Genomic DNA, 230255 nt, shown 5'->3' on the forward strand with positions numbered 1-230255 from the left:
AGATTAAAATGTAATCGATTTTGATCGATCTTTCAACATTAAGCGTACTTTTCTGAAGGCCAAAAATACAACTTTTTGTGCAATCCGTTCGTAAATATGTATCAATAACATCTTCAAACAGTATGAAATAAATTGCCCAAAAATAGTAGTTTTGTGCAGAGTAATTAAAATTGATTACAATAAATAAAATAACTAATAAATAGAAGACGGACAGCAAAATGTACATTGCTTGAGTTTTGTCTTAAAACGTTTGACATCTGGATGCAAAGGCTTACTGGTTACCACATTCATGTAGTATCCTAAATAGTATATGATATTGGCGACGTGGGCACATACCGCAACGGTTCTCTGTCCAGGACACTTGGAATAATAATTCATTCTATTTAACACTGTTCATATGCCTCGAGTGGATCTGACATCGTACAATTTCCCGTGAGTGCCTGTAAGTCCAGACCTCGTAGTCACCATCATCGCTGATCATGAAGTGCTCACTGATATAGTCAGCTGTCAGTGATATTTGATCTGGTTCATCTTTCACACGTTGAGCTAAGGTGTTGTGAACAGTTAGACGCTTTCATTTTGTCAGTCAACACTCATTTCCTTTTCGTCCCGCTCTGGTGTTCTAACATACATAATTATGTATGTAGGTTCTCGGATTCCTCTGAGACAGATTGTTACTATTCTAATGAGTGCCTGGATGACATCAGTGAATTAGTTGGAGGCAAGATGTGTTTTGAAAAACAGCCATTGTTTACATCGTCCGTGATATGACTCCACTATCCATCACGATTTAGTTATGGATATATCAAGGTTAACTTGTAGGTCGTCATGTTGAGTCTGCCAAGGTTTCAGATAAGACGGCATCTTTGTTGTTAAACCAAGTGATTCCAAATCTGGCAAAACATCCCTAAACTCTCGATCAACATCTATTTTGTCATATTTTTTTCAGCCAGGAGAGACTATCCATGATGGCTTTTTTTAACCATCGTAATCATTATCGCTTCCAAGAAGAGGTCCAGAATATAACCGTTAGGCAAGACTATGCTCATGAACTTCAAATAGTTCCGCTTCATCTGGCCACAGTAGGATATTCTCTGGAGCTTGTGATCAGAACCCTTGAATAAAACCATATATGAACCTTCAAGTATGGCAGCCATCTGTTTGCCAAAAATGCTTTGGAGGACACTCTGTTGTGTTCCAGAATGTTTCCTCTTGTAAGATGTCCATGTGCAAGAAACAATGGAACAATAGTTGTCTTATGTTTTTACTATGGAATGAAATGTTTCCGATATACTGGAAACTTAACATGTTAAAAGGAGTTTAACACTGCTTCAAGGATATGTATGTCGCCACTTTTACCCAGAACAACAGCAGTGCATCTCCGTGGTTTGGAGTGTAAATACCTGTGTCAATACAGGATGAACAATGTGAAAAATTTATAGAAACTGTCTTCTTGTCCAGCCTGTACAATCTACATCATCCAGAGAAGAAAAACGCAGAGTGATCTGGAAGGTAGCCGAGAAGTCAACATTTCTCTTAGATCAGTAAGAATTTCAACGTTGAGTTAAGATCAAATATGTGAGGACCAAGGACACCGCAGTTTTTTTTTATGAAAGATGAGTCGTTGTTTTGTGTGCTATGGCGTGAGAAGACGTAGATCTGTTATGTATAATACTATGATGTTCCGCCAGTTATCATCATCTTTGCATAATAATGGGATGTTTCGACACGTATCATCATCTATGGATAATAATGGGATGTTCCACCACATATCATCATCCAATGATGATAATGGGATGTTCCACTACCTATCACCATCTATGGATAATAATGGGATGTTCCGCTACGTATCACCATCTATGGATAAAAATGGATTGTTCCACCACGTACATGTATACTCATCCAATGATGATAATGGAATGTTCCGCCTCGCATCATCATCTATGGATAATAATGGGATGTTCCGGCACGTATCATCATCTATGGATAATAATGGGATGTTCCGGCACGTATCATCATATGTGGATAATAATGGAATGTTCTACCATGTATCATCATATGTGGATAATAATGAAATGTTCCGCCATGTATCACCATCTATGGATAATAATGGGATGTTCCGCTATGTATCACCATCTATGGATAATAATTGATGGTTCCGCGTCGTACATGTATACTCATCCAATGATGATAATGGAATGTTCCGCCTCGCATCATCATCTATGGATAAAAATGGATTGTTCCGCCACGTATCATAATCTATGGATAAAAATGGATTGTTCCGCCACGTATCTCCATCTATGGATAATAATGAAACGTTCTGCCATGTATCATCATATGTGGATAATAATGAAATGTTCCGCCATGTATCAACAAATGTGGATAATAATGAAATGTTCCGCCACGTATCATCATCTATGGATAATAATGAAATGTTCTGCCATGTATCATCATATGTGGATAATAATGAAATGTTCCGCCATGTATCAACATATGTGGATAATAATGAAATGTTCCGCCACGTATCATCATCTATGGATAATAATGAAATGTTACGCCATGTATCATCATATGTGGATAATAATTGGTTCCGCCACGTATCATCATCTATGGATAAAAATGGATTGTTCCGCCACGTACCATCATCTATGGATAATAATGGGATGTTCTGCCACGTATCATCATCTATGAATAAAAATGGATTGTTCCGCCACGCATCATCAATGGATTATAAGTGGATGTCCCGACATGTTTCCTCATCTACGGATGATAATGGGATGTTCCGCCACGTATTTTTATCAACACCAACGTTTTGATCTTCAATTATGGCTTTCGTGTTGGATATTTCTTGAAACACTTCGCACACATGTCAATCACTTGACCATCAGTATAAAGTTTTTGCCATCTGCTTTCAAAACATCAAGCTACAAATTGTACTGGGGAAGTCCTATGTTTCTAGTATATTTTTTTGGTTTATTACACACACATCTCTCATTGTGAGAACCGTACTGTATTAAAATCTTCGTCAGATGCGATCTTATAAACAGAATAGAAGCGTTTTAATATAATATTTTAAATAATGTACATAAAAGCTAATTGCTTGAAGAAAATGTAAAAGGTAATGCCAAAAGAACAATGAGATTGGGGTATATGGGGTATATTGTTGCACGATTTGTAATGGAATATAATGTATCGAGTGTAAGGTCCTAATTATGATTAACAGCAACGGCCATTTATGGACATGGCCTCCATTCCGGCATTTCTTGTATACGTGCTACGGGTTGTCAAATATCAGGAAAGGCATATCAAAGTTTGGAGTACTACAGGGTGGTCTAAAGTTTGGAGTGTAACAAGGTGGTCTGTTATGTCTACTATCATTAAAGTTTGGAGTGTAACAAGGTGGTCTGTTATGTCCACTATTATTAAGTTTGGAGTGTAACAAGGTGGTCTGTTATGTCCACTATCATTAAAGTTTGGAGTGTAACAAGGTGGTCTGTTATGTCTACTATCATTAAAGTTTGGAGTGTAACAAGGTGGTCTGTTATGTCCACTATTATTAAGTTTGGAGTGTAACAAGGTGGTCTGTTATGTCCACTATTATTAAGTTTGGAGTGTAACAAGGTGGTCTGTTATGTCCACTATCATTAAAGTTTGGAGTGTAACAAGGTGGTCTGTTATGTCCACTATTATAAAAGTTTGGAGTGTAACAAGGTAGTCTGTTATGTCCACTATCATTAAAGTTTGGAGTGTAACAAGGTGGTCTGTTATGTCCACTATTATAAAAGTTTGGAGTGTAACAAGGTGGTCTGTTATATCCATTATTATAAAAGTTTGGGGTGTAACAAGGTGGTCTGTTATGTCCACTATTATAAAAGTTTGGAGTGTAACAAGGTGGTCTGTTATATCCATTATTATAAAAGTTTGGGGTGTAACAAGGTGGTCTGTTATGTCCACTATTATAAAAGTTTGGAGTGTAACAAGGTGGTCTGTTATATCCATTATTATAAAAGTTTGGAGTGTAACAAGGTGGTCTGTTATGTTCATTATCATTAAAGTTTGGAGTGTAACAAGGTGGTCTGTTATGTCTACTATCATTAAAGTTTGGAGTGTAACAAGGTGGTCTGTTATGTCCACTATTATTAAGTTTGGAGTGTAACAAGGTGGTCTGTTATATCCATTATTATAAAAGTTTGGAGTGTAACAAGGTGGTCTGTTATGTTCATTATCATTAAAGTTTGGAGTGTAACAAGGTGGTCTGTTATGTCTACTATCATTAAAGTTTGGAGTGTAACAAGGTGGTCTGTTATGTCCACTATTATTAAAGTTTGGAGTGTAACAAGGTGGTCTGTTATGTCCACTATCATTAAAGTTTGGAGTGTAACAAGGTGGTCTGTTATATCCATTATTATAAAAGTTTGAAGTGTAACAAGGTGGTCTGTTATGTCCACTACTATTAAAGTTTGGAGTGTAACAAGGTGGTCTGTTATATCCATTATTATAAAAGTTTGGAGTGTAACAAGGTGGTCTGTTATGTTCATTATCATTAAAGTTTGGAGTGTAACAAGGTGGTCTGTTATGTCTACTATCATTAAAGTTTGGAGTGTAACAAGGTGGTCTGTTATGTCCACTATCATTAAAGTTTGGAGTGTAACAAGGTGGTCTGTTATATCCACTATCATTAAAGTTTGGAGTGTAACAAGGTGGTCTGTTATGTCCACTATCATTAAAGTTTGGAGTGTAACAAGGTGATCTGTTATGTCCACTATCATTAAAGTTTGGGGTGTAACAAGGTGGTCTGTTATGTCCACTATCATTACAGTTTGGAGTGTAACAAGGTGGTCTGTTATGTCCACTACTATTAAAGTTAGGAGTGTAACAAGGTGGTCTGTTATGTCCACTATTATTAAAGTTTGGGGTGTAACAAGGTGGTCTGTTATGTCCACTATCATTAAAGTTTGGAGTGTAACAAGGTGGTCTGTTATGTCCTCTATTATTAAAGTTTGGAGTGTAACAAGGTGGTCTGTTATGTCCACTATCATTAAAGTTTGGAGTGTAACAAGGTGGTCTGTTATATCCACTATCATTAAAGTTTGGGGGTAACAAGGTGGTCTGTTATGTCCACTATTATAAAAGTTTGGAGTGTAACAAGGTGGTCTGTTATGTCCACTCGCATTCAACAAGTCATTGGGGTGACCCATCTAAGCCAAAAATAAACACTTTGCACAAAACGTAAAGTTTTCATCTTTAGGCAGAATTAGGGTAAGTGATAAAGCTCTCTTTACGCTGAATAATTTTGAATGGACTGAATATGGAAGACATTCAAAATGTCATTTGGTCACAAAATGGTTAAAACATAAATATTTTCGGTGGTTTACTTAGTGTTTTTAGTATTTTGGTATTAAGTTAATATTGATAATTAGTTTTTTAACTATTTTGTAACAATCTGCACTCTTAGCTTATTAATTTAGTTACATAATTAATTAGGCAAGTGCATCCTAGATTAATTTCGGTTAAATGTATAGCCAAGGTAACCAACTTTGACACAAAGAAATGTATTGGTGAGTGGTCTCTAATGGTGATATTATCGCATGACTCTTGTATATTTATGGCCCTATGGAGTCAACTTGATGTTCTATTCCTTCCACTGGAGGTTGTATCTGTAAATCAATCTCAGAAACTTGCTAATTGTTTAATTCTTCTTTATTTCACATCCTAATATGGTGGCTGGTCACTTTCCTGTTTTAAAAATCTTCATCACATTTCATGACGACCAAGAATAACAATGGTAAGTTATTAACACCACAAGGAATAAATACCTATTGGTCTGTGTTAATCCCTGTCATCCAACAACACCACAAATGAGAATGTTTGAGCACACTGACCATCGGTCAGTATAGATAAACTGTCTTCACTGGACATATCTAAATCAGACTCCTTGGGTTTACACTTGCCAATTTCCCTGGTATATGTCACATCTTTGATCACTTCCAGTTCATGAGATGTTTTCTTAAACAAGAAATTTTTATTTCCATATCTGTCAAGACACCTTTAAGCTGATATGTGCATATACTTTTCCAATGGAAGCACACTAAGTAATATAAGTCTCTTTCCAATTGTACGCTTTCTCAGGTCAAAAATCACAAATGTCAAACTCTGAGAAGACTGATTTAAAGTCTGAGGCCTGATCTGCTTCTCGCTCCTTGCTGACTTTACATGCTTTCCAATCAACACGCTCAGTCATGTTTAGTATTTGTGGACTCGCCAGCACATCCCTACAATATAGAATTCAGACCTTTAAGTAAAGATGGTTCACCCCCACATCTTATCATTTATAACGATGGTTCCCCCCCCCCCCCCCTCATTATCTAATGTTTTTCTCATACCAGTTTATCTAAAGAAATAAGTTTATTCAAACAAATGGGTGATTTTAAGTATCCTAAATACAATATGAAGGACAACAACAGTATCTATGTGATCTGTCTCCACATAGCTCTGATGGATCCGTGCTGGCACTTGCACAAAATGTCTTTATAATTTATGAATTATTAATGAGCCAAATCCAATAATCTGATTGGTTTCTTTAATGACTTTGGAAAATCTGACCAATCAGAAATGTTGTTTTATAAGTTCTTTGGTTTGTTTGGCAAGATGTCAGGAAAACAAATCATGCAGACATATAGGCACAATCATTCTGGTAAACCATATCAATTTTCATGTGAAGAAAGTCTCTATTAATAAGAAGCATTTTAATTGATCAATAAAGATATGAATATTCATGTCAAATTGAAAGTTTACAAGCCAGTGTTTCCCTGTGTCAAACGAGTGATATAATTTTATCATTCAAGGCAGACTTAAAAGCAAATTTGGTTTAATCACATCTGACTGGCCGAGAGGTGTAGACTTTTAAGGACTATGTATCCAAACTTCCTATTTTTTGTGTTACTCCCTAGGCCCCCTGCAGAGATCCACCTTTCCTTTATATAACTGAATTCTAAGGTCTTATGCATGCTTTAAAAGCTTCAGTTGAAATCCACATGTGTTCGTTATGATAGAACATGTATAAATGATGGGATCCCCACTCGATCAAATACTTATCAACAAGGATGGTGGCAGGTGATCAGTTGTAGTATGAATGAATCATTTAACCTGGCATTTCTGGCAAGTTTACAAGTAAAACCTGCCAATCAGGAGAGGAATTTCAATTACAGGTATTACCTGACAAACTGGAGAGTGAATTCATTTACAAGGTATTACCTGACAAACTGCAGAGTGAATTCATTTACAGGTATTACCTGACAAACTGGAGAGTGAATTCATTTACAAGGTATTACCTGACAAACTGGAGAGTGAATTCATTTACACGTATTACCTGACAAACTGGAGAGTGAATTCATTTACACGTATTACCTGACAAACTGGAGAGTGAATTCATTTACAAGGTATTACCTGACAAACTGGAGAGTGAATTCATTTACAAGGTATTACCTGACAAACTGCAGAGTGAATTCATTTACAGGTATTACCTGACAAACTGCAGAGTGAATTCATTTACAAGGTATTACCTGACAAACTGCAGAGTGAATTCATTTACACGTATTACCTGACAAACTGCAGAGTGAATTCATTTACACGTATTACCTGACAAACTGGAGAGTGAATTCATTTACAAGGAATTACCTGACAAACTGAAGATTGAATTGACAAACTGGAGAGTGAATTGACAAACTGGAGAGTGAATTCATTTACACGTATTACCTGACAAACTGGAGAGTGAATTCATTTACAAGGTATTACCTGACAAACTGGAGAGTGAATTCATTTACACGTATTACCTGCCAAACTGCAGAGTGAATTGGCAAACTGGAGAGTGAATTGACAAACTGGAGAGTGAATTGACAAACTGGACAGTGAATTGACAAACTGGACAGTGAATTCATTTACACGTATTACCTGACAAACTGGAGAGTGAATTAATTTACACGTATTACCTGACAAACTGGAGAGTGAATTCATTTACAGGTATTACCTGACAAACTGGAGATTGAATTGACAAACTGGAGAGGGAATTCATTTACAGGTATTACCTGCCAAACTGAAGATTGAATTGACAAACTGGAGAGTGAATTGACAAACTGGAGAGGGAATTCAATTCCAGTCATTACCTGCCAAACTGGAGAGGAAAGTTCTTTGATATCCTGTGTAAAAGCTTGTCTCCTGATGGTAATTCTGCATAAAAGTATGGAGCTCCTGGTGGTACGATCTGTAACACAAAATGATAATACAGTGGTTATGAACGACATGTATAGTAGGCTCTGAGATATAATAACTAGAACAATGGATATAAGTAAAAAGATATTAACCTCTGACTGTCTGTTTAGTTAAAATACATTTCACATGCCAAAAGCTTGGGTATTCACTGAAATGAACTAAAGGGACTAATACCAAAAAATCACTGAACTCAAAATATCATTCATAGAAGTATACAATTAAGATAAATGGGAATCCCAGACTCATGTGTCTTGCCTTTCCTTAAATGAGTCCTAAAACAAATAGGAATTCAGAAAATGATTGAGTTTGTTACATGTTTATTTATCATTGTGTACAAAATAACAAGTAACTTTGAATAATGATGAAGTTACTTTCCCATTCTAAAAATCCACAGTTTCATGTTTTTCAACCACACAACAGATCATTGTAACTAAACTCTCTATTTCTTCTCCCTTGTCATAGCTGAGGAGTGCCCTTTGCTCTAACATTATATCAAATGAGGTTGCCACAGCTACTATTCACTTTCTGAGAAACTGAGACAAGCATAACTTTTTAGTACAAGGCTAGTGTAAATGCTGATACTGACAAAAACGTTATTCCTTCGTATCAATTATGCTCCTTCACCCAAGTGAAACAAACCAGCTTTCACATTTCTCAATTTGTTAAAATATGTACCTGTTTTAAATCTGAATGCTTGGGAATCTCGAAAAGCTCAAATCCCTCTGACTGGGAGCATTCCATAAAGGCCTCTTTGATATCACAGATACAGTCAACTGGCACAGGTACAACCTATAACAGAGACAATATTGTATACACAGTCGACTGACACAGGTACAACCTAGAACAGAGACAATATTGTATACATAGTCGACTGACACAGGTACAACCTAGAACAGAAACAATATTGTATACACCATCGACTGACAGGTACAACCTAGAACAGAGACAATATTGTATACATAGTCGACTGACACAGGTACAACCTAGAACAGAAACAATATTTTATACACCATCGACTGACAGGTACAACCTAGAACAGAGACAATATTGTATACACAGTCGACTGACACAGGTACAACCTAGAACAGAAACAATATTGTATACACCATCGACTGACAGGTACAACCTAGAACAGACACAATATTGTATACATAGTCGACTGACAGGTACAACCTAGAACAGAGACAATATTGTATACACAGTCGACTGACACAGGTACAACCTAGAACAGAAACAATATTGTATACACCATTGACTGACAGGTACAACCTAGAACAGAGACAATATTGTATACAGTCGACTGACACAGGTACAGCCTAGAACAGAGACAATATTGTATACACAGTCGACTGACACAGGTACAACCTAGAACAGAGACAATATTGTATACACAGTCGACTGACACAGGTACAACCTAGAACAGAGACAATATTGTATACACAGTCGACTGACACAGGTACAGCCTAGAACAGAGACAATATTGTATACACCATCGACTGACAGGTACAACCTAGAACAGAGACAATATTGTATACACAGTCGACTGACACAGGTACAACCTAGAACAGACACAATATTGTATACACAGTCGACTGACACAGGTACAACCTAGAACAGACACAATATTGTATACACCATCGACTGACATGTACAACCTAGAACAGACACAATATTGTATACACAGTCGCTTGACACAGGTACAACCTAGAACAGAGACAATATTGTATACAGTCGACTGACACAGGTACAACCTAGAACAGAGACAATATTGTATATACAGTCGACTGACACAGGTACAACCTAGAACAGAGACAATATTGTATACACAGCCGACTGACACAGGTACAACCTAGAACAGAGACAATATTGTATACACAGCCGACTGACACAGGTACAACCTAGAACAGAGACAATATTGTATACACAGCCGACTGACACAGGTACAACCTAGAACAGAGACAATATTGTATACACAGTCGACTGACATGTACAACCTAGAACAGAGACAATATTGTATACAGTCGACTGACACAGGTACAACCTAGAACACAGACAATATTGTATATACAGTCGACTGACAGGTACAACCTAGAACAGAGACAATATTGTATACAGTCGACTGACACAGGTACAACCTAGAACAGAGACAATATTGTATACACAGTCGACTGACACAGGTACAACCTAGAACAGAGACAATATTGTATACACAGTCGACTGACACAGGTACAACCTAGAACAGAGACAATATTGTATACACAGTCGACTGACACAGGTACAGCCTAGAACAGAGACAATATTGTATACACCATCGACTGACAGGTACAACCTAGAACAGAGACAATATTGTATACATAGTCGACTGACAGGTACAACTTAGAACAGAGACAATATTGTATACAGTCGACTGACACAGGTACAACCTAGAACAGAGACAATATTGTATATACAGTCGACTGACAGGTACAACCTAGAACAGAGACAATATTGTATACAGTCGACTGACACAGGTACAACCTAGAACAGAGACAATATTGTATACAGTCGACTGACACAGGTACAGCCTAGAACAGAGACAATATTGTATACACCATCGACTGACAGGTACAACCTAGAACAGAGACAATATTGTATACATAGTCGACTGACAGGTACAACTTAGAACAGAGACAATATTGTATACAGTCGACTGACACAGGTACAACCTAGAACAGAGACAATATTGTATATACAGTCGACTGACAGGTACAACCTAGAACAGAGACAATATTGTATACAGTCGACTGACACAGGTACAACCTAGAACAGAGACAATATTGTATACAGTCGACTGACACAGGTACAGCCTAGAACAGAGACAATATTGTATACACAGTCGACTGACTCCGGTACAACATAGAACAGAGACAATATTGTATACACAGTCGCTTGACACAGGTACAACCTAGAACAGAGACAATATTGTATACACAGTCGACTGACACAGGTACAACCTAGAACAGAGACAATATTGTATACACAGTCGACTGACACAGGTACAACCTAGAACAGACACAATATTGTATACACAGTCGACTGACACAGGTACAACCTAGAACAGACACAATATTGTATACACCATCGACTGACATGTACAACCTAGAACAGACACAATATTGTATACACAGTCGCTTGACACAGGTACAACCTAGAACAGAGACAATATTGTATACAGTCGACTGACACAGGTACAACCTAGAACAGAGACAATATTGTATATACAGTCGACTGACACAGGTACAACCTAGAACAGAGACAATATTGTATACACAGCCGACTGACACAGGTACAACCTAGAACAGAGACAATATTGTATACACAGCCGACTGACACAGGTACAACCTAGAACAGAGACAATATTGTATACACAGCCGACTGACACAGGTACAACCTAGAACAGAGACAATATTGTATACACAGTCGACTGACATGTACAACCTAGAACAGAGACAATATTGTATACACAGTCGACTGACATGTACAACCTAGAACAGAGACAATATTGTATACACAGTTGACTGACACAGGTACAACCTAGAACAGAGACAATATTGTATACACAGTCGACTGACACAGGTACAACCTAGAACAGAGACAATATTGTATATACAGTCGACTGACAGGTACAACCTGTAACGGAGACGATATTGTATAAACAGTCAACTGACACAGGTACAATGTAGCAAAGATGTAAAGTTGGAAACATGAAGATAAGAAACAAAAATAGTTATCACAATTTGAATTAATGAAATCTTAGTGAGAGCCAACAAGAATAAACACACAAAGAATTAACTTGAACCAATAGCTGATAAATGGACAGAGTTATCTCCCCTGATTGATATAGTGAACCTAAATCTATTCCCTAAAAATAGATTGTTATATTAACGTTATGTTCAATTATGTCATGACTAATTCTGCTGTCTGGCATAAGTAAAATCTTACCATAATTCATGTTCGCCTTTATTCAATCAACATATATTATTTTTATAAAACATACTATTAACATTTGTAACTTTTAAACAGACAAACCTGGATCTGGAGATGTTGTGTCCTGTAATTTCTCTCAAAGAAAACAACAGCTTTCCCCAAGGATTTATAACATTTCTTCAGTGCTGCCTTGTACCTGAAAATACACAGTACAGTATAACTACAATGGTATCTTCAGTCTGGGACAAGAGTTTCTATTCGGTATATTAGAAACAAAAGGACATTCACCAAATATAGTTTGTTATATTGACATGTTCAATTATGTCATGAGTAATTCAGCTGACAACCAAAATTGTATTCTAAATTACAATATGTTTTTCTTAAAAACAATTAACATCAGTCATAATGTCAATTGTTATAAAACTGAATTTGAGGGCTGTATTTGTTTGAGAACTTACTTATCAATCTCCTCCAGAACCTCAGAGGGAGCCAACACAGTAGACTGGTGATGACCAATGGGCAGTATCAAAATGTGATCTTCAACCAACCCTCCTTTGGCCAGGGCCAGGTAGTTCTGTAACATACAACAGTCATTAAATCTACCAACCCTCCTTTGGTCGGGCCAGGTAGTTCTATAATATATAACACTCCCTAAGTCTACCAACCCTCCTTTGGTCAGGGCCGGGTAGTTCTGTAACATACAACACTCCCTAAGTCTACCAACCCTCCTTCGGCCAGGGCCAGGTAGTTCTGTAACATACAACACTCCCTAAGTCTACCAACCCTCCTTTGGTCAGGTAGTTCTGTAACATACAACACTCCCTAAGTCTACCAACCCTCCTTTGGTCAGGTAGTTCTGTAACATACAACACTCCCTAAGTCTACCAACCCTCCTTTGGTCAGGTAGTTCTGTAACATACAACACTCCCTAAGTCTACCAACCCTCCTTTGGTCAGGTAGTTCTGTAACATACAACACTCCCTAAGTCTACCAATCCTCCTTTGGCCAGTTAGTTCTGTAACATACAATACTCCCTAAGTCTACCAGCCCTCCTTCGGCCAGGGCCAGGTAGTTTTGTAACATACAACACTCCCTAAGTCTACCAACCCTCCTTTGGCCAGGGCCAGGTAGTTCTGTAACATACAACACTCCCTAAGTCTACCAGGCCTACTTTGGTCTGAGCCAGATAGTTCTGTAACATACAACAGTCCCTAAGTCTACCAACCCTCCTTTGGTCAGGTAGTTCTGTAACATACAACAGTCCCTAAGTCTACCAACCCTCCACTGGTCTGGGCCAGGTAGTTCTGTAACATACAACACTACTTAAGTCTACCAACCCTCCACTGGTCTGGGCCGGGTAGTTCTGTAACATACAACACTCCCTAAGTCTACCAACCCTCCTTTGGCCAGGGCCAGGTAGTTCTGTAACATACAACACTCCCTAAGTCTACCAGGCCTACTTTGGTCTGGGCCAGATAGTTCTGTAACATACAACAGTCCCTAAGTCTACCAACCCTCCTTTGGTCAGGTAGTTCTGTAACATACAACAGTCCCTAAGTCTACCAACCCTCCACTGGTCTGGGCCAGGTAGTTCTGTAACATACAACACTACTCAAGTCTACCAACCCTCCACTGGTCTGGGCCGGGTAGTTCTGTAACATACAACACTCCCTAAGTCTACCAACCCTCCTTTGGTCAGGTAGTTCTGTAACATACAACAGTCCCTAAGTCTACCAACCCTTCTTTGGTCAGGTAGTTCTGTAACATACAACAGTCCCTAAGTCTACCAACCCTCCTTTGGTCAGGTAGTTCTGTAACATACAACACTCCCTAAGTCTACCAACCCTCCTTTGGTCTGGGCCAGATAGTTCTGTAACATACAACAGTCCCTAAGTCTACCAACCCTCCTTTGGTCAGGTAGTTCTGTAACATACAACAGTCCCTAAGTCTACCAACCCTCCACTGGTCAGGGCCGGGTAGTTCTGTAACATACAACACTCCCTAAGTCTACCAGCCCTCCTTCGGCCAGGGCCGGGTAGTTTTGTAACATACAACACTCCCTAAGTCTACCAACCCTCCTTTGGCCAGGGCCAGGTAATTCTGTAACATACAACACTCCCTAAGTCTACCAGCCCTACTTTGGCCAGGGCCAGATAGTTCTGTAACATACAACAGTCCCTAAGTCTACCAACCCTCCTTTGGTCAGGTAGTTCTGTAACATACAACACTCCTCAAGTCTACCAACCCTCCACTGGTCTGGGCCAGGTAGTTCTGTAACATACAACAGTCCCTAAGTCTACCAACCCTCCTTTGGTCAGGTAGTTCTGTAACATACAACACTCCCTAAGTCTACCAACCCTTCTTTGGCCAGTTAGTTCTGTAACATACAACTCCCTAAGTCTACCAACCCTCCTTTCGTCTGGGCCAGAAAGTTCTGTAACATACAACACTCCCTAAGTCTACCAACCCTCCTTTGGTCTGGGCCGGGTAGTTCTGTAACATACAACACTCCCTAAGTCTACCAACCCTCCTTTGGTCAGGTAGTTCTGTAACATACAACAGTCCCTAAGTCTACCAACCCTCCACTGGTCAGGGCCGGGTAGTTCTGTAACATACAACACTCCCTAAGTCTACCAGCCCTCCTTCGGCCAGGGCCGGGTAGTTCTGTAACATACAACAGTCCCTAAGTCTACCAACCCTCCACTGGTCTGGGCCAGGTAGTTCTGTAACATACAACACTACTTAAGTCTACCAACCCTCCACTGGTCTGGGCCGGGTAGTTCTGTAACATACAACACTCCCTAAGTCTACCAACCCTCCTTTGGTCAGGTAGTTCTGTAACATACAACACTCCCTAAGTCTACCAACCCTCCACTGGTCTGGGCCGGGTAGTTCTGTAACATACAACACTCCCTAAGTCTACCAACCCTCCTTTGGTCAGTTAGTTCTGTAACATACAACACTCCCTAAGTCTACCAATCCTCATTTGGTCAGGACCAGGTAGTTCTGTAACATACAACACTCCCTAAGTCTACCAACCCTTCTTTGGCCAGTTAGTTCTGTAACATACAACTCCCTAAGTCTACCAACCCTCCTTTGGCCAGTTAGTTCTGTAACATACAACAGTCCCTAAGTCTACCAACCCTTTGGCCACGGCCGGGTAGTTCTGTAACATACAACACTCCCTAAGTCTACAAGCCCTTTGGCCAGGGCCAGGTAGTTCTGTAACATACAACACTCCCTAAGTCTACCAACCCTCCTTCGGCCAGGGCCATGTAGTTCTGTAACATACAACACTCCCTAAGTCTACCAACCCTCCTTTGGTCAGGTAGTTCTGTAACATACAACACTCCCTAAGTCTACCAACCCTCCTTTGGTCAGGTAGTTCTGTAACATACAACAGTCCCTAAGTCTACCAACCCTCCACTGGTCAGGGCCGGGTAGTTCTGTAACATACAACACTCCCTAAGTCTACCAGCCCTCCTTCGGCCAGGGCCGGGTAGTTTTGTAACATACAACACTCCCTAAGTCTACCAACCCTCCTTTGGCCAGGGCCAGGTAGTTCTGTAACATACAACACTCCCTAAGTCTACCAGCCCTACTTTGGCCAGGGCCAGATAGTTCTGTAACATACAACAGTCCCTAAGTCTACCAACCCTCCTTTGGTCAGGTAGTTCTGTAACATACAACACTCCCTAAGTCTACCAACCCTCCACTGGTCTGGGTCAGGTAGTTCTGTAACATACAACACTCCCTAAGTCTACCAACCCTCCTTTGGTCAGGTAGTTCTGTAACATACAACACTCCCTAAGTCTACCAACCCTTCTTTGGCCAGTTAGTTCTGTAACATACAACTCCCTAAGTCTACCAACCCTCCTTTGGTCTGGGCCAGAAAGTTCTGTAACATACAACACTCCCTAAGTCTACCAACCCTCCTTTGGTCTGGGCCGGGTAGTTCTGTAACATACAACACTCCCTAAGTCTACCAATCCTCATTTGGTCAGGACCAGGTAGTTCTGTAACATACAACACTCCCTAAGTCTACCAACCCTTCTTTGGCCAGTTAGTTCTGTAACATACAACTCCCTAAGTCTACCAACCCTCCTTTGGCCAGTTAGTTCTGTAACATACAACTCCCTAAGTCTACCAATCCTCATTTGGCCAGGGCCGGGTAGTTCTGTAACATACAACAGTCCCTAAGTCTACCAACCCTTTGGCCACGGCCGGGTAGTTCTGTAACATACAACACTCCCTAAGTCTACAAGCCCTTTGGCCAGGGCCAGGTAGTTCTGTAACATACAACACTCCCTAAGTCTACCAACCCTCCTTCGGCCAGGGCCATGTAGTTCTGTAACATACAACACTCCCTAAGTCTACCAACCCTCCTTTGGTCAGGTAGTTCTGTAACATACAACACTCCCTAAGTCTACCAACCCTCCTTTGGTCAGGTAGTTCTGTAACATACAACAGTCCCTAAGTCTACCAACCCTCCACTGGTCAGGGCCGGGTAGTTCTGTAACATACAACACTCCCTAAGTCTACCAGCCCTCCTTCGGCCAGGGCCAGGTAGTTTTGTAACATACAACACTCCCTAAGTCTACCAACCCTCCTTTGGCCAGGGCCAGGTAGTTCTGTAACATACAACACTCCCTAAGTCTACCAGCCCTACTTTGGCCAGGGCCAGATAGTTCTGTAACATACAACAGTCCCTAAGTCTACCAACCCTCCTTTGGTCAGGTAGTTCTGTAACATACAACACTCCCTAAGTCTACCAACCCTCCACTGGTCTGAGCCAGGTAGTTCTGTAACATACAACAGTCCCTAAGTCTACCAACCCTCCTTTGGTCAGGTAGTTCTGTAACATACAACACTCCCTAAGTCTACCAACCCTTCTTTGGCCAGTTAGTTCTGTAACATACAACTCCCTAAGTCTACCAACCCTCCTTTGGTCTGGGCCAGAAAGTTCTGTAACATACAACACTCCCTAAGTCTACCAACCCTCCTTTGGTCTGGGCCGGGTAGTTCTGTAACATACAACACTCCCTAAGTCTACCAACCCTCCTTTGGTCAGGTAGTTCTGTAACATACAACAGTCCCTAAGTCTACCAACCCTCCACTGGTCAGGGCCAGATAGTTCTGTAACATACAACAGTCCCTAAGTCTACCAGCCCTCCTTCGGCCAGGGCCGGGTAGTTCTGTAACATACAACAGTCCCTAAGTCTACCAACCCTACTTTGGTCAGGTAGTTCTGTAACATACAACACTCCCTAAGTCTACCAACCCTCCACTGGTCTGGGCCAGGTAGTTCTGTAACATACAACACTACTTAAGTCTACCAACCCTCCACTGGTCTGGGCCGGGTAGTTCTGTAACATACAACACTCCCTAAGTCTACCAACCCTCCTTTGGTCAGGTAGTTCTGTAACATACAACAGTCCCTAAGTCTACCAACCCTTCTTTGGTCAGGTAGTTCTGTAACATACAACAGTCCCTAAGTCTACCAACCCTCCTTTGGTCAGGTAGTTCTGTAACATACAACACTCCCTAAGTCTACCAACCCTCCTTTGGTCTGGGCCAGATAGTTCTGTAACATACAACAGTCCCTAAGTCTACCAACCCTCCTTTGGTCAGGTAGTTCTGTAACATACAACAGTCCCTAAGTCTACCAACCCTCCACTGGTCAGGGCCGGGTAGTTCTGTAACATACAACACTCCCTAAGTCTACCAGCCCTCCTTCGGCCAGGGCCGGGTAGTTTTGTAACATACAACACTCCCTAAGTCTACCAACCCTCCACTGGTCAGGGCCGGGTAGTTCTGTAACATACAACACTCCCTAAGTCTACCAGCCCTCCTTCGGCAAGGGCCGGGTAGTTTTGTAACATACAACACTCCCTAAGTCTACCAACCCTCCTTTGGTCAGGTAGTTCTGTAACATACAACAGTCCCTAAGTCTACCAACCCTCCTTTGGTCAGGTAGTTCTGTAACATACAACACTCCCTAAGTCTACCAACCCTCCTTTGGTCTGGGCCAGATAGTTCTGTAACATACAACAGTCCCTAAGTCTACCAACCCTCCTTTGGTCAGGTAGTTCTGTAACATACAACAGTCCCTAAGTCTACCAACCCTCCACTGGTCAGGGCCGGGTAGTTCTGTAACATACAACACTCCCTAAGTCTACCAGCCCTCCTTCGGCCAGGGCCGGGTAGTTTTGTAACATACAACACTCCCTAAGTCTACCAACCCTTCACTGGTCAGGGCCGGGTAGTTCTGTAACATACAACACTCCCTAAGTCTACCAGCCCTCCTTCGGCAAGGGCCGGGTAGTTTTGTAACATACAACACTCCCTAAGTCTACCAACCCTCCTTTGGCCAGGGCCAGGTAGTTCTGTAACATACAACAGTCCCTAAGTCTACCAACCCTCCACTGGTCAGGGCCGGGTAGTTCTGTAACATACAACACTCCCTAAGTCTACCAGCCCTCCTTCGGCCAGGGCCGGGTAGTTTTGTAACATACAACACTCCCTAAGTCTACCAACCCTCCTTTGGCCAGGGCCAGGTAGTTCTGTAACATACAACACTCCCTAAGTCTACCAGCCCTACTTTGGCCAGGGCCAGATAGTTCTGTAACATACAACAGTCCCTAAGTCTACCAACCCTCCTTTGGTCAGGTAGTTCTGTAACATACAACACTCCCTAAGTCTACCAACCCTCCACTGGTCTGGGCCAGGTAGTTCTGTAACATACAACAGTCCCTAAGTCTACCAACCCTCCTTTGGTCAGGTAGTTCTGTAACATACAACACTCCCTAAGTCTACCAACCCTTCTTTGGCCAGTTAGTTCTGTAACATACAACTCCCTAAGTCTACCAACCCTCCTTTGGTCTGGGCCAGAAAGTTCTGTAACATACAACACTCCCTAAGTCTACCAACCCTCCTTTGGTCTGGGCCGGGTAGTTCTGTAACATACAACACTCCCTAAGTCTACCAACCCTCCTTTGGCCAGGGCCAGGTAGTTCTGTAACATACAACACTCCCTAAGTCTACCAGCCCTACTTTGGCCAGGGCCAGATAGTTCTGTAACATACAACAGTCCCTAAGTCTACCAACCCTCCTTTGGTCAGGTAGTTCTGTAACATACAACACTCCCTAAGTCTACCAACCCTCCACTGGTCTGGGTCAGGTAGTTCTGTAACATACAACACTCCCTAAGTCTACCAACCCTCCTTTGGTCAGGTAGTTCTGTAACATACAACACTCCCTAAGTCTACCAACCCTTCTTTGGCCAGTTAGTTCTGTAACATACAACTCCCTAAGTCTACCAACCCTCCTTTGGTCTGGGCCAGAAAGTTCTGTAACATACAACACTCCCTAAGTCTACCAACCCTCCTTTGGTCTGGGCCGGGTAGTTCTGTAACATACAACACTCCCTAAGTCTACCAATCCTCATTTGGTTAGGACCAGGTAGTTCTGTAACATACAACACTCCCTAAGTCTACCAACCCTTCTTTGGCCAGTTAGTTCTGTAACATACAACTCCCTAAGTCTACCAACCCTCCTTTGGCCAGTTAGTTCTGTAACATACAACTCCCTAAGTCTACCAATCCTCATTTGGCCAGGGCCGGGTAGTTCTGTAACATACAACAGTCCCTAAGTCTACCAACCCTTTGGCCACGGCCGGGTAGTTCTGTAACATACAACACTCCCTAAGTCTACAAGCCCTTTGGCCAGGGCCAGGTAGTTCTGTAACATACAACACTCCCTAAGTCTACCAACCCTCCTTCGGCCAGGGCCATGTAGTTCTGTAACATACAACACTCCCTAAGTCTACCAACCCTCCTTTGGTCAGGTAGTTCTGTAACATACAACACTCCCTAAGTCTACCAACCCTCCTTTGGTCAGGTAGTTCTGTAACATACAACAGTCCCTAAGTCTACCAACCCTCCACTGGTCAGGGCCGGGTAGTTCTGTAACATACAACACTCCCTAAGTCTACCAGCCCTCCTTCGGCCAGGGCCGGGTAGTTTTGTAACATACAACACTCCCTAAGTCTACCAACCCTCCTTTGGCCAGGGCCAGGTAGTTCTGTAACATACAACACTCCCTAAGTCTACCAGCCCTACTTTGGCCAGGGCCAGATAGTTCTGTAACATACAACAGTCCCTAAGTCTACCAACCCTCCTTTGGTCAGGTAGTTCTGTAACATACAACACTCCCTAAGTCTACCAACCCTCCACTGGTCTGGGCCAGGTAGTTCTGTAACATACAACAGTCCCTAAGTCTACCAACCCTCCTTTGGTCAGGTAGTTCTGTAACATACAACACTCCCTAAGTCTACCAACCCTTCTTTGGCCAGTTAGTTCTGTAACATACAACTCCCTAAGTCTACCAACCCTCCTTTGGTCTGGGCCAGAAAGTTCTGTAACATACAACACTCCCTAAGTCTACCAACCCTCCTTTGGTCTGGGCCGGGTAGTTCTGTAACATACAACACTCCCTAAGTCTACCAACCCTCCTTTGGTCAGGTAGTTCTGTAACATACAACAGTCCCTAAGTCTACCAACCCTCCACTGGTCAGGGCCAGATAGTTCTGTAACATACAACAGTCCCTAAGTCTACCAGCCCTCCTTCGGCCAGGGCCGGGTAGTTCTGTAACATACAACAGTCCCTAAGTCTACCAACCCTACTTTGGTCAGGTAGTTCTGTAACATACAACACTCCCTAAGTCTACCAACCCTCCACTGGTCTGGGCCAGGTAGTTCTGTAACATACAACACTACTTAAGTCTACCAACCCTCCACTGGTCTGGGCCGGGTAGTTCTGTAACATACAACACTCCCTAAGTCTACCAACCCTCCTTTGGTCAGGTAGTTCTGTAACATACAACAGTCCCTAAGTCTACCAACCCTTCTTTGGTCAGGTAGTTCTGTAACATACAACAGTCCCTAAGTCTACCAACCCTCCTTTGGTCAGGTAGTTCTGTAACATACAACACTCCCTAAGTCTACCAACCCTCCTTTGGTCTGGGCCAGATAGTTCTGTAACATACAACAGTCCCTAAGTCTACCAACCCTCCTTTGGTCAGGTAGTTCTGTAACATACAACAGTCCCTAAGTCTACCAACCCTCCACTGGTCAGGGCCGGGTAGTTCTGTAACATACAACACTCCCTAAGTCTACCAGCCCTCCTTCGGCCAGGGCCGGGTAGTTTTGTAACATACAACACTCCCTAAGTCTACCAACCCTCCACTGGTCAGGGCCGGGTAGTTCTGTAACATACAACACTCCCTAAGTCTACCAGCCCTCCTTTGGCCAGGGCCAGTTATTTCTGTAACATACAACACTCCCTAAGTCTACCAACCCTCCTTTAGTCAGGTAGTTCTGTAACATACAACACTCCCTAAGTCTACCAGCCCTACTTTGGCCAGGGCCAGATAGTTCTGTAACATACAACACTCCCTAAGTCTACCAACCCTCCTTTGGTCAGGTAGTTCTGTAACATACAACAGTCCCTAAGTCTACCAACCCTCCTTTGGTCAGGTAGTTCTGTAACATACAACACTCCCTAAGTCTACCAACCCTCCTTTGGTCAGGTAGTTCTGTAACATACAACACTCCCTAAGTCTACCAACCCTCCTTTGGTCAGGTAGTTCTGTAACATACAACACTCCCTAAGTCTACCAACCCTCCTTTGGTCAGGTAGTTCTGTAACATACAACACTCCCTAAGTCTACCAACCCTCCTTTGGTCAGGTAGTTCTGTAACATACAACACTCCCTAAGTCTATAAGTCCTTCGGCCAGGGCCGGGTAGTTCTGTAACATACAACACTCCCTAAGTCTACCAGCCCTCCTTTGGTCAGGTAGTTCTGTAACATACAACACTCCCTAAGTCTACCAACCCTCCTTTGGTCAGGTGGTTCTGTAACATACAACACTCCCTAAGTCTACCAACCCTCCTTTGGTCAGGTAGTTCTGTAACATACAACAGTCCCTAAGTCTACAAGTCCTTCGGCCAGGGCCATGCAGCAGGTAGTACAGAAACCTTATTGACAGTTTAGATAAATTAATTTAAAGTTTTTTTATAAAATACTAACTTACTAAACTTTGTACTATTCAAAATGGTCGTGATGACCACAATGTTTTTGCTACACTGACCACACATATATACTGACCAATGCTTACATTATCACCTACACTGACCAAACATATATACTGACCAATACTTACATTATTACATATGCTGACCACACATATATACTGACCAATACTTACATTATCACCTACACTGACCACACATATATACTGACCAAAACTTACATTATTACATACGCTGACCACACATATATACTGACCAATACTTACATCATCACATACACTGACCACACATATATACCGACCTATACTTACATCATCACATACACTGACCACACCTATATACCGACCTATACTTACATCATCACATACACTGACCAAACATATAAACTGACCAATACTTACATTATTACATATGCTGACCACACATATATACTGACCAATACTTACATTATCACCTACACTGACCACACATATACACTGACCAATACTTACATTATCACCTACACTGACCACCAGGTGCTTCTCCACCTCTGGACTGCCAAGACAGAACCAACATGGGCCAGTGGGCTGGGCTGTGAACATATGAATATTAATGTATTTTTAATGGTATTCAAGCAGGACTACACCTATCAACAGTGTAGGAAAAGCATATTTTAATCATACAATTACGATGTCAGGAAGAATGTTTGCTAGTTACAATTATGACATTAGGAAGAATTTCCTGTAATCAGACAATTGTGAACATCAGTTAGCTGTTAACTTACAGTGTTAGAATCAGTATGCGATAAACTTACGATGTTTTTTCTGATGCTTCCTGTCCGGACCACCTCCATCATGCCCTCTCTTTTTTGAACTCTTCTTCTCTGCCATGTCATAAAAAAATTGGGCAGACTTTTCTTCTGTCTATTAATAAGAAAATATTAAAACAGATACATATCATTTCATCTGAAATTATTTACAGATAGATAAAAGCCTCTATGATAAATTCCTGTACCAAACACCTGTGGTTATGGTCTGTCAACAGAACAATACGAATGATATATAGTATTAAGATTTTACTTTATAAGCATAAAAGGTCAATTGTCAAAAAATTATGAATAAATGACAAAATATTATCAAGTGAATATTTCTTTTAGTACTGTTATGTTATTTATTTGGAAAACTAAATCAGCTTTAAAAAAGATTTAAAGATTTAAAAAGATAATTTCACATTCCATATCTTACATTTAAATACATACATTCAATTTAAAAAGAAAATATACTTTTTCTCAATTTTACACCTTTATGAAGTTTTGGCAAACAATTAATTAGAGATCCCTTAGCTCTGAAATCTTGTTTCAGATATTAACAGATGTATGACAAATGGACACATACTTCCTTCTGTAAAGCCTGTGTGGACATGGTCAGTTTGTATGGACATTCTGTGACACCAGGTGGCTGTTTGGTGAGTTCAGATGGATCCATGACACTAAGAGGGGTGATGTTGAAAGCGTAGATGAACTGTCAAATACAATTATTGATCAGCTAAATTATGAATGGTTGAACATTTTTCCAAAGAAAAAGGAAACTTCCCATTCCCTAGTGAGTGTTTAGTACTGTTTACAGACTGGTGAGACTAGCTACAAAGAAAGACATTATTTCTCAATTTACTAAATAATTCTTCACAAAACACTTTAAAGATTCAGAAAGCATTATCATTCTTGCTTCAAAAACAATATTCAAAGTGGCATTTCTGAATTTTAACTCCTCCCTACAACCTCCTTCCCCCCCTCCTCCAACCCTTACCTTTTTCTTCTCCTTATTACTTGTGTTTGCCAGCCCTATGAACCTGGTCACATGTTTTTCCTTATCTGACAAAACTTTGTGATTCCTAAATCAAAGAAAGTCAGATTTACAATAAATAATTTGATTTAAAGTTAAATCTAAGATATCGGATCATCACATTAATTTCCAACAATGTTGAACGATTGGTTTATTTATAGATTTCAGTTTTATGTAACAACAGATCAACTAAACTGATGATGGGTCCACTCCAGATTGATATCAGAATCAACAACTATAAATATAAGTTAACCTTTGATCACACACCAGAAAAAAAGTCTTCTCTGTCATATCATTATCACCCTCAACATCAATAGAGAAAACTAAATCAAAATGGGCCTATCCTCTCATACACATTAACAAACCTGTATGGCTGCCGTTCATAAAATTCTCCTTCCATGCCGGCAAAGTGGTAGCGAGGTTTTAGATGCATGGCTAATTGTGATACAACATCAGACCCACAGGACGACGTGTCCACAGAATCCTAAAATGACAAACTTTTGCATGAATCCTTGAAATAAAGAAAACTTTTACTAATCTGACATTTTTTTCAAAATTTGATTCAAGCAAAGGTCAAATTTCAGTCATATCCTTTTAATAAATCCATGCTCCTGTACAATTTCACCAGTATGATTTTAATTGTTTTCTGCTGTATCAGTTTCACAATGACTTCCATGCATGGGAAATCAAACAAATGAATCAATTATAGACTGTCGGGAGAAAAATATTGGACTCCAAATGCAGAAATCATAATTTTCTTATTTTTATTTGACTACTGGGTAATTCACACATAACTCGCAGGTAAATGGTCTCACTGTAATTCTTAGTCTTGTGAAGAGGCATCTTGATGTTTTTTAAACATTCTGGTATAATCTGACCTTGACCTTTGAATCTAATGACCTCGACATTTGACCTTGACTTTTACCTCAGTGTGAGTTTATGTCAACTGAACATTTGGTGGATGGGCAGACAGACAGTTATTACTACCCCTACCCCTTACCTCCGATATTGGGTCATAAAAATAAGTGACCTTTTAAGTTTAGGTATGTATCAACATTAATGCTGGAGTACAATAAAACTACAAACAGAATGAGAGAGTTACAAGATACAATGAGATAATTACATCTGTCAAAGATAGTTCTGAATGCAAAGTGCATCTTCTTGATAAAAGTAAAACATTCCTTTGAGTTAAAACTACAAGTATTATACAGTAAATCATATGGTTATCAAAGTTTCAGGCTGATTTTTCCAATGTGGTGCAGGGTATCACTTGGCCCTAAGTGACACAGCCATCGAGGGGCTATTAAACCATTAAAACAAACAAACATGGTATCACTAATTAGGAAAGTGAAAGGATTCAATTTTACCATTTTTATGCCATATCTGTCGACCCCTCTTGGCCACTGAGATGTAATTAAGATGTCCACCCCTTTAAACTTGGAGTCTGAGATGATTGGTAGAGTGAGGGAGGAGATGTCTTTATTACAAAAATGGGTATCGTCTCCCTTGTCATCGGAACTCTCCAGACCACTGAGGTAGGCAAGTTGTAACCCTGACAATCCCGTAAACATTCCTTTCTTGCCTGTAAAACATAGAACTTTCATATAGAACCATTTTTTTGTAGTTCATAATTTTGACAGAGTTATTTTCAATTTTGCTCAGCCTCATAGCTGTCTGGTGTAATAGGTTATAATGTACTTTATTCTATGATGATAATTATTCTCTTCATTGCATACAAAAATGAAATAACAACAAATGTTGACATTCAAATTTAACCATAATTTTATTTCCCTATGAAAAGCTGTCAATGACAGGGAAGCTAAGTAAACTTGCTAAGAAGTACTATAATATCCTGTGAAATATAGCCACCATGACCTGGATTTTTTGCTTCACTGACTTTGGTTACTGAGGGTAGTCATTATTCAAAAGCTCAATTTCAATCAAAATGAGAGCAAAGCGTTTCTTTTGTCATTTAAATCTCTTATTTCAATGCTTTTAAGAAGTCAGCAAGTTTTGTCCCCAGTGTTGATAAACATACCAAGGTATGTGACATTGTCACAGAGTTCAGAGCCGTCCTTCCCACTGTAGTAGCCGACATGTTCCTGGTGGTTAGGGCCCAGAATCAGGGTACTCAGGGGAACTGTAACAGTAACATATACCAACTCTATATACAGAGTATATGTAGCTAGTGTAACTGTGTAAGGCTGTATTAACTACTGGGTAGGCAATCATTTACATCTCAAAGGAACTCTGATCATCGAACAGTGAATCAGAAAAATGAAAAATAACCTTAACAAATTGAAATTCTTCTTCTAATATAATTGTGTAGTATTTATTGTGTTTTTGGATAGGGAGGGACTTGACATAATTTAAATGAAATCACTTATGCAGTGTATCGCCATATATAGGCTTTCTCTAATGAGAAGATCGACAATTAAGCTCTAGTGCAGGGATTTAAGGCCGAATTTTCTTCTTGATCATCTATAAATAAATAATATTGTGATATATGCATTTGAACATACTTTTTCTCTCTCTCATTTGAACATACCTTTTCTCTCTCTCATTTGAACATACTTTTTCTCTCTCTCATTTGAACATACTTTTTCTCTCTCTCATTTGAACATACTTTTTCTCTCTCTCATTTGAACATACCTTTTCTCTCATTAGTTAATACCTTTTCTCTATCATTAGATTACAGCTTTTTCTCTCTCATTTGAACATAAAGTACCTTTTTTCTCTCCAGCTAAATATGGTTTCCATGCACTGTCATCTTTGCCGAAGAAATCTCCAACACATAACAGAAGCTTGAAAAAGAAATATAGATCTGATATTCATCGGTCGTTTAAAAGCGATTATGAAGATTTAAATACGTAAACAATCGTTGAATGCTTCGTTCGTATTCAGTATAAAAAATAGTGATAACAAATGTTAAGACATGTAATAACATGTACTTGAATTGTACATAAATTTTCTACAAAAGAGCGTTTCTGTGCTAAATTTAGAAAATCGATTATAATTGATCAATTTTGAGTTCCACTTATCGATTCTGAAAGTGCATTCGATTACTATCACTAAGAAATACATTGCATAAGTTGCATATAAAGACTGTGTTAAATTTAATAGATTTTCACTTACATCAAAATTTCCACTTTTCTTTTGAATGCTTCTTATCCTGGAAAAAAGTTGATCAAAATTTCCATCCACATCTCCAGCAACAAGTCTGTAAAGGAAAACATATACATGAGGCTGTTAGTGTTACAGAACATTGCTGGTGATTCTAACGACTTATATACAGTAATACTGTATAACATGAAATGTTTGTGTGTACTTTGTTTCATGGTTGGGAACATTTAAATTACTTCGTGATACAAACTTTCACTGTTAGCTCATGTAACAATAATACATATTACAATAATATAACAATACTACATATAACAATAATACATATAACAATAATATATCAATAATACAACAATAATACATACAACAATAATATAACAATAATACATACAACAATGATATAACAATTACACATATAACTATATTTGTTATATTTTATATTGATAGTTCCATAGCAACCACGAAAAACAACTTAAGTTTATACACAATGACCATTTCATGCTATACAGTATTAAATCATATGCTATGAGAATTTATTCCTAATCTACATGTTGTCTAGAATCTGATTTTTTTTGTCTTTGCTTTTAAGTTAGTGTTAATTCTTTGTTTGTCCACATTTGGCACAAATTAAAGATTCTTGTAGTGTGTATCCAAAGGTGATCAAACCTGCAGCCCAGCTTGCCAGTCTCCTGCCATATTAATTGAGCTGAAGGGAAATAGAAGTTGTAAAATTCCTTACTGGGGAATGATCAACTGGAAGCCAAAACTGTGGTAGTGTCAAGAGAGATATTTGATAGAGAAAAATGTTGTTAGGAATGTAGGTCAGTGTGGCTTGTACATTATTATCATAGAGTTATCCTGTTTAAATAAAGTCTTTATCACTCATTTTACGGAGTATGTATGCTTCTTTGGCACATTTTTGATGTTTGTCCATTATTGGGAAACAACTTCAATCAAAAGCCAAATATGGTAATATTTACAAATAAAAGGTAAAAACCTCCTCCTCCTCAGGCAACTATAGGTGTTGGTATGCAATCCTTAAAGATATCTATTGATGATATGCCTTCACAGCTGCTCAGACGCTGTTGGGATGTTGTTTCAGAGTCTGATTGCAGAAGGGGAAAAAGGCTGCTGGTGACACTATAGTGTGGCACTTGACACTTCTGGTCATGGCCTCTGGTTGTTGATGAGGCTCCCCCCTGGCTGGGGATAAGGTGTGGCTGAGATAAAATGACCACAGGATCTATTCTGTAGAGCTTGATGACCTTTGCCCTCTTCCTCTGGACTCTTCTCCACTGGGTGTATGTTCCAATGCAGTTCCTGCATCCTGGTGGCAGTGTTGCTAGTGATCATGTCGTCCCCAAAGACAAACCTTAAAGCTTGCTGCATGCTCTCATCTGTACTATTTCCATTCCGTAGATGTGTTGTTTTTTTTGCTCAACTGGGTTCCATACAATACATGCATATATACTCCATTATAGTTCTAATTAATGTTGCATAGCTAGCACTGAGCACTGATCTTAGTTGGTCACAAGCTGATGTTTCTTCTCAACAAAGGCAAGGGTGTTGTTTGCATTTTTGGTTATGTCAGTGTGACAAGCTGTGGCTTATGTTGAGTACTTTGCATTCTTTACTGATCCAAGTGTGGTTCCATGGATGGTATAGTGGTATAGTTGTGATTGACCAGATTATAGTACCTTGATCACACTTGTCTGGGTTAAACTGTACCAACCAGGTTTCTTACCACTTCTGTCAGCTGGTCAACGAAGTCTTTATGGAAAGTGATGGTGTCTTCTCTACACTGTTACAGACAGTCTGGTTTAAAATGTTATTAATTCAGGTAAGTCATTGATATATTGAGGAAGAGGAATGGCCAAGTGATGGTCCGCAGGGGCACAACGGATGTTACTGTGAAAACCTCTTACATGTATATATATGTACTTACAATGGGATACGATAAGCACTGTATGTCACACTTTGGTTTTGTAGGTGATGTCTGTGGGCACTTCAAGCTTTTCTTAAGTTTATCTACATGCAGTCTATATTTACAATGTGTCATAACTGTACATAAATGAATGGAATGAGGTGAAAGTTTCTGGCCTGTTCCCCTGGGAATAGACACCGGGTCACCTAGACCTGCCTCTCTAATCGTGTCTGTCTACATCTGTGTGCCTTTATGTTGAGCAAAGCTTTTGTTTACAGTTATACCAAGAACATTGAAGCAATACGACTTATACCATTAGTTTAAAACCCATGTCACGAATGTTATATTCATTCATTCAAGTCTCCAAAATAATGAAGAGTACATTGAGACTACAACCATTATGATGTGATGGCAGTACTGTACCAGTACATAGTAAGATGACTTGTGGCAAAATGTCCTACTGGCAGGTACATATAATCAGTCTATAAGCTTATAGCCCTTGGGTACATTTTCATAATTTGTATTTATAAGAGCGCAGCTCATCGCGCCCGAAGGGTGCGAGAGCGAAGCTCTCTTTAAGACAACACGTGTATAAGCTATATTTCCAATCAATTCTATACCCCTTCAACTTTGAAATCGTGTCCCGCGGGAAAAGTCTCGCACCTCCAGTAGAGGCAGCCATGTTTGAAATCTCGTTCCCTACACGACGAGATCTAAATGATTTCTTTCTCTCGTCGAAACAAACAACTGAAAGATAGTTCAAATCACTTAAAAGTTACCATTTCTAATTTTCTTTTGTCTGACGAGGTAAATATATTTTGCGAATTTGATTGACTTGAGATCATGATTTCGTTGGTTACCTAAATCGGAACCTTCCCAGTTTCGGTGCTGATCAAATTGGATGCGATAGTAGAATAAGAGGTTTGCTGCATGTGTGCATGATATAGAACAGTTTTTAATTGCATTATCATTGGATAACAGCATTATAAGCTCAACTTTCCAGGTTACAACCGAAAACCCTGTAATATTACTGAGTTGAACACCCCATTCAAAATGGTGCTGTCGTTAAGCGTGACGTCATAAGAATTCGACGTCAAAGATTATGCCACGGATTCCCGCGCTTTCTCAGTGCATATATTTTAAGAGTTTTTTTGTCTTCCAGATGTCTTTGAAATATGTGATATTTTACAGGAAACAATTCAATATCTTCTGTATTTTATTAGTGGGTATAGACTGTATTAACTGCTATTTTTTTTTGTCATACAATTTTATCAAAATTTGTATTAAAATAATAAAATACAGTTCAGAATTTTTAAAAAAAACGTGTCGATCTCTTTACACCTTGAACTTAAATTACTGGATATTATGATTAACAAGGCATCGTGAAAAAGAAAGGATAAGTTATCATAGTATAATGTACAGTGTGTATCAAAGCATTTATGTGAATGAGGAGATTCCATTCTGTTTGTATTAGTCTAACTTTCCAAAATCTATGTGATGTTCAATTACAAACTTCCACATTAGTTTTCCTTGTATAAGTATACAGTGAGGACGTTAAGTATACCAAACATTCACAGGAGAAAACAGACTTTGTAATTTGGTTCTTTATGTGGAAAATGAAGCCCTTTTTCATAACTTATCCAATATGCACTCACCTTCAAATTTAAATAAAAACATACATGTTTATAATATATCTCAAATAATAGTCTAATCGAGTGATTTTGCTTCTTGTTACTTCAACCATTGACTTTGATATACATACTAATATACATGTATGCCCGTGTTTCAATAAAAACAAAACCAATACCAAACCCCAACAAGTGCATAAAATGAAAGATATATAATTGTAAGTAGTTTATAGTGATACCATTGCCTTCTAGCATCGCGTTAGTTCCCTTTAGCTCAGTCGGTAAAGCAGCTCTGCAGTAAAGCCGGGGGTCGCGGTTCGATGTCGGTGGAGACACATTACTTGCTTTTCTGTTACATCGGTTAACCACTCCAAATGCAAGCTATATGAAAATGAGAGGCTTCGTTGGGGATAAAACCTGGGTTAATGTGTGTTAGGGATGAACACGTTTGAAAAGTGAGTAGTGAGGCAGGTTTTAATTGTAAATTGTGTACATAGCGATTTCTAGTGGGGGATTTCCCTTTAGCTCAGTCGGTAGAGCGTCGGACCAGTAGGCAGAGGGTCGCAGGTTCGATCCCCTGTGGCGACAATTATATTCGCATTCCCGTTATATATGAAAATCTTGTTGTATCGTCTGCCCTTTTACGTTGTTAGTAGCATATGAAATGTGGCAGTAGAATAGTGATGCCAATATTCAGTGCACATGTCAACACGGACGGGATATGACATGTACAATCATTTGGAATCCAGCAAAGTAAGGACAATGAAAGTCACATCGGGACAAACAAAAAGAATTTCAACTGATATACATGTAGATGTAATACATTGTTAATTTTACAAGGTGTTTATATGTTGTTGGGTATTTTGTTTTTGTTTTTAAGGATGTATAATTTACAGTCTATATGACATTGTATTAGATTAGGACTTTATATTTGTAACATCCTCTCCCTCCCCACCCCCCACCCCCCCCCTCAAAAAAAAAAAAGGAAAAGAAAATATGGTACATGTTCTTTGACTGTTATTCTCATGTCCCTGTGTTTCCTTCTTGATTAACGGTGAGTGAGTCAGGTGATTATAAGAGCAAAGCTCTTCGGGCAGCAAAGCTGCCCGAGCTTTGCTGCCCGAGCGAAGCTCTTTACCGTTAACGTGCACGTATGTACAGTATTCTAGTCCAGCTTCGCATAACGTCATACGTCGTACAGCCTGAACATTTTCTGCCGGAAGTGAGCGTGTGCAACCCGCTCCAGTTGTCTGCAGAAACTGTATGAAAAGTCGAACGTTACGTAAATCCAGTTGGTGTGTTCATAATTCTGACTAATTATTTTTGTAAAAAATATCTCTTATAGAGTGCGAATTAAATGTAGCTCGAGTTATGGTTTCGAGGACGAAACTGGGAACATCGGCATATTTCCGATGATTGCCGAAAATGTACCGAGATGTTGCACCCTCCATGTCGTTCCTAGGCAACGTGGTTGCTATATAAATCTAGCCAATCAGATCGCGAGGTCGATTGTCCGCCATTACCTCCGTCAATTTGTCGGACCTCAGTTGAACACCGCGAGAATACATATGTAAACAGAAAATGGTAAAAACGTGCTCGTGGGGAACTGGCAACAGTTACGGCCGATACCCTGATATATTGGAGGGCGGTGTTGTATATTCTACAATTCATGGAACCTAAAACGTAATTCATGGAACCTAAAACGTAAGTAAAAGCGATATAAAAATGAGCTGGAGGTGGGTGAAGGCATACAAAACCATGTCAAAACGAAAGTAGAAGCTACAAGGTAATGTCACCGCTGTGTACTGTACAGCAAGACTAGTGTAACGAAGTACATGTATGTGTAGTACATGTATTTACTGCGAAAGCTTGGAATGTTGTCTTCATGTATTTAGTCATCAACAGTGTACTTTCACTTTCTCGTGGCAAGGTTTGCCTAACGTTATACTGCAGTCTGATATGTATGTCTGGTGTAGTGTTAAGGCCAGAGGAAACTTGGGCTATCTGATACCATTTGAAACACACTCATCATGTATGCATGCTTTTATTACTGTTAACTTATACCACAGGGGCATGTCTAGCCTTATTTAAAAAAAAATAGCCAGATATACCCATATAAAGACTTTATATATAAGTATTTCTGGCTATTTTTAAAATATATGACGAGACATGTCCATGTGGTTATATCAAATGCATTAGCTATTAATTTTCAATGGTGCCCAATACCAGTTTTAATTAAAAAATGATAATCTCTCAAATCTTACTGTATTTCTAATTCTACTATAGAACACAGTATATACATAAGGTTAGTAGAGACATTAAGTTTACATTGTAGTTACCAGCTATGTTACTGTTACCAACAATATCAATGTTGCAAAATTACATCTGATTCACACTTAACCTTATTTTCCCCTCACAGATTACTAAATGTACTGCCACATGAAATGTGTATATTACTGGAATGCCTCCATTTGGCACTAATATTTGGGATATCTAATGATAATGTGATATTTTTTAATGAAACACTTTCCTGTTGATTATCATATTGGCATTGAGTGAAAATGAAAATATTCTATAACTAATTATATTTAATAAACCACATTTGAATCTATAAACCAGTCAAACATAATTGACTAATTGTATGCATTTGATTTTCCTTCCTCTATAATAAACATTGGTAACTACAATATAATACAAGCGAAATTTTGAAACTGTCTATTCTAATCCCTGAGTGTTATTAATCCATGACCTTATCCACCATCAGTAAACATATCTTATCCGACCCCACCCCCTGAGTATTCTAACATCCATGACCTTGCCTGATATGAATCCTGAGCTTTCTAATTTACCAATTAAAATACATGTAAAATGTATGTACATAGGTTTTCTATTTTCTTGTCTATAAAGTCAACAGCAAGCATGTCAAAAGACTTAATGTATAGGGTGGGAATAGCACATACATAGAATATATACATCCTATTTGTTGAGATAGTGTAAAGCATACTCCGGACATGTAGAAAAAATGAAAGCTTTAGCTTAAGAGTGTTGTCATTAAATGAAAAATATGAAGAAAAAAAAACCATTTGTAACTATTGTATTTTTTCAGATACAGCTTTGGAAGTAGTGTCAGCAGCAGCTGAAATAAAGAGGCTAGAACAACAACTACATAGATATGAGCTGCTGAATTTGCACCATGAACAACAAAATACTACATCTTTCTCAAGTGTTATATTGATAGTGATATTAATCAGAAATAAAATCGATTGACATCCTGAATTGTAACTGTTGTCTAGATTTTTTATCCATCCTGGATCCACTTCTGGTTATAACTAGACATAACATTGTTAGACCTGTATTGTACTGTACTGCACTTTATAGTTTTGATTACTATACAGGTTTGGGTATTACATATTTGAAATTACTCATTTAAGCTCACTGATTATTCTAATTTGTATCAAGGCTAATAAGGGGAAATAATCAAAGACAATTAACAGTCCAGTGTCTTTGTTATAGCTCTGTCTACATTGGAACATAACATTATTGTTCCTCTAATCAACCACAGGGACATGTCTTGTCTTATATTAAAAAAATAGCTAGAAATACCTATATAAATTAACATATAGCTATTTCTGGCTACAAAATGTATTTATTTTTAAATAGAAGACTAGACATGCCCCTGTGAATCAAGTTTACATGTTCACCATTGGTGTTGAAGTGATGCAATTTTATGTTTATCATTACATGATCATTACATGGTGATTTTTCTCAAAGACTGAGAAAGTACATCTGTACAGATATGTATAAAAACTGGATTTCTGGGAAGATTTAAAAAAAAAATCAAAATTGGTTCAAAACACATCAATTTCTAATTCCACATACAGGACGCATAAATTGTACACTATTCAATAATGGTTGGGCTATACTTTCTGAAGTAAAAGCAGCAGCAATTCATTTGGACATTCACATAAAAGTATATGGTTGAAAGGAAGCAATGGAAATAATTGGCATGTATTCAATGTCATGCTTTGATCCTTCAACTACATGGGGCCATATACATGTACCTACAGTTGAACTGATGTTTAGAAAACTCTCATTTTTTGTATATACAGAGATAAATGTCTGGTATATAAACACATTGTATGCAATAAATCATTCATATGTCTCTGGTAATGATCACACATGTCTCTGGTAATGATCACACATACTGTACTATGCAAAACCAAGGGCGACAGCAATTCCAAATGGTCAACCCCAAACAGAAAATAAAAAAAGATGTTGGGTTTTGAAAGTCAGCACAAAGCAATGGAGATAACCAATTCACAAACATTCCTGCAAATTCATAAAATCCTTTGCATGTTGATATTGACCATAGATCTACATACTACAAAGCATTTCACAAGTTTCTGAGAAATAGCATCTTCAGAAAAGTCATTCTGGTTTCCGGTTATTATTACTTTCTCGTTATTAAACGGCGAAACGTTTATCACTATATTTTTTATGTTATACATTGGCATAATAGCTAGCTGCGCTCTTCTAAGGCTTTGCCTTCATTCATATTACAAGGCTATAGATCTACAATACATTATACAGTACTGAATTTTACAGTACTGAATTTGGTAAATTCTAAAATGAATCGTTGTACTTCAGTTACACAGTTCAAATATCACTGATTCGTGTGTACTACCTATTAAGTTTTTCTGAGAAATACACCAAAAGTCTACTTACATTTTCAATGCTGCCGTACTAGCCATGTTCTACCACATCTTCCTCTTGTGAATGTTACCGCGCACTGTTTAAATGGGCGCAGACATATTGCAGTTCCGCAGTAAATATAAGAGGAAAAACAATTGTTTTAAAGTTATTTTCGAATGATTACTTTGTTTTATTCACTAGATTCTTAATAAGTGAACAATGATTATATAATGATTTTGTTGATGTCCCTTTCATCGGCTCCTGTGAAATATTATTCAGTGCGGGGTTGCTTTGTTTACAAATGGTGGACGGCGTTACTCCGTCAGAGTTTCACGTGTGCTTACAAGCAAAAACTTGTTTTCATTCTTGACTTCAAAAGTCTGGAAGAAACCGATTTAAAGATGACGGACGGCTTTGGTACTATAACTTGGTGGGGATTTAGCCCAGCACTTGATCTCCAGGACACCGGTAAGCTACCACTGACACTATTTTATTCTGTTTGAGACTGAGAGATGGAAGCATTGTTACAAAATACATGTACCTACAGTAGATAAACTAAAGATATCCTTGCATATAATCGGTGCTTCTATGTGATGAGCATATCATCTTTATCTTTTAAATTACGGAAAGGACCTGTATAGGCTTAGCCTATTGTCCAATCCATTTTTATATCTAAATTCTATCTCTATTATGAAATACTGTATGTAAATTAATTCAAATGCTTGATTGAATAAAATATTTTGAAATGAAAATCTTTTAAATTATCAATATATCACAATTGTTAGATTTCCCTGCCGTCTTTTCTTCTCTCTGACCCACAATTAAGGTAATATGTCATAACAATGTACAACATGTAACTTCTCAAAAAGTACTACAGTTTTATAAGAGAGTCGAGTGCTATATAATGATATCTATATGGTTTGAGGGAATATGGCATCAGATCTGAGTATTAATGGTCCAATGTAATGATGAGCCTGCATATATGTACCTAATGTACAAGGATTCATGATACTGGTGTAATCTTTATCTGAGATATAGAATTAATATCTGTCAAGAAGAGGAAGTTGTTTTTTGTTTTTGTTTTTTTTATTTGATATCAAAACTTTTGTTTTGTTTTTACCTTTACAGACTTAATATCAGCTCTGAAGGAGCTCAGACTGGATAGTGATGATGGACCAGGTAATTTGATCATTTTTTCCATAAATAATAGCATATAGTCTTAATATGCCTATCAGATTTGAGGGAGTATTATGGTATGGTGTCCATCTGTCCACAGGTCTCCTCCAACATTTATTGAACCATCTTTTGGAATATTGGTATGCATTATAACCATGATATGTACATAGTTGTGTTTCCCTGAAGATATTTTTGGATTTGATTATTTTTGCAAAAGTAATTGCTACCTGTTTATTTCTGATGATTTTTGTCTAGAGATGAGATCTCCTCCTGCCTTTTTTTATCAATTTCTTTGAAACTTTGTAGACTTTATAGCCACAATATATGTTTGTGTTTCCCTCAACTGCATTTTGATTCACCTATTTTTGCAGAAGTTATTAGCATTTGTTTATTTTGGTATTTGACTTTGTCCATTTTTTTTTTATTATTATTTTTTTTTTTAAATTGGGAAGCCTCATTATCATATCAAGTTGTGTTTTTGAAGACTACTTTAATAAGTGATTCCTGATTACTGGTGTTCTTGTTTTACTTGTATCTGTATCTGTTTTTGAAGAAGAGTTGCGGATCCTCCTGGTGGGGGCCGGAGATATGAGACATCTACTCACTACCATTGCTAGGTCTTACCGCCACAGGAAGAGGAAACTCCATGTAAGTAACAGGTGTCAAGAAAAAGGGGTTTCCAAGAATTGAAAAAAAAAATAACAAGAAAAGGTATCATATCGTATCCTAAAGTACCATAACACATTTGTATTGTCATTGTTTTAATCAGTTTTCTACTGCCAATTCAGCAAAAACTATAAAGGTGTGAAATATTTTAAAGTTTAACCTTTTAAAACCATTTTGACATGTTTGTTTTGTTCATTTTTGTTTGCCATGTAAATCAATAAACTCATCATTTTCTGAAAAAAAAAAAATTAAAACTCAACTAATCATAAACAATATTTGTTGTGATGTTAGACGAAAATATGCATTCGTCTGTAATTATCAGATACAGAAAAGTACGTAGATCACATTTTTTACTAATATTTAAAAAAAAAAAAAAAAAAAAAACTATGTCTATCTTCTTTTTAGTTTTATATCATTGAAAATAACCTGGAATTGTATGCCAGAGACATGCTGTTTATGACAATTGCATTGGAAACACAAAAAAGAATGGGCTTACAAGGTAAGTGATATGGTTGCTGCCAGACAGTTGTTTAAGCCATTATCAAATGCTTTAATGTCCAGTATGACAGCCTTGCAGCCAATGCCAAAAATCCTTATGCTGCCTTTTATTCTAATACCTGTTCTAGGCTATTTCTTATTTTAAAATTGCATTTAATCACATTAGGTCATCTGATCTAAAAGCATTTACTTGATGATGAACAGTACAGACTACACCGTCACCTGTCCATCCACAATTTTTAAGTTAATGACTACACTTGCCAGTATATTGTGTTTTGTTGACTGTGATAAAATATGATGTTATGAGAAGATGTCAAAAATGAAAAAAAGTAAGAAATGTAGTTTACTCTGTTTTCTTCGTTTTTAAGTATTTAAATTTACTTTTTACTTAAATTTGTTATTGACATTTCTTTATTTGATACATAGTATTTAGTCAAATTGGATTTAATGTTTTCATTTCAGAGAAGACTGAATTGTTTCTTGAACTTTTTGGGAATATTCTTGTGAGAAAACAAACCTCTGAATATTTGGAGAAGATGTCAACAGAGTTTATTAAGTAAGTACAGCCTATGGAATTTCTGTTCCAACAGTAGAAAAGATATGTTCGTTTATCACTATGTTATTTTTAAACTACAATTGGCATGAAATACAATGACTTAACCTTTAAAATGCCATCTTACAATCCAGGCTTATCTAACTAACATGTTTTAATGTAATTAATGGGATATGAAACCTTTATAAAATGCTACCTTCCGAGAAAAAGATTTCCTATCGAATGTCAGGACTACGTTTGAGTACAGTTCGTAAGAGCTGTCCCCTGTGACTGCTGATACATATGCTAATGTAGTCAGGAGCCATGTTGGTCTGTGACAGCAGGAAAACAACGGAGCAACTTGATGAAATATAAAAATAAAAATGAAAATAATGTTTTGTATTATATCTATTTTCATGGTAAGGTACTGTTTTTATTCTTTCATAATCTAATATTGCTAATTATCCAATGTATAAACATTTTGTGAGGTAGAAATGTCTGGTCAACAATTGTGTCTACCTCTGCTCTGATACTTTCCATGAGATATTTTTGTTTCCATTCCAGAATGGTTACTGATTTTGATTACTTGGAAAAAAAACTTCCCATCTTTGATTTGTCACAGCTCAAGGTGAGGTTATATAGTTACAGAATTTTACTTGCAGCTATTGAGTATTTCTTTTTATTTTACAAGGCTTATTTGTTGGTCAAGAACATTTAAGATCATACATTATTGTTAAAAAGGTATTTGGATGTAATTTTTTTATTATCATTAGGCATGCAAGATCAAATGTTATTTCTGTTCTATTTGAATTAATATTATTAAAATGGTAAAATTGATAAGTTAATCAATATGTATAAAATTATAGAACTTAATATCTGTTTCAGTACAAAGAGCGGGATTTCCTGGAGAGTATCTTCAAATTTTGGAGACATCCAGATACTAAATTCTTTGATGCTGAGAAAGTCTGGTAAGATACATTGGCTATCAAATAGCTCTTTGGTTTACATTTAATCAAAAACAAATTTAAGTTTATTCAAGCAATATTAAATTTATAATTAATTGAATCAATTTAACAAAGAAGTATTCAATTGATAACAAATTGAATTAATTTAAGCACTATTCAATTAATAAGAAATAAAAATGTTACTTCGGAATTTTTTTTTCACGGTTACTAATTTTTGTTATTTTCAAGACAATATTTGCAAAAATATAAACTGGCCAATTTTGATAAAGTAAGAGTAACTTCCCCTGAATATAATCACTTCTTATAATCAGACCAGTGGGAAACTTAATATTCTAGATCTCGGGGATTGTCATGGTCTGATTTAATACCATGTGTGTTATCAACATCAATGACATGACTTTATTTGGTAAAATAAGATTGAGGGAAAAAACTCTGCTTAATATACAACAATAAAATGATAAAGATGAATTATAAAAATAAACATTTATTTTCAGTCCTTATTGTGAAAGTAAATTTTGCATATACATTCTACCAGTAATAAAGTCCATCTAAATTCTATTGCCTTTTTTAATCCAAATTTGATATTTAACTAAATAGATCATCCAAATAAAAACAGACTGCTTCATACATTTTTACTTATGATTTATTATAGGGACCTGAGACTTCGTCAGTTAATGGGAAACAGATACGACAACAGACTCAACATATTTGACTGGGATCTCAATATGAAGCTTGTTTATAGAGATGTAAGTAACATTGTGCAACAGACAATGTGTGAGATTGTAATTACACAAAAGTTTACGTTTTCTTCCACATCCTCCCATTGAATGTATACATGACCTTAATTGTCAATTTATACTGAGCTGTTGTAAGATCTTCTACATTTTCAGTAATAGATATTGTTATGTACGATCTGCTACATTTACAGTAATAAAATTGTTATGTACATGTAAGACCTACATTTACAGTAAAATAAATATTGTTACGTAAATACCTGTAACAATTGATTTTAGAGAGGATGTTATATACATGTACTCCTTGGTCTTTATAAAAGATGTCATTAAAATTGATGAAAAATGATTTTCTGTATAGTGCTGAATAACAAGTGTCAATAATTAAGCTATTAATAAAATAGAGGATATTGATTGGTTCCTGTTGTAAATGTGAACTTTATTTACTTTACAACAATTCTGAAACAAGTTACATCAACTTATATTATAATCACACTGGTTGCCCCGAATGGTTCCTGTTGAAAAAGTCTGACAGAATATTGTGATATGAATGAAATGTATCAGTATACAGGATAGAAGCGGTGAATCTATAGGGACTGAAAGGGGTTTGTTTGGTCAAACGTTATTCTGTCAGAATTCTCATTAAATATGATCAAAAGGAAAGTTATATACATCTCTTGTTGTAGAAGGATATTTGTCACTGTCCTTATATTATGATAGAATAACAATAGAGATCTATTTATGTTATCAACAGGCCGACATCATCAACTCCCATGAGTACAGGAAGTGGAGAAGTCAGGGAATCGCGTTTGAAGTACGAGAGGGGAGCTATGACATCCCGAACAGAACACTGGCTTCTGGAATGGTATTCAAACATGTAGGTACAGTGTATCAGTATCTATAGGATGGATTTGAGCTGAATTTGATGGGTATATACATGTATGTACAGGTTGTGATGAGCTGAATTTGATGGGTGTATACATGTATGTACAGGTTGTGATGAGCTGAATTTGATGGGTATATACATGTATGTACAGGTTGTGATGAGCTGAATTTGATGGGTATATACATGTATGTACAGGTTGTGATGAGCTGAATTTGATGGGTGTATACATGTATGTACAGGTTGTGATGAGCTGAATTTGATGGGTATATACATGTATGTACAGGTTGTGATGAGCTGAATTTGATGGGTGTATACATGTATGTACAGGTTGTGATGAGCTGAATTTGATGGGTGTATACATATATGTACAGGTTATGATGGGCTGATTTTGATTGGTATATACATGTATGTACAGGTTATGATGGGTGTATACATGTATGTACAGGTTATGATGGGTGTATACATGTATGTACAGGTTGTGATGAGCTGATTTTGATTGGTATAAACATGTATGTACAGGTTATGATGAGCTGGATTGGATGGGTGTATACATGTATCAGGTTATGATAAAAGTAATCACTTTGGATGAGTGTGATTAAAATCTAAAATAAATGTTAATTATCTGAAAATTAAACATAAATGCCTCATTTAGTTGGTGTTCATAAACAACATGACAACTAAAAACATTCCAATACATGAAAAGTACTTACAAATGTACATATTTACCATTATAAATGTCTATATGTCAAATACATGGAGCAATAAAACACTCTAAACATATCTGATTGTAAGACAGGATTATAGATTGATTTTTTGACATGTCTCCACAGGATGGAGAACGGCACCACAGACGGGGATACTGGGGAGACCTCCTCGTCAGTCCCTATGTCGCCCTTGGTATCGAGTGTGAGGACAAATCTGCCTTCAAGAAATCCAACAACATCTACCAGCATGTGAGAGTTTTGTAACATTCTTATTAAGTTAAAATACAATGTGTTGTTGATTGGAACAGGGTAAGCTGTGAGGAAAGAAAATTGCAAATGAGTTATCTTGTGATTGATTGGTACACATGCAGTGCCTAATAGCTTTTAATAACACGCCATTTTTTTTCCAGTTTACACAGCCAATTACATTACACTAATAGCATCAAACAAATCTAAACATAGTAAAAAACATTTACCAAGAATGTGAATCTCCTATTTTTTTTCATAAAAACAGCTCTAGGGAAAATGTCAACATATATTTGTTGTGTCAAAGCATTTGGAAATGTAAAAAAACTAAAATCTTCAAACATAAGTAAAAAATTAGATTTTAAAATCTATAAAATCAGATGATTTTTTAATGTTTGACAATTGTGAATGCTTATATATATCCTTAATAAATTAAACTTATAATTGGCTTTAATGAAGTATTTTCCTCAAGATAATTGAATTTAATCATATGAATCTATTTTACTATAGTGGATGATTTGGGATTAAAAATACATAAACAATTCATTCATTTTTATATGTTTTTCTCAATATCATGGGAAGGACATTAGTAGTACATATCTATAAACACTTGATTACCCGATTTTGTAATGGTTTGTAGACATCCCAACACATTGCTGAGTACAACGTACTGTCAATGTTTCACGAGATCACAACACAAACAAAGTATGAGAAACCACAACCAAAGGAGGACAAGCCTGACAACAAAGATTCTAAAACAGCTGGGCCAACCATTACAGGTGAGTCCACATGGAGGGGTAGATTCTAAAACAGCTGGGCCGACCATTACAGGTGAGTCCACATGGAGGGGTAAATTCTAAAATAGCTGGGCCAACCATTACAGGTGAGTCCACATGGAGGGGTAAATTCTAAAATAGCTGGGTCAACCATTACAGGTGAGTCCACATGGAGGGGTAAATTCTAAAACAGCTGGGCTGACCATTACAGGTGAGTCCACATGGAGGGGTAAATTCTAATACAGCTGGGCCGACCATTACAGGTGAGTCCACATGGAGGGATAAATTCTAAAACAGCTCGGTCAACCATTACAGGTGAGTCCACATGGAGGGGTAAATTCTAAAATAGCTGGGCTGACCATTACAGGTGAGTCCACATGGAGGGATACATTCTGAAATAGCTGGGCTGACCATTACAGGTGAGTCAACATGGAGGGATAAATTCTAAAATAGCTGGGCTGCGACCATTACATGCATTGTTTCATAGTACATTAAGCTTTATACAGATGTAATATCAGTGGGTTTTAGAAATAGCCAACACTCATCTGAAATGAAAACAAAATTATATATGAAACTAGTGAATACAAGGAATTACCATAATACTTATGATGTCACTGCCAGAGGTCACAGAGGAAACAGAGGAGGATCTGAAAAAGGAAGAAGAGACAACGAAGACAGCAGAAGAAACTTTGAAAAAGCTAGAGGAGGAAGCTGATGCTGATGCTGAGGAACAGGCAAGGAAACAGCAAGGCGTCCCACAGGTGTCGACACTGGACCAGGAATACGGTAATATAACTGTGGTATTCAATGTAGTGGTACTTACTTTGGTTGTAATAAGAGTGACATGTATGATTTGCTCAGATATCTTTTACTTGTTTAATTTTAAGGAATCCAGGTGAATATTTTTATTAATGAAGCGACAAATGTAATGGATTATGTGATGAGCTCACCTGATCTGGAGGACTGAGGTGAAACTTATGTCATTTACATTGTCGTCCATTGTCCATCTGTCGTCTGTAACCCTTAATCCTTAACTCAACAATTTTTTTCAAAAGATATCTTCTTAACCACCAGTTATAATTTGACAAGAAGAATTGCTTGGTGGTATGGATTTTAAACTGTAGAAATGGTGGGGCTGATCTCCCAGGGGTCTGAGGGGTGGGGTCAAAAGGGAGCAATTCAGCTATATTTCTATAAACAACTCATTTAGACCCACTGTACTGGATATCACTCACATTATACTGAAAGTCTGAACTTTTTTAGCACCAAAATCCACTTTATAGTTTTTGGGATAAGATTTTTGGAAAGCTTGTAAATCCAAAAGTATACACCTCTCGCCCTTCTAATTTGGTTTATACATTCATTAGAGGTCTAGGAGTGATGTTATATGAAAATCATGCAGAAAAAAATGTAATTTTTTTCGCATTTTACCATTTTGTGGACATAACTTTTTTGGCACCAAAACTCACTTTAAAGTACTTTTTTGGCACGAAAACTCACTTTAAAGTTTTGGGGTTAAGTCCAAAAGTATATGCACCTCACCCTTCTAATTTGGTTTGTATATTCATTAGAGGTCCAGGAGTGATGTTATGGCAAAATCATGCAGAAAAAAAATTGTGATTTTTTTTGGCATTTTACCATTTAGTGGACTTAATTTTTTTGGAACCAAAACCCACTTACTTTTTTTGGAACCAAAACCCACTTTAAAGATTTTGGGGTAAGTTTTGGAAATCTTGTTACATCCATTAGAGGTCTAGGAGCGATATTATGTGACATACAATTTCAAAATGACATGCTTATACATACATCAAAAATGAATGCATATATATAGTGTGATTGCTGCTGCCGGTGAGCTTTTGCAATCATTGATTGCACTTGTTACTTACTTATCTCACCTGGCTCACAGTGGCTGTTGTGTTGAGGACCCCACACCTACATTTGTTTACATATATACTTCAGAATCCCTGACCGTGGATGGTGTAAAGGTAACCTTCCTCCCAATCAGCAGTCTAACCGATCTCACGAAGAAGAGCAAGTACAAGAATCTATTTCATGTCATCTACTTTGCAAACAGGTAGGTTTAATGTAAGATAAATTTACATTCTCTGCAAAGAGTTAACTTCAAATTCAGTCACCTGTAACCTTTTGAAGTTTTTTTTCACTTTAAAAACAACTGAATTCCTGTAATGATTAAGACATTTATAGTGTTGATCAAAGAAAACAAACTTTCATGTTTTGTTGCAGTTTGGTGCACCTTTTAAAGGAGAACATCTCACCTATATTTGCTGACCAAGCCACATTGATTCTGGAATCGGCAAAGTAAGACTTTACTGTTCATGTTATCGTTAACTTGGTCATCAATACAAAAATTGATATAGTTATCCAAACATTGTCTTTTGTTCTACATTTGATAATATACAGATTGTTAACCTGGTAATTATTATTATTTTATTTTTTTTTTTTATAATAACATACAATCATGTATAGAGACCAACCAACCAATTGTTTTCCCATAGACTTTAGTGTTAACGTTTTGGAGTATTTAATTCAAAATCTTGAATTCAATATGACAATTATGGTTTATAACAAAAGTTTAGGGTCTGATATAATACCTAATCAAAAAAAAAAGTTGGGTCCTTCAGCTCAAATTTTCTCCAGGGTAGCCATTTTGAAAATGGGTGAATTTCGCATTAAAAATTCTCAAAAATCTGAAATGTTTACCTTTTAATTATTATTACCTGAACTTTTGGGAAAAAAATCAATCGGACTTACGAAATTAATATCAGCATTTCTTATTGATAGTTACCTATCAGGCTACATATCTATTTTCTCGCTTCATAACATACTGGCCAATCAGTGGCTGCCAGACATTTTATCCTTGGCTCAACTTTCTATACACAGGGGCTGTTTCAAAAATCTATTTTTTCAATTGGTTGGTTGTTCCCTAATAGTAAAAGTATCTCTAGTATTAAGTTTTAATAGTGGATATGGTTTTTTATATGGTCAATAGGCAGATCATGTACATAACCGTCTTATTTAATGATGCTAATTATCATCTCCATTATTCCAACATATGGTATGAAGGATTATGAACATGTTTGATATAGATATAATTATACTGAGTGCGTATGATATATTATATCAGGGACATTTAATATAGAGAATAATACATACCTCTTTCGGTTTCCATATCGGACCCAATATTGGCCTTGAACCCCCCCAATATTGGGGTGTTAAGGCCAATATTTGGTCTGATATGGAAAGAGATTTCAGGGCCAATATTGGATCTGATATACAAAATCGTATGTTTTATTCAATTTATTGTAAACTTAGTGATAAATATATTTACATTACTGGTTGAAACCCATTTCAATCTACCAAACTATGACAGCAAGTGTTTCTGGTGTCAAATTATCGACGTTGTAAAATCTGACCCAGATTCCCCCTCTTCCTCTGAAATTAGAAGAGATAGGGAATACCACTGGGTACACCAACTACACACACTGGATCCTGTTGGGATCAATGTCCTCGGGTAATACTGAGATACACCAACTACACACACTGGATCCTGTTGGGATCATTGTCCTCGGGTAATACTGAGATACACCAACTACACACACTGGATCCTGTCGGGATCAATGTCCTCGGGTAATACTGAGACACACCAACTACACACACTGGATACTGTTGGGATCAATGTCCTCGGGTAATACTGAGATACACCAACTACACACACTGGATCCTGTCGGGATCAATGTCCTCGGGTAATACTGAGATACACCAACTACACACACTGGATCCTGTCGTGATCATTGTCCTCGGGTAATACTGAGATACACCAACTACACACACTGGATCCTGTTGGGATCAATGTCCTCAGGTAATACTGAGATACACCAACTACACACACTGGATCCTGTCGGGATCAATGTCCTCGGGTAATACTGAGATACACCAACTACACACACTGGATCGTGTCGGGATCAATGTCCTCGGGTAATACTGAGATACACCAACTACACACACTGGATCCTGTCGGAATCAATGTCTTTGGGTGATACTGAGATACACCAACTACACACACTGGACCCTGTCAGGATCATTGTCCTCGGGTAATACTGAGATACACCAACTACACACACTGGATCCTGTCGGGATCAATGTCTTTGGGTGATACTGAGATACACCAACTACACACACTGGATCCTGTTGGGATCAATGTCTTTGGGTAATACTGAGATACACCAACTACACACACTGGATCCTGTTGGGATCATTGTCCTCGGGTAATACTGAGATACACCAACTACACACACTGGATCCTGTCGGGATCAATGTCTTTGGGTAATACTGAGATACGCCAACTACACACACTGGATCCTGTCGGGATCATTGTCCTCGGGTAATACTGAGATACACCAACTACACACACTGGATCCTGTCAGGATCATTGTCCTCGGGTAATACTGAGATACGCCAACTACACACACTGGATCCTGTCGGGATCAATGTCCTCGGGTAATACTGAGATACGCCAACTACAAACACTGGATCCTGTCGGGATCAATGTCTTTGGGTAATACTGAGATACACCAACTACACACACTGGATCCTGTTGGGATCATTGTCCTCGGGTAATACTGAGATACACTAACTACATACACTGGATCCTGTCGGGATCAATGTCCTCGGGTAATACTGAGATACACCAACTACACACACTGGATCCTGTCGGGATCAATGTCTTCAGGTAATACTGAGATACACCAACTACACACACTGGATCCTGTCGGGATCAATGACCTCGGGTAATACTGAGATACACCAACTACACACACTGGATCCTGTCGGGATCAATGTCCTCGGGCAATACTGAGATACACCAACTACACACACTGGACCCGGCCGGGATCAATGTGTTTGGGTAATACTGAGATACACCAACTACACACACTGGATCCTGTCGGGATCAAAGTCTTAAGGTAATACTGAGATACACCAACTACACACACTGGATCCTGTCGGGATCAATGTCCTCGGGCAATACTGAGATACACCAACTACACACACTGGACCCGGCCGGGATCAATGTGTTTGGGTAATACTGAGATACACCAACTACACACACTGGATCCTGTCGGGATCAAAGTCTTAAGGTAATACTGAGATACACCAACTACACACACTGGATCATGTCGGGATCAATGTCTTCGGGTAATACTGAGATACACCAACTACACACACTGGATCGTGTCGGGATCAATGTCTTCGGGTAATACTGAGATACACCAACTACACACACTGGATCATGTCGGGATCAATGTCTTCGGGTAATACTGAGATACACCAACTACACACACTGGATCATGTCGGGATCAATGTCTTCGGGTAATACTGAGATACACCAACTACACACACTGGATCGTGTCGGGATCAATGTCTTTGGGTAATACTGAGATACACCAACTACACACACTGGACCCTGTCGGGATCAATGTCCTCAGGTAATACTTAGATACACCAACTACACACACTGGACCCTGTCGGGATCATTGTCCTTGGGTAGTACTGAGATACACCAACTACACACACTGGATCCTGTCGGGATCAATGTCTTTGGGTAATACTGAGATACACCAACTACACACACTGGACCCTGTCGGGATCAATGTCCTCGGGTAATACTGAGATACACCAACTACACACACTGGACCCTGTCGGGATCAATGTCCTCGGGTAATACTGGGATACACCAACTACACACACTGGATCCTGTCGGGATCAATGTCTTCAGGTAATACTGAGATACACCAAGTACACACACTGGACCCTGTCGGGATCAATGTCCTCGGGTAATACTGGGATACACCAACTACACACACTGGACCCTGTCGGGATCAATGTCCTCGGGTAATACTGAGATACACCAACTACACACACTGGACCCTGTCGGGATCATTGTCCTTGGGTAGTACTGAGATACACCAACTACACACACTGGATCCTGTCGGGATCAATGTCTTTGGGTAATACTGAGATACACCAACTACACACACTGGACCCTGTCGGGATCAATGTCCTCGGGTAATACTGAGATACACCAACTACACACACTGGACCCTGTCGGGATCAATGTCCTCGGGTAATACTGAGATACACCAACTACACACACTGGGTAATACTGAGATACACCAACTACACACACTGGATCCTGTTGGGATCAATGTCTTCAGGTAATAATGAGATACACCAACGACACACACTGGATCGTGTCGGGATCAATGTCCTCGGGTAATACTGAGATACGCCAACTACACACACTGGATCCTGTCGGGATCATTGTCCTCGGGTATACTGTCAGGATCAATGCCTTCTGGTAATACTGAGATACACCAACTACACACACTGGATCCTGTCGGGATCATTGTCCTCGGGTAATACTGAGATACGCCAACTACACACACTGGATCCTGTCGGGATCAATGTCTTTGGGTAATACTGAGATACACCAACTACACACACTGGATCCTGTTGGGATCATTGTCCTCGGGTAATACTGAGATACACTAACTACATACACTGGATCCTGTCGGGATCAATGTCCTCGGGTAATACTGAGATACACCAACTACACACACTGGATCCTGTCGGGATCAATGTCTTCAGGTAATACTGAGATACACCAACTACACACACTGGATCCTGTCGGGATCAATGACCTCGGGTAATACTGAGATACACCAACTACACACACTGGATCCTGTCGGGATCAATGTCCTCGGGCAATACTGAGATACACCAACTACACACACTGGACCCGGCCGGGATCAATGTGTTTGGGTAATACTGAGATACACCAACTACACACACTGGATCCTGTCGGGATCAAAGTCTTAAGGTAATACTGAGATACACCAACTACACACACTGGATCATGTCGGGATCAATGTCTTCGGGTAATACTGAGATACACCAACTACACACACTGGATCGTGTCGGGATCAATGTCTTCGGGTAATACTGAGATACACCAACTACACACACTGGATCATGTCGGGATCAATGTCTTCGGGTAATACTGAGATACACCAACTACACACACTGGATCATGTCGGGATCAATGTCTTCGGGTAATACTGAGATACACCAACTACACACACTGGATCGTGTCGGGATCAATGTCTTTGGGTAATACTGAGATACACCAACTACACACACTGGACCCTGTCGGGATCAATGTCCTCGGGTAATACTGAGATACACCAACTACACACACTGGACCCTGTCGGGATCAATGTCCTCGGGTAATACTGAGATACACCAACTACACACACTGGGTAATACTGAGATACACCAACTACACACACTGGATCCTGTTGGGATCAATGTCTTCAGGTAATAATGAGATACACCAACTACACACACTGGATCGTGTCGGGATCAATGTCTTCTGGTAATAATGAGATACACCAACAACAGACACTGGACCCTGTCGGGATCATTGTCCTCGGGTAATACTGAGATACACCAACTACACACACTGGATCCTGTCGGGATCAATGTCTTCAGGTAATACTGAGATACACCAAGTACACACACTGGACCCTGTCGGGATCAATGTCCTCGGGTAATACTGAGATACACCAACTACACACACTGGACCCTGTCGGGATCATTGTCCTTGGGTAGTACTGAGATACACCAACTACACACACTAGATCCTGTCGGGATCAATGTCTTTGGGTAATACTGAGATACACCAACTACACACACTGGACCCTGTCGGGATCAATGTCCTCGGGTAATACTGAGATACACCAACTACACACACTGGACCCTGTCGGGATCAATGTCCTCGGGTAATACTGAGATACACCAACTACACACACTGGGTAATACTGAGATACACCAACTACACACACTGGATCCTGTTGGGATCAATGTCTTCAGGTAATAATGAGATACACCAACGACACACACTGGATCGTGTCGGGATCAATGTCCTCGGGTAATACTGAGATACGCCAACTACACACACTGGATCCTGTCGGGATCAATGTCTTCAGGTAATACTGAGATACACCAAGTACACACACTGGACCCTGTTGGGATCAATGTCCTCGGGTAATACTGAGATACACCAACTACACACACTGGACCCTGTCGGGATCATTGTCCTTGGGTAGTACTGAGATACACCAACTACACACACTAGATCCTGTCGGGATCAATGTCTTTGGGTAATACTGAGATACACCAACTACACACACTGGACCCTGTCGGGATCAATGTCCTCGGGTAATACTGAGATACACCAACTACACACACTGGACCCTGTCGGGATCAATGTCCTCGGGTAATACTGAGATACACCAACTACACACACTGGGTAATACTGAGATACACCAACTACACACACTGGATCCTGTTGGGATCAATGTCTTCAGGTAATAATGAGATACACCAACGACACACACTGGATCGTGTCGGGATCAATGTCCTCGGGTAATACTGAGATACGCCAACTACACACACTGGATCCTGTCGGGATCATTGTCCTCGGGTATACTGTCAGGATCAATGCCTTCTGGTAATACTGAGATACACCAACTACACACACTGGATCCTGTCGGGATCATTGTCCTCGGGTAATACTGAGATACGCCAACTACACACACTGGATCCTGTCGGGATCATTGTCCTCGGGTAATACTGAGATACACCAACTACACACACTGGATCCTGTCAGGATCAATGCCTTCTGGTAATACTGAGATACACCAGCTCCACACACTGGATCCTGTCGGGATCAATGTCTTTGGGTAATACTGAGATACGCCAACTACACACACTGGATCCTGTCAGGATCAATGCCATCAGGTAATACTGAAATACACCAACTACACACACTGGACCCTGTCGGGATCAATGTCCTCGGGTAATACTGAGATACACCAACTACACACACTGGATCCTGTCGGGATCAATGTCCTCGGGTAATACTGAGATACACCAACTACACACACTGGACCCTGTCGGGATCAATGTCCTCGGGTAATACTGAGATACACCAACTACACACACTGGACCCTGTCGGGATCAATGTCTTTGGGTGATACTGAGATACACCAACTACACACACTGGATCCTGTCGGGATCAATGTCCTCGGGTAATACTGAGATACACCAACTACACACACTGGATCCTGTCGGGATCAATATCCTCGGGTAATACTGAGATACACCAACTACACACACTGGATCCTGTCGGGATCAATGTCCTCGGGTAATACTGAGATACATATGTACACCAACTACACACGCTGGATCCTGTCGGGATCATTGTCCTCGTGTAATACTGAGATACACCAACTACACACACTGGATCCTGTCGGGATCATTGTCCTCAGGTAATACTGAGATACACCAACTACACACACTGGATCCTGTCGGGATCAATGTCTTCGTGTAATACTGAGATACACCAACTACACACACTGGATCCTGTCGGGATCAATGTCCTCGGGTAATATTGAGATACACCAACTACACACACTGGATCCTGTCGGGATCAATGTCCTCGGGTAATACTGAGATACACCAACTACACACACTGGACCCTGTCGGGATCAATGTCCTCGGGTAATACTGAGATACACCAACTACACACACTGGACCCTGTCGGGATCAATGTCTTTGGGTGATACTGAGATACACCAACTACACACACTGGATCCTGTCGGGATCAATGTCCTCGGGTAATACTGAGATACACCAACTACACACACTGGATCCTGTCGGGATCAATATCCTCGGGTAATACTGAGATACACCAACTACACACACTGGATCCTGTCGGGATCAATGTCCTCGGGTAATACTGAGATACATATGTACACCAACTACACACACTGGATCCTGTCGGGATCATTGTCCTCGTGTAATACTGAGATACACCAACTACACACACTGGATCCTGTCGGGATCATTGTCCTCAGGTAATACTGAGATACACCAACTACACACACTGGATCCTGTCGGGATCAATGTCTTCGTGTAATACTGAGATACACCAACTACACACACTGGATCCTGTCGGGATCAATGTCCTCGGGTAATATTGAGATACACCAACTACACACACTGGACCCTGTCGGGATCAATGTTCTCGGGTAATTCTGAGATACACCAACGACACACACTGGATCGTGTCGGGATCAATGTCTTCAGGTAATAATGAGATACACCAACTACACACACTGGATCGTGTCGGGATCAATATCCTCGGGTAATACTGAGATACACCAACTACACACACTGGATCGTGTCGGGATCAATGTCTTCAGGTAATAATGAGATACACCAACGACACACACTGGATCGTGTCGGGATCAATGTCTTCAGGTAATAATGAGATACACCAACAACAGACACTGGACCCTGTCGGGATCATTGTCCTCGGGTAATACTGAGATACACCAACTACACACACTGGATCCTGTCGGGATCAATGTCTTCAGGTAATACTGAGATACACCAACTACACACACTGGATCCTGTCGGGATCAATGTCTTCAGGTAATACTGGGATACACCAACTACACACACTGGACCCTGTCGGGATCATTGTCCTCGGGTAATAATGAGATACACCAACGACACACACTGGATCGTGTCAGGATCAATGTCCTCGGGTAATACTGAGATACGCCAACTACACACACTGGATCCTGTCGGGATCATTGTCCTCGGGTAATACTGAGATACACCAACTACACATAATGGATCCTGTCGGGATCATTGTCCTCGGGTAATACTGAGATACGCCAACTACACACACTGGATCCTGTCGGGATCATTGTCCTCGGGTAATACTGAGATACACCAACTACACACACTGGATCCTGTCAGGATCAATGCCTTCTGGTAATACTGAGATACACCAACTACACACACTGGATCCTGACGGGATCAATGTCTTTGGGTAATACTGAGATACACCAACTACACACACTGGATCCTGTCGGGATCAGTGTCCTCGGGTAATACTGAGATACACCAACTACACACACTGGACCCTGTCGGGATCAATGTCTTTGGGTAATACTGAGATACACCAACTACACACACTGGATCCTGTCGGGATCAATGTCCTCGGGTAATACTGAGATACACCAACTACACACACTGGATCCTGTCAGGATCACTGCCTTTAGGTAATACTGAGATACACCAACTACACACACTGGACCCTGTCGGGATCAATGCCTTCAGGTAATACTGAGATACTCAGCACACACTGGATCCTGTCGGGATCAATGTCCTCGGGTAATACTGAGATACACCAACTACACACACTGGACCCTGTCGGGATCAATGCCTTTGGGTAATACTGAGATACACCAACTACACACACTGGATCCTGTCGGGATCAATACCTTTGGGTAATACTGAGATACACCAACTACACACACTGGACCCTGTCGGGATCAATGTCCTCGGGTAATACTGAGATACACCAACTACACACACTGGATCCTGTCGGGATCAATACCTTCGGGTAATACTGAGATACACCAACTACATACACTGGATCGTGTCGGGATCAATGTCCTCGGGTAATACTGAGATACACCAACTACATACACTGGATCCTGTCGGGATCAATGTCCTCGTGTAATACTGAGATACACCAACTACATACCCTGGACCCTGTCGGGATCATTGTCCTCAGGTAATACTGAGATACACCAACTACAGACACTGGATCCTGTCGGGATCATTGTCCTCGGGTAATACTGAGATACACCAACTACACACACTGGATCCTGTCAGGATCAATGTCTTCAGGTAATACTGAGATACACCAACTACACACACTGGATCCTGTCGGGATCAATGTCCTCGGGTAATACTGAGATACACCAACTACACACACTGGACCCTGTCGGGATCAATGTCCTCGGGTAATACTGAGATACACCAACTACACACACTGGACCCTGTCGGGATCAATGTCTTTGGGTGATACTGAGATACACCAACTACACACACTGGATCCTGTCGGGATCAATGTCCTCGGGTAATACTGAGATACACCAACTACACACACTGGATCCTGTCGGGATCATTGTCCTCGGGTAATACTGAGATACACCAACTACACACACTGGATCCTGTCAGGATCAATGCCTTCTGGTAATACATATGTACACCAACTACACACACTGGATCCTGTCGGGATCATTGTCCTCGTGTAATACTGAGATACACCAACTACACACACTGGATCCTGTCGGGATCATTGTCCTCAGGTAATACTGAGATACACCAACTACACACACTGGATCCTGTCGGGATCAATGTCTTCGTGTAATACTGAGATACACCAACTACACACACTGGATCCTGTCGGGATCAATGTCCTCGGGTAATATTGAGATACACCAACTACACACACTGGACCCTGTCGGGATCAATGTTCTCGGGTAATTCTGAGATACACCAACGACACACACTGGATCGTGTCGGGATCAATGTCTTCAGGTAATAATGAGATACACCAACTACACACACTGGATCGTGTCGGGATCAATATCCTCGGGTAATACTGAGATACACCAACTACACACACTGGATCGTGTCGGGATCAATGTCTTCAGGTAATAATGAGATACACCAACGACACACACTGGATCGTGTCGGGATCAATGTCTTCAGGTAATAATGAGATACACCAACAACAGACACTGGACCCTGTCGGGATCATTGTCCTCGGGTAATACTGAGATACACCAACTACACACACTGGATCCTGTCGGGATCAATGTCTTCAGGTAATACTGAGATACACCAACTACACACACTGGATCCTGTCGGGATCAATGTCTTCAGGTAATACTGGGATACACCAACTACACACACTGGACCCTGTCGGGATCATTGTCCTCGGGTAATAATGAGATACACCAACGACACACACTGGATCGTGTCAGGATCAATGTCCTCGGGTAATACTGAGATACGCCAACTACACACACTGGATCCTGTCGGGATCATTGTCCTCGGGTAATACTGAGATACACCAACTACACACACTGGATCCTGTCGGGATCATTGTCCTCGGGTAATACTGAGATACGCCAACTACACACACTGGATCCTGTCGGGATCATTGTCCTCGGGTAATACTGAGATACACCAACTACACACACTGGATCCTGTCAGGATCAATGCCTTCAGGTAATACTGAGATACACCAACTACACACACTGGATCCTGTCGGGATCAATGTCTTTGGGTAATACTGAGATACACCAACTACACACACTGGATCCTGTCGGGATCAGTGTCCTCGGGTAATACTGAGATACACCAACTACACACACTGGACCCTGTCGGGATCAATACCTTTGGGTAATACTGAGATACACCAACTACACACACTGGATCCTGTCGGGATCAATGTCCTCGGGTAATACTGAGATACACCAACTACACACACTGGATCCTGTCAGGATCACTGCCTTTAGGTAATACTGAGATACACCAACTACACACACTGGACCCTGTCGGGATCAATGCCTTCTGGTAATACTGAGATACACCAGCTCCACACACTGGATCCTGTCGGGATCAATGTCCTCGGGTAATACTGAGATACACCAACTACACACACTGGACCCTGTCGGGATCAATGTCTTTGGGTAATACTGAGATACACCAACTACACACACTGGATCCTGTCGGGATCAATGTCTTTGGGTAATACTGAGATACACCAACTACATGTACACACACTGGACCCTGTCGGGATCAATGTCCTCGGGTAATATTGAGATACACCAACTACACACACTGGATCCTGTCGGGATCAATACCTTCGGGTAATACTGAGATACACCAACTACATACACTGGATCGTGTCGGGATCAATGTCCTCGGGTAATACTGAGATACACCAACTACATACACTGGATCCTGTCGGGATCAATGTCCTCGTGTAATACTGAGATACACCAACTACATACCCTGGACCCTGTCGGGATCATTGTCCTCAGGTAATACTGAGATACACCAACTACAGACACTGGATCCTGTCGGGATCATTGTCCTCGGGTAATACTGAGATACACCAACTACACACACTGGATCCTGTCAGGATCAATGTCTTCAGGTAATACTGAGATACACCAACTACACATACTGGACCCTGTCAGGATCAATGTCTTCAGGTAATACTGAGATACACCAACTACACACACTGGATCGTGTCGGGATCATTGTCCTCGGGTAATACTGAGATACACCAACTACACACACTGGATCCTGTTGGGATCAATGTCTTCGGGTAATACTTAGATACACCAACTACACACACTGGATCCTGTCGGGATCAATGTCCTCGGGTAATACTGAGATACACCAACTACACACACTGGATCCTGTCGGGATCAATGTCCTCGGGTAATACTGAGATACACCAACTACACACACTGGATCCTGTCGGGATCAATGTCCTCGGGTAATACTGAGATACACCAACTACACACACTGGATCCTGTCGGGATCAATGTCCTCGGGTAATACTGAGATACTCTGGTATTTTACTTTATCCACATTACAGGACGAGATGAATATCTGTGAATTGTAGCTCAAATGAGAAACAATAACACTACTTAAAAACACAGTGCGACGTGAAAATTCAATTCTTATCTAAATTCAGAATTGAGGAACATGGAGGACATTAAATGAATTTTTTTCTGGATTAAAAAGAAATTAAAATTAATTAATCCTTATTAATATTTCATGTTAGGGAAAGATGTGGATTTAAGATTGAGATTTACTTTGTCATCCATAGGTACATGTTGGAACTGAAACTGGAACAGGTGGCAGAGTTTGGGAAAACAGTTACAACAATGGCCACAGACTTAGGCTGTGAGGTAACTATGTAGCTGATCTTGGTTTGATATATTCAATTCTAGTATGAATGTGGTTCCAGATTTTCTGCTAGTCACCTCTCCTTATCCTTATTACCTGTCATTGATTGAAAAACATCCAGAATTTATATATTATCAGTATATCTTGAATCTCTACATAATGTTTCTATTTCCATATTAACTAAATGCCCACTGTAAAATGTATTTACTGTTGATAGCCAGGAGTGTTGATAAGAAACTGACATTTGAGTGTTGATCTGATGAAGTATTACTTCATATTTCTAAAAGATTATTTCTGTTTATTTTCAGCCTGTGGGTGCTGGAGACTTTGAGAAAGCAAAATTCTTTAAATTTTCCTACAACAAAAAATCCAGTTGAGATTTCTGAGAATGTGTAAATTTCTAAGACTGCCATGCCTTGTACAGAATATAAAGACTTGTGCAATAGTCGTTCATTAACAGACACGAAGGCAAATTTTGATGAGTGTGAACATGCTTGTCAATACACTGATCTGTGGGAGATTCATGAGCTCATCAAGTCGGATTGGACAGGAGAGGAATTTGTATGGAAACAAATCTGTAATCAATGTGACAACAGAAGTTGATTATACTCAGACAGATCATTCCAGTGATGTGACTGTTTTGCAAGCTTCACGTTGATTTTGTGTGATAAAGAAATATACACCTTATGTATGTCACACTGAAAAAACTGTCAATGATCAAGTGAAGGTTTGATGTTGTACTGCTGAAAATATTGATCTGTGATTTTGTATGAACATCTTATATTTATTTTAATACAAAATCAGTCAATAAATGTTTGCTCATCAACAGATAGACTATGATTGTTTAGGATGTGATTCAGTCGGATATTTACGATTTGAAAACATTGATATAAACACATTGTGTTCAGCTTGAACTATTTGTTTATTATTGATTATAATGTTAGTAATCAGTATAATTCATTTACCATTGTTCATGTCGGCTATAGATAGATACTGGTTTACTGGTTACTGCTAAGTTTCATCTCCTTGATAATAGCCATTGTTCTGTCAGTGTTAGTTTGACAGGAAATATTCTATGCTAAAAAGAAAATCTAAAATTATACAAATGGAGAAACTCATATCTATATACTGGTCCTGTGCTATCCTAGGAGATTCAATCTGCGGGTCATATCTATATACTGGACCTGTGATATCCTAGGAGATTCAATCTGCGGGTCATATCTATATACTGGACCTGTGATATCCTAGGAGATTCAATCTGTCTGTCATATCTATATACTGGACCTGTGATATCCTAGGAGATTCAATCTGTCTGTCATATCTATATACTGGACCTGTGATATCCTAGGAGATTCAATCTGTAGGTCATATCTATATACTGGTACCTGTGATATCCTAGTTTTGCAATTACAAACAACAACTAGATTTGATCAAAATCAAAACACAGGATTTCCATCCAGAAAATGATCGTTGACATATTATCGTTCTGACGGTCGCTTTAATATATGTTTTACCTACACTTTCCCTACGTTTTCCCTATGTTTTCTCATTCGCTTTCATTCTCTAACCGGTCATTTGATTTTGAACCTTGACCGTAACCTTGAGCTTTCATGTTCAAGGTCATCGACTTTCATGCCTTTGTTGCTAGCCATCAAGTCTGTATGTGTCAGAGTGTTGGAAGAAAAGCGTTCAAAGTGCAATTCAATGGTAATTTTGAATTTTGGTGGGAAAACGTTTTTCACAAGTGACGTTTCTGCCTTTTTTTTGATGATTTGACACTAAAACGTTCCAAACATCTTCAAAAGAGCATTTCTTCGATATATGATCAAAATTTACCGTTTTTAAGAGAATTTGAGATTTTCGATTTTTATCATTTGACCCCTGTGAAAAGCAATAGACTTCTAGGCTCCTGTACATGCTATCACTGTGCCACATATCAAATATGTATATGTAAAGTTATAGAAGTAAAGGAAATTAAGTGTATTTTTGGGAGAAATTTGAACTTTGGCGGGAAAACGAAAATTTTTCAAAGTGCCATTTCTCTGTCATTTTTCAACGCACGACCATAAAACTGGAACATTTTGTCTCAGTGAATCATGCACGTTGCCATGCAATTGCGATATTAATTCATTTTGAATTCTTAAATTTTGACCTTGATTTGATCTCGTTCTTGGACCTTGACCTTGACATATTTTATGATAACATGTTACAGAGAAAAGTTAGCATCGACTATGAACTACAAGATGCATTAATTGTGCAAGGAAAAAAAAGAATGAACAAAGAATCTGATTCGAAAGAATTTTTGTTAATTATTTTTTTTCAATTATCTGACCTTGAATGAAAAGTCAAGGTCAATGAAAAGTGCCAACTTTTGTAGCCACACTTATATGCTATTGTTGTACCAAAAATCAAGTCTGTAGGTGTTAAGATGACGGAGAACAAGCATTTTAAGTGCCTATATTTGAATTTTGGCGGGAAAGCTTTGAATTTTTCAAAGTGCCATATCTCCTTCATTTTTTATCCAATTATAAAATAAAATTGCACATTCCTTCTCAGTGGATCATGCTCTGTTATGTGGAATGAAAAAAAATTACTCAGGTCGTGACCTTGACATATTCTCTAATAATATGGCATGGAGAAACGCTAGTCCCGACCATGATCTACATGACACACTTGGTGCGCATAGGATCGAACGAACGTTGATGAAGTTATGGTCGTTCTAAAAAAGTTTTTAAAAAATCTAATTTTAGAGTGTAGTCAAGTTAGATAACCTTAGCTATCTGTGTACGCTAGGTGGCGTGTAGCACGCCACCTTATAATCAGTTCTTGCTTAGCGCTACATCCGCCAGCATCGCTCTCCTCGCACTGTGTCATGGGTGAAGAGGAAAAAAATACGCAAGTATTGAATCATTTACAAGAAACACTGGAACATGTCAAAATAACTACGGACAAATTGTGTGAACGAGTGGAAACTCTAGAGAGGGCACAGACACCACCATCGTTTGATTTTAACCAGCCCTCGTCACTCAACTTTCGGGGCGAACCACAACCACGTGGTTTGGGATCTTACCAGGCAGGAGCTGGCACTAACTTTAACACCCATGAGGGTGGAGACTCACCAAATGAATTGCAATTGCATACAGCTGATGATCTGCAAGGTGAGTTTGCTGTCATAAAAGACTCTGTTTTAAAAGTGAAATTACCGACAGAATTACGAGTACCCGACTCATCCAGGGGCATAAAAAGGCAGGATCAGCCATTCGGCAATGTTATACAGAAATGTGGGAAATTCAGTGAAACTACATTGAAACTATTGTTATCTATTGAAAGTGGAACAGAAGCGGGTGCTATACTGTGTCCATGACCTTTGAGCTTCTGATCAACAAAATGTGTGGGTAATGATCGGCTTAAAGTTCTCTATCGTGTACTAAATATGAACGTTTTGTCTGTTGTCGTTTTCGAATGAAAATGTTATCAAGATGACGAAGAAGAAACATAACGAAAACAAGTAGGGATTTCCATCCATCCGAAATGGAAATCCCTAATTAGAAGGTGATTAGCAACACAGGAACCATTCCGACCACGACGGACCAAGGACAGCTAACAATGTGGAGGTCTGGCACAGCAAGCTGGCCCGGTTATGTCAGCGTCCACAGGGGCTTGGCACGATTTTCCAAATGATAGTCTATATATACTATATACATAAATATATGGACTATCATTTGGAAAATCGTGCCAAGCCCCTGTGTCAGCGTCCGCATCCCAACATCTACTCCATGGTGAAAATTCCAAGATTATACAGTTTTAAGCTGGTGGTAGACACTGTGCATAGAAGAGGAACCAGGCCCTCAAGCTTAGAACAACATCATGGATGTGATGACATACACAGATTCACATATGGATATTAGACTAGAAGTGTGTATAATAAGGAACTATATATGATAACTATATATATGTCTATATTTACATTCTGTGTTGCATTTGCCTATATGTCGTTAGTAAACCAAATTGTATTCATGAGACTGTATACTACAATTTACAGTGATTCGGTCAGAGTAGGAATACAGCCCCGGGTGTTGCAGGTCAAAACAATGGCCGCCAGTTACTTTCAGCCTGGAGAGCTTTCGAATGCTAGCATTTATAATCCACAACAAAAAAATAAAGCAACTTTAGAGTAATATTTTATAATTAAAACAAAATGTAGTCATCACAAAATAACTATAAGCGCCGTTCTTGATCTAGGAATTATCAAATTGTCAAAGTCATTGTCGTCACACTCACAGGGGCTCGTTTCCGAATTTTCAGAAATGCAAGACACGACATTAAATATTAGCATTAAAAGTCCAGTATTTATATAAAGAAAATGTCGTGAAAAATCGGGAGTATGGACATGGTTTCCGGTTGTGTATGTATATTGGATTTTAGGTTTGCGGTTATTCACTGATGTCAAAGGCCTACCTTACAAAATCGAGCCCCTGTGAAGTTGAAAATCGTCTGCTAAGATATGACGGGTTAGACTTGAATCTGTTTCGAACGAAAGACAAATGTATCCTTGTAAATTGTTTTCACCTACTGTCAAGACGACTTTCATTTAGAATTTAAGAACTGATATTCTTCTGAAAATAACGTAAATCCAGTCGATAGAAACTTAGGTGTTTCCGAGGAATCGAGTCTATCCTATGCAATACCCGTTCCAAGCCGCATCACTTCTAAATGCTAACCGTATAGCATTGCGCCGAAAAAAGGCTTGGATTTTAAACAATCGGAAATTATGCAATTGTGAATAATTTGACGATATCTACAAACGTATATGAAATAGAAAATAAAGTCAAATTTGTGCAAAACCATTGTATGTGTTTGCCATTAATAACGACACGAGGGACTATATTATTCCTTCTGGAAATTTCGGCTGTTCCGGTATTTGAACAAGATGACGTCAGTGATATGGTAAGCGGCAAATTTAAACGCGTCATAATCTACAGTAAATAAAAAATCTTTATGAATGTAAATATAAGCATTGAACTGTTACCAAATGGTAGTATACAGTCGATATGAATACAATTTGGGTGACAGATAAATAGAATGTAGGGCGACATGAAATATTTATCTGTCACCCAAATTGTATTCATATCGACTGTATACTACCATTTGGTAACAGTTCAATGCTTAAGTGTATTGTGGACATTTGTTGTTTGTTTAATAAGGAGCTATATATGATATCTATATATAGGTCTGTGTATCGTGGACATTTGTTGTGTGTTTGATAAGGAACTGTATATGATATCTATATATAGGTCTGTGTATCGTGGACATTTGTTGTGTGTTTGATAAGGAACTGTATATGATATCTATATATAAGTCTGTGTATTGTGGACATTTGTTGTGTGTTTGATAAGGAACTGTATATGATATCTATATATAGGTCTGTGTATCGTGGACATTTGTTGTGTGTTTGATAAGGAACTGTATATGATAACTATAAATAGGTCTGTGTATCGTTGACATTTGTTATGTGTTTAATAAGGAACTATATATGATATCTATATATAGGTCTGTGTATCGTGAACATTTGTTGTGTGTTTACCTTTAACTGATTAATCAGTTCACCATTTTTGTGCTGAGATACAGAGGGGCTGTACAGGACAATTGTAAGCCTGTGTATTGTGAATTATATAATTCCAAAGACTTTTCATCTTCAGCACAGTATGTATGATATTCAGCGATATGTCACTAAAATGAATCAAAGATACTTTGTGAAACTGACTTTTATCTGTGATTTCTAAAGTAAAGAATTATGATTAAAGTGCTTTAATTATTTAAGCATTTTAACTCATGCTATTTAAATGTCTATTTTATTACTTGCTCATGCAGGATATTTGTAGTGACAGGATTTATTGAACGGCCCTTGAAAAGCCTAACACTTACCGTTAAAACAATTGTTGAAATGACCCTCTATATGTCCCCCAAAATGCATCTACTAAGAACAACACATCCTGATCCTGAGAGTCTTTCGTCTAATCCTATCAGTGCATAGTCTTTCTTATGGGCTCCTAATTTTTCTTCAAAAAAGGATGAAAGCCAATATTTATTATTATGACCATAGATGAAATCGTGAACTGAAAACGTGTATTGATAGACTGAAGAATGACATTTTAATAAAGATAAACCTTTCCTTACGACTCCTTGCGACTGAACATAGATTAGTTTATCAACTGCCAAGGAAAACTTGAATATCTACCTATCTGCCGCCCTGAGATGTCACCGTGCACACAGTGTGCACTATCGCAAAAAACGTCATAGGGACGTACTCATATTATCAATGTTACGGGATACTTCGTCTATCAACCTCTTAAGTTAACAGAATTTTTTGGGTCAGTTTTCATGCAGTCCGACAATTGAGTTTAAATGTTATCAGTTAAACATTGCCATTGGTTGTCCGAAACTGTCAGATCTGATAAGGCCAACGGTTTGCCAATATCTCCAACACGACTATTAGAGCCGTTTTTCACAAGCCAGGGGTACGTAAGTACATATTTTCTCACTAAATGTATGTGTTAATTGAAAAAAAATCAACATTTTAATGTCTGAGTAAACTATTAAATAAGATCGTTAATCACCAGTTCATGCAGCTATGGAGGGACGTTCATATGTTAACATAATTACGACGAAAGCTTGCTTTGCTGATCTCAAATGATTCAATGCTCATATTGGAACGAAATCCTTCCATGTAATAAAAAAGAACGATAGATTCATCCATGAGAGTTAATATTTAAGGAAATTTGGAAGCGTGCTAGTTCAAGCTTAAATTAAACAAAACATTGCCCTGTCTACCTATTTCATCATCAGAACCATGGTGATACCACGTTACAGAGGATAAAAATCCATGTTTTGAAGAAAAATCTAAACGCTTGTAAAGGAAACAGAATGAGAATAGGCAGACACGTGTTAACTGAAGCAATGAACTGATTTTTTAATCTATACGTAAACTATTTAATGAACCACTTAGTCATTTCTGTATAGAGATTAGAAGCAGATAACGCAAACCATGGAAATGTATGTGTCTTTAAGGATTGTGCAAAAAAAGTGGCGGCAGCTCCATATAGTAAAGCATGATCAAGCATGATCAAGATATTTTCGGAGATGCATGTATTACTAAAGTTAATGTTATGATAATCTAATTTTTCGCAACCAAAACTCGCTTGTGTTATATTTTTGTTTTTAATTTTTTTCTATTTTTTATTTATTTATTTATTTATTTATCTAATTATTTATTTATTTATTTATTTATGTTTTTCAAGTATGGGTCGTTACTCGTCTCATTAGAACAATTGCTATCATATCATGGTTAATTTGGTATTATAACACGCTGTTGTACCTTAGATACCCGAATAGTATAGCATTACCACAACGAACCGAAAACCGCCTTTGTGGAATGTATATGTTTGTTGAATACAGCCTGCATGTCATTTTAAAGGGGCATTCCGAACGAATGTATGCTATGAAATTGAAGTAAACGGGAATCTTATACTTTTCCTCATCTAGTAAACGTTTAAAAATACTTAACCGTAATATACGCTCAAAGTACCAAAATTGGCACAAATATGAGTGAAGGCTTCCTTCATTTATAAATCTTATAAATTAATGTACAACTCATATCTGCCGTTCGAAAGTAGGAATGCCCCTTTAAGAGCAATGCACTAGACTTTAGGAGAGATAAAACCTGAGAAGTGTTATATTACTGGTTTGTGTTCCTACCGCAGTGAGGGGGCCGCGGTGGCCGAGTGGTTAAGGTGTCCCGACACTTTAACACTAGCCCTCCACCTCTGGGTTGCGAGTTCGAAACCTACGTGGGGCAGTTGCCATGTACTGACCGTAGGCCGGTGGTTTTTCTCCGGGTACTCCGGCTTTCCTCCACCTCCAAAACCTGGCACGTCCTTAAATGACCCTGGCTGTTAATAGGACGTTAAACAAAAAAAAAAAACTACCGCAGTCTAATTACGGAGTAATACCTGGCGCATTAAGAGATCATGTTCAATAGATGTAATCATATCTTTAACGAAATTATGCATTAAAGCAATCTGCAATTTTCGGGATACCGGATGTCTATTAGTTATATTTGCTCATACTATTATTGAATTAAGTATATGTATGGTCAGGAATTTATCTTAATAAACCGGTCGATAAATAGTTCTTTTATTTTTCGACGATTTTTCACATATTAAACAACAGACATATACGACAAGGCATCCGCACAAAACATACACACACACATACTCTCACACTACGATCATCATCATCATCATCATCAAAACATTATATTTGTCTTGTATATGTCTATATCAAAAATTGAATATAATTAAATGCACTAGAATTCTACTTGGTACCCACGAAAATATTATCAGGACACGATCAGCTTAACACCAGAACCTTATGAACCGACAAATATTTCATGTTTTACAGCAAGGCTCGAATAAAGCTTCAAAGTTTCAATAGAGAATTTGGTTGGGAAACCAACGAGACTCCGACATAGCAGAGTCTCTTGAAAATGAATATTGAAAGAAATATCGTTTTGCCTTTACGCTCAATCAGACCTGCGCATTTTACCCAGAATCTAAGATTATGCAATGCTATCACATACTATTCATCATTATTCACAGGCTGTGCGAGTGGCTAAGTGGTTTACGATAAAGTTACTGACAAGGTGTCCCACCTGCTCAACTTACTCAATGGCGGAGGTACAACGGTACAAGGACAAAGTGACATTAGTCACAGGAGGATCTAAAGGCATTGGGAGGGGCTGCGTTGAAGTATTCGGTAAGTATCGGAGGAGAGAGACACACACGGAGAGAGCGAAGGGGGGGGGGGGGGGGGGGGGTATTAATTTTAGTAGGTAAACAACTTCCACGTTTTACCGAATCAACAAAATGTATGCATTTTAAACGACAATAGTATAATTTGTTAATTTTTTGTTATTTAAAGCTTTGAACGTGTGGTATTTATAGTGGTTATAAAACACAGAGCATTGCAGTCAAACACTGCTCAGTAACGACGATTAATATCACAGCAAGCAGCCCTGTATTTATATTTACCTTCCTTTCACATTTTTTGTCCGATGTGGATTCTATTTCGATTTCAAACAAAATAAGGTACAATTGTATTTATTACCGACAGCGAAATATTTAAACGGACCTATCATTTTGATAGTGAACTAAACGTGTTAAACTTTGCATTGCTCGGTAAATATATAGATCTATGGTAAAACTGAAAACACTCCCATTAGTAAGGCATAAACACTTTCATATAAAATCTTCAGACGTTTTACTGTACCCAGAGACCTATATACTATTTAATATAGGTCTCTGCTGTACCGGTATGTCTTGCTACCTCAGTGTAAATAGTATTACGTACACTTCGGTATTTTATATCTGAAGGTCCATCTACAATTAACAACCATTTTGTTTTCTAATGCAAAGTTTTTCAAATTCTTTGACAATTATTTTGATATTTTAGATTAAACATGTTAATATGAAATCCAATTACGTAGATACAAAAGTGACACTATACTGTCCTCGTGTGCTGTCATTGCTAGCCACATGTAATCACAGACAATCTCGAGACTGTAGTTTTTTTGTGCTGGCCGGTTATGGTCATCCCGCAAATTAGCTTTGTCGACTTTAGGTAGATTTTTAGCGCTAAAACCACGCAGCTACTGTCAGCGCTTTTGAGAGATGGGCCACGCAACGCGCTTTTAACACAAACAACAGTAAGGCTAAGCAGTAGTACAGTAGGCCAGAGACCTATATACTAGTATATAGGTCTCTGTATATAGGTCTCTGAGTAGGCTAAAGATAGATTTAGTACTATCTTTTCGTAGCTCATTTGCAAATATAATTTTATAATAATTTCAATATCTTAAATCATTGCATTGACGCAGAAAATAATTTGAGCCGCTCGTCAATTTAACGCTTCAAATTTTGACTAACACTAGTGCTGCATGTAAGTTCTTTTGTGTTGTCCTATACAGATTCACCAAAGTGTAGGTTAGCTATGGTCAGTGACACTAATTGACCCCAAGGGGTTAATTACAAGAGTCAGCCAACCGTGAAACACTCCGACTGTCGCCAAATTGGGTCACAGGTGAATTATCCAATTAACAACTTTACCTGAAGTAAATTATGTTATTTACAACCTACTGTAGATAATTTGCTTAGAAACAGTATATTTCAATTGACATAAGAATATTGGGACTGAACTGCAGCCATTCTCTCACAAAAATCGGCAAAATCTCTCTCTTTTTTTTCAAACGAAACTTATAAACATGAATTTTTATTAAAAAAAAAAAAAAAAAAAAAGACAGAGACGTATATATACTTATATACATATTGTGACTGTAATAACTGTATGTTTAAAATGTTCTGAGTTAAAAGAATGATACTAGTATATTAAATAAATTCTTATAAAAACTCTGTCGTCTTTCTTCACCGAAAAAGGTTTTAATATTGATCCGAAATTTCCTTTATATATTTAGATTGGAATGTAACAACTTTTTAATCATATCTGCACCGTGTAAATTTTTAATTTTTATAGCCATCTAACATTTGATGGTCTTATTCTAATTATTATATTAATTGCACAAGTACATGTGTTTTAATGCAAAAAAAAGTGTAACTAGATCTAGCTCAGTAGAGTTTTCTAATCCGATACAAAACGATAAATAATACTGTATCTTTAAACCTTCAGTCAAAGATGATTTACATCTAGTTAAAGTCTTAAGAAATTCTGGGTATATCTCGCAGGTGAAAAATGGAGGTATATAGGTTAACAGATTTCAGATTTTATTCAACACTCAGACACATAAGATATGTGTAACATGAGGAGGCATACAAATACATTTGACAGAATGGACAGTTAAATTTGGTAATATCAGTTACATGTACATGTGTGTATATAATAACACCAGCCACACACACACACACACACACACACACACACACACACACACACACACACAATGCATACGTTCAAAAACATAATATTCTCATACATGAGCGTGTAATTATACAATTTAGATACGCGCTCGCACACGCACCTACATATAACTCGTTCTTATAAATCTACACTATGTTTATAAATGTATACATATAAATAGCTTAATATTTAAATCAGAACAGATAAACATTTTCACAAGAATCAATTACAAAAGAGGAGACATTTTGGTTAGGAAAATAGATAAACCTGTCAGAACTTGTTGGTTGCATATTGATAAAAAAAAAACCTTTTAACTTATCGATATTTGGGTTTGTATAATAATAGCGAGGTATATATTTGTTTCTTAGGGAAGATAAAGCAATATTGTTGCATACAAACAAGTAATGAAATTCGTCGCCAATACTTTCCGCGCATAAATTACATAAACGATTCTCTCTAGAGATATTATACCATCTACCCGTTTCTATTGGGAATTTAACATTCGAAGTGCGCAGTTTTGTTATTTGTATTCTGGCATGTTCTGGCAGATTTAGTAAATATTTTTCTATACAAAATTCTGTTTTGAATACAGAGTAGAATTGTCCACGAGATGCGTTAGCACAGTCGGAAAACCATCTTTGTATAAACTGATCAGTCAAACGTTGTTTCAAAACATCTTTGTAGGAATTATCAGGCATCTGTATTTTATTATCGAATATAACAGAAAATCCAGTTTCGTTAAAAATATTTTGTAAACATTTAATCCATTTAAAAGAAAAACTAGCGTCATTTTGCAATTGTAAGGCTAATTGTAATAAAATGCTACTTAGTTTATTATCATTGCTTAGCAGTCTATTCCAAAAACATACTAATCTTAATTTAACATTTATTTCTAACGGCACACGACCTATAGCTCACCATAAATCATAAAATTTGGGGTAGTAGACCTCACTTTCAGAATTCTTTTGCAAAACTTAAGGTGAACCTGCTCAGTCATTTTCAAGTTTTCGAATCCCCATACCTCTGACCTATACAATAGGATCGGCTCTACTAAAGAATCAAAAAGTTTTAATTGTATATCTATCGGAAGAGAAGGATTCCTGATTTTTTTATATATAGAAAATACATTTTATATATGTATTGACTTTTGTGCCTGATCGATCAGTCTACGTCTCGCGTTGACAAAATTGCCATTGTAATTAAACGTAATTCCTAAGTAAGTGAAATTATCTACATTTTCTAAAGTTTCATTTTGCAATAAAAATACATGATGTTGTTTGCTTTTTTTCTTACAAAATACCATAACTTTTGTTTTATTTACATTTAAAGCACTTTGCAAACCTTCTGGACTTTCTGAGAATAACACAGTATCATCAGCATATAAAAGCACAAAAATTTCAACAAAAATATGTAGTTCATTAAAAAGCTTATCCCGTACAGTTTCAAGTGGATGACTACCTAAAGAGGTAAAATAACTTTCAATGTCATTAAGAAATACAGAAAAAAGAAAGGGAGATAAGTTTTCCCCTTGTCTGACTCCAATTAAGCAGGGGAAGAAATCAGACGTTTTGGAATTGAATTGAACACATGATTTAATATTATTATACATGTTAAAACTAACTTTGAAACATTTACCATTTACATTACTGTTATGTAACTTTTGCCAAAGGCCTGCTCTCCATTCAGTATCAAACGCCTTTTTAAAGTCTATAAAGGTACAGTATAATTTTTTTCCACTTAAAATACTATATAGATATGAGAATGTGCATAACGAAAACGTATGTCTATAGTTGAGTGGCCTTTCCTAAAGCCTGCCTGATTTCGAGATATTAAATTAATTTGTTTTTCATATTCATTAAGGCAGAGACTTGTATATCACTCAATAATTTGCCAAGACAACTTATCAGTGTGATAGCTCTATAGTTATCTGGGTCTCCCGGACTACATTTATTTTTGTATATCGGTTTGATGATACCGACACTCCAACTATCCGGAATAATCCCCGTGTCTAATATTATATTGAACAATTTACAGTAAACAGGGAGCATCTCCGGTGGGGAATTTTTCAAATATTCATTCAAAATACGATCTGGGCCGGACGCTTTGCTATTTTTTAGTAATCGAATAGCTTTCTGTATTTCTAGCTCGTTTATTGGTCGGTTCAGTGTATTATTGATGTCATTATCGTTATCATCAAGGTTATCAATTTCATTTACAACATTATTATTTTCTTCTTCAGATGTGTTAAGTTTTTTTTAAAATAATCATGTAAAACGTCTATAGGCATGTTCGTTTCCGTTTTCTTGTTTTGTGAAAAATTATTAAGCGTTTTCCAGAACTCTTTTGGGTTCCGTTTCGAGTTCTCCCTTAATTCTTTTGCGCATTTCGCTTGATATTTTTTGTAGTTCTTTCTTAGTTGTTTTCTATATTCTCTCCCTTTTATTCTCTCCATCGTGAGCTTAGTTTCTGTTGATTTGTTAAATTTGTACCTTATTTTATATTTATTAAAGGCGTTTCTGGCAAGTTTACAATCTTTGTTAAACCAAGGTTTATTTATATTTTTATTCTTTGTTTTATGGCGGTGAGTCACACCTATCGTGTTTGTAGCGCTATTTGTTAGTACTGTACATATGTCTGTCACTAGACCATTCACTTGATCACTTGTGATATCACTAAGTAACACATTATTTAAATTCACATTAATATTATGCAAGTTTGTTTTTTTTGCACTCAGAGCATAGAGCAAAGACTTTTTTGCTTTAGCAGACTATAAAATTACAAACTTTATTATACAACGAATTTTCATATCTGCTTAGCTTAAACTTGTTTACACTCAATAATTATACATACCACAAACAGAAAGACAGATAGACACATAGTCCGACATATACACACAGATGCAAACACTGACAGGTAGACAGACAAACACACGCAAATACAACAAACCCACACATACACCCTCACATATAGACTGAGACACAAAGGAAGACAGACAGACACATAACATACACACCGCGACACTCACACGTGTCGAGAGACATACATACACACCGATGCACCACAACACACAGACTGATACACACATGCAAAAGACACCCACCCTGACATTCATACACGCCGACAGATAGACACACTCTCAGTCAGAAAGATAGACATACACACATAGACACCCACTTACATAGATATACACCAACAGACATATACGCACAGACACACCCTCTCTTATAACACACCCTATACCAACAGATACACACAAACAGATGCACCACATGCATAGACAAAACACAAACTTACTATAAACTTACGTTATATTTTTTTCCTCGGAATTATAATCTGCTTTTGCATTCTTTTTTTTCTCATCAATAATATAATTTGAAAAATCATAATAATAGTCAAATTAATCTAATTTCAATTTGTTGTTCTTATATAATGACTACAATTTATTCCATTTTTTTAAATTATTATTCTGGCGTTACTCAATTAATTTCATTATATCAACATGTGTAATATATAGATAAATGTACATGTATATCAACTCTATAATCACATTCGCTACGTTATCGATATAATCGATCAGCCTACGCAAGTTGTTTTTAACTTCTCGTGTAAAATCTGTCGATTTCAAGGGATCCCATCTGACATAATCTCTATTAGTAAAACTTTCTTCATCTCGGACAACTTTTTTTTCCGGAAAAGCGAATGAGAAATTTATTAGATTATGCACATCTGAAAATAATGGGTTAAAATCAATTATTTCAAAATATTTTATGAACGGGAATAAATCTGGCATCAATATAAGGTAATCAACAACACTGGAGTCTTTACATGTAGTTTTTCCGAGGTATTTGTCGTACGAGACTCGTCCATTCGCGATAAATAAAGAGCTCCGTTTACACATTTCGATGAATTTTGACCCATAATTATTTATACGTCCTTTATCTTGAGAAGATCGAGCGACAGGGATGTCATATTGAGCTAATCGCTCGAAAGAATACATATTATCGGTAACATTGTTATTATCAACTATATCTAGGATATCATGCAAATTTTCATCTGGTATGATATAATCTATGGCGTCAGAAGTTCTTGAGTTAAAATCGCCCACAAGCATGATTTTTTTTGTTTCCTGTGATAGCATTATCAACTCGTCTTCAATTTCTGTAAATGCATTATCTGAGGAATACCTAGAATTCTCAGGAGGAATATATATACAGCCTGTAAGTATACTTTCATTTAATTCAGAGAGTTTTAGGTATTTCAAACCATAGAACATATTCACACATTGTATCATGAAAATGTATATATTTTGACAAGCGGCTCTTAAAAATAACAGTGATACCGCCAGATTTTCTTTTGAATTTGGTTCTGTATTTTGAAAAGGATACATAACCATTTGGTAGGTCTAATTCATCGTGTTCATCAATTTTTGTTTCAGCACATATTAAAATATCGTAATTTGTAATTAGGCTTCGAAATTCTGGGTCAATTAATTTCGAAGTAATTCCACATACATTCAGGAAGCCAATGTTAAGACCATTAGACTTCTCTGGAGCTAAGTTTGGGGTGTCCGATGTGTTGTCCTACAGGACAGTCTCTCGATGGGTCTGAGTGTCGGCGTTGGGGTCTGATGGAAAGTCGTTTTCAAACTGGGGCGCGGAGGCACGAGTAGCGCGATCGTCAGTGATTCCGTGTGTACGTCGATTCTCGTGAGGGTGTCCACTGGATGCGTGGTAGTTGCCTGGGGGTGCGCGATTGTTACCCAGGGGTGCGCGGTGAGATCCAGGGGGATCGTAATGGTTGCCTCTGGGTGCACGCTGATTGGGGTGGCGACTATCCGAAGGTTGACGGAAATCTCACTGGTTTCGTGGGAGTTCTGGTGGGTAGTATGGTCTATCGTTCACATATAGTGTATCGTACACTATTTTGGCCCTGTCCCCTTTTCGCCTAAACTCTTTCATAACCGGATAAAGGGCGGGCCGACGGTCACTAATTTCCGTCGGATACTGCATCTGTATGGAATATTCCGGTTTGTTACGGAGTTTTTCGGAAGCAGCCTTTAACACACGGTCAAGGTCGTGGTGGTTTACGAATTTGGCAATAATGCTGCGCGGTTTTCCATCACGACGCGGAAAGAGACGGTGTACATTTTGGAACGCTATGTCTCTGGCATCTGCTACCTCCAGCTGCTGAGCGACGAAGGTTTTAAGAACCTCCTCTGTGTTCTCCTCGTCAACATTGCCTTCACCTGCGATTCCCGAAAATATCAAATTATATTTCATGGAATGGGTTTGGAGTCGCAGGAATTGCTCTCTGAGCTCGTAGTTCTCCCGTTCGAGATCACTATTCAACGTTTCTATGTATGAAACACGATCATCTATTTCATGGTGATGGGCCTCTTCCCTCACTAGAATGTCGTTATGTCGCTTTACTTTAGAGACAATATTTGCGAGTTCATCCTTCAATAAACACATACTGGTGTCAAGGGTTTCGAACTTGGTGTTTATATCCTCAAGGGTATCAAGCTTAGTACGCTTTTCATTAATAACTTTTTCAAATTTGTCTAGTCTATCGTTCATCAAGTTAATATTAGTGAATATCATTTGCATTGTCACAATTGATGTTGATGACGACGGCTGGGGGGGGGGGGGGGGGGGGGGGGGGGGGCGGGGGGCGGGGGGCAGGGGGCAGGGGGGCAGGGGCGGGGGGCAGGGGGGAGGCTGAGTAGGAGGCGGGTGGGACAGAATTGAACAATGAACCGTGGGCATCGGACAAGACCTGAGAAGTCTGTAGGTTACTCGTCGGTATACATGTACCCGACATACCTGACACAGCCATCGTACTGTTGTTATTCGCTGTTTTGCACGGCGGGGTCACACCTGAGGTAGAGTTTTTGCTTCTGCGGCGTTTTTTTCGATGATTTCCCCATTAACGAAGTGACACCATAAACCACAAATATCCCTCGACAGGATTGATCAGGCTACCAGGAAACTGAATATGTATGTGTGTGTGTGTGTGGGTGAATGTATGTTTATCAGAATATATATACAAGTATAGGAGTATGTATGTTTTTTTATGTATTTATCTCCTTGTTTATTTGATGGTGATGATGATGATGATGATGATGATTAGTATGATGTTGAGTATGATGATAAGATTACAATGATGATGATTATGATGATGATGAGATTATGGTTATGATGATATGATGATGATTAGCATGATGATAAGATTACAATGGTGATGATTATGATGATGAAGATGATGATATTATGACGATGATTACTATGATGATGATGAGATTATGATGGTGGTGATGATGATGATGATGATGATGATGATGATGATGATGATTAGCATGATGATAAGATTACAATGATGATGATGATGATGATGATGATGATGATGATGAAGATGATGATATTATGACGATGATGATGATGATGAGATTTGGATGATGATTACTATGATGATAATGATAACTATGATGATGATGAGGTTATGATGGTGATGAATATGATGATGATGATGATGATATGATGATGATGATGATGATGATATTTTGATGTTGATTACTATGATGATGATGATTACTATGATGATGATGAGGTTATGATGGTGATGAATATGATGATTATGATGATGATGATGATGATGATGATTAGTATGATGATGATGATTAGTATGATACGATTATGATTATGATGACATGCAAACCATACCAATTGGAATTGATGTGTGTTTGTGTGTGTGTGGTTCTTATACATGTATATTTATGTATTAAAAACGTCTTTAAAAATAAAACAAATATAAAAAATAAATAAACCACAAATATATAACATACAAAATCTCACAGGAAGAGTTGGAAAAATGTCATTTCTTGGCCGGTTAGAGATGCACAGATGTCAACTTATAAATCTTCCTAGGTGTGAGAAATTAGTCTTCATGTATGGTAGAAATTACTTCCATAACTGTGAATGTATTAGGTGACTTAAAGAGTAGGATGGAGTAATTTGTATAATTGAAATATGTTGAAAGTGGTATTGCCCAGTAAATCTATATAACACACGCTATAATAGCAACAAAAATTAAATAAATATTTCATACAGAAATTGAATCTGAGTAGTCAATTCTCCATTGTATATAGTTCATAATCTTACTTATCAAGGTAAAGTAATAATACAAACTGGTAATTGCGTTGCCTTTGTATAATTTATATAAAATACCACACAAAACTGCAAATCACGCACTATTCCTTGCATATTATTTAATATGTATAACCATGGATAATATATTAAATCATTATCTTTTATTCTTATTTTGTATTATACAAGTTCATGTGGAATTTGCATAATGAGGATGTTGGAATTATAAAACGCGTAAAAGTTATGGTGTAACATATTTATATCAACATAAGATGTTCTTAAAATTCAAATGATTTCAATGCAGTAACCTTTGTGTTGATAATTGAATAATATACAGTTTATTCAAGTGTCTTTAATATTTCAATTTATGTCTTAATAATTATGCTAATTCAACAACATATAGAACTATTGAATTAATATTCAACTCAGACGGGAATCGGGCTGTGAATCACGAATGATTAAAAAATAAACCCCTAAAATTTTACATAAGATACAGTTGTGCAATGGAAAACATATATTTGAGTCCATTCTCTGAAATTAATACCAATTAAGACCCAATGTTTAGCCCACCATCTGATTTTTAGCCCACCATCTCATATGTAGGTTGCCCTTTGTCCCTAGTTACAATGTATGCATATTTCATTTTGGGACCAGTCAGAAAACAATATGGCCGACAGGCAGCCATCTTGGATTTTGACATTTGAAGTTTGTTATCGCTATTTCTCAGAAAGTGCTAAAGGGATCTTTCTGAAGTTTCATATGTAGGTTGCCCTTGGTCCCTAGTTATGTATAATTCATGTTGGGGCCAATAAAAAAAACATGACCGACAAGCAGCCATCTTAGATTTTGACAATTGAAGTTTGTTATCGCTTTTTCTCAGAGAGTACAGAAGGGATCCTCCTGAAATTTCATATGTAGGTTCCTCTTAGTCCCCCGTATTGCATTTTGGGACCAATCTGAAAACAACATGGCCGACAGACAACCATTATCGCCAAATCTCAAATTTCATATACAGTATAGTAGGTTCCCTTTGTACTGATCGTAGGCCGGTGTGGTTTTTTCTCCGGGTACTCTGGCTTTCCTCTACCTCCAAAACCTGGCACACCCTTGCTGTTTATAGGACGTTAAACAAACTAAACCAAACCAATTTTTTTGAAAAGTACTGGAGGGATGTTTCTCAATTTACACAGATTAGTAAGAGGAAGAGAAAATAGAGAGAAGATCAATCTGACATGGAATCTATAAAGATCATTCAATGGTGGACGCCAACATCCCTCTGGGATCTCTTGTTTATCTCCGTTTCGGTAATTCCAAGTCCGTTTCGGCAAATAGTTATACACAATGTACCTCAAATCCACCAAACATCGTTGCCAGCTCCCGGTACTCTTCCTCATAACTCCGTCCCCATTTTTTTTCGCAATTTCATGGCATTGACATTGAAAACAGATATAAATATTATGGACGCATCGACCAAGCCATATATATGTGATCTTGGGTTGCCATTAATACATGTGTGCAAGTAGAATTTTAGGTTGTTTGGGAGTATGTGTAGTCCGAGATATTTCCATCATTTCCAACATAAGTAACATGTTGACATGCCTTAACAGTTCGGCCATGTTCGATTGCCACTTTTGCAATCGGTGGATTTGTGGCCCGTTTATTGATAAGATATACCACCTACCCTTTCCATGCAATTACTGAATCAGAATATGGCGGGTTTCCTTAAACTTAGTAGAGTCCGACCAATTTCTTCATTCTTTAAGATTTAATTAATCTGATAGCGTTGAGAGTCGGAATAGTCTTTTCACTAAATCTTCTCAATATAATGACCAGTGTAAAACGCTTCAAAATGTTGCAGTGTCCGTCTGACATTCATTTTTACCTTGACACTGCTTCACAAAATCAAAAGGCCCTAAATTAGTTACATTTGACTTGTGCGTTCATGTAATAGAAATCAACAACATGTGTTGCAATAAGTTAACATCAACCATATTCAATGAAACAACTGTGTTAACACTTTCAAACGGCTTTTGGCTAACTAAAATGAATACAATGGACATGTGAGTTTGGTCAGGTCCAAACGTGTTATCTGTTAAATTACGGTAATGAACAAATTGAAGAACTGAATATCGACTTGCTCAAAAATAAGGGAAATCCTGTTTGTGATACAATTCCAACAGAAAAAAAACGTGTAAAATATTGTCAACTGATAAAATTGCAAAAAAAAAGAGTTTTAGCGCTGCAGTACTTACAGTACTTTGATTACAAGTGTAAACGATGCTTCAGGTAAACTGCAAGGTAAACTCGTAAGAGTACGGGGTACCCAAATTTAATCCGGTTCTCGTTAAGGTGAGTGTGGCGTTTAATGGCATACGGCACCACACGTAAACTCTGCTAGGAGTTTCACAAGTTTTTTTTTTTTTTTACAAAAGGTATAACACTTTTGGTTCAATTTTTCATTGATGTCCCTTAACTTAATGGTCAATTGTACATATATAATGTTGGTATAGCAAAATGTAAAATTTCATTTTCATTTCAAGAAAGAGGAGAGAGATTAATAATTAATCAAAAACCACATTCCGAATTCCAAAGCGATGTGAAAAGTTGTTGAAATGTTAGCAATCATCACAGAATCATCCAATTTTCGTAGAACCTGATATGTTTGATGATCGGGGCTTAAAAGGCGTTTTACTATGAATGGCTTATTATTTCTTATGACAATCTGCAGTATTACGTTTTACTATGAATGGCTTATTATTTCTTATGACAATCTGCAGTATTACCAAGAGTTGGGAGCTAGTAATCTGAATTGTTTGTGTCCACGGTCTGTTTAGTGGACCCGTGATCTGAAACTATTTGTTATTTTACTTCAGTGAAACATGGCTCGAAGGTGGTGTTTTGTGCAAGGGGAGGTAAGTGTAAATCAATTTATGCATTGCCAGAGAAAACGTTTTGTTTGATACTCACTCCCCTACATCCCTTACTCCACAATTTTACTAAAATTAATATCAGGTTAGTTCATTCACTAAAATCTGTATTTCCTCGAACATTTACTTCTTCTCATATTATGATACTCATTTTATTTGTTTGCTCCGGGGCTTGTTTTGTGTTGTGATAGAAAAGGAAGGAAGAGAACTAGAAGCAGAAATGAACAAGCGAGGTCCCGGAGAAACTTTTTTTCTCACGTGTGACGTTTCCAAAGAAGACGATATCAAGGTAATTTTAACTCTTCGTCAGATTTAATCCCACCTCTATCACTAAGAGTTACCGTTTTGTATGATAAACCCCTATACAGAATGCCGTTTTCGTTAACATTATTGATGTACAAACCCCTAAACGAACCAATGGTTGTCTAAAGTTTAACGCCGTATTTAACGGCTACAAATTGGTAGCAGTACAAGATTACTTAATTCAACATTTAGTTAATTAGAACACATATACCCGAAGCTAATTAAAATTGATAGTAGGATATCGATGCAATAAAAAAACTTACAAATTGATTCATTTGCAATTGGGGTTTGCTAACATCCCCTGTTTAATTTTAACATTATTTTACTGATGAATCCTGGAACTACGACAGATGTATACTTGAGTGTGTAACTGTGTATAAAAGGTGAGTATGTATGTCATGGGTGTCATTTATACACGTGCGTTAATTTTGTTTTACAGAATGTGGTTGCCAAAGCAGTTGAGAAATATGGAAGGATCGATTGTCTCATCAATAATGCCGGACAACGTAGGTCTAACACGTACCAACACGCAATCACAACTTGATTCATACACAACAATGTCAAACAATGTAGGTCTGACACACAACAATGTCAAACAATGTAGGTCTGGTATACAACAATGTCAAACAATGTAGGTCTGGTATACAACAATGTCAAACAATGTAGGTCTGGTATACAACAATGTCAAACAATGTAGGTCTGGCATACAACAATGTCAAACAATGTAGGTCTGGTACACAACAATGTCAAGCAATGTAGGTCTGGTATACAACAATGTCAAACAATGTAGGTCTGGTACACAACAATGTCAAACAATGTAGGTCTGGTATACAACAATGTCAAGCAATGTAGGTCTGGTATACAACAATGTCAAACAATGTAGGTCTGGTATACAACAATGTCAAACAATGCAGGTCTGGTATACAACAATGTCAAACAATGTAGGTCTGGTATACAACAATGTCAAACAATGTAGGTCTGACACACAACAATGTCAAACAATGTAGGTCTGGTATACAACAATGTCAAACAATGTAGGTCTGGTATACAACAATGTCAAGCAATGTAGGTCTGACACACAACAATGTCAAACAATGTAGGTCTGGTTTACAACAATGTCTCACAATGTAGGTCTGACACACAACAATGTCAAACAATGTAGGTCTGACACACAACAACGTCAAACAATGTAGGTCTGACACAAAACAATGTCTCACAATGTAGGTCTGACACACAACAATGTCTCACAATGTAGGTCTGACACACAACAATGTCAAACAATGTAGGTCTGACACAAAACAATGTCAAACAATGTAGGTCTGGTATACAACAATGTCAAACAATGTAGGTCTGGTACACAACAATGTCAAACAATGTAGGTCTGGTATACGACAATGTCAAGCAATGTAGGTCTGGTACACAACAATGATGATGTGTTTTTTTCTGTAGACCCCCGACACAAGCCAATAGACGATATATCTGCTGATGATTTTCGCCGTCTACTGGATGTCAATCTTATCAGCATGTTCCTGTTTGCCAAGGTTTTGTATCATTCGATTTTCTGGTTATTTTGTTTAAATGTTCTAGAAATACGAAATATACCTAAATTAACAATGTCATTTGTATCGTCGTTGATACTTTTAGTAACTAAACAATGGCATACATTACTAGATCGTTCTTTTTATATTTCTCAGTTTGCATTGCCACATCTAAGGAAAACTAAGGGAAACATTATCAACGCATCAAGTCTAGTTGGAAAGATAGGTCAGCCGGGAGCCACGCCATATGTCTCCACAAAGGTCAGTATTCCTCAATGGTCACTGCACTCATTTAAAGGTTTTCAAAATTTTAAACAGTACATATGTTATTTCGACATAATCGTAGAATACATCAATACAATTTTCGTGGAAATATTAAGTAAGATCATGACATCTCGTATAGAGGTAACCTGCAGGTTGGCGTATGCTATGGTGTGGCGTCCGCCGTCCGTCCGGGGTCAACCTGACAATTAAAACAACTCAATAACCAAGAGGCCTAGGTCTTGAAAATTGGACTTTAGCATGATCGGGTAAACGACTAACAAGTTTACTTAAAAGAATAACCTTTACTCACATTCAAGATCACATGGGTCAAATGCCAAATTTTGTCTGAATCTGCAAGAGAGCTGGGTTCGTGATATTGGCAGGGAGCGAGCATACTTGGTTGAAGGACTACAGAATTTATCAAAATGAATACGTTAAGCCTATTGAAGTGAAGAAGTATTCAACTTAGCATCCACAAAAAATACAGACATAGATCAACTTTGATGTTGCAGTTGTAGCAGATGAGCGATGAAGGTCCATTGTTTTTTTTATGATATTATTGTTCGGGTGTAGTAATACTTATCAACGTAAGATATTCGAGAAGTGAATACCAATACTGACATCATTTCCTCACACGATGATATCTCGACAACCACACCAAAAGTGACAAATATCGATCCGTAACAAGAATATACCTATTCCGAGATTTGGGTTACAAGTGTTCGTGTTTATGTTGGTTTTTTAGTCCCCTGCAGAGGTTATTTACACATTATCATCTAAATACTCGAGTCGACATAGATTATATATGTTTTGAGTAATTTTACAAATAAATGCGCTATATAAATGTTGTATGTTATTATCATAAGTGAGGAGTATTTATACTCTCCAATAGCACTATATTAGCGGTACATATCTGATACCAGTTTCATTAACAAACCTTCAGGAATTCCTTAACTTATTATTTTCCACATGACAACATAAATATAAAGAAAGTTTCCTAGCTTTTTACTCCAATAATCCTATCCTATAAACACTTAACTATCATAGGTATGATCAGAAGGTTACATTAACACACAAAGTTTGACATTAGCTTTCTTGTCATATTCTTTGGTATAATTTCAGCTTAATCTATAACATTGAGGAGATTAATTGATATTAAGCTTTTTGTAGTTCTTTGTGTTAACACATTTGTGTCAATTTTATGATATATCGGTATCTGTAAACGTTATACTTTTATCTGATGTGCAATAGAATTGAGAAATACTCCGTACTCAGGAGAAATAGTATGAAGGTATAATGAGAAATACCCTATACACATGTTCCGGTCTGACCATTATGTTGGTATTATAAGGAATACCCCATACTCATGTCTCTGTCTGACCAAACTGGCCGGTATAAAGGTATTATGAGGAATACCCCATACCCAGGTCCCTTTTAACCAGACTGGCCAGTATGAATGTTTATGATGAATATCCCACAACCAGGTCCCTGTCTGACCAGACTGACCGATATGAAGGTATTATGAGGAATACTCCACACCCAGGTCTCTGTCTAACCAGACTGACCGATATGAAGGTATTATGAGGAATGCCCCATACCCAGGTCCCTGTCTGACCACTAGGAGGGTATTATGAGGACATACCAATACTCAGGTCCCTGTCTGACCAGATTGACCAGGCAGATACGTCACATTGTGTCACTGCAATGGTTTGCTTTTATCCGGGCTCATTCGCCTGCATCTATTGTCCTGCAAATAGACTATACATGGGGTTTATTTCAATAGTCTTGGCAATATGAAAACATCATTATACATTTCCTCAAGCATAATTATGTTTCCTGCGAGAGTCACCTGAACAGTGAAGGTAGACTGCAGATAGAACGTAAGAAATCGCAAGAAGCAACTAAAATTTGAATCTTATATTTTCACTTCTTCCTAAAAATTATTTTCCTTCCTAATGTCTCCCTTGACATCGCCTCACATTTAACCTTTATTGGAGTGTTTGCCCCTATGATTTAGAGCTGGACCTCTGGCCAAGGCATACCAGAGTCTATAAGATGGCAATTCCTCTTCTTACTTGACGCTCAGGGAGTGGAATGACTGGTTCGCCCGTTGCTAGTGTGACCATTAGGGTGTCCTACTAATTTTCTTCAGTGCTTCCGTGAAGGAGCAATGCATGTATTAAGTCGGCATCAGTACAACGCTACCATAGGAAGACAAACATGAACAACCTCCCGATAAGTACACGCACCCACCACACAAATGACCCTTGCTGTTCATTGGACGTTAATCAATGTAAAACTGCAACAAAAGATTGATTAGATAAAACAATAACTATTGCAGGGAGCCATCACCTCCTTCACCAAGGCTCTGGCTATTGACGAGGCCGAACATGGAGTTCGGGTGAATGTGTGAGTAAAAATATACAAAGAAGTAACATTTCGTCAGTCAATTGAGTCAATTCCCAAATTAATTGAATGATCTACACCCCTTTTAAATATCACCATTGATTTTGATTTGCCTAAGGGAATGCTAGATTTTTAAACTTTATGGGTTCTAGAAGTAAGGAAATTGCTGGTTGTAGCGCAGCTCCTCCCCTTATCACCTCCCTAGTGGCATCTCCACCGCGCACACACACACGAACACACATCCCCACCCTCGTCCCACCCCAACCCATCCCCACCCTCGCCCCAACCCAACCCATCCCCACCCTCGCCCCACCCCAACCCATCCCCACCCTCGCCCCACCCCAACCCATCCCCACCCTCGCCCCAACCCAACCCATCCCCACCCTCGCCCCAACCCAACACATCCCCACCCTCGCCCCACCCCAACCCATCCTCCGCCCTTTCACCTATGACTATACATACGTGCAGCGGCATCGATTGCATGACGGTAAGAAATAGTTCTTTTAAAACGTAACAATAAAAGGAAGAACGATATTGTTTTTTCCCATCGCGATTGAATGATCATGAGTCAAAGTGCCACTTCCATCTTTACATATATTAACTAAACTATAATTAGTAATATATTTATAAGCAAAATGCTGCTGTTTCTACTGCTGCTACTGCTGCTACTGCTGCTGCTGTTGCTCTGCTTGGAAAACTCTATATCTGCATCGTAGGACAACTGCCCTTTGTGGCATTGCTACTCAGGAGCAGGCTTTCCTTTCATAACCCTTTCACTGAAAATGAATCTTGACCTATTTCTCGTGGAAATACTTACTTTGTAAAGATTTAGTACAAAAACGTTTTACAAAAATAACAACAGCGAATCATATGGCTATAGCAACGATAGCAACGATAGTAACCTCTGACGTCATCATGACAACGGTTTTACCGAACGTTGAATTTATCCAGGGAATACCAACTCATAAACTCTATAATTAAAAAAACTTTCCATCCTGGACGATCTAATGCCGACAGCTGTCCAAGTATCCCCAGCAGCAGCCAAGAAACACCTGGATTTATCCAATCCTACAATAAAGACGAAACTCACCAGCAGTACCTTTACGGACAGAAGATATGTCGGCCTTTGACCGTTCTTGGATAGTGTTCCAACACATACCAAGACATACGTGATTTACAGAGACACTTGAAAACCAGGTATCCGGGAAATTAATATCTTTAAAGAAAACGAGAATCTATAGATGAAGGTGAATCTAAACAAAAAAAGTGGATCACATTCGGATATCTAGAGTCTGGCGAGGAATAAACAGAGAGAGCGCAAAGTGAATGAAGCTTTCGATACCATTAAGCAATGTCTTCTATCGAGGCGAGAGTATGAGAAATACGTAAATGAGGGCATGACTGATGACGACGCACAGGAGAAAGCGAACGAGCGGATGAAATTGACGGGAAAAGTACGGGTCTATTATTATCAGTATATGTCCGGTTACAAACTGGATTGGTTAACGGGGTCTTGAAAGATGGCATGGGATTCGTGGACGATAGTTACGATAATCTCAAAGCGATCAAGATGGCACTCAGAAAGAACTTCCATGTCTTAGAAGAATTGTGGGACGATGACGAATGAAAATGACTCCGAAGAGGAATAATTGGAAGACGAATCTGAAGGGGATGAAGACTGATAAATTGTATAAATAAATACGTAATCAGCAAATGCAAGATTATGAAATTGTTACAACGACACGAGCCGCACAGCCTTCAAAGATCTCTCCAACGTCCATTGGCACGAAATATGATCCTAGTGACTGGAATTGACCACCACCGGTCTACAGTTCTCATCATCGTGGTCAAGTTCAAGAGTACAAATGACGGCTAGTCCTGCGTAGTCGTTGTGATAGACGTGTTCTCTAAGTATCTGTGGTTGGGATTACTTAGACCGATCATAATGTTAAAAATCGCTAGGAGAAAAAGACATAAAACTTGACATTTCCAAGGATTTGTTACAAAACACACACTTTCTATTTATTACCAAAATTAAAATGACTTCAACAATTCTTGGCTGATATCTTTAAAAAAATGTAAACAGAGCGGTCTTGATCTATTTCATATATTACCATCGTAAACCAATCGGTAAACCACACGGACCCTTCAGCCATAGCTTCGTGTTTTCTTTTCGACGGAAGTAATTGACCTCGTTCCGTATTGAACCATATGACTGATTTGGTTTTTTTCGTAATAAATCGGGCATGATCATGTTCACAAACAAAAGCCGAAGTGAACAATGTTTTTACCCGCAAAATATTTACAAAAACAGCAGAGCCGGTAAAGGCTTGTGTATCGCTATTTAAAAGCCGAACTCTTCGTTTCCTGAGGGCGAAATCAAAGGTGATAGTCGCTTTAAAGACAAGAAAGGACTACTCTATGGTAAAGGCACTCCTTGACATGTTAAATGAAGGAAGACAGTCCAGACGGATGCTTACCGGTAAGGACCAAGACTGTAAATCAATGGAGTCGAGGCGCTTCTGGACAAATATGGCATACAACATACACACAGAAGAAATTGTGAATAGAAACTACAAACGTTTGTCGACAGCTACAATCGACCACAGGCGCCTGCATAGAAAATGCGATTTTCAAAAAAAAAAAAAAAAAAAAAATTGATATGACAGTGGTATGTGTAATCTGTTAAGCTCAATTTTTTGGGGTTTTTTTTTCCTTTGAAAATCACATTTTCTATGCAAGCGCCTGTGCTTGAAACAAGGAAACGTTGATCTGGTGGAGAATGTAATGACCGCAAAAACAGCCAGCCTTGTTAAAAACGAAGAGAATTCGTAAACCGCGTCAAGTTTCTCCCGAGAATGCTATTAAAATGGACGAGAAACATATTTACCATTTCTCAAAACATACTGTGCATAGGAATACACTTATACAGAGTCAAAGTCTACGACGGGACAAGATCAAAGAATGCTTTACAAGTCAGAGGTACATAAAGTGGACGTTAGGAACGACGATATGTGGAAAGTTCCCTAGAAAGTTCAAATGACAAGACCTCGTGTTATGAAAAAGGTGCTTATAAACACAGATCGTTCTAATACCGCATTGCAGATGGTCCTTAACACTGGCCTTAACATCACTGATGAGTCCTAGAAGGTCTAAACTTTCGGAATAAACTTATGTATTACAAGTGCAATCACTTAAAGGCAGTCTTCAGATTTGTAATTTTCAGCAAGTCATCATTTCAAGTACATGTACTACATTTATTCCTTAGTCCTGTATGCAGTATGTTAGATTTCCGCTGCTCTCCAACAGAATGATAATTTAGGACTAAGTACAACTATGAAGGATTTTCTAAATACCTGTTACGTAACACTACATGTATGCGTTATCTTTAAGTCTTGCTGGTTTCAAGGTCGACTAGTGTATGGGAAATTCGGTAAGTTGATAAGCTAAAGTCGGAAACTCGGTCAAGAGTAGTTGTTTGCATGACGGAGTTTGTAACACTATAATGGGCAACAAAGAATATAAATAACTGGGTGTTATTTTGTTAGTGATCTTATTGCAGATTTCTCCGAGGATGACAATTGGTAAGCGGCTCTAGCCCGCTTTCTAAGTATGGAGAATTCCTACTGGCATACGATGGTAAATCTGTAATAATTCAAGCAGTTTCTATGTTGCTACTCCATTTACAATACAACTCCTAAGTGCTTATGGTTGTCTGCGAATTTTTGACATTACGTTTAGTTTAATATCGATGCCATGATCGCGTTCAATGTTTGAAATAAGCAAAACTTAAGTTTTCAAGGGAGTTAATTTTACCATCCATTTTTCTGCTTAATTTTGAATTTTAACTAGGTCGTTGTAATTTTTGTTTTAATTGGCAAACATGATTGTACAGAGCATACTAAGGAATAGCTGCGATAACGTAGCTCTGGACGACGGACGGATAATTTTTGACAGATGGTCGTCGTCAGAGCTACGATTCCCTCCCATTGCTCGTAATGTAGCAAAACAGTGAACCTCGAAAATGCTACAAATAGCGGATATCGTTTAACTTTGGAGTAATAGTTCGTATAATTAAACATTTCTAATTCAATTTTGCAATGTATTAGCCTACCGTCTAATCTAGAAATCTTTAATTCGCATATTCTGATATCATACTGCTCGGAGTTGTCTCCGTGATCCGCCATGATACTTCTCGAAGAACTCTCGCGAGGATTCTAACCCAAATATGGAACCCGTGATCCATATATGGATGAAGCTACTACGATAAATAAATACATAATCAGAGATATTTAACCACTCTTTTGTAACTCTTGTGAAGAAAGCGAATCTTACTTTGCGTAATTAAATAATTTCAGAATGAATTGACCTTCCTTACCGAGATATATTACTCCGAATCTGTTTTTCTGTTGAAATCTCGCGGGAAACCTCATTAGCATCAATTTATTTTGATTTCCTTATAAGGAAATTGACCTTTACACTTGTATCAAAGATGGCGGTATGTTTGAACTGATATCTCCGTGTGTCTTGCTCGTTTTGGATTTTACTATTTATTGTCAAACATTTGAAGTAATGTGCAGGTTTGTTGCTTGAATATTCATCATAGATACTAGAATCATCAATTTACATGTTTTTTTTTATCCGAGAAAAATTTTACCACTGCTAATACTGCCCGATGTGAACACAGGTGCCTGACTCGTTTTATAAAATAATAACATATAGAGTACATATAAATGAGAAAGGTTCTGAACTCCCCCAGGCTTGAAATCTGATGTATTTATTTCTAAGTACCGTAGCTTCGGTTGTTTAGGGTGGATTTTTTCAAAGTAGGACTTAAATTGAAGAGAAATGGTCAATTTTTAAAATAAGCCATAACATGTTGTTGATTTCTCGATATTAGTTTACGAAATCGGGCGTGAAACTTCAAAATCCCCTCGATTTTGTTTAGTCGGACAAGTTGACGTAACGGGGTCACCACACTTTGACTCTATTGGACATAGCTTTAAATACGAAGTCCACGGGTTAATCAAGAGGTACGCTTCATCAGATAACCGAATACAACTATTACATACACTTACTTTATGTATACGAGCACCCTATCGAAGGCCCCGGGACTTTTTATGCATACTGATAGCAGATTTTCCCCTTGAGTAGCCATGTTGTGTCAGCCGCGGTAAATTTGAAAAAGCATTCTGATTGGTTAAACACATTTTCTATAACCAATCAGAATGCTTTTTCAAATTTACCGCGGCTGACACAACATGGCTACTCAAGGGGAAAATCTGCTATCAGTATGCATAAAAAGTCCCGGGGCCTTCGATAGGGTGCTCGTATACATAAAGTAAGTGTATGTAATAGTTGTATTCGGTTATCTGATGAAGCGTACCTCTTGATTAACCCGTGGACTTCGTATTTAAAGCTATGTCCAATAGAGTCAAAGTGTGGTGACCCCGTTACGTCAACTTGTCCGACTAAACAAAATCGAGGGGATTTTGAAGTTTCACGCCCGATTTCGTAAACTAATATCGAGAAATCAACAACATGTTATGGCTTATTTTAAAAATTGACCATTTCTCTTCAATTTAAGTCCTACTTCGAAAAAATCCACCCAAAACAACCGAAGCTACGGTACTTAGAAATAAATACATCAGATTTCAAGCCTGGGGGAGTTCAGAACCTTTCTCATTTATATGTACTCTATATGTTATTATTTTATAAAACGAGTCAGGCACCTGTGATGTGAATCACATCGGGGCTTGCTACACTATCGGCAATGGGAGGGACTTCATACCCTGCCGGAGAGCAGTGTAGGCAGGGTATGAATATTCGTTCTAACTAAGGAAGTGTCATCAGCAAAAAAATGTAATACTTTCATGGTTATAGAATACATGTATATCATTTATATGTACATGTATAATAAAGATCATAGGATATCAGGACTTCCTAATATTAACCACTAGGGAATTTCCGACTAATGACTCTGTTACAGATTTTCCCCTGGTAACGTCTGGACCCCTATGTGGGAGCAGGGAGCCAGTTTTGCCCCAGATCCCGCGGAGTCTAAACAGGCTGGAGAAGATGCGCAGGTGAGTCTCCTCCTCCTCCTCCTCCGATTCCGACGACTCCGGCAGCGGCGGCGGCGGCGGCAATGTTCCGTTTATGATTTTTTTCCAATGTTTTACTAGTTCCTCAAAAGCCGATTGCCTAGTAGATTTAGATAAGAGTTCGTCCGATGATGAACAAAAAACAATATAATAAGATGTCGGTACTCTCAGTTATTCTTTACTGTTGATTTTCATTTACCTGTAATTGTAATTAACATTTAACCCTTATTTTCGTATTTCTTCTTAAATTCAATTTGTCATGTTTTTGGTCTTTTACTCTTTTTTTCTTGTTCTGACAGCTGATTGGACGATACGGTACAATGGAGGAGAGTGGACTTCTGTGTCTGTATCTGGCCGCTGATGCTACCTTCTGTACTGGTATAGACGTGAATCTGTCGGGCGGGGCAGAACTGGACTATGGATATAAAAACAGGACGAAAAAACATCAAACTTGGAGAAAGACTCAAGATTAATGTCATCCACACCGTGTAGTAGTGTTGCTTTAATGATCATGCAATGCTCCATGTTATATAGTAATACTTTAATGATGCTGTAAACCTATTAAGAGTTTCCACTGATTATTCATCCGTGTACATCTGTCTTGTATTCTGTAAACGTGTCTATGCTTGATACCATTAAGATGAAGAAAATGGACATTGAACCAATGAGGTAGCTCCCTTGTCGAATTACAATGAACATATTCATATGTGCACTTCTGACTAGGAAAAGACTTTTGATTCCTGATCAATAAAATTATCTTAAAAGAAAAAGTATATATTGTAATTATACATTCACTTTGGCCATACAGAAACATAAAAATGTTTATAGTAAACTCTTCTCATAGAAAACAAATCACACACGTTTTTCAGAGGTAAAAAATACCTAGAGGTTTATCCTAAATGAAGATGCGAAATCCGTTATGCGAATTTACGTCAGTGCCAATTAATCTTGATTAGAGATTATGGGCATGTAAACTCCTATGAAACGAGGGCAAGTACGAACAAGGGAAACATTTAACCTAGACTCCTGAGAAATATCAAGATAAAGACGTTCCTGAAGCGAAAGCGTCTTCGGGTATAGGTCAAATCCCAGGAATGTTACTTTCCTGTAATGACAGTCAGTGTCTTGAAAAAGATACCACCAGACATACGTATTAACAAACATCAAATAAGTCCTATACATTTTAAGAATTGCTCATAGTTTTTTTCAACTTCCATCTCACGAAATAGTTAGTTGTGTACGTTTATCTGAAAGTATTCGATTATGAAAGCGTTAAGGAGAGTAAGGAGAATGCAATCTGGTACTCCGAAAGAATTCGAGCCGTCTGCTTTATGATGCAAATCTAGGTCGGGTCCAGCTAGTAATATCGCGTTCTCATATGAAACAGCAGGGTATAGACAATGAAATCATCTGACATGTTAACAAGCATCGAACACGTATGACTTTATATCGCACATGAAAATAAGTTTTGCAAATGACAAACAAGACTTTGGCGTGGTCTCCATCAACCTGCAGCTCTCGAAACATCGTGTTGACTATGTTCCCGTCAATAGACGACATCTGTCACGAAAATCGTGATATTCTATGCAAGCCATTGAATGTCGAATAAACTGTGGTAATAAACACAATAGATAAGACAGCAGTGATGCTACTATCTATAAATGGAAAGTTCGAATTACAGAAATTTAAATCATTCTGCTTATCGTACAGTGTAGCTATAAGCTGTACTTGCTAGTTATACTGTATACTGTAGTTGAGATCAGTGTAATATATGACTGTTATGAAAGAGCCCTTAGTACCATTGAAATTGACATGGTAAATCGATTTCTTGCTGTTTAAAGACAATATATCATCACTATAATTTGTAACCTGATCTGATAAGGTGATTTCAGCTAAGCATGGCAACAAAAAACGAGTCGGTCAGAAGGACACACTTCATTCTCATGAATATGCCAGTAGTCTGTTGCAAAATGTTACTGTCAATATCATCAAATATATTGTCAACAAGAATCCAATCACTCTAGTGATTTTATCCCCGTGCATTATCGTTACTTGAGTCATGAAATGTATATAGGATCGAGTCGGTATGGCTTGTACATTGTGTTCAATACGGTCACTGTCAAACAGCTGACGGAACATGATGGATTGTCACATTCAGTGGAATGAGGTTTGGTAGCTAACGGTATGCAAAACATCGAATGTTTTAAATGAAGAACCCTTCAAGGAGCTATATACCGGTAGTTCGAGATTTATCAAAAGGATTTATCAAAAGGTAACATTGATTCCGAAATACGATATATTACATGACTGATAGTATGACTAAACGAATCTTGCAATCCTTTTGACATTACTTTTCAACATTTTCTTCAAGTAAATAGCTTCTATGTCCATGATTTGAAATATGATATTAAAGCGTTTCTATCCTATTTTCAAAACCGCACCCGACGGAGTTTTTAAACACCTACTACAGTACCGTTCTCACAATGAAAGATAGGTGTGTAGGTGCGGTACTGTCCTCACAATGAAAGATAGGTGTGTAGTTGCGGGTTGTGAAGTTGTCTTTAGGAGAGACATTAAAACCAATCTGTTATAAACATAGGAATTATATGGCTCAATTGCTTGCTTGATGTTTTAAAAGTAGATGGCAACGACTAACCTAGTACTGTAAAAGTGGAAATATTCGCGGTGTGGAAATTTTCGCTTATTTCGCTATCAGTAAATCTCCGCGAAAATTTCCACACGCGAATATATTAACACATAAAAATACTAAATATAAAAGATACAATTTAGCGCAAAAATATCTTGACGGCGCGAAAATATCCACACCGCGAACACTTTGGAAGCTGGCTAAGCGAAAATTTCCACACGCGAAAATATCCACTTTTACAGTATCTGATGATCATGAGATTAACGTGTGTGCGAATTGTTTCAAGAATCATCTGAAACGAAAGCTGCAACCTGAATATCAAAACGTTGGTGTTGTTGATGATACGTGGGGGAACATCCCATTATTGTCCAAAGAAGGTCTGTTATAGCCAGTCTTCCCACGCCAAATACACATTATGTATGAATAGTTTTAATCAAAACTCGACCATTTTGCTCAATCGCCCAAACCACTCACCTTTCCTCACAAACAGTGATGTCCTTCATTCTCATTTATTTGTTTACATCATCTAATGGGAAAGATATTAACCCTAACGTTGAAATTCGCACAGATGAAAGAAAAACGTTGACTTCTCGGCTACTTTCCAGATCAAAGGGACTCGTCAATAATCTCTTGTGAGATATCACGTGTGCTATTAATGCACGAGTCTTCCTTTACTTCTGTGTTTCGACTCTGGATGATGCAGATTGTAAAGCCTGGACAGGCTGGACAAGAACAAAGTTTGACATCAGGTTTTACACTCAAAACCACGAGGATGTTTGAGGGTTAAGGGATGTTTTGAATGATGATTTTGAATCACTTGATTTGACAACAAAGATGTCATCTTATCTAAAACCTGGACAGTCTCAACATGACGACCTATAAGCCAACCCTTGATTAAGTGGTTTAATGTGTAAACCAACATCAATCTATCATGTAGCGTTCTTGTCGGGAAATTGATTCAGCAATTATCAGGGAACATTTTGAAAGTAAAAACTGTACTTTAGTTGGTTATGAGTGTAAGTGTCAGCCCCTGTGTAATGTAACCAAGTATAAACAATTTATTTCAGTTTGATTTACTATATTTCAATGGAAACAGATTTTGGCCTATGCTCGTTCTTCTTTTTAAAAATTACAAAACAATAATGTTAATCAATCTTATTTTGTACAAAACTCCTAATTACTATTTTTGGGCAATGAATTTTATACTGTTTGGAGATGATTCGAGCACATAATTATGAATTAACTGTAATAGGAAGTTTTTTGTTTTTTTTTTACCTTCAGAAAGTTTCGTTGAATGTAAGAATTAACATGTTCTTACTCAAAATCCATTTTGAAACCACATCTTTATCATGTTCTCGGCAACAGTTACTTCTAGCAAAACAAAAACATAATCAAGCTAGCATACAGATAATGTGTTTCACTTTCATTTCTAAATCCAGTTCACTTTACTAATGACATAATACCTATAAGCTCATGCCGTGGTGCGGCGTCCGTCCGTCCGCCATCAATGTTTCCCTTTAAACAACTTCTCCCCAACAACCAATACGCCCAGCGACCTGATATTGAGCATGTGGTATGCTAGGTTGAAGGGCCACCACGTTTGTTCAAATGACTGGCCTTGATCTTCATTCAAGGTCACAGGTATCCAATAATCTAAAATCTTTAATATATTTCTTTTCAATAACCAAGTGGCCCAGAAGCCTGATATTTGGCCTGTAGCATGCTTGGGTGAAGGTCTACCAAGTTTGTTCAAAAGAATAACCTTGACCTATATTCAAGGTCACGTGGGTCATATTTGCTAAAATCTTAAAACGACAAGTTTTCAATAAGCAGGAGACCCAGTGACCTGATATTTGGCCTGTAAATAGGCTAGAATATTTTAATGACTTCTCCATAACCATCAGGCATGCAGACCTGATACTGGACATGTAGCATGATGGAATGAAGGAACCTAGCGTACTCTGATATTTGAATCAAGTGGCAATCAGCTTAGAATCTGCTTAAATGACCGAGATCAACTTCAAAGTTGCATTAGGAGAAGGTGGGCGATACGAGCCAATTGGGCCTCTTGTTATCTATAAGCATTTGAAAATTAATGTTACATCTTGTTTTTGACTGGGCCGTGTGTGTTGTATGTCGAAGAATTTATCATTTAACTTACCTGGTAAATTCCTCAAATTATATGTTTGGTTTCGCGTTTATTCAATTTATCACATAATAAAGAATTACAAACCGCGACGTCACAAACTTTATATGTATGCTGGGTGTCTCTGTGAGGGAACCACGCCAGCCGCACAGAGACAATCCGTCATCTGATACACTGTTATACATCGGAGTATGTATTACATCATCTTATACAATGTTATACATCGGAGTATGTATTACATCATCTTATACACTTTTATACATCGGAGTATGTATTACATGCTTCTGAAGGTATTTTCGTCGACTTAGATCATCTACAAAAACTCTTTGTTTACCTCTAAAGCGTCTATCTCCGTATGCCAGAGCGATTCATAAACAAGCAGGTATTTATGTGGTTACTCTTCTGTAATGATTTAGGTGTCTTTGTTATCTTACATTTGTTTACATATATTCTGTAACATCCGGGTAAAGGAACTAACATGTAAAAGCGGTTTTTGTTGTTGTTGTTGTTGTTTTATTTTAACCTTATATAATATCGCTTTACCTTGCGTTGTTATGCATTAAGTCTCCATCAGAATATTTGTTAATATCCATTTGAACCCCAAGATCATCTCTAATTAATAACAGTAGACATTCAGCAAACTTAGTTATCGACCGAACAATTAAAACTATATTTACTGTTTATATAACTTCTCCGTGCTCTCAGTTGTACATGCAGAGACGTATCTATATCACATGCGATAGTTCAAATTAATTCATGAAGATATTGTGTATCACATACGTCTCTGGTACGGTATAATATGTATGTGATCGTTTGTAATTTACCGAGTCTTGATAAAATGACGGATTGCCTCGAAAATTCGACAATTTACTTTTGTGTGTTGTCGCTGTTACTTTCATTTACTATATATAGATATACTATATATGTGTTTGTATGGATATAGAACAAAACGTACGACCCTGATACTAGTCATTTTCATATTTCATAAGGTGAATTGAAACCGCATTGTCCCTGATTGAAAGAAAAGTTTTCAAATATTTTATTTGATTCTGTTTTTCCTCGGTTTATATACGAATATTCTGATATACACGATGATGCGTGACTTTCACTTATTAAAAACCACCTACCAAAGCCATCAAGCAAATAACATACCTGTCATCTAATGATTTATAATTCTATTGTAAGGGGGATCACTCTTACTGACTTAACTTACTACAAAGTACTGTTACCCTCTCAGAAAACGACTGAATATTAAGATGGGATATTTGTTTCTCTGCTGTGATATTGTAACAAGATTTAAACTAAAAATGGCAACACAATCTTTACAGAGATTACGTTGCTGACTGTCTCATAATCTCCCAGGTGGTCAGATACACTTTTGCATTTACAGTTATTTCGAAGTTACAGTAGCTCGCAGGTATAAGTTTACAATTGCGTTTCAGCAAATATAAACCGTTAGACGTAAATGAAATAAAAACATTTTATCCTTTGAAAAATGTATCCTAGACGCCAACTTTTTGTTTCGTACACGTATTTCATGGGGTTTTTTTGTTTTTGTTTTTTTAATGTACTGTATTCATTGTCGTTAAAATACATCGTTTAGAGTGTTTCTAAGCCAAGTCTTGTCGTCCTCAAGAGAAGAATAATTATATTTTGAAATATTTCTTTAGTCCCTAACGAAGTACTATGAATGCAAGAGAGCATACCGTGGCGTTCCCAATAAATATTATAACCGGTAACTTAGTAACGAAGTACTATGAATGCAAGAGAGCATACCATGGCGTTCCCTAATAAATAAATAACCGGTAACTTAGTAAACATTTCCATCAATGAATACTAGGCAATGTATTATCAATAATATTGAAAACTTTCCATTTGACAAAAAGTTTGTTTGTTTGTTTTGTTTGTTTTTGTTTAACGTCCTACTAACAGCCAGGGTCATTTAAGGACGTGCCAGGTTTGAAGGTGGAGGAAAGCCGGAGTACCCGGAGAAAAACCACCGACCTACGGCCAGTACCTGGCAACTGACAAAAAGAATTTCCAGAACTGACAAATAAAAGTTAATGGCTAGTTTATACAATGAAGCATTTTACACAAATATAATGAAAAGTGTGCAGATAAGGCCTGCGATCAACACACAAACATATATACAACTTGATATTTCCTTCAGTATTCTCGACAACGCATACTACATTGGCAGTTTGGACAAGTTCGTATGCCCGTTCCCTTGTCATCGAACTCAGATGATCGCCGACAGAACACGACCTACGGTCGGTTAGACGAGACCTAGCAATGGATGGAGTCAATAGGGGAAAACAGGTAACTTACTTACTAAATCAAACTCTTTGAATGTAACTGAGGGGCCGTGCCCCCGCCATCAAGCAAACAGCAGTACGTACGGCATTTGTATGGTGGCTCGTTAGGGCCAAGTATCAAATCTCGCATTCTCGCACTCTCGACCTTAGGTCGAGAACGCGAGAATGCGAAAACGCGACGGCGAGGGAGCGAAAACGCGAGATTGCGAAAGAGCGAAAACGCGAGAATGCGAAAACTCGACGGCGAGAATGCGAAAACGCGACGGCGAAAACGCGAGATTAATCTCGCACTCTCGCCGTCGCGATTTCGCTCCCTCGCCGTCGCGTTTTCGCGTTCTCGCGTTCTCGACCTAAAGTCGAGAACGCGAGAACGCGAGATTAGTCATGAACGGCCGTCCTCGCACTCTCGCTCCCTCGCGTAAGGAAGTTCCCATAATTTCACATGCGTGTTTAAATCAAAGCGTCTGGAGGATCGGGTCCTTTTCCGAATTCGATTCGGCAAATAAAATGGCTTCGAGTTTCGAAGGTAAGTGTTAGACTTTATACTGTTGTTTTCATGAATAAATCGTCGTTGTTTGATGACAAACGTATACGGTAATAGATAGAACCTAATCATGACAGGTCTGCTGTGTATATATATAGACTACTATATATGTCGGTGGGTGATGGAGATGCGTGGGTATGGGCGGCGGAAAGGTACGGTAGGTTACATGCTTATAGACAACGTTATTACTTCAGATAATTGAGGTGTACATTGAGGCATGTGACTGTATCAGACCGAGGGCTAGACTAGACTCTAATTAAACTTTTTTTTTATTTCGATCCCACGTATGGGCGGCGGAAAGCCCGAAAGGGGCAACAAAACCTATGTCAAAAATCATATCAATAAACTTTCTTTTCAAATCAACATTGGTTTTGTTTTAATGGATTTAATTAATGATATTTATTTGTTATGGAAATATAGATACCTGGGATGATATATTGAGGGATTTGTTCTTCAAAGATTACACCAATTTGGAAATGCAAACAAAGCTGCACTATAAAGGAATTAGTATGAGGTAAGTGGGCCTAATATGCACTAGCTTGTAATGTATACATGTATTATGTTTAAGGATATAGAACAGAATATAGAAATAAAAGGTACGTGTATGTGTGTCACACAAAGCATGTTGAACATGTAAGATTTTAGAATTTAATGAAAATTAATCTTTATGAAAAATATAGATATAGGCACCTAATTTTTAATTAATTTTTTTTTGACTTCAATGGAATTCGGATTTATTGAAATTTCACATACATGTAAAGAATAATTTGCTCTTTCCTCTGATAGGCTTAATATTTGCATAAATTTCTATTGCTGATTTCAAGAGATATTGCATGTTTCAGTTCTTAAAAAAGTTAGCAATGTAATTATTTTAAGTAAGAATAAAAAACCTTTAAAGTATAATAATTTAGTTAATTATTAACTTAGTTTTATTAAGTTTGGGACCCCCAAAATAAGTTTATCATATATAAGTTATAAACATATTCAAATAAATAATCTGTACTAGGATCTGGTCACTGCTTTGTTTATGCATGTAGTTGTAGCCCCGATCGACATATATCTGCAATACAGATTTGTTGTGTTTCTTATATTATTTTACACTTTTAAAATGATATGTATTCTGATACGCCTTGTAGTAGTCGTTCAATAAAAAGACACTTGAGGAGACTGGGTTTGAGGCAACGTGGAAGATGGAGTACACAAGAAATTGTTACGGCAATTCAGGTAGTTCAGTTGACACCTAGACCTTCAGATCAATTACTATATAATATTTGTCCCTTATTTTTAATATGTCAGATCATTTGTACATGTAAGTCAAGATCATGATTCTTTCTATGTGTACCATGCCAATACACCCACCTGTTATAATCATGTACTTAGATATATGTAAAGATAATATAAGCATGTACATGTACCTGGTCAATATATCACTGACAGTTTAGACTATAATGGTCTGTTTAACAAATGATACTGTTTCCAATCAATTTTCTATTTACATATTATACTCAGAAATATATTGTGGTTAAAAAGGTGAATTATTTTTATCAAAATTTAATATTGAATGAAAAAAATGGGAAAATTTAATTAATAATTCTTAAACCCTTTTTTTGAAACTTTTACTTTTAAATGCATACAATGTTTACTCCCTTGAACTTGTTGGCACAACTTTCTCTCTCTCTGTGTCTGTAGGTCAATTCGACACAATCACAGGCAATTCTGAAATTAATTATGAATGAAGATTCATTGGTGAATGAAAATGTGTGAAAGTTAAATTGTCTATGTATGACATGTTTGCATTGTTATAAACTTGATAAAAAAAGAATAAAGATTACGAAAAAAAATTCTTCACTATAGAAAACTGACTTTGGTGATGCAATAGTATACTACTATAGCAGCATTGCCATACAATGGTATATTCATGAAGGTACATGTTTTGATAAACGTTTGTAATTTTGAATAATGTATCTTCCAATTCATGGCAACAGTGTATGATGATATTATCAATATATTGTTAATTTAAGGAAGAAATAAAAGGCAGTGGTCAAAACCTGGGATACCGCAGCCTGACTAAGAGACTTTTGACAAAGCATGGCATGGCAGTTGGAAGGTAAATACTAAAATCATTTAACCTTTTTCATTGATTATAATTTAATCCTACAAATTCAGTGAGATAACACTTCTGTGTCGCATACAACTTTCTTGATTACTCACACTTTTTTTATTACCATAACATCTTGAGTAATGATTAAGGTTGTTTGACTGTACCATGTAAGTAAATATGCCTCAGAATCACTTCTATGTTGCAGGATCTTGTTCATTAGCCTCTTAGAGTATCCATGTTTTTACTATCCGACTGGCCCGTATTAGCTTCCAGAAAAGTGTTAATGTTATCTGACTTTGATATAGTACATATATTGTATGATATTGCTAAATGTTGTAGACTCATATTTTACACTAATCCTGTTGTTGAATTTATTTTTACAGAAAATCAGTATCTAGCATTCTTAGGCAAATTGACCCAAAAGGTGTGGAGCTTAGGACACATCACTGCCTGATCAGGAGGACATACTACAACAAGGGGCCCAACTTCCTGGTCCATATAGATGGGTATGACAAATTGAAGCCTTTTGGATTAGCCATACATGGAGCCATCTGTGGGTGAGTTTGACAAAGTCTGTGAACATTTCAGTATCTTAATTAAACTTCTTTTAATATGACTGTTCAAATCCCCCTTTGCTCTTGATCTCTTGTTTAACCCTAAACAGTTATTGTTATTCACTGTGTGATTTGAAAAGGCAAACAAGTGGTAAGTTAATTTTTTCTCTTGGAGGGCAGCATGTATCTTTCTCTAGTTGCATAACATGTATATATAGGAACTCCCTTGGTTTCTTTTTGTGATCTGTACCAAGAAATGAAGATACATGTATATATGATAGTTTTTAGACTGATTGTGATAAAAGTGACCAATAGACAGACCATCTTGATTCAATCGTTCTATTAATCTAGTTATTATGTCACAATATGATGTTATTCCTATTGGCATGACTTAACATAGAAATGGGAGAGAGAGAAAAGCAGGGAAAATATCATACCATACTCAATTAAAGTTCATTTAATGGTGTGCATCAATATCTTTCTTATCTAGTTTGATATAAGTATCATTATGGTTTATATAGTAACTTTGAAGTTTTAATGCATAGTAATAATGAGTTAGTATCTGAGTATTCCTATATAATCAAATTCTTGACTAAGTCTTCTTTTAATTCAAGATCAAACTGCATATAACAGGAAAAAAATCATAAAATATTGCCATAGGTTATTTGATATTAATTTGGAATGAAACCTAAGTTTCATGAATTGTATTTGAAATTGCTCTTGTTTTAATTGTAAAAGTTGTAAATATTTAATATTACAGATTTTCACGACGTGTCTTATGGTTAAAAGTTGCCAGAACCAACAATGACCCAAGAGTGGTTGCCTCATACTTTCTAGAGTTTGTAGAAGAGATAAATGGTATGTAAAGCAAAACTTTAAGGTGAACATTCATCATGTATTTTAACAATTTAAAGTAATGCAAAAGCCAACACCCTTGCCGCCAAAGTGATACCTATATGTCTCAGGTGACACAAAAATAGATTCCTTCCTCATTAGCATTGGTATAATTTACTTTCAGTTTTGTTTCTTTATCAAAATGATTTAGGAGTTCCAAGGTGTATTCGGGCAGATGGTGGGACAGAAAATGGTAGTGTGGAAGATATGCAAAAGGCCTTGAGATGGTATGACGATGATGATATGAGTGGAGAAAAAAGTGTAATAATTGGTAGCTCTACTTCAAATCAGGTAAGATATTATTTGCTTGTGAAAAAGACACACCCATGAAATATCTGAATTTATAATGCCACCACAAACGTTCATCGAGTGTCCTGCCATGTTTCATGACCACTTGCCCGTACCCCGACAAGATATGAGAAGCTATCAAAGAATTTTATGCTGAAATTGGGCAATAAATCACTATATTCAATCATTCATTGTTGCAGAGGATTGAACGCTGGTGGAGGTCAATGCGGCAGATGGGGATTGGGTTTTGGATCGACTTTTTCAAGGATTTAGAATATCAAGGCCTTTTCTCCAATGCAATTGAGATGCACATGTAAATAGCATTTACTCTGAGACTCTTGCATCATTATACAACGACCATAGCCAAGCACATTTAAATTTACAACGACCATAGCCAAGCACATTTAAATTTACACACGATATCCTACTTCGCATCTTCACCAAAACAGTGGTGATATTCGCATCTTCACCAAAACAGTGGTGACTAACAAGACCCATTTACTTCCTGTACAGCAATAGGATGCATATTTGACGTTCATCTACTGGCATTTCAAATGTGAATGAAGAAAACTATTTTGATAAAAAGGCAATACTATATAGCTTTTTTTACTTTGTCTAGAACTCTTCAGTCTACCAATGTAAATGTACCCCAGACTTGGTAATGCAGGTACATGTACATCCTAGTCAGCAGATTTGTCCTGCACTAAAATGAGATCACCAAAAAAGACCATTTAGAATTATCTCTTACATACCACTAGACCTTTCTTCCAATAACATTAATGCTGCCAGGTTAATATTGGTTTTCTTTTTAACAATTGTTTCAGAATTGTATATCAATTATTAAGGTGTGAAATCTCCAATTTCTTTTGTTTATAAGTCGCATTGATTATGGAAATGTTTTGATTTTTCAGATTTTAATTTTATATACATTTTTTGTTTATTTGTTCAACAGAGAATGCCTTAGGTTCTGTTTTACAAAAATAATTCAGCAAGAGTTGAATCAAATACGACATGACTGGAATCATCACAACATCAGGATGACATCCAGACAACCAGAGGAGTGTCCTTCTGGAAAACCAGAGATGATGTATCTACACCCTGAGCTATACGGTATTGTTAAATTTTTTGTTACAATTTTTTAAAAATTTAATTTAGGTAATCTTAACCCAAAGGGTCATCGACATTGTTCGTCTACCATTCCAAGCCTTCATATATAAGTGTTTCATAAATAATAACACTTTACTGGTGGTACATTAACTAATTAAATAATGAATTTTAATGAAACTTTGCTAGAACCATAAGGAATTCATCTTTGTTAAAATAAGGTTCCTAATAGCCAGACATGGTGTTGTGGCCTAAAAGTTCCAAAGGGTTAAACTTCTCGATCTTTAAAATCTATAAGTTCTAGAAATGCCATCTCTAAAAAATGTTCAGGCTGAGCCCATGGGACTCCCCATTTGTCCACAGGGAGGAATCAGTTTACCATATATAAGGAAATAAATGTCTTGCATCTTTATTCACATAATATGAAGGTGTGTAATGCATTGTGTCTTGGCAATACTGAATTCTGTGATGTGAAATGGGGAACTTAATCCCAATGAGTTGGACTAGGTGATGTGGCAGGAAAAGTGATTACATATAAATGAAATAATGATCTTGTATATAAAATTATGTCCAGTTTTAGAATCGCTGAAGATGATTTTAAGTTACGAAATAAAAGTTGTTGGTATACCCCTGTGGTCCCCATTTTACCCCAGGGAGATACAATATGATCATTTTTACAATTAGATCATTGATACTTTATTTGAAATTTTCAATTCTTACCTAGGACACCAACATTGTTTATAGTTTATTGCCTATAATTATGATTTTATCAATTTGTATTATTTCATTTCAACTCTGCATTGTCAGATGAATATATACTTGGCAAGGCACACAAGCCTCCCGCTTTTGCTTTCAATGCCAATCTTAATTTTAAAATTTTGATTACCATATATTACATGTATATCATAATGTTATGTTTTAGGGACAGTGGATTACAAATTTTCAGTGAAATTAAGTGATGTGGAGTCCTTGAAGAGTTTCTGTAGTTATCCAAGCTGCTATGGATGCACAGAGGAGATGAAGGAACACTTCACGTCTATTTTGCTTGAAGGTAGAAGAAGTGAGCCTATAAATTCTGAAGATGCAAAGGAACTGTTCCAATGGATGTTACAAAAGATATAGATTGGATAAGTTGACAATGTGATGAGGATTGTGACAATAATAGTTTATCCTCAAAAACTTTAAAGATTAACAAAAACAAGAGGCCAAAAGGACCTTAAATGGTTATCAGACTTAACATTGAGTACCGGTATGTCAAACTTCAAAAAGTAGTATAACCCATAATGGTTGAAATGTTGGATACATGTGACATTAAAAGTAGGTCAAGCTCATTCATTTGAATAAAATTGGTATTCCTCCGTCCCAGCAAGCTACAGGCCCAACATCAGGTCTCTATATATATGTATCTAGGTTATTGAGAAGTTTTTTTTTAAATATCATAGCCTTTTTGACCCCAGTCACCTTGAAAGTGGGTCAAAGTCATTCAATTAAACAACATGGTGGGGCTTTGCATCAGCATGGTACAGGCCCAATATGTCAGATGACTTAATAAAGAAATAACATGAGCTAAATCTTCCAAATTTATTTTTTATTTGATTTGAACATCAATGAAAGAAAGAAGCTAACACTCAGAATATTAATGTTCATCCTTTCTTGTAAACAACTGAAGACACTCTCTAAATCATTGAAAATAACATGTAATTGAAATTATATCCAGTCTTACCACGTTGAACCTAATCGCATTTGATTAAATTGAAATGAGTCCAGCATTTAAAAGCTATTTTTAAAGGAAAAGCTTATGGAAAATGACAACATGCGAAATCAGATTGCAAACTATACACATTTGTCTCCTAATTTAATGTTGGGTAGAGGGATTCAACCAACAGGTTATAACACTTGTTTACCCTAGGTTAGTTGACTTATTGTGTCATTCTTACATTTTTTTTTCATGTCTTAAAATCTTATCTTCCACAAAATGCGAAATCTAATCTTGAACTAGTGACCTTCACCTTTACATGACCACAGGTCAGTTGATTCTCAATTTGTTTTTTATAAACTTTGCTTCATAATTCCCTTAATGCCATTACAAAATATTGATCAGTCGACTAATATTGAAGTTATCAATTTGACCATACATATCTATTAAGTAGTAAGTCTATTCAGTAACAGTGATCTCATAGTTGACATTTTGACCAGATTCAATCCCACTTTGTATCATTCATCACTTCTCACTCAAGTTTTGCCAGGAAGCCAACTTCCGGACAAACAGACAGACGACGGAGTCAAATACATTGATCTCCAGTTTCACTGGCAGGGGTCTAAATAAATGTTCTTCACTTGAGGATAGCTGCTATACATCTAAAGAAATTGGCACAACATGCAATGAAAGCCTTGAACACAATTTTAAAATCCAAGAAACTTTGCTGTCATGAAAACGTTTTGATTGTCAAACAAGATTAAAACCTCCTGCCCATTTTATTGCTTTTGTAATTGTATCCTGAAACTCGTCAGGATCATCGAAACCACGCCATATTGTTAATATAAGGGCACAGGTGTGGGCTGTTGGAAATTGTTTAGTGCTTCCAAAGGACACTTCCAAAGATTTTTCAAATCCTAGTGGAGGAATGCTTGCTGCTCCAGTCCAAAAGGATAACACCTCGTCTAATGAAATCCCTGTGGATCCCCCTGAGAGAAAAAATTAAAGATACTATTGTCACAGATCTAATTTTCTAATACATGTATCAATGGCTACATAAATATCATAAAAAACATTTTGCAGAATACAGGGCATGTGATACTTGTATAGAAATCTTTCAAACAATACAAACATACCCTCAATGTTTCATTCCTTAAAGATCATCGGTTCATTAAACAAATTCATGTTTTGCAGCTGAACATACAGATCAACTATACGCTGTAATGCAATATAACCATTTAAATATTGGTGGTGGCCATATTGATGTTCTTCACTATTTGTTATACGTCAATTTTTGATATGCACAAATGTTAACACAGATTTAATTAATTCATCAAGATTATTGAATAGAATTTGTTTACACGAAATGCTTAGTACCATTTACCTTTCAAATAGTTGCGGCATGCTTGGGAAATTCTTATCCGGATCCCCATTGAGATGACTCCAAGATGTTGAAAGTCTTCAACAGTCAAATGTTCCACTTGATCTACTGTAATCTGGAAAAATAATAATTAAAATAAAATAATTTGAAACATCAAAAGCAATTTATTTCAGTAAAAATTCAAAACAAAGACATTTTATTTTAATCCCCTACCTCAAATTAGAATTGCTTTTGCATGAAGTTGAATTAAAGATGGAGATTTTAAGTCAATGTGGCACTGACAAACTGACTAACAGTTTCCATCAAATGTAACCAACTAGTGTGTTGAATTTAAATCATGAAGACCAGCATGGTAAAGTCAACCAATAAAGGTAAACAACTGGTAATAATTTGACATACAGCTGAAGGAAAAAAACAACTTTAGCTGTATTGCAAGAATTTGTTACAATTATGACATCTTTACTTTGAAAGTTGATCAAACTTGATAAGCCCTACAGTATAGCATAAGTTATTTGAAGTAAAATATTGACGCCTAATGGATGACAGATGGACAACAGATTCTGCATCATGGCATTCATAATTTAGATCAGTTTCCCTTCATTGAGGAAGGGAGCTAAAAACTACAAGCTTCATTTTTCCATAGCTAATTGGTAAAGTGATTTTCATATTTCCTCAAGTAGAACCTGACCAAGCAATAAATGGCAGCTTCACTTTACCATTACAGTATTTACTCTACACTTTACCATCACAGTATTTACACCTTACCATTACAGTATTTACACTTTACCATCACAGTATTTACCCTACACTTTACCATTACAGTATTTACACTTTACCATTACAGTATTTACCCTACACTTTACCATTACAGTATTTACTCTACACTTTACCATTACAGTATTTACCCTACAATTTACCATTACAGTATTTACCCTACACTTTACCATTACAGTATTTACACTTTACCATTACAGTATTTACTCTTCACTTTACCATTACAGTATTTACCCTTCACTTTACCATTACAGTATTTACCCTTCACTTTACCATTACAGTATTTACCCTACACTTTACCATTACAGTATTTACCCTACACTTTACCATTACAGTATTTACTCTACACTTTACCATTACAGTATTTACTCTACACTTTACCATTACAGTATTTACACTTTACCATTACAGTATTTACACTTTACCATTACAGTATTTACACCTTACCATTACAGTATTTACACTTTACCATTACAGTATTTACACTTTACCATTACAGTATTTACACTTTACCATTACAGTATTTACCCTACACTTTACCATTACAGTATTTACACTTTACCATTACAGTATTTACACTTTACCATTACAGTATTTACACTTTACCATTACAGTATTGACACCTTACCATTACAGTATTTACACTTTACCATTACAGTATTTACACTTTACCATTACAGTATTTACACTTTACCATTACAGTATTGACACCTTACCATTACAGTATTTACACCTTACCATTACAGTATTTACCCTACACTTTACCATTACAGTATATATACCCTTCACTATACCATTAACCTTGTTTATTCAACTATACTCAATATCATTAACATGACACATCCATTTTCAAAAAGTGAAACAACTGTTTGTCAACAGAAACCCTAAATACATTTTAAACTCATTCAAGTAGACAATGATTCACTGAAACATTAAGCCAACTCCTTCAAATGTGAGGAATGATTTCATTTTGCTTTCCTTCTTTTTTTCTCCAATCTCCAATCACATCTTTGTAGCTATATTATTGATGCAAGTGTACAATGTAGTTCGGACAGATGGATATAAGTTTTTTATAACAGTACATGTAACCATGACTCCATGTCAATAGAACAGCCAATACAAAATGGCATTTTCAGTTAATTAACGTCGAAAACAGTTTTATGATTTCATTTTCCTAGATAGAAATTGATGCATTCCATATTTATTTTTTTTGTGTATGTACTTTTCAATCAAATCAATTAAAATGAATAAAAAATATCAACTTCAAACACATTTTTTCTTTTGGCATTAATTACTATTCTAATACATGTTTTTGTTTTTATTAATCTAATTCATACAATGGATATTTACATATTTAACACATATTGCACAAAATTATTGCATGTTTATTAGTCCGCCTGAAGTATTCTAGCCTGGGAGAGCAGAAAGGCCTTGCAGCAATGTTTTTCATTATCTTTTTATAATCTACCTTTCGAGGACATATTACATTTTCTTATATACATGTACTATCAAATCCACTCAACTCTCTTACCATGTCATCCTTGAACGATTGCGTGAGATGGCCACATCCAATCTTCTCCAGGATGGCTTCAATTGGATCAACTTCAACTGTGAACAAATTTCTTAAAAGTGCAGTAAATACAATCTTCAGACAAACATAAATATATACAATCTAAGGTCAAGCAAAATTATAGTTGTGATTCCTCTTTCCAGACTATCACTATTCTTTTTAATGCTGATCCAATCGGTCTCGAGTTCAAACCAAATTTCATATTCTATTTGCCAGTATAGCCACTCAAAACAACGTACTATCCCCTAAATGTTGACCCTTTTTGAAACATTTCATCAGATTTATCATGCTCTGACTAAGTTATACATTTTAGTTCATAAATCACAGGATCTGTGTAAATAATTGCCAGGTCCAGATATTTGGACACTTGCTTGATAATGTACATCAATGATCGAAGGTCAAACATCACCTGTTTAAGTGTTAACATTATACACCCTGTGGTAAGTTAGTCTGTAAGGTACTGTACGATAGTGATGAGCTACCAGTCCTTTGAGATTCATTTGGCATTGTAAACAAAATTTGTTATTACAGATAATGGACAATTAATACTTAAACAAATACTGAATACAGCTCTCAATTAGTTACTCACATATTTGTAAGACAATTCATGAAGTAGGAGTCTGAAACGTAGCTGTCAACTTTGTAAGAACCGCCATATTGAAGAGAGCGGGTAATACTTAATATTAGGCCTAGATCACAAACTGTTAAAAAACCCGGATTTCAGTTTTTGCCAAGGAAGTGGCCCAGGGGCCTTATTATGGTCGGACAGGTCACCTGAATTCTGATATGAACTAATTATACCTTATCCCCTCCCTAGGGAGAAATGTGAGACCCATGCCATGATTCATAATTTTGGTAGAAGACCTTCAGACCCTTCCATGTATGGAAGTTGAATCCACCATATACTGTACCAAAGGTAGATTTTTCAAATTTTACTCAATTTGAGCACTTTTCGCCCCTCCCCTCAAGTCTCTGGGGGTCAGACAATGCCAATATGCACAGGAGCTTGGCACATTTTTCCAAATGATGGTCCATATATATTTATGTATTATAGTGTCACTATAATACATATTTATATATGGACCATCATTTGGAAAATCGTGCCAAGGCCCTGTGCCAATATGTATGTACTATTCAACAGCCATCCCATACTGATAGTTCTAGTATGGTTTAGACTATATTATTTTCTATGGCAATTGAATAAATAATGCTAAATATTATATGTTCCCTATATAAACTACAGTAAAATTTGCTCCTACCCGGGGGAAACCCGAGACCCCAGGGACAGGGTCATGAAGTTCACAATTTGGTAAAAGACCTAATAGGCCTATAAGACCTTTCAATCTATGAAGAGTACTGTACCGTATTTGAATCCAATGTTTGGTAGCAGAGAAGATTTTTGAAATGCTAATTTGCATACTATTCAACAGTCATTTCAAACCGACAAATCTAACAAAGTATTTTTTTAAATCAATGAATCCCAAGGAAAAATATTACACGAACTATATACACGGTATGACATCTTAAGTTTGATTTTAAAAATCAGTCCAGCCACGTGGACAGGTGGTCGAGTAGCCCGAATGATTCTGGTCGTTTTACTATGGCCAGATCGCAGGGAATACATTCCTTAGCTAGTAGTAACAACGAAGGATGAAACACTTTCAATGCAAAGGTGTAATATGTAACAAATTCTTGATAGGGGTACTTACTTGTACTTTCAGAAGTTGAAGCCATCTTGTAAATTTGGCGCGCGGTGAAGCATCCCGATCCTCCAGACGCTTGGGGTTAAACTTCCTTACGCGAGAGAGCGAGAGTGCGAGGGCGGCCGTTAATGACTAATCTCGCAATCTCGCGTTCTCGACCTTAGGTCGAAAACGCGAGAATGCGAAAACGCGACGGCGAGGGAGCGAAATCGCGACGGCGAGAGTGCGAGATTAATCTCGCGTTTTCGCCGTCGCGTTTTCGCATTCTCGCCGTCGAGTTTTCGCATTCTCGCGTTTTCGCTCTTTCGCAATCTCGCGTTTTCGCTCCCTCGCCGTCGCGTTTTCGCATTCTCGCGTTCTCGACCTAAGGTCGAGAGTGCGAGAATGCGAGATTTGATACTTGGCCCTAACGAGCCACCATACATTTGATCCAAAAACACATATTTCCACCATTGTACTTCATATATATTTATAGAGATAACCAATCCGCCAACAGATTCTTACTTTGTTTCTCAGTATTCATACGAGGAACATCCGACACAACCTATTACGTCCGTAAACTGTAGCCATCTATATAAGTATACTGATTTATATTTCAAATTTTGATTTCTATCTAATCTTAAATTATGAGTTTTTAAAAGATTTCTGATGGTGGGTTATGAAAGGTTGAATCATGACAAACCATATTTCCCTGAAAACTGTCATCGGTTGATACTTTTTTTTAATTAATAGCAAAGTAATGGATGCAGACTGAAAGCTTCTATATCCATATCATGAATTACAAATCAATTTAATAGAAATATGGTAGACTCTACTTCATTATGGTATACATATTACCAGAGACCTATATTAGTATATAGGTCTCTGATATTACTATTATCATTATTGGTAGTTAAAACAATTAGTTTTGTATTGTAGTGTGTTGTCTGTCTCTAGAACAGATATTGTGATAAACTGTTCCATCAGAGACAAATAAATGCTTTTATTTATCCGTCTCCTTACATATTATAATTCATGAATGTGCACTAGACAGGCAAGGCTCTGTTTCGTTATATACACTAGTTTAAAGAAACCCCTTCCGCGCCCCCAATTCTCATACTATTGTTATGTCAAATATTTATCAGGGGGAGGGAACTGGAACAGCGAAAGGTAATTTCCCAAGTTTTTCGAACATGGCGGCGAACCTCCCTCGGGAAAGGTTGCCTGCACACCTGAGTTACGGTGTGACCAGGGACGGGAGAATATTTTTTATCGAGTAAGTACACACCTGTCTTACAAATTCATTTCTCACCTGTGTGTCGTCGAAATATAGGTTTATAGGCGTCCATGTTTATTTGTTTGGAGTTTATATATTTCACTTACCTGTGTTGACAGTGACCGACTCCAGACGACGTCTTGGGTGCATCCCCTGAGTGGCAAGCCGATACAGACGGGTCACAAACAAGTACAAGGTATGTATTGGTGCACGTGTAACTTACTGAAAATGTTTATTTGTGCAAAATATTAGATATTACAAGTTATCATGGCGCCAATACCTTCCGGACAAGTGAGCCGAAAAGCAATCACAGTTCAAAACTAAAGTTAACTGCACCTCACCTGGGGACAGGTGAAATTGACGTAAAAACAAAACAAATAACGTTTATCAGGAGCAAAATTGATCTTATATTAATATATTGTATACGCATTACAAATCGCGAGGGAATAATCTGTGTTATGCTACTGGTATCGAGTAATATCACACCTGCTGATCGAGGTACAGGTGTGTGTTGTGTACACACGTACATGTACTTCAGTACAAATGTCATGGAATTTGAAAATCAGGGCAGCAGTTCTCAGTTTATTGACAAATCTTGTTTGTTGTCCACAATATAAACAATATCCGTGCTATAGAGTCTGTACTTAAATTTTGTGTGTTAACAAATACATCTTTATAAGGTTTACAGAATTTTTATAGTACATAAGTTTAAATTGGACGTTATTAATTTATATACACCCGGTATAACAGATATTCTTTGTTTCTTTATTCAAATGCAAGCATGTTGTCAGATAACATACAGTTCACATTGGAGAAAAAAACAAAACAAAATGGGGAATTGGTGTAATGATATTCTATTTTATTCTTGGATATATTTTAATTGGAAAGGTACTCAGAGTGCATCTACATGATATGATGATCACAAAACAAGAAAAAAAATCTTTCCCTGTATTGCATAATTGTGTGAAGCAGAATATCAAACTCCTCATTTGCAACAAGCAGGTGTGATATTTGCATAAAATTGTTTCAAAAATACAATACCAGAATGCTTATTGACCTATGCCGCAGTGGCCGAGTGGTTAAGGTGTCCCGACACTTTATCACTAGCCCTCCACCTCTGGGTTGTGAGTTCGAAACCTACGTGGGGCAGTTGCCAGGTACTGACCGTAGGCCGGTGGTTTTTCTCCGGTTACTCCGGCTTTCCTCCACCTCCAAAACCTGGCACGTCCTTAAATGACCCTGGCTGTTAATAGGATGTTAAACAAAAACATATCAAACCAAACCTATGCACATACCCTTATCAATAACGGACCTTCAGATTTTACCAGGTCAATATAACACCATATTAACCATATTAAGGTCCTTAATTTTAATGTTGGATATGAAACTTGCTTGTAAAAGGATTTATCTTGATAACACAAAATTTACATTGGGGTATTCATTGTGACGTTACAATGATTATATCTTTATAAACGCAATATTGACTTGGTGTTTCTGAAAATAGCAACACCAGGTCAATATCACAAATTATTAACCTCCATGTCAATGAGAGTTTGAAAAATCAGACCATATATGAATAGTATATTGCACATAATGTAAGTGGTAAAACTTCGCTTATTGACTTCATACCCATTAAGGTATATTGCCCAACGATGGTAAATTATCCAAAAAATACTTAATATCCAATAATGATTCATGAATATGATTGCTAGCTAGCTGACCTATGCATATAACCCAATGGTAATAGTACATAATAGTAATGTAAGTGGTAAAAGATTGCTTATTGACTTCATATCCAGTAATGGTATCAAAATACTTATTCTTGACACCAATTAATGATTACTACATATACCCAATGAATTAGTGCTGAGTGATTTTATACCCAATATAGATGAAAGGTAGTTTTACTGGCCCGATTCCTACACATGTATACTCTTTGAATATACAGACAAATACAGACAGTATTATTGATGATTAAAATCTTTAGACATTGCTGTGGTATCTAGGCATCAGCTGGAAGGTAAAGAGGCTGCAGGCCCTATACATAATTACTTACAATGATCTACAGTATATAGTTAGGACAATTGCAAGCATGGAGATAAAAATGGCTTGTTTAAAACTCAATCATGCAGTACTAGAATTTCTTCAGATGTTAAATAGTCCAAATAGAATATTTATATTGAACTATTTTAAGTCATATTCTTGAAGTCTCATTGGCAAGATTATAGTACATACTCTATTATATTGATCAATAATAAGTTATTATCAGCATATTAAAATAACCAACAATACTTTTCTTTTTTAATTGCTAAAATATTTGCTATCACAAAGAACTTTGATATTTAGATGTAGTATGTCATGATTAAGTGAAAATGTTTGGGGAAATTAAAAAAGAATAATTCTAGAAATTTGACCCCTAATTTGTTTATAAGATTGAGTTATGATAGTTTTACCCATTTAAACTTGATGAGGTGGTTTTGTGGAAACACCTGGCCAACCTGCAGCCCAAACCTCAAACTTTAGTAGTACCAATTCTGTAATTGCGAGGAAGAAAAAAAAATGTAAAAAAAATATGTATTTCCTTAATAACATCTTAAGAGGCAATTTGTATGGTCTGATTCTTCTGCTACATCCTCTGGCCTTGTCGAAGCTTGTAGGTCATGGCTACAGACAGAATATTGGATCTGCAAAGTCTGGTTAGCTGGATGAGGACCAATACATTCATTACAGTTGAGCTAACAAAACTTTAATACAACTGTGTTATAATTCTGTTATAGGGGAAATACACTAAAAGTATAATGTGTGTTTGGAAAGAAATAAATTATAAAGTCTGTGATGATTATTATATCACAGACAACAAATTCAGACATGACTGTCGGTGGATAAGGAGGTTTTATGCTTGGTTTACTGGGAGGGGCAATCTGGTTCATGTCTGAGGTATTGTTTACAACTTATCATTCATACACCACACCTAATGTCTGGTCGGGGTCTGGCCACATTCCCAACTTCTGAAGTTCCGACTGGACCACATTGTACTGATCATGACTCAGTGTTTAAAAAAGATAGATTCAAGGTCGTGAATGTTTCACAAATGATTATTTGTTTATTGTGCCAATCAAATATGTACCATTTACCCTCCCCATGATGTTAATGCATTGTTGATGAGTCATTTAAACTGAAGACTTTATAATTAGATAAAATACAGGAATCAAACATGTAATCTAGAACAGAGAAATTAGAACTTATATATTTTTCAAGCTTTCTTATTCAAATTGACTGCAATGTTTAACCATATGAAATTGAATGGGTTTATGTGAAAGTTTAAACAACCACAATCTTGCTTTAGCTTGCAATTAATTATAGAAAATGCAACAACGTTCAGGACATCCAGTAGTCGACCCTTTAGAGTATATTTTTGACTCCCCAAAATGAGATCCGACTCTTTGGATGAAAGGGACGTAGGTGAGGTGTTCGCAATTGAAAAAGTTGAACACCATTGGGTTGGGTGAAGGATGGAGTAGAGTAGGGACAGGTGATGCTGCAAATTATTCTGACATTTTATTGACTTTTTTGTATCGATCTGGTGTTGATAAACGATAAGCGACGCAAGACCGATATATATATAAGCCGATAAAACGTCTGAATGATTCGGACTATGCAGGGAATTGTGCAGAAAAATTATTTTGCGAGATATATCCAGTGTAATAGTGAACTATTATGGTATATTTCAATGCTATATGAATTATGTAATTTTAGTTATCAGTAAATTAAAATCCACCATTATCATGATTGGTAAGAATACATGTATAATTAATATATAAACATGCATTCAACCAATGCATTTCAATCCAACAAATGTTGCTGTCATTATATTTAAAGCTAAATAACTATGTAGTAATATACACTAATACATATTCATGATCTACCAGTATAGACATGTATAGGTGCAGTTACAGTTATTCAATGTTGTAGATTTGGTGAAAAGATTTATCTATCTTATATTTACATCAGGCCCCATGTAAATAGATTTGATGTTATTGTGAGATCTTCTGATTGGGAATGCTGGTGCTATAATTTATGATGTGGGATAGGAAAATATCACACACTTCTAATGGGGTGCTAGATACGTTATGTTCAAGCTGTCTTGAACGTTTGGGTGACATTTGGTACAAAGAAACACCAAAATAAAAATGTCATATATATTCATCCATTGTGGTGCTGACATAAAACCTACAATGTCAGTAAGGGGCTTAATTGTGGTGGCCGAGTGGTTAAAGTGTCCCGACACTTTATCACTCTATAGCCCTCCACCTCTGGTCTGCGAGTTCGAAACCCACGTGGGGCAGTTGGCTGGAACTGACCACTATAGGCTGGTAAATTTTTTCCGTGTACTCCAGCTTTTCCCCACCTCTAAAACCTGGCACATCCTTAAATGACCCTGGCTGTTGATAGGATGTTAAACAAAATAAACCAGACCTACAAGGATTGAACAATTTAGAAATAATAATAGTTCAGATTGATGTGCATCTGCTGTTTTCATGCAGTATCTAGGAATTTACTGATTGTTATCACATTTTTAGCCAGATCGACTTATTTCAAATTTGCTTGATAATCAGAAAGACATAAGGATGACTATACCTTCAGGGCTTTTTCTGAGGGCTTTCTCGTGCCATTTATTGGGCCCCATTCCCAATTGGAATTATTTCATTTTAAAGCCAAATTTTCAAAATTTACAGATAACTCCTGAAAAAATCTTTCCCAATTCGCCAATTTTCTTCCCAAAATGAGACAAAAAGGACCATTCCCAAACCAGTGAGAGAAAAAGCTCTGATCTTTTTCACATATGCAGGTGTTCATAGTAATTTTAAATGAGGCTGGTAGGATGAAAACGTATTGGCTTTATGTATATCAGTTCTTCATTTTTTATAAATCATTTATGAGAAGGCAACAATTAAATATCCCTTTTATCAGACTAAAGAAAATGTATGTACTTCATCTGGAAGTCAATCATGTTGCAAATGTTAAAAAAAAATTACTCCAAAGGCCTGTGCTTATGAAAAATATGAAAAAGATAACCTTATTCATGAGAGTTTTTGGTCCACTTCGAAACACACCGATACTGCAAATAGCATTACTAGATAAGTTATGATATTTCTTTTCATTCATCATTGGAACCTACATGAAATATCATTTCAACATGCATGATTCATGTAGACAGCCATTACAGAGTTCAGTGAGGAGTGAAAACATTTGTGTGGGAATGTATTGCCTTGATCTGATATGTGTATTGGTTTTCTCAGTTCCTTTATCAGTATCAGTTGTGATATCATTCAGATAATACAGTAATACAATACTTGTTAGTAGTGAAGACAGTGATAAACATTTGTAATCTATTTATTTTAGCAGCCCACTACAGCCCACTACAGCCCACTACCAGTGTGTATTGTTTAAAATACCAAATGAACCAGATAGGGAAAAAAAACAAAAAACAAAGATAGTTTATCCTATCATTGCCCTTAGAAATAATGCATTAAAATGTATGGAAGGCCCTTTGTTTGAATGCTATTTGGGATTTGTCATTGAAGGCTGATGCATGCAGGAGGAAATATATAATGTCTAGGTATTCGCAGCAATTCCTCCCCCTATAATTTATAAGTGCCCCTCCCCCCATTAAGGGCGGAGAAATTGAAATTATATAGATGCCCTTCCTAATCATTAAACAACTTCAAAATATGTCATATTACTTGCATTTTATATGTAGAGAGTAGAGACTTTTTGGTGATCAAAGCTAGGTGATCAAAGCTAGGTGATCAAAGCTACACTCCAGCTAAACCTTAAATATCTGGTCACAATGCATCAAATTTTTTTTTACTGACTCTTTGTTCATAACTGATTTACGTGGGTGTAGTTAACTTAATACGCCCCCCTTCTGTAGCCAATTATAAAGCACATTGGGTGCTAATTACGGAAATACAGTGATTATATAATTATAATTATGTGATACAGTATCACTTTTGTTAAATCAACACTATGATGTGTTCTTTACAAAGCTGTCAGTGGGGTAGTTTTTGGTGGCGGATGTATCAGATCAGAAAGCTCGGATTACACAGAGGTTATCCTGGGTAATATTAAGTTAAAGTTTTCTTCACTGGGAGACGTTATCTTTGATATCATGTTAAATAACAGTAATGGGGGTATTTGTCAATGTTGATGTAGATTAGCACACATTACATACAGCCACGTGCCCACAAACTTCGGATATAAATGAAAGTCCACGATTCAGCAGGGGGTCCTCGTAGCATAAGTTGTGCCTTATAGGTTTACAACAGGCATAATGGTACATATTTTTGTTGACAATCCAGTAAATGTATAACATTAACATGGATGAATTGACTGCCTGTTATATTCTTAAACGTTTTTTTAGATTTTAACAGTTTATATAAATATGTAGTATACTCAAAACCAGAGTGGGCATTATAATTAATTATTGTGATAAGATAAAGAATTTTGACAAAGACAGGTTTATAAACACATATTTATGTAGTTTTAGGGGGGAAATGGAAAGGGTGAATATATATATATGACAAGTACGAAGAATGATACGTAGATACTGTATATCATGAAACATTTCGGGTTGCTTTATGGAACCATATATATAAATTATTTATTGTTGCATGGGCTAACCACAAATGTTTGTATCCACAAAATAATGAATTGAAAGCTGCAAACTATGAAAGAAAGTACCCACGAACATTTCACGTTGTACAGTATAATACGTAAATAAAACACTTTACGGTTATTGTTCCCAAACCCCATACATGGAGAAAACACATGCCACATTCCTAAATCCAACAAATGGTATTTAGAATTAAAGGTGATGAGCTGATCATGCAACCGCATTACCACATGGATAATACTTTAATTGAACACTCTTCAGTGAATGGTTGGTTGGCGTCGTTTGGTCTGCTACTGTGGTAAACATCGGCCACACTGGTCTTCAAACTTTCGCTATGTTGATTCCAAAGTTTGTTGACTTTTCAGATTTTTTAAACAATATAATTCCATGTTTTTAGGAGCTCAGTGTGATGTTGTTTACAAATTCCTTTTGGTGGCCCCATTTGTGAATGAGATTATTGTAAAAGGATCCGGTGGCCTCAGGCAAGGATGTCCATTCAACCTGCTGGTGTTTACATTGCATTAATGGTTGGGATAAATAAAAACAGAATGTCCATTATAAATACTCTGCCTTTAGCCTTGTAAACTCATGATTCCTTAGTCAGCAGTTTTTGTACTGAATACACTACTTAAAAAGATATTGTGCTTAAAAGAAAAATGAAACATTATAGAAAATAACTTTGACACAAGCAGTATTTTATTTCATTGCAGGAATATGTAACAAATATATGATGAGGATCAGAGGATAGTTTGTTAGTTGGGTTTATTGCCCTGTGAGCAGTCATTTTGAGTTGGGTCTCCTTGTAGTAGCTGGTGGCTACCTCACTGAATATTGACATACAGGAGGCCAGCCATATAATATCAAGAGCACTAAATGGGTTAACTCACAGCCATGACAGTACAGACTGGTTCATTTCTCTGCTTCCTGAAAAACACAAATCCAAGTAGCCAAATGGTTAGGGGAAAAAGATAGAAGGATTTCTTGTTTATTAAACATGTTATATATACCCATGGTTTAGCATAGAATAATGACGGAGTGAAAGCTGATAAATCTATGTAATGTGTATTTCATGCAGATCTGAATCACTGTTTTGGAATCGCTATAAATCGTTAAGAGTTATAGGATGGAAAAGACACTTGTACCTGATATGTGATCTTCCTTTCGATGTTAATTGTCATCATATTACAAAAGTTCTTTGTAGCTTAAGTACAATAATACCTCTTGTGTTGAGTTACATCATTTTTAAGGAATTTAATCCAGGATTTTATTACATGATATATAAAGGTGAAGGATATCTAATAAAATAAAGTATTTTGCTCTGCAAACCAACTTATTTAAGAAGAAAAAGGCACCAAATAATTCATATACCGTATTTATCCATAAATAAACCCCTGCCCACAAATAAGCTCCCTTATTATTTTTGAAGAATCATCCATTTTAGATAAGTACCCAGATAAGCTAAAAGTTGTTTACAGATGAGCCCAAGTCCCCTAACTAGAATACTTTTCACTTTTTTACTAGGAAGGTGGCTTGTTTTGGGATTAATACGTTATATCAGAAGGCATACACTTTTAAGTCATCAGCATTGAGAAGGAAAATTTATCGGTGGAATAGTACTTCTAACTAGCAAACACCTGATATAGTCTGACAAACTGACTGAACATTTATTATTTAGTAGGAGACGATAATAATTGAATCAGAAATGAGTTAGGTGGGTCACGAATGAAGATATTGAATCGTAACGATATGGTCAGTAGTTTGTGATCAGACTCTAAATATGTTTTAAGTACCTTTTGATGAAGTGTTTTTTGTAAAATTTGGGTTTTAATGATATTTTTTATTCCCTGGTTTGTACACATGCCCATTACTGAAACAATTTATGTCAAGTTATTGGCATTTTATGCTTTCTACATGAGAGAATTCTTCATACTTAATCGAGCATTTTTACCAACGAATACATGTCTGAAAAAATTGGTAGAAATCAATTTTGAATCATTTTTAAGATGTTGATAAGATAATGATTAACAGTATTTACGGAAGTGTTCTTTAATTGTCATCTATGTTTTTCACGTCGACAAAAAACTAAGATACAAACAATCTAATGTATGTACCTTTTTAAACGTCCTTACAGTACTTACAGCAGTGCTCTTTGTAACCTGTGGTTTTCACACCGACAAAAAAAACTTAGATACGAATAATGTGATGTTATGTACCTATTTGGAGGTCCTTACAATCATACATGGAGACATCTGTAAAAGCACCCATTACCAATGTCCATAATTTATTACCTGTGTGAGTCATTAGGATGATCTACATATGACCTGAAATCACCTGCTTCTGTGCTGATATTGATTTAAATATATGTATCTTAACTTTCAGTAATGTTGCAATCTAAATCCGTAGATTTAGTTTCAAAAGAATCAAAAACATATTCATCCTGACAGAATTTCTTATTGGTTATATTTAAGGCCAAAAAAAAAATTGTGTTTCAGCTAACCCTATATACTGACCCTATCGATATTTTTGTTCCTGAAGTTTTTTTGACCATTTTCAAGGAAGGACTCTTAAAGCCAATATGCCTTATCAATATATAACCTTAGTAAAAACCATTTAAAAAATAAGATTTCCCTATCTACTTACTGTATTTTTTTCTGGCATGTTAGTGGAAATTTTACTCATGTAATATTTTTTCAAGCCTAATTACGTACAGTTGGGTCTAAGGTCTGATTCTGTCACGGATTCTGTGAGATAACCTCTCAGGAGATTCAGAATTTAAGGAGTATTTATGGTTGACATTCGTAACTTTCAGATTGAGAGGTACAGACAAGATTCCAGATATTTGTAATAAATCAACATACACATTTGGAGAGTAAGAATGGCTGATGGTTCTTAAATTTGGTATTCCATGAACTGTCTGGTTGTTAGCTTGGCATATATCGGTTTCTGTTATTGATTTAAACTTTCCAATAGTTTGTAATTTCATATGCTTCAGTATTAAATAATTAATGGTCTATAGTCAATTACACTTACATAAATTATTTAGTTTGTATTTGTAAGCAATGATGCGGTTTGATAAACTCAGAGTTAATAGGCTGTGTAACTATTTAAAGCAAATAGATTCGGTCTTCGTTGCGACAGGCTATGACTGGTTGTGGAGGTGACCAAACCAGGACCAGCCTCCGGACCTGTTCAATAAGCTCGCTAAATAACACCAGATTTTAACTATGTTACTAGTATATATATTTTTATCTATCTCCATATGAAAGTCAATTTACATCTAAATTTTGCTAACTTTATCAGTGAACATATACAACAAATGCCTCAGAGATGATCATTGAAACAACAGGATTTTAGAAATTCCAAGTCACCACAGTGCAATCTTCTAAAAGGGGATTACCAGTAATTGAATATAAACTTAAAGATATTGTGATGCTTTATATGTACAAGAAATCAATATTTGTTAATATAATATATTTCATGTATACATAGATATCAGTAAAAGCCTTGTTTCCTTGTTAAATAAATATATTAGAGGACTTTAAAATTTGTGCACCAATATGTTATTTATTGATAAAATTGGATAATATTACATGGTCACCTTAAGTATATATTATTGCTTGAAACAGAAACTGTAGGACTTGCAAAAATGTATGTAAATTTGCCCTTCAGGGCCTCAGACAAGGCTTAAACAGATTTGTTTTCAGCCTTCATGCAAGCATGAGCACACACATATTGGTTACATCCATATTGTATGACGTCTGGAGGACCAGGCATTGTATTATATATCAGTATATTACAGAGCAAGTGCATTCATACAAGCATGAATATTAACAAATCTGTTCCATGCATTTACAAACTCCAATTCAGATCATAAGTTTTACATAAAAAAGAGTCCAGTTTGCTTGTGAACCAAGTGAAAATCACCGATGTCTAATGGGAGTAGGTTTTTTTTATTTATCCATTTTTTTCAACTCAGTATAAGCAAACATTTTAATATGTTTTGGCCTGATTTCTCACCAGTATCATATATTGACACTTAAGACTTGTATTGTTATAAAATACAAGCACCTGTGTATCAAGGAAAGAAGTTTATCATGATCAACACTTGTAAAGGTGATTACAAGAAAATAAATGCTCAATTATATCATTATATAGTCCAAAAAATATTGATATAACTTATTTAACTAGAATGTTGTGACAACTTGATTTGGACTTTGTAGCTACTTATATACACCTTTCTGAATAGCTGTAACTTTACTGTAATAATTTAACAAAGCCGCTCCCCAACATTCCTGTGTCCTTACATTTGCCTTTCAGAGAAAAAATGTTTAAATTGTGTGGGACTTAAATTGAGTGGGAGGCCAACTCTAATTTTCTACTTGGTGGCATTTCTACCTGTGAAATTCTGTGTTATACATAAATGTTCGATAGTATGCAACAAACACGAGGCTATCCTATCCTATACAGTAGTATTTTGACTCTAATGTTTGACGATATATTGTCAAACTATAAACACGTTATAATTATATTTTACAGAATGATCAGAATTGTTCCACAGGTATCATTTTCCACCATTCTGTTATATTGTAAAATTTTAGTTATTTATGTTAGCGTCCCTTTAAAAGTGACCTTGTCAGAAAGCAGTTATTACCAATGGTAGTGATCGGTGTGAAGTCTGTCCTATCTACATGTACAAGTGATGTCAGGTGTATGGTACCTCCTATGTAAAACCTGTCTTACAGGTGACAATTTAAATGTATTGTACTGGTGATGATGTTCCTGGTATATATTATAAACATACACACACAGACAGAGCTGACCAGGTATACACATGATAATTCTCATGTTGTAGGCCAGTACAGTTTTAAACACCGATGTTTTATTTAATATGAGCAACCATTATGTTTTAAATGTGACAACTTATGAGTGACTTTATTGTTAGGTGTAGATCAGATGAATGGTGTCGCTTCACAGTTATACTCATGGGGTCAGGCACGGAGGACTAAGTTCGGAGCTGTGTGTAGTGTATTGGGTGGAAGGGGCCAAATCAGGGTCACCATTAATTTGTTATGCAAAGGGAACAAAACTTACATTATATGGCCCTATGAAGGTTCTTAATTATCTTCCAACTTCATACAGTCAAACCTGTCAAATGTGACCTTCCAAAAGAGGTAATTAAAAAAGGTCACATATGACAGGTGGTCTCTTAATCCAGGTTCAGGTAAATTAATTAGCACAGTAAATAACCTTGAAAGGGGGAAAGATGGTCACATATGAGAGGGAGTCACTTAATTCAGGTTGTCGCTGAGGCAGGTTTGACTGTATATGCTCAAACTAATTGATCAGCCTATGTAAGTTCCAGATCCCCTCCAAAGATAATGACTCGACCTGAAGGTGTTGAGGCCTACATACCATGTGTACCCTTCATGTATATAGGTCTTGTCCACTGAAAGGCTGTACAATAGAGGGTGTTAAACCCGTTGTTAACAATGATAATGAAAATAAATACATGTATACATGCTTCATCGTACAAATCTAGGTTGAATCGGGCCTACATCACATTCTCAAAAAGAAAACTAATTATATAATTTAGTTACAACTAGTTGAGCGACATGGAATAAGAGAGCAAAAGGGTGACAGCTAGACCAGGATTCGAACCCAGGACCTCCAACCTATTCTTAACTCAAATACCTGTATACAAGCAACAAGGGTGTGCATGTTTGGTAAATGTTGGCCATACAGACATGTTAGGCCTAGGGGTGACTGTTTTTGTCAGCCCCGGGGTCTGGTTACACTGGATTGTGTAGCTCACTGTGTGAGGTGCCTATCAGGAGATCTCACACCAGATAATTCCTATCTAGATCAGATCAGAGCCTCAGGTAAAAATCTCTCTGACAGATTTCTCGGCATCTCTGACAATTCAACATCTGATTTGAAATATCATTTTTTGCATAGATCACTGTTAAAACTATTAAGTGTTGTCATAAAAACTAGTTAAAGAAATCTAATCTCCAAAAGAAACATACATTGTATAAGGAAGAAGTCAATGATGACGGTGACAAGATTAATCTAACCATGCATACAGTGTAGGAGACATTTCTGTGTAGAATTAGGTGTGTAGTGAGCCGAATCACTCTCAGATCTCCTATCTCTACCAACAGGTCTGTCTGTCTGTCTGTCTGTCTGTCTGAAGTACAATTCCTGTGGAATGACTGTGTTTGTACTCAGATATATGTTTGTCAGTTGAGTGCAGTGATGTAATGTAGGTTTATAAGATTGGTTCACTACAGTGCTAGAGGTAATGCCAGTCGAACCTGTCTATAAAGGACACCTAAGGGACAAGACAAAAGTGTCCTTTATAGAGAGGTGTCCTTTATATAGAGGTTCAACGAGTTATAGAGGTTCAACGAGTTATGTCCCTTATAAAACGAAGAAACAAACCAAAGTCTGTTTATAGTACACTATATGTCTCCTGATTTATTATATTTAAACACTTAACAAATGAATAAAAGACAAATAATTAAAGCTAAATGCTTAAATAATTAATTTTCAATCATTCATCTGACACAAAAATTGAAGTTGATATTTTTAATTATTTATATTAAGCCTATAGTTTCAAAACAAATCTTCACAATATCATACTATACTGAATATCTATTCAGACAAATACTCAACATATATATATATATATACATGTAGTCAAAAAAGTAAAGGTAATTCTTATCATAGTAAAACAATTTTCATTAATCCTCAATATTTTGGAAAATAAATATGTTTGAAATATCTTTTCTATTACAACATTAACTCTTTTTAAATGAAAGTGCATTTTCCTCTGATAATTATAATCCCTCAGCATTTATTTTGAGACATATTTTCTGAAATCCATGTAGGGATTTAATTTAATAAATACCGTTTTCTGGTTCAGTCAATTAGTATAGTGTATACAAAGACACTCGGAACTCTTCAGCTGTTCTTGATATGTTACGTAGTCATATTCCGAGGAGTTCCGAGTGTGAGAAAATGGCGGCTGACAACCATGTGCCCTGTCAGATTTGCATACGGTTGATTTTGTATGTAAAACAATTATGACAGACATAACTATTGCTTTGTCCCTCTTTTGGTGGTCTTGATAATGATTTAATTACCCCCTGACCATTCTTGTTGTCTAGGCTATGGTTGAATGGCTAAGCTTAGCTGTCACCGGTGGGGTTGAGTAAACAAACACCTCTGCCGATGGTGATCGGTCACTCTCTTGTAATTACTGCCCATTGTTACAGCAACTTACAGGTAACAGGACAATTAGTGACTGATGAAGTGGCTTCCTAAGTTAGCATTGCTGCCAGGGGAGTTGAGTAATTAAGGCTTTGCTTGTTATTTAGAAACGTTTTACACACAAATATCAACACGGCTATGGTTTCACGTGTCCGTTATACGGAATTTTTAACAACTTTACGGACAAAAATAAGTGTCCGCTGTCCGCATTAGGAAGGTGTCCGCTATATACATGATATTTATATAGTGATTTTCATTGGGGATTCCTGGAAGTGTCCGTTATGGACAGGTGTCCGTTATATAAGGGTGTCCGCTATTACAAGTTTGACTGTACTTAGACTTATACATAATTGTTCAATATGATGATTTATTCACAGTAGAGCTGTAAATTGACCCTAGTAAAATTTCTTTCCTGTTTTAATTTTTTGTTGTTTTCATATTTTTCCTTGTGCCTTTTTTTTTTCTTTCGTTTTTTATAGCCTTTATTACAAGATTCAGATCAAATAGGATTGGTTTAGTGTCTTGTGCTAATGATATATTTACTTTAAGACAAGCTTGCACCTACTTTATATATTTTAACTGGGAAGATAATATCATTTTATATTATATAATTATAAGTCACAGTTATACCTTCTTTGCCTAGTTCTAGACAGCCAAGTGAATTCCCTATAATCATATCCCTATTAGAAGTGGAATACATGCCAGCAATAACTTAGTGAAGTGAGCGAGTCAAAAAAAAGTAAAAGGTGTTTTTACAGGTTTGATAATATCGATTTACCTGTCACCAGAGCTGTGAGACCAGGTCTGGGAGAAACATACCTTCAGAGATCTAGAGTTGTCTATCTTGTTATGTGGAGCTGTACTTTTTATAGACAACTATTAGTGAATTGCTGTTTGGTATGTGAAAGCTGATATAGTATAAACTTGTTAATTATGCTATCAGGGTCTTTATAGAATATGGAACCTAAAAACAAAAGCAGAATATAGAACCTAAAAACAAAAACAGAATATAGAGCCTAAAAACAAAAACAGAATATAGAACCTAAAAACAAAAACAGAATATAGAACCTAAAAACAAAAGCAGAATATAGAACCTAAAAACAAAAACAGAATATAGAACCTAAAAACAAAACAGAATATAGAACCTAAAAACAAAAACAGAATATAGAACCTAAAAACAAAAACAGAATATAGAGCCTAAAAACAAAAACAGAATATAGAACCTAAAAACAAAAACAGAATATAGAGCCTGAAAAAAACCAGAATATAGAACCTAAAAACAAAAACAGAATATAGAGCCTGAAAAAAACCAGAATATAGATCTCGAGCCTAAAAACAAAAACAGAATATAGAGCCTAAAAACAAAAGCAGAATATAGAACCTAAAAACAAAAACAAGAAAAATCCTGTTTCATCTCTATATGTGCATGTATACTCTGTAAATGTTTTTTCCATTAAACTATCTACTATGATATTCAATCTCAATTTGTTGAGCTTTGTCGTCACACATACAGGATATCTCTACAATACAATACTGGTCATTACGGAACGTGGGGGAGCCATTAGTTATTGCATGTAAAGTACCAGGTACAAAGAGGATTTTGCTTTTGATAAAAAAATTACCAAAATTTTAAGGTGCCAAAATTATAACTTATAGATCATTTAATTGATTTTTAGCTCGTCTCTTCGAAGAAGAGTGAGAGCTTATGTCGTCACTCCGGCGTCGGCGTTGGTTTTCCAAATGTTAAAGTTTTGGTGCAAGTGTTGAAAGGCATAGTAATTTATGGTAATATGGTTCCTGTGGGGGTCAAACTATCCCCTGCCGGAGTTAAACTAACAGATTTTTTGGAAAAAAAACAACAGATTTTTGAAAAATTTTGGACTTAGAAAATTTTTGCGTTAAGTTTTTGGTGCAAGTGTTGAAAGGTATTAATACATCACTTCATAATTGTACTAGGGTGCTGATAATTGGCAATAGAGTCCCTCTTGGGTTAGACTATCCCCTGCCAGAGTTAAACTAAAAGATTTTTTGGGGAAAAAACCAGAATTTTCAAATTTTTGGACTTAGAATATTTCTGCGTTAAGTTTTTGGTGCAAGTGTTGAAAGGTATTAATACATTACTTTATAATTGTACTAGGGTGCTGATAGTTGGTAATAGACTCCCTCTTGGGTTAAACTATCCCCTGCCGGAGTTAAACTAAAAGATTTTTTTGGGAAAAAAACAGAATTTTCAAATGTTTGGACTTAGAATATTTCTGCATTAAGTTTTAAGTTTTTGGTGCAAGTGTTAAGAGGTTTTAATACATCTCTTTATAATTGTACTAGGGTGCTGATATTTGGCAATAGAGTCCCTATGGAGTAAGACAATCCCTTCCTGGAGTAAAACTTTAAAAAAAAAAATTGGATTTTTTCTTTTTAAATCTGTGTTTTTTTTGTTTTTGTTTTTAAATCTTTGGACTTTGTGTTAAATTGATATTGTGAGTGTTGAAAGGCATAGTAATACATGGTATTAGGTTCCCTGTGGGGGTTAAACTATCCCTTGCCGGAGTTAAACTGAAATATTTTTTGGGGGAAAAAACACATTTAAAAAAAATGTTTGTGCAAATGTTGAAAGCTATTTAACACATCACTTTATGATTGTACTAGGGTGCTGATATTTGGTAAAAGAGTCCCTATGGAGTTACACTATCCCTTCTTGTGGTGAAACTGAAAATAAAACAATGTGAAAATGCTCACAATAGACAATTTATACTGGTCCACATTTTTCAAGGTAGACAACTCTCATTAGGATGATATTTTGTCAAAAAATTGAAGAAATATGTCCTAAAGCAATTACATTTGTATTTGATATATTCATTTAGTCTACAACAGCATAGCTTGTCTCCCGAATGTTTGTCAATAAATAATTTATATATATATATAAATTGGTATGGTTTTGAAAATTGCATGAATTCACAAAACATAATCTGATCAAGTAAACAATATAAATATTATTAATGCAATTTGCGAAACCATTCCAATTAATATATTTTAATTATTTATTGACAAACATTTGCGAGACGAGCTATGCTGTTCTCCAACAGCTCTTGTTATCTGAAAGAATGGATTGTAGTCTATTATTATGTCCGTCATGCATGGGAAGTTGAAATTGTAATTTAAGAACTATGAGTAGTATCTCGTTTAAATAACTGATGAAACTTCATGATAATGATATGTGAAAAAACTTACGATTTTTCCAGACCTTATCGGCTGATACATATTTTCTTTCTGAAGAGGTTATAAAGTGATTGTAATACACATCCTAGCTGACCTACACTGTACTAGGGGTAAGGGTATTTAAGGGTATCTAGAGTCACCTTGGTTTGTCCTTGTCATTTCATTTCTACATCCTATGTACTACAGTGTATACCTGTCAGGAACACCCGGTACAGAACACCTGTAGACTGTCGGGTATATATTACCCAGACCACATATTCAGTGGCTATCCTATAGTGACCATTATCACCAGCTTATTATACCGTTATACAGTGTTACTGGGAATCTACTGTCTTCATTCAGGTATTATTGATACTTTTGGACTATTAAGCTTATAACACCCATTACTAAACATGATGTGATACTGTTCATTAATATCGTGGAATTCAAAATGTTGCGGTCGGCTGGAAGCCATTGTGTTTTAGGTTGACACTTCTCAAAATTATAGATTTCAGATTAACGTAATCAATGTGAATTTGATTTTAATTGGTACTCATAGTTACCTCACTATTTTTTTTATATTGTATATCACTAGGAATTTTGATATTCCATAGAAATTTAGCTTGTATCCAGATGTAATTTGGAGTAAACCTGGATATTCAGGGAAATTCAGCTTGGATTATTTTTTTATGATGGGAGAATATCTGCGACTCTTACTTACAATGTTGGAAGAAATTTGAGCTTAAGGAAAAATTGGTATAATACTTGAGTACATCTTGTATGATTAATACTTCAGTTATATATGATGAAACATCAAATGTAGTATCGCTGTGACTTAGAGTTAAAGGCACCATAAAAAAACTGCACTGCAGTGTTAATTTGTATGAAGTATTTCCAGAGAAATCATGTAGAATCTAGGCATAATCAGTATGTAATAATGCTGTGGTCCAAGTTCTCTGTAATGCATGAGTATAACGATCTTGTTGGATAGGTAAATCTAATAAATTAAATTATTCTCAACATATTTTAAAGCTTACAAATAATCTGTTAATATTGCAGGTGAAAACTTACTGGGTATTATCTGATGTGTCACCAATATACCCAAGGCTATGTATACATAACTCGATCAGTGCATCAGTATCTAAATTTAAAGGTGAACACAGGGGAACTAGGGTCGTGTTTTCCAGTTCGAAATTTAGGAAAGAAATGTGTTTCTTGTGTTAAGTTTCTTAATTGTTTTTTATCACATAGGAAAATAAGTGAAGTTTAATAAGTTTTAATTTGGTAAATATAATTATTCATTGAAAATACCACAGTATTCCGTATATATTGAGTGAGATATATAGTCATAATTTATATCAATTTGATGCTGGAAAATTGTAAGTTGATAAACTGCTAGGTGAGCAAGGGACAAATTTTAAGATACAGCTAGGTGGGAAAGTGAACGGTTTGACAGGTGAAGAAAGTAAATGATTTGATTAAATATTATACAGATGAGAAGGTGAATGATTTGAAGATGCAGGTATGAAATGAACAATTTTATGCAGGTAAAAAAATAGTCAACAGATGTTATTAGGAAATGCATTGTTCTGTCCTAAAGCAATAGCTGTGAATACCTTGAAAAGTATCGTTTTATGCAGGTGTAGCGACTAGGTGTATAAATCACAGGTATATGTATTTGATCACCTTTATAACAAATCTGTTTCTTCTGATGAATCTGTTGAATTGTTTTCCTAAGACACGTTGATCTATGAAATCATTCAGCCGGAAATCTGTCCCAGGGATAGGCATATGTTGTCATCCCAGATTAATCAGGAAGAAAAAGTGAATTTCAAGCGATAGGGTTCCGCCTGAATGCTGCCAGCTATAAATAAACACTATATAGGTTACAACAACAAAAAGCCGTTAAGATTACTACAAATTACCATATCTTTACTGGTATGAATGTCAGCGTTTTGTTGGTGAGTTCTGTGATTATATTATTGCGAATGTCTGCCCTGAAGGATTGATAACTGGAATATGTAGATATTTCTACCTGCGAAATCGCATATAATGCCTTGTCAACTTAAAGCCATATGAGTTAGAAAAAGAACTCTTGAGATAAAACATCTAAGATTAAAAATTTGATGTTTTATCAATTTAACTGTCGAGCTAAATAAGGACCTATCTCCATCAGTTTGATGTTTATTTGAAATTTACTGGAAGTTTGAAGCACATAATTTAATTTCTTTTTTAACAGGTGTTGTAATTAAGCAAACCAGACATATTTATGAATGATAGACTACATATAGGTATATACAGGCCCACTACAGTTTTGTTCAGACTGTGATGAACTGACCTGTCCATATTGTGTGAGGTTGTGTAAGCTACGATCATTGGCCCCTTGTCTCTGTGTGATGTACATGATTGAACCTTTATTTTGCAGGACTCCCTCGGGGCTGGGAACAAGCGGTCACCCAGGAAGGAGCTATCTACTACATAGAGTGAGTATATATATGTAACCTTCAGTAGATGTGGCTGGTCTGGATTTACATATGCTGTGAACAGGATTTATACACAATTTGGTGGATTTTATGTAGCAATTCCTTGGATTTTATATAGCAGTTCTTTGGATTTTATAGCAATTCCTTGGATTTTATGTAGCAATTCGTTGGATTAATGTTTTTGTAACAGGTAAGGTATAAAAAGGTTTGTCTTATTTGTTCTAATTCTTTATTTGTTTAATGAGGATCACAAACAGCCCTAGGGCTACGAGATGCTCTCCTCAACACATAAAACAATACAGTATGTACAAGACGTAATCATAACACACACTCTCTCACTCACACATACATTCCATAACATAAAGAAGATGAGGTGGAGAGGAAGGATGAGGATAGAGGGAAAGTGGTAAAGCAAAGAGAGTGAAGGTGTGGGAGGGTGGGGTGTGGGGGGGGGCACAAAGTGAGCTTGTGCCTTGATGAATGATCCATTGTCCGCAATCCTTATTCAGTTCATCATCCCTTGTCCGTCAATTTTCAACTTCTAGAAAATTGAAGCATCTGGATATTTTGTACCATGTATGAATTAAATGCTTAATGTAACCGCAAATAAATGACCTTGACCTATTCTCAAGGTCATAAGGATTATAGATGTTACCGCAAATCAATGACCTTGACCTATTTTCAAGGTCATAAGGATTAGATATGTTCTAGAAGTGTCATATTATGCTAGAGGAACATGAATATTAATGATTCCTACTGCATTCCATGTAACATAACTCTTACATATGGTCACCATCAGAATATAGAAAAAAAATAACATTTATTCCTTTCTATCCAGTGTATATGAGCTGTTCAGGCCCTATGTACCTCTTCTTATATGATGAACTGCATTTTCTTTTTATATGGGTTTCATAACATTTAAATGTAACTAATTGTCTATGGATGTATGCATATATATGTTGATAATTGCTGGTAATGAAACCCATGGAAATTTACTGGTATAGCGTACAATTTTATATGTAGTGTTAAATTGCTGGTAGCATATATATTTTATCATGTTGTGTAAAGTCATTGGTAGCTATATGTTATGTAAAGTCATTGGTACAATTAATTGCAGCATGTGTCATGTACTTGTAAGTCACTGGTAACTTAGTGTAAAATTGATGTCATTGATGACAGTATCTGGTATGAGCAATATAGAACATTAGTTCTGACGTAACGTAGATGTGGTCACCTGTGACGGACGAGGATGATTAATGGGTAGACTCTGTGTACTGTTACTATAATCATCTTACTAATGACTTCCTCATTATAGCCTGCAGTCAGTGCTGTATTTAGGAATGAAGACATCTATTTTACTATAACAAGGATATCCTGCAGGTATCTTACCTGGTATAGATTAGAATTTTTTTCGTATAAAAATCAGTGTTATATAATGGAGGTATGAATGCAGTGTAATATTTCTGTACCAAACATCCTCTGGTGTTATATGTGACATTTCAAACAATTTTATAACTGTATGTCATAATTCTGGTAATGATATGTCGCAGGATAATTCCATTGTGCTAGAAAATATGCATCACTTGAAGTTAACTTATAGAGCAAAGTCTCCTGGTTGTTAACCTGAACGTTACGCATGAGAGACCATTGTCCTCTCATGCATCAAGTTATAACATAAACTTAATGCTGTTCGCTCCATTTAGAATAACAATTTATATATGAAATAGGAAAATGAAAATGGTTAGAACATTAAATTGTAGTTTGTTTACATCTATTAGAACAAAAGTACATATTGATGCAAGGAAATGAAAATAAAACCTGCATGCAGTTTTCATTTTGATTTCTTCTGTAATTTCAGAATCACACTAAATATATCTACAAGCACTTCATTATTACCTGTGTAATCTCTCGATGCATTTATAATATAAAGTTTCCCGTGATATAGGATGACGAGTTGGATTTTGTCTAGTTTAGTTGATGTACAACAAATTATAATGCACTCTGTGACTTTATTAAGAAAAAACACGTTTAAATTGTCCAAAAAGTAATTTTAAACAGATTGTTATCAAATGAATTACTTGTGCTCACTTCTCAGTCATATCAATTAGATGAATTTTTTTAATTCTGTTAATCTAATTATCACGTATATTTCCTTGACCTTCAGCTTTGCCCCAGACTTGCGTCTAGATCATGTCTAAATTAATTACATTTTAGGTTTAATGTCATTTGAATAACTCACTTTTAGTTTACCTGTTAATTAAAGAACAGGTATGCATGTTAATTATATGTAGTCTGTATACTTTTGACCTTCACCATGAGCATATAGACGTATCAAGGTAAGCTTTATAATGCACAGGTGTGTAATTATCTTGTCCGGAACAGAAATTTGGGCGAGTTTGAAATAAGTGACCTTTAACCTCATGTAATAAGCATTAGGTCGTATTAGTTTGGGATTTGATCTAGGAATGCATGAGTAGTTAGCTATGGAATCTTTACCTAGTAGATTATTGGTTCGTAAGCTTGGTGTAATGTATTGATAGAGTCAGACTTTAGTCTTGTATGTCCCTCTTATAATGCTGTCAGTGTGTACACAGATCCCGGTGTGTAGGTCAGGCAACAGCTGGAATTTCTGAAATAATGGACTAATTCGGGATTTTAAATGATCATTTTATGGAATTTCTGACAGGTAAGTTTTAGTTAAGTACTCATAAAGTCAATTATATTACTATTGAATTACTGTAAAGTTATCTAATCCCAGTTTTGAGCCTGGACACTGTTTAATGTTACACCCTAAATTTCATTTGCTAAAAGTATACCTGTATATCCTCACACATCTGTCTTTAATGTGCATATTGTAAGCATTATTTGGATTCTACAGTATCTCTGGTGAGTGGAGCTACTCAGAATAAAGTTCATTTATCAGGAGGTATTTCTTTTAAGGACACAGTAATTGAGCTGTTAAGGATAAGAGATTGCTCTCGGAATGATATAACAGTTCAAAGTGTTTGTCTTGGATTAAGCTGCTTGAGATTGTTATTAGCTCACACAGGAAAGTGAGTTTAATTTGTGTCCAATATGTGTCCAAAATTGTGTCGAATATTGACGTCCTTATAGTTTGTACTCTGTCAGTCCCCCATCAATACTTCCAGAGGAGACTATAGGTTTGTACTCCATCTGTCAGTCCTCCACCAGTACTACTGGAGGGGACTATAGGTTTGTACTCCATCTGTCAGTCCCCCACCAGTACTACTGGAGGAGACTATAGGTTTGTACTCCATCTGTCAGTCCTCCACCAGTACTACTGGAGGGGACTATAGGTTTGTACTCCATCTGTCAGTCCCCCACCAGTACTACTGGAGGGGACTATAGGTTTGTACTCCATCTGTCAGTCCCCCACCAGTACTACTGGAGGGGACTATAGGTTTGTACTCCATCTGTCAGTCCCCCACCAGTACTACTGGAGGGGACTATAGGTTTGTACTCCATCTGTCAGTCCCCCACCAGTACTACTGGAGGGGACTATAGGTTTGTACTCCATCTGTCAGTCCCCCACCAGTATTACTGGAGGGGACTATAGGTTTGTACTCATCTGTCAGTCCCCCACTAGTACTACTGGAGGGGACTATAGGTTTGTACTCCATCTGTCAGTCCCCCACCAGTATTACTGGAGTAGACTATAGGTTTGTACTCCATCTGTCAGTCCCCCACCAGTACTACTGGAGGGGACTATAGGTTTGTACTCCATCTGTCAGTCCCCCACCAGTACTACTGGAGGGGACTATAGGTTTGTACTCCATCTGTCAGTCCCCCACCAGTATTACTGGAGGGGACTATAGGTTTGTACTCATCTGTCAGTCCCCCACTAGTACTACTGGAGGGGACTATAGGTTTGTACTCCATCTGTCAGTCCCCCACCAGTACTACTAGAGGGGACTATAGGTTTGTACTCCATCTGTCAGTCCCCCACCAGTAACTACTGGAGGAGACTATAGGTTTGTACTCCATCTGTCGGTCCCCCACCAGTACTACTGGAGGGGACTATAGGTTTGTACTCCATCTGTCGGTCCCCCACCAGTACTACTGGAGGGGACTATAGGTTTGTACTCCATCTGTCAGTCCCCCACCAGTACTACTAAAGGAGACTATAGGTTTGTACTCCATCTGTCAGTCCCCCACCAGTACTACTGGAGGGGACTATGGGTTTGTACTCCATCTGTCAGTCCCCCACCAGTACTACCGGAGGGGACTAGGTTTGTTGTCCATCTGTCAGTCCCCCACTTGTATGATTGAAGCCAGGGTACTAAAAGGTTGGACAGTATAATGCCACCTATTCATACAGGTTTGTCTACAACGACTAAACATTGCGTATAAGAGCTAACTGGTGACTCTTTAGATGGTACAGAATGTTCACAAAGTTTTACTAAGTATATATTAATATTGTGTTCTCTGCCACTAGATATGGAGTTGTAGCCCTTTGATAACTTTTGATAGTGATGATAAGGACTACACCTTACATATGCAATATTTTCCCATCCTTTTCTTGAAGGATGATGATTTTGTTTTGAATTAACGTCTATGCCAGCACTACAGACCACAGAACTAAGTTAGGACGGAACAGGGGGCAGCCTTTCATATGTTTTGATAGACTGAGTTGAAAATGTGGAAAAGTTACTCATTGAATGCTTCTTGAATACCTATATGGTGTTGCTAAGGATATTACTAACATCCTCCATCCAACCCCAAAGAACAACGGTGAAGTGTTAAGTGTGTAATATGTACCCTGTACCTGTATTGTAGAATTCAATATACCACTCAACCTGTAATATAATACACTGCTAAAACTTGTTTTATGGATTTTTTTATGGATTTTCGTTTTAAGTTTTGAAATAAGAGTAATTTGCTCCATTTATAAATCTATTCTGATTTAAACAGAAACACATTTTGTTTCGAAAATAAAAGTGCTGACTGCAAGTCATGTGTGATTAAGTACACTGTGATGAAAGCTTTGTTAGATTGACCTAGAGTAAAAAATCAAATTAAATTTGTTTATCAAAATTGTGTATTGTGTTGATATCTATGTGGTCAACAGTTGTAGTGTGTGTATTGGTTTAGTAGTATAATGAGTAGTATAAAAGTTAATAAGGCTTGCTGCTGTAGTCTCCATAAGAAACTAGTACGGCTGTCATCTATCTATAATAATACCATTACTAACCCTATCCCTAGGAAGGTCACAGTGTCACAGTAAATTGGTGTGTTGGTTTCTGTACTGTTATCAATGTAGGATCACTATACAGTGGATATACATTTCGATGTAGGATCACTATAAAGTGGATACATTTCGATGTAGGATCACTATAAAGTGGATACATTTCGATGTAGGATCACTATATAGTGGATACATTTCGATGTAGGATCACATTAAAGTGGATACATTTCGATGTAGGATCACTATAAAGTGGATACATTTCGATGTAGGATCACTATAAAGTGGATACATTTCGATGTAGGATCACTATACAGTGGATATATTTCGATGTAGGATCACTATACAGTGGATACATTTCGATGTAGGATCACTATAAAGTGGATACATTTCGATGTAGGATCACTATAAAGTGGATACATTTCGATGTAGGATCACTATACAGTGGATACATTTCGATGTAGGATCACTATATAGTGGATACATTTTGATGTAGGATCACTATATAGTGGATACATTTCGATGTAGGATCACTATACAGTGGATACATTTCGATGTAGGATCACTATACAGTGGATACATTTTGATGTAGGATCACTATATAGTGGATACATTTCGTGTATTTACTGATGTGTTTTCTGATTTCCTCCCCACAGGTGAGTAATCTCATTTATAGAAAGTTTTATGGAGGAAGGAAGTGTGTAAGAATACTAATGATGTTCTCTCAGTTTTATGGAGGAAGGAAGTGTGTAAGAATACTAATGATGCTCTCTCTCACCTTATTTAGTTTAGCATGACTTAATATGTCACTGATAATGTACGTTATGCATGTGATGGAATAAAATTTCAAAACTATCTGTAGTTATACAATCCCAATATTCATGGTGGTCACTGCAGGTTCAGTGATCTAGTTATTGCTGTGATAGCTAGCAGTATTTTAGAACTTATGAATTGATGATTTACTTTAAATACACAATCCTTCATCAGATATATATATATATGGGTCCATCATCCTCACTTCCTTATCTGAGCTTACTTCCAATTTAGCCTTACCTTTAAGTTGAAGTGCTTCTTCTGCATCATCGATTGGTGGTATATTGGCCATTCAAGTGTGGAAACATTAGTTGCCATATGCATGTAATATGAACGACCAGGGCTGGGGAATCCTATGGTACCAAATCTGACCCAAACTATGTCATTCTCTATCACACAACCAGTATTAACTGATAAGCACTCCTTGACACTTAAGATACAATATGTCTGTGGTCTTCAATGCAATAGTAAACAAAAGAACTCCTTGGAGAATGTATGACACTTTATTGATGTTTTAACAAGATGACATGCCATGTTGCATTGGTTCTGTGTTTCTGTGGAACAGCTGCCCAATGTCACCATTGGGGGATAATTATATAATGATTCAGGGAATTTGGGAGTCCACCTTGAATTTGTGTCCTGGTGAGATTGTAAATGGTCAATGTATAAACTCTAAATTGTTAATCCCTCAGACATAATTAAGTTGGTTCACTTTAACAAGAATTAGGTGCTTTGGTCAAATTCTGATGTTATTGCACTTTTTAAGATTATGGCAGTTATATAAATATAATTATAACAAGCTGTGGGTATTTTTGGATAGACAATTAAGTGCGCATGGCATGCCGTAGATAGTGAGTTTGAGGCCCGCCCAGGGAACAAGTCATAAATTAAAATTGTATCTTATCTGGTATAGTTGTTTTGAATACTGCAACATCAGAAGGAGTACATGTACATACCCTGAATACCTTACTGTACAGTTTGTCTGTAGACACGCTAAGTGTCGTACACAGTACCCTGAATACCTTACTGTACAGTTTGTCTGTAGACAAGCTAAGTGTCGTACACAGTACCCTGAATACCTTACTGTACAGTTTGTCTGTAGACAAGCTAAGTGTCATACACAGTACCCTGAATACCTTACTGTACAGTTTGTCTGTAGACACGCTAAGTGTCGTACACAGTACCCTGAATACCTTACTGTACAGTTTGTCTGTAGACAAGCTAAGTGTCGTACACAGTACCCTGAATACCTTACTGTACAGTTTGTCTGTAGACACGCTAAGTGTCGTACACAGTACCCTGAATACCTTACTGTACAGTTTGTCTGTAGACAAGCTAAGTGTCGTACACAGTACCCTGAATACCTTACTGTACAGTTTGTCTGTAGACACGCTAAGTGTCGTACACAGTACCCTGAATACCTTACTGTACAGTTTGTCTGTAGACACGCTAAGTGTCGTACACAGTACCCTGAATACCTTACTGTACAGTTTGTCTGTAGACACGCTAAGTGTCGTACACAGTACCCTGAATACCTTACTGTACAGTTTGTCTGTAGACAAGCTAAGTGTCGTACACAGTACCCTGAATACCTTACTGTACAGTTTGTCTGTAGACAAGCTAAGTGTCGTACACAGTACCCTGAATACCTTACTGTACAGTTTGTCTGTAGACAAGCTAAGTGTCGTACACAGTACCCTGAATACCTTACTGTACAGTTTGTCTGTAGACACGCTAAGTGTCGTACACAGTACCCTGAATACCTTACTGTACAGTTTGTCTGTAGACAAGCTAAGTGTTGTACACAGTACCCTGAATACCTTACTGTACAGTTTGTCTGTAGACAAGCTAAGTGTCCTACACAGTACCCTGAATACCTTACTGTACAGTTTCAAGCTAATAAACTGTACATACCCTGAATTCTTTACTACATAGTTTGTTACAGCTAAGTGTTGTATGTCTACACAGCTTATCAGGCTCAATATCATAATCCCTGAATAATTGGATTAGATTCTACAAACACTATTACTCTACTTACGTTTCTTATTTCACACACCTACTGAAAACTGTACCTATTGTTTGAGGACAAATTCACATTAAAACATAAGGATCAAGAATTTTGAGTATTATTTCTAGCCCTAATCCATTGTGGCCTGTTTTAGCTGACCTATTCCTCCGGTCTAATCAATGTTAGCCAGTACAGGCAAGTCATAATATCACAAAGTTTGTGTGAAGGGTAGATTATCAACCTACCAAACAAAGATATATATCCTATCAATATTGACTTTCTCAGCTCAATATGTACACTAGACACATTTATAAGTTAATTGATTAAGTTGCTGGACCTATAGATACATATAGTATAGCAACCTGGACTTATACTATACGTCATTCATGATCAGTGTGCTTCAGATGTATGACATTGTCTCGCTGGTATAGAAACCTGGACTAATACGTCATACAGTGGGCTTCAGATGACATAGGACATTGTCGCAAAAAGTATAAACCTGGATTTATATTATATGTCATTCAGTGGGCTTCAGATGACATAGGACATTGTCGCAAAAAGTATAAACCTGGATTTATATTATATGTCATTCAGTGGGCTTCAGATGTAGGACACATTCTCTTGGGTAGGTAATTACGTTCTTATATTGTATTAGGTATTTTGTTGACGACTTTAATTTGATTTTACATTTTGATCATGTCATCGTGTCTCAGAAAAAATATTAATTCATTTTAAATTGTATAAAATGAAATATATCCACTGATGTATAATTAGCACGTGTGAAACTGATGTCCTGCTTGTAAATAAACCAATAATAGTTTCAGCAAATACAGAGTTATAATGTCAATTGTTTGTAAGATGGGACTTTAGATATTGTTTCACATGCACACTTCAACAATATAGATTTACCTACGATGTAAAGCTTTGGGGACAACCATTTATAAATTGTTAAAACCTCTTTCTCTAAGATTTGTGTAAAATATTACTGAATACCTGTGTATAGGTAGGGTCACTAGCAGGTAAAAATATTCTCATATTGATTGTAGAAGAGTTGAAATAAAGGAGGTCATTTATGTCGCATGAACAACTTTGAGGCATTTGGGTCCGAATACTTTATATTTAATGACTTCCCATATTGCATTAGGTTTTAAATTCATGTGACTTTGTTTTTATGTTTACATCAGGTAGAAAGTTTACCTGTATTTTGTAGTCTGAAACTTTAACCCTTACCTGTTACATATTCTACACACCTGTGTCCTGTCATACTCAGGTAACTTGCTATTTGTGAGGTACCAAAACCAGAAATTGATAAAGCTGTTTGTAATGAAATGCCAAAAACATTGTAACATAACTTGGTGGGGGCGGTACAGATGTTTACTTTTCTTTATTTACGACGATAACGGGTATTGGTAAACATCCTCTCCCCATATTGATTGACATACTATATTGAATTAAAAATATGGATCAATAAGTTAAAGCTGAAATTGAACATATCTGTATAAAATTGGGCTATAGTATAGGCTAAAAATAGTAGTACAAGTCTTCGACAGGTAAGATATACTACTGTTCATAGTGTATTGGTCCTACAGTAAGATGTCGAACCATTGGTGTAAATACAGTGATACCTGACATTACCAGCACGCTGTACATGTGCAGGCAGGACCAAGTCAATGTGTCAGATATGACAGTGTCAGTCAGTAAAGTCTGAGTGTTGCATGGCTATGACAGGTCTTGCGCAACTGATTATTTTACTACAAAATGTACATGTTATTACCGGTGACTCCATCCCCTCATCGGTTCATTTGAAGATCAAATGATTTGAAAATTATTTTATATCAAAGTTTAAAGTATGCACTACCCGAAAAATGATGATATCGAATAGGTTTTATGGCATGTAAATGTACAACAGTAATGTTAACCCTGATATTTATAGTGGACAACGTTAACTGGGATCAACCCTCACCTCGGGAATTTCCAACTTTTGCACCTGTATTCCTATGTTATTCTATTTTTTGTAGGAGTGTATATTTTCAATTTTGAAATCTCAAGACCCTTCTTATTTATTCTCTTATATAGAAAGTACCTATATGTCATATTCTATTTACTCAGTGAAAATTGTAACGAACATAATGTGATAGAGCAGCTCAGCCTGAGATTGTCTGAATTAGTAGTGTGAGACCTGACATATGGAGTAAATCTCCATTCTGTTGTATTATGGTTGGATGTTACAGAAGTTTGTTTACCTGCAGTTATCGATAAAGTCAGGTTTAATTCTCTCAACTGTGTACTTCTCAGAGACCAGAGGCTTCAGGAGTGTTTACTCCTCTTTTTGATTTTTGATTGTCCACACAGAGGCCTCTGTATATATCCTTCTGAAATCTAGTTGATGAACCAATATTTCCGACTTAAATTTATTGGAGGTTTGTATGTTCTTGGGGATTTCCCTCGGTTTCATTGATATTGATAAAAGGGTTTATAGAAGTGTGAAATATCAGAAGAATCTTGCATTGTCTATCCCGAGATTTCAATTTTGAGGTCTGTGGTTTGTCTAATACTGTACCTTGGATACTTTAATTTAAAAAGTTATACATTATTATCATTTTAAGCTATATCTGTTTTAACTTTTAATGAATACTTTAAATTTATTTCCTGAAACCATGTATCAGAAATATTGTTTGTGTCTCATTGACACATATAAATCCCCAAATAGGTGTGGATTGTCAACAAACATTTGCTCAATACACCTATATGTTGAATATCATACTGGAATATTTCTGGGTGAATTGGATCAACATTCCTCTAAGGATAAGTTATTGTATAACCCTGTATTACGTTAGACTAAGTAGCATTTAATGGTGCCGCTGTTATCAATGGAAGTGTGATCCAGATCAAACTCCTGAACGCCTAATTTATAGATATATAAGTTTGACCATTCAACATTTCTAATATTACCAACTGACCATAGTGGCAATGCTGACAGACTCGCCATTTTCCAACGGACTTGTCATAATGGTAACTTGAGACTTGTCGTTGTACCAGCAGAACTGTTTTACCAGAATTCATCACAAATATAACTAGGACACAGTGACCTAGTTTGTTGCAGATGTTTAACTACATCATTCACATTGTTTACTTGTTTCTTTCAGTCATAATTCAGGGACCACGACATTTGACCACCCGTTGGAGAAATCCAAACATCATGCACCTTCTTCTCCTAGGTAAGTTGATGTGATATGTTGTGTTTTAGAAGTTAAATAGCTGATGTGAACCAAAGAAAACTTTAAAATTGCTAAAAGGAAGCTTATCAATCTGCTACGATTTTCAGTGCCATATACTCTGCAGTCTAACGAGGTCTATGTCAGGTCTCTGACCTTGTCTCATATTTTGTGCCATGTTTAATCATGAGGAACTTGGTCACTTATTACTTTCCATCTCTTTTATGTCTAATATGTCACTACACATCTAGGCCTTGACAAAAGGGAGGATTACCTCAAAACGAAATTGGAAGTTAACTTTACATATTACACATTAAAATGTTTATGACATTATCACATAACTAGACCTTTCTAACATGTAGTCATCAATATCGTAAAACACATGTAATGATCATGTAATGATGTCATATTAAGTACGTGTTGACGTCATCATAAATATATGAGGAGTTGTAATTCTTGTGTCTTGTATAATTGATCAATTAATTGAAAGTTTTTTCGCTTATATTCTCATAAATACAAGACTGAAGGTGTGATAAACAGAATCTTACATTTGTGACTATGTAATATGGAGGTTTTTGAAACTTGATTATGTACGTTGTTCAACATAATATGTATATGTGACAATTTAAGGAGTTATTCATACAGAAATTTGACATAAAACATTGAAATCACTGTTGTATGAACGTCATGTATAGGTTTTGATTTTTCCCTATATTGGCACGGTGAACCTCTAAAATATCCAGAGATTAACCAGACCATGCAAATGCTGTGTCAATTTTCTGTGTATGTTGTATGAACATTTCCCAGTCAATTGTGGCTTATATATGTGTATCCAAATATTTATGTGTCATCTGTCCAAACGGTGAAGGGTACACCGATTCATACACAGGTAAACATTGGACTAAGTGATCGAAGTGGCCTAAATCTGTGGTCCGACCCACCTCTACCTCCCTACATTGTGTCTGAAGCCTACCTGTAAATGACTCCTATTACACTTACAAAAGAGTGTATTTGAACAACCAGGGCCAGAGCGCATCATAAATCTTTCAATCATCGGTCAACTCAGCTGGCCATCACACATTGATTTGACCCGCACAATCGACCCTTCCCTCTCAATCACCCTACGCATCACTCACATTCCTACCTGTCACTTACACAGGGATCTTATATGGGGTACAAGGATTTTTGTTACAACGGTTCACTGCAGGTGAGGTTAGATTTACACAGATAAATGTAACCTAATTATCGTTTGTTACTACACCTATGTCTTGTTTGTGTTCCAACCTGATTATTGTTTTGTATACACCTGTGTTTTACTTATTACCTGTGTAGGATTTACCTGTGCCGGACTCATCCAGTTCCGGGGACATGAGGATTAGGCGGTTTTAGTGTGGATGTTAAGAATGGTTGGGTTACACCATTTTGGTTGTTCCTTATATACACTCTGTCACTCATTTGTATGTGGACAGGCTCCAGTTTTAAATTGCATACATAACAAGTTCGGTGACTATATCGTACATATTGATAACCAGACACTCGATATGTGTATTTCTGTCTAAAAGATGGAGTCCAGGAGAAAATTCATTAACATATCCTCCCCACTAGATATATGTACAGAACATTCCCTAGGGTGTCACTTTAGACAGGTAACCATTTCCCATTAGCAATATACCTGTATATGAGCTGTAGAATATGGCTAGGAAGCATTATAACCTTTTTAAGACCTAATTGATGTTCTGATTGACCCAGGATTCCGCGACACTGTTCCTTCTACCATAAAATCTCAGTGATGGACATTTTCTGATTGGATTTGTTTGTTACCATTGATGTAAGCATTGATTTGCCTTGTATAGTCAATATATATATGTGTAGTCTTGCTTGAGGATATATATCCTGTTAGTAACAATTTAAAACTTAAAGCCAACAAATAAAATTTTGATGCGACATATATGATGTATCAAATTTGATAGGATACATTGGTACATACACTTTAACGTATACATGTTTTATAGCTGTGGGTTATAGAATTAAGATGTATCACATTTTCGTAGGACATGTTGGTACATATATATGTACAAACGAGTATAAAGTGTGTCACGATAAAAGTTTAGAAAATAGATATACATGTACCATTAAAAAAAAGGGAGGTAACTACATACTGAGAAACAAAATATTTGATTGACAGCCACTTTGGCTAATGATTAGGTCCTGTTTGATACCAACAAACAATGAGATAAAATAACAGTATCTATATTGTAAATATCATACTTAATGTTTACCTGTACCCCAGGTGTTGTCACAAGGTCACGGCAAGGCCACAGGGAGGTATATATCAGGTATGGTCTGTTTCTGTCGATTGTCATTATGAAGAGATGTACTTGTTGTAAGGGGACAGGAATGGAGCAGAATTGGTCAGTATATTGCAGATACCATGTATATGAACTGTTGATTGTGAAAAAAGATTCCTCCTGTGTGCTGTTGCTGTAATCATTTGTAAAAAGTTGCGATAAACATTTAATTCAAGGATTTGTCATCAGTATTGTATCATTAGCTGAGATTTTAACATCAGTATTGTACCAGCTACGTATATACTTAGCAGGCAAATGTGCTATGTTTTGCACACCTAGTAAAATGAATATGCCTGTATATCTGTCATTCATATTGACTATAAATGCCATATGGTGATATTTCAATGGTTATTATTTATAGATTCATATACTTTTGTAAATGGACATGTACACTTTCACCGCTATATATATATATATATATATATATACCCAGGTATATAGACACTTGTTTATCATGATGACTTTTCAGAGGTAGCAGATACAAGAGATATGCATTTAGATCGCTAATTATGCTACTGTTGAGTGCTACATGTACACTTCATACCTACCATAGTTGACACTTAAATATCTATGTCAGGGAATATTGAAAACAGGAAATGTACCTATTTCTCCTGATGGAAATGTCCGCACTGATATTTACCATAAGTCATTATACATGTATAGGTACCGGAGAGCATTATCTGTATTTGATAGAAGGGCTACCTCTCGTGTACCTGATATATCTGTTTGATTTAGTCAGACGAATGTCGGGATTTGATACTGAGAGATATATTAGAAATACATGTACTGGACATTGTGTGTGTAACATCCAATGGACATTGTGTGTGTAGCATCCAATGGACATTGTGTATGTAACATCCAATGGACATTGTGTGTGTAACATCCAATGGACATTGTGTGTGTAACATCCCGTTGGTGATGTCTGCTGGTAGTTGATTAGTACCTGTCAAACACCTGTTACCTTATATCACCTGAGTCACAGGTATATATCCGAAGGTATTGTGATCAGTTGGCATTATATAGTCACACAGATTTTGGATATTATCATTTATTGGGAAAATTGAATTCAGGACAAATGATTGACTGTTTTCAGGGATGGATATTAAGGTAAACAGTTTTAATACTTAGGAAATCTTGAGCCAACATGTTATACTTGTTGTTGTCTTCAAGTTATCTCCCTTAGGAAACATTTTTCTTGTGCCAGATTGTTAAATTCAATTAACTGTTATTTTATGCATAGAACTATATAATTTCAAATGTGTCATATGATTATGTTGAAATCACAATTCCTCAATTATTACACTGATTTCTTCTAATTTTCAAATCTTTTGAATCTGATAAGGAAAAGGCTGAGTAAAATATTTTGGCAACCTCAGAATAGCATAACATTTTATTTCTGCCTCTTTTACACACTTCCATCTTGTCAGGTTTTACCAATTATTTTTTATTGGTTATACTTTTTGGTTGATTCAAAATTCTTCATGGCCATGCATATAAATTTTTCTTTGATTGAGAGTCTGAGACACTTTTTGAAGGACTTGTTTAGGTTTCAAAATCTAGGCATTGTGGACCATAATTAGTACCAAACTTTTCCTCTTATATAACCTGTGTTCTGGGTAAGTGTACATGTACTTTTTGGAATTGTTTTAAATACTGTAAAGCAAATTAACCATCCCCTTCTTAAGTGGTTCAAATGAAGTGTGATGATTCTAATGGTTATATGATTCCTTTACAGTTCCCCACCAGTCCAACAACTATCTCCAGGGAGTCCATCAGACAAGCAGGTCAGTTTTCAAAAAACAAAATATTACTGTAATATATGTAAATGCTAATTATAAATATGTTTTATGCTTGAAATTTCAACCTTTTTATTCATTAATATGTTCCTTTTCAATATCCTCATGACCTTGAAGTTCACTAATGTTCCTTTTCAATATCCTCATGACCTTGAAGTTCACTAATGTTCCCTTTTGATATCCTCATGACCTTGAAGTTCACTAATGTTCACTTTTGATATCCTTATGACCTTGAAATTCACTAATGTTCCATTTTGATATCCTTATGACCTTGAAGTTCACTAATGTTCCATTTTGATATCCATTATGACCTTGAAGTTCACTAATGATACCTTTCGATATCCTTACAACCTAGAAGTTCACCTATGTTCCATTTTGATATCTTTGGGACTTTTAATTATCTTATGTTTCTATATGTATGTAGGCAAACTTTTAGTGGTTGTATTTTATGTGTCCCTTTCTTTTCATTCATAGAAATCTACCTAACTTTAAATATATATAGAATTAGCAATTACATCAATAGTGCAGTGTGAAATTCTTCTTATTATTATTTTTTCTCCACTTCAGTTTGTTCATTATCCTCTATTTTTGACTTGATCCCATTGGAATGTTAAGCAGAGTAATATTAATGATATATGTAACAATGTTAACTTGTTACTAATTGACAGACATCAGTAGGATGCTGGCAATATTGGGTAAAACAGTCACAAATGATATTATTGTGGTAGTCCGAGAGCTGTTGGTAGATGACATCATATACATGTCTAGACATTTGTTGTGAGAGTATATATATAAATCTTGTCATTGGTCTCAAACACTATGATTTAGAGCTTGTAAATATGAGATATCTCAAATTGCGACCCATTTTGCTGTAGATCTTTTAATGATGATCTGACACACACTTCAGGAATTTCTGTTCCAAAATGGCCAAAGATCATATTAATACAATCAGATCTACACTGTTAGGTCAAGATTGGACAGCGAAAAAAATAACCAGGTACATATTTAGTATTGTTAGAAGTCACCCGAGGTTGCCATGTCAAATGAAGGTACTAAGGAAGCTAATATAATAGCAACATCCATTTCACAAATGTCAATACCTTGGAATGGCATACTGCAAAAGCAGGTGAAACTGCCATATATGTCTAAATAATCTCTTGATTGGTTCATACTGGATGACCTATGTAAATTAGGAATTGTCACAGGAACGGCTAATGGGGTCTCTGTCAGATCATCATATTAATTAAGTGCAGTAGTGAAAGATCTAGTTTTAATTAGATTGATAATAGGAACGTAGCTTGATAATAGGACTTTCAATAAAGTTCAGATTTCTGTTTCCGTCTATTTGACTTATCAATTTATTGATTTGATTCCATTCCATTGATAGTTGAATTAATGTTAAAATATATTATTGCGACCATGGGAATCACTATGGTTAATGATTAGCATTAATTTACTTATTTCCTGTACAGGGATATAGCCTCGGATAGCTTTGATAATGTACAGCTCTCTGTTAGATCACAGTACTGAGCTCTTCATTCAGACACAGCACATGTATATTATATATCGTTGAGGCAATGAATATTAAATCTGGATTTACGATTCATCATTGTATAAATACTATCCACCATGGGAGATATATACATACGAATGGATCAATATTAGCAATAGTTAGATATAGATATGATTCAAATGTTTACTTTTATCACAACTGTACATAAACAACGATTTCCCACGCCTAGTTGTGTGTGACTAGCGTCAATACCTGTATACTGGACTCAGCCAGGATAGATCATTTCGCAGATGACTAAATTTTAATTCTGATTTACGTAAATATTGTTCATGTTATCTAAATCTGATCATTGAGGTATTGTTGGGGGGATGTAATAACAAATCCAGGTTTATTTTACGAGTTTTTCAATTGACATAAAGGGAGCGTACCTTTAATAGTATTAGTGACTAGATCAGGAGGGACGCTATTGTTCAGGGGTATGTTATAGCTCGGCTTACTTCGTAAAGATTTATTGATCAGCATTGAGGTATAGCCTAAACAGATAGATACAATACTCAAACATCTCGTGTGAATTCCTTAACTGCCACAGTTTAAAACTGGCAAAAAAAGTTTTAATTCTTGTCTAAAGTTTTTAACTAAAAGTTATATGTTGGAAAAATTTGGTAAATAGAATTTAAAATGTTGAGATTTACATTTTTACTGCTTGAGTTAACAAGGCTTTCCAAAATTTAAAAATCATCGATACCTGTATGAGGTTACCCAAGGGAAATTCTGGTATTGTGAATCCATGCAGTTAATCAATTTATTTAAAAGCAACAGGTAGTTCATTAACAATTCTTAAGTTCTTTAAAGGGTTTAGATTTTTATCTTCTGGATTACACACTCTTGTAAATTAGTGGTTTTTATCATTATATGCTTGTTGATGTATTATTAAATAAGACTTAAAAACTTTGGTTTTATAAACAATTCGTTAATTAAATGTAAACCATTATATTATATTGTCATCAAATGAATTATTAAAGCAATATATAGGTATCTGGGAATATGTATAAATCTTGATTGATTTATACATTGAAATAAGACTTTTTTTAAAGAGATTTTTATATTGAACTGCAGTATCCATTGCGGAGAATCTTCACCCCTAATGAGCTGAATCTAGACAAGGTATCCTGGTTTGGCTGTTCTTATACTCTATGCCTGAAATGCTCACATTTACCATCAGAATCAGTAGTCTTAAAGCTTTATAATCCTTCCAAGGGGAATAACTGGTATTTGTTTGTGTTGAGACTTAAATCTACATTGTTTTTTTCTTTAGAGACTACCAACTTTTACTGTGTTGTTTTTGTTGTTGTTTTTGTTTTCAGAATACAATAAAAATTATAACCCAAAACTAGTATAGATGGTGTTTTGATAAACACAAGATCAACATTTATGTAAATACTGTGCATAATTGATTTAATTTTGTCTCGCCTGTGATGAAGTCCTGAAGTATAAGCGTTGCTTTTCCAGCGGTGATGGTGGCGTCATCAACATTTCAATTCAAAGTTTTACATTTAGATCCAGCTTTCAAAAGTAGAAGTCTAACATTAACCAAATTTGGTATATGGTTAGATCACATAGTGGACATCTCAACACAGCCTTCATTCAAACAAAACAAAATATTAAAGATTTTATGGTCCAGTGACTCTAGAAATTGGGGATTCTTGGAATGTGGATTTTAAACTTTTGTGTTCGCTCAGTTTCTCATAAAGGATAAATGTTATTTCAACCAAACCAAGAATATAGTTGCATTTTGTAGTTTGGAAATCTCAATACACCTTACAGATTACATGTATTTTATTATTTGCCTTATTTTGGGTTAAAAACTTTTGATTCTGTGAAATTAATACAAAATCTTTATTGCTTCTCCAATTGGTTTTCAAATTAACGAAATTGGAATGATTTCTATCATAGAGGATTATTTTCCTCTCATTTTTCAGAAAGAGTGATTTTTGCGGTAAAAATGAAAATTATTTTGGTGAATTTTGAAAATTAGTGATTTTGCGAAATTTGATATTTTTTTTGCAATGCATCAATATATATTTATAGATGTTTATAATGTATACAGAGTGCTTCCGTACTATTGTTCCTTAAGTTATACTGACAAAGCGGGACAGGCGAGACATATTATCACATGTAATTCTTGTTTTATGTAATGTGTACATACAATATTTTGTAAGTCAGATTTCTTAGATTGGTTTGAATCATAAAACTAATTTCAGAGCTGTAACACTTTTTGGCTACTTTTGTTTTCTTGAATCTAATACAGTTTTGTGGGCTTTTATTTAAATCTTTATACCTGATTTTTGGTGTGTTCATGCCATTAATATAATCCTTTGAAAATTAATATATCAAACTTTAGTTTGAATGTAGAAAATGAATTTATAACAAACTTTTTCAAATGCACAAATTAAAAAAGTACAGAAATTTCTGTTTTAGTTTATATTAAACTTCATGACAATCAGTTGTGGAGAATCAGTTTTCAAGAGCTCGAATGATCATGATATGGTGATGATTTCTAGGGATGGTACACATACAGTTCATATTGCAATTCAAATATCTTTTTTCTCTGTACTATCATCAATGTTAGTAAATGTGTTATATACACCGGTCATATATGTCGATCTGACCAGGTGATAATATATCAGGTGAGATGATTAAGGTCAAATATGATACAACATGAAATGAAAAGTAAATAACTAATGTTATTATATTTATAAACTGAAATTAAATTTGAATTTAATGAGGGCAGAATGTTCATTTCAATTTGTATAATTACAATTTTTTTTCTTTTGCAGTTAAAGGTCAATTCGCCAAATAAATTAAGGTATGTTGTATGGTTTTTTGAAATTACTGAAATTCTTGACTCTAGGTTAAGATTTCTCTGAGTGATGATAGGTGGTGAGGTAATGAAGTGTAATTCTAACAAGATGTGGGGGACTGGGATAGCTCTTGTTGGTTCTAGAGCCATGGCCACCTAATTTCCAAAGATCAAAAGTACATGGTTCGAAGGTGAACCCTAACTGTGTCGGGTTGTGATTCTCACGAAGCTGAGAAAAAGGCTGGTCTGTGCTGTCATGGTTATGTCCTTTGGGCAAGACAAAGACACTTTACCCTTATTGCTTTAGATGGCATGTGACTTGCCTTCTATATGTTGTCCATTGAGGTAGTCACCAACTACTACAAATATACCCTGCCTCAAAATTACCCTGGCTGTTCATTGGTGATAAACACAGCAAACAGTAAACAAATCTAACAAGATAGCGATAAAACAATGGCGATATGAATAAAAGATAGATTCATATAGAGACCCTTAAAAAAACATAGAAGATCAAGATCAGGTGCTCTATAAGGGAGAGAATCTTCAATTCTGCTTCATTGAAGATAAGATCCATTTAAAACTAAGTCAAATACAGGTATACATAGAACCAGGATAGTGAGAACAAAAATCTCCAGACATTTTAAAGAGCTTCAAATACATCAAACTTAATACAGTACAACACTAAAGTACAATGAGGTCATTATGTTGGCCAAGAAACTTTCCCATACTCCTCATCAACCTGCATATCTCTCAAACCCTGGGATTGCTGTCCATAGTGGCCAGACATCTACCACAGAAATCTTGATATATGAAACAAGCCATTACACGGACACTGAACGTGAAGATTTTTAAACTTATCCTGAACTTTTGAAAAGTTGTACTAAAATCTAATTATATTATAAAACAGGGGCTCTGGAAATCTGATCGTGGGTAATTTTTTACCTAACCTTGAACTCTGGACAACTTTGAACATATTTCCACGGAGACATATTGAAATGTATGCTCCTTCTGAGAGAACTGAGACATATTGAAATGTATGCTCCTTCTGAGAGAACTGTTAGAAGGCGTAAGGAAAATAAAAGTTAGGTTGTAGTATTACACCTGCTATCCCAATCATGTCTGGCTGAGCAGAGATAGCTGTCGACTCATCAGTACCGACGGTTACACCCCTGGTCTGGTGCACCACTGGTACACAGACACATGTTCAACACTCTACAGCATTGTTTGATAATTGTTTTAAAAGTGCAATTAACGAGATAGTGGAACCCGTGAGTGAGTTGTGATGTTGTGGTATGTGGTTACCACTTATCAGGCTCTGGGATACAGGCCTGTATTGTGAGAAGAAACACATCTTGTTCAGTTTGTAGAAGACACTAAAAATTCTGGTGGAAAATATTGTGTATATGTGAGTAAGAGTTAAACAAGGCCTTGTAGGAATTTATATAAGTTCTGGTGAACCACACAGCAGTAAGGACGATGAGGTATGTTTGTTAGGATACTTTTAAGTGATATGTCTACAGTTTATTGAATTAATTTCAATTCAAAGCAGTGTATAAATTAAGTATCCTGTCAATACTCTCACTGATATTGCTGGATGTCATGACGCTGTACAGTGTGATATGGTACAAACAACTTCCATGAAAGTGTTAGCAAAAAAATATCCACTTTTATAAAATTTTATAAACAACTTATATATATGTATGTAAATCATCTTGCTTCTTATTTATATGAAGTTTTCAAACAAAATTACAACATACTGATATGATACGTCTACTGCCATCTTGACTTCTGTTGACATCAGGTACTTTTGACTTTGAACTCTGTTGACCTTGGCCTCTTTTGACCTTAGATTATGTTGACCTTGAACTCTGTTGACACTGGAATGTTTGACCTTGACCTCTTTTGACATTGACCTCTGTTAACCCTGACCTCGATGTGTTGACATTGAACTCTGTTTACCTTGAACTCTGTTGACATTGGACCATTTGACCTTTAGCTCTGTTGAAATTGGACTGTTTGACCTTGACCTCTGTTGACCTTGGACTAATTGCCTAAGTTGTTTGATCTACAGACAATTCTAATATCAGAATTGGGGTGTATATATCAGTAAGACTTTTAATTGCACTCACTGCTATTACCACTGCTTAGTTTTAATGGTCAGAAGAAAAAGTAATTCTATAGATCACTTGTCATTCTTCGTGTGGGTATAACCTTGAGCTAGCTAGAATGCTAATGTATTTTTAATAGACACAGGTACAAAATAGATACTGGTACAACTGTGTAAAATGAATAACTGGTCCCAGGTGTTCCAAGTCTGTTTATAGCTTGAAATCAGGTGTACTTCAACATTTTTACCAGATTAATAAATTTTCGGTACCAGGTATACAGAGGTTAAATGAATTATGTTCCTAAAATGGTTATAGATAACTTAAGATATTCAATATATGAGAGATTTCCTTTTTGGAAAAAAAAATATTGAAAATAAATACATATTATTGAATACATGTTATTGAATGTCAAATAATAACTGTCATCAAAGTGACTTTTCATATATTTGTCCCTATTTTTTGTAGGCCACTTAAAGCACCACCTGCCAAACGAGACGACAACGCCATGGTAACTCTAAAGGGCTGGCTGTACAGACAGGTATTGGAGAGGAGTTAGGTTGGAGGGGTATTCTAGTTGAGGAGGGGGAGTTAGGTGGGACTGGCTTACATGTATGTATAGAGCCTCGGGGAGGAGAGCTAAAGAATGGAATGTGAAGTGAATCTATTTGAATGAGATCCAACTTTCCCATAGCCTAATCTTTCATGACTGTTTATAATGAGGAACCACTGACCATGTATTATGGCCTGAAGGCCTGACATCATGTTTGTCTATCTGTGTACTGCAGGATACACTAATAAATATGTGTACCAGTTAGTAAGATGTGATGTACTGTTGAACATTTGGACTACAGATAAGATACACTGTTGAACATTTGTACTACAGATAAGATACACTGTTGAACATTTGTACTACTATTAGATACACTGTTGAACATTTGAACTACAGCTAAGATACACTGTTGAACACTTGTACGACTAAGATACACTGTTAAACATTTGTACTACTATTAGATACACTGTTGAACATTTGTACTGCAGCTAAGATGCACTGTTGAACATTTGTACTACAAGTAAGATACTTTTTTGAACATTTTTACTACAGCTAAGATACACTGTTGAACATTTGTACTGCAGCTAAGATGCACTATTGAACATTTGTACTACAGCTAAGATGCACTATTGAACATTTGTACTACAATTAAATAAGATACACTGTTGAACATTTGGACTACAGCTAAGATGCACTGTTGAACATTTGTACTACAAGTAAGATACTTTTTTGAACATTTGTACTACAGCTAAGATACACTGTTGAACATTTGTACTACAGCTAAGATGCACTATTGAACATTTGTACTACAATTAAATAAGATACACTGTTGAACATTTGGACTACAGCTAAGATGCACTGTTGAACATTTGAACAGCAGCTAAGATGCACTATTGAACATTTGTACTACAATTAAATAAGATACACTGTTGAACATTTGGACTACAGCTAAGATGCACTGTTGAACATTTGAACAGCAGCTAAGATGCACTATTGAACATTTGTACAACAATTAAATAAGATACACTATTGAACATTTGTACTACAATTAAATAAGATACACTATTGAACATTTGTACTACAATTAAATAAGATACACTATTGAACATTTGTACTACAATTAAATAAGATACACTGTTGAACATTTGGACTACAGCTAAATTAAATACACTGTTGAACATTTGTATGAACTGATTACAATGACTTCCTCATTGACCCTGAGGTACATGTTCCACTGACCCAGAAATAGGTATTATCATAATTGATACATACTTAAGAATTGCTACCTGTTAAAGCAGGAACTAGAAACTGGATTTGTTTATATTAACAGGAGAGTGGAAGTTGGAAGACATGGAAGAAACGTTGGTGTGTCCTGTCTAATTTCGGACTCTTCTTCTACAAAGGTAGGTTCATGTTTATCATGGTAATTAGGATAACAGGATATTGTTTGAATTTTTGTTTTTCCACAAATTACAATTTTTGTAGTGTGGTGCTCCTACATGGTACAATAACCACATGTCAGTGACCTTATACATCAGTAGGATCACAGGTAACTTTGTTTTATATCCCTCCTTGAGGAGTATATTTATGATAATCACTTTGTCCATGAGGGGTATATATAGTAGTCACTTTGTCCATGAGGGGTATATATAGTAGTCACTTTGTCCATGAGGGGTATATACAGTATTCATTTTGTCCATGATCGAGGGATATATAAACAGTAGTCACTTTGTCCATGAGGGGTATATACAGTATAGTCACTTTGTCTGTGAGGGGTATATATAGTTGTCCCTTTGTCAATGAGGGGTATATATATAGTATTCACTTTGTTAATGAGGGTTATATATAGTCACTTTGTCCACGAGGGGTATATATAGTTGTCCCTTTGTCAATGAGGGTTATATATATAGCATTCACTTTGTTAATGAGGGGTATATATATAGTAGTCACTTTGTCCATGAGGGGTATATATAGTAGTCACTTTGTCCATGAGGGGTATATATACAGTATTCACTTTGTCCATGAGGGGTATATATAGTAGTCACTTTGTCCATGAGGGGTATATATAGTAGTCACTTTGTCTGTGAGGGGTATATATAGTCATTTTGTCCATGAGGGGTATATATACATTATTCACTTTGTTAATGAAGGGTATATATACAGTATTCACTTTGTCTGTGAGGGGTATATATAGTCATTTTGTCCATGAGGGGTATATATACAGTAGTCACTTTGTCCATGAGGGGTATATATACAGTATTCACTTTGTCCATGAGGGGTATATATAGTCATTTTGTCCATGAGGGGTATATATACAGTAGTCACTTTGTCCATGAGGGGTATATATAGTCACTTTGTCCATACATCTGTGAATGGGTCTTTCCGTCCATACAAAGATATCTCCGGGACTCTGGACATATTTTTTAGGTGTGGGTTTATGTATGTTATCCCTACTCACTTTGCTTTTATTCGATACAAAGTTTGTCCACTTGTTGTAAACTTTAGCAAATGTTTTCAATGCTCTGCATTAATTAATTTTGAATTTGCTTTGGTTTTGATTAAGATGACAAGGAGAGTCACACTGTTGGGTCTATCCTGTTGCCTAGTTACAGAATTGAGGAGTGTAGTCACACAGACACCAGTAAAAAGTTTGCCTTTAAAGCAGAGCATAATAATATGAAGACATATATGTTTGCCTCGGATACACAGGATGATCGCACACGTTGGATTGAGGCACTTAAATGTGCAGCGGTGCTCAAAAATCCTCCTTCGTAAGTAATGCCAGTTCCTAAAACCTTTGATTACATATCCCAAAGTGATATAATCCTTCATAAGTTCTGCTATCTCCTAATTTAAAAAATTTTTGTATGCATAAAATCTCCTGAAAATCCTAGGCTCCTTTGTAAATACCGTAAATAATCGGGTATAGTGCGCACTCGCGTATAGTGCGCAGGTACGTTTTTGAGGTTCATTTTCAAAAAAAATACTAAAAATCTAAATGAACAATTTTTTTTTTCAATATTCAACTACGCGGTAGATGAATTCTAAAGCATAAGATGATAGGAATTTGTAACTTATGAAAGCTTATTTACCCCATTTAATTGGAACTACCGGTCATATTTGACACATTGGATTGACAGGTTGTTTACATTATACCGCGACAGGCCTAGTCAGCTTGCAAATTGGAGCGGTCCCATCGATGATGTTGTACAAACAAAATAATTAATCCTACCCTCAATTACCGTGTGATTTTCAATTATAACAAGATTGACTAGTAAGCTGAGTATAGCTACGTAATGTAACACAGGCCGCCATTTTGTGTACAGTACGGAAACAAGTCTGCTGTCGTTGTGCTGGTCACAACTTTTATATCAATAAAATAAACATGTGTAATGGATAAATCTACAGTGCATACGATAAATAAGAGTACCCCGGTAGTTTTCACAGTCAGATCGTATTTTACTGCCGCACGAGATAAAGGCATTAGTGTTACCCTTGCCTGATTGTGCATGCGTGCTGTTACAGCTTCCGTAAATAAACAAGTTGAACGTTATCAGTTTCTGGCAACACTCTGGATTTATAAGGTGATTAATTTAAAAGTATGAAATAACTCAGTACTGCTATATCATTTCAAGTTTTGTTTGATGTTAATTGAGATATTATACATCGTTTTGGACCTGAATACGGGAACATGCTCAAGTGAGATCGTATGTGTACGGAACGTGTGGCTCACGATCGACTTAGAAAAATCCACGTAATTGCTGATAAATGCACAATTTCAAGGAATTAAACATCAAAATAACTATTCATTTCTTTGATTATTTGTTAACTATTACTTTCTTAATGCTTGATATGTTATATATATATATAAGTATTAAATCATAATCCTGCTGTGGAAGGAAACGATCTCAAATCACATTCATTCTGACGGGCAAAGGCTTGTACTTGCGTATAGTGCGCAGTGGTCTTTTTCACTTGCCAATTTTTGAAAAAAAGTGTGCACTATACGCGAATATTTACGGTATAGCCCTTTGTCCCTTCATTGTAAGTATTGGGGTCGTAGGGGCCACGGTGTCCAAGTGGTTAAGGTGTTCCGACACTTTACCACTAGCCCTCCACCTCTGGGTTGCGAGTTCGAAACCTACGTTGGGCAGTTGCCAGGTACTGACCTTAGGCCGGTGGTTTTTCTCTGGTACTCCGGCTTTCCTCCACCTCTAAACCTGGCACGTCCTTAAATGACCCTGTCTGTTAATAGGACGTTAAACAAAAACAAACCAAACCAAACCAAATATGAGTATTGGATAAATGTGTATCATTTTACTGTAATTTATTATATAAATCTGACAAACCAGGAAGAAATCAGAAATAAGGTTAATCATGTAACATGAAGTTATAAATTTGTTCTGTGTTTTAATTCTGATTTTATTTTTTCCTCAGGAAGGAGAAGGAGACGAACAACAACACACCTCTCCCCAAGCTTATTCCCAAGTCACCTTTCATGACATGGGATGATGATGAAGATGAAGATGATGACCAAACACCTAGGGGACTTTCCTCATGGCAAAATAAAGTAACACAGGGTTACGACCCTGGACCTCAGCGACCAGGTACCCAACAACCACAAAGATCACCACAGGATGTCAGAGGTCAAGGGTCACCTGGAAGTCATTATGCAAGGAATGACCCCAGATTTGCAGATGAAGATCCTCGACAGCAGGGAAATCAAAAGGACCCGCGAGGACAATATCTCGGTAATCATCCACGACTCCAGGATGATCCCAGAATGGCAGATCCAAGGAACAGATATACACATGATCCTTATCGTGATGAGCCTAACAATCCCAGGGTAGCAACTCAGCCCCAGGAGCACAGACAATACTCTCAGCATCAATCCCGATCCCCAGGGCAGGAACAGCACATCAATAACCCATACTCTCACAACAATACTCACATGGATATGCAGCACCCCAATGGGTATGGGGACAAAGGTCAGCTTGGTGACCAGGATCCATATAGTTATAGTACCAAACACCATAAACATCCGGGCAATATGGGACACCATCGACAGGACCCGCAACAGATAGACCCCAGACATGATCCACGACAAGATCCGAGACAAATGGATCCACGACAAGATCCAAGACAAATGGATCCACGACTAGATCCGAGACAAATGGATCCACGACAAGATCCAAGACAAATGGATCCACGACAAGATCCAAGACAAATGGATCCACATCAAGATCCAAGACAAATGGACCCACGAAAAGATCCGAGACAAATGGACTCCAGACAGGACCCTAGGCAGATGGACCCAAGGTTTGATCCTCGACAAATTGATCCACGACAAGATCCGAAACAAATGGACCACAGACAGGATCCAAGACAAGATCCGAGACAAGTGGATCCACGACAAGATCCGAGACAAATGGACCCACGACAAGATCCGAGACAAATGGATCCACGACAAGATCCAAGACAAATCGATCCACATCAAGATCCGAGACAAATAGATCCACGACAAGATCCGAGACAAATGGACCCAAGACAAAATCCGAGACAAATGGACCCGAGTCAAATGGACCCTCGAGAAAATCCACGCCAGATGAACCCTGAAGAGGACCCAAGATACTCTAGATCAAACAAAGACTCTTATGGTGGTCGAAAGGCTGATTCCATGCCAGCCCAGTTTGTTAGGAGAGGAGACGATTACAATAGGAGGGGAGAGTCCCTTCCTGGTCACTATAACCAAGATGTGTCTCCTAATAGTAGCCTTGAACAGTACCCAGGTATGAAACCAGACAATAGAGGAACACATGGTTCTCCTAATAATAGTTTGGATCCATACTCCATTAGGAAAGGAGATTCCCTTCCAGGACGATACTCAAGGGGGCAGGACAATTCACCCAACATGAGTAACTACTCCGACTCGGTTTACGACAGATACACAGGACAACCTAACATACCTCAGCGAGTGCCTGACTCTCACGACCCCTACAGCAGGGACCAGTACAACCCAGGGTCAGGGTCACAGGATTCAGGGCCAAGGTCACGCGATCATGGCTACAGTGAAGGGCCAAATCAAAGGTACCCTGATAATTCACATTCTTCATCCAGAAATCGCACTCAGGGCCCACCTGACACCCGGGAGGGATTGTATGCCCGTGTAGAAAAGATGGGACTTGTTTCGAGCAAATATGGTGTTGAGGAAAATCACTATTTACCCATGGGACCCTTCAGAAAATCCCTTGAGCAGAGCCGTAACAGTCACAAGTATAATTCTGTGTAGATTTTACTATACATATAACCCTGGGTATTTACATGGGTATATATTAATACAGGTTATGGGTCACTATCTTTATGTATCCTATCTTCTGCTACAGCAGGACTTTGGACTAGTGACAGGAATCTTTTAAATGTTTCTTGGCATGTAACTTTGGCTAGATATCTGTAATAGACTAGGGCGTTTACAGTTTTAGAAAATGACTAGATGCATTAGTTTTGGGGGTGAGGGAAATGATGTTAAGCTGAGCTACTTAAAATTAATGACTTAACACATCTATAACACAACAAATTATTAATTCTTACCTTGCTGCTCTTTCCTGAACTCATTTGATGCAATTCTTATGCCACATCAAGTATATTTATATCATGCATCTCAATTTGTGAAAAAAGAAGGTTTTACATGATTTTAATTGGTGTTGCTATTAGATACTTGTATGTATACACATTTATAATAGCAGGCTTGGCAGTATGAACAAACTGACATCATATTTCATTGACCTTTTCTAAAACCATATCCTACTTCTTTTGTTTCTAACTACAATCTATAATCAGAAAATATCATATCTCATTGAGCTAATTATTATTGACTGCTTTTGCCTGTCCAAGCTTTCAGTGCTTTGATGAGGTGTTGTCATGGTTACAGTTTGTGAGATGTGTTGCTATGGTAACAGTGCATGAGGTGTTGGTAAGATATTTTGTATTGGTGACAGAATTTCCATTAATTTAGTATATTGCACTTTAAGGGATGAAAGACCAGTTCAGGGAAATCATGAAATTTAGGGGGGGGGGGGGGGGTCCCATGTAAACATAATATCTATTAAATTCATCAGAGACCGAAAGATATTTGTACACAGGAATTAAATCATTATTCTATTTTATATTATGTCTTTATAATTGGTTTTACAGTCCTAATGTTGTATTGAGTGTTTATACACTGGTTCCATGGGTACCTTTAAGTTTATAAGAGTAACCACTGCAGTGTTTGGTTAAGTGTTGTAGTATCGATGTCCTTTCAATGCATGTTTAATGTCAGATTGCAATTCCGTTAATACAGCTTCATTTTTATTTACAAATGAAATTTTTACTAATGAAATTAATGAACTTTATTTATGGAGAAAACTGAGCTTTGCTGTCATTTGATATGTGTGCTGTGTACGGTGGAACCTTGTTAATTTGATCAATATGATATAGCAATTTAGACTCTAACTTACCAGGAAATTTTAGCTTGGTAAATTTGACATTTTAATGATTATAAAATGATTGTTTTACTTTCATAATAGACCAGAAAATTCAGTATAAAAAGCTAATTAACAGACATCTGTTTTGAAACAGTCAAGGAATGAAAAGTAAAAGCTGTGTATTATTTGTTGTTTTGAGTAGCTTATATCAGGAGATTGATATTACATAAATGTAAACATTGACAACAAGGTTCTACTGTACTGAACTCTTTTTTGTTTGGTTGAAGCTTCAGCTTCTGCACAAAATAACAATCATTTGAATGTTTAAAAAATACATTCTTCTGATAGATTAGGTGGAATTATGTTTTCATTGATAATGTTTGATAGATTTGTTTTCATATAGATTTCGTGAGCCAGAGGAAGCGATGATTAGCCGAAAAGATGTTCCCCAGCACGCCAAATATAGACCTACCCGAGATACTCCTTCAGAACGTTCTAGTGACAATGAGGCTCCACAACAGACAGACTATGAGGGATTTTACTCTCCAAAACGGGAGTCAAAGCAAAGAGAACTTGCTAATCGACCTCTACCTGCCATTAAAGTTCCCAAGGAGGTCGAAAACCCACCTGTAACTCTGAATGCCCACCACCAGCGAGAGGATACTGATGATGGCTATAGCACATTGACAAAGTACCAGGAACAACGACGCAAGAAAGCTCAGGAACAGCTAGAGGCCCCCCACCCAGGGCCAAGGTCACAACAGGACCTTTATGATCAAGGTCAGGTCTACTCTAGGCAAAATGAGCAGGATTTGGAAATGAGAGCACCAGAACATCAGCATGAAACCTTGCACACGTATGTCAACTTGCCTGATAGGGCCAGTCTTCGAGAGCTTCAGGACCGTGATGACGGTGTGGAATATATAGAAGAAATGCCTCAACGTCCCCCACTCCCCACTTCCGTACGCAAACAAATTGTGGAGGAGATTGCTCAAGCCAAGACTCCCAGGACATCTGAAGAGATACTGGAGGCTGAGAGGGCCCTGGAGACCAGGATGCAGCAACCCTCCTATTTCAACTATCCAACACCTGTTTTCCCACCAAAGGTAACTATCCCACACCTGTAGTTCAACCAAAGGTTAACTATCCCGCACCTGTATTTCTACCAAAGATAACTATCCCACACATATACTTCCACCAAAGCTTAATTATTCCTACCAAAGGTAACTATCCCACACCTATATTCCTACCAAAGGTAACTATCCCACACCTATATTCCTACCAAAGGTAACTATCCCACACCTATATTCCAACCAAAGGTAATAATCCCACACCTGTATTCCCACCAAAGATAATAATCCCACACCTGTATTCCCACCAAAGATAACTATCCCACATCTGCATTTCCACCAAGGTAACTATCCCACACCTGTAGTTCAACCAAAGGTTAACTATCCTGCACCTGTATTTCTACCAAAGATAACTATCCCACACATATACTTCCACCAAAGCTTAATTATTCCTACCAAAGGTAACTATCCCACACCTATATTCCTACCAAAGGTAACTATCCCACACCTATATTCCTACCAAAGGTAATAATCCCACACCTGTATTCCCACCAAAGATAAATATCAGTACACCTATATTCCAACCAAAGGTAATAATCCCACACCTGTATTCCCACCAAAGATAACTATCCCACATCTGCATTTCCACCAAGGTAACTATTCCACACATGTATTCCTACCAAATGACCTTCCTGCAATTAGGAAAAGGTGATGTCTTTCTAACGTCTGACCAACATTACTGTTTGTTCATTTTGTTATAATTCGTTACATACATCTTTTATATCATTATACCTGTGACATGTTATTCCCATATGTTAATGGTTACCTGTGATCTTTCCTATTTTTCAGGACCACCCTGTTTTTGATGATCCTGCAGATTGGCAACATGGACAGCGAGGTAACAATAGTTTAGCCAGGCCGTCTAATCTCCAGGTAGGGGATGAACAAACAAGGGGCAGTAATGCTGGTTATTATAAAGACCAAGTGGATGAAAGTCCATCAAGGGAGAGAACTGTGCCAAAACAATTATATGGACAAGGACGACAAAAGCAACCAGAGGGGGAAAGGAGAAGGAGAGAAAAACCAATGGGAAAGCCAGGTAAGTCAGGGGAGATAACTCCTATATAAACAGGTAAAATGATTTTTGTTTTTTGGTTTCTCCTGAATTAGAAATTGATCTAAAATTCCAAATACATCTATATGTTCAATATCGTTTTAATACTAAACTCTATATACTAATTGAAATGTTGCTTTCATAAGATGTAAGGCACTTGGCTGCTTTAAATTTTTCATAATTTATGATTTTATTGACGTCCTTTATTAGCTCACCTGGTCCGAAGGACCAAGGTGAGCTTATGCCATACCGTGGCGTCCGTCGTCCGTCGTCCGTCCGTCCGTCCGTCCGTCCGTCGTCCGTCGTCCGTCCGTCCGTCAACAATTGACTTCTTCTTCATAACCACTGATCAGAATTTGACCAAATTTGGTCAGAAGCATCCCTATGGGTAGGGGACTCAAAATTGTACAAATGATGGGGCCTGAGGGGCGGGGCCAAAAGGGGTCAATTTGGCTATATTGATATAAACGACTTCTTCTCTGAAACCGAGCAAAGGATATTGCTCCTATTTGTCTGGAAGTATCACTATGGGGTGGGGATTCAAAATTGTACAAATGGTGGTGCTGACCCCCAGGGGCCTGAGGGGCGGGGCCAAAAGGGGTCAATTTGGCTATATTGATATAAACGACTTCTTCTCTGAAACCGAGCAAAGGATATTGCTCCTATTTGTCTGGAAGCATCACTATGGGGTGGGGATTCAAAATTGTACAAATGGTGGTGCTGACCCTCTAGGGGCCTGAGGGGCGAGGCAAAAATGGGTCAATATAGATATATTGATATTAACAACTTCTTCTCTGGAACCGAGCAATGGATATCACTCATATTTGCCTGGTAGCATCACTTTGGGGTGGGGATTCAAAATTGTACAAATGATGGGACTGACCCCCAAGGGGCCTGAGGGGCGGGGCCAAAATGGGTCAATATAGCTATATTGATGATACCAACTTCTTCTCTGAAACCGAGCAATGGATATCGCTCATATTTGCCTGGTAGCATAACTTTGGGGTGGGGATTCAAAATTGTACAAATGAATGGGCTGTCCCCCAGGGGCCGGAAGGGCGGGGCCAAATGTGGTCATTTGGGCTATATTGATATAAACAAGTTCTTCTCTGAAACCGAACAAACGATATTGCTCCTATTTGTCTGGAAGTATCACTATGGGGTGGGGATTCAAAATTGTACAAATGGTGGTGCTGACCCCCAGGGGCCTGAGGGGCGGGGCCAAAAGGGGTCAATTTGGCTATATTGATATAAACGACTTCTTCTCTGAAACCGAGCAAAGGATATTACTCCTATTTGTCTGGAAGCATCACTATGGGGTGGGGATTCAAAATTGTACAAATGGTGGTGCTGACCCCCAGGGGCCTGAGGGGCGGGGCCAAAAGGGGTCAATTTGGCTATATTGATATAAACGACTTCTTCTCTGAAACCGAGCAAAGGATATTACTCCTATTTGTCTGGAAGCATCACTATGGGGTGGGGATTCAAAATTGTACAAATGGTGGTGCTGTCCCCCTAGGGGCCTTAGGGGCGAGGCAAAAATGGGTCAATATAGCTATATTGATATTAACGACTTCTTCTCTGGAACCGAGCAATGGATATCACTCATATTTGCCAGGTAGCATCACTTTGGGGTGGGGATTCAAAATTGTACAAATGATGGGACTGACCCCCAAGGGGTCTGAGGGGCGGGGCCAAAATGGGTCAATATAGCTATATTGATGATACCGACTTCTTCTCTGAAACCGAGCAATGGATATCGCTCATATTTGCCTGGTAGCATAACTTTGGGGTGGGGATTCAAAATTGTACAAATGAATGGGCTGACCCCCAGGGGCCGGAAGGGCGGGGCCAAATGTGGTCATTTGGGCTATATTGATATAAACAACTTCTTCTCTGAAACCGAACAAACGATATTGCTCCTATTTGTCTGGAAGTATCACTATGGGGTGGGGATTCAAAATTGTACAAATGGTGGTGCTGACCCCCAGGGGCCTGAGGGGCGGGGCCAAAAGGGGTCAATTTGGCTATATTGATATAAACGACTTCTTCTCTGAAACCGAGCAAAGGATATTACTCCTATTTGTCTGGAAGCATCACTATGGGGTGGGGATTCAAAATTGTACAAATGGTGGTGCTGACCCCCAGGGGCCTGAGGGGCGGGGCCAATAGGGGTCAATTTGGCTATATTGATATAAACGACTTCTTCTCTGAAACCGAGCAAAGGATATTACTCCTATTTGTCTGGAAGCATCACTATGGGTTGGGGATTCAAAATTGTACAAATGGTGGTGCTGTCCCCCTAGGGGCCTTAGGGGCGAGGCAAAAATGGGTCAATATAGCTATATTGATATTAACGACTTCTTCTCTGGAACCGAGCAATGGATATCACTCATATTTGCCAGGTAGCATCACTTTGGGGTGGGGATTCAAAATTGTACAAATGATGGGACTGACCCCCAAGGGGTCTGAGGGGCGGGGCCAAAATGGGTCAATATAGCTATATTGATGATACCGACTTCTTCTCTGAAACCGAGCTATGGATATCGCTCATATTTGCCTGGTAGCATAACTTTGGGGTGGGGATTCAAAATTGTACAAATGATGGGGCTGACCCCCAGGGGCCGGAAGGGCGGGGCCAAATGTGGTCATTTGGGCTATATTGATATAAACAACTTCTTCTCTGAAACCGAATAAACGATATTGCTCATATTTGCCTGGTAGCAACACTATGGGGTGGGGATTCAAAATTGTACAAATGGTGTGGCTGACCCTCGGGGGGCCTGAGGGGCGGGGCCAAGAGGGGTCAATATAGCTATATTGATATTAACGACTTCTCTGAAACTAAGCAATGGATATCACTCATATTTGCCTGGTAGCAACCCCCTAGGGTAGGGATTCAAAATTGTACAAATGACAGGGCTGACCCCAGGGGACCTAAGAGGCGGGGCCAAAAGGGGTTATTTTGGCAAAATTGATATAAACAACTTTTTCTCTGAAAATAAGCAATGGATATCTTTAATATGTGACTGGTAGCATTCACTTTGGTTAAGGATTCAAAATTGTACAAATGATGGGGCCGACCCCCTGGAGGCTGAGGGGCTGGGCCAAAAGGGGTCAATTTGGCTAAATTGATATGAACAACTTCTCTGAAACAGCTCATATTTGACTAATAGCATTCTATTGGGGTAGGGATTCAAAATTGTATAAAGGAAGGAGCTGACTCCCAGGGGGCAGAGGGCAGGGTCAAAAGGGGCCATTTGGTCTAAACAAGATCTTCTCTGAAATTAAGCAATGGATATCACTCACATTTGTGTGTTAGCATCCCTATGGGGTCGCGCCAAAAGTCAATTTCATTTCATGGATTAATGTACCTTTTGGCATTTTTAGTATTAAAATAAAACCATTGTACATGTACCCATATAAAATGCTTATGATATATATTGACATAGCAATACCAGCGACAAATATACTTAAGCATCATTCTTGTTTCATATCTCATGAAACCAGGTGAGCGATACAGGCCCTCTGGGCCTCTTGTTCAAAATTTGCATGAATGTATGGTAACTAAAATATTTATACAACAAATATAAATCTGGTGAAAAATGAAATGATTTGATATACAGTTAAAAATGATGTGAAGCAGTAAATGATAGATCTGATATATTTTGTCATGTCACTGCTTGTCTCCTGTCAATATACCACTTAATGATCATCTCATCATTACAACCACCTCATTCTCACCATCCACCATCATCACCTCGTTCTTACCGGCCAGAATCATCACCTCATTCTCACTGACCAAAATCATCACCTAGTTCTCACCGACCACAATCTTCTGGTCAATATCACCAACCACCATCAGTACCTCATTCTCACCGACCAAAATTATCTCATTTTTAATGACAAGTATGTATTACTACATTATCCTGAGATCACACAGCCACAGTAGCTATATACAGGTTGTAATCAGACTGAAATCATGTTATCTCTCATAACTCTTACACACATCACAAGGCTGACATGTTATTTATATAATTATATATGTATCTTAAAGAAAGAAAAAAACAAATCAACGTCAAACTTGTGGCCCACTGACCTTGAAGGGATGTGTTGTAGGAGAGATGGGAATTACATGTTAGGAGTACCAGACTGATCTAACAGGCCACTAAAAACTCACCATCATGACTTCTGTCACATGACTTTTATCACATAAATTCTATCACATGACTTCTATCACATGACTTCTGTCACATGACTACTATCCAACATCACTGGTCTCTGTGTTGTATTCACAAGCCTCTGCAACTTTAAACATTTATTAGACTGATTTACTAGATAGATATCAAGCTGTACTATATAGATCTCACAAATTTTATACTAATCTTATACTTAATATTTATGCATGTACATGCACCTCATATTGTATATAGTGTACTGATATATGAAGAAATAAGATTTGAGTGATCCACATTAACTCCTTCCTTCAATGATAATGTACCTTACTACTACATAATGTATTATTTTATGGATAAGATCTTTGTAGGGATAGCACAAACTGTAAACAATAAAATATTTTCTTCAATCTTAGTTTGTTTTTCTTGTATCCCATTTCACTGTGATCTGTCAGTGAATTAAAATCTTTATATTCTTATGACTTGTGATCACTGGTTAATTTTTCATTTTGATGTTGTATAATTTGCTGCTTTAAATTCTGTGTTGTCAGTTTATTGCCAAAGTGTGGCATTGGTCATCAGCCGACCTATCATCAGCTGTCTTTAAATGAACTCTTGCTATTTTAATTTTACCACTGTTTCAAAGGAGAGTAGGTTCCAATTTGAAGCTGTTTTTGAAGTCTTGCCCGTTGTCTATATGGCTTAGAGTTACTTCCCCTTATGTATCATTTTGATGATCACCTTTTCAATTCCTTGAGAATAACCTTGTTAAATATAGATATACCGGTAGTGGCCTTGTAGTGTATTGGTTCTCATTTTGATACCTGTGAAGGTACAATTTTCCTTATTAATTCTCAGGTGTTCACAAGTTCACAAACCTTGGTTTCAACCAGGTGTTCACAAATTCAAACACCTTGGTTTCAGCAAAGTATTCACAAGTTCAAACACCTTGGTTTCAGCAAAGTATTCACAAGTTCACATACTTTGGTTTTAGTCAGTTGCTCACAGTTTCACAAACCTTGCATGGGTTCAAAGGTTCACAAGTGTACACTCTGTAGCTAGTTTGCAGATGGCACAATCCTGTGTTTTCAATTTCTTGTTCTTCCTAATACTGTATGTCAATTTTCATCTATTTTCCCAGTCTTGGCTACTGGGACACATGCACGAGTTGTGATATAATCTGACGTGCACTAAGTATGATTTTTATCTAATGTTTTTTTTATCCAAATAACAATTTTAGGTCACTTACTGATAGCAGTACACTAAATTAATTGATTGATTCTGTGAATCCATGGATGCAAATTCAAAATTAACAAATACTTTTAACCCATTTCACACTTGCTTTGCTTTATTTATAATTTAAAAGTTGATTGCATGTAATTTTTTGGTAGATTAAAAATGAGTTAATTCAAATAAGATTTTAAGAAACTGCTGTTTTGAAAGATGAAAGTATACATCAATAATATAAGAAAAAAACTTACAATGCTATTAAGATTTTGTGAAGAGCAATTAAAAATTGAACTCCGTGATGTTCTACTGCAAAAAAAAAAAGATAGTGAGTACCACATGTACATGTATTTAAAACTTGAATTTCTTTAACTTTTGGAGATCATTTTGTTTATACCAGAAAGTTAATCTGGTACTTAAACATTTATAATCTACTCCTGAACTTCTACAAAAATTTTACACATTACACACTTTCTATATCACCACTAAATCATCATAGATCAACTAAATCCAGCTGACAATTAACTGTTGTGTATTTTGTGTGGCTGTGTTAGAGGATTAACTTCAGTAGTCGTAGATCATCCTGTCTCAGATATCCAGAGAAAGGCATGGATGCCTGATATTGTAACATAAGTGGTTTATCCCCAGCAGTAGAGGATGCTACAGAGGTTGAAGTATCGGGCATGGACAGAGAACAATTTGAGGATGAACAGGCACAGGACAAAATATCTGTGGACGGCACAGACCTGAAAGAAGAATCAATTCCGGGGGACATTGCGGGAGAGGTCCAGGAAAATATGTCTACCATTGCAAACAGTCAAAGTGAAGGGTTAGATAAAAACTCTGAAGTCTCTATAGACCCAGTAGACAGGCTTAAATCTACCGAGAGTGATCTAGATCGATATAGGTCTCCTGAAGGGGCAGTCTATACCCAGATTTACAGGCATACACAAAGGGAAGCTAGAGATACACAGGTAACATCTAAAATGGAGGATAAAACTGTGGAAAATAGGTCAAAAAGACAGACAAAACAGGAAAAACACACAGACAGAAAGGAAAGTGGCAGGAAAAAGAATGCCATACGATCCCAGCTTGAGAGTCTGGGTTCAGGTGCTGTGATCAGTAACTATGCCAACTTGAACCCTCTGGACATGCCATATGAGGAGGTCCACAGACTGGAGGTCAGTAGTGAGGAGGATGAGGCTGACTTGGCCATGAGGAGGAAAGAACGAAGGTCAGCCTTCCGACCCCTCCTCACTAAGCCTCCAGGCAAGGACACACTCCAGCGACTGGACCGTTTAATGGGTACTCCTCCATGTCCCCCAAGCCCTGTGGGGTCAGATAGGGTCAGCAAAAAAAAGCAGCATAATTCCAGACCAGCATATCATAGCGACAGTAAACACAACTTGTTTGAAGAAGATGAAGAGGAGGATGAAACAGAGGTGAAAAAGAGGATATCCATGGCTAGTATAGCAAGTTCTAATGGTTCACAGTTCAGAGGTCACAACTTCAGATCAGGTACTTAAATTTATGATTTGGCTAGAAGATATTTGATGATTTAAATGAAATGGGATTTTTTTTTTAGGAAAAAACGATACTAATATTGCTGACTTGTTTGTGCATGTTAGAATGGTGTGATGTAGATTAACTAGCTGGTAGGAGTGCTGTAGTCAGTGTTAAGTTGTAGGACATCCCTAGTAGGACAAAACTCATATTCGACAGGTATGACCTCTGTAGTTGGACCACACCTGTGATTCAAACACAACACACATCCAATGCATTTACCTGTGGAATATTAGCATGTCCAGTTATATCCTATTGTTACTAACTCGGATGCCTAGATCATACGGCATGTTCTAATGTCTCTCAGTTGGTTTGTGTCCCTCCAGCATTTAGTCCATGCTCTGTTCTGCAGATATCAACCATATAACCTTATCTTTAAGTTATCATCATTGGATTTGACATCAAAGTTTGATTGTATTAGGAATTTGACTTCTGGAAATAAACCAAGCCCATTATACCTGTACATATATATATACTTACCTGTAATATATATGCTTAGTCCTGTATATACAGTTTATATTTACATGTATATATCTCAAAATTATACCCGTATTATACCTGGTATATAAGTATATTATCTGTAATTTCCTTCATATCTTATATCTATATATATTTTCTTATGTATTAATAAGACTGACTTTAATTCGCAAAATGGAAAGGTCAAGGTCATTGATGTAGTGAAGTGTTAGAGGTTCAATTGTTACCTTGACAAATTGAGTTAAAGTGAATATTGCCCTGCATCTGGCTGATGTGATGTGACCTAGTGCATGTACTATTTCAGACATTACATTGACGACAACCTTCATTCCACTCCAGTCAAACACTGACACACAAATGTCCCCCTCCAGATATTGCCTTGAAAACAACCAACTTTAATTCACCCAAGTCAAACATTACCATACACTTTTCCCTCACCAGTTATTACCTTTACAACAACAATATCCATTCACCTCAGTCAAACACTTTTCCTCTCCAGATATTTCCTTGACAACAGCAATATCCAATCACATCAGTCAAACAACCCCACACACTTTTCCTCTCCAGATATTACCTTCATACAAATCCTTCATAAGTTCATAATTAATTTTGGTAAATAATATGTATGGTCAAATTAAGCTGTATGTACTCTATGTTTTACCTGTGCTTGTTTACCTGTGTGTGTATTACCTGTGCTTGTTTACCTGTATGTGTTTTACCTGTGTTTACTTGTGTGTGTGAATTACCTGTGTTTACCTGTATGTGTGTTACCTGTGTTTACCTGTATGTGTGTATTACCTGTGTTTACCTGTATGTGTGTATTACCTGTGTTTACCTGTATGTGTGAATTACCTGTGTTTACCTGTATGTGTGTATTACCTGTGTTAACCTGTATGTGTGTATTACCTGTGTTTACCTGTATGTATATAAATATGTATGTGTTTTACCTGTATTTACCTGTATGTGTGTATTACCTGTGTTTACCTGTATGTATATAAATATGTATGTGTTTTACCTGTATTTACCTGTATGTGTGTATTACCTGTGTTTACCTGTATGTATATAAATATGTATGTGTTTTACCTGTATTTACCTGTATGTGTGTATTACCTGTGTTTACCTGTATGTGTGTATTACCTGTGTTTATCTGTATGTGTGTTACCTGTGTTTACCTGTATGTGTGAATTACCTGTGTTTACCTGTTTGTGGGTATTACCTGTGGTTACCTGTATGTATATATTATCTGTATGTGTTTTACCTGTGTTTACCTGTTTGTGGGTATTACAGGTGAGGGGGGCAGAAGACCACCTGGAAAGTTAGACCCAGGACCAATACACACAGTAAAGGAAGATCCTGATATGGCTGATGAAGATGTCATTGTAAGTCATGTCTCACAGAAAACAGGTTCCTTTTTGACATCATAATTTTAAACAGGATATTGAGAAAAATAAAATCTGATGGTCTTTATTGAATTTACTGCAAATTGGATAATACCATTATACCAATATTCTATGTGCATAGTTTGAGAGGTTTCTTTTTATTGTTTAATTCCTGATTTAGCAATATGCAAAATAGAAAAACTAAAAATCTCTGAAGTAGACAAAATTCAGGATCTGCAGAATTTTGACATGCTAATTTTATATATAGTTATAGAATACTTTATCAATCATGTTGATGATAGGAAACTCGAGGTGTCCCTAACCTAAAGAAATATCCTCTTAGTGGTGGTCGCATCAGAATGAGCATCTCTGCTGGAGACCTCATTGGCAAAACGGTAAGTCATATTAATTTCTTTTTGATAAATTCTTGTAAGTATCACTAAAATTTTGATATAAGATATGTATATATAATAATATAATGCCTACATTTATGAGAACGTGGTTTATCACTGTAATAAAGGTTGTGTTTTTTGATGATTCAAACCTTAATGTCTTGATTCCAGGTTGAAAGAAAGCATTTCTTTTTTGTAATTATGCCCCCGCCATGAAATGGGGGTGCGGGTTATAGTGTTACCCATGTCTGTCCCGTCGCCTCCCATCCTGTCCCATCCCGTTCCCTCCTGATGCAATGCAACTAGCTAATCTCAGGAACTGCTGAGGTTTCGGAGCGTCAAGTGCCAGCAAGGCCATTCATGTCTCACTGACATTTTCTAGTTTTCTTTTTGATTTCTATGATAACTGTATTGATTTCCTCCACAGAAAAAAATAAATAGAAACCTTTGAAAATAATAGCCTTCACAATATGTGGTTCAGATATACATGTATAAACTGTAATATGAAGATGTTAAATGTATTTCAGTTTTGTTTGCATTAAAATACTGATCTGAAGTGTAATCCAACTCTATAATAAACAATGATAACTGATTGTTTTCATTCTTAGCATGACGAGCTTGTGTTGCTGCTGATCCAGTTACGACGAGAGCATGCAGATCTAGAAAAGGAACGCAACTTCTTCCGTGAGAAGGTTGATCTACGACGTGCCTCGGAACACAACTATAGGCGTCTGTAAGTATAAGGATACAAGCAATCAGTTCTGATGTTTTCAAATCCCTAGAAAATATTTCTGAAATATTAAATACCACAAAATCCTTGATATCCTCCACTATCATTGGCTGTAAAGTGAATTTCAGAGGCTGGTATGTAATGTTTATTGGTAGGGATGTTTTCCAGGGCTAATGTCGGTTTGTCTTTTTATTACAGTCTACAGGAATCAGACGGTCCATTTGACCAACTGACAGAAAGAGAACACCATGAATACATGCAACTACGCAACCAGTTAGACGACGCAGAAAAAAGGGTCCGTATAATCAAATCTACGCGCTTTGTTGTAAATTCTACCATGTTTGCTATGTAACGCCAGTTTTGATTGGTTAAAAACCATGTATTATTTTCCAATAACCCACGCTCGTGCCAATAATACACGCTCGTGAGTCACGGCTGTTACAATTTTAAATATCTAATATTCACCCGTTTCATAAAAGGTTACTATAGCCGAGTGGGCTAATGGGTTAGTCTTTCAATATATTTTTATCACGACGCGAGTTCGAATCCTACGGAGGCCCCCACTTTTTTTTCTTCTTTTTTATCCTTTTTTTTTTTATTTTCAAAATCAATGCCATATGATAGATGCTCTTGATTGTAGTACTGTATTGCCTGTATATTTCATCAACAAATAATGCAATACTCAAGAAATAAATTACAATGTTTTCCCGGGGTTTCTTTGCTGTTTTTCTATTAGAAAGAGGTCGATCTCAGAACTAAACAGTACATGGTAGAATAGAAATAATCAACTTTGACTCGTGTATTGTTGCAGGATATACAACTCGGACTCGGATATTTTGCAATTTTGATTAATAACTCAGGCCTGCGGCCTTCGTTATTAATTTAATTGCAAAATATCCTCGTCCGAGTTGTATATCCTGCAACAATACACGATTCATCGTTAATTATTTCTTAAATAAATAAATTATTGTATTATGTATGGAAACATTATCAAGAAAAACAAAAGAATTTTCATTCTATTTCCTTATTTTGATTTCTATGTTATTGTGTTACAGTTGGAGGTATACAGACCGATGGTCAATCTGGTGCACAACATGGTCAACATGGGCAGTCTATATGGAGGAAATAACTTTATGTTGGCCAGTCAATACAGGAAGGTAGGTCACCTGATTACATAAAGTAAAGGGAGATAACTTTAAGTTGGCCAGTCAATACAGGAAGGTAGGTCACCTGATTACATAAAGTAAAGGGAGATAACTTTATGTTGGCCAGTCAATACAGGAAGGTAGGTCACCTGATTACATAAAGTAAAGGGAGATAACTTCATGTTGGCCAGTCAATACAGGAAGGTATATATAGGTCACACAATTACATACAGTAAAGGGGAGACAACTTCATGTTGGGCAGTCAGTACAGAAAGATATAGACCTATAGGTCACACGATTACATATTATAAAGGGGAGACAACTTCATGTTGGGCAGTCAATTTAAGAAGGTATGTAGGTCACATGATTACATTTGGTAAAGGGAGACAACCTTATGTTGGCCAGTTTAGATATAGTTAATGATGGAGTCTTTCTTTCTTGAAGAGAATTATTTCAGATTTCAGTAATCAGAGTAATTTATAAAATATCTAGAACATGACTTCTACTGTATCACTGCTTTGTTTAGCACCTGTTGTCTCCTGACGAGTACACGCCGCCCAAGAAGATGCTGGAGTTTTCACGGAAACACCAAGAGGAGAAGATTGTACATGGTATCAAAGAAGATATTAAACAGCTATCTTCTGATGAAGTCATTCTGGAGGTAGGTCAAGTAAAAGAATAATAAGTTCTGGAAACAAGCATAGGTGAATGTGAATGTCACATGACTTGGTTATTGTATATATGATTCCAGTATCCTATATGACATATTAATGATATCTTCATCAGGACAAGTTAGAGAAACTGTACGAGTTAGACCGACGGATGCATGAGCAGTCGTACCATGTAGCTCAGGCTCAGGAGGATAAGGACATGTTGGAGAAGGCTCTACAGGGTATCCTACGCCAGCAGGACATGAGTCGGGATAACCCGCGCGAACAGGACCAGCTCATCCACCAGCAACGCACCATTGAGAAAGAGATCTCGCGTGTCATGCACCAACTGGCCAAGGCCTCCAGGGTAATTCTAGAAACATGTGCATTTACCCCTTAACTCTGAGGATTTTTCAAATAAATGTAACAAAATCTTGTTGTTTTGCTTCATTATTATTTGTTACTCTGTAGCATGTAATGAGATGATGTTTACTTCACTCTAACTTTGACAACAGGTTTCGCTTTGAAATTCAATATTACGGATGATGTAGTTTTGTGTTGTTGCCTGTTAATCTTAATATTTCTATACTGATTTCATTTCAGGATCTTGAAGAAACTACAGCAGAAAATAATATGATTGAACATGAAGTAGCATTACTAAGGTCAAAGGTCACAGGGGAACTGTCTCGTAGTAAAAGTGCTCCGTCTTTGGTAAGTTGGTCAGTGATTATATACAGAAGTCAGTTAATATCCATATATTACCATCTATACTGTTTTGAGATGTATTTATTCTGTTCATTCACTAGATAAGGAAGACTTCATTTAGAACCTTGCGCACCACTTTCTGATTTGCTAAGAGCATTGTTTACCAGAGCCAGTATAAAACAATGGTCATCTGGTCAGCAAAATGATTTGTCACCCAGATATCACTGTTGTATTAGACTTTGTGTTTAGTCTATCCCTGGTACATCACTCTCTGTGACTGTAGAATGTTCTTCTTTTACCTTATGCATGTTTGACCTTCACACATTTATGAGTTTGGTCTCGCTTTGTTGCTTTGTGACCTTAAGATAACTTGTATGAACTTTAATCCAGAAATGTAATGTTTGAACTTCCATATTGCAGTCAAATGAGAGTCTAAGAAACAAAATGAAGATGGAGAAAGACCTGGCTCAGGTGAAGAACATCATGGCTGGATTAAACCAGCAGGGAGCAGAACTGTCTGAAGCCATGAACACGTTACGGAGATCTTCTGCCGGAGCCAAATTCGCATCAGCATTTACTAAAGTCGACCAAAGTGAGCTTTAATTGTTGAAAATTGATTGAGGAAAACAATATTCTCTGTAGATGTTGCATGTTGGAGACAATTCCAATATTTAGATATGAAATGCTGTTTTTGATGAAATAATCTGCATAGAACTGATGAAAATGTCTTTTTAAAAGTTTCAAATTCTCATCTTACATGTTGTTCATAGAAAACTTGCCTAAGCCTGCACCTGTAAGTACTTACATGGAGACAGATCTAGACTCCGCCAAGACAACAGACCTGTCACAGGTGCAGGAGATTTTACTGTCCTACCGTGACCAAACGCCCATCCAGACCTCGCCCACCGTTACTGTCAAGTCTCAACATCAACCCATCATGTCCGTCAAGGTAAATCATACAGAAACAGAAAGTAGAGATGTTTGATGATGTAAAAAATTACAGAAACAGAAAGTAGGGATGTTTGATGATGTAAAAAATACAGAAACAGAAAGTAGGGATGTTTGATGATGTAAAAAATACAGAAACAGAAAGTAGGGAAGTTTGATGATGTAAAAAAAATAGTTGGTTTCATATCAATGTTTTTCTTGAAGTTGGGAAAAAGTGCTAATGATTTTGTGTTATCATTTGGATACAGGAAGTAGATTAATCATGGCATTATATGTTTTGAAGGTGAGAGAAATTAGACATATCAGCTGGGTAATTATGTAACAGATAGTAAGTGTATATTATTTTATCAGACTTTACCTAACCACTGTGTATTTTTACCTGTAGCAAACTCCTAGTCTGGGGACCACCCCTAGCAGGGTCCCAGCTGTGGAAGATGCTGTGGATGGACCATGGGACATAGAAGATGCAGACGAAAACACCAAACGATTTTTCGGTGAGGATCAAATATTGTTAATGAAATATTTCTTGCTAACAAGGAAAACAAATCAGAATTTCTTCATTCATTTTTCTCATTAGTTCTCATATTTAAAGAAAACATTTGCAGAAAAAGGATCAACATTTAAAAAAGTAAGAAAATCAAAATTGATTGGACCACATTCCAATATGAGTAATTTTTGCCCAGGTCTCCTGCCCAAGGACAAGCCTAAGACACTGACAGTGCGAGATGTCAAGAGACAGTCAGAACAGAGGAAGGAGCAACTCAAAGTTCGTAAGGAACCCGAGGATGATAGTGGAGGTTTGTGTCAGCCAAATTACCTTTAGTGTATTTGACCTTGATAGAATATTCTTTTGGTTTATTTTTTCTAATATTCCTTATTACAGTAGTAAGGAGTGTTTTCATTTTTTAAAAGAACAGTTTTAACGAATACATAGAAATTAAGGATGAATCATATCTGTTTCAACGATGGCTATTTTGATTTTTATTTTCTGCTTTCTAACTTATATTCTTCGGTTAAGTGCTCAGAGAGCTGTTATCTTTGAATATCATTTCCATTCATAAACAACTATCTGTTATGAAGTATTTGTAATTTTATAGAATTAGACAAATTGAAATTTAGAGTATTTTAAATGAAGCCTCCCAGGTGTTGCATTTCTCATTACTATTATGAGCAGTGGTACCGTTTACTCTAAGTATTAAACCTTTATAAGGCCTTTTATGTAGTTGATTATGCATTTTCATTGTGATTCATCTGTTAATTGTGCTATTTCTACATCAGTTGAATGTTTGCTTCCTCCACAGAGCCCTGGAGTTATAATGGTACAGATACAGAGCAGGTATGTTTGCCAAGCTTTTGCATGAACAAGAATTTTTTGTAAATTGTCAAATTTCATATTGATATTTAACTAAAACTATTATCTATTTATAAGTATTCATATCAGTGTGTGTCATGAACACAATTGTACAAATAATACACAGAAAAAGTATATCTATATGTATAAAGGAGCTGGATCTTCCAGACACAATGTATATTGTATCATACAGAGAATTATACACAGAGAAAGTATATTTATATCACAGAGAATCTATATATATTATGTGTACAGTGGAATCTAGTTAGTCCAGACATTTTTTCGAAATAAATGTCAGGAACGACAGATTTTATCTTGATCTGACTTTGTGTAAAACATTTCTTCTGTTGTCACTGATTTCTGGCATTCTTATTGAGATGTTTCCCACAAATGAAAGTCAGTCGAACAACCTCTTGATTCCACTGTCAGGCACTGCTGATCACAAACTCTATCTAATAATTATTTCATTCAGACTAAGGGTTATAACATATTTTATTAGTGAGATGTAAAGAACAGCAACTAGTTCTATTAAAAGAACCAGATGATCGACATTTTTAATTTTTTGTCTATGAAGGAAAGGTATGGCTGATATGAGAGATTCTTTTCAAAACTAGTTTGGTTGTTATTATAGAAACTTTAGAAAATAAGGAACACTTCAGATAAATTTAGCCATCATTGATATTGTCTTAAAACAAAAAGTGAAAAGGGAACAATTGGTGTTAACCCTTTCAACCCTAAGAAACTTTAGTGGACTCTGCCATTCATTCATCATTTGAAGTCCAGTATGGCCAGTAGGGATGGAAGGGTTAATGCTAAATGTAAGTTGAGCATTAATAAAATCAGATATTAAATAGACTGTGGTCAGCAGTGCATTGAGTCGTCACCATCACTCGGACAAGCTTCAGGTGAACACAGAATCACAGTGAAATGTCACATGGAACTTCTTGATATCTCCATCAGTTTGTAGGCTACAGTGTTTGTTATTTCACTCCATCCAATACAGCAATATTAACTAAATTTGTTTGAAAACTGCAATTACAATTAAGATTGATGGAATTTCTACAAACTTGTAATAAGTCCTGTGTTATGGATGGAAGCAAGGCCTGAAATGCTGGTGGTATCGGGAAATTCATATTTATTTATCGGAGGACAAGATATTTATTGTTTATGTAAATGTGTTCCATGCTTGCTTAATTAATTCTGTGGTTTAAAAGTTAGACATCATTCATCAACATTAAATGGATTATCAACAGCAAATAGAGATGCTTATGCTTCGAAGTTAAAACTTGAACTACGCTATAAGAATGGTTTGAGTTGAATTGTTTTCTAATCTCTTTGATGTGGAATGCTTTTAAACACAGAATTGGTTCAGCATTTCATCTCAGTTTGATATTGTCACAGGCAGTAGATCGATTGTTACAGTTGTGTACAGTTTCCAAATAATTAATCAGATTGTCCAACTGATCTTTCAATTTTGCTATAGAATATATTTCTACAAATATTATGACTGCAAAAACTGCACATCTGCTATTAAGGGGTTCTTTTAAACCTGAGACGATATGATCCTGGATATTGTGACTTTGCTTTGTGTGAATCTCCAGTTTTGGATATGATCCCTTTTGATTGAGCTTTAGAATATTACTAACTTTTTTTGTTTTGATGCCTAAACAGCCTGCTGGTTCAAATTATATTCAACCTGGCCTCAATAATCAGGGGCCTATATACGAGAATCTTCCACCAACCGATTCTGCCTTGAGGAAAACATGGTCATCTGTCAATGCTCTGGGCACGAATGGCTCGGCCCCCAACTCCCGCCGATCATCTGCTCTCCATCTTATGATGCCCCGCCCATTTGTGCCATTTGGCAGCCAACCAACATCCACACAGACAAGTTACAGCAGTCTAAATTTAGACAACCAATCAAAGACGAGTGGGAGTTATAGACTTGGCCAATCAGATGATGACTCTGTAGTAAAGGCGACTAGAGTGATAATCCAACCTCAGCTGGACGAGGCTGATAACCTTGCCATGAGCCCCACAAGTCCTCCTCGTCATGGCATGTTCAGTGTGAAGCGCACCCCTAGAGGGCGCTATATGACAATTTCTAGTAGTCAGCCGGTGAAGTTAGAGACAAGCTTGGTACAACCAACCACACCCAACACAGCAGCTGGAGACTTGATTGTAAACAGATCTGTAAGCTCCAACACTAAATCATATCTTATTGTTAGTAGTGGAATAAATAATATCTACCTCCCTTGTGACAGATAAATGTAGGCAATAACTACCTACCTTGTGACAAACAGATAGATGATTGTTATGGTTATGTCCCTCCACAGTAATCTTCCTTTAATCAGGTTCTATACACAGAAGTTCCTATTATGAGTACCCATTTGTCAAATGAGTATTAAAAACCCACTTTTCGTAAATGGTCATCAACAGGTGATGGAAATGTTATATTTCAAATAAAAGTCCGTATTGATTCAAAATCGTAAAAAAGGTATCCTTTGAAAATTTTAAAAATTTGAAACAATGTTCAGATAAAAAGTTAACAAACCATTTTCAATGCAATAAAAAGTACTTGTCATAGTTTTGTGAACTGGTTTTAATGTTGATATGAAAAGAAGGCAAATTGTCAGCCAAGTGCAGTATAAAGTAACTACAGTGTTTGAGTATCAGTTCTGAATCTTTTTTACTTTCCCAGGGTATGTGAACATGTAAATGTGTCCTCTGTGTATCTGTATCATATCCATTACATATAATCATAATATATATATATATCCGGAAGTGCATGTAAAGAAAATATTCTATGATAGTTTTATACAAGATGAATCCAGCGTGTTATGTATCTAAGATTCCCTATATATAATGATTGTGTTGATGTTTATCAGTATAACCTATGATATATAGCATATATACCGTTTGTCTATCTTATGTACATCATAACGGTAGGAACTTTTTGGCAATCAAAAGAATGATTTTCAGAATGTATTGGTTGGTACTGATGTTACACAAGTATATTGTTTCCCCTTAATAAAATTAGGGGCTATACTAGAATCAATCCACCTCCATGATCAGGTGGCACATTGGTAACAAAGGTACCTAACACCTAAGGGGCTGGGGTTTGAATCCCAGATCAGGCGTGAAAAGGTATTGGGTCATTGTTAACCACATGGGTTTCCCTGGTTACACCAGATTCCTTCCATAGTAAGAACATAATAGTGCTTCCATTGGGCCAACATGCATGTTTAATATATATAACTTTTTTCATAATTGCTATAAAATAAAGTTTACATTTTAATACACCCCCTGTTTCCAAGAGAAATATGTTAGAATTAAAATGCACCTATGTTTCTAAGAGAAATATGTTAGAATTAAAATGCCCCTATGTTTCTAAGAGAAATATGTTAGAATTAAAATGCCACCATGTTTTCCCATAGTTGTGTAATTGTCATCCTAATAGATACATTAAGTAATGTTCATCTTGGTGTTGTAGTTCTGTAAAAACCTAGATCATGCTTTCTCCAGATCATCAGTAACAGTTTCTTTTTAACCATGCTCGGAGTTTAAGCTATTTTAACTTGGCTTGTTGAGTAATTCTGCCTGTATTATTGGTGAATCTTTGAAAGAGTGGTTAGTTGTTACATCTCAGACAATTCAAGTAAAATATCAATCATGTTAATATGATGTTAGTATATGATTATCTTTTGTTTGATTACATCACTTGATGGTGTTTCCTACAGAGGTTGGATGTTCCGGACATTGTACAGAGCTCACAGATGCGGGACGATCAGACGATAGACTCCGGTACTATAGATAAGGAGATTGTAAGTGCTGACATCAGAATTTTAATGTTGCACTGTAAATATTTGTCAATGAGTAAAATCTTGTTTAAGTGTTTTGTGAAACAAAGAACCCTTCATGATGATAAAATTTCCTGTCAGCTACGTTGATATTTGTCCTGAAGGAATGATGGCATAGAATTTTTATTTAAACCATGATAGAACCTGAAGTCTCTTGTATAAAAAAAAAATACATATTCTGGAATGTTTTATCAGCATACTTCACTGGGACCACTTACCCATTGAACAGTTCATTATATTTACATTTCCTTACCATTTTGTCAATTTTGAAAACTGAATCAACAAAAAACTTGCTGTCTTGTTTTAATGTCATATGACCCACTGGGTGTTATAGTGTTATAGCCTGAGCCACTGGTTGTTATAGCCTGACCCACTGGGGTGTTATAGCCTGACTCACTGGTTGTTATAGCCTGACCCACTGGGTGTTATAGCCTGACCCACTGGGTGTTATAGCCTGACCCACTGGGGTGTTATAGCCTGACTCACTGGTTGTTATAGCCTGACCCACTGGGTGTTATAGCCTGACCCACTGGGTGTGATAGCCTGACTCACTGGGTGTTATAGCCTGAGCCACTGGGTGTGATAGCCTGACTCACTGGGTGTGATAGCCTGACCCACTGGGTGTTATAGCCTGACTCACTGGGTGTTATAGCCTGAGCCACTGGGTGTGATAGCCTGACTCACTGGGTGTGATAGCCTGACTCACTGGGTGTGATAGCCTGACCCACTGGGTGTTATAGCCTGACCCACTGGGTGTTATAGCCTGACCCACTAGGTGTTATAGTGTTATAGCCTGACCCACTGGGTGTTATAGTGTTATACTATAGCCTGACCCACTGGGTGTTATAGCCTGAGCCACTGGGTGTTATAGTGTTATAGCCTGACCCACTGGGTGTTATAGCCTGAGCCACTGGGTGTTATAGCCCTGTGTGATAGGTTTAAGGCTTATGGTGGCAACTGCCTCTTGGCATTGTGTCATTGGCAAAATTTGGAGCAAATGTTAATATATACAAATGATAGGAATAGTGAGTGACATAGCCATCTTGATTAATTTCACACGTGATCAGGACATTTATTTTGTAGGTTTGGGACTCATTCAGAGATATCACACTCATTGTCTGGGTTTATTTTTCTCCTCTTCAATGATTTTCGTGAATTTCTTTAATATGAATTGATAATCGTTTCACAGAATTTTTTTTCCCAGTAGGATGACTTGGTTTTAAGGAGATTGATTACTCTAATGCTACATTATTATATTGTAGTTGTTTGTACCGGACAAGGTTCTTATCCCTGAACGATATAATCCAGAATCGGACGAGGAGGATCTCACCGAGGAAGACAAAGCTAGAAGACATGAAAAGGCGGAAAAAATCAAAAAGCTGCTTGCTCAGCAAAGGTAGGGCAATCAAACTGTATAGTGGTCTTCTTAAGTTGATGATCAGCAGAGATCACTCACAAAATAACATAATATTGTTAAACAGATTTATTCTGTAACATTGCTTGTTCCAAACAATCTAGGTACAACCAGGTACACTATTGAACTATTGAAAAGCACATTCTTTATTACAATTTCACCTCTTTATATCCCATGTATGATGAGAGAAAGCATTTCAATAAAGTCTATAATCCTGTTACAGCGTCCACTCGATCTCCCAGCCCGACGTGAGCCAGGTCGCTGGGGAGTTACATAAGAAGGTAGAGCAGGAGAAGGTAAAGCGAGCCCAGCTTTTACAGGTGGGACAGGAGCTCGCGCGACAGGTGACACTGAAGACACGACAAGCAGCAGGTAAGCGTCCTTAGATGTCCTTCTCACCTGTATATACACCTGTCTCCAGGTGACCTCAATATCAAGCTTTCGTAATCGCCACTTCCACTTGATTTATATCACCTTATAAAGTCCTTAGGAGAGGATGCATTTTTGTAGCATTAATTCCTTTAATACACACCTTTAATAGACAATCTAAATAAGGAAAAGTCGGAATTTATAAACGATTTAATTAGGTGTTCATGCAGAGGAATGCAATATATATCACTATAGCAACTAGGTACACAAAGTGCATTACTGAAACTATATTAATTTTTGAAACATTTATAGGGTCAAGTTTGAGTCCATCCCTTTTTTTATCCCTTTACTAAGGACTAGATCCCTTTCATTGTATTGGTAGTCATTCTCTGGTTTTGTACGTGTTAACCTCCAGGTACATGAACACTGTTGTACCAATTATTTCTGTAGAAATGTTATTTTTTAACAAGTATACGATAAATGTATCACAGGTTTAAGTGGGGAGAAGATTAAGTTTTATCAACTTCAGTTTATAAAGATATAACTATAGTTATCACATTGGGCCTTCCACTGTTCCACTGCCATTATTGAAGCTATTAATTACAGAGGTGAATCTGGTGTTTATAACAATGTAAAGGGTCTTGTACTAGTTAGTTTTAGTTATATACATTAACTTGGGTTTAGTTGTATGAAATAGAGCATTTTGCATGACTGACAAAAGATTTAATTCATGTTTAGTTTTGTTGCTCGGTTCTGTCCTTAACCTTTGACCTTTCTTGAAATTTGTAAGAAACATTCTTATTGGACTGTAAATTTAACCTTTGATTCCTCATATAATTCTATAAAAACAGGTCTGATTGGATGATGAAGAATAAAATTGTGTTACTTACAGCCATATATTTCAGGGTATCTAAAAAAAATTCCAGTTGATCTATGATATATAAATACAATGATATAGAAATTCAATAGCAAATTCATGATATAGACAGATTCCATGTATAGTACTTCTAAATTTTGATATCCTGACTGATTCTAAATTTTGATATCCTGGCTGATTAGAAATTTTGATATCCTTGCTGTAACTTGATAACCTGTATCAGGATGTTATGTATCAGACATTTCAGTTTTTAAGAGACAAAGACAGCATGAGAGTGCAAGACAGAGAGAAAGATGGACAGATAGAGAGATACAAATTCTTATTTTAATCATTATTGAAACAGAAACACTTCTAACTTTTACTTAAAATATGGAGAAAGACCAATTCCAAAGTTATCATAATTATGTAAACAAATATTCTGTCCCTCTTAGTTCTATAAGATAGTTGTATGTTGATATATTTCTGTTTTCTCCTAGAAATTATTGTATTTCAGTTAATTAAAAAAAAATTAATCCATAATTTGTTTTCAAGATTTCACAAATAATGAGTTTCTTCTCTAGATATAATAGAATACCAAGTATAGTGTTATAGATATTTAATATCGTAAATATACAATAATAGTTCTTGAAATCCACTTAAATCCAATTGATTTAATTGGTATTTATTGCTTGACCTACTTTAAATATAAACATATAAACGATCAATCACTGTCCATCATTTTCGGTAGATGTTGCTCCGGCCAAGCAGGTGTATGTGTAGAGGGAGGTATGTGTAATCGTATCACATATACACATTGTACAGCATATAATACTCATGTATCATTTAACACGATGGCTGTGTATTGACAGTGGGCTTTGTGTTTCAGTCTACCTGGTAATTCATATCGGCTATTTAAATAACATTAAAAACTTAAAACTTGTCAGATATTCAAATCACATTAAAAACTTATATCTCATAAGGTATTCAAATCATGTTAAAATCTTACAACTTGTCCAGTATTCAAATCACATTAAAAACTTAAAACTTGTCAGATATTCAAATCACATTAAAAACTTATATCTCGTCAGGTATTCAATCAAAGGAAAACATTTACATTCGTATCGGCTATTGAAATCACAATAAAAACTTGTATTACTCATCGCCTTTTAAAATCACAGATAAAATAAAACTGACAACTCATCAGCTCATAAAATCATAGAAAAAAACAAAATTCATATCACCTCTTCAAATCACAAATAAAAACAGATAATTCGAATATCACCTCTTCAAACCACAAAAAAAATCCAGATAATTCATATCACCTCTTCAAACCACAAAAAAAATCCAGATAATTTATATCAGCTCTTTAAACCACAAAAAAATCCAGATAATTTATATCAGCTCTTTAAACCACAAAAAAATCCAGATAATTTATATCGGCTCTTTAAACACAAAAATAAACCATGAAAATTCATAACAGCTATTTAAATCACAGGGAAAAAATTGATGTAATTCACGTATATTTCCTATATTTAGGTATACATTTGTTTATGAAAATTGTTTTGAGTTTTACTTAATAGTGACAAAGTATAAACACCCCTTACTTTATAATTATGATGAATCTGTCATTAGTAAGTGTGAGGGTATGGAATTTATACTCATAGGTGTACAATTTAGGGTCCAAAAAACCAAGGCTTCCTGCAAAGGACTCAAAATTTTACACTTTAATATTGAATGTAGATTTTCAATTTCCCACATACTTACTTAATGACTATTTTCCCCCACCTCTCCTATGGAATTTTGATGAAAATCAACTCTGACATTGATAATGCATCAAAAGTAGACTTAAACATATATTGTGTAAGTAAATGAAACACATGGTTAAAAGGATAAGAAAGTTAGAAGTGTATACAGACTGTTCTATTTCCTGGGCCCAGTTGGTGATTAGCTTAATCACTTGATTAGTGAAAATTTCATTTCTAATTTGTTGCCAAACCCGTGAGTATATATTTAATTTATGCCAGTTGGAAGAGAATTAAGAATTACAGAATTTCATAAAGTTTTGTCGAGTAAGTTTTACCAGAAATTATTATATTAGGATTGGAAAAATGTTGTTAAAACGTGATTAGCTTAAACACCTTTTTAACAACTGGGCCCTGGTGTGCTGAGGATGATTATAATCAAAATCGCTAACTAGAATATTTTGGAACTAATGTTAATGATTTTAAAACATATAAAGTATGGAATTTGCAATCATGGGAGGAAATCATAACATCATCTCCTTAACACAGGATACATGTCTGTATATAGAGGTGGGAGAAAATTACATACCGCCAGGTATCCACTGAATTGGGACAGTTACTCTGCATGCTAGTCAGAAAAGAAATCATTGGTGCTTTATAAAAGTGGAGTATAAATGTTGTTGCCATTAATTTGTAATACAGAATGTTGAGTGTCCTGTTTAACATCAGCATGTCGACTAATGTGAATGACATCTGCCTATCTTTATATCTATAACTCTGCTGTAATGGGGTTTACTCCGAGTGTTAATACATTTGTGGATAGAAGGTTTAAGTTATACACGGATGTAGTCTTAAGCCAACTTTTATGTACATTTGACCAGTAAAGTAGGTTTGTAATTGTTTCTTTATTTTTGTGGTTTTTCTGGGATTTATTTTTTGATGACTTTGATGATTTCTATACATATATTTTTTGTAACCTGGGGTGAGGTATGAATTATTGATCCTGACCTTTCTATGTGATAATGGTTACATGGCAGTCATGGCACCAGTTACCATGGAATCTCTATAGTAACTTAACCTCAGCAGATGTACAGAGAAATACTATGTTGAGAATCAAAGGTGAAGGTCAGCAAGAAAATCTGCATTATCTAAATGTTGATTGATGACACACAGTGTTGGTTTTAGAGGTCAAATGTCCAGGTGTTTGAGGGCAAAAAGAAATTGTAAATCGCATTTCTGAGGTTTGAAATATTGAATGTAGACAGTATTTCCTGTCCCCCAAGGATTTCATTTCAAAAAGTTTAAAAGTTTGCTATCTTAAGGATTTTAACAAAATATTTCAGGAAATAGATATGGTACAAAAATACAAAATATTCAAAGTCATCTGCGATCTTGTGAATGAAATTATTTTTATAATTCATAGAGCTATTCATATGCTGATGAATGAAGCCAGATATATTTGGAATGATGGTGGCCGGATCATTGTAATGGAAAGTGGATGAATGCATGTCAAGCATGTCCAAAAATAAAGGGTTGCTGCTCTTTAAAGTGCTAATTCATATTCACTGAACATGTAGTGATATTTGATATTTGTGTGGATTTGTTAGGAATATATTCAATTAAGATGATCATACTTAATGATATAAGCTTTTATCACCTGGATTATACTGATGATGAATGTTGGTTCAACAGGTAATTAGAGGGACAGAACTAAACTATTGTATAACGTGACGTTTTTGTGTACTTTGTTTCCCCGTTTGGTGCTTTTTAAATAATTTTGTGGGTACAAACTTTCGTGGTTAGCAACAATGAAAGTTTGTAAACAATGAACACTTATGGTATACGGTGGACACCAAAGTCTCTCTGTAGGATATTGATGTTTGGATGAGAGTCTGTCTACTGTGTAATAGTACTTGCATGTCTGATTGGTTGGTTTGGAGTATAACACCATGTCACCCCAGACAGAAATACTTGCTTTATTAAACCTGGTCAATGCCACTCACTAAAATGTAAGATGCAGGTAAATCAAATACAATGTACTGTAAGATTATTGCTGTTGATGCCCTCTTATAGATTTGTGATATTCTTTTATATTTTTTTTTACAGCAAGTACATTACAAAAAAAATCTATTAAATTAATTGAATTTAACTGATAAAAATCAAAAATAATTATCAAATTAATTGAATTGAATTGATAAAAATAAAGAAGAAATTACATTAATGGTATTTAACTTTTAAGAACCAAAACAAAATCCGCATAAATTATGTTAAATATACATGAAAAATGCATTTTTTTCAGTTTTAAGATTTCACAAAGAATTTCTATGATATGTACGAAGATACTGAAATGTTAATAACCTCTTGATTGTGTGTACATGCATTAAAATGCTTCTAGAGATGATTTTTGTGATTTTGTCTGATTCATTCTTAATCTCTTGTGAATATATTGGTATTGTTTAACTGAAATAAGTCTTCCACAAGTAAGATTTATATTATAGTACACATTTTGTACTATGTATATTGAAAGAAAATTTCCCCTGAAATTTAATGACATCTAAAATATAATCCTGTTGAGCTTGATACTATATGAAAATAAATATTCCTTCCACATAACACTGTATATGTATATTAAAATAAAATTTCTCCAGAAATTTAATGACCTTGAAAACATGATTCTGGTGTTTGATTCTTGATCAAAAGGATTATGCTTCCACATAACACTTTTTTTTTTTTTTTTTTTTTTTAAATTTTATCCCAAAATGTGAATGTGTGTCAATGTTTTTTCTCTCCAGCTCGATACGGCGTGAATTAATGAGGTAATTGGTAATGGGGAGTGTTTGGGTGTGGACCCAGTCATTAACATGTGTTTCATCCTACTTCATACTAAACCATTACAGGGTGAATCGCCACACTCAGGATTTGTCATCATGATAGTGGTAGTGTTTTTGAGCTAGAACTAGCAAATGATTTTTTGATATAATGACAAAACATAGACCAAGTCTTGTTTTAAATTTCTTTCTTTGTTGTTGTTTGTTTTTTAATATGTGTTTTTTTTATTAAATATCTAAAAACCTTCCATCTTTTACTTAGTTCAACAAAAATTTAGTATTTTGTGGAAAAATTGTTTTATCAGTTTCTGCAAAATTACGCTACATTTTGTAACTAGTTACAAGTAAAAAAAAAATACATGAATCGGATGCGTATTCATGATTTGCTTTAATTATTTGTATTGTTTTGTTTAATAAGAACTACCGTCTAAAATAACATCAATAATAAATAAAATACCTGAAGTAAAGTAGCTGCATGTTATTCTGGATCGTAGTGAATTCTTTTTAGGAGTAAAAATAGATTTGGTACCTTATTACAAAAATGGTTCCTGAAGTACTACTTGTGATTATCAGTGATTAAACTTTTTTTTTTTTCCTCCAAAAATGTAAAAGTAATGTATGTTGTATTTAATATTTTTTCAATATTTTTCATTTTATTATTATTATTGTTTTTGTTTTTAATTAATTTCTATTTTATCATTTAAATCATTTCTATTCATTCAACTGATTTATTTCTAACTAATTACATAACTTACATTACATTTCAGTTTTTGGATTACTTTCTTAATCATAGTTAGTTTGTAACACTTTTTGAGAATAGTATGTAGATTTTAGAGTTCAAAGCATAACAGATTTTGTTCAATGTTTTATATTTGAATACATTGTAAATGTATTATATTTAGAAATCATACGGTTGATCGATTTTCAGCTGTTTATAAGGGGGTGTATTTTGTTTTTAAGACATTTTGTATTATCTAAATAAAAATCAAAGCTTTATTAAAAGCTATAAATTTCATTTTGATCATGTATTTGACTCTCTAATGAATCCTCCACATTCTCAAACCTATCCCCTGATAACCTCATCCTCATTTAGGAGCTATAACACAGACAAAAGAAAATGGATGCGTTTCTTTGGAGACAGGAAGTGATTGATAACTTATTGACATGATGGTGATGGAAGGTTTATAACACTGGGTTGAAGATTAGATGTTAACTGGTTAAAATTTAAAACAGTGGTTTAAGTAACTCCGACCAAATTGGTATAGAGTGATAACATGTCTGATCAAAGTGAATTGGATGCATGATAAATTCACCGCCTGATATTTGCTCTAAATTGTATCCGATTATTAAAAGTTGCTGTGCAGTATGTGACAGAGATTGAAGAAAAAAGAAAATGAAAATTGGAAAGGCTTCTTATCGATTGGCATGCCTGTTTTGTAAGGTGTTGATGGAATTCGGTCAAAGTTGTTCATGCTAGTCAGATATATTAGAGTAATAATCACTGGCTAGAACACTTTGTTGATAGGTATTTCATGTAAATATATTTCTTAAGTAACTAGATGTTTAGATCTTGTGTGTCTTTTGTGCAATCCTTCTGATAACTTTTTTTTCCATTTTTAGTGATCTCAAAACATCATATGTTGAACAGTGTGAATGATTTTTTCCGGGATTTGTATGTGATAGATTGTGTCTGCAGTGAAAAGGAAAATCGAATTGATCTTCTGTAATTTACTATTTTGAATATAAACATTTTAACAAGATGCAATGTGACTATTTAATACAAATGAATAATGAATACATGTGGTAAAATAATATTTGATAATGGTATATATATGTCCACACATTAAATACCCTTTCTTTATTTTGCAGCAGAGAGAAGGAAAACATGGTCAGGTTCACCTGCCAAGTCTCCAAAGGAACGAGAGATGGAATACAATTTTCTAAATGGACATGACAGTGATTTACAAGGTCAAACACGTGATGATTTGTATGGACATACTCATATCAGCATGCAGGAGAAACTTTTCATATGATAGGTCGCAAAACCCCTCGGTTAACAGCTTCTGGTTGGCTGTAATGTTGAGCAAAGCCTTCTGATTGGCTGTCATTTTAATCAAAGCCTTCTGATTGGCAGTCATTTTAATCAAAGACTTCTGATTGGCTGTGATGTTAATCAAAGCCTTCTGATTGGCTGTGATGTTGACCAGAGCCTACCAATGTTGATGTAGGGGTAAGCTTCTTCTGATTGAAGTCAATAGTAAACCTGTCTTCTGATAAGTTAAAAAAAGACTGTTTTCTTGCCAAATGTCTCATTCTAAATTGGATCTTAATTGATATTTTGTCGATCACCAAAATACTTTTACTGTCTGTATATGACAGTAGCAATTTAACATATTAACATTGTCACATGAGCTAAGATCACTGGATGGTTATCAGGAGAGATAAACACACTGCCATCTGACTGGTTACGATTTGTTGTAGCTCAAATGTGATTGACTGTGTCAGACAAATGTGAGAAGTGACACAATGTTTTTGAAAAAATCGTCTGAAATGACTGTTTTCCTGACCAATTGCAAAATGATATAATATTAACAATGCTTATACCAAGTTCAGTAAAGGAGTGCAATTTACGAATGTCCAAATATGACCTAGTTAATACCTGGTAAAATACGAGTGAACAAGGCTAACAGGTGTTGTAATGAATCAGGAATAAAGGAAATAAAAGTTCTAAATCCGGACTTTTCTCAGTACTAGTATTTAAGGAGGCTTGCTGTCAATCAAAACATGCGATTTCAACGTCCTTAAAGTTAATTCTTCGAATGGTTTTTCATTTTGAATGCGCCTTATAAAATATATTCTCACAATGAAGAATACATAAAATTGTTCATTGAAATATTCATTTCCTCTAAAAGCTTTAACACGTACAGTATATATTTATATCTGTTGACTTTAATTGGGCTATCAACTCGTTTCATTGTCGTGAACATTCAATTTAAAGGTTTTGATATCAATTAGATTTGATTTGTTTTGTCAAGAATCTCAATCACAATTTAATCGAAAATGTAGTTGTGATGATCCTTGTATGGTACTTGAACATTGTATTTAGGTAATGGCTACGCAGTCATGTTTTTGTTTTTGAAGCCTCCACTTTTGTTTGGAATATTTATGTGTGAATAGTATATACATATGTATTCTAATTTACAATTAACATTGAGATACAGGAAATAGCAAAAGTTTGTGATCAAAGGTAAAAAGTGTTGTCATTTCAGTGTTAACTATATCTGTTAGTCAGGGATGTCAGTATGACATCCTTTCTGTAAAGAGTGCTATGTGATACAAGGGTCTCTGTCTATTGGTTACTCAGCAATATCGGTCACTCTCCAGTACCTATACCTAAGGTAGGGAGGGACCCTAAGTATTGGTCACTCAGTAAATATCGGTCACTCACCAGTACCTATACCTAATGTAGGGAGGGACCCTAAGTATTGGTCACTCAGTAAATATCGGTCACTCTCCAGTACCTATACCTTCAGGTATGGAGGGACCCTAAGTATTGGTCACTTAGTAATTATCGGTCACAAGTATATACACCTAATGTAGGGAGGGGTCGTAATTATTGGTCAGTCTGATCTTTACAGTATGATTCCCTATATAGTCAGCATCTCGGTACTCCCTAATAGGTTTTTTTGGGGGCAGACACTTTTGAAAATTCTTGTCCTGTCAATAGGCGGTTTTGGGAGAGGCACTATTGAAAATTCTTGTCCTGTCCAATTGGACATCTTTGGGAGGGCAGCTATTGAAAATTATTCTCCTGCCCAATGAAAATGTTTTGGGAAGAACCCTGTTGAAAATGTCCTGTCCAATAAGAGTGTTTTTTTTTGTTCTTTTTGATATTCTTGTTCTGTCCAGTAGGAGTGTTTTGGGAAGGACCCTATTGAAAATTCTTGTTCTGTCCAATAGTGTCATGTGAGGGTCCTCTATGGGCCATTCTTGCCCTGACCAATGGTGTCTTGTGAGGGCCCTTTGTTGGCCATTCGTGTCCTAAAACAATGGTGTCGTGTGAGGGTCCTCTATGGGCCATTCTTGACCTGACCAATGGTGTCTTGTGAGGGCCCTTTGTTAGCCATTCTGGTCATGACCAATGGTGTCTTGTGAGGGCCCTCTGTTGGCCATTCGTGTCCTAAAACAATGGTGTCGTGTGAGGGCCCTTTGTTGGCCATTCTTGTCATGACCAATGGTGTCGTGTGAGGGCCCTCTGTTGGCCATTCTTGTCCTGACCAATGGTGTCTTGTGAGGGCCCTCTGTTGGCCATTCTGGTCCTGACCAATGGTGTTTTAACAACAACCCTTTATCGATTGACCATTATTGCTATGTCCTACTTGCATTTGTGAGGGGCCTATCTATCTGTGTGCTGTCCAAGCCAATTTCTAAATCCTACTAATATATGTATAAATTTATAAGTCAGTGGATCTTCAATGAAGCTGTAATGTTGTCGACTAAACCTGTGATATTTTACATTGTTGATATTGTTTGTTCAGATATTAGGTTGTGTTGTGTAACAGTTTTATGTTAATAAAATTTATCAAGTTATTTTATGACATATTTTAGAAAGGATTGAATATTTTTGACAAGTATAGATCAACACTTCAAATGTTCAACATGCCATTTATATTTTGCTGTAGACTGTAACGTAAGTAACCGTGGTGATAGTGATTAATGTGCTGTTTCGTGAGCAAAATGATTCTTTGTTCACCAACAATTATCTTTAACAGGAATATAAATAATCAACACTGTTTTATGTTATTTATCTAAATGTGGCGTTTTTTCCCTCAAATAACTATCGTATATTGAGGTTTTTCTATGTTTTATTTAAGTGACTTCATTCAAATACAGAGGTTAGATATGAAAATGGCAGGCTATTTATTTCAGTTTTGCATGATATTTTCAGCATGTTTACTTACTGGTTGGAAATCTGTATAATTAATTTCCTGTTTCCAAATTCAGGAGGATTTGTTCTCATACGAAATACCCATTCTCGTCCTGAATATCCACCATTTCCACATATTTTGCTCTGTAACCCCCAAAAGATGTTATTGTGGAGAGGTGCACGCAACTGGCCAGTTGATGTAGTCTTCGTCGGTTAAATAATTGACTTATTGTTATTCTGTAGATAAAATCATGAGACAATTTATTGTTCTTCTTCTCTTTGCATGTTTTTTGTTGATGTGATGTTACTAAATTATTATAAGATTGTTGTCTATATATATATACATGTATTAAGTTGTCATTGCTGAGACCGATGATGCCTTTATAAATCGCCCAATTAAATCTCTTGACAGTATTGTTAAAAATACATTTTGTCTATTAAGGTTTTATTAACAAATGCAGATTAGGTTCGTTTGCTATTTGTGTCAACTTTTGGTAATAGTTGTATTGAAAACGATTTAGTAGGTATTGTATCAATGAAATAACAATTTTTTTGAACTCATTCTTTTAAATATGTCATTCGAAAGATTATTGCATAGAATATAATATATCAATTACTTTAAGTCAAGATGTTTTTTTCTGATTATGATTTTTCATAGCAAACTACGTAGAACCATATCAATTTCATATTCATATCAGTTATATAGCCACTATGATGTAATTTTATTACATTGTACATATGCCATACAGATTTTTTTACAATATTTTTGTATACTTATATCATACATTGTAATTAACATATCAATATAGGACCAATGTATAAACTGGATCAAAAGTCCAGGGAAATCCAGCTACCCAGGGTAGCTACCAGCAATAAACAATAACGAAACCCATGAAGCGTCGTCTCTTTCTTTAATTCGTCGTTTTCGTTTCTTTCATGTCTGTTCTGTGTTTTGTTATAGATCTGTTGGTGTCTCCTTGACACATGTCCTCATGACTGTGGCTGTCAGTGTCCACTAGACAAACTTCCTCACATCACCCTAGTTGTCGGTGTCCCCTAGACACCCGTCCTCCCATCACCCTACCTGTCGGTGTCCCCCTAGACATCCGTCCTCCCATCACCCTAGCTGTCGGTGTCCCCCTAGACACCCGTCCTCTCATCACCCTTGTTGTCGGTGTCCCTTAGACACCCATCCTCCCATCACCCTCGCCGTCCGTGTCCCATAGACGCCCGTCCTCCCATCACCCTAGTTGTCGATGTCCACTAGACACCCATCCTCCCATCACCCTAGCTGTCAATGTCAACAAGACACTCGTCCTCCCATCAACCTAGCTGTCGGTGTCTCCTAGACATCCGTCCTCCCATCACCATAGCTGTCTGTGTCCCCTAGACAACCGTCCTCCAATCACCCTTGTTGTCGGTGTCCACTAGACACCGGTCCTCCCATCACCCTAGCTGTCGATGTCAACAAGACACTCGTCCTCCCATCACCCTAGCTGTAGGTGTCCACTAGACACTCGTCCTCCCATCACCCTAGCTGTAGGTGTCCACTAGACACCCATCCTCCAATCACCCTAGCTGTCGGTGTCCCCTAGACGCCGGCCCTCCCATCACCCTAGCTGTCAATGTCACCTAGACATCCGTCCTCCCATCACCCTAGCTGTCGGTGTCCCCTAGACACCCGTCCTCCCATCACCCTAGTTGTCGGTGTCCCCTAGACACCCGTCCTCCCATCACCCTAGCTGTTTGTGTCCACAAGACACTCGTCCTCCCATCACCCTAGCTGTCGGTGTCCACTAGACACCCGTCCTCCCATCACCCTAGCTGTCGATGTCAACAAGACACTCGTCCTCCCATCACCCTAGCTGTCGATGTCAACAAGACACTCGTCCTCCCATCACCCTAGCTGTCAATGTCACCTAGACAGCCGTCCTCCCATCACCCTAGCTGTCGGTGTCCCCTAGACACCCGTCCTCCAATCACCCTAGCTGTTTGTGTCCACAAGAAACTCGTCCTCCCATCACCCTAGCTGTCTGTGTCCACTAGACGCCGGCCCTCCCATCACCCTAGCTGTCAATGTCACCTAGACAGCCGTCCTCCCATCACCCTAGCTGTCGGTGTCCCCTAGACACCCGTCCTCCCATCACCCTAGCTGTCGATGTCCACTAGACACCCGTCCTCCAATCACCCTAGCTGTCCGTGTCCCCTAGACATCCGTCCTCCCATCACCCTAGCTGTCGGTGTCCACTAGACGCCGGCCCTCCCATCGCCCTAGCTGTCAATGTCCTCTAGACACCCGTCCTCCCATCACCCTAGCTGTCGGTGTCCCCTAGACACCCGTCCTCCCATCACCCTTGTTGTCGGTGTCCACTAGACACCCGTCCTCCCATCACCCTAGCTGTCGGTGTCCCCTAGACACCCGTCCTCCCATCACCCTTGTTGTCGGTGTCCACTAGACACCCGTCCTCCCATCACCCTAGCTGTCGGTGTCCACTAGACACCCGTCCTCCCATCACCCTAGTTGTCCGTGTCCCCTAGACACCCGTCCTCCCATCACCCTAGCTGTCGGTGTCCCCTAGGCACCCGTCCTCCCATCATCCTAGCTGTCGGTGTCCCCTAGACACCCGTCCTCATATGACCATGGATGTTGCGATGACGCCAAGGGCCGCACACATTTTTTTTTACTGTTAACCAAGAGACGTTATGATAGACCTTGTGAAGATTCGCGGTTTTTGTTTGGTCTGAGAATGGAATGTATTGTCTTCATGGAAATTACCAAGGCGTTTTAAAGGCAATATTCAATCATTTGTAGAGTTGGTATTTTCTTCAATAGAGAACTTAGTGAAGAAATCGCTCGAGCTGGGGCCACTTTCGAAAGTAAGGACCATGTCTGTATCATATTCGCATCCACTCGATGGTTAATGGATAGGGAGAATATTTATAATGGCATAAGAGAAAAGAAAAATCTAAAACAGAACACGACATAATAACGAAACCGTATTTCTAACTTAATAACGATCAAACGAGGCCGAAGTACGAACACAAATATATAGATACGACGATGAAAAGGCAAAATCAGGTAGATATACTGAATACCATTAGGTTAAAAAGGCAAAGGGATAATGTGGAACAATATATGTATGGAAGAGACATTGCAACATAGCAAGGGTTGTTGGATAGAAAAGAAGTTACCGTCAGTAGTAATGTAGTACACTTGAACATCGGTTCATGATGTTTTACCCACCAATGAGCTAGTTACCGATATACACTACACGCTAAATTGTCTTACCGTTTTAAATCGAAAACAACCGACAAATCTTCGAAATTGTAATAAAAATCGAGGAACTCTCGTGATACTGTCCTGAAGGTGAAATCAAAACACCGAGCAAATATTTTAAACATCCCTTGTGTTCTTTCAATTTCGCTGAAATACGAACAAACTAGGAAATATGCTAACTTAAATGTTGTCGGAAAGGTAGGTACAAAATCAAGAAAACGTCTATGAAATGCCAGAAACAAACCTTTATTCAATTTCTGTCAAAAGCAAGCATTATCATAGAAGAATTGAAATGCAATGTATCAGATATGCAATTATAATAAATTTCAGCTTCCCAACCAAATTGAATCAATAAGATTTAGATGAAAGCCATAAGCATTTACGTTAAAAAAAAGTAATAAAATAAATCCTTATTGACAGCACACATTTGGTACGATACATAATGGACAGAGGCTAAATGCCTCTATATCCATATCAAATAAGTAAAAGATGATTATTCATACAGATATGGAAGACCTAACTATGGAAATATCTCCCAAAACAGCAATATATTCAGACGATTTATTATCATTATTTCTCTTTCATACGATCAAAGTAATAAATGGCCTTTTGACATCATCAGGTGACAATGATATGACTTCAAAGATTTCCTACTTAATAGCAATAAATCTAGGATGTTGAAACTATACATAAAAAGCGACCAATGAAATGCGTGAAAAAAATTCGTTTAGACTTTTTGATATAAAAATTCCTGCAGTAGTTTTAAACAAGTATAGAATGTGACTAAACTGGATTACCTAGATTTCCATTCCTAATTTGGTCGATGAAGCAGGAGACTTTTAATTCAAGTGTTTCCATGAAAACCTACCGGCTTTATTCGTATTTGCCCCGTCTCATCGATTTTGAATTAGAATTACGGGTTCATTTTAATATTAAAGATTGTATTTAATGTCGTTTTGTTTTCATAGTTGAGTTTTATATTATAACAACTGGATGGTTAGATTATATTAATGTATAAATATGAAGTTGAAAATACAGTTATGTTATATGATGATGTTAATTTATAAAGCTCCTTTTGTGAAATAGACTATATAAGTACCAAAATACCACACGAGGATATTGTTTAGTTCTGATAAAAGAAAAGGGGAAAATCATTGTAATGGACCTTGGAGCATGTCGCTCATTCCTCGACATTCCTTTGCCATATCTAGATCTAAATAACTTCAGAAACATTTATGTTAAATGGATATAACTAATATATAATATGTTCTTTCTATTAGTATGGACATATTGTAAATAGGATTTTTACTTGTGAGCGCTTCCAATCTAAAAGGGATCAATCTTTACTTGACACGTGTAACTACTTCAGAATCGCCTTCGTATTGGATTTTTGGCACCAATTTTCAGACAGTGTTTGTGCGTGCATTGAAAACAATGCGTTAAACAAATGTTGTTTGAATTTCCAAGTGAAGTTACGACGTTAATCAGATTTGCAAGAGGAGCGATCGATCATGTATCTGAAGTTTTCGGTTGTGAATATACGTGATACTAAACTATATTCAGAACTAAAACTCCAACGCTGAACAGAAGCAGGCCGGATAGTTTGAACGAAGATCCGGTACATTTAGGACGTGATTGAGACGTCACTTCAAGAAAGGACGAGTCACAGTTGATATCGTTGCACGCCGTCATCGACTGAAAGTCAACATGGATGTTGTCCACTTGCGTATACATGTAAGACTACCGTTGATCGAATCTCCAAGTGACGTTATAACATTCCTCAGACTCGGGAGTGGGACAATTAGAGCATTAAGGTCGAAATCCGATTTCTGTGCAAGTACTATGTTGACACTGAAATCTGTGCTGGTTTTTGCTACCTCGTGGAAGCCATACCAAGCAAGCCCATTCGCTGCCCATTTCTGTTTCAAGGCAATTGCATCGACTAGGCGACCGGCAAAGATATCAGGAGTGTTATCCATAGACGCATGTTTCTTCACGATTACCTTCACACGCGCTAACTTGTTGTCGGTAAGGTCAACATTTGTTGTATGTTGTTTGAGACATCCATACACAATTTCCCAGAAACTTTTCATGGCGTCGACAAAGGCATCAGTAAATCCACCCTTGATTGTCCAAAAAATCGTCATTTGGTCACTGAAGCTTAAAGGACAGAATGGTAAGCCTGAGAAGCATTTGGAATGTGACGCAGATGTCACGTTCTTTATAGATGTGCACGTGATGGCGAGGTTTTCCCATGGACGTAATATTGGCACCAGCACAAACTGGAGACATTTACTGACAGCACCAATCCAGTCTTGACCGTTTGTTGAAATTGAGTTTTTATGATCGGCATACAGATCGCAAAAATTCTTAGCGAGGATTAAAGCATTTGCTGCACTCGACCCTGGACACGGATAACGCTTCTGTAAACAGTCGTTATACCAGGAACAAGTCGTACCGTTAGGACTGAAGCACCAGGACGGCAGTGGTACTAATGATGCTGGTGTGTGGCTGGTATCTGTTGGATTACAAGAACACAGACCTCTCACAGAATGACCATCACATTTGTCATATCGTTCACACATACATTGGTAGTAACAGTATCTAGTGCTTGGAGTGCCCTCGCATGCGTGCCTGTTGTTTGATTTTATCTTAATGTATGTGTCAGTAAGGCAGGTAGCCCATTGGTATCCAATGTACCCCGAAACACGCAAACACACTGCATCACCTGGTGGACCGTGAGATGGGCTGCATCTCCTAGACACAGCCGTGATGACTCCAAACATTGCCAACAAAAGGAAAGTCCTTACAGAGATCATGGTACATATGGTTCTATAGCCCACCTAGTAAATGGCCCGACGTATAAATGGCAGAGTTATATAATGTCTGATCAGGGACTTTGGTCTTCTTAACGTGTGGTACTTTATGTGAGAGTAAGCAGTACACCTCACCAGTGTCAAGTTCTGAAGCTTAAAATTTCTCTCGCTTTCTTTTCATGTTCAGTGTCTAAATTTGTTTTTGAGAATGATTAATCTATACATAGTGTCATGTATTTAGGGGCCATTTAACTGTTTATTCTGTATATAATTTGTTATGCATTTTATTAGCCTTGGCTCGTGGACAGAGTTAAAGAGGTATTTGGGCAGCTAAGTAGCCATAAATAATTGTTGTGGTTCGGAAGCTGTAGATTAGAGTGACCGTGTGAAATCTTGTGTGGAGAAGTCTAGTCTGTGACATCACTTGTTAGGGAGGCCGAATGAGCTGACCTGTAGGTCAATCTAAAGTTATCCTTATCAGCAGCCTCGTTTTAGATACCAGGATTCTGACAAAGGGGAGCACATTTAGACTAGGGATTTTGGAGAGAGCGGTCAGTTGTTAGTTAGTCAGTAGCCAGCGGTCAGTAGTGAGCAGTTCGTAGGACTAGTGAGTTGGAGATCAGACAGTAAAGAGGTCTGGAGGTTAGGGTTTTATAGTAGAGAATAGAAGTGAGCAGATTCGTTGAGATCTGAGAGTTGAGAATATATTCCAGAGATTGGATAGTTATAGTAGTCTTAGAGTAGTTTGTGGTAGATAGTGTGAATAATAGTGTGTAGTTTTAGTAGTTGGAGTTAACAACTGAGCAGATGTACAGGTAGTAATAGAGAACGATTGGAGACTAGTGTGGAATGCCTTGATATTGATTGATGAATTTATTATATGATTTATGATGTAAATAAAGTGTAAATATAATCTTACATAACTTTTGTTCAATTAATTTTGAACTGGTGGCAGCGGTAAAGACAAACGGCGAGATACAGAAACGTAATACTGGTACCAGTGGAGGAATTGTTAGAGTTTGCAAAACTTGTAACACTGGTGGCCGCGGTGGGATTTAGAGTTGACAAAACTTGTAACACTGGTGTGCAGCGGAGGGATTAGGACTTTAACACGCAAACCCGGAATTGAATTCGCCTTTTGCTACAAATTAAGTGATTATTCATTTTCAAATTTACAAATGTCTGATGCATTCGTATATGGAGTCAGAAATATCGAGGAAATATTTTGTTAAAGAATAAAGATTCGCCACATCCTCAGGAATTAAGTATGGGAATCAACACAATAGTGTGGTTCTTCTTGTTATTCGTGAGTACTTATTCCTCAATTTGTAACGTCAATGGCAAATATAATGCGGCAAACATTTATTTCTTCTTACAAAGAACAGAACAATGTCTTCAAGAAACACATTGTGATTCATTGGAATTTGAGAAAAGTAGTACTCAAGAATTAGTAAAAGTGTGGGACCCAGGGATATAACAAGATAGAACAATGTTGTTTGTGCTATGGTCATCTGAAATTAGAATGGACACATATACTGTGCATAAGGAATTACTTCAGAAATTATTGTTTAAATATAATAGTGAGATAGGATAAGAAACTTGGATATTGTGAATGCTGAATGACTTCAGTTAGGATAGGTATATTGTCGGAGATTTCAAATTACAGCATCGCTCAGGATTGACACGAGTATTGAGGATTTATTGTGCATCTTCATGATCCTGATTGGTTCGATGATTTTGATAGGAGACAATAAGGGAATATCTTTAAATTGATTTCATGGCAATTAAAGGAATGGTTCAGTTTTTGACTCTGAAAAAGTAGTCAGAAACATGAGGATGAAGCTATGGATGTATTAATTTTGTAACTAGATACATGTAGTATTTTCTATATCAGTGAAGTTGTTGACAAACAAGCTTGTGTTGATTTTAATAAATGTCAACCTAAGTCTTGCCGGTTCACGTAGGCGAGGTGTTTGATCACTTCATGTCCGATATTTTGTGGAGAAAATACTAGATTTCTAGAAATGTGACCCTGGGACTGATCTAGGTGGGAGATCAGCATATGAGAAGTTGACAGATAAAATGATAGATAAACAAGAGTTCATAAGCACCGGAGAATAAATCAACAGGATGGATATAGTAGTACCGGGATGCTATGGTTCAGAGAGAGGATCCTAATATAATATTGGAATTATATTAGAAATGTGTTTGTACATGGAAGTGTCCGGGTAGAGATAACGTCGCTGCAGAAAGTCCAGTAAAGAGAGATATCTGGATTTGGTTGGATTTATTGCTTTAGAGAGGAGGTGCTGTATGTGAAGTTTGTCTGTATTTTCACGAGGAGTTTTTATGCCAAGTCTAATCACCGCATCCGATCGTATTGTGTTAAGTCACTCAGAAGTTAGGATGGGCCTAGATTATATAGTTGGCTATGTGAGTGATGTCCAAGAGTAAACGGATACGATTTAGGAGCATGTGAGACCGCATTTGAGAAAAATGCACAGAGACAAAAACGTAGTTATGACACCAGAACAGAATCACATAGTTACCAAGAGGGAGATTGTGTTAATATTTTAAAGTGCTAGAAAAGTTGCGAAGTGTCGTAAGCTGATTCCAAATGTACGGAAAGGACCGGTTTTGGTTTTAAAGAAAATCAGTGATTTGTTATATGAAGTAAAGGTACAATTCCCGATTGGATTGCAAACATGAAGACAGAGATGAACAAACCCGGAGAAAGTTGTGTTACTAATGGAAAGACAGAACATGTAAATAAAGAACATGTAAGAAGAAAGAAGTGTAAAAATGAGTCAAAAACCGACAGGGGTACTCTCAAGGGAAACAAGGAAAAAATTGGTACAGGAACAGAATAACAGTGATTATTTACGAAAAGGCGTTAGAAACAGAAGGCCCCCAGTCCGGTTTGGCTTTGATTAACTGTCTAAATGTAGTGTTGGCAATGCCAAAGTAGACTCGTATATTTTGTTCAATGTTCTACTGGGGTTGAGTTTGACGGGATTAGGACATTAAGGAAGAGCAGTCCGGAGGACTGATGGGTAGCTGATTTCATGGTCAATCCAACATCTTTTGGAGACAGGGTGTTAGTGTGTCAGTGTCAAGTGTCGGAAGTAATTGTTGGAACATTTTAAGCCCGTGTTCCTCGTGTCAGACACAGCTTTGGTAAAGTAAACAGCTTTTAGTGTCGCCATTTAACTTGGCCATTTTGAAAATAAATTTTGTGAAATTAGTTCTGGAAAAGTCAAATTGAACATTAGTCAGAACATGTGTATTTTGGTTCATTCCTGTTCCAGACTTCGAGAAAAGCAGATGTAAATAAGTTTTGGTTGACATAAAGTTAAGGGGGATACAGATCTAAAGGGGAAAATGGATAGCAACAGAGTATTTAGATCTAATTGTCCTGGAACTCCCCTTCAAGATGAAAGAGGAGCGACTGTGGACGACGCAATAAGAGAGGCACTCAGAGGGTTTTCTCCGATAAGTGTCACAGACGGGGAACAGGACCATCCTTGAACAGTAACGGAGTTGCCACAGGTGCCATCTAATACTCCAAAAAGGGTGCGTCTTGAGGCGTCAGAGCAAGTTACATGTACTATCAGCTCAAGATTGGAGAGAATTGAACAGGACATAAAGGAAATAAAAGAATTTCAATTAACTTTGCCAGGATTGATACGAGACTCCTGTTCAGAAGAAACAAAGACATCGGCAGAGTTCCATAAGAACATCGCCAACACCGTACAAAAGGATATACAGAAGGTGTTGACAGCAATAAAGATAATCAAAGATTCTCCACATGGGTCACCGCCACTATTATCAAGTCTCTGGGGAATCATGCAGCATATGACGACAGAGCTTGAACAGCTCTCCGCCAAGGATCAGTGTATTCAAATGGGGAAAAAAATGAGTTACGAAAAAAAAAATAATTCGTAGTGCTTGCTCAGTGTTATAAAACTGACCACAATAATGTCAGTTTACGAGTAAGTGTTTTGGGCAATATGACAGTTAGATATTTGGATTTAAAGTGATTATTTCTGGGATTTTACAGTTTGTGTAATTTTAACTTTAAAGTGTTAAATTGACCATAATAAAGTCAATTCACTTGTGCAATGTACGTGTGGTGGAAGTAAAACAGTTTGTGAATAGTTTGGATGTAAAATAATTATTTCCTGGATTCATTTGAAAACATTCAATGGAGATAATTGTTTTGGAATACTTGAAAGGAAACACTCGATTTGAAACTGGCCATAATAATGCCATTTTTCATATCGCATGGATTTATATCATGTGGGCTGTGCGGTTAAAAGGAAACGTATAAGATGTATTCTATAGTCTGGATTAGTTTGGAAAATGATGTCAATTTCACAGTCATAGTTGTGTTCATAATGGGAAAAGGAGGGGATATATGGTACAAGGAACTAACCACTTGGCATGCCTGCCCGAATGATGACCTGGAAGGACCAAGGACAACCGGATCGAGCTATGGAGACGGGAAATGATTGCAGTTTTATTAACAGTAAAGAACTGTGTTTACTAAGTAATCGTACTGTTGATGGAATTAACAGAACAGTAAAGAACTGTGTTTACTAAGTAATATTCCTGTGAGTGGAATTAACAGAACAGTAAAGAACTGTGTTTACTAAGTAACATTCCTGTGAGTGGACAGTAAAGAACTGTGTTTACTAAGTAACATTCCTGTGAGTGGACAGTAAAGAACTGTGTTTACTAAGTAACATTCCTGTGAGTGGACAGTAAAGAACTGTGTTTACTAAGTAACATTCCTGTGAGTGGACAGTAAAGAACTGTGTTTACTAAGTAATATCCCTGTGAGTGGAATTAATATAACAGTAAAGAACAGTGTTTTACTGAGTGACATTCCGTGGAATTAACAAATTAAGTGTAATAAGTGATTTTATGAAAAATATATGGAACTGTGCTAAATGTAAATAGAGATATATATTGAAATTGGATTATCATGAGAACATTGACAACAGTAATTCAATTGAATTCTTATGACTTTAATTACTTGAGGATTGTGTATAGTGTGAATCAGTGAATGAATGATATCATGCTCTCGGGAGTTCGCATAAACAGGTGGGAGATAGTGTCATGTATTTAGGGGCCATTTAACTGTTTATTCTGTATATAATTTGTTATGCATTTTATTAGCCTTGGCTCGTGGACAGAGTTAAAGAGGTATTTGGGCAGCTAAGTAGCCATAAATAATTGTTGTGGTTCGGAAGCTGTAGATTAGAGTGACCGTGTGAAATCTTGTGTGGAGAAGTCTAGTCTGTGACATCACTTGTTAGGGAGGCCGAATGAGCTGACCTGTAGGTCAATCTAAAGTTATCCTTATCAGCAGCCTCGTTTTAGATACCAGGATTCTGACAAAGGGGAGCACATTTAGACTAGGGATTTTGGAGAGAGCGGTCAGTTGTTAGTTAGTCAGTAGCCAGCGGTCAGTAGTGAGCAGTTCGTAGGACTAGTGAGTTGGAGATCAGACAGTAAAGAGGTCTGGAGGTTAGGGTTTTATAGTAGAGAATAGAAGTGAGCAGATTCGTTGAGATCTGAGAGTTGAGAATATATTCCAGAGATTGGATAGTTATAGTAGTCTTGGAGTAGTTTGTGGTAGATAGTGTGAATAATAGTGTGTAGTTTTAGTAGTTGGAGTTAACAACTGAGTAGATGTACAGGTAGTAACAGAGAACGATTGGAGACTAGTGTGGAGTGCCGTGATATTGATTGATGAATTTATTATATGATTTATGATGTAAATAAAGTGTAAATATAATCTTACATAACTTTTGTTCAATTAATTTTGAACTGGTGGCAGCGGTAAAGACAAACGGCGAGATACAGAAACGTAATACTGGTACCAGTGGAGGAATTGTTAGAGTTTACAAAACTTGTAACACCGGTGGCCGCGGTGGGATTTAGAGTTGACAAAACTTGTAACAATATACATTGTTGATAAATGTACATAGCGGAACCACTGCAAGCGAAACTATGCAATACAGTAGAAGTTTGATTTATCATGTCCAATATTTCAATTCCTGTAGATGGTATATTATATCTTAGGTTCGTGTTATCTAGTTTATGCGAGGAAAACGACCTCCTGAATCACTTAAATACAAACATATGAATATCCCCATAACAGGTCTAACAATAACAACATGTAAGAGTCACCTAACATACAGATAAATAAATTTTGTGTGACAGCATGGCTGAACGTAAATGACACTGTATCTATAAACACAAAGCCGGAAGTGAAACGAGAACACGTGACTAAAGGTAGTCATCGGGAGCCTTTAAATCAGATCGGAATGAAAGGTTGTAACATGAGAAAATGTCATCACCACACGGCCTACACAAGAATTCAGAAGTGGAAGGAAAGAACATCATTCAAGATCAACCTTGTACATAAGCACAAAACCCAAAGTGAGACGTCATCCTTCAAGCTTAACATCTTTTACATTTATACGCGTTAGAATGCGATTCCCTCACTGTCATTATAGCGCCTTACTTTACACAGAGCATGGTGACGTAACTAGAATGTCAGGTGATAACTCTGTTTTTATTTTTTTATTTTTCACTAATAATATTCCGACTACAAAGCTGGATACAGATGATTCCTGACACGGAAATATATCGAAAACTATTCAGAATAGTGTAAGATTTCAACAGACTTTATTTACGATAACAGGTTAACAACAATTAAACAAGTCTACATTTAACATAGAGAGGGTCACACAGATCCCTGTTGTAGCCGTCCCCGCTCACAAAGACCCGGAGAGGCCACCAAACGCTCCAATTCGACGAAGTTTATGATACCACACGTCCTGCTGGTTCATAGCTTGGGTCGAAGTGCGCGAATCGCATCTCCCGCCACAGGAAAGTCCACACAAAGGGAAGTAACTCTTCCGAGATTCCCAACAATAGGATAAAAGATGAAAAAAGGGGTGAGGGAAAGCTGGTAAGCAGCAACTCAATAAAAGCAATGATGAGATAAGCATAATAGAGTTTGTCATAACAGTCGACAGTGAAATGGCCCTAACCGTAATATAAGTAGACTAAACATGGACAATGAAGATTTCGGGTTAACGATGTGAACTTGATATGTGGATCTATGGAACTAAAACAGAATGTCTGGCGAAATTAATATCTCGTTCTTTTTTTACATGAGCGTTTCACGCTTTGCATTCATTCAAAGATTGCTCTTGATGTATGATGGTAAACTGATTGATTGATCAAGTATTCAAATTTTGTAATGTATTTAAATAACAGATCAATAGGCTAACATGTATGTGAAGAAAAAGATACAGACGTCTTTATAACCTTTTTTTCATCTAAATATATGCAACAAAATTTGATTTTCTGTCAGTTCTGCTACGACAAAAATTCGTGAAATAAGACGATGTAAGAATGTTTAAATACTTATACCAATAACAGTATCTATTTTATTCATTAGTCGGGTCATGTAGCTTTTATACAGTTTTTAAGAGAGTTCTACTAGAGTACAAACAGGGGGCCGCGGTGGCCGAGTGGTTAAGGTGTCTCGACACTTTATCACTAGCCCTCCACCTCTGGGTTGCGAGTTTGAAACCCGGAGAAAAACCACCGGCCTACGGTCAGTACCTGGCAACTGCACCACATAGGTTTCGAACTCGCAACCCAGATTGGGAGGGCTAGTGATAAAGTGTCGGGACACCTTAACCACTCGACCACCGCGGCCCCCTAGTAGAAACCACCATGGAACCATATTCGTAAAGCAAGTAGTCAGAACAGCAAGGTACCTAGGACTTGACCATCGGTCAGTCTCAAAACCTTCACAAAATTTGTAAAACGGAGAAATGTTCATGACTGTGCTCAGTCATCCAGTCCAACTCTTCAGTTTGAAGCTGTATACAGAGCTGTTTGTACTCTTTTGAAGGCAAGAACTCTCCATTTGTACAAATTGAACACCATCTAGTTAATGTATGTAGACTTTCTAGGATCGTTTTCAATATTAATTATTAAGCTAAATTTTAAATTGTATAAGTATTATGCATGTTATTTTTATTATCGTTGTTAACTGACTTTACATGTTTTGTGCCAAAGATGATAGAAGATGTAATTGTACAGTTATTGTAACAAAGTGCACTGTTTTAAAAAATATATCTCATTACTAAGTATTTTTTGTTGATTTATGGATTTTATTTATTAATAAAATTTAGAAGTTATCTACAGAGCTGTTTGTACTCTTTTGAAGGTACCAAACCGAGGGGAGAGATTTAGTTATTTGAGTAATCACAACCTAGCAATAATCTCGTGATGAGTGGTGTAGAACCCAGCTTTCCAGCTCCGAATACCGAGCTAAACTTCGGAGCTCGGACGCTCCTTCTTAACAGCAACCAGAGTTTCGTTTATCACTGAATTAGACATGCTTAGAATACATAATAAATTGTCTTATCATTGTAATGTAAACCTTAGTAATAAAAACAAGCGATAAACTCTCACAGTTGTAACAAAAATCGAGAAACCACATGCTACTTGATACAGAAATCGAGAAATACTTAAATAAGTAACAAATCGATAGGTGTTTGTTGAGATAGATGAAATCGTCAACAGAACAAGTGTACCAAGTGATACAAACAGACCGGAAATCTACTTATATTGTGCATGTTGTTGCTGAAGAAAGATACACTAACGATAGTGAAATGAAATGTGACACTTCCATTGATGAAGTGATGTAATGAGATGACCATTGTTGTACGGTGAAAACATGTGATTGAAGTAAAATCTGAGATACATATTATTTTCACGTTATTTTGATTAAATAAATTGCGCCTTCTCGAAATCATTCTTATACACAGGACAAAATAGAATTTCCTGAATGTGAAATCAAAACATCGAGCAGCTGTTCTTTTAATGTTCCTTTGTGTGTTTTCAGTTCCACGAGAAAACGAATAAACTTTAAATTTTATGTAAAATAAAACATTATCGGAAATATAGGTAAATAATCAAGGAAAGGTCCACGAAATTCTAGAAACAAACCTTTATTTAATTTCGGCGAAGAAAAACAAGCATAATCACAGATGAACTGTAATATCAGTTCAATAATTGTAAAAAATTGTTAGTCTCAAACCACAAACAATTAATAATATTTAGATAAAAGCTGATAGGCATTACTATAAAAAAGATCAATGAAGTATTATTGACTACACTCGTTTAATATACATAATAAGTATACCATAATTGTTCATACCAATAGAGCAGTCTCACTGTGGAGACCTCTTCCGTCAATACAACAATAGATAATAAAACACGAATTGTTAGTATTTATCCATGTCTTATCGTTTCGTTGTTATGTATTTTATTTCCTGTTGTTTTTGTTTACATACTCGAGTATTATTAACAACTAGGTGATATTAATGTATAAATATTCAGTTGAAAATACACTACTGAAAATGGTATACGGTATGATTATGTACAGATAATTATTGAAGCTCCTTGGTGAAAAAGACATACAAGAGTTACCACAAGGACACACAAGGAAAATGTATAAAATCTAAGTAAAAGAAAAACATGTCAATGGGCTCTAGTCATATCCTCGACAAGCGCTGTATCTAAACAAATCAGAATTATCTAAAGCTATATCAAAATGTCCTTTTGTTTAGATCTACCTTCAAGGAAATCATCGGTGGGTCTAAAATTTATGTTGGCAGAGTACACATAACTGGATTCTCAGCGAACTATTTCAAATGATCCAACATGGTGATTTGACTGTTTGAGAGTGCTTATATACCTAAACAAAATGTTCTGATGTGAGTTGTAACAAAATAATAGAATACCGCTTTTCACTCTGCTTACAAATCATTCATCCTATGCTGTGATAATAATTCCGACGAGGATACAGAGTACGGTTGAATATATTCAGCAAGAAATCAAACTTAGAGAACGTGCAAGATTGATACCTTGAACGTAGTTCCGTCACTTCCATGACTTCCAAATCCTACGTGATAACATTGTATGTTGTCATCGAAAAAATGTCAACACCGACGTCGTCCACTGAAAAATATGCGTTAGCCTACTGTTAATCGAATTTTCATTTGATGTGACGACGTTACTCAAATTTGCGAGAGGTACGGATCGGTCATTCACGTCAATATCCGGTTGTTTGACAAATATGACGTTGACATTGAACTTCCTGCTGGTCATTGTTTCCTCATGAAAGGCTGCCAAAGGAGCCCGATTGCTGCCCATTTCTGTTCCGAAGCGATAACATTGACTATTTGATCGGCAAAGGCATCAGGTTTGAGTCCCTTAGAAGTCTGGCTGTTCACAGTTATCTCCACACGCGCTAGCCTTTTGTCCGTTAGGTCAACATTTGTTTTAGGTTGTTTAAGTCATCCATACCAAAGGAATCCGTTTGCAGCCCGTTTCTGTTCCGAGGCAAGTGTTGCGTTCCATAGACGCATGTCTCTTCTCAATTACATGTACCTCAAAACACGATAAACTGTTGGTACGATAAAAAAAATGTATTTGGTCACTAAAGCATAATGGTATGTGAATGGTATGTCCATGAGGCATTTGGAATGCTTGTCTGTTTCTATGGTGCCAGCAAAATATATACTGAAAATTATATAGCATGCACTGAATCGGTTAATTTTTACACAAATTTACAGCCTTTTGAATTTGTATGAAGCCTCATTTCCATGTGTCTTCAAACCAATTCAAAACACTTCAAGTCTATCATCTAGACATCGGAAATATCATAACTCTTCAGAAACATCAATCTGATTCTTTATGGGTTACATTTTTGTTAAAATACCGATGACCTAAATACAATTATCTCTACCACGCACGGAATTCGACTAGAGCCAATAAAGTTCGTCTAAAATTGTCGATTGTAAATATAGGTGATACTAAAATATATTCAGAACGAAGACTCCAATGCTGAACATAAGCAGGCCAGATAGTTTGAACGAAGATCCGGTACATTTAGGACGTGATTGAGATGTCACTTCAAGAAAAGACGAGTCACAGTTGATATCGTTGCACGCGGTCATCGACAGAAAGTCAACATGGATGTTGTCCACTTGTATACATGTAAGATTACCGTTGATCGAATCTCCAAGTGACGTCATAACATTCTTCAGACTCGGGAGTGGGACAATCGGAAAATTAAGGTCGAAATCCGATTTCTGTGCAAGTATTATGTTGACACTGAAATTTGTGCTGGTTTTAGCTACCTCGTGGAAGCCATACCAAGCAAGCCCATTCGCTGCCCATTTCTGTTTCAAGGCAATTGCATCGACTAGTCGGCCGGTAAAGATATCAGGAGTGCTCTCCATAGACGCCTGTTTCTTCACAATTACCTTCCACACGCGCTAACTTGTTGTCGATAAGGTCAACATTTGAAACATTTGTTGTATGTTGTTTGAGGCATCCAAACACAATTTCCCAGAAACTTTTCATGGCGTCAACAAATGCATCAGTAAATCCACCCTTAATTGTCCAAAAAATCTTCATTTGGTCACTGAAGCTTAAAGAACAGAATTGTAAGCCTGAGAAACATTTGGAATGTGAGGCAAATGTCACGTTCTTTATAGATGTGCACGTGATGACGAGGCTTTGCCATGGACGTAATATTGGCACCAGCACAAACTGGAGACATTTACTGACAGCACCAATCCAGTCTTGACCGTTTGTTGCAAGTGAAGTTTTATGATTGTTAAACAGATCGCAGAAATTCTTAGCGAGGGTGAAAGCATTTTCTGCACTCGACCCTGGACACGGATAACGCTTCTGTAAACAGTCTTCATACCAGGAGCAAGTCGCCCCAGCAGGACTGAAGCACCACGAAGGAAGTGGTGCTAATGATTCTGGTGTGTGACTTGTATCGGTATCGTACGGATCACAAGAACACAGACCTCTCACAGAAGGACCATCGCATTCGTCATAGAGTTCACACATACATTGGTAGTAACAGTATCTAGTGGTGGGACTGTTCTCGCATGCGTGCCGGTCGTTTGATTTTGTCTGGATATATGCGTCAGTAAGGCAGGTAGCCCATTGGTATCCTATGTATCCCCGAGCATGCAAACACTTTGTAGAGCCAACTGGGCCGCATTTCCCTGACACACTCGTGATGACTCCACACAGCGCCAAGAAAAGGAAAGTCCACATTGAAATAATGATATACATTGTTTATGTCTGGAACAACAGCTGAAAATGTCACGTTCTGTGTAGGATTGCCTATCTTATATAACGGGTGTGATGTTTATATATGAAATAATCTCCCTGGCATATCAGGAATGTTGCTTTGTGTGAGGTCCTGTTTCAAGTACCACAGTAACTCTCTTTACCAGTGTTGAATTTGACATTCATTTTTTATCATAATTTTTTTTAAGCATTTGCCTTTATACTGATAAGATGTATTAATCAATACATCGATTTTATCTAATCTGCTTAACAGGACATTCCTTTGTTCGAACGGCAGATATGAGTTTCCACAGTAATGTATTCTGAATGACGGAATGCCTCTTTAAAACTATTTTCAGACATTTTTGCTAAACATACTTACAACTACATAAGCTCATTCATGAAATAAAGTGTGTTCGTACAACTACATAAGCTCATTCATGAAATAAAGTGTAACATACCAACATTGATCTAATGTGTTTTGCTGTCGTTGTGAGCGTGATTAATATAAGTTGACATAACTTGATCGGAAATAAATAAAATTAACGGTAACATTTACAAAAGTATACAGTACAATAATTAACATAATTATACAATGTAAATGAAATTGATATCTTTGTTCAATGGTAGATCTACGTGGAGTGCAGTTTCATGTGATTATTTAAGGGTCATCTATATAGCAGCATAGTGTTGAATTTCAAACACGAATAAATACCTTAAGATTTAAACAAAAAATGTCATGTAATATACAAAAATGTTTGTTTGGACATGTAGCTTCTTACAATTACCAATACTATGCTATAGATGCTACCAGTTTCTTCTGTAGAGTAACTTTGTGGTAAGATTTGGCATGGAATAATTCTAAGTCACGCAAATGATGAAACCTGAAAATAGCCATGCTGTTATGTTCACAAGTGTCTATAGCACAGGGTAGGAGCATTTGTTTGACCGGATTTTACTGTATGTACGTATAAACACTTATTTTGTTTTGACCTTGAAATGCAAATGGCAGCTGAGAATAATATTACACAAATATGGCTTAAAGGAGGCATTTCAGTTAATAACAAAACTCCTATATCATACATTTAAGACATCTCAACATAGTAACATGAACATTTGAATGTCAATTTGTTAAAATGGTGAGTTTGCAGCCTTTTTCAGAAATAGGCATATTTTACCCCAAACTCAACGGTTGAACATTTTTTTCATAAAAGCAGTCTTCTTGCCACTTCAAGAATACTTTATATTGTCTAACAAGAGCATTTTTGATGTTTTAAATACCTCCTCATATGCCATATTTGTGTGATATCATTCATGACCGCCATTTGCAATTCAAGGTCAAAATAAAAACAGCGTTTATACATTTAATAACGTCAAAGCTGGTCAAACCAATGCTCCTATTTTGTGCTTTAGACACTTGTGAGCAAAACGACATGGCAAGTTTGTGTAATATATGGGATACAAATGAGTTAATTATGTCCCCCTGAAACATGCATTTTTCTTACGTTTTGTTGAAATTTACAAACAGCTTAACAAATTACATGTCAACAGCAAGACCCAGGGTTTGCCATGACACATACTAAAAGTTCATCATGTTACTTCTGTGACATTGCACCATAATAGGGATTTATAGGCCTGTAAAATATCAATGTTTTGACTGGATTTGCTGTTTAGATGCCCCTTAAGTGACAGGCTTTTGTCACAGGTGCTACATTTAACCAAGGTTTAAGTGAAATAGGAATCATTTATGGTATACTTTGCATGTGTCTCTCACTTCCCCATTATGAATACCAATATATACCTTGTAGTTAACCTTGGGACTACAGGGGCTAGAGCATTTGTTATAGACTGTGTATTTGGACCTTCCTTAGTGTGTATAGCATATTCTCATACGTTTTTGGGAGACAGTTTAAAATCATACATTTTAAATGGGACTCTGTTCCGTTTACTTCAACGTGTTTATCAAGCAATGAACACAGTGCGAAAATACATAAAGTAGATGTAAGTAATATAATGATGATACTGACCTATCATACATTCAATTATCTACCACCCTATGCACGGATAATAGAGTTAGTGTCAGCAAAGGCTGATTTAAAACATGAACATCATGAAGAAGTGTCCGACCAATTGTCTAAAGATACACTAAATGTACACTGAATCAGTGCCAAGCTGACTTCTTTGTGACACGACCAGACATCCGATTTGTTGCTGGGGTGGGATAAATGCCTGTGGCGGAGGTGTCGAGGTAGGTGAAGCAGTAACTGGCAGTGTGGTGGATTCGTCCATTGGGTTTGCAGGAAGGTCAGACGCCGACTGGAGATATCTGGGGTAACAATTGGTGTCAAATGTTGAAGAGTTGGCGACAGATGTGGTGTATTTTGTATGGTTCTTGGAGCCAACGGAGTGGGTAATTGAGGACTTGTGCTCTTACAGTGAGGTTAATGTCCTCACTGACATTGACATCTAGGAATGTAGAATGAGGAATTGTTTCGAATCGCGAAGACAATAATGTCATTATCAATGGTCAAGCGTCCACGTGGTGTAATGACAGGAACATATTGCCTAAGGAATTTCCTATTACGCAAAGTAACACGGCCTGATCCATCCATGCGTACCACATATTGGTCAAACTGGCACACTTCGGTAACAATTCCAGTCTTGTCCCACTTGAGACGATGAGGACTAACTTCATTTTGGATACGGACATGATCTCCGACTGCGAGAGGTGGGAGTCATTTGGTGTGTTCGGACCAACGATCACAATCTCGCATGTGGCGATTAAGCAGGGCGTCTTCGCCAGCTGCTAAAGTTTCCAGTCATGTCGTATAGGGATGAAGTCTCGTATGGGACGACCGAACACGCAAATAGCAGGAGAAAATTTTGTGTCTCGGTCAGGAGTGCTTGGATACTGCAGAACAGCGCGTTGGAATGCGTCGGTGTTCAGGTCACCATGAGGGCTGATGTTGTCAATGATCAGACGCTTTACCGTATTGACTCCAACCTCGGCACGGCAGTTACTATGTGGAAAAGCTACAGATGAAAGTCTATGGTGAACTCTTCAGTTCCGAAGAAATTGGCGTGTAGCTAAAGAAGTGAACCCGGGTCCACCATCTGACGCTAGGTCATCAGGGATGCCGAAAATAACAAATGTTCTTCTGAGGCAGTCTATTAAACCACTGAAGCCCTGAAGGCGATAGCAGGTGTGTTACCCGGCCAAAAGATTGACGAGTAAGCTCTTGACGTCATTGAGGTAACCCCTTGATGTGCTATATGAAGAGCGGCGAGGATTTTTTCCGAAGTAATGATGGTATAACTATTCTATCTATATAAAGTACAACACCATCAACTGTGTGAAGGTCATCAAGGAATGGGAAGTATTCTTGCAGCGGTCTTGGTAGCTCGTGGCGCGTGTTAGGTATACCAGTCTCTATTAAAGCAACTAACGCCTGCATGCTGTTATCGCTGGTAGTGGCAGTTCTCACGCGCTCCCAGATTACAGGTCGTAAATTGATTTCGTCAAGAGTTGCCGAAGCTGATGCTATGACATGTTCTTCAACGAATGCTAGCCCAGATGATGGTGTGTGCAGAGCATTCATTAGACTAATGTTGGCAGAAGAAAATCACACTGCTGCGATATCGTCCTCTAGCACAAATTGCTCCGGTTCACCAATAGGGCGGCAGGATATACAATCTGCAGCGCGATGGCGTATGCCAGGCACATAAAGCATTCGGAACCTGATGTATCGTAGTGTTTTCTCCTTGAGGTTACGATGTCTATTGTTAGGGATATCCTCCAAAGACCTGTCACCAAATAACACTTCAATACAGGTTTGTGATCAACAGCTACATGTATGATCAATTTATCACATCAAGGGAATCTGCTACTGCCATAGCCTCTCCCTCAACCGGGGCGTAACGCGCCCTTGCTGCATGTGTGAACCGGCTACCGACAAGTGTAACTCTCTAACCATCACGGCAGCAACTCTGCTTTCATTAGCACGATTACAGTGTTTCTCCGGTAGCCAAAAACCTATGACAGTTTTTGACTAATCTGTTGCGAGACAAGTTGGCTTGCTAAAGTTGAAAATCTGTACGCCATGCTTGATCTCGTTGGCAATAACAACTTTAGATTCCTCGAAGAGTCGTTGGGGTTCTCCGGTCCACTGAAATGGTTGGTCAGGTCTGAGTAACTGACGAAAGGGATACATGTTCTCAGTCATACTTAAGGCATAGGTTACTTGATTTACTTGCGTAAATATTTCTGTGATGGCCGCACACTGTCGTTGGTTATTTCAAACCCAGCGAATTCTACTGTCTCTGCCGCAAATATGAATTTTGCAGGGTTCAGAAACTTCCTTCGATGCTGTCGGATTTGTGTAGCCGTCACCAGATGTAATGTAGCCTTGAGGTGATCGAAGATTGGTACACTGTGATAGCCTGGCCATGCATCAAATGGTGTTTTCGTTTTGCCTGGTGGAATCGAGCGGACTTGGTGGAACGGTGATTGGGTGTGATGAGTCTCGTGGGTGGCATGCACGTTTTATGGCTGAAAGTCAACAGTGGGCGGTGGTGTACCATTCTTTATTCGCACATACGACCATCATGTGGCACAAAGTGACAGGCTCACCAACCGGAACGAGTTCCATAACTCCTAATCTGACATCTTGGTCTAGTACAGCATTCACTGCTTCCTGCCAGTGCATTAGAACGGGTACGGGTGTGTGGTGGGCAACAGGTCTCGCGTTAGGGTCAACCACTAGCTTCATTGGAGGTCCTTTCATGAGTGGTAAAGTCTGATGTTCACATTTGTTGAATGTGCTAGACTCATAATAATTGAAAAGATAATCTCTTAAACGATTAATGTTTTCTGTTGTGGCAGGGAAAGGCAGTTTTTCTGGGGGTGATGGTGGCTGTTGGCGAGTAGGGTAATCGCATGCCATGTCTTGCTGATCAAGTAAGGAGGAAGTAGCATCTATGCTAGCTGAATGGGATTGGGCTCCAATAATTGGGAATGAATCTTGGATAATACCCAAGGCATCACACGCTTTACGACTGGGGAAGAGCTTGTGCGATGAGTTTGTTATATATGTCATCTGTCTGGTCTCTCTGACGTTACCTGCCTTGTCTTTTCCGATTAAATGGAGAATCATCGCTCCAAGAATGTTTATACCATCATTTGTAGCTGTGTGCATTGTCATGGTTACGGGCATAAGTTCAGATTCTCGTAAGCCAGGGCGGCGAATCACCTTCAAGCCAGCAAGGCAGCTCTGACATCCCGTGTCAGCCATGGCTTACAGTGAAACTGTCCCAGTTTCTCGGGTCAATGTGAAGTCTAGAGCAGCGTAGTCCTCTACAGTAACTTTAGAAGTTACCTTTACAAATGGTTTAGGCTTAGAGAGTTGCTTAATCCACAAGCCAATTCATCGTAGACATGGTGGTCAATGCAAATTGAACGTTCAATGCAATATTCCTTAAGGGTGCCGTGTTGACCATCTAGAGGATTATGGTCGGAACACAGTGCATCGAATACAGCACTACCTGATCTCAGTCTGTCACTTTGGGTTATTCCTTGAATCTACATACCGTCTCAAAATGATGTTCGCGATAGCAATGTCCGCATGTGTGTCCGTAGGCTGAGATCTTACCGACTTCTAGTGCTTTGACGAGTCACTTTGGGTTTGTCCTTGAATCTACATACCGTCTCAAAATGATGTTCGCGATAGCAATGTCCGCATGTGTGTCCGTAGGCTGAGATCTTACCGACTTCTAGTGCTTTGACGAATTGGAATACGTCTTCAAGACTCATTTCCTGATTTTTGTGCCCTAGAAGGGCATGGGTAAGTACATCAAGCATAATGGAGTCAGTGTAATTAACGTCGAATGAACATCCTGGACATGCAATGACAAATTACATATGACTGCCTGCCCTTTAAGTCTAACACCATAACTTCGAACTGTTTCATCACGATCCTGTCGCGTGATATGTAGTGTCACTCTGACAACCATGGTGTTCTCCTCGCGTACTGCAAGTTTTTTGGTGGCAGCCATGACATCGTTCACATTTTTGTCAGCTAGACTTCCGCCAGTTGTGCGTTTAAGGTCTTTACGCAATGGCTCATCACAGCATTCGAGAACTTCATTCACAACTTTGTCACGTCCAGCGATTTTTGTGGCACTCACGTATTCCGACCACCGAGAATGAAAATAAAGCCATTCCTCGCTAGACCCTGCAGCGGTGAAAGTGGGTCGCTTAACTTTCTCAACCTTCGCGGCAGCCTGCTCTGGTTTAGGTACATATGCAGCGGAATGAGCTGTGATGAGTGCCGCATCCAGGTCAGCCATGATATAGTCGCAGTCCGTGATAGGACAAGCTAGGGCTGGCATGGTGGTGATGATGGGGTTCAGGAATCCTCGACCGTGTTCATAAATCGGACTCTGTTCCGTTTACTTCAATGCGTTTATTAAGCAATGAACGCAGTCTGAAAATACATAAAATAGATGTAAATCATATAATGATGATAGTGTTGGAAGCGGAATGGTGTATTCGCCTCAAACACTACATTGATCTAAGTATTTCCGGGTGCGTGGTTGATGTTTTACTCAATTCAAGAATCTATTTTAGATTGGTTTATCCGCGTGAATCATTAGAGAAGTACTTTTCTCTTGACAGGGATATCCACATTTTTATCGGTCTGATATTTTCTTATGTCATGGCGACAATACAATGACGTCACGTCGACAATTCAATCACGTCAAGTTAACATTGTCTTACATTGATGTTACGTCAATATTTGATACAGGATATGAATATTCGTTCTAATATTAGATACATACAAATGTAAACAGGGTAAGAGAAAATAATCCTTTACCCCTTTGAGAATGAGAAAATGGGGTCTCAACTCTTGGGTTAGGATTCTTAAGCTACCAAACACTCGGCAAAGCCTTGTGTTTGGCAACCTAAGAATGTTCCCCCTCGAGTTGAGATATCCTGTCTACCGCCAAAGGGGGTGAAAGATTCTATTAATCAGGACGATCGATTTATAAAAATGTTAATAACGAACAGAAAAGAAAATCGATGTGAATCTGAAGGGAGGAGGAAGAGGCCGCAACTAATGACAAAAAGTAAGTCATCGCTCAAACAAAACCAAAAGTTATATATATGTGATATTTCTAGTGCGTGCGTGCGTGCGTGCGTGTGTTTCCAAATTCCCAGTCCTATATGTACCACCCTACAAAGCAAGGAATGTTTGCCGGTCACTAATGGTAAATTCATGGACATGCCAGTCACGAGTGTCCGGTATTGGACGACTGTCCATATCAGGCGTTTAAAAGGCCGATAAATTATCAGAAATCTTCGGATTAGAGCGATACCTGCGGTATTAATCGATCCCGACAAATCTGTCATACTGTCATTTCAGATCGAACGGCATGTTTTTTTTTTGTTTTTTTTTGTTTTTTAAATTTCATTATTGAACCAGTGTGTGAAAGGTTGCATAATCAGAAGGTCAGGAAATTTGACCTGGATATCGTCGGCATACCCGTTATCTCGGTCGCATTGAACCCGGAGAGATATTTTATTACGCAAATAAAGGTAGTCCCTGCCTATAATCAATTTATCATTTTTGACTGCACAAATCCTTTAACTACACATTAACTATATACAAAGGTACTTGTATATGTTTGATGACTTAATACTTCACACTGAGTGTAAGTGATGTGAGAGAGGGGGAGATAATCATAATCAATAGCTAGTCACCGTGTCGTCCAATAAAAACGTGTGGTATAAACTGAATGTTATCCAACAGCTGTAGTGATTATTTCATACCTTGAACAATTTTTCCCCATGATTTGAATAACACCCGCCTTTTGTGGTAGAATGATAAGTTCATGATTTAAAAACCATTTCCTACAAAAGTTTAAAATCTTCAGGAACTGTTTCTACCATTGCTTGAAAGATACAAATGGAAATTATTAGAATTCCTTAGTGATTAATGATTCCCTATACATAAAAATTGTTCAACAGACGCTTTCTTCCTTCCCTGTCACTGTAACTGAATAGTAATCCAAAAGTTTCATATTGTATAATTGTTGCAAACCCCTCCTGTTTTAGGTCACTTGAGACGAAGCCTAGTCTCAAGTGACATATTCCAACAACCGTCGTGCGCCCGTAAACAATTTACATTTTCGACATGTGCAAAACCGCTGAACCAAATTCAATGAAATTTAGCAGCCAGCTTCCTTGGCCAAAAATCAGCCAAAAGTATGAATTATATGGTTTCGACGCCCAAGGGGCCCTGAGTGGTGGGGCAAAAAAGGGCCAAATTGAATAAAATTTCAAAAATCTTCTTAACTCCCAGATAGGTTAGAATCAAATACTCCTCACAGATAGAAAGGTCTAAAGGTCCTTAACCAAAATTGTTAATTTCATGACACTGGTGTCTCACGTTTTCCTCTGGGGAGGGGGTAAACTTTACTATAGTTTATTTTGGGGAATTGCATTTTTGAGCATTATTTGTTCAAATTGCCATTGGAAATAATACAAACTTGGTTAGAATTATCAGTATGGCATGTCTGTTGTAAACTACCTTTGTATTAAGGCACTGACTGACCCCCAGGGGCTGATGGGTGGAGCCAAAATGGGTCAAATTAACTGAAATTTCAAAAACTCCTCATCAAAACCCTAATAATGTAGAATCAAATACTCTTCATAGATGGACAGGTCTAAGGTGCTTATCATCATCACCCTACAGTCTTATGTTTACCCCTGGGGAGGGGGTTAACTTTACTATAGTTTATTTAGGGAAATCACACTTTGACTATCATTTGTTTGATTTCTATTGGAATTCATTCTAACTTTGTTAACATTATCAGCATGGAATGACAGCTTGATGGTATACACATGTTGGTCCTGACTTGCCCCCTGGGCTGATAGGTGGGCCAAAAACGGGGCAATTAAATAAACTTAAATATTTCAAAACTCAGGCAACCTTTAAGGCCCATTGGCCTCTTGTATGTTGTTGAAGGTAGACCAAGGTCACTCATTTGAACAAATTTGGTAGTTCTTCTTCTAGAATGCAGCTTGGTCCTTCATCCCAGCATGCTACCAGCTCAATGTCGTGACCTTTTGGTTACCGAGAAGAACTCAAATATGTAAATTAGTTACAAACACATGACCGACAACAATGGACAAAAGGTGATTGCAATAGGTCACTTGAGACTTTCTCCCAATGTTTTGTTTATGTTTTAAAATATGCTTTTTTTTCTTTTTTAAAATACATTATTGGTTGCAAAAATATGATTCACAACTTTTCTTATGTTTTTCTATCTGTTTGGATCTAGTTATTGTATTGTTCGATTTTTAATCATGTGATCTGCTGAAAAATTGTAGTTGATGCCTTTGTCGATGTTTTGCAATAAATCAAATAATTCAAAAGAAATCTGTAGTTACACTTTCACTATGTATACAAACATAGCACTTTATTGATAATGAAAAGGTATGATAATACACAGGTATATTCCTGTAACAGGCAGGTGTCACAGTATACAACAGTGAAATACTTATCACATTGAGATAACCAGACAGAATTGCTAACATACTGAGAGTTATTGAGTAGGTATGAATACATTCTATATAGCCTATCGACAAAACCAAACCTTTAGAAAGCGGATTGCGTGAATCTAATGAATTGAGCAATTTACATATTTTCATTGTAATGGGTTGATTGTAAGAAACTATAAGCAAGAGAAGTTCTGGTTCGGCTGTAAACTAACAAACAGACGTCAAGGGGATAAGAGTGTATTACACTTTCAATTGTTTACTAATATAATTATAACAGTACCATGAGCTTGTCTGAACGCAGATAAAGCAAACACCAGTAGGCAGGGGCCATATCAATAGCTACTAAATATCTTAAAACTGAACTTCATATATACAATTTAATGTTGATCAGATCAAGGAATCACTTTCTGAGAAGAGTGTCTAGAGCTGACTTTTATTTATTTCCACTCCTCTACAATACACTGTAATACATTGACCAGTTTTCAATGGCTTATATTTGAAGCTCAAAGGTCATGCTGAAATGACCTCCAACGGGGTATCGTTAGATCTTGTATTGAAGTGTATAGTAGAGTATAGTAGAGGAGTGGAAATCACAAGTCTAATTTCAATTACATTGTCTAAACACCTTACATACATGTATGTATCATGCTTCTTTGTAGTACAGATGCTGAAATATTGCACTAACTAAATGATAGCCAATGACAATACTGTAGAAAAACATGGAACAGCAGCATGCAAATGCAATAGATGTATATTTGAGGCTTGCAATTTTTTTTTTTTTTTTTTTTTTTTAAATCATTCTGTTTCAAATATTTTCTAAGTAACTGATGACCAATGAAATATCATGTAAACATATTTAAATCTCTTATTTATCTTCTTTGTTATCATGTAACATAAAGGTCTTTTGGAGAACGAAAAACATCTTAACATCAGGACGAGAAACCATGAAATGCTTTGTTGTAATGAAGTCAGTGAAGGAAGATTTAACATACAAACCACATGTGTGTGTATATATATATATATATATACGTATATGTACATCATTATCACAAATATGCTGCAGGTTACAAGGGAGATAACTCCCAGTCATTGTGTTACAAGGGAGATAATCACACAAACCCTTCCACCATACTTTCAGGAAAAGGCCTTAATATAAGTTCAATATTTTCAGCCCAATCCCTTCGTTTTACAATAAAATACATTTAACAATTAAGATATTTATCTAATTTGCCAGATGGTATATTGATTGTTGAATTCTGTCTAATGAAAGTGACGGAACTGAAACATCATCACAAATTTAATCCAATACTTGTTGTGATATACCAAAGTCTATTCACATTGGTTGTAGCTTATGTACATAACGTATGATAGTACATGTACATTGATCATGAGTTATCATCATGATAGCATATCATACATCCAGTCATCCGGGAAATTATATCACAGATTTTGATGTTTATTTTAGCTTATATTATGACAATATAAATGCTAGTACAACAATATATTTGTGTTTATAGAGACATATATAATAGATAATGTCAGAGCTATCATCAACAACAATAAAACATGACAAGCGAGACCTATAAACATTCTATTAAACCTTTGGTATCAGTGAGGATGGGACTACATGTAGGGTGTGTAAACTGGTGTGATTTAGGAATATCACTACTACAGAATAAAGATGTATGTGGCTATAATTCCTGGATCAGGTCAAGTGACCTAATATTCTGATATAACCTCCGTATACATAGGTGGAAGTTACCATTGTGGTATGTCTGAGTGTGGAGTGAATCTATGGTATGGTGGTCTTTGAATGTTTTCTTATAAAAAAGTTCACTTCCATGATATAATAATAAGGCTGTATTTATGCATTTAAATGCATCCATTTAACTTTCATATAATGATAATGAGGAAATTTCTATTGAGAATGAGATGCACAAGCATTAAGTTCTATTCAAAATAACAGGGACATTTATATATCCTTTCATTCTGATTTGAATTTGTATTAAACAGTTTGCAAAATCCATTCTACTAAAATCATTTCAACAGAGATTTTGTGGTAGAATGGTTCTCTATGGTAACCACTTTGTCCATATCACACTAGGATTCTGTGGTAGAATGGTTCTCTATGGTAACCACTTTGTCCATATCACACTAGGATTCTGTGGTAGAATGGTTCTCTATGGTAACCACTTTATCCACATCAAACTATGATTCTGTGGTAGAATGTTCTCTATGGTAACCACTTTGTCCATATCACACTAGGATTCTGTGGTAGAATGGTTCTCTATGGTAACCACTTTGTCCATATCACACTAGGATTCTGTGGTAGAATGGTTCTCTATGGTAACCACTTTGTCCATATCACACTAGGATTCTGTGGTAGAATGGTTCTCTATGGTAACCACTTTGTCCATATCACACTAGGATTCTGTGGTAGAATGGTTCCCTATGGTAACCACTTTGTCCATATCACACTAGGATTCTGTGGTAGAATGGTTCCCTATGGTAACCACTTTGTCCATATCACACTAGGATTCTGTGGTAGAATGGTTCTCTATGGTAACCACTTTGTCCATATCACACTAGGATTCTGTGGTAGAATGGTTCTCTATGGTAACCACTTTGTCCATATCACACTAGGATTCTGTGGTAGAATGGTTCTCTATGGTAACCACTTTGTCAACATCACACTAGTTCTGTGGTAGAATGGTTCTCTATGGTAACCACTTTGTCCATATCACACTAGGATTCTGTGGTAGAATGGTTCCCTATGGTAACCACTTTGTCAACATCACACTAGGATTCTGTTCTCACGATTGGTTCCTTATTATTCCAACAGTTTATAAAAAGATTACAGCAATTTGGGATTTGAAAACATTCACATGTAAATATTGCACATGTTGAACATTTGTAACACCATTTGGGATCAGCAAGGCTAGGCAGAGCCTGTACAGCCGACATGTATTTATGATACGATGAACATCACAGCACGTAAAACAGAGAACTTTATATGGAATGATGATATCATTACAAAGCATTGTAACATTAATCACAGTATACATGTGTAGTGGTAACCTACCTGGTAAGTGTGATATGTGATCCAGGTGACAGAGTTATATATCACTAAAACAATAACTAACAGAAGTCAATGAAACTTTTTACCAGAAAAAACTAAAAGGCCATTTTTGTTGATAGAGGTCAAAATTAGATCAGTTGGATAATATTTGTTCATTATGAAATAAAAGTGATGAAAGTTATGAACTAACATGCCTTAACTTTTTAGTTAAAGCATTCCTCACTGTGGCATTTTCTCCTCTTTTTCTTGTGTTGAATACCTTAATTTAGAAACTGATGTACGATATTTACAAAGCATAGAGTGGATGAAATTAATAAAACTGATGAAAATATTATTAATTGTGTATATACAGCAATAAAGAATAAAAGAATTGCACTTAAAATGTAAAGAAAACATGTTATAACAAAAGATAAATATTCTACTGCTATGAAACAAAGCACTACATTTGTCTGCAACCTAGGTGTATATATGTGTGAAAACGCTTTTACATCTGATCGAGTTATTGGACACTTAAGCACAGTTCTGAAATCAAGTCAGTAAAGCCTACTAGGCGTCTGTATTTTTAATACAAGCAGGACCATCCAGTTTATCTTTGATATCAGACTTTGTTCTATATACACGAATGAAAAGTTATTATCATTCAAGAAGAAAATAAGTAAAATTATTTAGAGACTGTGTGAAAAGAAAGAATAATCCTACAAACATCTTGGTAAATCTTCATCCTGTAGATTTCTGTCAAAAGGTCAGTTTAGTTCAAAACATATCGGAAATAAAAATGAATCCAAGCATGAACAAGAGGCCCAGAGGGCCTGTATCGCTCACCTGGTTTCATGAGATATGAAACAAGAATGATGCTTAAGTATATATTGGCACTGGTATTGCTATGTCAATATATATCATAAGCATTTTATATGGGTACATGTACATTGGTTTTATTTTAATACTAAAAATGCCAAAAAGTGCATTAATTCATGAAATGAAATTGACTTTTGGCGCGACCCCATAGGGATGCTACCACACAAATGTGAGTGATATCCATTGCTTAGTTTCAGAGAAGATCTTGTTTAGACCAATTGACCCCTTTTGACCATGCCCTCTGCCCCCTGGGGGTCAGCTCCTTCCTTTATACAATTTTGAATCCCTACCCCAATAGGATGCTACCAGTCAAACCTTTAGCCAAATTGACCCCTTTTGGCCCCACCCCTCAGCCCCCTGGCAGCCCGGGTCAACCCCAACATTTGTACAATTTTGAATCCCCACCGCATAACCATGCTACCATACAAATGTGAGCAATATCCATTGCTTAGTTTCAGAGAAGAAGTTGTTTAAACAAACTGACTAATTTTGGCCCCACCCCTCAGGCCCCTTGGGGGTCAGCCCCATCATTCATAGAATTTTGAATCCCCACCCCATAGGGAGTCTACCAGGCAAAATGAGTGATATCCATTGCTTAGTTTCAGAGCAGAAGTCGTTTATATCAATTCTGCAAAACTGACCCCTTTTGGTCCCGCCCCTCAGCCCCCAGGGGGTCGGCCCCGTCATTTGTACAACTTCAAATTCCTACCCCAAGGTGATGCTACCAGTAAAATATGAGAGATATCCATTGTTTGGTTCCAGAGAAGTCAATTATATGAATATAGCCCAATTGACCACATTTGGCCCCGCCCCTCAGGCCCCTGGGGGGTCAGTCCCATCATTGGTACAATTTTGAATCCCCATCCCATGATGATGCTACCAGGCAAATATGAGCGATAGCCATTGCTTGGTTTCAGAGAAGAAGTTGTTTATATCAATATAGCCAGATTGACCACATTTGGCCCCGCCCCTAAGGCCCCTGGGGGGTCAGCCCCATCATTTGTACAATTTTGAATCCCCACACCATAGTGATGCTACCAGGCAAATATGAGTGATAGCCATTGCTTGGTTTCAGAGAAGAAGTCGTTTATATCAATAGCGCAAAAATGACCCCTTTTGGCCCCGCCCCAGAGGCCCCCAGGGGGTCAGCCCCATCATTTGTACAATTTTGAGTCCCCTACCCATAGGGATGCTTCTGACCAAATTTGTTCAAATTCCGATCAGCGGTTATGAAGAAGAAGTCAAATAAGTCAATTGTTGACGGACGGACGGACGGACGGACGGACGGACGGACGACAGAGGGACGGACGGACGGACGATGGACGGACGACGGACGCCACGGTATGGCATAAGCTCACCTTGATCCTTCGGACCAGGTGAGCTAACAAGAGGCCCATGGGTCTTAACTGTCACCTGAATTCTGAAATACATTATCTGATAGTTGACGTTTTTGTTTCAAAATTAAGAATTTAACATATTTCACCAGTGTGACCTTGAAGGTAGGTCATAGCAATTCAATTAAACAAACGTTTCAGTCTGTTATACAAACATACTACTGTCCCAATATCATGTCCCTGTCTTTTTTAGATTTTAACATATTCGACCTCTGTGACCTTGAAAGTACATCCAGGTCATTTCATTAGAACACTTTTGGTAGCACTTCTTCCTAGCAGGAAACTGGCCAAATATCATGGCTAGGGGCCTCTTGCTGATTGAGGAGAAGTTTTATAAAGATTTTAACACATTTGAGCTCTGTGACCTTTAAAGTACATCAAGATCATTAATTCATTTGAACACCTTTGGTAGCCCTTCATCCCAGCATGCCACTGGCCCAATACCATGACTCTTGGCCTCATAATTGATGAGAAGATGTTGTTTAAAGATTTTAACATACATGTATTTGACCCCTGTGACCTTAAAAGTAGGTCAAAGTTAATTCAGTTGTACAAATTCGGTAGCTCTTTATCACAGCATGCTACTGGACAATATCATGACTCTGGGCTTGTTGCTTATTGAGAAGAAGTCAAAAATGTAAATTGTTTACGACACACAACGCTGGACAAAAGGCGACTGCAAGAGGTCATCTCAAGACTTTGTGTCAGGTGACTTCAGGTTCTAATGACAGACAGGCTAGCCATTTGACAAGGTGAATGTGATATACTGCGGCCATTTCATGACAGACAATATTACCAGACCATTAACAAATATCTAAAATCAGGTCCACAAACATTTGGTCAGGAAAGTACAGATGTTACTGGATGTTTTGTTATTTCATTCATCAAATTAAAACAAATTGTATTACCAGACAAGTTACCTTATATGGTCATGGGACTTTGCTAATAAAAATACTGAAAGGTCATCTAAAAATAGAACATACATTATGAACTTATATACAATAGGGTATACTTATATCAGGTATGGCATTATTCACTTAAGTAATGTGTCAAATTATATATATATATACATATATCTTTTTAAACTATTTACTTTCAACAAAATTTCCTATTTCCATAATTCAAGATATTGGAATTTAATATTCATTTTTCAGAAAATGAAAACATCAACAAAAAAGAATCATGAAATATGCAAATTGAATGCAAAGGTACAGAAAGTATTTGTACAAATCAAACTAAAAACAGAAAATGTAGGGATCTGAAATAGTGTATAATGTATTCTATGAATTGTAAGATAAATGCGAAATGATACATTCACTCACTAATCAGAAAAATTCTGACATTTCAACCTTTACAGTGAAGACTGACAGTTTGATTATATGTACTGTGATAATGATTATATCCTTACTGCAGAGAGCAAAAATGGTGACATTTAAACTCATAGACATTTCCATGAAATCAGCTTGCATGAAAACCTCAACTATATATACATATCTTCAACCTTATACATATATCATCAATATTTGTATACATTTGTGACACATTGACTAGCGTGTCTCAAAACAACTGCAACATACATTGTTATTTCATTCATTAAAACAAAATCAATATCACTGTTAACAGTATTTAAAATTTAAAAAAATTAGTGAAAATCATTAAAAATCACAAAAACCCTGATTAGCCCTTATTCAATTAACAACTACACATGTACAAAGGTTACAGACACAGATTTTCATACCTGTAAAGGATAGAGATTCGACACTCCAATTGTAATACCTGATTTTGTGGAGGATGTAAGTGGGTATACAATAGATATACTCCCCACTAACTGACAGAACGACCAGATGCCATGTCTACAACAGAATCATGAAGGATAATAGACTAGTCAGCTCCTAGTATAAAATTACCATGATAAGATATGTAGTGATGAATCATTCACAATGAAGTTAAACACTTTATACAACACAGAAGCAGATTCTGAAGCACCATTAACCATTAAAATCTTTAACTTTGATATTTATAAATCAGTAATAAAGGCAAGATATCAAGATGAGATAAACTATTTTTCAACAAGAGTACCACAGTTGTGTGGCGATATGTACCTGCCACATGTCTATGACAGAAACCAGGAATGTAATTTGGTACAGTGTTGTTTTGTTGGAAGGATTTCTCTATAAAACAAGCCTGTCTTCACAAAATTAGTTTAAATGGATGCTTTCCAGCATAGCTATTAGGGTGATCTGATTATGCAGAAAGGAGGATATGCTTTCCACAAGCCATGCAACATCATACCGGAATACTGGGGAGACATCCACAAGCCAGGTAACATTATACCGTAATACTGGGGAGACATCCACCAGTCAGGTAACATCATACCGTAATACTGGGGAGACATCCACCAGCCAGGTAACATCATACCGTAATACTGGGGAGACATCCACCAGCCAGGTAACATCATACCGTAATACTGGGGGGACATCAACCAGCCAGGTAACATCATACCCGAATACTGGGGAGACATTCACCTGCCAGGTAACATTATACCCGAATACTGGGGAGACATCCACCGGCCAGGTAACATCATACCGTAATACTGGGGAGACATCCACCAGCTAGGTAACATCATACCGTAATACTGGGGAGACATTCACCGGCCAGGTAACATCATACCTGAATACTGAGAGACAACCACTGGCCAGGTAACATTATACCGTAATACTGGGGAGACATCCACCGGCCAGGTAACATCATAGGGGGGGGACATCCACCAGCCAGGTAACATCATACTGGAATACTGGGGAGACATTCACCGGCCAGGTAACATCATACGGCGGGGACATCCACCAGCCAGGTAACATCATACCGTAATACTGGGGAGACATCCACCAGACAGGTAACATCATACTGGAATACTGGGGAGACATCCACCAGCCAGGTAACATCATACCGTAATACTGGGGAGACATCCACCAGCCAGGTAATATTATACCGTAATACTGGGGAGACATCCACCGGCCAGGTAACATCATACGGGGGGGACATCCACCAGCCAGGTAACATCATACTGGAATACTGGGGAGACATTCACCGGCCAGGTAACATCATACGGGAGGGACATCCACCAGCCAGGTAACATCATACCGTTATACTGGGGAGACATCCACCAGACAGGTAACATCATACTGGAATACTGGGGAGACATCCACCAGACAGGTAACATCATACCGTAATACTGGGGAGACATCCACCAGACAGGTAACATCATACAGGAATACTGGGAGACATCCACCAGACAGGTAACATCATACAGGAATACTGGGGAGACATCCACCAGCCAGGTAACATCATACTGGAATACTGGGGAGACATCCACCAGCCAGGTAACATCATACTGGAATATTGGGGAGACATCCACCAGCCAGGTAACATCATACCGTAATACTGGGGAGACATCCACCAGCCAGGTAACATCATACCGTAATACTGGGGAGACATCCACCGGCCAGGTAACATCATACCGGAATACTGGGGAGACATCCACCAGCCAGGTAACATCATACTGGAATACTGGGGAGACATTCACCGGCCAGGTAACATAATACTGGGGGGACATCCACCAGCCAGGTAACATTATACCGTAATAATGGGGAGACATCCACCAGCCAGGTAATATCATACCTGAATACTGGGGAGACATCCACCAGCCAGGTAACATCATACCGTAATACTGGGGAGACATCCACCGGCCAGGTAACATCATACCGGAATACTGGGGAGACATCCACCAGCCAGGTAACATCATACTGGAATACTGGGGAGACATTCACCGGCCAGGTAACATAATACTGGGGGGACATCCACCAGCCAGGTAACATTATACCGTAATAATGGGGAGACATCCACCAGCCAGGTAATATCATACCTGAATACTGGGGAGACATTCACCGGCCAGGTAACATCATACCGAATACTGGGGAGACATCCACCAGCCAGGTAACATCATACCTGAATACTGGGGAGACATCCAACAGCCAGGTAACATCATACCAAATACTGGGGAGACATCCACCAGCCAGGTAACATCATACTGTAATACTGGGGAGACATTCACCGGCCAGGTAACATCATACCGAATACTGGGGAGACATCCACCAGCCAGGTAACAACATACCGTAATACTGGGGAGACATCAACCAGCCAGGTAACATTATACCCGAATACTGGGGAGACATCCACCAGCCAGGTAACATCATACCGTAATACTGGGGAGACATCTACCAGCCAGGTAACATCATACCTGAATACTGGGGAGACATCCACCAGCCAGGTAACATCATACCGAATACTGGGGAGACATCCACCAGCCAGGTAACATCATACCGTAATACTGGGGAGAC

At 37.2% G+C, this 230255-nt stretch overlaps 7 protein-coding genes and 1 long non-coding RNA gene across 16 annotated transcripts; 5 read left to right on the top strand and 3 right to left on the bottom strand.

The window, feature by feature from the left end:
- Nucleotides 1–5682: 5682 nt before the first annotated feature.
- LOC117335715 (CWF19-like protein 1) lies at nucleotides 5683–35649 on the bottom strand. The gene is made up of 15 exons (XM_033895890.1): nucleotides 35545–35649; nucleotides 27283–27367; nucleotides 26876–26951; nucleotides 26186–26287; nucleotides 25515–25729; nucleotides 24513–24631; nucleotides 24112–24196; nucleotides 23701–23826; nucleotides 23121–23229; nucleotides 22819–22898; nucleotides 12693–12808; nucleotides 12337–12430; nucleotides 8944–9057; nucleotides 8163–8260; nucleotides 5683–6272 (listed from the first exon to the last, which is right to left on the bottom strand). Exons 1-15 carry the CDS (start codon nucleotides 35568–35570, stop codon nucleotides 6131–6133), a joined length of 1587 nt encoding a protein of 528 aa, XP_033751781.1. The 5' UTR covers nucleotides 35571–35649; the 3' UTR covers nucleotides 5683–6130.
- On the top strand, nucleotides 32226–34101 carry LOC117335716. Its single transcript, XR_004534481.1, has 2 exons — nucleotides 32226–32502; nucleotides 33926–34101. It is a non-coding gene; the product is annotated as an uncharacterized LOC117335716 (long non-coding RNA).
- Nucleotides 35650–35697: 48 nt separating the features above from the next.
- On the top strand, nucleotides 35698–59915 carry LOC117335714 (dynein assembly factor 3, axonemal-like). The gene is made up of 16 exons (XM_033895889.1): nucleotides 35698–35979; nucleotides 36640–36690; nucleotides 37241–37335; nucleotides 37759–37852; nucleotides 38314–38407; nucleotides 38948–39011; nucleotides 39269–39351; nucleotides 40001–40094; nucleotides 40834–40956; nucleotides 41796–41918; nucleotides 42556–42694; nucleotides 43313–43477; nucleotides 44651–44765; nucleotides 44936–45010; nucleotides 57552–57633; nucleotides 57940–59915. The coding sequence occupies exons 1-16, from the start codon at nucleotides 35742–35744 to the stop codon at nucleotides 58006–58008; spliced, it is 1704 nt and encodes a 567-aa protein (XP_033751780.1). The 5' UTR covers nucleotides 35698–35741; the 3' UTR covers nucleotides 58009–59915.
- A 6350-nt stretch (nucleotides 59916–66265) lies between these two features.
- Nucleotides 66266–90053, top strand: LOC117335634 (17-beta-hydroxysteroid dehydrogenase 14-like). Its single transcript, XM_033895764.1, has 9 exons — nucleotides 66266–66445; nucleotides 78615–78653; nucleotides 78860–78957; nucleotides 79411–79477; nucleotides 80421–80512; nucleotides 80666–80770; nucleotides 83115–83182; nucleotides 89169–89265; nucleotides 89583–90053. Exons 1-9 carry the CDS (start codon nucleotides 66358–66360, stop codon nucleotides 89754–89756), a joined length of 828 nt encoding a protein of 275 aa, XP_033751655.1. The 5' UTR covers nucleotides 66266–66357; the 3' UTR covers nucleotides 89757–90053.
- A 6810-nt stretch (nucleotides 90054–96863) lies between these two features.
- Nucleotides 96864–103441, top strand: LOC117335635. Of its 3 annotated transcripts, XM_033895766.1 has the most exons (10): nucleotides 96864–96917; nucleotides 97356–97449; nucleotides 98072–98159; nucleotides 98957–99042; nucleotides 99420–99593; nucleotides 100351–100448; nucleotides 100636–100775; nucleotides 100973–101085; nucleotides 101725–101882; nucleotides 102799–103441. In XM_033895766.1, the coding sequence occupies exons 1-10, from the start codon at nucleotides 96899–96901 to the stop codon at nucleotides 102996–102998; spliced, it is 1170 nt and encodes a 389-aa protein (XP_033751657.1). In that variant the 5' UTR covers nucleotides 96864–96898; the 3' UTR covers nucleotides 102999–103441. The 3 variants fall into 3 exon arrangements, with proteins under 3 accessions (XP_033751657.1, XP_033751656.1, XP_033751658.1); XM_033895765.1 differs by lacking the exon at nucleotides 96864–96917 and having other exon boundaries at nucleotides 97105–97449; XM_033895767.1 differs by lacking the exon at nucleotides 96864–96917 and having other exon boundaries at nucleotides 97295–97449; nucleotides 99420–99542.
- Nucleotides 103442–110164: 6723 nt separating this feature from the next.
- On the top strand, nucleotides 110165–193576 carry LOC117335636. 7 transcript variants are annotated; one of them, XM_033895772.1, is made up of 33 exons: nucleotides 110165–110255; nucleotides 110375–110451; nucleotides 129824–129881; nucleotides 141052–141123; nucleotides 145204–145252; nucleotides 147894–147941; nucleotides 149615–149643; nucleotides 152211–152283; nucleotides 153626–153698; nucleotides 154859–155066; nucleotides 156733–158382; nucleotides 160162–160864; nucleotides 161678–161927; nucleotides 167996–168862; nucleotides 170672–170763; nucleotides 171066–171158; nucleotides 171764–171888; nucleotides 172084–172180; nucleotides 172941–173042; nucleotides 173557–173691; nucleotides 173817–174047; nucleotides 174284–174391; nucleotides 174806–174977; nucleotides 175156–175334; nucleotides 175719–175827; nucleotides 176017–176130; nucleotides 176635–176669; nucleotides 178356–178877; nucleotides 180425–180508; nucleotides 181807–181940; nucleotides 182182–182330; nucleotides 187718–187741; nucleotides 189623–189735. In XM_033895772.1, the coding sequence occupies exons 1-32, from the start codon at nucleotides 110173–110175 to the stop codon at nucleotides 187735–187737; spliced, it is 6741 nt and encodes a 2246-aa protein (XP_033751663.1). In that variant the 5' UTR covers nucleotides 110165–110172; the 3' UTR covers nucleotides 187738–187741; nucleotides 189623–189735. The 7 variants fall into 7 exon arrangements, with proteins under 7 accessions (XP_033751663.1, XP_033751659.1, XP_033751662.1 ...); XM_033895768.1 differs by lacking the exon at nucleotides 187718–187741 and having other exon boundaries at nucleotides 189623–193576; XM_033895771.1 differs by lacking the exons at nucleotides 187718–187741; nucleotides 189623–189735 and adding an exon at nucleotides 183932–186766.
- Nucleotides 193577–196713: 3137 nt separating this feature from the next.
- LOC117335638 lies at nucleotides 196714–198993 on the bottom strand. The gene has a single exon (XM_033895775.1). It carries the CDS (start codon nucleotides 198774–198776, stop codon nucleotides 197646–197648), a length of 1131 nt encoding a protein of 376 aa, XP_033751666.1. The 5' UTR covers nucleotides 198777–198993; the 3' UTR covers nucleotides 196714–197645.
- An 11108-nt stretch (nucleotides 198994–210101) lies between these two features.
- LOC117336532 lies at nucleotides 210102–210977 on the bottom strand. The gene has a single exon (XM_033897144.1). The coding sequence runs from the start codon at nucleotides 210969–210971 to the stop codon at nucleotides 210102–210104; it is 870 nt and encodes a 289-aa protein (XP_033753035.1). The 5' UTR covers nucleotides 210972–210977.
- Between the last annotated feature and the right edge of the window lie 19278 nt (nucleotides 210978–230255).

This window comes from Pecten maximus, chromosome 10, assembly GCF_902652985.1.
Source record: "Pecten maximus chromosome 10, xPecMax1.1, whole genome shotgun sequence".
In the NCBI taxonomy this organism is placed as follows: domain Eukaryota; kingdom Metazoa; phylum Mollusca; class Bivalvia; order Pectinida; family Pectinidae; genus Pecten; species Pecten maximus.

Coding starts and splice junctions, on each gene's coding strand:
- LOC117335715 (XM_033895890.1), bottom strand. CDS start 35,570: ATGGCTAGTACGGCAGCATTGAAAAT. Junction 26,952..27,282: donor AGAAAAGTGGAAATTTTGAT/GTAAGTGAAAAT, acceptor TTCTTTTTCAAG/CTTCTGTTATGTGTTGGAGA. Junction 6,273..8,162: donor TTTCCTCTCCAGTTTGGCAG/GTAATGACTGGA, acceptor TCTATATTGTAG/GGATGTGCTGGCGAGTCCAC.
- LOC117335714 (XM_033895889.1), top strand. CDS start 35,742: ATGATTTTGTTGATGTCCCTTTCATCGGCTCCTGTGAAATATTATTCA. Junction 39,352..40,000: donor TTTGATGCTGAGAAAGTCTG/GTAAGATACATT, acceptor GATTTATTATAG/GGACCTGAGACTTCGTCAGT. Junction 40,095..40,833: donor TGAAGCTTGTTTATAGAGAT/GTAAGTAACATT, acceptor TGTTATCAACAG/GCCGACATCATCAACTCCCA.
- LOC117335634 (XM_033895764.1), top strand. CDS start 66,358: ATGGCGGAGGTACAACGGTACAAGGACAAAGTGACATTAGTCACAGGA. Junction 78,654..78,859: donor GGTGTTTTGTGCAAGGGGAG/GTAAGTGTAAAT, acceptor GTGTTGTGATAG/AAAAGGAAGGAAGAGAACTA. Junction 78,958..79,410: donor CCAAAGAAGACGATATCAAG/GTAATTTTAACT, acceptor TTTGTTTTACAG/AATGTGGTTGCCAAAGCAGT.
- LOC117335635 (XM_033895765.1), top strand. CDS start 97,328: ATGATATTTATTTGTTATGGAAATATAGATACCTGGGATGATATATTG. Junction 100,776..100,972: donor GTAGCTCTACTTCAAATCAG/GTAAGATATTAT, acceptor TCATTGTTGCAG/AGGATTGAACGCTGGTGGAG. Junction 101,883..102,798: donor TCTACACCCTGAGCTATACG/GTATTGTTAAAT, acceptor GTTATGTTTTAG/GGACAGTGGATTACAAATTT.
- LOC117335636 (XM_033895768.1), top strand. CDS start 110,173: ATGGCGGCGAACCTCCCTCGGGAAAGGTTGCCTGCACACCTGAGTTAC. Junction 161,928..167,995: donor AAAACCAATGGGAAAGCCAG/GTAAGTCAGGGG, acceptor TATCCCCAGCAG/TAGAGGATGCTACAGAGGTT. Junction 171,159..171,763: donor GAGACCTCATTGGCAAAACG/GTAAGTCATATT, acceptor TTTCATTCTTAG/CATGACGAGCTTGTGTTGCT.
- LOC117335638 (XM_033895775.1), bottom strand. CDS start 198,776: ATGATCTCTGTAAGGACTTTCCTTTTGTTGGCAATGTTTGGAGTCATC.
- LOC117336532 (XM_033897144.1), bottom strand. CDS start 210,971: ATGTATATCATTATTTCAATGTGGACTTTCCTTTTCTTGGCGCTGTGT.